Here is a 243793-nt window from a genome sequence, read left to right on the forward strand (position 1 = left end):
AAGACAATTGGGCAATAGTTAAAATACATTTAGTGCACACATGGATATAAATATTGAAGGTCAGGAATTAATTTTTCTTTGTTTCAAAACAAACTCAAACTATATACATGGTTTTACATAGACACATAACAACTTGAAATATAAATGCATTCATTGATATAGTGTGTGAAGATCAGAAATTATCATTTTTGTTGTTGTTGTTGTAGCAAAAAAAACCTTATGTTGTATACACTGTTTTAGAAAGGGATATTAAAACTTAAAATCTTCTACTGGATAACAGCTTTTCTCTCTTAATGAATGCTCAAGTTTATTCTTTAAGGTATTTAAATTAGCTCTCTTGAGGTCAGATGGTAGTCTGTTATAAAAGGCTGTTCCTATTGCATGTGGACTACAGTCTGCAGGTTGTCCCCCCCCCCCCCCCCCCTCCCTACACACACACACACACACACACACACACACACACACACACACACAAACCTTATACCTTATTTCCTATAGGATTTACATAGAGTAGATAGTCAGTATTTTATATTTTCTGAAGATTTCTCTACAAGGCTCTCTCCTGTTTACCTTGGCTACCACTCTTATTTCCTTTTTTCATAGTCTGAAGAGCCTTTCTGTATAGACCGCTGGTGCCTGGCCCCATATCTCAATACGATACGGAAGATGTGGATGTATCACTCCAAAGTATATTTGTCTCGAGCTGTCATGGTCCAGGAAGGCAGAGATTCATTTCAGTAGATACACATTTGTACTGATTTCTGGCATATATGGTCTACATGTTCTTTCCATGACAGGTGTTTGTCAATAATTATATCCAAAGATTTGTTTGTTTGTGTAGCAAAGGGCCGGTGGAGATGTAAATGTTCTGATTATAGTGAAGCATAAATTGCATTGCCACTGTCTTCTCTTTATTTACAAGTAGCTTACTTGCAGTAAGATAACTTGACAAAAAATTGTAATTGATTTCATTACTGCCTGTAGTAATTTGTATATTGTGGCCCCAACTGACAAAAGCCAAGTCATTAGCATAGCTTTGTCGTATCTCCTTGTTGATACACAAATTTTATATCAGGTCATGCCTGTGAGATAGTATTGTAACTATTGTGTTTCAAGATTTGTTAGCTTCTAAGAACTTTTCCAGTCTTGCTAAGAAATTTTGTGTCTCATTTCTTGTGACATCATTTTCACCAGTTGTGCACACCACTTATTCACTTTCATTGTTTCCTGCAGGTTGATGTCTGTAACATTTTTCACAATTTTACTATTTATGTTGCTTGGAAGTCTTTGTTATTGTCTTGTAAAATACTCACCAAATTTCTTCTGTAGCTGTCTGTCAAGAAAAGAACACTGTACCTTTTCTGTGATGGATTCTTGATTCTGTCGTCACTCTGTCTTGCTGTTGTTTAATTTGTCCCACCGTCAAGTTGTTTATGAGCTTCATTGCCATCACACTTCACATTTTCATTTTTATCAGTAACAGTTGTTTCAGCAGTAATTGCAGTCCACTTATTTGGAAGAGTTTGACTATCATCTGGAAATGTATACTGTTTTCATAGTGATAACAGTTCACACTACTTTTTAGACATTAGGTTCTTCATATTCATATATGCAACAGTTTGGCTTTCATGCAAAAGTGTACACGATTTCATGATGGCTCACACATTTCAGATGTAAGTCTTTCCTTATCACTCAATAGGATGTTAATTGTTAGTTGAAGACTACTTAGGCAACCATTTAACTTCCTGATTTCATCACTACAATTTGTGCACATGCTGCTTTTACCTGTATAATCTTCACTTTCTTTTGCATCAACAAGACATGAGTCAATACAAGCCCCCATCTTCTAAGTCAACTTCCTGTATCAGGTTTGGAAGGAAAGTTCTAATGCATTTTGCCAGTCCTCACTGGGGCATCATAGATATTTCCAAATAGGTGGAAAATGTTTACTGGGTGGCTTGGGAAATTTCAAAAACATGACCTGTATGGAACATTTACACTAACAATGGACCTGAATGATGTAAGGCCTGTGTGTGTACATAACTACCAGCGTGGAACAAATTACAATTTCCCTAATAAAACCTTCTGCATAGGATACATCACAAGCACATGTAAATTTACAGTTCCCACTCAATCCTTGAAGATCTTTGCTCCATAAAGCATGCATTGTAATAAAAAAATGTCCTGTTAACAAAGTGTAAATGTCCAAAAGAGGTAACTGAGGGTTCAGACAGGAGGATGTTTCTGCATTAGATAATACATGTGGAAGTAGGTGGGTAACAGTGAAGTCCACTATTGTTGTGGGTACTATATGTTACTTGCCTGGAAATGTAGTGCTAATCACTTAAGGTAAATTTCTGGATGCCCCCCTTCTGATGGGTACAGGGACAGCAGTTGCATATTTATGGTGATATTGGTAATACCTTCAGCTTTATGTAGTAATATTAATTTATTTGCAACTGGTTTTCAGGATGCAGCCCACCATTTATTTGCAACTGAGTTGTAGAGGGGCCTGAAGACTGTGGACTGCATCATCAAAACTGGTTGGAAATAAAAATAAAAAACTTATAGCTGAAGGTATTATCAGTATTACTTATGGTAAATGTCCCAGACCATCTGTGTGTCATTAAAGCTGCAGTTGAACTGGAACCTACTTTGTTGCCAATTTTGTGGTCCCCAGTTCAGATAACAAATGTTACTTATTAACATTTTATTGAATACAATGAAACACAGAATAAATTATGCATAGTTCGTAGCAGTTACTGAGCCTGTGAATTACTGAGCCTGTGAATTTTACGTAACTGCAAATGAAAAACAAACAGAATCAACACAACTTGTAGGTAAGGCTGATATCAATCACTTGGTCTAAATAGTATCACAGTCTGCTGAAGTAGAACTTAATAGAGGTCAGTGAACATTGCTACAAGGTCTGTTAGAAAAGTATCTGATATTTGGCTGGGGAGAAAACTGGCTTACCTGGAATGTTGGACACCTAATCATCCTCAAAGTAGTTCCCTTGGGACTCCACACACTTCTCCCAGCAGTGCTGCCATTCTTGGGAGCATACGGAAAAAAACTCTTCCAGAATGGAGGTCAGCTCAGCTTTTGTTGCTGCTATAACGTCCTCTCTTATCTGAAATTGCGTTCCTTTCAGTGGCTTCTTGTGTCTGGGGAACAGCCAGAAGCCACTGGAAGCTATATCAGGAAAGAAAGGAGCCTGTTGAAGCACACACATCTGGTTTTGACAAAAAAATGTCTGAATCAAGTGTGAGGAATGCGCTGGAGCGTTATTGTGATGGAGATGCCAATTTCCTTTCCATTGCAAGTCCGGTCTCTTGCACCACACAGCATCATGTAGCCTACAGAATAAGTCCCTGTAGAAGTGAGAATGGACCTGTGGCCACCTGGCCTTACCTGCCAATGGGCCCATGTGACAAGCTGATTAGAAATGCTGTGATGCTCATCACTCACAGCAACCCTGCCAGTCATTGGTGTAATGAGGCGTATTGCTAGTATGGCATCATCCATTGATGCATCCCAGGGAGTTACAAAAGTGTGTATCAGTTTCATGTTAATTGCAGTATAATAGGTACTCAGCATTAGAAGTAATCAAACGAGGCTTGCTACTAAATTCTACTTTTGGTCCTCTGTGTTTTTGATATACATAAATGATCTTTCAATTGCATTGTCCAAATATGCAGCTCTTTGTTTTTTGGAGATGATACAAGTTTATGAATCAAAAGTGTTAGTCTTCTTACTGAAAGGGAAGCTAATGAAATATTTGATATCAGCAGCTGACTAGTTTAAGGCAAATATATTTCCATTAAATTGTGATAAGACTCCATAGTTCTCACAACTCCACAAACTATAAAAATAGTCTAACAAAATACATAACGTAGACTGTGTTAAATTTTTGGGTCCAATAGAGCACAAACTTAACTGTAAAACACACACCATGGAATTAGTGAAGCACTTTAGTTCAGCAACAGTTGGAGGATGCGTAATTACTGCCATAGGCAATTTAAAAATGAAGAAATAAGTGGTCTTACTGCCCTGTTGTCTGCACAGAAACTGAGTTCATTGTGCAGTTTTGTTCCCTGTGATTCTAGTAAAACAAACTAGTATCCTTAAGAAGTAGTAGGAGACCTTTTGCTAGTTCTGTGTCTTTTGCCCTCCAGAACTTTCCACTGGAAGATTAGATGATGTGCAGTTTCATCATCCTCACCACATAGTCTCATTTAGGGGCTTCTTCCACTATACCCGTCATATACAGGCGTGTCTTAAAGTTCCCATGGCCAGTTCTGACTCTCACCATGGGTTTAACCTGTTTCCTATTCAAGTTCAGGATTGCAGACCTTTTCTTGAAACTTGGCTTTGACATTATTAGCTTGCCATGTTTTAGTTTTTGGATCATAGTCTAATATTCTACATGCTGCCTTCTGATCCATCTATGCAGTTTTGATTTTACCATTGCTTTAGTGATGGTTAGGACAGGTTCTGGTCCAATAAATGAAGTCATCACACCTGTGCTGTCCAGTCTATCGGCTTGTTCATTGCCACTAATTCCTGAGTAACCAGAGACCCACTGTAGGTTTATCCTGTTGCTTTTCCCTAGTCTTCCAAGGGCTTCATGGCATTCAGCAACAACGTTAGTTCTTGTTGCAGGGACCGATAGAGATATGAGAGCTGCTTGGCAGTCTGAATAAATGTAGATGCTCCAATCCTTGTATCACCTCCGTAAATTCTCCTTTACATGCACTCTGCTAGCTGATAATTTCACCTGGAATACTGTGTCCAGCTTGCCTAGAGAGACTGCTCTCTCTCTAGCCTAGACTGTACCCCATATACTCTGACCGCAGCACCTTCATCTGTTTTCAAAACGTCAGTCAACCAGACTGTCTCCTGAGTGGTACTGTGGTTTGTTCTTCCACTGCTCCCTTCTAATTGTTACACAGAAAGGTTTGTTGGTGGGGTTGGATGTTACTGTGTGGTCAGTTGGCATTTCCCTAACCATTCCTATATTTACCACAGTCACTACATTGGTGTGAGATTCTGGATGTCCTAAAGGAATCCAGTTATTTCAAGTTTTTAAGCTGTATGGCTCTACCGCTGCCTCCATCATAACCAAAAGGTGTAGTGGGGACATGTCCAGCATGTTCCCCATTCCAGCAGTGGGTGTGCTGCTAATTTGGCCTGTTATGGCTAAGTAGGTCAGTCTCTGCATGGTGCCAAGCTCCTTAGCGGCCACCTTCTGTTCTGGTTTATTCTATCATACTGTAGCCCCCATAAATTATCATATATCTTATTGCAGTGGTGTATATCCAGCACATACACACGGGGTTTAGACCCCAGTTTTTACCACAGTCCCTTCTAGTGCTCATAAGAGTAGTTTTTCTGTGTAACATATATTCTTTCTATGTGGGCTCCATGATAGTTTTGCATCCAGGGTTACCACTCTGTGCTTCACTACCCACTCTGCTGGTTGAGTTTCAATGAGGATCTTGAGATTCCAGTATGTATGCTGGACTTCTTTCCTCATAAATGGTACAACAACATTTTTCCTGGGACTGACCCTTGGATCCTGTTTTCTGCACCAGTTTTCCACAATGTCTGGTAGTATCTCACCACTCACCTGGCCACATGGAACAAATCCACAGCTAGCAGGTTGCCATACCCCTAGGAGTCCTCTGCCAAAGCCAGACATATCCAGCAGTCTCAGCTGTGGTTGTACATACTGCTGTGTGTACATGCCAAACTCAAGCGTGCTCAAAAAGAAGCACCCACCAGCATCACCTGCCAGCAATTGCACAGCTGATCATGGTGCTGCAAACATGGCACCACATTTTATGCCGGCACCACAGGACACGTTTCCACATCTCATGGGACCCTCACAGAAATCCTTCCACCAGACTACTTAATATGCTGCAGGACCTCTAGTCACAGCACTCACTCCATGCTCAACACCAGCTGCTCCTTGTAGCCCATCCTTGGTAGCAGTCTTCAGCAGCAGTCTTCAACACTGTCCCAATCTCAGCTGGACATCAACCCAGCATGGACCAGGACTCAGAACAACAAACCAACCTGCCTGCACCCAACCAAACTGCACACTGGATGGATCACCGTATAGGACATCAGCCAAACATTGACCAGACACTGGCCTAGGACACTGTTTTGGACTATAGTGAGAACTCTGTCATTCTACCAGATGTAGGTCTTGTTTTCTATTTCATGTCAGAACTGTGAACTGTTCATTTATGTGTTACCAATAAAAATGTTCTTTTATTATAACCTTTGGACCGATTGTATTATCTGCTGTCTTTGACACCTCATAAAGACATAGACAAGAATATCTAGTGCACATTGTGTCATTGTTCTAACAGTTCTTGCAAATTTGACAAGTATTGCTATGACTAAATCATCTGCATGTCCTTGGTAAAAGTAGACTCTAGTATTTAACTTGTCAATGAGTTCATGCATCACTAGGTTCCACAGTAGTGTGGACAAACTCCTGCTTGTGTACAGCCCATGGTGATGTTGATCACCATTTCCTCATTCATCATGTTGGCTTCTACCTTTATTCCACTTCACGTGGCCTTATCCATCTACATATTGTCATCTAAAAGCCATGCTCTTCTGCAGCTCTAACCATGGATTTAAGGTCTTATTGATGAAAGCCCCTCAGTGTCCAGGAAGATGTAGAGAGCTATCCTAAAAGTGTAGAGCTTTTTCCACCTTCCTAAGAAGTTGCTGAAGTGCTGTGTCACATGACTTACCTGATCAGTATGCCTGTTGGCTTATGTGCAGAGGAACCTCAGTTAACCTCTTCTACCTAACATACAGATTAATCAGTTTTTCTAATGTCTTTAGAAGAAAGGAGGTCAGACCTTAGCCTTCATAAAATCTGTTCTCCCTGACTTTGGAATGAAACTGATCCTCACTGTTCTCCAAGCATTAGGAATGATTCCTGCTGCCATGCTGACTCCAAACAGTCTACATAGGACTAATTAAATCCTCTCCTGCTTAGTGCAGTAGAGCTGGAAAGATACAACTGGGCTGGGTGGTTTTAATGGTTGAAACATTCCAACCACCTACTAGTTTTTTTTTAATCAACATAGTCTCTGGCAGACTCCCAGTTTTGACTACATGTAAACCTTTGTCTCTGAGGGACTGACTCCTGGTCTGTGTTATCTTCCAGAATGCGTTGATGGAAATAAATCTTGTGGAACACATCCAGCACCACACTCATTGTCCTTGTATACCCAGTATCCTCCTTATAGTACTTCTTGGATTAGTTGGTATTCTAGTGACAGTTTTATGAAATCTAGCACAAGTAACTGTACCTTCCACTACCTCACAGAATACCTTCCAGAATGACGGCTTCACTTGCTTGATTACAAGGTTGTATTTAGCAAGATGCTCCTGATATTTTGCCCATTGTCCTTTCTTTCTTATGAGGTTGAACAGTCTTCATAGCTGCTTCCTTTGCACTTCCAGATTGTTGTTGCACCAATGAACATTTCTGTTTGTGCCTTTCTTGGTTATTTGGCAGTTTTCTAAATATGATGTCACTGCATCTGCCATTTCCTAAAAATCTACTGGCTTCCTTGTCGAAGTTCTGACTCCAGATAAGTTGAGTCATAGTGTTTTTTCCCAGGATTTCTATTGATCACAGTCTGTTTAACACCTATTTCAACCTCGAACTTAATATATGTGTAGTTGGATAAGCATGACTCCATCACCATGTGCCATTGTTTGATGTAACCACCCATTAGAGTGGACCCAAAAGATATGTAAATTTCTTCTTCCCTTCTATTCCTGAAGGTAGGTTCCCTACCCGTATTCAAGATTTTCAAATTGTTCTCTAGTAAGTGCTCACCTCTGCTGGTGGGCACTGGCATCGCAACCAACCAGCAGCTGTTCATTCTGCTGGGGGCAGCTATCTATCATTCTCCTCACTTCCATGGAAGGACTAGTAGTCCTCATAAGGAAGGTCAGCTGAGGCCAATACAATTTCCCTCGTGCTTCCTTCTTAATGTTGTTTCATCCTGATGGTCAATTAAGTCTGTGAAACGAAAGTATGCCATCAGCATAAATGAAATTCCATTCTTAGCATAAATACACATTCCAGAATTCTTATTTTTTTAGCATAAGTCAACATACTTTGAGTTCCTCCAAGGACTGAAATGCCCCTTTATGTAGATAGGGTTCTGGCGACATCCACCTACTCCCTCCCAAGAAGATAACTCAGGGCAGCAGTTGCCACTCTCATGTGCTGCAGATTTAACTGCAACACTTGCAGCCTTGAATTTGCTGCCATGGTCACTTAAGATGTCCTTGATTATCCTAATGGTAACCTGTGAGAATCCTAAGTACAATTTCAGGTCCTGTTCTCGCATTGCCATCAGGGATTTTTCGCCATCTTCCACCACAAGGGTTTGGCTGTTTGGTTCCACCTTTCAGTTGATTACTCTCCAATCTCCTGTTGAGGCCTTCTGGTTCTGTGCCTTTATTTTCTCAGAGTCTTTTGAGGAGTATCCTTAAGAAGTTTTGGCAGCCAAATAGATACCTTTGTGGTCTTGCGGGACTCAGCCACAGTCTTGACCAGCAGCTTTGCGTCCTGCCACAGAGGTGTCTTGGGCATCATCTCCTTGAGCTAATCCACTGTTCCTATCCCCTCACAGCCAAAGATAAGAGGACTTTTGTCCTGACACTCTTCTGAATTTGTTCCTGGGCTTGTGTTCTACCCTCACCCATCGCTCTTCTTAAAGAGCGCCTTGTGAACAACCTCCACCTGATGTGAAGTGATGATCAGTGGATGTCCTTGTTGGATGATCATCATCCTGAAAATGGAGACTGCAGTACTAGAGGTCTGTTTTCCTATTTATTTCCTGCCTCAACTTCCTCTGGATCCATTTATTGTGAGAAGTGGAAGTATTAGACATCTCCCTTGTTCTCTTGTTCGCTGTCTTAGAGGTGGAATGGGTCTGATTATGCCCTTCACTCTGAGAAGGTCTTGTTTTGAGGTCTTGGATTCAAGACCTTTCCATTCCCTCCATTTGTGTTTAGGAAGCCATGCCTTACCTTCCTTTTCTTTTTTTCCTTTGAGAAGTTTCCTGCTCTGAGCCTCAGTCAACAGTTTCCACTTCTTGGACTGGTCTGTCACCTGATCCAATTGCAGAAAAGCTTCCATCAGTTCCAAGCTGCATGTGTGGGTGTTTGAGGTCTCATCAAATCCTTCATTTTTGTTTTGTTTTCTGTGTTCTCCATTTCAGTCCCATGAGAATTTGGGATCTGTTTGGTCAACACGACAGAACCCAACAGGTGCAGGGTTAATTAAACATCTTCCCATGTGTCACACACCTTTTGGCACAGATCACATCATGCCTTGAGTTGGGTATCTGGGGAATTGGGAAAGGACTGTGGGAGTGGATATGGGCAAGATGGGGCATTGTGGAACACTCTTTGTCTGGTTCATCCGTTGAGGCATGTCCAGCATGGGACTTTGACAAGGTGGTCCTCCCAGAGAGGATATCTGGTGTTAGCTCTAGAATATTCCATGGATACCTTGTGACATATTTGCCTGCATAAAGATCTCTGATAAACCTTGGGTTCTCACAAGGCTGATGCTGCATCAGAGGAAAGGAGGAAAAAATGGGACTTCCTGTCAGAACCACTCTAAACTTTCTCTGCTTGACTTACCAGACACTGGTATAAGATTGTAACAGTAATAAAATCTCTTAGCACTTAAAGCTATTGAAAAGATGTAGTGCAAAATGGGGAGGCATCAAAGAAATTGGTATGGCATCTTACCATTCATTTAGTTTACAACTAATGTTCTTTAAAAGTAATGCTCCTATAATCTCCTTATGTGGCCTTCTAAGTATGGTACTCAAGTGCAGACTATCACAGTAGGTTGTGGGCTACCAAGTACTCATACATTGGTTACCAAAAAGAGGGCTCATGCAACGTATGTTGTGTTTTGCTGATGCCCCATCTGTAGGGGAATAGTCTAGTGCAGCAACCTGCAACATTGTAACACAAAAGTTCAAGAACCTTCACTTAATTTTCTCCTTCCTGGTGTGTTGGTTGGGTCTTACATAGCATCCTTAAGCCTCAGTTGTTTGCATTCCATTCCAAACCTTATTTTCTTAAATTTAATTTTGTGTCCTAAATCTTCTCCCAGTAGATCTTTTACAGCACAAGCTTTAATTCATTTTCTGGACACTGGGTGGCCTCTTCCTTCCCAGGAGATTTCCTGCTAGGGAAACTATGCAGTATCTCTTTCTTCAGCACCGTCCACTTGAGGGCTCCAGAAAACCTTACAGGATGGTAAACACTCATTCAGATACCTTATTGATCCTGCGTCTACATGGCCTTCTTGCCATATTGGACAATGAAAGTTTGATCAATAAATACACACATGAATGGTCTTCACTTTGTCCACAAAAATTGTTTCCTTCATGAGGGACACCAATTAAAATTTACAATATGCCTCATATTTTTCAAAAAATCTGTTTAAAAGGTTTGTATTAAAAGTTTTATTAAGCATGTGACTGTGAGATCACAGAGTTACAAGGCTAATACATGTAGGTTTGGTACACCCACCTTAAACAATTTAGTATTATGACAACTATTCCAACAATACATATATGTCCATTAATGTTCTTTGTAGTTATCAGTATTTCTCTTATCAAAAAATGGTGGAGAGCATGAACATAATACTAGTATTAAACACGTCCTCGACATAGACTTAGAGCTTAACATTGGTACAGAAGGTCTCAGATATATGGGTACACATGTATTCAGTAACTTGTCGGACAATATTAAATGTCTTAAGCCCTAATATGGTGTAGTTGAAGACTGAATTAAAAAATTGTTGGAAATGACCGCTATTGCATTCAATAATATCTTACAGTAACTTTTAAAATAAATATTTTATGGTATTTTATAATTAATATTGCCACTATAATACATTAACACATAATGATGATAAATCATTTCATGATATTACACTTACATAAGATGTACTTCCTTGACTTCTTTCTACATCACATTGACTTCCCTCTGCGTGATGCTCTGATTATGACCAATGTGATATAATGCAACATGATGGCTCCCTGAAGAGATGATATATAATGGAGAGACAAACACTGTGTCCCAAGTTAGTTATATTGCATGTTGTCCACATGACACTGTAACCTTGTACATCAAAATGATGGGTCCATATCCCTGACAGTTAAAGCAGACTGTAGGGTTACCATTATAAGGCTCATCTTCAGAGGGATAAATCTGGTCTTGATATTGCATGGAAGAACTGTTCAGATAACTGTTAAAATGAAACATATTCTTCCCAGCACACCACTGGCTCTTTCTGTTGTTCAGCTCAGTTATACCTTCTTTCTCCCACTTGCTCTTCATCATCTATTTCAGTTGTGTCCATGAAAGATGTGATCCAGCTACTGAACTTATGGGATTGTCATTTGACTGCAACTGACTACACTAATAGAATCTTACTCTTAATAAGCTGGAATTATTGGCATGAGGTAGCTGTCTGTACAATTGGAGTACAATTACATAGGTGCTTATGGACTTACAATCCTCTGTGGTGTATTTGAATTTGGAAAGAAAACACTTTTTCACATGTTGTCAGTTTCATCTTATTTCTTTTCTTCCAGTTTGGTATGATTTTGCTCTACTAATCAAATAACTACTTTTTATACATTAATAGTCAGCAAGACTAGTGTAACTAACACCCTTAGTTGGATGGATATTAAGGCTTCCAGTAGCCTAACAAAACTAGGAATTTTGATTATTTGATTAGCAGATTCCACTCAGGTCTCTTTCAGTGAAGGGAGAAAAAAAGGTCTTCTGTTGTGTCTAACATAACTGCAAAGCATGAATACTGTGGAGGTTACCTGTTACAGACTGTGTTTCAACTGCCACTTTCGCCATCAGCACGTACTGTCATCAAGGTGTCGTTATGGAAGTTTGTATCATCTATGTGATTTGACAGTTTAAGCCAATATCCCCTCCTGGAATACACATTGCTTGTCGGAAAATCACGCCATGGTGTATGACCGCACAAGGATTCTGGTACAGACGTCGAGATACTGGGACAGCGTTGTTAGAGAGGCCATCGAAATTCGCACCAATGACGACCTCATAAACCGTGACTGTGGCTATAATCTTAGCAAGGCTTGGGAACCAGCAATTGGGTTAATCAAGAGTAAATCGAGCAAACGTATAGTTGTGACGACCACGGCGGACAGAGCCATCACACCAACGTCATCTCAGACGTTGTCGCAATCTGTTCCACCGCGCGACCGTGGCGCGGGGCGCGGACGGCGGAGGGAGCACGCCGCGGGCGGAGGGCATTTAAATCGGCCGCCGCTGCGACCGAACCCAGTTCCCTCTGAGCAGCCATAGCGTACGGATCTCCGTGCCGGCACGTTCACAGGAGCTCAGTCCGTCAGTTCACCTGATGATGGCGACATGTTTGATCGCCGAAATATTGTGCCCGTTGGACACTATAGACCGGCAGCACACCCGTGGATATTTTGATTATCAAATACGCCGGGAGAAACTCAAGAATCATATGAAATTATAGATTGCCAAAATTGGAAAATATAGCAGTGTCTGTATATCGCCCTCCCAATAACAATGATGATTTGTTTATAGAAAGTCTTCAGAAACTTATCATGTTACTTAAGTATAAAAATTGCAGAGTTTTCATTTTTAGTGACATTAATATAGACATTAGGATTAGCAATAGAACTGTAAGCAGTTTACTCAATACACTAAGATCACTAAATTTTTACTGCATATGAGGTGGAATCCAAATTTTTCAGGACTGGTGCTGCCATCTGGAAAGTAGAGATAGTAGATCTTTGCACCACTAGGTGGCGAGAGCTGCATATCTGATGAGTCAGTGGGCAAAGCGGCATTCAGCTGGGAGGACGTGTTGCGTGTCCACAGTGATTTCCATAATACTCTGTGTTTGGTGTGTGTCGATTTTACGACGGATCGCGAACAGAACAGCATGTATGTATCAAATTCTGTGCAAATCTCGGGAAAAGTGCTACAGAGACCCTTGCAAAGATTCAACAAGTGTTTGGTTATGACCCAGAGACAAAGCAACAATCGTCCCAGTGGAAGAGCCTGGGCTCTCCAAGACCCAAAAAAGCAAGACAGGTGAAGAGCAAAGTGAGGAGCATGATCATCGTTTTCTTTGATACCAAGGGAATTGTGCACAAAGAATTCATCCCACCCAACCAAACAGTGAATTCTACATAATACTGTAATGTTTTGCGATGCCTTCGTGAAAACATGCGGCGACGGCGGCCCGAACTTTGGCGTCAAGGGAACTGGCTGCTGCATCATGACAATATGCCCTGTCACATGTCCTTGCTCACCAGGACCTTTCTGGCAAAAAACAACATGGTGGTTGTAACCCACCAACTGTACTCGCCACATTTGGCACATTGCAACTTCACGCTATTCCCAAAACTGAAACTCAGGTTGAAAGGCCGTCAGTTCGACACTCTAGAGAGGATTCAAGAAGCATTGCTGGTGGTGATGAACACCCTCAAAGAACAGGACTTCCAGAAAACATTTGACCAGTGGCAGAAGCACTGGGATTGGTGTGTATGTGCGGATGGGAACTACTTCGAGGGTGATGGTAACCATTAGTTCATAGGTAAGGTTTTCAACAGATGGCAGCACCAATCCCGAAAGTTTTGGCTAGCACCTTAGCACCTCTTAAATGATAAGCCCACCAGACTGAATGCATGTTTGGACAACATTATCTGTAATTTCACAGAAGCATATGTCGGTTCAATACAATCAAATTAGGTATTTCTGACGACGAAGGATTGTGGCTAAGAATCTCCCTAGATCATGAAAAAGATAGTTGCCAGGAAAGACTAATTAGACATATTAATGAACAGAAGCTAAACAATCTAAAATCTAGATTAACATTAATGGACTGGAATGAAATACTTGCTCATGATATGGATGTTAATGAGTCAGCCAAAAGATTTTTAGAAGTGGTAACTGAGATCTTTGGAGAAGTATGCCCTATATATTATAAGAAAGATTACAAGCATAACCACCATTCTACCGAGCAAGGTGGCGCAGTGGTTAGCACACTGGACTCGCATTCGGGAGGACAACGGTTCAAACCCGCATCCGGCCATCCTGATGTAGGTTTTCCGTGATTTCCCTCAATCGCTCCAGGCAAATGCCGGGATGGTTCCTTTGATAGGGCACGGCCGACTTCCTTCCCCATCCTTCCCTAATCCGATGAGACCGATGACCTCGCTGTTTGGTCTCTTCCCCCAATCAACCCCCAACCACCATTCTAAGCCAGAAAGTTTAAAACACTGGTGTACACCACAACTAAATAACTTAAGTATCTCAAAGCTCTTATATTATGATAGATCACAACACAATAAAGCAGATAGGTATAAATACAAGATCACTACAGAACTGCAGTCAAAACAGAAAAATGCAGGGCCAATGATGGATACATTATTAACTGTTCAAATAAATATAAAGCACCGTGGGAAGTTATCAAAACTGAAATAAATTGGCACACTAAATAAATACTTTGCAAATCCTATACTAGAAACTGACATCGAGGAAGGTGCAAGCAAGGCTGAACCACTGCTTCCACCATTACACAATAAACCAATTGAATATTTTGAATGGAGTCGTGCAACTTGTTGACAAATCCTCGAAGCAATAGCTAAACTCAGTAATCCCCAAACAGAAGATTACAATGGCTTTTCTAATTTTCTTACTAAACAAATAAGAAAACAGATAATAATGCCCCCTAACAAAATTAATAAACAAAATATTAACAGAGGGGCCATGGCCAGAATGTCTAGAAATATCCATAAACAAGCCAGTCCATAAGAAAGGTAGCACATCACCCGACAATTACCAACCCTTTTCACTAGTCCCAATTATTTCCAAAATAACAGAGTACTGTATGCACCAGCTAATGAACCAATATTTTGAACATAATAACCTAATCTGTCACGCACAGTATGTCTTAAGAGTCACTGTGAAAGCAATTGACAGCATTATAACAAGAGTATATGACTGTTTTGAAAATAAGTCAGTAAGTTGTGTGACACTACTGGACGTACAGAAAGCTTTTGATACAGTGTCCCATGTTATCCTAATAAGAAAGCTACAGCACTATGGAACTGGGGAGAAGGCCCTTCTCCTACTGCAGTCATACCTAAGTGATAGAAAACAGTTAGTGTGTGTGAATAATCAAAAATGCTACATGCAGATGACACCACATTAATAGCTCAGAATACTAACATTGATGAGTAACAGCTGAATGTAGCAATAGCAGTAGATGTGTGTACCTCCTGGTTCCAGGCTAATGCACTACACACAAATAATAGCAAAATAGAGAACATTGTAATTAATCTGAATGCCCCCAAGAAGGAAAATAAATCAGTGAAACTTATGGATTCCATACTGATCAAAGTTTAAGCTGTGGTATACATACAGATAGTGTGATTTATCTGCTTTATAAGTTGAGAGGCCATGTAAGTGAAACTCTGCTGCTCTATGCAGGCTTTGCTTTCTTCAGTTCCCTTCTGACATATGGAATTTTGCTATGGGGAAACTCAACTGGATCTAAGACTGTATTTCAATGCAAAAAAAAAAAAAAAGGGGGGGGGGCATCAGATGCATTGCAGGACTCTCACCACAAGAATTATGTTGACACTACTTCAAGGAAATGAATATTATGACAGTACCTAGTTTATATACTTATAATCGCCTAGTGTACATGAAAGAAAACCTGGATAATTTTGATCGTATGATGTCAGCACACCATCATAACACTAGACAGAGACATGCAATTGACAAGCCCCATGTGTGACTAGCAAAGATCCACAATAGCTATAAATATCTTGGTGTTACACGTTTTAACAAACTACCTAAAATGCCCACTGAGTGCCCCTGAATATATTCAAAAGTGTAATAATAATAATAATAATAATAATAACAAAGTGGGTAAAAAACAAAGCCTTCTATACCGTTAAAGAATTTGAAGAATGTGTAATAGATTATTTGGAGTTTTGAGATGAGACTATACTAAATTATAAATTGTAATACTTTATGAAGCTACCAGGGCAGTATGTTGATTCACTGTGCCATATTATATAAGGCAATATAGAGATAACATTTATGATTATTATAATTGTATACAGATCATTTAAATACAAAGAGACTAACAAGATATACTGATTCATTGTGGCATACTGTATCTGGTTTGCAAAAAGTGATCAGTTTGTGTTGCAATGTACTTTTCTGAAGTAGTTGCTTATGTAAAAGCCTCCTGACATAATTAGACAAGAATATTGTAAAATAACTGTAATGTTGTAACTATAAAACATATGATGACACCAATTACATGTTTACATGTTCAAAGGACTACCAACTGAGCTATCCACCGTACCTGATCTCCTTCCTTCAAAATTTCATAGAAGCTCTCTTGCATACTTTGCGAACTAGCAATGGTTTGACCATAGCCTGGAGAATTGTTTCCAAAATTAATTTTGACTCTTCAGTAGAGCGTGCACTGACTTGAAGCTTCCTGGCAAATTAAAACTGTTTGCCAGACCAGCACACAGTTTCTTTTATCCTTTGTTGCCTGAACTATCAAGAAGACACAAATTTCCTGGGTTTTTAAGGCTAACAGCATTAAATACTAACAAAACAAGTGTGAATTTGTTTCAGAATTATTTTTTTTTACCATTTAACAAAGGTCCTCCTTTTGAGTACTGTTTGGCCCTTCGGTGGCTTGACAACGAACAGTTCTTAGCAAAGCAGTTTTCCTATGGAACATATCCAAATGTGATTGAAGGCTCTATGGCTACAAATTGAACATTAGGAAGGTAGTTAAACAATTACTGAAAGGAACTGAGCAAGAATTATTTGATTTTTATGGCAGCAGAGAAATACTCCGCAAAATAAATATTTCCAATTTGGTCCAGAATAAAATTGCAAAAATAACAAAGTTAACAACTTTCTTTCATAATTTTACATCCTTTGGGACTGGTTTCTTCCTTTTGCTGCATGTATTGCTTTCTGTCAGAACTTGGCTTCCACCTCTGGGATTGATATGCTTTGGATCCATCTGTCCCATAAGTCCCTGAGCAAGATTTCTCCTAAACTCCAGAAGTGCAGTCTTTCTATAAAGCTCATAGTGCAGTTTATGAGCAGTTACAAATACTGTTTGCATCTTCTTCCCAGCACATAAGCAGATCTAAGTCTGTCAGCGTGGTTCATAAATAACCCCAATTCCAGAGACTGATATATAAATGAAAGTCATATCTTTTGATTTCCTTGGAAGGTGAAAGTCCTGCTGGGAACTTCTCCTATTTTTCCTCATTAAGTCACAAACCAGATTTACTCTACTTTTTCTGCTGGGCAGGAAAAAGGAAGTAAAAAAGTTATCGAAGTCCAGTCTCCTGTTTTTGCACCAAAACTTCTTTGAAAACTCTGACACAACAACAACACAAAATTTTTAAATTCCTACTCCCTTGATGAGAATCAAAAGTAAGAATATGGCATTTCAGCTGGCCGGTGTGGCCGAGCGGTTCTAGGCGCAGGTTCGAATCCTGCCTCGGGCATGGATGTGTGTGATGTCCTTAGGTTAGTTAGGTTTAAGTAGTTCTAAGTTCTAGGGGACTGATGACCTCAGCAGTTATGTCCCATAGTGCTCAGAGCCATTTTTTTATGGCATTTCAGGTCTACAGTGTGCCATAGTTTGTAACTACTTTGTACAGGCTTCATTGCATTCTGTTGTTTCACCGAGTTTCTTACTTTGAAAACAATAATTGAATTACCTACATTTCTTTCCCCATGTGTCAATTTGAGTTTCAGACATCTCTCTACTTTTGAGTAGGTTTTCATGTAAGCAGTCATTTATCCCTTGGTTTTCACATTTCTCTACAGTTTCAAGTAAACTGATTTAAAGCTTCACTGGTGCACATTCTGTCAAAACTCATTGAAAAAGTCATCAAAACCTAATGATTTCTCAAGAATCTCAACAAAACATAAACCTCTAGGATTATTAGCATCATTTCCATCACTATCACTGCCTTCATCATCCCCTAATTCTATAACAACATTATCATCTGACAAATGTTTTAGAAAATCTGCAACAATTACGTCATGTATTAGCATTGACAATCCTCAAAAAGTGGTAATTCTCTGTGAAACAATATTTACAATAACAAGAACCATGCTAACACTATAAGGATCCTTATGCATATTCAACTAGATCGACAACTCTAGTAAAATAAAGTAAAAAGTATCAAAGAAAGCAACAAATCACGCTTGTATGGCAGTACACAAAATATGCACATGACAGACAATACTCTAAAGTACCACACGGTTTTCAGCTTATTTTGTTAATACAAACTATAGATTTAACAAAAGAGCTGCATGAGAAGAAATAGGTTCTAGCTTTTATCATATCTATGCTTGCAAACACAAATATTGCTATGTACGAATGCATGCTTTCATGGCGATATCTGTTAATAAAACATTCTCGGGTTTCAAGCCGAGCTTGAGCTTTTGGCAGAGATCTCCTCTGCCATTGTCAAGTGAATGACTGTTGTCATTGCCGTGCTTATATAGCCACGCTGTCGCTCATGATGTCACTGGTGGTGCTAAGTCCCGCACCATATATGTTGGCCGCACGGCCGCTGGGCCTACTTCAACTCCCTCGACACCGGATCCCACGCTGTACTCAGCTGCAATTCACTGTCTCTATTGAAGGCATGGTCAGAAATTCTAATCTCTAGGACCTCGTTTATCACGCTATCCCAGAAGCCATTAGTCCATTTAATAATAGATGTCTCATCGAATGCAATTCGGTGTCCATTTTCCAGAGCATGTTCTGCTACAGCTGACTTTTCAGGATAGTGCAGATGGTAACACCTTTCATGTTCTATCTGACACTGTTCGATAGTGCTAACAGTCTGACCAACATAGAAGTGCCCACATCCACACGGTACTTGTAAATTCCTGGCATTCTGAGGTGTGCATCATCTTTCACAGATTTCATTAGTTGCTGGACCTCTGCCGGAGGCCTGAAGATTGCATCTATTTTATGCCTCTTCAGGAGCCGACTAATTTTCCCTGTTGTCGAACCACAAAATGGTAACAATACAACCTGTTTAGTGTCTTCTTCAGAGGTCTTCTTCCTTTGAGCCTTGGATGACACTGCTTGTGAGATGTTCGTTGTTGTAACTGTTTTCCTTAAAAACTTTACACAAGTGGCTCAATTCTCTTGGCAAGTTTTCAGCATCTCAGTCTGTTTCAGCTCAATGTACTAAGGTCCTCAGTACTGACTGTTTCTGTGCTGGGTGACGGAAGCTGTCGGCATGCAGATACCGATCTGTATGGGTGGGCTTGCAATAAGCACTATGACCTAGAGACCCATTGGGTTTACGGTACGACAAGCACTTCCAAGAAGAGCAGGGCACCCTCCTTCTCTACTTCCATTGTGAAGTTGATGTGCTCGTGTACGCTGTTGGGGTGCTCCAGGAACTCTTCTAACTTCTCTTGTCCCTGTGGCCAAATGACGAAGTATCGTCGACATAGTGATAAAAACAGCTCAGCTTTGCAGGAGCCATGTCCAAGGCGATGTCTTCAAAATGCTCCATAAAGAGCTTGGCTACTACACAAGTGGCTCAATTCTCTTGGCAAGTTTTCAGCATCTCAGTCTGTTTCAGCTCAATGTACTAAGGTCCTCAGTACTGACTGTTTCTGTGCTGGGTGACGGAAGCTGTCGGCATGCAGATACCGATCTGTATGGGTGGGCTTGCAATAAGCACTATGACCTAGAGACCCATTGGGTTTACGGTACGACAAGCACTTCCAAGAAGAGCAGGGCACCCTCCTTCTCTACTTCCATTGTGAAGTTGATGTGCTCGTGTACGCTGTTGAGGTGCTCCAGGAACTCTTCTAACTTCTCTTGTCCCTGTGGCCAAATGACGAAGTATCGTCGACATAGTGATAAAAACAGCTCAGCTTTGCAGGAGCCATGTCCAAGGCGATGTCTTCAAAATGCTCCATAAAGAGCTTGGCTACTACTGGAGCTAATGGACTTCCCATCACCACACTGTCAGTTTGGTTAAAATATTCTCCATCGTGTAAGAAATTGATGACGTCAGAGTGTGCTTAAATAAATCCATGATGATGTCATCAAAGAGCTGGGACAGCAAGTCAATAGAGTCTGTGATGGGAACACACATGTGAATAAAGAAACCACATCGAAGCTAACCATAATATCCCCTTCAACAAGTCGCAGACCTTTGATCCGACTGATGAAGTCCGCCGTATTCTTTATATGGTGTCCACAGTGTCCAACGTGCATAGAGAGGAGGCTGGCCAGATGTTTAGCAAGTTTATATGTCAGCGATCTGATGGTACTCACTATCGGCCGCAACAGCTTGTTCTTCTTATGCACCTTCGGCAGACCATAGAACGTGGGCGGTCTTGGAGCCTTGGGGAGGAGGTTCTTAATAGTATTCTCTTCCAGCGGCTCCTGCAAAGCCAAGTTGTTTTTATCGCTACATCGATGATATCTTCATCATTTGGCCACATGGACAAGAAAAGTTAGAAGAGTTCCTGGAGCACTTCAATAGCTTACATAACCACATCAGCTTCACAATGGAAGTAGGGTAGGAGGGTTCCCTGCCGTTCTTGGACGTGGTTGTCCGCCGTAAACTCAAGGGTCTCTAGGTAATAGCGTTTACCACAAGCCCACCCACACGGATCGGTATCTGCATGCCACCAGCTTCCATCACCCAGCACAGAAGCAGTCAGTTCTGAGGACCATAGTACATCAAGGCGAAACCATCTCAGACGCCGAACACTTGCCGAGAGAATTAAGCCACTTACACAAAGTTTTTAAGGAAAACGGTTACAACAACAAACAGCTCTCACAAGCAGTGTCATCCAAGCCTCAAAGGAAGAAGACCTCTGAAGAAGACACCAAGCAGGTTGCATTCTTACCATTTTGTGGTTCAAGACCAGGGAAGATTAGTTGGCTCCTGAAGAGGCATAAAATAGACATAATCTTCAGGCCTCTGGCAAAGGTCTGGCAACTAATGAAATCTGTGAAAGATAATATAGGCCTCAGAATGCCAGGAATTTACAAGATACCGTGTGGATGTGGGCAGTTCTATATCGGACAGACTGTTTGCACTATTGAACAGCGTCACATAGAACATGAAAGGTGTTATCGTCTGTGCTATCCTGAAAAGGACACCGAATTGCATTCAATAAGATATCTATTTTTAAATGGACTAATGGCTTGTGGGATAGCGTGATAAACAAGGACATAGAGATTAGAGTTTCTGACAACACCTTCAATAGAGATTGCAGCTGAGTACGGTGTGGGATCCGGTGCTGAGGGAGTTGAAGCGGGCCCGGCGGTCGTGCAGCCAAAAATGCTAAATTCAAGAGGTAAGCTGGCATGGAAAACAGACGAGGGCAATTGGAGTAGCAGGTACTAACAACAGATACGAATGCTGTATGGTACACTCATATTTGGTGCAATGGAGGACTTCAGGGAAATCTGTACATATCAGAGCAAAGGGGATTCTGACAGCTACGCTGCACATGAAAACTCGTGCATCGATCACAATAGATGAGCTATGCCAATGCTGGAGGGGGAGCATGTTACACTATTCCCCTCCATTGAGGCACAAACAGTCATGAGGAAACGAAAAATGGAACTCTCTCTCGGGAACGGATGCAGGAGGATGCTCACAGGACATCATTACAACCCAACTACAGTATATTTCCAGAAAGTAGAACCTCACTGGGTATAGTCTGTGTATGACTCAGTTGTAGCTATCACCACCTGCTACATGCTACATTCAAGAACACTTGAGGGGAATAGAATGACTGGAATTATGGAACTACATGACATTGCTAACAGGATTCAATATGGCATCTCAGGACAGACTTTTCAGCTTCCAGCGTCAATAACAGGGACTACAGCTCTGAAACTGACATATCCTCTGCTGCATCTACCCAAAAATCCTTTCGAAAACCTAACCTACCTGAATAATACCGTTGATTCCAATACACTTAGTTCCCTTGACAAGCTGTTAGCATTGTAGAATGGGCACATTAGTGCAAAACAGTATATTCAGCAATAGTGCAGATGGTACCACCACCAATTCATGGTAATGGGAACTTTGTCTTTGGGAACTTTTTTTAACCCTGGTTGTTTCATATCTGGCCTTATGTTCATCACTGATGGAGAGCCATACACCCACCAGATCTCCCTGTCCATTAGCTGCCAACTCATTAGATCAACCACAAGGCATTGTGTGGGTGTCCCAGTCGCCATACACCATATGATGGAGTGTGTAGGGAAAAAGAACGGACAGTGTGTAAAGTGCAAATAGTGGTGTGATAGAGAAAGTACCAAAGGTGCAAGGGAAAAATGTAGACCAGGAGTACCATGTCGTTTCATTAGTTCACTGATCCAGCAGCAGCCCAGAATTTCGAGGCCCAGATTCTCCCAAGGGCGAAGGAAATGTTTCAGAACTGGCATCAGGCAGCCCATCATATCCATCTAAGTGGTATGCTGAACAGCCGCCTACATAATTATACAGTCGACCACTGCAATGGTGTTGGCATAGTATTTTGTAATGTGGCATTCTACCATTGGCTGTGGACTAGATTGCTACATGTAGTAGCACAGTGCTTCATTTCTGCAGTGGTGTGGTGAAACAAGCAATGTATCATTTGAGAGATACAGAGGCGAGTGAGTGTGACAGGACTTACCTGAGTTCACTGCTACTAGCACCACGTCAGTAGTGGGACAAGCTATGTATGGGCGCACTCTGCATTGTTGCCAAATTTATTCAAAATGACGGCGATGACGTCACCCAAGATGGTGGCGTGTAGACTTGGCAACAGCCCATGATGTCATTCAAGATGGCGGATTTTGGCGGGAAAATAGGTCAGTTGGGCTATGTCCACTAACCAACCGCCAAAACAATGGCGGGAAATTTGAATTTTGGTGGGAAAATAGGTCAGTTGGGCTACGCCCACTAACTTAACCCTCCAGAAAAAATTGGCGCTAAATTCAAATTCCAACAGGATAATGTATGCAAAACCATACTTGTCTTCATTATCATTCATTATCAATTCATTATCATTTATATCATTCATGTGTGTACGCAGTCCAACTGGCTTAGTTCATATCTCAGCCACCAGGGAGCACCTCTGTGACGTCATTCAAGATGACGGATTTTGATGGGAAGAAAGCCGATTGGGCCACATCCACTCAACTACCCTTATGACCTTAAATTACATCCAGTCTTTGCTGAGCTGTTGTTGTCAAATCATCGCCATGTGTTCGATCATCGAGATGAATGTGGGTGATAGAGCAGCTTTCAATAGCTGCATTACATGTAGACATTCAAGGGAGGACTGTGGCCATAGTTCACTACATGAGCTATGGAAGCGTATGATAATGGAGGAGTGTCGGAGGAATAAGTACAGAATTCTGTTCAGCAGATTTCGCAATGCAGAGGGATGGAGCCAGGATGCATCCCATAACCAGCATAGGCTCATGTGCATGCGCAAACTGCAGAGATATTAACCATCAAGCATTCTCTCTCCCAAAACGCAAGAGACGTCCAGTTGATGTCAATTCGCTTTGGTCTGAACATATTCTTATACTCCGTATATACCATTGAAGACCATCCTGCAGAATGTGTTCTATTGATGAGTTATTGGTGTTTGACCGCGATGAGTTTAACAGCTGTGTAGTTTGCAAGCATACAGCCGAGGACTGCCGCCTACATGTGGAATGGAACCACTTATTAATGCTCAAACATATGAACAAAAATACTGTCCTCCAAATAAATTCTTTACAGCGAGATGCTATAAAAATGCATTACCCATCTCATGAAAAACAGCTGCTACTGTTGGAACTGCTTGCCTTTCCTAAAGCCTACATATAAGCTCCGAGCCCAGAAGAGACGACTGTTTCTCATCCAGCAGAGCGAAGAACTAATCTAGTTCCCGAGTTCACCTCTAGAATACACTTCAATAGGTCACATGGTCACATCATTCAGCCAATAGGAGCACAGCATCATGATGACGTAGGTGGCTTGTATATAAGGAGGACTCAGCAGCTCCTTGATCTGTTCCAGTCAGTCATTCAAGATGAAGCGTCCCTTACCACAGCAGAATAGGAGGAAGAAGCAGCCGAAAAATTATTATTATTTCTTTCTTGTCTCAGACGTTATGTCTGGTTAAAAATGGAAGGTGGCGCGGACCTTGATCAAGCGTGACTTCCTTTTAACTGTACGGTATATGTTACATTGCATTTAGGAACTTTTGGGTAATTGAACAAGTGTCAATAATTACAGATTTCTGTAGTTGTATATATAAGTTTGGATGTAGCTGTATTGCATTGATGTACTGGTGGATATTGTGTGGTATGACTCCTGTAGTTGATAGTATAATTGGTATAATGTCAACTTTATCATGATGCCACATGTCCTTGACTTCCTCAGCCAGTTGGATGTATTTTTCAATTTTTTTCTCCTGTTTTCTTTTGTATATCTGTTGGGTATGGATATTTCGATTAGTTGTGTTAATATCTTCTTTTTATTGGTGAGTATGATGTCAGGTTTGTTATGTGGTGTTGTTTCATCTGTGATAATGGTTCTGTTCCAGTATAATTTGTATTCATCATTCTCCAGTACATTTTGTGGTGCATTCTTGTATGTGGGAACATGTTGTTTTATAAGTTTATGTTGTAAGGCAAGATGTTGATGTATTATTTTTGCTACATTGTCATGTCTTCTGGGGTATTCTGTATTTGCTAGTATTGTACATCCGCTTGTGATGTGATCTACTGTTTCTATTTGTTGTTTGCAAAGTCTGCATTTATCTGTTGTGGTATTGGGATCTCTAATAATATGCTTGCTGTAATATCTGGTGTTTATTGTTTGATCCTGTATTGCAATCATGAATCCTTCCGTCTCACTGTATATATTGCCTTTTCTTTTCTTTCTGTGTTAGATGATACAGCTGCTTGCCATGTAGTGTTTTCTTTTTCCAATTTACTTTCTTCGTATCTGTTGATGTTATGTGATCTAAAGAGTTGTAGAAGTGGTTATGAAATTGCAGTGGTGTAGCCGATGTACACTCCTGGAAATGGAAAAAAGAACGCATTGACACCGGTGTGTCAGACCCACCATACTTGCTCCGGACACTGCGAGAGGGCTGTACAATCAATGATCACACGCACGGCACAGCGGACACACCAGGAACCGCGGTGTTGGCCGTCGAATGGCGCTAGCTGCGCAGCATTTGTGCACCGCCGCCGTCAGTGTCAGCCAGTTTGGCGTTGCATACGGAGCTCCATCGCAGTCTTTAACACTGGTAGCATGCCGCGACAGCGTGGACGTGAACCGTATGTGCAGTTGACGGACTTTGAGCGAGGGCGTATAGTGGGCATGCGGGAGGCCAGGTGGACGTACCGCCGAATTGCTCAACACGTGGGGCGTGAGGTCTCCACAGTACATCGATGTTGTCGCCAGTGGTCGGCGGAAGGTGCACGTGCCCGTCGACCTGGGACCGGACCGCAACGACGCACGGATGCACGCCAAGACCGTAGGATCCTACGCAGTGCTGTAGGGGACCGCATCGCCACATCTCAGCCAATTAGGGACACTGTTGCTCCTGGGGTATCGGCGAGGACCATTCGCAACCGTCTCCATGAAGCTGGGCTACAGTCCCGCACACCGTTAGGCCATCTTCCGCTCATGCCCCAACATCGTGCAGCCCGCCTCCAGTGGTGTCGCGACAGGCGTGAATGGAGGGACGAATGGAGACGTGTTGTCTTCAGCGATGAGAGTCGCTTCTGCCTTGGTGCCAATGATGGTCGTATGCGTGTTTGGCGCCGTGCAGGTGAGCGCCACAATCAGGACTGCATACGACCGAGGCACACAGGGCCTACACCCGGCATCATGGTGTGGGGAGCGATCTCCTACACTGGCCGTACACCACTGGTGATCGTCGAGGGGACACTGAATAGGGCACGGTACATCCAAACCGTCATCGAACCCATCGTTCTACCATTCCTAGACCGGCAAGGGAACTTGCTGTTCCAACAGGACAATGCACGTCCACATGTATCCCGTGCCACCCAACGTGCTCTAGAAGGTGTAAGTCAACTACCCTGGCCAGCAAGATCTCCAGATCTGTCCCCCATTGAGCATGTTTGGGACTGGATGAAGCGTCGTCTCACGCGGTCTGCACGTCCAGCACGAACGCTGGTCCAACAGAGGCGCCAGGTGGAAATGGCATGGCAAGCCGTTCCACAGGACTACATCCAGCATCTCTACGATCGTCTCCATGGGAGACTAGCAGCCTGCATTGCTGCGAAAGGTGGATATACACTGTACTAGTGCCGACATTGTGCATGCTCTGTTGCCTGTGTCTATGTGCCTGTGGTTCTGTCAGTGTGATCTTTGATGTATCTGACCCCAGGAATGTGTCAATAAAGTTTCCCCTTCCTGGGACAATGAATTCACGGTGTTCTTATTTCAATTTCCAGGAGTGTATTTATATGAGTGAGTGATTGCTTTGTGTATTTTGCTAGTTTCTGCTCGTTCTATAAAGAATTTTCTTAAATTGTCTACCTGTCCATAATGTAGGTTTTTTATGTTGATAAATCCCCTTCCTCCTTCCTTTCTGCTTAATGTGAATCTTTCAGTTGCTGAATGTACATGATGTGTTCTATATTTGTGGCATTGTGGTCGTGTAAGTGTATTGAGTGCTTCTAGGTCTGTGTTACTCCATTTCACTACTCCAAATGAGTAGGCCAATATTGGTATAGCATAAGTATTTATAGCTTTTGTCTTGTTTCTTGCTGTCAATTCTGTTTTCAGTATTTTTGTTAGTCTTTGTCTATACTTTTCTTTTAGTTCTCCTTTAATATTTGTATTATCTATTCCTATTTCTTGTCTGTATCCTAGATATTTATAGGCATCTGTTTTTTCCATCGCTTCTATGCAGTCGCTGTGGTTATCCAATATGTAATCTTCTTGTTTAGAGTGTTTTCCCTTGACTATGCTATTTTTCTTACATTTGTCTGTTCCAAAAGCCATATTTATATCATTGCTGAATACTTCTGTTATCTTTAGTAATTGGTTGAGTTGTTGATTTGTTGCTGCCAGTAGTTTTAGATCATCCATGTATAGCAGATGTGTGATTTTGTGTGGGTATGTTCCAGTGATATTGTATCCATAATTTGTATTATTTAGCATGTTGGATAGTGGGTTCAGAGCAAGGCAGAACCAGAAAGGACTTAATGAGTCTCCTTGGTATATTCCACGCTTAATCTGTATTGGCTGTGATGTGATATTATTTGAATCTGTTTGGACATTAAGTGTGGTTTTCCAATTTTTCATTACTATGTTTAGGAACTGTATCAATTTAGGATCTACTTTGTATATTTCCAATATTTTTAGTAACCATGGGTGTGGTACACTATCAAAAGCTTTTTGGTAATCAATGTATGCATAGTGTAGTGACCTTTGTTTAGTTTTAGCTTGATATGTCACCTCTGCATCTATTATCAGTTGCTCTTTACATCCTCGTGCTCCTTTGCAACAGCCTTTTTGTTCTTCATTTATAATTTTGTTCTGTGTTGTATGTGTCATTAATTTCTGTGTAATGACTGAAGTTAATATTTTGTATATTGTTGGTAGGCTTGATCTTTAGGTTTCAGATAAGTTATTCCATGTGTAAGGGTATCAGGGGATGTGTATGGGTCTGCAATGTAACTGTTAAATAATTTAGTTAGATGTGAATGTGTTGAGGTGAACTTCTTTAGCCAGAAATTTGCTATTTTATCTTTTCCAGGGGCTTTCCAATTGTGAGTAGGATTAATTGCTTGGGCGACTTCATGTTGCAAAATTATCACTTCAGGCGTTTGTGGTATCATCTTGTATGTATCTGTTTCTGCTTGTATCCACCGTGCATGCCTGTTATGTTGTACTGGGTTTGACCATATGTTGCTCCAGAAGTGTTCCATGTCTGTTATGTTTGGTGGATTGTTTATTTTAATGTGTGTGTTATCTATTGTCTGGTAAAATTTCTTTTGGTTTGTGTTGAATGTTTGGTTTTGTTTCCTTCTATTTTCACTTTTTTTTGTATCTTCTAAGTCGTTTGGCCAATGCTTGTAATTTCTGCTTCTTTTCATCTAATTGCTCTATCACTTCTTGTCGTGAGATTTTACCCAACCTTTTTCGTTTTTTTTCTGACATTTCATTTCTTATAAATTGTGTTAGCTGTCTGATGTCTTTTCTCAGTTTTTCTATTCTGATCTGTAGCCTGTGTTGCCATGCTGGTTTTGTGGGTTTCTTCTGTGTGTTGGTTGGTTCTGGTCTCTGCCTAGTGTGTATATTTAGTGTAGTGAGTGCTCCTATATAAACCAGTAGTTGTGACTCTTCCATAGTTGTGTTTTCATTTATTTTGTTGTGTAAGATTGTGTTGATAGTTTTTATTGTTGTTTCGACTTGTGGGTTATTTGGCGGTCTATGCAAGAATGGTCTAATGTCTGTATTTGTGTCTTTGTATTCTATATATGTCAGCTGAAATTTTTCTTCTATATCTAACGTGTGTCACTTCGTGTTCTATTATTATTATTATTATTATTATTATTATTATTATTATTATTTCTGTGCCAACGGCATATTATGCTTATGAATATTCGTCTGTGTCCTCTAGCTGTACCCGTGACGTCAGCATCAGCAGGTTCCTACCTGCACCGATCCACACACGTGAAGACCTCGGACTCGTCCACGTAGGATCCTGTAGCGCAGCTTCTCAGCAGGCTGGAGCAGGATAGCGAGGTGTTAATGTCAGTGCTGGAAGCTTTGCTTGATGGAGCTTCACAGTACTGGGCTCCTTCTTATGCACTATCCATTGATCATCGCCCAAGAGACTTGCCGCCATCAGTGCAAGAACAGCAGGCTAACCGTGCTGGTGGGGATGTCGTCGATGAGAAGATACCAACCACCAGTGCACCTCAACCTTTACTATTCACTTCAAGCTGTGTGTTAACAATCAGTGCTTCAAAGCATCTTCATGCAGGACTTGAAGTTCCGCAATACAGTAGCTTGTCACCTGTTTTAGTGCTGGAAAATGTGCTCAAAAACATTAAAGTGAAATTTTCTGACTACGAGTGGCATGATCTGTGTCATGTAAAAACACAGATCAAGAAACATATGACTACCGAATATTATCCATCCCAATCCTACCAGGGCATGTACTGCGGCACTCTAACTGTGAGTATTTTATCAGTGTATGATGATGCTACACTAAGAATTAAAAGTGCTGACGGTTATAGTATTTTCATGCTGCACTTGACTGTTAATAACTTGTTCAATGCAGACATGGCTGTAACTAGTACAGTAGAGAGACTAAATAGATGGTGTCCATATGTTTAAGCAGTATACAGTGATATCATTAACTGGTTTCACACATGCAGCAACCTCATAGAAGATATAGAATAAGGATGGACCACTCCTTCCTGACAGCATACGAGCGATAATTGTAGGCCCTTCGAATTGTGGTAAGACAAATGTCCTCATGGCTCTGTTAACGCACATAGACAGAGTCAACTTCGAGCACCTTTTCATCTTCTCCAAAACACTCTTTCAGCCCAAGTACCAGTTACTGAAGAAAATATTAGATGGAGTAGATGGTGTAACGTACAGAGCATTCGGTGAAAGCGATGACATCCCCCCACCTGAAGAGGCAAAGCCTAACACTGTCTTCATATTTGACGATGTCGCTGTTGAAAAGCAAAATCAAATCCGTAAATATTTCTGCTTTGACTGTCATATGGGTGTTGATGTATTTTATCTGACTCAGACGTATTCCAGGACCCCAAAACAGTTGATGAGGGATAACACCAACCTCATTATAGCATTCAAACAAGACACTCAATTTAAAGCACATTTACCATGCTCACAAAGGACCAACATGTCATAGAATGAATTTGTAAAGATTGTTGGAACCACTCACAATACGGGTTTCTTGTTATTGATAAAACTCGCAAACTGAATGATGGTAGGTATAGCCGGAACTTCCAAGACTTTCTCCATATATAAATGTGCAAAATAGCTTAGTGCGTCAGTTGACACTAAAGCATGGACAAATTGGCACACATGGTGCATGCTCAGTCTGTGAGGTTAGGTGTGCAGAGACAGAATGCTCGCATGTACGCTGATATCAAATTTAACAATCTTGAGGCGAGACTCATTAAGGTGTAAGGGTATTAAAGGACACTCAGAAACTTCTTGCGATTAACCAAAACCGCATAGAGAACAGAATTAGTGCAACTGAGCGGCAGATAGAAGCCGAGGCTGTTGTTATTGAAGAAGGTAGTGTGGGAAACAAGAAAAAGAACAACAACAAAGCATACATAAAACCACGTGGTATTCAGAGCTCTGATTATTATCCTTCGAGATGTCGACAAAGCATAAAGTCATTCAGGCGCGCAAAGCAGTTCGACATAAATTACGTTTGCTTAAGTTGGGACATATCGATCGTGAGCAAACACCAAAAGAAACTTTTAAACCTGCTACCGAATCTATCACCAAGATGGCTTCACATGATAATGATCCAATAGCAGAATTCACCAACCAGTACCCACCCGTTAAGATAGATAGAACATTTGGTGTCAGCAGGGAGAGACCGTATATGCTAAGCTCTCAAATTATAAGTTTATCCAATAGCACAATACGCATTGGGATACAGACTTTAAAAGAATGCCTGGCTTAATGAACCTAATCTTTCTAAGGCTATCAAAAAACTTAAAATACTCTGCCGATGATCGCAAAGTCTATCATGAAATACTTCACTTGACCGATATGTATAAAAATTCTGACAGAACACTGAGAAAGCCGGAAAACTCAAAATACACAACCATTATACAACCTTTACTGAATGACCAACCTAAAAGCATCGGTGAGGGTGAGAGACCTCCAGCATAAAGGAGTGAGCAATCAAGTCCCGCAGTATATATATTACCATGACCCAGATGAACTAACAGACAGACTTCGACTGTTGATGACTTCGGCTGCTGGGGTAATACAGCTCATTCGAATGAGGTTGTTTCGATAATCTCTGAGCTTTGAAAAAGAGGTATCATCGAATAAGTATGAAGGCAGTAGTTTGAGAACTGCACAAGCCAGCATGCGAAACATACCCTCACAGGCATGTTATGATTAAAGGGCTGGATGACTTGTGGCAAGCTGATCTTGTAGATATGAGTCAATATTTGCATGATAAGAATTGATTCAAATACATTTTAATTGTTATTGATACATACTCTAAATTCACATGGGCATTACCTGCGAAAACTAAAGCTGGTAGAGATGTTGCTTCGGTGTTTGAGCGTTTGCTGCAGACAGGAACGAATCGATGCCCAGACAATCTTCAAACTGATCACCGTGGTGTGTTTTGCAATGAACATTTCAAGGCTGCTATCGAGCGGTACAGGATACATCACTACTCTACGTTTACCCACCTGATAGCTAGCATCGTGGAGCATTTGAACAGAACTGTCAAAGCTCAAATGCGGATGCGTTTTAATCTTCTGGGTTCGTATAAGTGGCTAGATATCCTCCCACAGATGATTGCACGGTATAATCGAACCAAACATAGTACAATATAAATGAGACCGATCAATTTTTGCAATAATTCATTCATGGACACAGTATTTAAAATGCTGGACCCTCGCAAACAGAGGTTCAATGTAGGCAACTTAGTACGTATTTCAAAACAGAAGACAGCGTTCGAGAAATTGTACTTACCAAACTGGTCCGTAGAGATATTCACAGTATCCAAAGTGCAGAGAATGAACCCTAGGACATATATCTTAAAGGACGGCAAGGGTGAAGAAATTGAAGGATGCTTTTACACGGAGCAATTGCAAAAGAGTTCTGAACCAGATGTATTTCTCATCGAACGTGTGATAAGACATCGTGGGAATAGAGCGCTAGTTAAATGGTTAGGATTTCCATCACCAGAAACAGTTGGATTCACACCGACAAGCTGGTATATAACAGGGAGCCTAGACCTCTATCTCCTCAGTAGCGTACCATGCACAATAGGAGGCACATCATAATAAGAGGTGGAGGTGGTGTTCTTGACAAATTGCCTCTTGAGTTACACATCCCTGGATATAACCTCTGTGGGCCTGGAATGAAGCTTCAGAAACGCCTGACACATGGTGATAAAGGTATTAACCTACCAGACAAAGCCTGCCTTGAGCACAACCTCGCATACATTGCAGATAAGGATCTCTCAGCATTCCACATCGCCGACCGAATATTAGCACATAAAGCCAAGCAAATAAGGCGAAGAAAAGATCTTGGAATAGGCCAACACGTTGCTGCATTCATAGTTGATAAAACAATTCATGGAAAAATTAAGTTGGGCTTGGGGGTGATGGATTTCAAACGAATTGTGAAAGCAGTGCGAACAGCTTTGAGGGCGAAGAACAATAAGACCAAGCCCGGTTGTTTGAAAAACTGTATTCTCACTTTGATGTGTGCGGCTAAACGTGTATTAAACGGTGGGACCAAGAAGAAGAACAAGACTTCAATTAAACCGCCTGGGGTCCTATCACTACCAAAGACTTCAGGTGGAATTATCCCGTTCCTCGTTTCAGCCCTTGCAGCCCTGTCCACTGTAGGTTCACTTACAGGCGGGGCCACAGCTGTCGCCAAAACAGTGAAAAATGTGCAGAATGCACAGGCCCAACTAGAGGAAGCCAAAAGACATAATCGCACTGTGGAGGCAGTGGCTATCGGAAAGGTCTCTACTTGAAACCATACAGGAAAGGACAAGATCTTTTCATAAATTAAAAAAAAGTCTGTTAGTTATCCTACCTGACCGGGCGCTCACAAATAAAGATCTACTTAATATTGTTAAAGAAAAACTTCACATTCCCGCATTCGGAGGGGTCTTTATCCGCGATACATTACCGAAGACCATGTGACGGAGTAATGAGTGCGGAATTGTAAAGTTAGATGTTGCTTGTGGTCCAGGGACCCACTGGGTGGTGTATGTTAAGAAAAGTGCAAATACAGTGCAGTATTTTGATTCATTTGGGGATTTACAGCCAACTGAAGAATTACAACGCTATTTCACCAGCAAAAGACCCATCTTCTACAATTTCCAGCGATATTAGGACTTTAACACATACCTGTGTGGGCATCTCTGCATTATGTTCCTCATCACAGAGACGGCAAACCCCCGGAATGCTCACTGCATTTAGACCGAGAAGTCCCAAATGTGCACTTTCTCCTATCCTCATCAGAGCAGGTGTGCAACATATAAAAGGGCTGTCATTGAACGGATGACCATCATTTGATGTTTAGATGCAATGTCATACACTCTGACTTTAAAAGAGCAAGGATCAGTATTACGTGCAAATTACTTTCCACTGATTGATTTAAGTGCAGGGGTGTGGAGTATTGTGCTAATTGGTCTAGAGATGTATAACAGCATTCCAGATATCTCGAAGAGCAACAGTAAACTTCATCTTGAAATTGACAGCCAGAAGGAGATTCTACAAATATAACCTGGTGCCTACGATATTGATGATTTAAACAAAGTCTTAAAACAGTCAGGAAAAGGTATTGAACTATGGGCAAACATTAATACCCTTAAACCCGAAATACAGACAGAGACTGCTGCGATTGTCTTTACACAGAAAGGTTCAATAGGTCCACTGCTGGGTTTTGCATAGGATTGTGTTTTGGTGAAGGATGTCAGTAAATTTTACCCATTGGATCAAGCTGTAGATATACTTCCAGTGAGCACAATCCACGTTGAGTGTAATATCGCCACAAACTCATACCTGAACGATAAGTTGATTCACTCAATGTACAGATTCTTTCCTACCGTCGGTACAGGGTATAAAATAGTTCAAGCCCCCACAAACACTATATATCTCCCGGTGACAGTTCAGACATTGGATGACCTAGAACTGCATATTGTGGGCCAGAATAATCAGCTTGTTAACTTTAGAGGAGAAGAGATCATTGTATGCTTGCATCGAAGACGAGATGGGAATAAGGTATAAAGCTAGCACACCGAGCTCACAACCCATCAGTGCATCACGGAAGGGCAAGGTGATAACACGCCTTAATTATGAATTCCTCATTTCAGCAGGTTTAAAACCGCAGAATGACATTGCTCAAAGTAACTCAGTCAGTAGAGTATGATGACCAAATTATACATCATGAATACAATTCACACAAACCCTACGCTTCAAGCACATTTAACAAAAATGATGAAATTAGGATTGTTTACAGCATCAGGAAGCAGTAACACTGCCTTGCAAGAGCTGCTTGTATCTGGACTGCACATTTAAGAAAGCTGACGGGGCTGCGGTAGTGCTCTCGAAGCTCACTCGAAATGCTGTATCATTTCTGTTTCAAGAAATATGTTATGAACTCAACGGAATCGAAATCGACCGCACACGCACTGTTGGTATTACGTCAGCCCTTATGATGTACATTTCAGCCTCACACTCTGATTCAAACAACTTGGAAAATGCTGGGTGGTTCATAGATGCACCAGATGGTGAGGGGGGACACAGCTGATTTACTGCATGCGTGCCACTAAAAATGCTTATGGGTTATTTTGAGGATATGCAGCGAATAATTATCAATACTAAACAGGAACTTATTTTGGTGCAGAGTGCAAGTGACGTGAATTTATTCTGTCAAACAGCTGCAGAGAATGTTAAAATCAAGATTAATAGCATAGCATGGAAAATGCCTCACATCACCGTTGCTGACGAAGAGCGTTTGAATCTCTTAAAAGTTCTGAATGCCGGCACCTACCTGCCACTAACCTTCCAATCATGGGAGCTTTTTGAATACCCAATCCTACCTACAGCATCCATACATACTTGGGCTATTAAAACATCGGTGCAGTTGGAAGCACCTCGATTCATCATACTCACATTTCAAACTCAAAGGTGTGGTAATGTATCGAAGGACTCAACTGAATTTGACCACTGCAAGTTAACTAATGCCAGAGTCTACTTGAATTCAGAATACTACCCATACGAGAATCTACATCTACAGTGGGACAGCAATGTATACAGTCTGGCATTTGACATGTATGCGAGATTCCAAGCATCTTACTACAAAGGTGTTGAAAATTGAGGATGCCTATTCAGTCCACAGAGTTTCAAGAAGCTAGCATCAATAATCGTGATTGACTGTTCAAAACAGAATGAGATAATTAAATCAGGGCCTGTAAATGTACGGATTGAATTTGAATCTTCAGCAAACTTCCCTGTTCAGACTTTGGCATATGCTCTCGTTCTGCATGATTGTCTTGTTAACTACTGCCCGCTCACGGGTGTAGTGCAATGAGTTGTATAAATTAACAGACACTCTGCTAACTCTAAGGCAGATCACGATGTTACCTCAAGGTGTGAGGATCGTAGCTGACATTCAAGGATTTTACTACAATGATCACAGGCGATTCATAATTAAAGACTGTTCATTAATAGCATTCCCACAAAGTGACGGAATAATAGGAACATTTTCATCAAGAGTTGAATCGCTGAAACCATTCAATGATGTCAAGTGCAATAAGACAGCAAGAAGCACGATGAGGTTAACAAGACTCTATCATGGAATTCACTCGGATGGCCCTGGCATCTCTTATAAAGATTTGGTGCAAGTGCTGTGAGTATTTGTTCACAAGGAGACAGTAATCTACATTAAAGGTGATGAGAAGATTACCTGGCTGCGTCCAGTCTTCAAGTATGCGGTTATTTGGAACCTGGAATACTACGATTGTCCACCTATCCATCAACTTAGACAGCGAACATGTGAAGAAAAAGAAGAAAACAATGTTGTGTCTGCATGTGAAAATGTAAAATTACTTTTAAATTGGCTCATCAATAAATAAATAAATTTATTTGTGCATAAGAATTCTTGCTGTTTTCTTTCTGTGATACCTACATCCGTAGAAGTAAGTTTATTGGTGGTACTGTGTGAGAAGCACATTCCAGTGGAGCTGTCTGAGCCAGTTTACCTGCTTCCACCTCGCCTGCTCGGTGATGCATCTGGCATTGAAAACGAGAGTTGTGGGGGCCGCTGTGTCAGATGTCTGTTGTTTAAAGTTATGGCCAGTGTGCATTGAGGGGCTGAAAGAGAGTGGCGGTATCTGTTTGTGACCGGCAGACTAGGTCCAGCACAAGTCATTCAGAATTCATGTGTGTCTTCAAAGCAGTGCACTGTGGTTGTATCCACATTTTTTGCATACATTTATCATATTTTTTTAATAAAAAAAAAGAATGATCATGATTGAGCGTGAAATAATAAGAACATTGGATATAATTTTTCACAATAAAATAAGTGAATTTATTATCAAATTCAGAATTTTTTTACAGTGTTTGTGAAATATCAGTACAATGATTCACTTTTTCCCATTATACAATCTTACAGATATATTATTTCTTTTCACGTAAAAAATATGAAATTTCTGCTGATAGGTGTTTTTACATTATTTATAAGCATTGTGTCGATATATATATAAAAAGCAGAGGTATCATAAGCTAATTACACTATCTTACAGCGTACATAATAACGCTAGTGAAGTTCCAACAGAAAGACTTTTTTAACAATAGGCAGACGAATTTTTACTTCAAGTTAGTGGCTCTAAAACATTTTCCACTTCCACGACCAATTGAAAATACATTTCATTCAAGTAAGTTGGTCTAAACATTTTTTTTCCACTACAACAATGAGGTGAACATACATTTGTCATTATAAACATTTTTTCCAATAGACATCTTCAACTTTTGTAGTCCTGTCTTCCTCAGTTGCAATAGACTGAACATATTATTAATGAATTTAATTGGTGGAACTCACATACTTAAAACTAGTTCTGACTGAATGGCTAGCAGCAGGTGAAACATGCAAACTAAAATCCATAACAACTACTCAGATCGAATCAGATATGAATTGTCCAAAATTGTATTTTCTTCTTCTTCATTATAAAAGGTGGAAGTGAAGGTCTAAAATTTTATGTTTTTGCTCATATACAGGGTGTTACAAAAAGATACGGCCAAACTTTCAGGAAATATTCCTCACACACAAAGAAAAAAAAATATGTTATGTAGACATGTGTCTGGAAACACTTACTTTCCATGTTAGAGCTCATTTTATTACTTTTCTTCCAATCACATTAATCATGGAATGGAAACACACAGCAACAGAGCGTACCAGCGTGACTTCAAACACTTTGTTACAGGAAATGTTCAAAATGTCCTCCGTTAGCGAAGATACATGCATCCACCCTCCGCCGCATGGAATCCCTGATGCGCTGATGCAGCCCTGGAGAATGGCGTATTGTATCACAGCCATCCACAATATGAGCACGAAGAGTCTCTACATTTGGTACCGGGGTTGCATAGACAAGAGCTTTCAAATGCCCCCATAAATGAAAGTCAAGAGGGTTGAGGTCAGGAGAGCGTGAAGGCCATGGAATTGGTCCGCCTCTACCAATGCATCGGTCACCAAATCTGTTGTTGAGAAGCGTACGAACACTTCGACTGAAATGTGCGGGAGCTCAATCATGCATGAACCACATGTTGTGTTGTACTTGTAAAGGCACATGTTCTACAGCACAGGTAGAGTATCCCATATGAAATCATGATAACATGCTCCATTGAGCGTAGGTGGACGAAACTAAAATGAGCTCTAACCTGGAAATTAAGCATTTCTGGACACATGTCCACATAACATCTTTTCTTAATTTTTGTGTGAGGAATGTTTCCTGAAAGTTTGGCCGTACCTTTTTGTAACACCCTGTATACATTAACTAGTAATAGTCATTGAAAAAAAAATATATATATATCAATATATATATATATTATTTTAGTTTTTTGTTTTTTCTGTTTTTTTATTATTTTTTCTTTGGTAGAATAAATAATATTTATTTTTACACACAGACACACTTAACTCAGGCTCGCACACATTCACACACTCATACACAGAAGCATGCAAGCTGATACACACTACAAAACAGTCTTATCCAATATTTACACTATGATAAAAGGGTCATACTACTACTCCGCAGACACTCTTGCTATCTCTCTCTCTCTCTCTCTCTCTCTCTCTCTCTCTCTCTCTCTCTCTCTCTTTCACTATCTCTCACTCTCTCTCAATCAGAGTCCCCCACCTCTTCTTTTGCCACAAGTGAGTAGTGTGAGTATGGGCGAGTTTCAATGCCGCCATCACAGATGACTCATTTATCGTCAGGCGACAGACCGATTTTAAACTGCAGTACAGTGTAGACCTCATGCACTATTGAACGAATACTTGTTTGCCATACCATATGCGGTGGCTGCAGCTCAGCACTGCGAACACCACCATGTAGGCACTGCAAATAGTCTTAGATAGATAGGGCTCTCGAGGCCATTCACCATACTCCCTTAGCCTGTCTCTGAGTGGGACTTTCCAATGTGTGATATACATACTTTTTGACTGAAGACCTACAAACTCCAAAATCGGAAATCCATTCACCTCGTCTTTCATGAGACCATTAACCTTCTTGTTTTGTGGAACAATACCATAAGGATTATTGTCCACATAAGAAGACGTGTCGAATTCATTGCCATGGCACCTAATTATGTCATATGGATCGCAGGTCTTCACCCAGTAGATGAAGCTATCTGTATCCATATAAAGTACTTTAGGATCTGCGAAATGAGTTTTCACAAACTGATAATGAAAGCGGTACATGTGGAGTTTGGATAGGTCTAGTATGCACATTCCCACATAGATAGGTTTAGTAAACTTTACTGCAGTTTTCGCCATCTCCACAGCAACAAAGTTCTTATTGAAAATGGTGAACCTTTTAAAATTTGGCCTGGCACTGCATTTTCTTACGCAATAACGCCCATCCTGTTGCTTTCTAATAAAAATTTCATGTTGTTCCCTGAAATTCTCCATAGTGTTACCGAAAATTGAATTACTCATTAATTTATAAAAATCTTTCTCAAAGTCACACGATGCAGAAGTTCTCTGTCTCGTATTCAAATCAATATACTCCTCCAACCAGGGGGACTGCTTGAAGGAGATGGCCCAGGTGATTTTAACCAGCTCCATACCCAAGCTGAGGCATTGCTGGAGGTTATGATAATGAATAATGTACCTCTGCTTATCCCCCAGCGTTGTCATCAGTTTAGGTGTGGAGCCTCCTTGCGGAACTAATTGCTCTGGACACAGTGGCAAATCGGTATGCGCTTCATGCAAACTAATAGTGTATGGTAGTTCTGCCTCCACAACACACCCCCCACCCCTGGTTTTTCCACCTAATCCCTTGCTTTCTTGCTTTCATCTTCAAACAGCCACCGAAACTCACCAATCACCAATCGGCAGTGATTGCTGCATGGTGTGCCCATATAATTTATTGATGTCTACATACATTATGTAACTTGAATCAAGGGATGCGTTGAACCTGTCACCCATCCAGGGATTATTTGCTTTCACGTGTCTATGAATACATTGGCAAAGCCCCCATGGATCCCCCGCTCAAAGAAAAGAAACATGTCAGGATCGGTCAATAATTCAATAGTGCAGTTCGTTTTCCTGAGCATCGCGTCCCAAGACAACCCAGGTGCCGTGTAATAAAAGGCAGGGTCCAGATAATATGTGGTCATACATAGACTCCGGAACTTCTCGAAAACGTCCACAAGCAAGTGCACGTTGTGTCCATGTAAACCCGTGCGTACTCTCCTAAATGAGAAATACTGAATTCCCGCCAGACATTCACATCATGCTCATACTCTGCATTCACTATAGCGTCGCCTGTGAGGTTGCTGGAGAATGCAGTTATGTCGAGTAGCCTGGTTTCGTTGAGTTTGGCCATACTATCCACATACTCATATGGGAAAACCCCCTTCCTAGTCACAAGTTGTAACTTTTCCTTGTCGGAAAATGCAGCTCGAGTGATATGCATTTCCCCACGAGGAAGAGTCTCAACAAGTTTCTGTAGTGGTGCCTGCATAAAGCGTAGTGTATCGAGGAAGCGCAGCGTAATTCTTGGCATCATTCATTTGGAGAATGAAATATACTTCTCGACGCTCTCAGGTAGGACACTCACCTGATCTTTCTTCAAACTGAAATTAGCCGAGTGCTCAACTAGAAAGTGAGCGTCATACCCACTTAAATTATGGAAGAAAACAGGTATGTATCTAGGTAACTGGTACTTCAAATTGCAAGCGTTGTGAGCTGCACCGCGGAATTTCCTCGTAAGATGGCAGTGATCCCTACGAGGAGTTTCCACTTTACTGTCTAATGGGAGCCCACAAATATGGCAATCAGTCGCTTTATTATACAAATCTTCATTCTCCTTCGATTTGGCCATGGGAACGTTGGCGCTGTACAGCATATCAACTTCTCCTGAAAGTTTTTCAAGCTCAGAGAGCAACCAAACTGAAGGATTAACCCCGACATAAGATTTGTATTGGTTAAGGTTGGAGTCATATGACGATACAGTTTGGTACACTGCCCCATATGGTACATGTTTCTCTATAAAGGTAATGTGTGAGGTCATTGGATCGCCTTCACAGCAGGTCACAGGAGCGAGGAGGCATTCAAAGTCAGCGTACACTACAAATGGACACCGCTCCTGGTGGTGAGCATTCCTAAACTTTATGATTTTGTTTTCCTCGGTATGCATGATAACACGTAGTGCATCCTTGGGCATACACCTCCACTAAATGCATTGCTAATAACTGTTCAGAGGAGAAATAATTAAGGCACCTTAAACAAATATGTTTTACATGACAATCAGTTGATAGTTGGGAGGAGAGGAGTCGGGACATGTCCTTGATCAAAACATAGTGATAATTATCACTTTCAGAAAAGAGAAGCATATTTACATGTAGCTCTCGCTCACCGGAAAATTTTGAGAGGTGACTGACGACAGTATGCTTGTCTGGCTGATCTGACTTGCTTTTTTTCTTGTTCTCCAGGCCATAAACGTGTACCGATATTCCGGTATTCTGCGCCTCAAATTTAGGTATGTCCTGGATTTTGACGGGGAATTCAATACCATCAAAGTTATGATATGTGCTAATATCACTGGCTTTGTAACTGGTCGGACGATAACGACAATCTCTTCTATCGCACTTTCTCTTGCAAGCCAGGATTGACCTTGCAAAACAAGCCTGATCTTTTCTATTTTGGACATTAATGCATGCCTGCTTATTAGCTATATCTTGAGGGACCTCGAAATAGCTAGACCCTCCACTTAACGGATCGTGGACATGTATATGGATGTCCAGGTGTAGAATTCGGCTGAGCGCCTTAGCTGAGCTGTTGACTTCCATCTCGGAAAACCAGCCCAATATGACACTCAAGGCGCATTTACGAAACCACTCGGTGATTGATGTGCTCTGCGTTATCACGCCATTATCCCCTCAAAGATAATGGATGCTGGTCTCTCCATCACCAGACTCAACTTTGGGGGGATGTGATAACTCAATGCATAGAACTGAACTGCATTTAATGGCGGGATAATGTGGATTATTGACTACCTTGAGGAGCTGCATTTCCAGGACAGGGAGGCATGCATTTAGGAATCCAACAGGATCGCGGTACCCCCTTGCCAGGTTTTGGATCCTAGTGATCCAGATTCGCTTCTCAAAGGCGTCCGCAATCACCGAGCACTGCAACTGAGGTACGGTGTCACTGACCTGATCTACTTGACTAAAAGGGTGGGTGAGAGAACTGCCATTAGCCACAGGATCATCATCACTAATACTACTGTTATAACTAGCTGAGGCGTGCTGTACCTCGCACGATGGAGGTGACGCACGCGGTGGCCGCTGTGAGGGGCCAGCGGATGTGCCTCAGTGCAGGCAGCCAGGGGCAGTGTCTGTGGCCTTGGTAGCTGCAGCGGCTGGAGGTGGAGGTGACGCACGTGGCAGCTGGGGCGTCCACCAGTGCAAGCAGCTGGGGACGGGCTCCATGACCTCGGCAGCGGCAGCTTCACGCATGGCGACCAGCGGCACCTTTACCGGGGAAGCGTGTCTCTGTGGGCTCTGCTGTCCGGATGGTTTAGCCGCACCAGGTATATGCGCCATGCCGTGATGAGAGTCGACTGCTGTAGAGATAAAGTAAATATGTACATTGCCTACTGTGGTGAATTCTAACGTTTACACACATGGTTATAAGGAGAGTGAGTAATTACCTTTTTGGCTCTGACTCCACGGCATGAACAATTCATCAGGGCAGTCTATGGCACCGTTGAGAAAATCATCAAAGCCATCATCCAATAAGTGTTTATAATGGACTAGAACAAACAAAATATTTTATAAATGGAATTGCTAGAGAAAAAGACATAAGTATATTAATATTATTAAAGATAGGTAATTTTTTAAAAACTTACAAGTAGGCTGTTGTTGTTCTAATTGTCACTGGATGGCTTCGATCTGTCTGTCGACAGCCATAAGGTCATCAATGGTGTTTCCTGTAACAGAATGAAATATAATTTTAGTTATTTTGAAAAGGATAGCTAGAGTGAAAGATGATTTATTTTTCGGTATACTCACGTGAGTGGTGGTGTTCTGGGGCATATGGAGCTGGGGGCTGAATCCAATTATGTAGGGGGCTACATGGGGCAGCCCCCAGCTCTGCTTCCAACTCTAACTGCATTTGCCTTAAGTGATCTAGAAACAAAGAAGAAAAAAGTGATATGAAATAAGAAAACAAATTTTTAAATGGTTAATATAAATGAGGAGAAGATTAAAATTATACTCACAAGGCAATTCCGGCTGTGACTGGAGCACAGGAGCTTGTTGCACCCCAGTGCGCTCCTCGCATTCCAGGATCAAGACCGCGAGGTCCACTATAACAATGAGATACATATAATTAATAAGCGGAATATATATAAGATATACAGGAAAATGGATAATGAAAAATAGCAATTATTTACTTACTGGGTAGTGGCGTATCGTGGACTCGAGGTCTCTTGGGTGTTGAGGGCATACTGCTGCTGCTGGAGCTAACTCTCTTCATATTCGCAAATAACCACGAAAAAGCAACTGAAAACAAACAAACGATGCGGTGGAAAACGGATGAGTGAGAAAGATGACGAGGGGTAGTATCACGTGATCTTAGGATGAACGAATGGCTGTTGAGAATTTTGTGGGAGTGGTAATTGAGTTCACTAGTACCCCTAGTAGCTGAAAAGTGAACTAGTCAGTTGCTTCCAGGACATGGTTGAGAGCTGAACATTTTACAATTTATAAAATTATAGACAAATAATTGATATTTGGAATAGGGACTGGATGATTGTGAATTCAGGATTTGATATCATAATGTGTGTGTGTATATTAGGAGGTATTGTGTTAGGATGAATGATTTATTATTACAAAAAGTAATGTAAGTGTAATTGGAGGTTGATGGTATTAAGAATAGCGTTAGTAAGCGCTGTAGGACATGATTAAGAAAGTCCGGAGATGAATATTTTTATTTTTTTTTCCTTGGTAAAGAGAGAATTTTGTATGAATAATGAGAAGATTAAGTATTTTGTGGGATAATACAGAATTTGGGTGAGTTCTTATTTTCTGTAGATAGGGATTTGAGTTGGGAACTTTGCATTAGATTGACTTGTAGGTAGGAGGGCACTATATTGAGTGAGTTCTTTTTTATTTCTTTTGTAAATAGAGATTTGAGTTGAGAACTTTGTGTTGGATTAAATTGATGAGCGTGATGGCTCACGTATACGGGGCGTGTGTTTTTCAGGGCGATTTTGAATTAGGCGGTGGGCTCATGTGGATTGAATGATGAGAGTCGGGTGATTATTTAACTTAGCGAGGGGCCATGTGGTGAGCAAACTTGCTGTTGTACGGTCATGGAAGTTTCCAGTCTCAAGGAAACAACTTCAGTGCCAAAAGTGTGGCAGTGCATTATTTGTCCCACAAAGACACGTGGTGGATCACGAACAGACCGACGGTTGTGTGACGTAGGGGGAGATTCCACTCTGGAGCAAACAAATTTCGGCGTCACACGTGTGGCAGTGCATTCTTTGTCCAGTAGAGACATGTGGTTGATTGCGAACAGACAGGCGGTTGTGTGACATCGGCATCGGCAGGTTCCAGTGTGTCCAGTGGGAGCAATCGCTGGTGCAGCGGCTAGCGCGGGCTGGCCCTAGCTGACTAGCTGCTGGAGCACGCACTGTCAGTCCAGGGAGTGAGCAGCCGCCTCACGTGACAGCCATCGGCAGCGGTCTGTGCGCTGGCCGGTGGCGACGATTTGAACTAATTCAGTTGGGGCCTAGACCTTGTGGATGCTGCTGCGATCTAAAAGATGTGCACTGAGTCTGTTGGTGAACAAGTGATGGCCATACTGATTGAAATAAAGACTTCAGTCCTTTTTCCCTGCAAAATCAAAGGATGTGAATTACGTTAATACAAATGCAATTTATTATTTGATGCGATTTTGATATGTTAGCAGTGAAAAAAACATAAGTGAGAGTCAAACTTCATAGGATGTGGAGTATTTAGTACGTGTGATAGATTATGGTGTTGGAATTGGAACTTGTAACAGATTTTTGTTATGGATGTAACGCAAATGGCTTTCTCACTGCGAAAATCGGACATCTTGAATAAATAATAAACGATAATAAATAATAATAAATAGAATTACACGAATGAGAAGGTTTGGAAGGTAGAAGACGAGATACTGGCAGAAGTAAAGCTGTGAGGACCGGGCATGAGTCGTGCTTCGGTAGCTCAGATGGTAGAGCACTTGCCCGCGAAAGGCTAAGGTCCCGAGTTCGAGTCTCGGTCGGGCACACAGTTTTAATCTGCCAGGAAGTTTCAAATAGAAGTACAGTTTTTGACACATTATCGTGTTGGAATTTGAACTTGGCGCAATTTTCTAGTGGTGGTAGACCAATAATAATAATAAATAATAAGTAACATTAAATGAATAATAATAAAGTTCATTGTTTATCTGTGTTCTAGAAAAAATTGTAAGGATCTGGAATTCGGAGTTTAAAAAATCACAAAATTGAACCAATAACTCTGGGAAGGAAAACAAATGGAATTCAGGTAAACTGCTTGGCTTTTGCGGATGATTTCGCAATACTTTCAGAAAACCTGACAGAAGCAGTTACTCAAATAAACATTCTGGAAAAATTAGCAAACAGAACTGGTCTCAAAATTTCAGCTGAAAAAACAAAATTCATGACAAATATAAAAAAATGCACCAAAATACATAGAAACACAAATAGGTAAAATAGAGCGAGAAAATAAATTTAAATATCTTGGAGAAACTATACAACAGAATGGACTAGAAAAATCTGCAATAGATGTAAGAATTAACAAAATGGAAAGAGCATATGGTTTGACCAAAAATATTTACAACAAGAAATGTATATCTAGAAAAACAAAACTAAAACACTACACCGCAGTGGAATGACCAGAACGTTTATATGGATCTGAATGCCTAACGATGAACTATAAGATGCACAAACTAGAGATACCGGAAAGAAGGATTATTAGAAAAATAATGGCTGCAATGAAAACTGCAGATGGTTGGAAAATAAAAAGTAATGAGGAGATCTACAAAAATATAGAGAAAATATCTGAAGTAATGGCCAAACAAAGATTAACCTTTTTTGGACATGTCTACCGAATGGATGGAAATAGACTAACAAAACAAATACTCCTATATTTCTGGAAGAAGAAATCGACAATAGCATGGATTACAGAAGTAACAAAAGATGTTGAAAGAAACAACATTAAAGAATCAGAAATAGCAGAAAGAAACCGTTTTAAAAATAAAATACTAAATTTGGAAGGCTTTCAAAGTAGAAGAAATAAAAAATTGGGAACAACATGGACAGAAGAAAGGAAGAGACTTCATGGGGAGAAAATGAGAGAATACTGGAAAAAAAGGAAGGAGAGGAACTGAAGTTGTTAACGTGATCCTAGTTGGTCAATACATTTGTGTAAAAAAAAAAAAAAAAAAAATTTACAAATACGGTTTTGCATACATTATCATGTTGGAGAATGAAATTTTCACTCTACAACGGAGTGTGCACTGATATGAAACTTCCTGGCAGATTAAAACTGTGTGCTGGACTGAGACTCGAACTTGGGACCTTTGCCTTTCCCGGGCAAGTGCTCTACCAACTGAGCTACCCAAGCACGACTCATGCCCCATCCTCACAGCTTTAATTCCACCAGTACCTCTTCTCTTACCTTCCAAACTTCACAGAAGCCCTCCTGCAAACCTTGCAGAACTAGCACTCCCGGAAGAAAATATATTGCGGAGACATGGCTTAACCTGGGGGATGTTTCTAGAATGAAATTTTCACTATAAAGTGGAGTGTGCGCTGATATGAAATTTCCTGGCAGTTCGAGTCTCGGTCCAGCACACAGTTTTAATCTGCCAGGAAGTTTCATATCAGCGCACACTCCGCTGTAGAGTGAAAATTTCGTTCTAGAAACATCCCCCAGGCTGTGGCTAAGCCATGTCTCTACAATATCCTTTCTTCCAGGAGTGCTAGTTCTGCAAGGTTCGCAGGAGAGATTCTGTGAAGTTTGGAAGGTAGGAGAAGAGGTACTGGCGGAATTAAAGCTGTGAGGATGGGGCCCGAGTCGTGCTTGGGTAGCTCAGTTGGTAGAGCACTTGCCCGTGAATGGCAAAGGTCCTGAGTTCGAGTCTTGGTCTAGCACACAGTTTTAATCTCCCAGGAAGTTTCATTATCATGTTGGAATTTGAATTTAGTGCCAATTTTTTCTGGAGGGTTAAGTTAGTGGGCATAGCCCAGTTGACCTATTTTCCCGCCAAAATTCAAATTTCCCACCATTTTTATGGGGGTTAGTTTAGTGGACATAGCCCAACTGACCTATTTTCCCGACAAAATCCGCTATCTTGAATGATTTCATGCGCTGTTGCCAACTCTACACGCCACCATTTTGGATGACATCATCGCTGCCATCTTGAATAAATTTGTCAACAATGCAGTGCGCCGGTACATAGCTTGTCCAACTACTCACATCATCATAATGCGCCTGTGCGTAGCATGAGAAATCTTGCGCCATAATTTAAGGATGAATTTAAAAATTAAAGTTGCTTTTCCAGACTTCGTCAACATATGCTTCAGTATATTAATGTTTAAATTGTCAAATCTCGAGAGTGTTTCCCTAATTACATGGTTTTAAATAAAAGAACAAGTAGCGCTAAATAATAAAGCTACACCACTGGCCATTAAAATTGCTACACCATGAAGATGACGTGCTACAGACGTGAAATTTAACCGACAGGAAGAAGATACTGTGATATGCAAATGATTAGCTTTTCAGAGCATTCACACAAGTTTGGCGCTGGTGGCAACACCTACAACTTGCTGACATGAGGAAAGTTTCCAGCCGATTTCTAATACACAAACAGCAGTTGACCGGCGTTGCCTGGTGAAATGTTGTTGTGATGCCTCGTGTAAGGAGGAGAAATGTGTACCATCACGTTTCCGACTTTGATAAAGGTTGGATTGTAGCCTATCGCGATTGCGGTTTATTGTATCGCAACATTGCTGCTCACGTTGGTCGAGATCCAATGACTGTTAGAAGGATATGGAATCGGTGGATTCAGGAGGGTAATACAGAATGCCGTGCTACATCCCAATGGCCCCGTATCACTAGCAGTCGAGATGATAGGCAACAACCATCTGCACGAACAGTTCAACGACGTTTGCAGCAGCATGGACTATCAGCTCGGAGACCACGGCTGCGGTTACCCTTGACACTGCATCACAGACAGGAGCGCCTGTGATGGTGTACTCAACGATGAACCTGGGTGCACAAATGGCAAAACGTCATTTTTTCAGATGATTCCAGGTTCTGTTTACAGCATCATGATGGTCGCATCCGTGTTTGGCGACATCGCGGTGAACGCACATTGGAAGCGTGTATTCGTCATCGCCATACTGGCGTATCACTGAGCGTGATGGCATGGGGTGCCATTGGTTACATGTCTCGGTCACCTCTTGTTCGCATTGACGGGTCACCTCTTGTTCGCATTGGCGGCACTTTGAACAGTGGACATTACATTTCAGATGTTTTACAACCTGTGGCTCTACCCTTTATTCGATCCCTGCGAAACCCTACATTTCAGCAGGATAACGCATGACCGCACGTTGCAGGTCCTGTACATGCCTTTCTGGATACAGAAAATGTTCGACTGCTGCCCTGGCCAGCACATTCTCCAGATCTCTCACCAATTGAAAACGTTTGGTCAATGGTGGCCGAGCAACTGGCTCGTCACAATACACCAGTCACTACTCTTGATGAACAGTGGTATCGTGTTGAAGCTGCATGGGCAGCTGTACCTGTACACCCCATCCAAGCTCTGTTTGACTCAATGCCCAGGCATATCAAGGCAATTATTACGGCCAGAGGTGGTTGTTCTGGGTACTGATTTCTCAGGATCTGTGCACCTAAATTCCGTGAAAATGTAATCACATGTCAGCTCTAGTATACTATATTTGTCCAATGAATACCCGTTTGTCATCTGCATTTCTTCTTGGTGTAGCAATTTTAATGGCCTGTAGTGTATAAACCCAAAAATCGGTCAGAAAGTGCAAATGTATGTCAAAATTAACTATTAAAAGTTTCAATTTGACTGGAACAAAATTTTGATCAGAATCCACATTTTCAAGAAAAATTGAAGGCGCTAAATACTAGACTTAGACAGATGAAAATTGGTATGAAGCATCAGTTTCATATGAAAACCTTAACAAGGGACCTCATTAAGCTACCTCTAATAATTTTCAAGTAATTTACTGAAAACTAAATTTGGAACAAAAGCGTCCTTATTTGCAGTAAATTAACTATCAGTTACATTAATGATAGACAGTTCTGACTACAGCATTTTATTACATCTATTAAATAATGAGGATATAACATGTTTCAAGACTTTGATGCAAATACCAGTCAATACAAGATCTCCTAAAGGTGTAGTTCAGAAGTCATGTTCTAAAAATTCTAGATGGCAAAGTTTAAATGCAGGGGAGCTAAAACTTTTCCTGTGATTAAACCCAGTCTAACTCCATTCATACAAAAATAACGAAGATTCTAAATTGATTCATGAGAGAGTTATTAAATAATACATGTCCAAGAAAGCAGCCATTAGATGCTGCTACTTGGGCATAGAGCAGATGACGGTAGGTGTTCCCTCCGACCATCTGATGTGCCCATCTATAGATATGACCTGAGAGGCAGTGACTTCACTTCACACCCAGCTACCATACGGTCTGTGTCAGTCAAACACTGGCTTACATGCTGCCTTGGATGACGTCACAGCCAGACTGCAACTAAACACATGTTTTCGGTGCAAACAGAAAGTGAACTCGCGAGGACTGTACACCATTCTGGATCGCTTAGATTTCTTGGAAGTAACTGTTTGTGTGCCACTCGTAATATTAACAAAAGCGCGTGGCAAATGGTGACATTATTTTCAACTTTTGTGGCGAGCAATTAACCATATCGGAAGTCAGACTATTTAATGGGAATTTACCGCAGAGGTCACCTCTGAGCTGCTCATATTTCCGTTTGATAGAAACATTATTACTATCATCATCATCAGGAATATTATTATGTTGTGCGTGTGAAAGTTTATCAAATATTAATATCAATTAGAATGCACAACTTTCATTTCTAATCATAGTTCCTATTCCTGTTGAAGTAAATAGAGTGTAGAAACATTTCTTTCAGTGAACAAAAGAAGAATGTGGACTTGCAGACTGGGAACTATGGTCAATATGTTCCCCATCATTTTCTGGTTGACCACAAAAATAGTTTTCAGGCTCTCGTAAACAGACGGCGCCGCCACCCCACAGCTAGCTACATCATGTCAGCCTAGCTCTTGTCATAACACCCCCAGCTGGAATGAGTATATATGCTCCCAGCTCATGCAGTCATCTAGCATAGTCTCTGCACCAGTCATCAGTTGGATTTGCAGCCAGACAGCTTCATCGAGCAGCACCAACTACAACGCAAAGCTACTGCTCTACAAAATGTCAACTAGCCGTGATGATTCCAGGTTTTGAACTGATGCCATTGAGATGAGGCATTTCACTGGGGGCCATCACCTCATACTGTAGCCAGCCTTTGAGGGACATGGGTTTACCACACCCCTGCCAGCTGTCTTTAGTCATGTGCAGCGTATAGCAGTCCAGCCACCAGCTCATTATACTACGGAGCTGTCAGTCAATTTGCGTCAGCAACACCATCATTGCTGTCACCCACTGTTATGCTGTCCTGGCATTCCACTGCAAGCTACCCACCATCAGCCCTTGGACAACAATCATCAACTTCCTGTAAAGAATCATCAGCTAATAAATAATATTGATTCTTGACTCCGACCCTACCACGGTACCATATATCCAGTCACACATTTGCCTGCACATGCTACTTTGGAGGCAAGGTGGGCATTGACTAATAAAGAATATTGATTTTGAGCAAGCATTCTTGACACAGCTCCCCAAAAATGCCAACTGGAATTTTAATTCCCATCTTGTTTTGTCATTTGCCTCCTTAAATTCGTTTTTTGGACTAATTAAGATTAACATACATGAGTACAATCTGCATTTTCATAAAAGAGAAAGGTTGGCCCTCAGTTTTAAAGAATATAACAACAGATCTAATTTTGTGCTTAGTTTTATGTATGTAACTGATTTTCTAATTTATTTCGACTATTCCTAGTTAATACTTTCATTTTAGGGAGGAATCCGTCATTGTTTCGTAACTTAAATTCTATTGTTGATATATAAACAAATATAAATTTTGTAATAATTGTAAACATTTGGAAGATGAAATGTTAGTAATCTTAAAGCATTTATTTGGCTCTCTTTGAAAACATGTTAGCAAAGCCAGCCCTTAATTAATTCCAAAGTAATTAACAGTTTTGTCCAAAGTAACTTTTGACATATTTAGTTAATTTAATGCGTTAAGTTTCAATAGTATTTCTGTAAATATAACTTTGAACAATGTGTAGTTTAAGTACCAATTATTGTGATGATATATAAGGGACCAATTTTTGCTGGTGAGACAGTCAGTCCACGTCTGAGTTTCAAACAAGTAACCTGTGCTGGTTAGAACAACAAGAATGCTTCAAATTAACTGTGGAATAAGTGTTAAACAATTAGCCCAAGTGTAAAAACAGTGACAGTATCTGCTCCATACGTATCTGATTATTCTTCAAGAACTGTGAACTTTGTGGTTAGGTTTTACTGCTCGTAGATGTTCAACAGGAAACTATTGTAGCAGTATATGGATGTTCACCTGCAAACTATTAATGAGGCTTATGGAAAGTTAAACAGTAGTGCACTGGCCATATAAATGTGTATGGGGGAGGGGTTCTGAAAAGTGAAAGTAAAAGACAGTGAAATGCAACTGTGTATGTGTCGGCTACATTATTTACAGTAGTCAGTGTCGAAATAACCACCTCATTTTTCAGCCAGTATGTCAACACCGAGGACAACAAACAAAGAAATAAAAGCATGCAGAACCACTACAAAGTGGAGCTCAAAGTAACTGTGTATAGAAAGCATGGAAACTTTTTTTTCCCAGAGCACTTACAATTTGGAAATTTTCTGGAAGTGTGAGACAGAACAAAGTTTGCATATTGAGGGTAACAATGCAGGACTTTAAATAAATCAGATGTTTTCTTGTACTACTTGGAAACTTTTGATTCAAAATGTGTAATGACAGAGATGCGTCACCTACATAAAACTTTTTTTTTTTTTAAAGCACATCAGATGACTTAAAATTAATGGAAACAGCAGCACACCACTTCACAACTTGAATGTGTCTGCCACATGATGCTTCAGTGTGTCACATGATACTTCAGTGTGCCACTTCAGTTGTGGTGGCACAGACCATGAATAACATGTCTCCACCATGCCACTTATGTGTGAACTGCTTCATTTGTTTAACAAGAGTTTGCATGAAACAGCACCATGTCCCCACCATATGTCAGTGCCCTGCCATTGCTGTGTGAATTGGGTCCAAGTACTGTTAGCTGCAGCAACACAGTGGCTTGGAACCTGAACTCCCATATGCTTGCAAATGGCTGCACAGTGAGTTTTAGCAACATTCTGCCTTTTTATAAATGCGTTTATTATTGGTGAAATACTATGTTCTTACATTTGGAATATTACCACAAAAGATAGAAAAGTTAAAAGGACAAAGATACCATAATCAGAAACTTAAGTTTGTTTCACTGATAGCTGTATAGTTAACAAATGGAAAAATTATTGGTACAATTTTTCTTGGAAGTGAAATCTTCTGATTTGAATAATTAAAAATGTAATATGTTATGTCAGTTACTGTATATATACAGTGTGCAGAGAAAAATCGTGGCTACAAAACTATGCCACTGAATATTGAAAAGAATTAAATTTTAAGACTGGAACATTCTGGAACATGAAAATTTTAAATATGAATAATTGAAATACAAAGTTCTTGAAAAAGTAAAATGTTTGTTCTAAAGTGGAAAATGAAGGCTTTTATATAAGCTAGGTCAGTCTTAAACAGTTTTTAACACTACTGAATTTTAAACATTCATGTGGTTTGCAGGCATAGTAAATGGTGAATTTTCTTCAAATAAAATATTTCCAGCAAGAACTAAATATACCACTGCCATCACCAATAAGTAAATTGTGCAGTGGATAATGAAGTTTAATGATAAATTGCACACATAAGAATTTAGTTGTTTGTGTAAGCATGTTATATGCATTAGTAATGAACAAATATCAGAAAAAAATAATATTGGCATCAGGAGTGGTATATGAAGGAGTAGGATAATCCAACATTGCTCTGTTACGAGGTGTTCAGCATTTTCTATCTTGCTTCAGATGTTTCTGCAGAAGTTCAGATACATGAGTTTTTAATCTCTTCTACATGATTTCATTTAGTTTGCAAGTTAAACATCCGCCTGCCTATACATGCTAATGTGGGGTTTGCTCTTAGTGTTTTGCATTATCTTAACAAGAAACACTAATGGCAAATATGTAATGTCAGTGTTCACCAATATATTATGAGAGGTTTCTTCTATCATGTTGCACCATTACCTTTCAAATTGGCATCCATAACCAGCTGCCAAGTGAGCAGAAAGCTGTCACTGCATTTCTCGACCAGAAGCTGAAAGGTGCCAAGCTGATATGACAGAAGTCTCCGCCATGGCACTAAAGTGAGTGTCACATGATTAGCCTTGCTGCCTGCAGCCAGAGCTGAAAACTATTGCTGAAGTATAATATGAAGTCCACACACTGTCCAAGCTTGACACTGCAATGCTTACACAGTCTAAACAGTCAAAAATTATGTTTTATCACAACAGGGCTAGTTGAATATCCACAAATACCTCCTGCTCCAGCTATAAAGTATCTGTAATTTCCACAGCTAGTGCTGACAAGTACTCCATGCCAGTCATCAGCCTGATGAGGTTCATCCTGCTTAACTACTGCTAGACATTGCCTCTCATAACTGTGGGTCTATGGGCTGTGCCTTATTCTGATTATGTTGCCAGCAGACCTGGTTCATTCCAGCTGGAAGCCATTTGGTAGTTGATTTCAGGACACCTACATTGGGGTTCCTTGGTGTGCAGCCACACTCGAGTGCCTCCTGCTCTGGGCTCACCAACAAGCTCTTCACTGGTTGCACATTTGTGCCAACTGGCATGATCAGCTTACGTCAGAGTTTGTCCCAGATCTGACACAGCTCTGTACTCACAGGGGTGCTTACATTGCACAAGTGCCGCTCGCTGCCTCCTGAGCTAAGCAACTTCTGTCGCCCATTATTGACATGTGCTATGGGGACACTGACTGCAGCGAGACAATGCCTTTGGCTGCTATACTGATTACAACCAACAAATTGTTGTTGTTCTGTCACTGCCTCTATGACTCCATGATCGTGCTACAAGGTCAATAAATAAAACTTCCTGGCAGATTAAAACTATGTACTGGACCGAGACTAGAGCTTGGAACCTTAACCTTTCAAGGGCAAGTGCTCTACCACTGAGCTACCCAAGTACAACTCACAACCCATCTTCACACATCAGTTCTGCCAATATCTCGCCTCCTGCCTTACAAACTTCACAGAAGCTCTCCTGTTTTCCAGGACTGCTAGTTCTGCAAGGTTCGCAGGAAGGGAGGAGAGGTACTAGCAGAACTGAAGCTGTGAAGACGAGATTTGAGTCGTGCTTGGGTAACTTGGTGGTAGAGCACTTGCATGTGAAAGGAAAAGATCCGAAGTTTGAGTCTTGGTCCAAAACACAGTTTTAATCTGCCAGGAAGTTTCATATCAGTGCACACTCTGCTGCAAAGTGAAAATTTCATTCTGCAAGGTCAATAAACACTCAGCCCATCCTGTCCTCTAACATCATCAGCACAACAGGGCGAGTTAAGGAACTACCTTCCACACTTGAGGTTCCTTCAAGTGTGATTGCTGGCAGATCAAATTGGCAGATGAACTTAAAAGTGTAGTTTGTTATAACTGATGAGGGAATAGACGTGATTCAGTTCAAGGTAGATGTACATACATGAGAGATAGGTGTTGAGTGCATAGTGCCTTTCAGTATTGATAATTTTGGGACCGAAGGTGTCAGTTTCTCTAAGGGATTATGGGTTGCGAATTTAGATGTTCTACACAAAAACAATCTAGACAAGTCAATTTTGGACCCTAGCCATGAGCAAGCCACCAGTAAAACAGCATTACATGAAAAAGTGAAGCATTTAGAAAGAACAGAGAAAATAGCAATGAAGGAGTTACTATTAGAATTCAAGAACCTGCTCGATGCCCATGGTCTGTTAGCCCCAGTGATGCAACACACAGTCCAACTGGAATGAATGGCCTGTATACCATAAGCGTATAGGGTGCCCCATGACCTACAACCATTTGTGGAGGAACTCATTAACCAACATTTGTTGTTGTTGTCGTGGTCTTCAGTCCTGAGACTGGTTTGATGCAGCTCTCCATGCTACTCTATCCTGTGCAATCTTCTTCATTTCCCAGTACCCACTGCAGCCTACATCCTTCTGAATCTGCTTAGTGTATTCATCTCGTGGTCTACCTCTACTATTTTTACCCTCCACACTGCCCTCCAATGCTAAATTCGTGATCCCTTGATGCCTCAAAACATGTCCTACCAACTGATCCCTTCTTCTAGTCAAGTTGTGCCACAAACTTCTCTTCTCCACAATCCTACTCAATACCTCCTCATTAGTTACGTGATCTACCCACCTTATCTTCAGCATTCTTCTGTAGCACCACATTTTGAAAGCTTCTATTCTCTTCTTGTCCAAACTAGTTATCATCCATGTTTCACTTCCATACATGGCTACACTCCATACAAATACTTTCAGAAACGACTTCCTGACACTTAAATCTATACTCGATGTTAACAAATTTCTCTTCTTCAGAAACGATTTCCTTGCCATTGCCAGTCTACATTTTATATCCTCTCTACTTCGACCATCATCAGTTATTTTACTCCCTAAATAGCAAAACTCCTTTACTACTTTAAGTATCTCATTTCCTAATCTAATTCCCTCAGCATCACCCGATTTAATTTGACTACATTCCATTATCCTCGTTTTGCTTTTGTTGATGTTCATCTTATAGCCTCCTTTCAAGACACTGTCCATTCCGTTCAACTGCTCTTCCAAGTCCTTTGCTGTCTCTGACAGAATTACAATGTCATCGGCGAACCTCAAAGTTTTTACTTCTTCTCAATGAATTTTAATACCTACTCCGAATTTTTCTTTTGTTTCCTTTACTGCTTGCTCAATATACAGATTGAATAACATTGGGGAGAGGCTACAACCCTGTCTCACTCCTTTCCCAACCACTGCTTCCCTTTCATGCCCCTCGACTCTTATAACTGCCATCTGGTTTCTGTACAAATTGTAAATAGCCTTTCGCTCCCTGTATTTTACCCCTGCCACCTTCAGAATTTGAAAGAGAGTATTCCAATTAACATTGTCAAAAGCTTTCTCTAAGTCTACAAATGCTAGAAACGTAGGTTTGCCTTTTCTTAATCTTTCTTCTAAGATAAGTCGTAAGGTTAGTATTGCCTCACGTGTTCCAACATTTCTACGGAATCCAAACTGATCTTCCCCGAGGTCCGCTTCTACCAATTTTTCCATTCGTCTGTAAAGAATTCGCGTTAGTATTTTGCAGCTGTGACTTATTAAACTGATAGTTCAGTAATTTTCACATCTGTCAACACCTGCTTTCTTTGGGATTGGAATTATTATATTCTTCTTGATGTCTGAGGGTATTTCACCTGTCTCATACATCTTGCTCACTATATGGTAGAGTTTTGTCATGACTGGCTCTCCCAAGGCCATCAGTAGTTCTAATGGAATGTTGTCTACTCCCGGGGCCTTGTTTCGACTCAGGTCTTTCAGTGCTCTGTCAAACTCTTCACGCAGTATCTTATCTCCCATTTCGTCTTCGTCTACATCCTCTTCCATTTCCATAATATTGTCCTCAAGTACATCGCCCTTGTATAAACCCTCTATATACTCCTTCCACCTTTCTGCCTTCCCTTCTTTGCTTAGAACTGGGTTGCCATCTGAGCTCTTGATATTCATACAAGTGGTTCTCTTCTCTCCAAAGGTCTCTTTAATTTTCCTGTAGGCAGTATCTATCTTACCCCTAGTGAGACAAGCGTCTATATCCTTACATTTGTCCTCTAGCCATCCCTGCTTAGCCATTTTGCACTTCCTGTCGATCTCATTTTTGAGACGTTTGTATTCCTTTTTGCCTGCTTCATTCACTGCATTTTTATATTTTCTCCTTTCATCAATTAAATTCAATATTTCTTCTGTTACCCAAGGATTTCTATTAGCCCTCGCCTTTTTACCTACTTGATCGTCTGCTGCCTTCACTACTTCATCCCTCAGAGCTACCCATTCTTCTTCTACTGTATTTCTTTCCCCCATTCCTGTCAATTGTTCCCTTATGCTCTCCCTGAAACTCTCTACAACCTCTGGTTCTTTCAGTTTATCCAGGTCCCATCTCCTTAAATTCCCACCTTTTTGCAGTTTTTTCAGTTTCAATCTGCAGTTCATAACCAATAGATTGTGGTCAGAATCCACATCTGCCCCTGGAAATGTCTTACAATTTAAAACCTGGTTCCTAAATCTCTGTCTTACCATTATATAATCTATCTGATACCTTTTAGTATCTCCAGGATTCTTCCAGGTATACAACCTTCTTTTATGATTCTTGAACCAAGTGTTAGCTATGATTAAGTTATGCTCTGTGCAAAATTCTACAAGGCGGCTTCCTCTTCCATTTCTTCCCCCCAATCCATATTCACCTACTATGTTTCCTTCTCTCCCTTTTCCTACTGACGAATTCCAGTCACCCATGACTATTAAATTTTCATCTCCCTTCACCACCCGAATAATTTCTTTTATCTCGTCATACATTTCTTCAATTTCTTCATCATCTGCAGAGCTAGTTGGCATATAAACTTGTACTACTGTAGTAGACATGGGCTTTGTGTCTATCTTAGCCACAATAATGCGTTCACTATGCTGCTTGTAGTAGGTAACCCGCACTCCTATTTTTTTATTCATTATGAAACCTACTCCTGCATTACCCCTATTTGATTTTGTATTTATAACCCTGTATTCACCTGACCAAAAGTCTTGTTCCTCCTGCCACCGAACTTCACTAATTCCCACTACATCTAACTTTAACCTATCCATTTCCCTTTTTAAAATTTCTAACCTACCTGCCCGATTAAGGGATCTGACATTCCACGCTCCGATCCGTAGAACGTCAGTTTTCTTTCTCCTGATAATGACGTCCCCTTGAGTAGTCTCCGCCCGGAGATCCGAATGGGGGACTATTTTACCTCCGGAATATTTTACCCAAGAGGACACCATCATCATTTAATCATACAGTAAAGCTGCATGTCCTCGGGAAAAATTACGGCTGTAGTTTCCCCTTGCTTTCAGCTGTTCGCAGTACCAGCACAACAAGGCCGTTTTGATTAATGTTACAAGGCCAGATCAGTCAATCATCCAGACTGTTGCCCCTGCAACTACTGAAAAGGCTGCTGCCCCTCTTCAGGAACCACATGTTTGTCTGGCCTCTCAACAGATACCCCTCTGTTGTGGTTGCACCTACGGTACGGCCATCTGTATCGCTGAGGCACGCAAGCCTCCCCACTGACGGCAAGGTCCATGGTTCAACATTTATGTGATGGTATTGATAAAATTCTCTTTGGCTTCCAGCCACATCAAGTCATTTAAAATCCATCAGCTATGACTGAGTACTCCTTGGCCATTTTCAACTTGTGACTGATGTGTTGTTGCTGCTGCAATCCTTATATGGTGGCAATACCAAATATGATGTAACTGGTGTCTAGTCAAGAACCATATGAGGTGGTGATTTGTGTATATAGACCGAAGGGGCGTGTGAAAATCTGTACCAAGGCTTGGGAATCAAACCCGGGTCTCCTGCTAACTAGGCAGGTGCATTAGCCACTAAGCCATCTAGGCACAGTGGTTGACACACTGCACAGGTTACCCTCTCATGCCTCCTTCCTCAATCCAAATTCTCACTGCCACTGCCAGGTAAGCGGTAATCAGTGGAGTTGTCTCAACCACTGTGCCAAGGTGCCTCAGTGGCTAACACACATGTCTAGTAAGCTGGAGTCTTGGGTTCGATCCCTGGCCTCAGTACAAATTTTCACTCACCGGTCCAGTATACATACATAAAATCGTAACTGTATGAGACCAGTAAAGTCTCCGAAATTGTGTAATTTCATTTATACAAGGTAATGTTTTGCCCGCATGACTGCTGCATCCATTTCAACCTTTTGATGGCCAGAAGCTGTCCTTAATTGCAGACAACTACATTATTGAGGGTGTTTCCAGAAATTTTAATCTCGATCACTTCTTTTGATGATGCTATACCACAAACTATTTTTACTTTTAATAATAGATGTTTTGCTGAATGCAATTCGGTGTCCATTTCTCAGAGTACGATCTGCTACAGCCAATTTCTTGGTTTACTGTAGGCAAAAAATACCTCTCATGTTCATACGGTGCTGTTCAATAGTACACACAGCTGCCCAACAAAACTGTCCACATCAACATGATATTCTGTAAATTCCTGGCATTCTGAGGCCTACATCATCTTTCACAGGTGTTGTGAGTTGTTGAATTTTTGCTGGATGCATGAAGATTGAATAGAATTTGTGCTTCTTTAGGAGCCAGCTAATCTTTCCTTTTACTGAGCTCCAAAACGGCATAAATGCAAGCTTCCTCTTGTCATCCAAGGGGACCTTCTGCATTACATGTCTTCAGTGAAATGGTTTGCACAATTTGTTAGTTGTTGTAGCCCTGTAAAAACTCTTCATAAGTGGCTCAGTTCTTTCAGCAGGTTTTCAGAATCTGAAACATCCTCTGCTTGATACACAAAGGTCCTCAAAACAGAATTTTTCTGTGCTGGCTGATGGTAGCTGGTAATACACAGATACCAGTCCATTTGGATGATCTAATAGTAAACATTCAGTGAGACACCAATTTGTTTTTTGATAGACAAGGCTAATGCACCTGTCTAGTAAGCAGAAGTCTTGGGTTCGATCCCTAGCATCAGTACAAATTTTCACTCACCAGTCCATTATTTATACATAAAATCATAACTGTACGAGACCAGTAAAGTCTCCAAAATTGTGTAATTTCATTTATACAAGGTAATGTTTTGGCTGCATGACTTCTACATCCATTTCAACCTTCCGATGGCCAGAAGCTGTCCTTAACTGCAGACCACTATCTTTATTGAGGATGTTTTTGTAAATTTTAATCTCAATCACTTCTTTCAATGATGCTATACCAGAAACTATAATGGCAAGGCAAATTTTCAAATTTTTAGAAAGGGGGTCCACACTAGATATATTCCATATATGATCCAACAGGGATTATTGTGAACCTGCAACAAGTAGGGGTGATCTGAGATGTAGAATGGTTTGAGCTGTGAGGTAAATGGTACAGTTTGTTATATTTCAGTATCAACATTCCATCTTCCAGCTACCAAGACAGGAGCTAAAATTTTACACACAACATATCATGTACTATACTGGCCAGCCAAACTTTAAGATATACTACATGCCCAAAACTTGACCTTCGTAAACAGTATCTTAGAACTCAATCTCCTTAACTCTCTGTCCAAGCTAATAGCAATGCAGAAGGGATGTATTATCGCAGAGCAAATTCTTCAGCACGTGCAACACTATCACAGTGATTACCATCACCACCTCACACTAAAACAATTCTTGTTACCACACGAATAGCCCGAGGTTGTCACAATGGTGAGCTGGATTACACAATGTCTGAGCCTGGCAATACACCATTCCCATGTCTATCCAAGCAAAAATGATGTCCTGTTACAACAGAGTAGGTGGGACAGTCTGCTGGACCAACTGTTCTCTTGTTACGAGTGGGAAACACAAGTAGCTTATCACTAATGTAACATCATTTACCAAAGTCCCTGCTAGCAAACCCACACATGTGAAATGTTTTAAAAACAATAACATCACTCTCATTGGAACTCTCTAGAACAGCCAAAGCAGGTGAAATACACCTCACCAGAGCAACAGAAATCCAAGTACCATCAATTGGAAAAGACATCCTGCAACCCATAAAAATGCAAGGACCAGAAAGCAAAGTGGTCTGCGCAGTTCCTCTGACAGTTTTATTGTTTATTCTTGGGGAACCAGATGTTGTTTCCAGACTATTGATTAATTAGTACACTACTCCTTTGATGGCATCTCAGTGAGCCCATTCAATGCTGTTGCCTGTGCTGCATCTTTGAGCTGACTGATAAGCTCCCAAAAAATGGGCCCCCTTATATAGCCTCATGCCACACCAGTGTGGAGTCACAGCTGGATGATGATTATTGTTGCCAGGCATCTTACAGCAGCAGATGTCCTGTAAAACTAGGGAGGTCTGCTGGAGGCCATTGGAATCATAAGCCATGGGGACTCAGCTGCTGAAGCTCACATTGCTCTCAGTTGCAAGCAATCGAGAAGATGCAACTCTGAGCTGCTACACAAACAAATCTGTGTGAGCTCACTGAGCTGACAGATCGGTGTTTTTAATTAAATCTTGGGAGAAGGTATGTGTGTCAGTTTTTGTTAATAGAGATAATATCACACAACAGCACCAATTAACTTAAACTCTTTCCTTTCATCCAAACAAGTATACCTTCTGCTGGAACCTGGTGAGGTGTATTTTAGCAGCTTTGACTGGACTAGTGTTTCTATGAGAGAGAGGTTATTGTTTCGGTAAATCATGTTACACTAGCGATATACCAATTGTGTTGTCTACATGTAACAAGAGAGGAGTTGGTCCAGCAGAAGGTGTACATTTTTGTATGAAAGGACATAGCATAACAGACTATTTTAAATTAACTGGTGATATTGTGTTGTATTATCACTATTATAAACATTGATTCACCAACCTTCCCCCATGATTTAATTACAGTGAGCTTGCCCAAGTTTGCTTGCATAGTGGCTCAGAGCTGCATCTGCTCAATTACTTGCAACTCAGAGCAGTGTGATGCTTCAGCTAAGCATCGTCATTGCCCACAGACAGCACTCACATGTACTTCGTACCAGTTGTCGACCCGATGAGGGTCATCCTGCCAAATACTGCTAGAAGCTGCATCTGCTAGCTGCAGGTCTATGGGCTGTGCCTAGCCCTAATACTGCTGAGAGCTGAACTGGTGGCTTCTATATGGGGGCCATCTGCTAACTGACTTAGGCCAAATTGATGCCTAAGTCAGAGGGTCCTCGGTTTGCAGCTGCACTTGGCTGCCTCCTGCACAAGGCTCACCACCAAGAAGTAGGTTGGCCATGCATTTGCTCCAATCGGTGTGACTAGGTTGGTTTAGAGATTGCTACCACAGTGTGCCTGCCACCTGCCCAAGTCCAATGCAGCTGTACTGCCACTGGGATGCTGACACCACTTCAGTGCCACCGGCTGAGCTGAGCAACCACTGCCGACTGCCATCCTAGCTGACGTGTACCACCTTGGTGGTGAATGCAGTGAGACGTCACTTTTGACTGCTGTATTGAGTATAATAAATAAATTGCTGCCTCTGTAACTCCACAATCGCTGACCACACGGTTCTATGTACCTGCTGTCCTGTCAACCATCCTGAAATATCATTGCGACCTGCTACAAGATCAGTGGACACCTTATTCACTCAGGTTCACTTCCGTTCACTCTAGTGTAAACCAGAATTTAGAACACAGAACTGAAATTGTACGGTTCCTGTGCATGATATTTACATGTAAAATCAATGAGCAAATGCTGGTGGTTCTTTATTGGTTCTTAGTCATAACTGATGGATTCACTCCCCTGAATTCAAAATACAATTCTATAAACTTTATTCAGCTTTCACAGAAAATATGAACATTTTTAGATCAGGACTTGTCCATCTCCTACCACAGACGCTTGGCATGGTGACTTCATTTACTAGCGATGCTCTCTCAGATCCAGCTGGGCCTGACAATGGAAAGTCACTTGAGGTTGCTTGCAGTTGGGCAAATCTGCCTCAGAATTCACTGAATGAAATGTCATCTGGTGGTTGTTGATAGAAGTAAGGGTGTGATGCTGTCAGCACCTGGCCAGTCTGATTCTTACATGATCTGGGGTAGTATTTCAGCTTTTTTCCTTACTTTGAAATGAAAACTTCAGCAACAAGTACATCAAAATCATTCAACTTAGGTTCATTTTCTGATACACTTGCACCACTGTATACAGTAAGAAGATTCATACATATTTTATTTTCTATTTTCTTTTTAATTTCAAAATAAGAATAATTTTATATCCAAAGTAACTGATTCCTTTAACATGCAAAATAGAAGCAGAGAAAAATTAGCAAGTTTCTTACTGAAGGTCATTGTTGATTTCTCATCAGTGTTACATTTTTCAAGGAATTATTGTGTATCCAGTACTGACTTTACTAGCTGACTGCTGAATTACATCACACGTAACTGACATTTTATAATCAACGACCTACCAGATTTCTAAGACTATTTGAAAAGTGACACATTTTATCCACTTTTTTGCTACACTATGCTATATTGCTATATTGTGCCGAGTGTGCTTTTACAACAAACTGATGCAATTTGTACTTAAATGTGGCACCTGTACTGGAAACAGACAACGTTCCAAAAAATTGAATGTAAGTGAATCAGGTAAAATCCAGTCATCTGTTCTATTTACAATACTCAGTTGCCCTACCCTCTCTCCATCTCTCCACCTTGTCCCTGTAGCTCCCACAAGTAGCACTATTTCACTGTCCCTTTGTGTGTGTGTGTGTGTGTGTGTGTGTGTGTGTGTGTGTGTGTGTTTTTCTATTTTCAGCCAAAGCCTTGTTGACTGAAAGCTCACTTTCTGACAGTCTTTTTGTTATGCCTATTGTGACTCAGCATCTCCACCATATGGTGAGTAGCAATTAGCCTTTTCAAAATACTGATATCTTTCTTCAATTTTAATGATACCTCACTCTTTTTTTTTTTTTTTTTTTTTGTCAAACTTCTTTTAAGTAATTGAGACTTGGTTCATCAAACACTCTGACAGTACAAAATACTTATCAGCGTACATCATTATAGATCAAATATTTTCCACAATTAAGTATTTTCACTGTATCTATTATTCTGACACGTTTTTCCCTCCAAAACTACACTCCTGGAAATTGAAATAAGAACACCGTGAATTCATTGTCCCAGGAAGGGGAAACTTTATTGACACATTCCTGGGGTCAGATACATCACATGATCACACTGACAGAACCACAGGCACATAGACACAGGCAACAGAGCATGCACAATGTTGGCACTAGTACAGTGTATATCCACCTTTTGCAGCAATGCAGGCTGCTATTCTCCCATGGAGACGATCGTAGAGATGCTGGATGTAGTCCTGTGGAACGGCTTGCCATGCCATTTCCACCTGGCGCCTCAGTTGGACCAGCGTTCGTGCTGGACGTGCAGACCGCGTGAGACGACGCTTCATCCAGTCCCAAACATGCTCAATGGGGGATAGATCCGGAGATCTTGCTGGCCAGGGTAGTTGACTTACACCTTCTAGAGCACGTTGGGTGGCACGGGATACATGCGGACGTGCATTGTCCTGTTGGAACAGCAAGTTCCCTTGCCGGTCTAGGAATGGTAGAACGATGGGTTTGATGACGGTTTGGATGTACCGTGCACTATTCAGTGTCCCCTCGACGATCACCACTGGTGTACGGCCAGTGTAGGAGATCGCTCCCCACACCATGATGCCGGGTGTTGGCCCTGTGTGCCTCGGTCATATGCAGTCCTGATTGTGGCGCTCACCTGCACGGCGCCAAACACGCATACGACCATCATTGGCACCAAGGCAGAAGCGACTCTCATCGCTGAAGACAACACGTCTCCATTCGTCCCTCCATTCACGCCTGTCGCGACACCACTGGAGGCGGGTGCATGATGTTGGGGCGTGAGCGGAAGACGGCCTAACGGTGTGCGGGACCATAGCCCTGCTTCATGGAGACGGTTGCGAATGGTCCTCGCCGATACCCCAGGATCAACAGTGTCCCTAATTTGCTGGGAAGTGGCGGTGCGGTCCCCTACGGCACTGCGTAGGATCCTACGGTCTTGGCGTGCATCCGTGCGTCGCTGCGGTCCGGTCCCAGGTCGACGGGCACGTGCACCTTCCGCCGACCACTGGCGACAACATCGATGTACTATGGAGACCTCACGCCCCACGTGTTGAGCAATTCGGCGGTACGTCCACCCGGCCTCCTGCATGCCCACTATACGCCCTCGCTCAAAGTCCGTCAACTGCACATACGGTTCACATCCACACTGTCGCGGCATGCTACCAGTGTTAAAGACTGCGATGGAGCTCCGTATGCCACGGCAAACTGGCTGACACTGACGGCGGCGGTGCACAAATGCTGCGCAGCTAGCGCCATTCGACGGCCAACACCGCAGTTCCTGGTGTGTCCGCTGTGCCGTGCGTGTGATCATTGCTTGCACAGCCCTCTCGCAGTGTCCAGAGCAAGTATGGTGGGTCTGACACACCGGTGTCAATGTGTTCTTTTTTCCATTTCCAGGAGTGTATTAGTTGTAATTAACATTTTTCTCATAACTATCAGATCCACAGTAAGTACATCACAAATTTTCAACATATTTCTTGATACAATTGATTCTTTGACATTAAAGAACATGACACACTTGAATTCAGAATAAAGTTCCCTAACATTGGCCACCTTACCCTACATCATCATCAACAAACTCTACACCTGTCATCGTCAAAAGCACCATCATCATCATATTATCTGCCATATCAACATTACCTCAATATCTCATGTAGACCCTACATCAACATAACAACAGTTCTCAACTTATCATCTCCATATTGCAAAAATTCTCTGAACATAGCTCAGCAACAATAACGACAGTTTCACAAAATACAGTCTTGCTAGGATGGATGATAGGAATACAGCCAATATATACTTGGTGATTCAGCAGGAATGTCACATAATTTGTGAGGTGATTATACGTGTGAAAATACACAAAAAGGCCTATGAACATGTTTCTGTTTCTCGTTAGTTACAGAACTGGAGTGGGTTGAAGACTACACACATCCATGAATGATTATGAAGACAAGGGTGACTATTACTCACCAAAATGCTGTGTAGACACTGTGGAATACAAGAAGTGTTGAAGAAGCCCCCCCACCCAACTCAATGCACTTGTCAGTGCGTTGGAGGGTGTGTTTCGTTGCACATCAATCATCATCCCTGCGGGCTTTAATGTGGGTAATAGCATTGGTGACGCGAGGGACGAGTCCTTCATATATATCCACTTTCGTAGCATACACATTCCCCTTTAACCAGACCCATAAATAGAATTCTAATGGTGTTAGGTTGGGTGATCTGGTAAGCCAGTTAATGGGTCTGCCGTGGCTAATCCACCACTGAGGAAATGTGGTTATTCTGATATTGGGATACTTGACTGGTACAGTGAATCAGTAATCCATCATGTTGCATGTACATTTGCAATCACTGCTCTAGTGTCACATCTACCAAACGTGCAGATAGGTCTCCTATCAGGAAATGTGCGTATTCTGTGGCTGTCACATGATTTGGCAGGAATGCAGGGCCTGTCACCAGGTCATCTATCAGATCCCACCAGACTTTCACTGAGAACCAAAGTTGGAAGAGTGTTTCCCTAATGTCAAGTGAGTTCTTCATTGCTTGTGGATGAGAATTGCAGGTGTTCATGATAGCTTTGCATGTAAATGTAGCCTCATCTGTATATGTACATCTGCACCTACATTTATACTCTGCAAGCCACCCAACGGTGTGTGGCGGAGGGCACTTTATGTGCCACTGTCATTACCTCCCTTTTCTGTTCCAGTCGCGTATGGTTCGTGGGAAGAACGTTTGCCAGAAAGCCTCCGTGCGCGCTCAAATCTCTCTAATTTTACATTCGGGGTCTCCTTGGGAGGTATAAGTAGGGGGAAGCAATATATTTGATACCTCATCCAGAAACGCACCCTCTCGAAACATGGACAGCAAGCTACACCGTGATGCAGAGCGCCTCTCTTGCAGAGTCTGCCACTTGAGTTTGCTAAACATCTCCGTAACACTATCACACTTACCAAATAACCCTGTGATGAAACGCACCGCTCTTCTTTGGATCTTCTCTATCTCCTCTGTCAGCCCGATCTGGTACAGATCCCACACTGATGAGCAATACTCAAGTATAGGCTGAACGAGTGTTTTGTAAGTCACCTCCTTTGTTGATGGACTACATTTTCTAGGGACTCTCCGAATGAATCTCAACCTGGCACCCGCCTCACCAACAATTAATTTTATATGATCATTCCACTTCAAATCATTCCGCATGCATACTCCCAGATATTTTACAGAAGTAACTGCTACCAGTGTTTGTGCCGCTATCATATAATCATACAATAAAGGATCCTTCTTTCTATGTATTGGCAATACATTACATTTGTCTATGTTAAGGGTCAGTTGCCACTCCCTGCACCAAGTGCCTATCTGCTGCAGATCTTCCTGCATTTCGCTACAATTTTCTAATGCTGCAACTTCTCTGTATACTACAGCATCATCCGCGAAAAGCCGCATGGAACTTCCGATACTATCTACTAGGTCATTTATATATATTGTGAAAAGCAATGGTCCCATAACACTCCCCTGTGGCACGCCAGAGGTTACTTTAACATCTGTAGACGTCTCTCCATTGAGAACAACATGCTGTGTTCTGTTTGCTAAAAACTCTTCAATCCAGCCACACAGCTGGTCTGATATTCCGTAGGCTCTTACTTCATTATCAGGCGACAGTGCGGAACTGTATCGAATGCCTTCTGGAAGTCAAGGAAAATAGCATCTACCTGGGAGCCTGTATCGAATATTTTCTAGGTCTCATGAACAAATAAAGTGAGTTGGGTCTCACACGATCGCTGTTTTCAGAATCCATGTTGATTCCTACAGAGTAGATTCTGGGTTTCCAGGAATGACATGATACGCGAGCAGAAAACATGTTCTAAAATTCTACAACAGATCGATGTCAGAGATATAGGTCTATAGTTTTGCGCATCTGCTCGACGACCCTTCTTGAAGATTGGGACTACCTGTGCTCTTTTCCAATCATTTGGAACCTTCTCTTCCTCTAGAGACTTGCGGTACACGGCTGTTAGAAGGGGGGCAAATTCTTTCGCATACTCTGTGTAGAATCGAATTGGTATCCCGTCAGGTCCAGTGGACTTTCCTCTGTTGAGTGATTCCAGTTTCTTTTCTATTCCTTGGACACTTATTTTGATGTCAGCCATTTTTTCATTTGTGCGAGGATTTAGAGAAGGAACTGCAGTGCGTTCTTCCTCTGTGAAACAGCTTTGGAAAAAGGTGTTTAGTATTTCAGCCTTACGCGTGTCATCCTCTGTTTCAATGCCATCATCGTCCCGGAGTGTCTAGATATGCTGTTTCGAGCCACTTACTGATTTAACGTAAGACCAGAACTTCCTAGGATTTTCTGTCAAGTCGGTACATAGAATTTTACTTTCGAATTCACTGAACGCTTCACACATAGCCCTCCTTATGCCAACTTTGACATCATTTAGCTTCTATTTGTCTGAGAGGTTTTGGCTGCATTTAAACTTGCAGTGGAGCTCTCTTTGCTTTCACAGTAGTTTCCTAACTTTGTTGTTGAACCACGGTGGGTTTTTCCCGTCCCTCACAGTTTTACTCAGAACATACCTGTCTAAAACTCATTTTACGATTGCCTTGAACTTTTTCCATAAACACTCAACATTGTCAGTGTCGAACCAGAAATTTTCATTTTGATCTGTTAGGTAGCCTGAAATCTGCCTTCTATTACTCTTGCTAAACAGATAAACCTTCCTCCCTTTTTTTTATATTCCTATTTACTTCCATATTCAGGGATGCTGCAATGGCCTTATGATCACTGATTCCCTGTTCTGCGCATACAGAGTCGAAAAGTTCAGGTCTGTTTGTTATCAGTAGGTCCAAGATGTTATCTCCACGAGGCAGTTCTCTGTTCAATTGCTCAAGGTAATTTTCGGATAGTGTACTCAGTATAATGTCACTTGATGCTCTGTCCCTACCACCCGTCCTAAACATCTGAGTGTCCCAGTCTATATCTGGTAAATTGAAATCTCCACCTAAGACTATAACATGCTGAGAAAATTTATGTGAAATGTATTCCAGATTTTCTCTCAGTTGTTCTGCCACTAATGCTCTGAGTCGGGAGGTTGGTAAAAGGAGCCAATTATTAACTTAGCTCGGTTGTTGAGTGTAACCTTCACCCATAATAATTTACAGGAACTATCCACTTCTATTTCACTACTGGATAAACTACTACTAATAGCAACAAACAAGCCACCACCGGTTGCATGCAATCTATCCTTTCTAAACACCGTCTGTGCCTTTGTAAAAATTTCGGCAGAATTTATCTCTGGCATCAGCCAGCTTTCCATACCTGTAACGATTTCAGCTTTGGTGCTTTCTATCAGTGCTTGAAGTTCTGGTACTTTACCACTGCAGCTTCGACAGTTTACAATTACAATACTGACTGCTGCTTGGTCCCCGCATGTCCTAACTTTGCCCCGCACCCTTTGAGGCTGTTGCCCTTTCTGTACTTGCCCAAGGCCATCTAACCTAAAAAGCCACACAGTCCACACCACACAACCCCTGCTACCCGTGTAGCCACCTGCTGCGTGTAGTGGACTCCTGACCTATCCAGTGGAATCCGAAACCCCACCACCCTATGGCGCAAGTCGAGGAATCTGCAGCCCACATGGTCGCAGAACCATCTCAGCCTCTGATTCAGACCCTCCACTCTGCTCTGTACCAAAGGTCTGCAGTCAGTCCTGTTGACGATGCTGCAGATGGTGAGCTCCGCTTTCATCCCACTAGTGAGACTGGCAGTCTTCACCAAATCAGATAGCCGCTGGAAGCCAGAGAGGATTTCCTCCAATCCATAGTGACACACATTATTGGTGCCGACATGAGCGACCACCTGCAGGTGGGTGCACCCTGTACCCTTCATGGCATCAGGAGGGACCCTTTCCACATCTGGAATGACTCCCCCCGGTATGCGCACGGAATGCACATTGGTTTTCTTCCCCTCTCTTGCTGCCATATCTCTAAGGGGCCCCATTACGCGTGTGACGTTGGAGCTCCCAACTACCATTAAGCCCAACTACCAGTGAGCCCACCCTCTGCAACCGCCCAGATCTTACAGCCTGAGGGGCAACCTCTGGAACAGGACAAGCAGCCATGTCTGGCCAAAGATCAGTATCAGCCGGAGACAGAGCCTGAAACCGGTGTGTCAGACAAACTGGAGAGGCCTTCCGTTGAGCCCTCCAGAATGTCATTCGCCCCCTGCCACACCTCGAGACGACCTCCCACTTTACCACGGGTGAGGGGTCAGCCTCAATGTGGTTTTCATGATGTCTCTGTTACAGTCAACCACTCACAAAATTTTTGCCTGCCTACAAAGTCACCAGGATGCAGATGTTGCACGGGCTGTACACGGAATGGGTACAAACCTTCGGAATGTAACATATGCCACACTTGCATTTGTGGAATATCGAGCTAATGGGTAATGCACCATGAACTGGTGGTGGGACTCCACTGTATCACTGCAACAATGTCTCTACTTTCCTCAACTACTGGACAGCCTCACATTCTGATGTTACATGTGCACCGGGTAGTGTTCTGGATTCACATAATGTTTTAAAAACACTCAGAAATACCCTGGCATAATGTTGGTGTATTCTGCAAGGGTTAAACTATGTGGCATGTTGGTATTAACAGAAACAATGGACTCGCTCAGTTGAGCAACGCTCGAGAACAGCACGCGCGCGCCGACACACACACACACACACACACACACACACACACACACACACACAGCCTCATCACTGCTCTCTGATCCAACCCATGATTGTCACAGTGCTACTGTCTGTTAGAGGACCCCCACACCTGTTGTAGGATGGATTAGTCAGCTGTGCCATCCGTATTCTGTCCACCACAGCACCTACACAGCATTTCTGTAAGTAATATTCACAGTTGTCTTCATATTCATTCATAGGTGTGTGTAGTCTTGAACCCGCTCTTTTTCTGTAATGATAAAAAATCCCACACGTTCATATGACTTTTTCAGTTTATTTTCACATGTAGAATTACCTCAGAAATTATGTGACATTCCTCTTGAATCACCTTCTATACCCTCGTGTGGGTACGGGGGTTAGAATAGGCCCGAGGTATTCCAGCCTGTCATAAGAGGCGACTAAAATGAGTCTCACACATTTCGGCCTTTGTGATGGTCCTCTGAAGGGTTTGACCTCCATATTTCAAAATTTGCCCAAAGAGCAAGCCAACTGGGGAAGGGCGCCCTTACGTGGTGCATCACGTCCATCACGCGCTGAGACCAATCGCATCCTTTGTTGATGTGGATCTGCACTTCTGCTCATTCCCCAAGTGTTGGGTGAGGTCACCCTCCTGCGTGCATATTTTTCCATTGACGGTTCAGTATCGTTTTCTACACTGACAATGATAATGGACTTATTTGCTTGGTTGTGCCTGATATCCAGCATGGTAGCCAGTCCGTTGTGGTGGAGCCACCATGTACCCTGTTGGTTGTAGCCATCTGACCACAAAGTGGTCACTCTGCTGATGTCTGCGCCATTAATTCCTTGTGTATGCTGAGGGGTAGATGCCCATCCCCTTGTGGCATCGAGACCTCCGACAATGGCCATCCTGCAAGGTGGCCTTTCTGGCAGCTGGGTGGCGCCTGTGGGAAGGGCCCCTGGTTGGAGTGGGTAGCATCAGGGTGGATGACCCATAATGAACTGTAGTACATCATCTCTTGCTGGTGTTCAAACACCAGTAGTCTCTAAGCATTCACAGGCTCAATTCAGTGCACAGAAGTATGACCCCAAATTGTTCCCCTCCCTAGCCACACCGTGGGAGGAACATCAGGCTAAGGATGGTGGCAGCTCTTATTCGCCCCAGTACCTTGTATGTTCGAGAGCTGATGGGGAACCTTTCATGACAATGAAGCCTCAGTTTTTTTGTTGAGCATTTAGAGGACAAGATTGGAGAAGTGGAGGGCTTGTCCAAAATGAGATCTTGGTCAGTCTTGATCAAAACTGCATTCTCTGCCCAGTCACGGGCGTTACTCACTTGTGACAAGCTGGGGGATGTTGCTGTAACCATCATGCCCCATAAGAGCTTAAATATGGTCCAGGGTATCATATTTCACAGGAACCTTCTTTTGCAGTCGGACAATGAGCTGTGTGCCAATTCAGAGCGGCAAGGTGTACATTTCATTCAGTGTATCCACTGGAGTCCGAGGGCTAATCAGGCTGCCACCGGCGTCTTCGTCTTGGCCTTTGAGGGTGATACATTAACCGAGAAGGTCAAGGAGATCGTCTACCACTGTGATGTAAAACCCTATGCCCCTCCCCCAACGTGGTGCTTTAAATGTTGGAAGTTTGGTCATATGTCTTCCCGCTGTACTTCCAGCATCACATGTTGAGATTGCGGACGTCTATCACATCGCAATACTCCATGTGCCCTGCCTCCCATCTGTGTCAACTGTGGAGAGCACCATTCCCCTTGCCACTAGACTGCAGGAATCTCCAGAAAGAAAGGTAAATCATAGAATACAAGACCCTGAACCAACTGACCTACACTGAGACTAAGAGGAAATTTGAACACCTACATCCTGTGTGCGTGACATCGTCTTACGCCGCCACTACAACAATTCTAGCCCCATCAGCTCCGCCAACCCCAGTCACCTCTCAGAGCCAGAAGACTACACCTGCCCCCTTGATGGTGGAGGGCACTTCTCTCCCTGTTGCTCCTGCACCACCTACTTCAGGAGCAACACTCCCCCCCCCCCCCCCCCCCCCCCCAACCATTGGGGACGCCTGTCCCCGGTCACAGGGCTTCACGCTCATCCTCAGTCCCAGAGACTGAATCAGTGAAGTCCTCCCAGCCAGGGAAACCCAAGGAACAGTGAGAGAAATCCCAAAAGAAGGTCTGCATCTGCGGATGAGGTGGAGATTCTGGCGTCCACTGAGGACCTAGATCTCGCCAGACCTTCAGACAAAGTGGATATAGACTGCTCAGGCAAAAAGTTGGTGGCAGCAGGTGACCCTGAGGCAGAAACTGCCTCATTCAATGTTCCTTGCCTTCCCAGTCTCACGATGACATCATCCTCCAGTGGAATTGCAGCTGTTTTTTTCATCGCCTGGTTGAGCTATGGCAACTGTTAAGCTTTACACCTGCATTCTGCGTTGCCCTCCAGGAATCCTGGTTCTTAGCAATGTGGACCCCTGCGCTCCGCGGCTATAAGGGATACTACAGGAACCATAGTGACTGTAATCGAGTGTCAGATGGAGTTTGTGTTTATGTCCTAAACTCAGTCTGTAGTGAACCTGTTCCCCTTCAAACACCTCTTGAAACTGTGGCTGTCAGAATAAGGATGATGAAGGAAATAACTGTCTGCAATGTATATCTTCCTCCAGATGATGTAGCATCCCTGAATGTATTTACTGCACTGACTGATCAGCTCCCTAAACCTTTCCTACTTTTGGGAGATTTTAATGCCCATAACCCCTTGTGACAGCAAAGGACTTGGAAGAGCAGTTGAACGGAATGGATAGTGTCTTGAAAGGAGGATATAAGATGAACATCAACAAAAGCAAAACGAGGATAATGGAATGTAATCAAATTAAGTTGGGTGATGATGAGGGAATTAGATTAGGAAATGAGGCACTTAAAGTAGTAAAGGAGTTTTGCTATTTGGGGAGCAAAATAACGGATGATGGTCGAAGTAGAGAGGATATAAAATGTAGACTGGCAATGGCAAGGAAAACGTTTCTGAAGAAGAGAAATTTGTTAACATCGAGTATAGATTTAAGTGTCAGGAAGTCGTTTCTGAAAGTATTTGTATGGAAGTGAAACATGGACGATAAATAGTTTGGACAAGAAGAGAATAGAAGCTTCTGAAATGTGGTGCTCCAGAAGAATGCTGAAGATTAGATGGGTAGATCACATAACTAATGAGGAGGTATTGAATAGGATTGGGGAGAAGAGAAATTTGTGGCACAACTTGACTAGAAGAAGGGATAGGTTGGTAGGACATGTTCTGAGGCATCAAGGGATCACCAATTTAGTATTGGAGGGCAGTGTGGAGGGTAAAAATCGTACAGGGAGACCAAGAGATGAATACACTAAACAGATTCAGAAGGATGTAGGTTGCAGTAAGTACTGGGAGATGAAGAAGCTTGCACAGGATAGAGTAGCAGGGAGAACTGCATCAAACCAGTCTCAGGACTGAAGACCACAACAACAACAACAAACCCCTTGTGGCATGGCACCATGCTTACTGGCAGAGGTGTCGAAACTTTACTGTCTCAGTTCAACCTCTGCCTCTTAAATTCTGGGGCCAGAGTTATCAATTTGTAGCCCAGGACTTCTCCCATCTATACACTGGAGAGTACATGACAACCTGTGCGGTAGTGACTACTTTCCCATCCTCCTGTCTCTGCCCCGGTGTCAAGCCCACTCACACCTGCCCAGATGGGCTTTAAACAAGGGGGACTGGGAAACTTTCACCTCTGTGGTCACTGTTGAATCTCCCCCACATGGGAACACTGATGTGATTGTTGAGCAGGTGACTACAACAATCGTTTCTGTGGCAGAAAACACAATCTCTCGCTCTTTAGGGTTCCCCCAGCGAAATCAACCCTCGGTGGTCGCCGGAAGTTGCTGAAGCAATTAAGGAACATCGGCGAGCTCTACAGCGGCATAGGCGGCACCCTTCCCTGGAGCACCTCATAGCCCTTAAATGGCTCTGTGCCCGCATTCACTAGCTTATCAAACGACGGAAGCAGGAGTTTTGGGAGAGATATGTCTCGACCATTGGGTGCTATACATCACCTTCCCAAGACTGGGCAAAGATCAAACGTGTCTTCGGGTACCAGACCCCATCATGTGTTCCTGGAGTTAACATAAATGGTGTGTTGTCTACCGATGCAAATGTGGTTGCTGAGCACTATCCTTGAGCCTCTTCATCAGAGAATTACCCCCCAGCCTTTGGCACTCTCAAACGGCAGCTGGAAGGGAAAGTCCTCTCCTTTACTACACGCAGTGAGTCCTATAACGCCACATTTACAGAGTGGGAGCTCCTCAGTGACCTTGCACACTGCCCCGACATGACTCCTCGACCTGAACTGATCCACAGTCAGATAATTAAACATCTCTCATCTGACTAAAAGTGACATATTCTCATGATCTTCAACTGAATCTGGTGCTATGGCGTCTATCCGTTGCAATGGCAGGAGAGTACCAGAGATCAAACCCGGTAAAAACCCACTTGATGTGGATAGCTATTGGCCCATCAGCCACACCAACATTCTTTGTAAGCTGCTGGAACATATGGTGTGTCGGCAGTTGAGTTGGGTCCTGGAGTAACATGGCCTACTGGCTCCATGTCACGGCAGCTTCCGCCAGGGTCACACTAAACTGATAATCTTGTGTCCCCCTAGTCTGCCATCCGAACAGCCTTTTCCAGATGCCAACACCTGGTTGCCATCTTCTTTGATTTCTGAAAAGCGTATGACACCACCTAGCAACATCATACCCTTGCCACATTATACGAGTGGGGTCTCTGAGGCCCACTCCTGATTTTTATCCAAAATTTCCTGTCGCTTCATACTTTCCGTGTCCAAGTTGATGCCTCCTATAGTTTCCCCCCACATCTAGGAGAATGGGGTCCTGCAGGGCTCTGTATTGAGTGTCTCTCTATTTTTAGTGGCCATTAATGGTCTATCAGCAGCTGTAAGGCCGTCTGTCTCACCCTCTCTGTATGCAGACGACTTCTGTATTTCATACTGAAGTACTGGTGTTGCTGAGCACCGCCTACAGGGAGCCACCTGCAAGGCACAGTCATGGGCTCTAGCCCACAGTTTCCAGTTTTCAGTCGCAAAGTTGTGTGTCAGCACGGCATTGTACCATTCATCCAGAACCAGAACTTTACCTTTATGACAATCCACTCACTGCAGTGGAGACATATCAACTCTTATGACTGGTTTTCGATGCCCGATTGATTTGGCTTCCTCACCTTTGTCACCTTAAGCTGAAGTGCTGGCAGCATGTTAATACCGTCCACTGCCTGAGCAACACCAACTGGGGTGCAGATCGCTCTACGCTATTGCAGCTCTAGAGAGCCCTTGTTAAATCCCGCCTCGATTATGGGAGTCTGGTTTATGGTTTGGTGGTGCCCTCAGCATTGCGTTTACTTGACCCAGTGCACCACTGTGGCGTTCCTCTAGTGACAGGAGCTTTTAGGACGAGTTCGGTGACCAGCATCCTTGTAGAAGCTGGAGTGCCTCCATTGCACATTAGGCGTGCACAACTGCTGGCCAGTTACATAACACACGTTCATAATTCTCCTGCGCATCCAAATCACTGTCTCCTTTTCCCATCCATGGCAGTTCATCTCTCACATTGGCAGCCCAGGTCAGTGCTTCCAATTGCAGTTCAAGTCCCATCCCTTATTTCTGAACTGGAGTCCTTGCCTTTACCACCTATAAGTGAGGTCCATTCACGCACACCTCCATGTTGCGCACCTGGACCTTTCACATGGCCCTAAGGACTCAGTTAACACTGCGGCTCTCTGCTGCAGCTTCCTCTCTATTCTTAACAAGTACTGAGGCCACGAAGTGGTTTACACCAACGGCTTGATGGCTAATGCTCATGTCGGCTTCTCATATGTACGTGGAGGACATATTGAACAGCATTCCTTGCCCGATCGCTGAAGTGCTTTCACTGCCGAGCTGGTGGCTGTATCTCATGCTCTTGAGCACACCCACTCATGCCCTGGAGAGGCGTGTCTTCTGTGTACTGACTCCTTGAGCAGCCTACAAGCTCTTGACCAGTGCTACCCTTATCATTCTTTGATAGTGACTATCCAGGAGTCCATCTATGCCCTGGAACAGTCCAGTCATTCAGTGGTGTTTGTCTGGACCCCAGGTCGTATCGGAACCCCAGGCAACAAACTTACCAACAGGCTGGCCAAACAGGCTACGCGGAAACTGCTTATGGAGATCGGCTTCTCTGTAACTGACTAGCATTCAGTAGTACACCACAAGCTTTTGCGGCTTTGGGAGACAAAATGGCGTAACCTCAGCACACACAACAAACTGTGTGACATTAAGGAGACTACGAATGTGTGACAGTCCTCCATGCAGGCCTATTGCAGGGACTCTGTGGTTCTCTGACGGCTCTGCATTGGCCACACTTGAGTGACACATGGCTAACTCCTGCACTCTGATGACCCACCTCAGTGTCGGTGCAGTGCCTGGCTGACAGTGGCCCTTATCTTGATGAGCTGTCCTTCTTTGGCTGCCCTGCGATGGACTCTTCAGTTACCTGATTTGTTGCCATTAATTTTAGCTGACAACACCTCACGGCTAATTTAGTTTTACGTTTTATACGTGACGGTGGGTTTTACCATTCTATATAAGTTTTAGTGCATGTCCTTTGTCCCTTTGTGTTCTCCATTCTAATGTTTTTAGGGTGGATGTTTTAATGTGTCACAGAGTGGCTGGCTTTTCCTTTTTATTCTCATGGTCGGCCAGGCACGGTCATCTGCTCTCTTGTTTTTACCCTTTCTACCTGTTTCTTGCTTCTCTCTACGGCTTTATTTTCCTGTTTTGTCCATAGTAGTGTTGGTTGTCCTTCTGTCATTCTTATGGTTCTTCCTTTCTCTTGTGATTGTGCTGTATGTCTCCTTTCTTTTCTTCTTTCCCTTGTGTAATTATTTTACTGGGAACAAGGGACCGATGACCTCACAGTTTGGTCCCTTCCCCCCCTCTTTTAAACCAAGCAATCACCCTTTATATAATCAGCACTAAATAAACCAACAGCTGTATTTTTGTTTCTGATTAATCCAGAGACAACTGGTTCTGGCCACTTATGTTAACATAATGGCTGAGCTTCTATTACCAGACAAAATATCATGCAAAGGTTGAATCAATATTCACACCAACATATGTACCATCGCTATACTCTGATAAACACTATGTGAGTCACAATTATCCTTTTCATAATATTGTCTTATTCCATCCTGGATTTTCCATTGCTTGATTGAGCACAATTCAGATTATTTATGAGTGTATAACAGTTTTACATACACTGGTGCCAATACTGGTTTGCTTTTGCATGATATTTTGTCTGTCAATATATGCACAGTTTGACTCTGGAATAAATCAGAGATGAAAATACAGATGTTAGTATACTTATTGCTGGTTACACAAACAACGATAAGTCCAGTTAAAGTTTATCACTTAACTTCTTCCCCAAAATATTATCAGTATTAATCAAGTTTACTCACAAGATTACTCCTGGCTTTCACTTACTACAGTTTTCAAAACTTGCCTTCTCTATGTGGTCTGAAAAACAGTCTCCTTTCTTAAATGACACTCACTGGATAATGTAGCTGAGACAATACAAAAAAGTTGTTAATGTGCATTAAATATCACCTTAAAAGCACTTACTCATAACAAGATTCACAAGAAAGTTACAGTTTTTCCATAATAAGTATATATACAAATGCTGACTGTAAATCTGCAATGTTTCCAAGTCTGACATAGATTCCACTAACCTTTTTTCCAGACAGGCAGGAACATTTTCCCACAAATATAGTACAGCAGTTCCCCAAATGTGTCCATCATGTACAATCATTTCCATTTAACCAGACAGCACAGAAACTTGAAATACAAGAGACAACACTTTCCCAAAATATTTTCTTCAATGTTTCTCAAATATAATCAATTTTATCAAATAGACAGAATATTGACTCAAATAAAATTAAAGTTTTATCAATGTATTTTTCTATCAAACTAAAACAGGACAATGTGAAGTACATCAAATGCAAACTCTTTAAGTAATATTTCCAGCCAAAAACCATAAACTGTATATTCCATTTCCAATTAGCAAAGTATTTTTCAAACAGCAACAAAATTCGCTCACAGAGATTTCTGAAGACCCAAACAGAATAGAAACGTACAGCACAGTAGAGCTTATTTCAAGCAAAAATATTTTTTGTCAAAAGCCCTAGAATATGTGTGTTCCCCTTTCAAACAAGAAAATTTTTATCATTGAAACATTAACATAAACAAGTTTTTCTATTACAGAAAAATAAATTGCTTAAGATGTTATATCATTGCAAAACTTTTTTTCAAATAGACTCAAAATTTCAAGTCAAAATTTTTCTATATTTCTAACTCTAAGACAAAGCAGTGAGTAAACGTTTCATTCACAGACTGTGAGACTACACTTAAGTTTTCATTAAATCATCTCAACATTTCCTACCATGTCATTTTGCGGCGCCATCAAAGTCATTAACAATAAGCACCAATAGGCAAAAGCCTCCAGCAATCACAGTTCAGCATTAATCCTAGCATAATGTAAGCTGACATATTAAATAATTATTAAATGTTCAAACTGCGTAAGTTTATCATTAACAAATTTCAACATAAGAAGACAAGAAAATATTCATTACAAAAATACAATGAAAGTCTTTTGCATACCCTGTAAGAGACAAAATTTAGTTACATCATCGTTGTTTTTCTGAAACACATTACATGACTAGTGGTTTTTTCACTCTTTACAGTAATATATTCTGTGGTACCTTTTCCATTTCAATGTTCTACTTAAACACAATCCTACTGTGACATTTTCCATGCTGTTTCATCTTACATTTAATTTTTCTTTTAAGCGTACCAGCAAACCAAAACTGTATACTTTTTGAGCAACAACAAAAATAACTTTACTTTCGCAGGCTGCAATTATTCTTCCCTGCAATGCAACTGACAAATCATTTGTTAAACCAAAATTACTAAAGTTTTCATGAGAATCATACTTTTTACATGAGTCAACATTATTTCCTGTAGTAACACAGTGTTATTTTGATTGTTTTTGAATGTTTCACAAAATTCTTTCTGTTTCTTCTCCCATCAATCAATGTGCATTTCATTACAAAATTTGTACAACTTAACCGACACAATATCATTTTCACACAATTTAGATGTTAAGCAGCTTTCCGTACTGACAAGAGGACCACATGGCAATCAGATTTTTATATTTTTTATACTTATAGTATGCAAAGTTCAGAACTCAAATATCAGTCAGAAGAAGCAGTTCAATGTAACTTTCAAAAAATCTCAAGAAAATTGACTTCTAAGTTTTCCAACCATCTTTAATTTGCTAAAGCAAGACCAGTTTTTCTCAACAGGCCATGCAGCTGTTTGGTAGAATGCTCACTTATGTGGCCCGGGTTCTATTCCTAGTCCTGGCAAAACTATAAAAACAAAGGTTTATGTTTCATGAACAGTCTCATGAAATGTAAAGTGCACAAGGAAGAAAAAGATTTCAATTTTTATTTTATTTTAAATTTAAAATTCTTTTATAAAAGATTATTAATTAAAAATTTATATTTGTAATGAAAACTTGATTTTTGTGAGTGATATGCATTAAAAATAAGAAGACATGCATTTTCATAGAAATAGCAATTGGATGTCCTTTAACTGGCACATGTTGATGAATTGTATATTCAGATGATGCAATTATTCAAACTGGAAAAGAAAGAAAGAACTAACAAAATGTGATTCGAACCAATGATTACCACTTTTGACCACTACTGATTTGTTTCCATCTATATGTGTTTTAGGCTTCACAGAAATGTTGAAATGCTAATACAAAATTTATCTCTGTTTAAAAATTTACATCAGCCTAGAATCGAGCCCAAAACCCCTACATGGCAAGAAACATTCTACCACACAACTACATGTCCTGTAAAAAAAAAAAAAAAAAAATAGTTTTGGGCAGTGTAGTATTTGCTATTTGCGTTCTCAACTTCGTGTACCATAAATACAAAAAATTACAAAAATGAATACTAATTTGTTACTGACAATTCTGATACCTCTGCTCTACTTTCTTCAATCACAAAATTGCCTTTCAAAATCAGAATATGAGTACCTTCTCCATCAACATTGACCACATCATGAAAAACATGAACACTAGAACAGTGGAGTCTCTGACGCTCCTAAAATGGCAGAAAGGAGTCATTTTGAACCTGCATCAAATATTTTCATATTTGACTCAAACAAGTAATTTATATCAGAGTATATTAATCCCTTTGTGTTTTTGAGTTACAAAAATTTTTATTTAGAATGATAATTAATACATTATATACCTATGTCAACAAAAAATGTTACTAATGTCCATAGTAACAAGTTTCTGAAAGTGTAGACTTTCATATATTAACTATTTTTTAAATCCTCTTGATACATTTAGTATTTATGGTTCACATTATACATGGATATATTCTATATATGGCTTTGATGTACATTTTGCTCAGGTCACTGGAATCTGCTAGATGCATTTTGCACAGATGATTTCTGTTCTATGTGCAATTTTTCCGCACACATCTTTGTGGTACTTTATACAGCTGACCCTCTTTTTGCTGCTTTTGCAGAGACTGGTTTAATACTTCCACTTTCTACAGGATTTTCATCCTGTACCCTACTCTCTTGTCTGTTCTTCTTCCCTCATTTGATTCCTTCATTCACCAGCTGAAGTATAGCTCCTTTTTTTATATTTTCTTGCTTGTTACTCTCCAAGTCCAGGATGATTAGAAGAGACACATCGGCCATCTTACACAAATTTTGCAGTATATTTATGAGTCATTTGCTCAATCATGTCCACCCGCCCCCCATACTTTGTTGCATTGTAGAATGTTATAGTTTCAGGTTTATGTTTTTCCTTATTGCTATTTCAGTGATTACTCTGAGTGGTTGTTTCTTTGCATGCATGTCCTCTTTTTCTGACATATGGGAAAGCACGATCTTTGTCACTATATCAGCAGCAATCCAAAACTTGAGACCATACTTCTTGGGTTCACTGGGCCTGAACTGAGTGAAGCTGAATTCTTGTTTTGTGTTGTAATTGTTGCTCATTTATGGTTACTGTATTTTATGGACTATAAGACACACTTTTTTCTTGAAAAAATTGCCTCCAAAATTCAGGTGTGTCTTATACCTCAACTTAATATAAAAATGTCCTGTCTTTGATTTAAAAACGGCCATAAATTCGATTCTGTGAGAAATCTATCTCTATGTGGCAGCATTGGATTCAACTGGCAGCAGCAGTGCACCAATGCGACAAACACGAGTTGCATGGTTCACAAGCTTGCCAACACAGTTTCCCACCTGCCACGCCACCACGAACCCAAAACACTGTCTAGCCTATGATGCATCATTGCAGTCTATAGTGTCAGTGAATGAGAATTGAAAGTGATCTTTTGCCGGCTGGAGTGGCTGTGCGGTTCTAGGCGCTACAGTCTGGAGCCGAGCGACCGCTGCGGTCGCAGGTTCGAATCCTGCCTCGGGCATGGATGTGTGTGATGTCCTTAGGTTAGTTAGGTTTAAGTAGTTCTAAGTTCTAGGGGACTGATGACCACAGCAGTTAAGTCCCATAGTGCTCAGAACCATTTGAACAATTTTTTTTAAAGTGATCTTTGTTATCGGTAACAGTGTGATATTTTTGTTAGTAGTTAGTTTAGTAATGGAAAAAATTAAAAGGTATTCATATGACCTGGGCTATAAATGAAAAGTAATACCATATGCAGAAGAACACGGAAACAGAGCAGCTAAGCTGCATTTCACCCCTCCACCAACAGAAAGAACCATTCACAATTGGTGGGCTAGTAAAGAATTGAAAAAATGAGGAAGACTAAATATGCAAATAGAGGATGGAATGCAGAATGGCCAAAACTAGAAGATGGTACTGAAATAGATTCAAGGACACTATCAAAATTGCATTGGAATTAATATCAAAATGATTCCAATACAAGCTCGTCAGCTAGTGCTACACTGGAACTTAACAGACTTTAAGTGTGGAGTTGGTTGGTACTACAGATTTATGAAGCGTCATGGACCTAATTCAGAAAGTGTCACAAGAGTATGAAGAGAGAATATTATCTCTCCATCACTTTATTATTCAACATCGAAATAAAACAAGTGTGGAGTTAAGCCAAATAGTGAACCTGGATGAAATTCGTCTGGAATTGGATGTGCCGAGTAACAGAACAGTTGCCATGAAATGTGCTAAAACTGTAACTATAAACACCAATGGACATGAAAACATGCACTACACTGTTGTCCTTTCATGTTGTGGTGATGGTACTAAACTTAATCCAGTGATCGTTACCAAGTGCAAAGCAATGTCAAAACCTTCTGAAACACTGTCAGGTGGTGCTCATGTACATGACAAAGGTTGGATGGATGAGGCTGGTATGGAATTATGGATTAGCAGAGTGTGGGAGAGAAGGAAAGGTGCTTTATTGAAGATGAGTTCGCCAGTGCTAGATTAGTTTAGTAGTCATTTGAAACATTCAGTAAAAGAGAAATTGAGAAAGGGAAATTCAGAGATTGCTGTTATTTCAGGATGACTTACTTCACAATTAAAACCTCTTGATGTCCCCATAAATAAACCATTTAAAGTGTATATGAGAGAGGAATGGAACAAATAGATGATGGATGAAACCCAACATGAATTCACTCTGAAGGCAGCTTTAAAAGACCTACAGTCGAACAAGTGTGTGTCAGTGGATAAAACAGTTTCGATCTAGAGTCAGAGAAGAAGTTGTTGCTAAATCTCTCAAGAAGTATGGTATAAGTAACACTCTCAATGACAGTAAGATCATCGTATATATGAAGAGGACAATGATGATGATGATGATGCTGATGATGAAGAGGAAGAGGAAGAAGAAGAAGAAGAAGAAGAAAGCAGTTCAGATGATGATTTTCAGGGATTTTGAAGGTCAGTTCAGTTTTATAAACCAAGATTTTTTGCTGACAGGCTTTGCAATCTAATAACAAAAATTGTAAAAAATTTATTTAAAAAATCACTTAAAAATTAAGGTGCATCTTATAGTCCATAAGTAGAGGTCTGCGCGGATAAGAAAAGTGCAATCTGCATCCGCAGAGTCCTAATCCACAACCGCACCCGCAGCAATTAATCCGCATCCGCAAGTTCCTTATCCGCATATATTTAAGTTTTGAATGAGTAATTAATAGTAATAGACAGTAGTACTTAGAATTATGGTATGTAATGACATAGTTATTGTTAGGGTGCCATTTCTGCGACAACTTAACTACTTTTGACTTCTTAAATCACAGGAAATGCTCTATACCTACTCTAAAGCAGACCATTCCAAACAGGAAAGCATTAGCGCTCCGGAGCACACACAGTAGCGGCTTGGATCTCGTGAGATTGGAAACGCTATTTAAAAAAATAAAATTCAATGTAATAGTATTAAATGATGAAAATACGTGTATAGAAACAATGATATTTCGCTGCTCTTGTGCCAAGGCAGCTGAAAATGACGATGGTTTTAAACTGTTACTAGCCCCTTGCATCATTTACAGACAGTTTTTTTGTACTCACTGCTTGGATGTGTCAAGTGTTGAAGCCATTCATGTCAGCTGATGATTATATTATAGCTTAAGCTTTCAGTCCTCGTCATTTCCAGGTGAAAATATTTACAGTATTAGGCCTACACTGCAAAACGCTGGCGCACCTGTGAAAAAGTTAAACAGCCAGCAATAATTGACGTTGTCTGGAAGAAATAACTCGTCTTCCGAAGAGTGACAACAAAATTAGTGGTTATATAAATTAGGAGTCCATTTAGCTTTAGGTAAAAATACGATTGAAATCTTGAACCTCACCTTTTGGCTGATTTATCGAATTAGACCTAGCGATAAATGAAATGTCTGTTTCATTCTCAACTAAACAAAGTTTTTCACACTTTAAAACATCCTCAACATTGGTCTAAATTACTAAGGCAAAATTTGCAGTAGATTTCGCAGTTAATACTTTCAATGTTAAAAAATATTTTTTTTTCAGTGTTTAATGGAACTGCAAACGATTTCAAGATGTCTATATAAAAACCACTGTCCCATAACTTCAAATGTTAGGCACTGTTCCCTGTTAAGCAATACCGAGTTACAGTTAAAATGTTCAGTTTTGTTACGAATTTCAGCCCTTATCTTTACTAATTGGCTGGTAAATTAAAAGACACATTATTATTTTGGATGATTTGAATATTTTGTAAGTTTTCAATGTGATCAGAATAATCTTTCATGGGCTATCGCAGTCACAGCTTGTTGTTGGTCGTGAGCCGTAGTTTGAAGTCCCACTTGTAATTAATTACAAGAGCCGGCCGGCGTGTCACCGCTCCGGCAGGGCTGTTTCATTGTTCACAAAGAGCGACAATGCTCGGCGGCTGCAAATGTTACTGTAGTGCACGCTAAAATTTAGGTAGGCACTTATGAGATCATCATTACCTAGTTTAATAATATTGACGTGTTAGCTGTTGAATGTTCTTGTTGCGAAGAGTAAAAACTTAAAATTGGGCTCTTTAATATGAAAATTACAACAAAACAAATTACTTGTTAAATATTTCCTTCTTTTACCTAATGCTACTTAAATGTTCTTTTTGGGAATAGTAAAAATACTAACAATATGCCGAGGAAATTCTTTACTATAAATATTAATATAAAAACTCACAGGCTTCAGATTAAATATTTTCATCTTCTGCTTGCTTCTGATTCAAATTCTGTAAAAGAAAGAATCAGATGAAAAAATTGTAACTAATTCAGATAAGTCCAAAAAATACAGTGAAGTAAGAGAAGCTGTACAAGTACCTTTTTACTTTGGAAGATTACTATGCAGGAACATGATGTCATCAATCGTCTGTGGCTTCAAAGACGTGCGTCGGTCCTGCATTATTTGTCCCGCAGTAGGGAAGCTTCTATTAGATGGCGCGCTGAACGCTGGAATGCAGTGCACGAAGTATGCGAGTTCGGAAAGACGCGGATAGACGTTTTCACGTCCATGCCACCAAGCTATCAGGTCGATGCCTTCCGAAAATTGGACTTTATCATTCATATATCTGAGAATTTCATCTTACGCAAAGTCAAGATCTCTCGTCGATTCGTCTTCTGAGGAATCTTCAAATTCATTAAAAAGTACGTCAGACTTCTGTTTCTTTTTTTTTTTTTTTTTTTTTTTTCAGGAATTCCAGATGTTGTTTCCTCCTTATCTTTTAATTGTGGACAATTTCTCACAACACAATTTTTCGCTTCCTTTACAACTTCATCTTTTTCGGCACTGAAAAGAAATTTTAGGTTTTTATATTTTGGATTCAAGAACGTTGCATGTTTATGGGTTACTGTTATGTCCCATTTGCTGATTAAAATAGGTCTGAGTGTACTCTTTAAATCTATCAGAAATGGGCTGTCGCCATCATTTTTTTTCAAGGAAGGAGAGAAGTTTTAACTTCCACAACACACATAAATAAAGCGTAGGGGTTTTGGAGGCTTCGAGATCACAAGAAGCTATTTTAAATGGTGTCAGAAAGGTTATTATATCTTCCAACATACTTTTGTCTATAGAATCAATCAAAATATCTTGATTTTTCCCTGACAAAATTGATAGAACTTCAAACCATTGTGAACTAATAGACTCAAACATATCCAATTTACTGTTCCATCGTGTGTCTGTACCTCCTTTCAATGACTTCTGAAGGCGATTCTGAAGACCAGATCTTTTAAAGAAAGTTGTGATAGCTCGACAGGAATTTATTTGTCGCTGCACGTCACTCTTCTCATTATTCGCGTCTCCTCGAGTCGTGTGCTCCAGCACAGTATTAAGAATGTGTGCTGAGCACGAGAGCCTCTTGTATTGGCGAAGTGCTGCCACAATATTTGGACCTCTATCCGTAATGAACACGATGTTATTCACACCACTGAATAAATCTTACGACCGTAGTATCTTAATTAATTCAAGTTTAATGTTTTCTCCTGTTTTTTTAATCTCACTCTCAAAATTTCTGGTGCACAACACTCGATCCTCAAGTTTCACTTCTTCAATAATTAACATAATGTGCAGTCACTCCCATATAGTTTATTTTACGGTACGAATCAGTCCATAAATCGACAGTTAGTGCTCCACCTATATCTCTGAATATATTCTTCACTTCTGCAGAGACAGTTTCACGCAGACGATCGGCAGTTTCCTTCAAATTTCTGGATATGGTGGTTGGATGAGGTAGCAGTTCCTTAGCACTCACTGCACCGTACTTGGCCCCCACATAAATAAGAAACTGTGCCGCCTCGAGAAACCCAGATCCACACGCAACTTCGAATGGTAAAATGTCTTTGGTGACAAGATTGATAAGTTTTTCTGTCGTGGTTGTCTTCAAATTTGGCGCAACTTCAGGAACTTTCACGCCTCTCTTGGTATTTAAATAAGTAATTATGCTACTTTGTCCATCCTCACACGAATGTTTTAGCAAGTTTGATGTTCCACTTTTGTGTCCAGTGTAGGAATATACTTTTTTACATGCAAAACAAGCCACTATATCTTTTATCTTTTTGTTGCCATCAAATACGTATTCGAATTTTTTCCAAATTGGCGATTTCAATTTGTTTTCCTTCACTAACATTAAATCACCTTTTTTCACCTTACACGAAATTGTATCCATCGATATGGTGTTCATTTGAAGAAAGAACTCTCACTGATATTTGCTACGATGCACGTTGTCACTTGGTCACTACAAAGCGTTAACTGAAGGCAGAGGAAAATTGCAACGGGCACCTGTCTGGTAGAAAGTGGGCAGGTTTGCCACCCAGAGAGCACTTCACAGGCCACACAAAAGACACGGTCGTGGAAACGGATTAGGCGCAGGTCTCTTGGGTACGTCGGTCGCAGCCCAGGGGCCAAGGGCAACAGACATCCGCTCTACCCGGGCTCTGCAAGATTCCTAGAATGTCAACAGACTTGAAGTTTTCAACTAACATTGCAACATCCGTACTGGGCAGATGCCTTGCTCATTATCTGCAGATGGCCCACGGATATCCGCGCCGGTCGCGATTTTATCCACCATGTAACAAATACTGCAGATATCCACATCCGCGCAGACCTCTATCCATAGAGTATAGTATATTTTCTCTAAGGCAATAAGAACAAATACTGTTTTCCATTAAATTTTCCGGTATATCAGATACGAGAGTGAATTTGTTGATTGGCACGCATTCAGTTCAGGCTGATTTTTCATTGAATTAGGGAAATCTGAGAAGCACTTTAAATCTGTCCCTTGGCATAATGTATGTGATTAATATAGGCCCCCAAGAATGCAGCCAAAGGTCATCCACAAGCATACTTTTTGAACAAATGATTTCTTCACATATACACTGAAGCGCCAAAGATACTGGTACAGGCTTGTGTATTCAAATACAGAGATATGTAAACAGGCTGAATATGGTGCTGCGGTCAGCAATGCCTGCATAAGACAACAAGTATTTGGCTCAGTTGTTAGATTGGTTACTGCTTCTGCAATGGCAGGTTATCAAGATTTAAGTGAGTTAGAATGTGGTGTTATAGACGGTGCATGAGCAATGAGACACAGCATCTCCGAGGTAATGATGAAGTGCGGATTTTCCCATACAACCATCTCACAAGTGTACCGTGAATATCCGCAATCTGGTAACATCTACATCTACATCTACGTCCATACTCCGCAAGCCACCTGACGGTGTGTGGCGGAGGGTACCTTCAGTACCTCTATCGGTTCTCCCTTCTATTCCAGTCTCGTATTGTTCGTGGAAAGAAGGACTGTCGGTATGCCTCTGTGTGGGCTCTAATCTCTCTGGTTTTATCCTCATGGTCTCTTCGCGAGATATACGTAGGAGGGAGCAATATACTGCTTGACTCTTCGGTGAAGGTATGTTCTCGAAACTTCAATAAAAGCCCGTACCGAGCTACTGAGCGTCTCTCCTGCAGAGTCTTCCACTGGAGTTTATCTATCATCTCCGTAACGCTTTCGCGATTACTAAATGATCCTGTAACGCAGCGCGCTGCTCTCCGTTGGATCTTCTCTATCTCTTCTATCAACCCTATCTGGTACGGATCCCACACTGCTGAGCAGTATTCAAGCAGTGGGCGAACAAGCGTACTGTAACCTACTTCCTTTGTTTTCGGATTGCATTTCCTTAGGATTCTTCCAATGAATCTCAGTCTGGCATCTGCTTTACCGACGATCAACATTATATGATCATTCCATTTTAAATCACTCCTAATGCGTACTCCCAGATAATTTATGGTATTAACTGCTTCCAGTTGCTGACCTGCTATTTTGTAGCTAAATGATAAAGGATCTATCTTTCTGTATATTCGCAGCACATTACACTTGTCTACATTGAGATTCAATTGCCATTCCCTGCACCATGCGTCAATTCGCTGCAGATCCTCCTGCATTTCAATACAATTTTCCATTGTTACAACCTCTCGGTACACCACAGCATCATCTGCAAAAAGCCTCAGTGAACTTCCGATGTCATCCACCAGGTCATTTATGTATATTGTGAATAGCAACGGTCCTATGACACTCCCCTGCGGCACACCTGAAATCACTCTTACTTCGGAAGACTTCTCTCCATTGAGAATAACATGCTGCGTCCTGTTATCTAGGAACTCCTCAATCCAATCACACAATTGGTCTGATAGTCCATATGCTCTTACTTTGTTCATTAAACGACTGTGGGGAACTGTATCGAACGCCTTGCGGAAGTCAAGAAACACGGCATCTACCTGTGAACCCGTGTCTATGGCCCTCTGAGTCTCGTGGACGAATAGCGCGAGCTGGGTTTCACATGACCGTCTTTTTCGAAACCCATGCTGATTCCTACAGAGTAGATTTCTAGTCTCCAGAAAAGTCATTATACTCGAACACAATACGTGTTCCAAAATTCTGCAACTGATCGACGTTAGAGATATAGGTCTATAGTTCTGCACATCTGTTCGACGTCCCTTCTTGAAAACGGGGATGACCTGTGCCCTTTTCCAATCCTTTGGAACGCTACGCTCTTCTAGAGACCTACGGTACACCGCTGCAAGAAGGGGGGCAAGTTCCTTCGCGTACTCTGTGTAAAATTGAACTGGTATCCCATCAGGTCCAGAGGCCTTTCCTCTTTTGAGCGATTTTAATTGTTTCTCTATCCCTCTGTCGTCTATTTCGATATCTACCATTTTGTCATCTGTGCGACAATCTAGAGAAGGAACTACAGTGCAATCTTCCTCTGTGAAACAACTTTGGAAAAAGACATTTAGTATTTCGGCCTTTAGTCTGTCATCCTCTGTTTCAGTACCATTTTGGTCACAGAGTGTCTGGACATTTTGTTTTGATCCACCTACCGCTTTGACATAAGACCAAAATTTCTTAGGATTTTCTGCCAAGTCAGTACATAGAACTTTACTTTCGAATTCATTGAACGCCTCTCGCATAGCCCTCCTCACACTACATTTCGCTTCGCGTAATTTTTGTTTGTCTGCAAGGCTTTGGCTATGTTTATGTTTGCTGTGAAGTTCCCTTTGCTTCCGCAGCAGTTTTCTAACTCGGTTGTTGTACCACGGTGGCTCTTTCCCATCTCTTACGATCTTGCTTGGCACATACTCATCTAACGCATAATGTACGACGGTTTTGAACTTCGTCCACTGATCCTCAACACTATCTGTACTTGAGACAAAACTTTTGTGTTGAGCCAACAGGTACTCTGAAATCTGCTTTTTGTCACTTTTTCTAAACAGAAAAATCTTCCTACCCTTTTTAATATTCCTATTTACGGCTGAAATCATCGATGCCGTAACCGCTTTATGATCGCTGATTCCCTGTTCTGCGTTAACTTTTTCAAATATTTCGGGTCTGTTTGTCACCAGAAGGTCTAATATGTTATCCCCACAAGTCGGTTCTCTGTTTAACTGCTCAAGGTAGTTTTCAGATAAAGCACTTAAAAAAATTTCACAGGATTCTTTGTCCCTGCCACCCGTTATGAACGTTTGAGTCTCCCAGTCTATATCTCATCAAATCTCCAACATCGCTGTGGCCAGAAAAAGATCCTGCATGAACAGGACCAACAATGACCGAAGAGGATCATTCAATGTGACAGATGTGCAATGCTTCTGCAAATTGCTGTAGATTTCAACGCTGGGCCATCAACAAGCATCAGCGTGTTAACTATTCAATGAAACTTCATCGATATGGGCTTTAGGAGCCGAAGGCCCACTCGTGTACCCTTCATGACTGTACAACACAAAGCTTTACGCCCCACCTGGCCTGTCAACACCGACATTGGACTGCTGATGATTGGAAACGTGTTGCTTGGCTGTACAAGTCTCATTTCAAGTTGTATCAAATGAATGGATGTGTACAGGTATGGAGAGAACATCATGAATCCATGGACCCCACATGTCAGCAAGGGACTGTTCAAGCTGATGGAGGCTCAGTAATGGTGTGGAGCGTATGCAGTTCGAGTGATATGGGACCCCTGATATATGACTCTGACAGGTGACACGTACGCAAGCATCTTGTCTGATCACCTGCATCCATTCGTGCCCATTGTGCATTCTGATGCACTTGGGCAATTCCAGCAGGACAATGCGACACACCACACATGCAGAATTGCTACAGAGTGGCTCCAGGAACACTCTTCTGAGTTTAAACACTTCTGCTGGCCACCAAACTCCCCAGACCTGAACATTATTGAGCATATCTGGGATGCCTCGCAAGTGCTGTTCAGAAGAGATCTCCAACCCCTTGTACTCTTATGGTTATATTGACAGCCCTGCAGGAGTCATTGTGTGAGTTCCTTCCAGCACTGCTTCAGACATTAGTTGAGTCCACGCCACATCATGTTGTGGCACTTCTGCACGCTCACAGGTGCCCTGCACAATATTAAGCAGGTATATTAATTTCTCTGGCTCTTCAGTGTCAGCTTCAGCTGTCAATTTTCCCAGTTCCTCAAGTGACACAGCCCAACAATTGTATTTTGATATTTTTGGCCATTTTTTTCTGTGTATTTCTTCATGAGAAATAGCACTGCTTCATTAAAGATTGGACAGAAAGCTCTGATAACAGAGTTTTCTGCTCATTGGAAAGTGAAAGTAGTTGGACCTCCTCTCCCCTAGAATGTTTGCAGCCAACTTTCTTTCAGAAGATGAATAATTGGCAATGCCCCACTCATTTCCATCCATAGCAGCCATCTTGTTAGAGGCATTCAAATAGGCCTGCTGTGATGGGTGAGGTGAGAATTGACGTTGATCAGCATGTGAAAACTTCTCCACTAATTCCTCCTTATTCATAATGTATTAGTCTTAATCTTCATTTGTCTCTTGTACAAAATCATCTTCAACAGTGAATTCAGTTTCCAATTCAACATCAGAATTCTGTAAGAGACATAATATTTCTTTATAATTAAGCGCACACTGACAAGACATATTTTAAAAGGTCCTTAAAGGACAAAGAATATTTCCTGAATGACACAAAAAACAATTCTGGAAGATGGGAATGTGCACAAGCCAAGATGCACCGATGAGCAATAACAACTCTGCATGATTGCTGATTGTTGCCACTTCATTGTTGGATTATTTACTTATATGCGGAAGAGAAACTATAGCAGTGTCAGGGTGACCCGATCACAATCAAATGTATAACAAAATAGGACTGATAACATAGTACATCACTTCTTCAACACATCTCCAGTAACATGTAACTGATGTTAGACAAAGGTAATCGACGGTATGTACCTTGCAATACAAAGATATTAAAAGATATTGATGAATACATTCATAGAAAGTTATAATTTACTTTACAAATGTTTTCAAATTATCGTAAAAAGTCACAGAAACAACAACAATAATAATAATTTCAAAAGGCTTTTCAAAATTTGGACAAATCTGTTTATCAGTTACACGTTACATCTTTTTTTAATATTTATCTACAAGCAAAATAATATTCTACAGTTTAATAACAATAAAACCACAGCTTTTTTATGATTTCTGAAGAATGTATGTGTACTGAGTAATCTATTTCTTTGAGTGTATCACAAAGTACAATATGTACTGAAAATAGGCCATTGTCAGTTTCATTACAAGGTTAATCATGTGCGCACTTCAATGAAAGTATGCACATCCAGGCAGAACACCTACATTAAATGTAAACTGGCAGGTAATGCTCACATTTTACAAAGCTGCTGTCATTTCAATATAACCCACACTTGATGCAGATGCATGTAAGGGTCTGATAATGTACTTAGAATAATTTCAGCAGGTATGCCAGAGGTTGAGTCTGAGCGACCCCAGACATACGCTGAAGTAAGTATAGTACCGAGTACCCGTATCAACAGCCAAGATCGACAGGCCACAACAGCTTATGCAATCACTAGTTTACAGAGAAATGCAGAGAACAGGTTACAGAGGTGATGGGCCAGGAGGGTACAAAAGAAAGAAAGAAGCTGCTTTTCAGCTTTTTGACAAGATCCAGATATAGTTTCTTTAATAAATTGTTACATTCAACCCTCCTGGAAAAGCCCTGAACAGTGAGTGTAGTAGGTGGCCTGGAGATAGCACAATAACAAGTGTTTTGTCTCGATACTCATTCCTCACGTCAAAGTTTCCTTCCTTTCAGGATGAAGTGGTTATTCTGTTAGCATGTATTTTGCACATAGTGCAGATCTACAATAAACTTTCTTGAAACTAAAAAACAGAATTAAATTGGATTCTAATATGTGCAGTAGTCTGGACCATGTGAGTCGAGTGTGTGAACAGGTTTTACATCAGGGCTGGGACAACGCATTATTGCAGGGAAGGGGGTCTGCGAGGCTTGCTTTGGCTGCCCGTAGCTGCCCCTCATTCTGTCATCCAGAGTTCCACCTCCACTTCTTTAACACTTCTAGCATCACTCATTTCAAACCAATGCACAGATGCAACATGATGTATTGCCCTTGAGTCACTGGCATTGTCTGTGTTAAGGTCTGGTTTGTGGTGATAAGATAGAACAACTAAGAAGGAAACTGCCATAGAGGATTCTGTGAGCAAAATTAATAAGTCTTTAGAAAATGTAATTACAAGTAGTGAGAAAGATGCTGTAGAGGGTTGCATTAGAAGCAGCGAGCCATTAGGCATCAGTGTGGGGGCCATTAGGTGTCAGTGTGGTCACATCAGGTCACAATAACAGACATGCAAGCGAACTGCGAGACAAGGATAGCTGAGCACAGCAGTAAACTGCACTTCATAGCGGTAACTGTGTAGGAAGTCACTCCATCAGGGAAAGTCTTTTGTTATGGGAAACATGATTAGGTACTGGGTTTTAGTGAAACAACTGTGTACCAGTAGCATATTGTGAATTTTGAGGCAGGGGCACTTCTCACCACCGGCTACCAGCAGATTCACCACAACACCAGAGCTATGCCGGACAGTCAGATGACTGGGCACTGTCAGCAGCAGCCACGGGTTCGAGACTGGGCTGCACCTGCTGCCAGCACTAAGCCCTTAGCGGGGCTTGATGCCACAGCTCCACCGACCTGCCATTCATGCCAGCTGCTGCCAATGCTGAGTTCCTAATGGGGCCTGGTGCCTCAGGGCCAGCTGCTCTCTGACTTGTGCCAGATGGCAGCAAGTCGAACTGCGCACACAGCTGTCTCCACGCACCACTGTGGGAGCGTGTGTGGAGAGAGGGGTCGCCAGGGCTCCATGCAGCCGAGGGAAGTAGTGCACCGCTGATGTCAGTGGTTGCATCTGCCATCCTGCCGTCGGCCTGCCATCAGCATCGCAGGGCACCTGCTCGGCATCTAGGACAGAAGCCACTGCCCGTACTTCAGAACTGGCCAGGGACAACAGAAGGAGAGGTGCGTCTGCCTCGCTGAGCAGTGACACATCGTGTACTAGAGTTAAATAAAGTCATTATTTACTGTCAACAGTGTTTCCACTGGGTTCTCCAGCCCACCACTCACCCCTCTGACTCTTCATCTGTAAATTTTTGTTGTTGTTTGTTGTTACTTTAGGGTGCAAAACAGCTAAGGTCAAAAGTGCCCACATCATAACTTAAAATGGTCAATTACCAAATGAATTTGAAGTTGGTAATACTCAGAGCCTAATCAAATGGAGTAGAGGGACCGCTAAAAATGATCACTTACCCTTTTAAGAGGTTGCTTGAATGGTTGAAAACTAAATTTCCTTTGCCATATTGCTAAGGCAAATAAAAAGTAAAATGTGACGTACAGCTCACACTGTATCCACTAAAATATCTGATAATTCAGGTGACAAACATACATTAAAACATAAATGATTATAAAATCGCCAATGGGTCAGAAAATGTTGCTCTGTCAATGGTTGCTTGCAGTAAGCACAGAGTGGTGCACAGTATTCACTTAACAAATGAGGGTGACTGAAATGACTGTGCCTAATACATAGCCTAGCTAAAAGTCCCTTCTTGCCATGAGAGGGGTGATAGGAATTTGTCCAAGCTGTTGGGAGATGTTTGGTTCAAATGGCTCTGAGCACTATGGGACTTAACATCTGAGGTCATCAGTCCCCTAGAACTTACAACTACTTAAACCTAACTAACCTAAAGACATCACAGACTTCCATGCCCAAGGCAGGATTCGAACATGTGACTGCAGCGGTCGCGCGGTTCCAGACTGAAGCGCCTAGAACCGCTCCGCCACACCGACCGGCTGGGAGATGTTTAATTTCTTGGAGTTTGTTCCCACATAGAGAAGACCAGTGTTCATGTCAGAGTGCCACAATGTTCCTACCTGCAGCAACATAGAGGTCATCTGAAGGGACAGAATAGCTAAGAGACCTAGGTAGTCAGACTGCAGCCTTGGCATTTACATGAGTACTCTGCAAATCACACTTAAAGTGTCTGGCAGAGGGTTCATCGAACCACTTTCACAATAATTCTCTATTATTCCAATCTCGAACAGCATTCAGAAAAAATAAACACTTATATCTTTCTGTGTGAGCTCTGATTTTCCTTATTTTATTATGATGATCATTTCTCCTTAACCAGGTTGGCATCAACAAAGTATTTTCACATTCGGAGGAGAAACTTGGTGATTGGAATTTCGTGAGAAGATTCTGTTGTAACGAAAAATGCTTTTGTTTTTATGATGTCCACCCCAAATCCTGTATCATGTCAGTGGCACTATCTCACTTATGTCTTGATAATACAAAACGTGCTGCTCTTCTTTGAACTTTCTTGATGCACTCTATTAATCCTTTTCAGTAAGGATCCCACCCTGCACAGCAGGACTCCAAAAGAGGGCAGACAAGTGTAGTGTAGGCAGTCTCTTTAGTAGATCTGTTGCATCTGCTAAGTGTTCTGCCAATAAACATAGTCTTTAGTTGTACTTTCCCACAACATTTTCTGTGTGTTCTTTCCAATTTAAGTTGTTTGTAATTGTATTTCCTAGGTATTTAGTTCAATCTATGGCCTTTAGGTACCCGAAGTTTAATGGATTCCTTTCAGCACTCATCTGGATGACTTCACACTTTTCATTATATAGGGCCAGTTGCCAATTTTTGCATATACAGACATCTTTTCTAAATTGTTTTGCAAATGTAGAGACTCTTCATGCTCGTATTGTGGACGGCTGTGATACAATACGCCATTCTCCAGGGCTGCATCAGCGCATCAGGGATTCCATGCGATGGAGGGTGGATGCATGTATCCTCCCTAACGGAGGACATTTTGAACATTTCCTGTAACAAAGTGTTTGAAGTCACGCTGGTACGTTCTGTTGCTGTGTGTTTCCATTCCATGATTAATGTGATTTGAAGAGAAGTAATAAAATGAGCTCGAACATGGAAAGTAAGCGTTTCCGGACACATGTCCACATAACATATTTTCTTTCTTTGTGTGTGAGGAATGTTTCCTGAAAGTTTGGCCGTACCTTTTTGTAACACCCTGTATAGATATGAAAGAGCAGAGGACCTATAACACTACCCTGAGGAATGTCAGAATTCACTTCTGTTTTACTCGATGACTTTCCATCAATTACTATGAACTGTGACACCTCTGTCAGGAAATCATGAATCTAGTCACATCACTGAGACAATATTCCATATGCACACTATCTGACTGCAAACTGCTTGTGAGGTACAGTGTCAAAGGCCTTCTGGAAATCTAGAAATACATACTCAACTTTAAATGTCTTCTCAATAGCACTCAACACTTACTGTGAGTAAAGAGCTAGTTGTGTTTCACAAGTATGATGTTTTCTAAATCTATGTTGATTGTGTGTAAATAGACCATTTTCGTCAAGGTAATTCATAATGTTAGAACACAATGCATGTTCCAAAATCCTGCTGCCTATCAACGTTAATGGTATGGGCCTGTAATTTAGTGCATTACTCCTACTGCCTTCCTTGAATATTGGTGTGGCCTGTGCAGCTTTCTAGCCTTTCGCTACGGATCTTTCTTTGAGTGAGCAGTTGTATATCATTGATAAGTATGGAGCTATTGCATCAGCATACTCTGAAAGGAATCTAATTGGTATACAGTCTGGACTGGAAGACTTGCATTTATTAACTGATTTAAGCTGCTTCACTATTCAGAGGATATATACTTCTAACGAGGGAACCTCCCCATCGCACCCCCCTCAGATTTACTTATAAGTTGGCACAGTGGACAGGCCTTGAAAAACTGAACACAGATCAATCGAGAAAACAGGAAGAAGTTGTGTGGAACTATGAAAAAAATAAACAAATTATACAAACTGAGTAGTCCATGCGCAAGGTATGGAGCATCAAGGAGAATGTGGACTGAGGAGCGCTGTGGTCCCGTGGTTAGCATGAGCAGCTGAGGGACGAGAGGTCCTTGGTTCAAGTCTTCCCTCGACTGAAAAGTTTACTTTCTTTATTTTCGCAAAGTTATGATCTGTCCGTTCGTTCATTGACGTCTCTGTTCACTGTAATACGTTTAGTGTCTGTGTTTTGCAACCGCACCGCAACACCGTGCGATTAGTAGACGAAAGGACGTGCCTCTCCAATGGGACCCGAAAACATTTGATTGCAAGGTCATAGGTCAACCGATTCCTCCACAGGAAAACACGTCTGATATATTCTATACGACATTGGTGACGGCATGTGCATCACATGACAGGAATATGTTGTCGACCAACCTAACTTGTACACTTGGCGAATGGGTAAAAAGATTCTTCTACCTTGCCCGATTTAGCTTTTCTTGTGGATGTGATAATCACTCCCAAAAAAGTGATGAAAACATAAGAGTTTGTCACATAAACTGTAAAAATGAATGCAACACTTTCGATGTTTGTTTAGGTGTAGCGTCCCCATACTACGGCGCAGTTACCTCGCATCGGACGGACGCACGGACAGATAATTGTCTGAAAATAAAAAATTAAACTTTTCACTCGAGGGAAGACTTGAACCAAGGACCTCTCGTTCCGCAGCTGCTCACGCTAACCACGGGACCGCGGCGCTCCTGAGCTCACGTTATCCTTGATGTTGCTTGTCTTGCACATCGACTACTCAGTTTGTATATTTTGCTTGTTTTTTCATAGTTCCACACAACTTCTTCCTGTTTTCTCGATTGATCTGTGTTCAGTTTTTCAAGGCCTATCTACTGTGCCAACTTACAACTAAATCTGAGGGGGGTGCGATGGGGAGGTTCCCTTGTAAGTTACTCATGTTGGCAGCTGTCCTTGATTCAAATTTTGGAGTATTTACTTCATCTTATTTGGAGAACGAATTTCGGATGGCTGTGTTTAGTAATTCTGCTTTAGTAGCACTGTCATCGATAGTATTTCCATTGCTATCGCACAAAAAAGGGATTGTTTGTGTCTTGCCACTAACATACTTTACATACAACAATAACCTCTTTGGAGTTTCTGCCAGGTTTAGAGACAAAGTTTCATTGTGGAAACAATTATAAGCATCTCACATTGAAACCCGCACTAATTTCTGAGTTTCTGTAAAAGATCGCCAATCTTGGAGATTTTGCATTTGTTTGAATTTGGCATTCTTGTTTAATTGTTTCTGCAACAATGTTCTGAACTGTTTTGTGTACCACGGGGGATCAGCTGTCACCTCCATTCCCCATCACATTGATGTGACTGGGGACCCACACGAACATCATGTCATTTCCATCATAAATGAGTGAGTGGTCTTAGAGACATCAGTGTTGACGAAGGTGCTGTCTCAATTTGTGTGCAAAGTTTGAGATACTTACAGTGACACGTCAAATTTAGAACAGTGTCCATGGGAAGGGAACCAAACCCCACATTAATGCAGACTCTTGCGTGAGACCAAGGCAGTGAAGGACTCTCACCCACTGGGAACGTGGCAGGTGACGTAAGTATACGGAAGCGAAATCCGGGAGGCAACAAATAAGTTGCACTTACCCCATGTAGGCAGTCAAGGGAGACATCAGAAAAGGACGTTTAGGATGGATGATTGGGCATAGAGGATGGACAGCAAATTTATCTGCCAAGGAGAAAATCACGCCGGTACAACAGTGGTAGTTTGGCAGCGTCTGCATAGAGACTCATAACAGGGCTAGTGCAGAAACCTCCAGTGGGCAAGTGTAGTATACCTCGATGGTGGATTGTGTTGAGACGGCATAAAATAGATGGTCATGCAGATGAGTAAACAAGACACCCATACTCTATTTTTGATTGGACAATAAATTGGTATAAGTAGAGGAGGATTTTCCAATCCACTCTACATGAAGTACCATTTAAAACATGTAGGATATTTAGAGATCGGGTACAGTGTGCTGGCAGATATGATATGTGCGATGATGAACAGAATTTCCTGTCGAGCATGTACCCTAAGAATTTCATGATATCGACCAATGGAAGAGCAACAGGGCCGAGATGTAACGACGGTGCAAGAAACTCCTTATGCCGCCAGAAGTTCAGACAGACATTCTTCATTTGTCAAGACATAGTACTATTGACGGATTTGTTCAGAAAGTTCATGAGTGCACTTTCCAAATGTTAGACTATTTCTACATGAAAAAATCTGGAAAAGGAAACACTGAAAGAACATTTCAATGAATTTTTAACTGTGCTAAAAGCTCTGAGAAAACAATATATTTACAGACTTAAATCACTTTGAATTTAATTTTAATAGCTTCTGCAGTGAATGCTGAAAATGCTGCTGTTGAAATTCTATTGAAGCTCACTGATGTTTGGTGTAACCGCACAGTAATGAGGGTTTCACACAACAAGACATTTGAAAATCTTGTACAAGAGTTTTCCTTTTCAACAATCCCTGCAGTTGTTTAAAATAGCTGGCCAAATCTGCAGTATCTTCGGAGTGTGTGTGTGTGTGTGTGTGTGTGTGTGTGTGTGTGTGTGTGTGTGTGTGTGTGTGTGTGTGTGTGTGTTTTTCCTTAAAGAAATTAATGAAAGCAAAGCTTAGGATTTAGTCTCACTGATGTTCACCTGAGTGGAGAAACACGTTTGATGACCGGTAGCTTCACTCCAAACGTAGAGAAGTTAACAAAAAGACATTACAAATTGTTGAATGATGTACGAAAATGTTTTTCTTTTTATCGAGTTGCAGACCTGGCCCAAACTTGGTGTTTCTGTGTAAGATCAAATGAAATATATAACAGAAGTTCTTTGCACAGTACTTTATGCATGTATTTATTAGTGACCATTAAATTAATGATGTACTACATTTCAAAACTGAGTGGACTACAACTATAGGCTACTGTCCACCTCTGATGAGTCAGAACAGCTGTTTCCCCATTGCATGGTGACTGTCCTGCCCATGAGCTCTCATGCCCAGCCCTGTTTTACATGACCAATGGCTGCAAGAGAGTTAATCAGTTCCCAGTGAGTGGTAATCATTTTCGACCTCTTCAGTTTTACAATATATGGACATGGGTTGTAAACAGGTATTTTTTTGGACTGTAGAAAATGGACAGAATTTGGAATTTCAGCTTTTACTTTAGCATCTTTAATTTAATTGACAGAATAATCATAAAATTAAAACCATCTCTTCACTAGACCAAACACTGTTAGTCTCTCTGGAAATCTGCACAGCATTTCACACTACATTGGTGAAGAAACAGTATCGCATAACTGACAGATTATCGATTTTTCATTTTGCAGTCAGTTTATATTCTTCACTCTCAGCACATCTACTCTTACTGCCAGAATGTCAATTTTTAAATTACCTACATATAAAATGAACTAAAACAATACTGCGTATATGAGACAGCGAAAAAAATAGATGGAAATACCATGTAAGTGCAAAAGAATTAAATACTGTGTAACTAGATTGTTTTGGATTTAGTAAACAATACAGTGTGAATTCAAAAGCATGTGCAACCACAGCACATTGTTATTGCTTAGTATGTATCTTCCAGTGTTCAAAAGTGGTTCCTTGGTTCTACCTACAGTTCATGAAAATGGACAGCATTTTAAAGATGATCTCTTTACTGAGGAAGAAATTGTTTCTCAGTTGAACTTAATGTATGAAAGCGGAGAATCCTTCTTGAGAGTGATTGACAGTGGTAAGAAAATTGTTTTGTTATATACCTCATATTAACAGTAGTCTGCTAAAACTCTAAAATTTAGTAGAGCTACAGCTGCTTTATTGTAATGCCACACTTTACTTATTGTGCACATTTAGTCCTTTCTGCTACACTATTTGATTATAGGTTCTCATGCAAATTCAGAACTAAAAACAGGCAAGAATAGTAGTAACAGTGAAGTTACATGCACAGAAGAAGAATTAACTTTGTACATGTGGTTCACACTCACTTTTTCTGGGCCATCTAATGACACAGGTAGTTTTTATTGTGACCATTAGTGTTATTAACAATATTGTAATTATCATTATCATAAAGACATGAATTTGAAATTCAACTTTGGTCTTCTTAAGTTAATTTTTCAAATATTTGTTGTCTAGAAGCTTCACTGGCTGTATCTAAGAATGCTCAAAATGATAATTCAGGTAACTTATCAGAAGTTGACAGAAGCAAGGATGTTGAAAGTGGAGGCCAAGAATTTCGTGATGACTTAAGCAGTTACAGGAAAAGGAAATCTAAAGCCTGCCCTGAAGATGAAGAAAAATGCCAACAAAAAAACTCTGAGAATGTGCGGACAAGTGTATATTGGATACAAAAGAAGCCGAAGTGGCAAAATTGCTCATAATAGTCCAAGAGAGGTACAAAAATTAGGTCTGATGTGTACTTTAAAGATGTGTTAGAAATCTGTTTGAAGGAAGTGTCATCAAATTTCTGCTGGTGGCAGGCAGGCAATTTTTAACACTTTCTGGGAAACAATGTCATGGGATCAGAGGAAGATTTACATAATCAATCTTGTGGACATAACTCCAACCAAACGTCCAGGGAAGATCGCTGTTGAATCCAGGAGAAAAGTCATGCTGGTTTATTATCTGAGAAATGATACAAAAAACATCAAGTATGCAAAAAAGTGTTTCTCAATGCATTAAAGAATGGACAGTGAGATATTGGCTGGATAATTCCCCACATGGGATGAGCCCTGATGCACAACTGTCTTGTTTCTGACTAAAACAAATGAAGAAGAAAGATGAGAAAAACTTAATAAAAGAATTCCTGGACTGTCTTCTGAAACTGCCATAAAATTACTGCTGGAAGTCGTCCTCCAAGCTGTATCTAGAGCCTACTGTACAAAGCAAACGACAGCTCCATGGATTCTACACCAAAAAGTGCAATAAGCAACAGGTTTCACCATTAAGTAGGGCCACCTTTAACTTGTTTTTTGAAGAGGGTAACCTTAGCTTATTTTCCCCCAAGAAAGGACAGTGTGACTAGAGTTGTAGTTACAGGCTTGAAAACTTTAGTGATGACATCTGCAAGCAGTTCATAAAATGGAAAGAGCAGGTAAGGTTGCAGAAAGACCTAGATAAGACAGATGCACAGCACAAGCTCTGCACAGTCTACACCATGGGCTTACAGGTCGTGAAAGTAGCACCACTTTTACAGGCAAGTGCAGTTTGTTATAAAACAAAATTGGTTGTCCACAACTTTATAATGAATAATTTAGGAAGTCATTACTGGTTCGATGAAATGCAAGGTGAACTGTTTGCATCAAGTTTTGCCTTGTGTATTGTGGACACACAATCCAAAACAAATCCTGTCCCATTCATTTTGTTTTCTAACAGCTGCACATATCAGAACAGAAACATGAAATAATCAAACACTCTCTTAAGATGATCAATTGATTCAGGAGTATTGATTACACCAAAGTTTTTGGAGAAAGGTCTTACTCAGATGGAATGTGACTCACTTCGCAGTTCCATAGAGTGCATGCTCAAAGGACGTGATGTTACACTTCCTAGCCAGTGTGCCTTGATATCTAAAGAGGTGAGGAGAAGAAAGCCATTACCTACATTACTCCTTTTTCACTAACTATACATGGAAAAGTTTGTGGCTGTATGACTCAATTAGGCCTGGAAGAGCTGCAAACAATGAGGCAAAAGTTATTTATCTGAGGGCAATACAGTTCAACGAAGTGTAGCATGAAATACCAAGATGTCCATGAAAAATTTCTGGAAAAGTTTGCTTCCTGAAACTATACAAAGAAACACTGAAAATCGGGAAAGCCAAATGGGATCATTTAACAATTTCAAGCCATTGTTCCTAAGGATTGTCATTGCTGTTATGACAATGTTCCTTACGAATGATCATCATCTTGGACGTTACTGTTCCAGGAGTGACAGTGAAGTGTAGTTCTTTGTTCAGCAGGTTTTTCTTGAAGAAATCTACAAACATTATCAGACCTATGTGAACTGTGTGTATATTTGAAGTTTTTCCACGAAGTCTTTCAATAAAGTCTTTACAAAACAGTGTCGTTACTGCGATTTCAGCACCAAAAACAACATAAAAGCAGTACGTTGTACAGTACACTGACAAATCAATACCTTGTAAGTAACATTCCTCTTCCATAAATAATGAGGGAATTACACGTATCTGCTGTAATTAAGCTTTATAAAGAAAATTTTGTTTCGCTTTTTGTTATGATCCATAATATCATTGTAGTGCAACAATGCAAATTTCATGTCCTTATGAAACATATTACATATTCTAGACAGTTCTTTGTCTCTTGTAAAAATTCATGGTTTATTACTCAAACAATATTGTTTCTTCACTGACGACTACAGTAACATTGCACAAGTTGCCAAACACATCTCTCGGCCACTTTCATCATGTGGTTGAAACTGCAATCACCAGTGTTACTGATAACATATTTTTGTTGTATTTACTGTATAGAACAACTTGAATTATAAGTGGCAAAAGTTTGGTTGCACATTTATTTTGAGAAAACAGGCATGGTGCGTGCGCATCTTCCCAGTTGACTATTCCCATAACGCTCAAAAAATTAAGGTGGTCAAAAATTTAAGTACCAGTTTAAAGAAGTCTGAATGAACATTACCAAACATCAAATTGAACATAGAGAAGTTGCTTCTGTAGAATAAATACATATGTCTGACATTTCAAAACATCAGACCACTCCTAAAGTAGTAGTTTTGGGAAAGGAAGAAATTGTTCACTGTTACAATCTAAACTTATCCATTGTAGACTCCGTTGTATAATGTTTGATTTTAGTGCTCCAATGTGGGTGTAAAATTAAATAAATACAGTGTAGAAGGTGATTTAATTAGAGATAAGAAATTGCATTCTGTGTAATGAAAAATATACTATGTACTGTATCGAGCTGTTATCAAACTTCACTAGTAAATGGCAAACGGCAAGATATTAAAGACATTATTTATTCAACAAATCAAAATAATATAACACACAAACATTTAATCTTCAAATGAGGCCTGTAGACCGCAGCCAATTTATAATTTTTATCACCATTCAACACTAAACAAATTTTAATATAATACATAATTATGAACATTTTTTGACATTCACTCTTTTAAAAAGCAAACAATAAGTGCACTGTATTAAAAAAACAACAACCTGATCATGAATATTTCATTTTCACAAGTAAAACATACAATCATTCTTAAATCCAAGATTGCTAAATGTTAACAGTAAAAACTTCAATAGATGCTTAACCAGCTCCAAGACAATACATTGATGTATTAAAAGTTCAATAAAACTTTAACAAAGTAACATTATGCCACAGCCAGTACAAATGGGAGCCATTTTTAAATGACTTATTGGTGTTCCCCAAAAGAGATCAAGTCTTAACTCTTCAAACAACAGTCCTGTGTTGGGACTATTTTTCAAATAGATTTGAAATGGCAGAAATATACTCTCAATCCACATTTAAATATCTTGAGATACAAACTGAAACTGCTTAAACTTTGCTTCATTCAGTCGTGTCACATACAACACACCAATAAATAGTGCAAAGCCATTTTTGTAATGGCAATGTTTCTTTATAGCTGTTGTGTGGAATTTCCATTGTATGTAGTTCTCCTTTTATCATCATCTTTTTCTTTGTCCCTCAAAGTGTGAACGTTGCTACGGTGCCGTGATCCAGAGGGTCCAGGTTGTGCATTTGCTCTGGAAAAGAACAATACAGGGACAATTAATTAGCAATCCGACTTTGAAATAACACAAAATATGTGTGCATATATCTGGATCTTACATGAAGTCTCCTAATACACATTTTCATGTTTCAGAACTAGTCTCCAACATTAGACAGGGCATTAAGTTTATTTTCTCTTTTTTTCCTTTCTTCTTTGCAATAATTACCTCAAATTTAAAATCATATTCTTTTCTGGTTCAGAATAATGTCAGGCACCACCAGCACTATTAGCATCAGTTTCTTGTAAATCAGTCTTAAATAGCTTAATTTGGGAAGGAGAGGGGTGAGGCACTAGCAACTGTAGTAAACTGCTTTTACATACAAACAAATAAGTTGAAAATTTCACTATTAACTTATACAGGAATCCAAAACAGTGTTAGAGGAAGTCAAGCTACTGCCTTGAGCTGCCAATAAAATTTTTTTACTTACACAACCAATTTTGGTCAATTGACCATCATCAGGTTCCTGTGCACCAATTAAAATAATACGTAACATTACAGGCTTAAACTTTTATGAATCTGTTAACAGATGTAAATGTTCATGGGAACACATACGTAACAAAATGCCAAAAACATAAAAGCATTCACAGTATCGTGTTGGTAAAATATGGGATCATTAATATCAGATGGTAAAACCATGAATTAGACACTGATAATAAAAGTATGCCTAAGACAGTGGTGTCACTGTATCAGCAATCATAATATAAATTACATCGTCAATCTATCAAAACTGTGCTACATAGTGCACCGATTCACATTATACACCATATAAAGCAAACTGCACAGCTGATCACTGTTTACTGGTAGCACCAAAAATGATCATCGATGTCTTCCTACATCAATAGTGACTAGTATCTTATGATTACCAAGCTGTGTCGTCTGCTACAATAAGTACATGTAACAGTCATAACAGGTGTTCTGTATGTCGCATCTAGCAGCAAATTCCACATATTACAATCGCAGTTGTGGTGACAGAAAACAATATACATAGAAGTAACGTCTTAGATGCACTCGTAGGCACAAGCATGAAACAAGCTACAGCCACATTTATATGTGAGCTGCTTCCATCATACAGTAGCTTTCGTGTGACAGGCCATACTGGTACATAAAATGTAAGCCTATCCGAATTGTCTAAATATATTACAGTATAACGGATTTAATATGCTGAGTTTCAGAGAAAAAATGGTTATATCAACATCTCAAATAACAAACTAAAGTGACAGTTGCATGTAATGCATGACTGAATGAAGATTTTTCCACATAGATATATATGCTGACATATTGTACGAAGTATACAGATAACAAAAGTTTACTAATTATTTATGTTAGAACAAATATCATTTAAACTCTTAAGTAGACAGGCTTAGTGCTAGAATGACCATGTCAACACAACGTCAGACACAGTAAGCATCTAAGCCTAAATTTGACTTGCATACAGCGAAGTAACACAGTGATACAAATACAGCAGCTATGTTTACAGACAATTAGAAAAAGAATAACAATACTGCAGAAATTTGACAAACACCAGAAACTATTTACAGATGTTCTAACATAAATAAAAACAAAGACATGGTATGCTTAATATAAATCACTGAACATACAATGTGGACAAATAGTTGGACAATGTGATACTAAAGTAAAATTAAGACCAGATGTATTGATATCTTTATTAGATGCATTTTCAGGTAAGTTTCTTCATTTAAAACAGTACAGGTCTCTCTCTCTCTCTGTCTGGAAATTTCCAGTTGTTCTAGAATATCCATATGGCGATCTTTGTAAATTCCATGTAATAATTGTAAACTGTTGTCTATATTAGAAACAGAATGGTTTTCATTTCTCAGGTGTAGAGAGAATGTGGACTGACAATTCTCACTTTGGCAAATATGTTCCTTGTATCTGACACTCACTTTCTGTCCAGTCTGTCCTACATAAACTTTACCACAGTCGATTCATCAATTCTATATACTCCAGAGTGGTTTGTCTTACCGACACTGTTAACTATGTAACTCTTCAGGCTTTCCCAACGATCTAATGACATCTGGGATTGTCGGGTGTTCTGTCAGATATCAGTATCGTTCTTGCATGATACTTCAGTAACGTAGCTCTTAACTTTCATCAGGTTGCACCTGATGAAGATTACGAGCTACATTACCAAAATATCATGCAAGAATGATGCTGATATCCGGCAAAACACCCAACAACCCAAGGTGTTAACTATATTATTTCTAATAGTGTCATTGGTATATGAAGCTCCTGCGACATTGGTATTATGAGAAACGTAAATTTTATTGGATACCTTCCCTATATGTGGAAGTGTGAATTTTTTTTTTTTTTTTTCCTTTTTTCCTTTTCTTTTTCTCTCTACATTTATTATCATAGTTTCTTTTCATTTTAGGTTTATGTTAGGTTTCAGTTTCTTGTTAAATGATCTGTCTATTATGTCAGTAGTGTAACTATTACTTGTTGCCATATATTGTAATGTATCTAACTTATTTAGCCTCTTTTCCTCTGAAAAAGCTAGCCTAATTAATTGTTTAATCACTGCAGTGAAAAAGCTATGATGCCATCTGTGGTTGCTCCTTTGCAGAATATACTGAATTCATGTTTAACATTAAAATTTGTCATTCTCACATGTAAAAAATTAATTCCATTGTTTTTCTCAAAAATTTTCCATCATAAATTTGAAGTTGTTATGCATGTTATTGAAATGTTAAGGAAATCATCAATTTATTTCATAATCCATTTGTGAGAATTATAGCATCTTCTGCAGTATACTATCTCCTTTGCAACTTGTTATTGTACTTCATTTTCTAAATTATCTATAAATATATTGGCTAGTGCGCCTGCTTAGGCAACAACCCATCAATAAACCTTTATTTTGTTTACAAAGGTTGTTATCAAAAGAGAAATGATTATACAACAGTATAAGTTTCGGCAGCTTAATAAGTTCTACAATTTCAGCTTGACCTAGTTTTTTTTATTTTTTAACAGAACTATGTTTACTGAGGTCTATTGTCTGATTTACATATACACTTATATAAAGGTTAATTACATCTAATGACATAAATGTTGCATTTCTTGGTGTGCTAATATTTCTAGCCGAAGTCGCCAATTCATTTTAATTTTTTATAGAAGAAATATTAGTGAAGGTCTAATGCTTATTAATAATGTTATTTAGCTTTTTATTACGTGAATATCCAGGACTTCCTACATATTTAACAGCTGGATGAATGGGGTGGCCATCTTTATGTCCATTACACACTGTGTGTGTGTGTGTGTGTGTGTGTGTGTGTGTGTGTGTGTGTGTGTGTTTTCAAATGGCTCTGAGCACTATGGAACTTAACATCTGAGGTCATCAGTCCCCTGGAACTTAGAACTACTTAAACCTAACTAACCTAAGAACATCACACACATGCATGCAGGATTCGAACCTGTGACCATAGCGTGTGTATATATCTATCTCTGCCATCACATCTTATTCGTGCTGTACATTGGTGCAGTAGATAGAGTTTTAGGTTAGCATGCAGAAGGTCGAGGTTTCAATCCTGGGTTGGGGCGCATTTTTTCAATTTGCTAATTTCATTCTGACATTTCATACTGTAACACACACCGTTTATTAGGTCACATGTATCCTAAAGTTATAACATTTTGTAATGCTGAACATAACAAATATGTGGTTACACAAATAAGAAACCGACAGTTGAAACAAATGACCTTTTATAGGACAGAGTAACTACAAAGTAAATATTGATTTCGAGATGCTAAAGATGATAGCACAGTATAGTAACACAACGTCTACTTGTCGTTTATGCTGCATCTAATACGAGTGCTCAGATGTCGCACATTATCAACCACTGGCAATAATAATTTCCATATGACCTCCACAACAGAATACGTTGTCCTCAGAACAACAGATGCTCAAAGCGGCCTATTTGCACGTCCAAACATTGCACAACCCGCTGGATCATACTGCAATGGACCCTTCGCAGCAAAGCTGTGTCCTCAGTAACAAGAGCAGCATGAACATGCGCTACCAATTCTTCCACGTTCCTCAATGGAGTAGAGTACACGTACTCAAAGGTGTCCCCACAAGAAGAAATACAGGGCATTTAGGTCAGGTAAATGTGGTGGCCACACAACTGGACCTCCACGTCCGAGCAATTTCCCTCTAAATGTGCTGTCCAAATACTGTCGCAGATTAATTCCAGAGTATAGAGGTGCATCAAGTTGGAGCCATATACTCTGCTGAACATGTTAACATCTTCCAGCACATCATGCAGATTGTTTGAGAGGTATGCATGATAGTTTTGTGCCGTCATCTGATCTGGTAGACCTTGCATACAGTATAAACGTGCCATCAGTCGTGCACAGTCGTCCACCTAATGTCATGACACAGGAAGGTACCATACATGTGGTTGCCAAGTGTTGCAGGTGGGTGAGGTCTGGAGATTGGGACAGTGTTGGTACATGTGATTGGCTTTGCAATAGGGGCAAGTAGGGGGATTTTTCAGTCAGCAGTTAAATGATCATTGTAGTTGAGGCATTTGTGGCAATGGTAGGTTAGGGCTTGGTATCTGGAAGGCTCAATTTTGCGTTTGCAGTGATATATGAAGGCTCTATTCTGAACGAGGTATCTATGGCTGAGAGGTCTTTAGGAAAGACATGAATGAAGAATGTAGGACCAAGAATGTTGATGATCCGAAGGGCTTTTTGGATTTGGGAGTAAGGATTGGCATTCAGCTCCTGCTCATCTTTCCTCACTGTGATCTCAGGGTCCACCCCCTTGGTCACAGCAGTACGAGTCGGTGGGCACTGTGGGAGTTGTTGTTGTTGTTGTTGTTGTTGTTGTTGTTGTTGTTGTTTGGGTCATGGTGGGCTGAGTGGGAGCAGAGAGAGATGTGGACAAGAGGTAATGGAAGGGACTCGTTGAGTAGGTGGGTTTGCAAATCGGGATAAGAGTATTTGATGATTATGGAGTCTTTGCGGGATGTGAATTATGAAATGTTGTGGGAAGGTACTCTTTTATTTCGAGGGAAAATGTTTTAGGACTGAGGAATCTGACATCAGGAAATGATAGGATGAAGGAATATGCCGGAGGAGATGTGTGGGTGAGAAAGAGTTACAGGTTCTGGTGAGTGGGGCAGGTTGGGTGGCAACTGGGTATCACAGAGAAGGTGGGTATCTTTACTAGGTGGGTTGCAAGCATCATTGAAAAAAGGAGTGTTGGAGGATATTATGGGACAGGATTTTGTAAATTTTCTTATTTTCTTACATGGAGCTGTTGGGCTTGAAGCTGATGCAGATGTGGATGATGTGGCCACAGCTGCGGCATATGCTGTTGGTGCCGGTGCAGCTGTAGTAGGTGTGGCTAGTGGCTCTGCTTCTGGATCCAGATGTAATGGCGATAGCAATGGAGCAGCAGTAGGCATTGATGACGCTGCAGCTGGTGCAGTTCTGCTATTGGTGACGAATGTGGCGATAGTGCCTCTGGTGGCAGCAGCGATGTTGGCAATGGCACCTTAGTACATGCTGCAGTGATGACATCTTCAAATTAGCTGTTAATTAAGTCTGTGGATGCAATGTGTAAGAGCGGGAAGGCAGATGGGGTCGTCCGAGTACTGGGGAAGAAGGATAAGAGCAGGAGGGGACAGTGAATAGAGGTCGTTTACGAGTATGCAATTTTTTGATGAACTACTTTGCATTTTTATGTTTTGAACATTTTCCAGATTCCATTAGGTCACCCATTATTCTCAAAACCTTAAGAACTATAGTTATGTTCGGCAATGGAAGTTTTAGTGCAATCTAGTGCTACTTTTGTGTGTGCTATTAATGTTTCTGTGTTGGTTGCATTTAACTCTGACACAATATTTTGTTTAGCCCCTTTTTCTAAAAGTTCTGTTTCATGCTGCAGACCATGTAATTATTCCAATACAGATATCAATATATCTTGTCTTAATTTTAATTAGTACCACATTACACATTTTTCTACACTATATGTTCAGTGATGATTTTTAAGTATTCATATGTCTTGTTTTAATTTACAACATCAGTAATTAGCAGCTGATGTCTGTTAAATAGTTGCAGAATTGTTTTTATTCTTTTTCTAAACATCTGTGCGTGTGAACTCCTAAGGGACCAAACTGATGAGGTCATTGGTTCCTAGACTTACACACTACTCCCCCATGCCCTAGGAAGGACTTAAACCTCCGGCAGGATGGCCGCGCAATCGGTGACGTAGTGCCTCAAACCACGCAGCCACTCTGTGCGGCTAAACATCTGTAAAAATAGCTCCTGTATCTGCATATCTATATTGTCTCATTGTATACATTTACATTGACATCAATACTTTGCAAATCACATTTAAGTGCCTGGCAGAGGGTTCATTGAACCACCTTCACAATTATTCGAATTTTGCATAGAGCGCAGAAAAAACGAATACCTACATCTTTCTGAGCGAACTCTGATTTCCCTTATTTTATTATGGTGATCATTTCTCTCTATGTAGGTTGATGTCAACAAATTTTTGCATTCAGAGGAGAAAACTGGTGACTGAAAGTTGGCAAGAACATTCTGTCACAATGAAAATTGCCTTTGTTTTAATTATGTCCACCCCAAACAACATATCATTTCAGTGACACCCTCACCCCTATTTCGCAATAATACAAAATGTACTACCTTTCTTTGAACCTTTTTGATGTCCTCCATCAGTCCTGTCTGCTAAGGATATCACACCACACAACTGTTTTCTAAAAGGGGACGGGAAAGCATAGTGTAGGCAGTCTTCTTAGTAGATCTGTTACATTTTCTAAGTGTCCAGCCAATAAAACACAGTCTTTGGTTAGCCTTCACAACAACATTTTCTATACGTTCCTTCCAATTTAAATTGTTTGCAATTGTAATTCCTAGGTATGTAGGTGAATTTATGGCCTTTAGATTTGACTGATTTATCGTGTAGGATGACCTCACACTTTTCGTTATTTAGGGTCAACTCTTAATTTTCACACCATACAGATAGCATTTCTAAACTGTTTTGCAATTTGTTTTGATCTTCTGATAACTTTACTAGTCGATAAACGAGAGTGTCATCGGCAAACAACCTAAGACAGCTACTCAGATTGTCTCCAAAATCAGTTATACAGATACAGAAGAGCAAAGGGCCTATAACACTACACTGGGGAATGACAGAAATCACTTCTGTTTTTCTTGATGACTTTCCATCAGTTATCATGAACTGTGACCTCTCTGGCTGGAAATCATGAATCCAGTCCCATAACAGAGTATATTCCATTAGCATGCAATTTCACTACAAACCGCTTGTATGGTACAGTGTCAAAAGCCTTCTAGAAATCCAGAAATATGGAATCAATTTGAAATCCCTTGTCAATAGTTCTCAACACTTCATGCTAATAAAGAGCTAGTTGTGTTTCACAAGAATTATGTTTTCTAAATCCGTGTTGACCGTGTGTCAATAGACCATTTTCTTCAAGGTAATTCATAATGTTTGAACACAATATATGTTCCAAAATCCTGCTGCATATTGACATTAATTAATGACATGGGCTTTTAACTTAGTGGATTACTCTTACTACCCTTGTTGACTATTGGTGTGACCTATGCAACTTTCCAGTCTTTGGGTATAGATCAAGTCGAGCGAGTGGTTGTATACGATTATCAAGTATGGAGCTATTGTATCAGCATACTCTGAAAGGAATCTAAATGGTATACAATCTGGACTGGAAGATTTGCTTTGGTTAAGCAATTTAAGTTGTTTCACTACTACAAGGATATCTACTTCTATGTTACTCATGTTGGCAGCTGTTCTTGATTCAAATTCTAGAATATTTACTTCATCTTCTTTGGTGAAGGAATTTCAGAAGGCTGTGTTCAGTAACTCTGCTTCAGCAGCACTGTCTTCAATAGTATCTCCATTGCTAATGCGCAGAGAAAGCATTTATTGTGCCTTGCCTCTAGCATACTTCACGTACGACCTGAATCTCTTTGGATTTTCTGCCAGGTTTCAAGACAAAGTTTCATTGTGGGAACTATTATAAGCATCTTGCATTGAAGTCCATGCTAAATTTTGAGCTTCTGTAAAAGATTGCCAGTCTTGGAGATTTTGCATCCATTAAAATTTGGCATGCTTTTTCGTTGTTTCTGCACCGGTGTTCTGAACCATTTTGTGTACCAAGGAAGATCAGCTCCATTGTTTAACTTATGTCGTATAAATCTCTCAATTGCTGCCAGTTTCAAGCCACATCTGGTCTACACTCAAATTGTTACTTTGGAAGAAGTGGAGATAGTGTCTAAGGAAGGCATCAAGTGAATTTTTATCTGCTTTTTTGAGTAGGTAAATTTTTCATTTATTTTTGGAGGATTTGGAAGTTACAATATTCATTTTCGCTACAACCACCCTGTGTTCACTAATTCCTTGTATCCATTTTGATGCTTGTTATTAGCTCAGGATTATTTGTTGCTATGAGGTCAAGCATGTTTTCACACCTGTTTACTCTATTTGTGTGGGCTCATGAACTAACTGCTGAAAATAATTTTCAGATAATGCATTTAGAACAATTTTGGATGATGTTTTATGCGTACCTCCGGATTAAACATGTATTTTCGACAACATATCGGCGGTAAATTAAAGTCGCCACCAATTATAATTGTATGAGTTGGGTACATGTTTGAAATCAAACTCAAGTCTTCTTTCAACCTTTCAGCAACTGTTTCACCTGAATTGGGAGGTCGATAAAAAGGATCCAATTATTATTTTATCACAGTTGCCACCAATGACCTCAGTCCATACTAACTCACAGGAACTATTTACTTCAATTTTGCGACAAGGTAAACTACTTCCAACAGCAACAAACACGCCACCACCAGCTGTGTTTAGCCTATCCTTTCAGAACACCATTAGGTTCTTTGCAAAAATTTTGGTTGAACTTATCTCCAGCTTTCAGTGCCTATAATGATTTGAGCATCAGTTCTATTAGCACTGGTACTTTCCAAACACAGCTACAACAATTTACAATTGTTATATTGTTGGTTCCTTTATCTACGTTCTCCCTCTGTTCAGACCACACCCTTTGTGACTGAAGCCCATTTAGTATTTTCCTGAGACCCTCTAACCTAAAAAACCACCCAGTCCACGCCACACAACCCCTGCTACAAGTGTAGCCACCTCCTGCGTGTAGTGGCCTCCTGACCTATTCAGCAGAACCTGAAACCCAACCCCCCCAAGGTGCAAGTCGTGGAATCTGCACCCTACACGGTCACAGAACTGTCTGACCCTCTGATTCAGACCCACCAGTCGGCTCTCTACCCGAGATCTGCAATTGGTCAGCCCTACTTTCAGCTGACAGCCTTTACCACTTCTGTTAGCTGCTCAAAACCAGAGAGAATCTCTTGCGATCCAAAGTGACACACATCATTGAGGGAAGGGCGAGACAGGAAAATACACTTGATGAGCAGTGCACACTAGGAAACACATTTCCTAGATATACGCCACCCCATTATTGATAGTTTCCTTTAAAGGCACTCCATAATTTTGTAGTTGTGTTCAGATATTAGTAACCATGTTCTTACCTTACAAGTAGCCCACACTGTGTCTATGACGTGCTACGGTATCTTTAGTTCTCTGTGTTCTAACTTCCACCTGCTCATGCTAGAGGACACAACTTTTGTTTGACCTGAACACACAGTCCACAGTAATTATGTTTGAAATGCATTACACCAAAACAATTATTTTTAGATTTTCTTTGGAAAATCATGCAATTTAAAACTTTTAACATGTCCAAATATGATTCCTTTTAACGCCATGGCATGTCAATACATTTTAATGTATCAAAACGCAGAGTTTATATAATCATGACACATCTTTTTTTCTTATGATATTATTGGGTATATCACTTTTAAATTTACCCGACTTTTACTTTTGTAATCATTTGACTTTGCTTCACCACAGCTCAGCACAATGTAGCCCACACTTTTCTTTTTTCTGAGTCTATACTGTACGTGTGTAAACTTATATTTTTTCATATTCGAAATTCTTACATGCCTGTTATATAAAGTATTTAAATATTCATTATGAACATTACTTGGTTGTATTTACAATGTCAGTTTTAGATTCCACAAGGAAATATAAAAGCATATTCCAGTCTAAGACTAAAGTAAAGAACTTTTTAGCAGCTGGAGATGTTATTCATTAATTCTGGACAGAGCTGTGGAGCTCTCCAAACATGGAGAAACTAATCAAAGGGTATCATCATTTCCTGAATGTGTGTTATTTGATTCAGATTGTTTGGAGGGAAGTAGAACCTATTTATGTACATATTGATAGATAATAATGTATGACAATTCTAAGAACTGAAAAAAGCAGAGAGAAAAAGCAACAACCAAACAATCAAAAATAGAACACCATTGGCTTGATTGCCATTCTGACAGAAAAACAATCTATCCCATGAGAGACAAGTATGAGAAATAGTATTTCAGGCAGATAAAATCTGCAATAGGAGTAACCAGTTTCTCCCCTTTCTTTTTATGCGTAATTACCTTCAATGCTTGTGTTTTCACCTATTACTTTAATAATATACATTAATTTTTATTTTCTTATATTACACTCAACCACACACCATTTTATAGTACTTAATTGTCTTTTGCATATTTTGTATCATTTTAAATAATACACATAAAAATACACTAAACTTACAATCTGTCACTGGTATTTGTTTCAGGTTGTGAATTACCACCTGCAGTAAATGGAAAAAATCTGCTGATTCTGTTCCACATATACATTATCAGTGAGTAAGCCCAGCTACTGAAGTTTGCTGTATAGCTCCGCAGTGACATGTTGTTACTCTCCTGTCGAGGATCTGCCTGCAACAGATATTTTTGTGCATATGTTTTAAAACTCTGACCAATTTCAATAACTAAAGTTAAATAATTCACTCAATTTGTAATTACACCAGTTTGCGTATGGAGATGAGAAACATCATCACTGATTGAACTTAAAGGCAATGATATGTTTAATAAGTCAATACATATAACAATGCAGAATCTTTGAATAACTGGTACTGTCAACAAAAATGAACATTACTGAGCAACTGAATTATGAAATAGAATCCGTACAGGATAGACAATGAGTGCTCTTTTCACCATGGCAAATGGAATAATAGTGTGCGTCACGTGACTATACACTGGCTTTCTGCAAACTGTCAATGGACAAGATGTACAATACAGGTGCATTTGGTAGCAGTTACACAATGCAAAAGATATTACTTCTCAGAAGTCACACACGCACTGGGATTTCATGTGGCACTGTGTCAATGATGTATCATGAGTATCTTGGTAGAGAGAAAACTGCTAGTAGCACAATCAGCTACAATGGACAACAATGGGTGGATGAGCATCACTGTCAACTATTGCACAATGTAACAGCTGATAAATGGGCTTGTCAATTTAATGTTGAACAAAAATAATCAGTGAGAAGCCATACCATCCACAGCCACAACCTCACAACTGGGTATGGAGACCAGCAGACCACATCTGTATCTTTGCATACTACATTTCACATAGCACATAAAATTAGAACATAAAAAGTCAATTGATATAATGAACAATGGGACAAGTCACTATCTGCTGATGGCACGGTATGTGATGTAAGTATTCCCCCAGAGAAAGTGGACGGTATGCTTACATCAGAAACAACTGGGGGCACTGAATATGTCTGCCATTGTCTCAGACTTATGGGTAACACAAGAATGTACTATTTGATTAGGTGCATCCATCTGTTTGCCCACAGCAGTCCCCAGATAATGCACGACCCCTCAATGTTCGAACTAATTCAGAGTGGTTTGATGACACTCTGTAATAATGGGTGATCAAGTGACCCAGTAGGTCGACCAATCTTACTCTTATCACGTATACTGATGAGGTCATCCAGCAAAGTGAGTGCACCTCGAAACTGTCTCCAACTAATCACCATGTGTTATTGGTAGCTGAGCAGTTGTGGATCAGGAGAACTTCCAACATTGGGTGTGTCATGCAGACCATGAGTAAAACTGTCATTAGAATAAAAGTAGGGACTACACATTGTTAGGTAGATGCATGTCAGTCAATTATACCTTATCCTATTGAGCAAATGGGGCTAGTAAGAGAAGTACACTATGTGACCAAAAGTATCCGGACACCTGGCTGAAAATGATTTACAAGTTCGTAGCGCCCTCCATCGGTAATGCTGGAATTCAATATGGTGTTGGCCCACCTTTAGCCTCCGCTCTCGCAGGCATTCGTTCAATCAGGTGCTGGAAGGTTTCTTGGGGAATGGCAGCCCATTCTTCACGGAGTGCTGCACTGAGGAGAGGTATCAGTGTTGGTGAGCGAGTGCTGACATGAAGTCGGCGTTCCGAAACATCCCAAAGGTGTTCTATAGGATTTAGGTCAGGACACTATGCAGGCCAGTCCATTAGAGGAATGTTATCATCATGTAACCACTCTGCCACACGCCGTACATTATGAATAGGTGATCATGTTGAAAGATGTAATCGCCATCCTCTAATTGCTCTTCAATAGTGGGAAGCAAAATGGTGCTTAAAACATCAATGTAGGCCTGTGCTGTGATAGTGACATGCAAAACAACAAGGTGTGCAAGCTGCCTCCATGAGAAACACGACCACATCATAACACCACAGCCTCCGAATTTTACTGTTGGCACTACACATGCTGGCAGATGACGTTCACTGGGCATTCGCCATACCCACACCCTGCCATCAGATCGCCACATTGTGTACCATGATTCATTACTCCACACAACATTTTTCCACTGTCCAATCGTCTAATGTTTACGCTCCTTAGACCAGCGAGGCATCATTTGGCATTTACCGGCGTGTTGTGTGGCTTATGAGCAGCTGCTCGATCATGAAATCCAAGTTTTCTCATCTCCCGCCTAACTGTCATAGTACTTGCAGTGTATCCTGATGCAGTTTGGAATTCCTGTGTGATGGTCTGGATAAATGTCTGCCTATTATACACGTTACGACCCTCTTCAACTGTCGGCGGTCTCTGTCAGTCAACAGACTAGGTCGGCCTGTATGCTTTTGTGCTGTACATGTCCCTTCATGTTTCCACTTCACTACCATATCGGAAACAGTAGACCTAGGGATGTTTAAGAGCGTGGAAATCTCACGTACAGATGTACGACAAGTGATACCCAATCACCTGACCACGTTCGAAGTCCGCAAGTTCCGTGGAGTGCCCCATTCTGCTCTCTCACAATGTCTAATGAATACTGAGGTCACTAATATGGAGTACCTGGCAGTAGGTCGCAGCACAATGCACCGAATATGAAAAACTTGTGTTTTTGGGGATGTCTGGATACTTTTCATCACATAGTGTAGGTAGGAACAACCAAACATTGGCACATGCACCAGTTAATGAGACTATACTCATTTAGTTGTCATTAGAAGACAACTGGCGTTGTGTATCCACTGAAAAGGGGCTGCAGTGGACAGTTGGCTTATTTATTACGCATGAAAAAAAAATATTTAAAAAAAGATGAGTATGCCAACATTTTATTATTGTAGAAATAAACTGAATGTCTGTCACTAAAGCTAGGGAGACACTACAGACAACGAAGGACTCTCACCCACCTGAACAGGAACAGATCTACTGTAGGGTGCGAAAGACTGCTACCAGCTCTGCAGTGAAAACACTGCAGCCGTCCAGCAATGAGCATTGTTCAGATCGATCCCCAAGAGTAAAAGCATAACCAACTCGACCAGCAACCATCGAACTGTCAGTATAGTCTATGTCATAGCTGTGAAATGCGGCAAGGATGGAAAGGAAGCATTGGGGGAGGGCCTCAGGAGGGACTGAGTCTTTCGGGCCTTGTGCCAAATCCAGCTGAAGGCATCGGCAAGGCACACACCATGGGGGTATACATAAATGGGCCCAGAAAAGAGGTGGGAGAGGAAAAAACTCAAGCCCAGAGAGAAGAGACCGGATGCGAACTGCAATCTTACACCCTGACCAGGGCCGCCGGTCTGGAAGATGGACGACTGAGTTGGGGAACAGGAGATGGTAATTTGGATGCCTGGACAAGCTACAAACATGTGCAGCATAAGCATCCGGCAGTCGTTGGCGCCGGATCCGCAACAGACCAGAGTTGGTCAATTAGTTACAGGTTAACATTCCGTCATCTATGACACCACTAGAAACGGAGAACAAGTTTGGACTGAGGAAGGATGGTGAAGGAAATCTGCCATGCCATTTTAAACAAACTATCTCAGCATTTGCCTTAAGTGATTTAGGGAAATCACAGGAAACTTAAATCTGAATATTTGTGTGGGGACTCTGACTGCTGTCCTTCAAAATGTGAGTCGAATGTCTTGCCACTACACTAACTAGCTCAGTTGCTTTCATTGGGACCCACTGAAGCAAAAAAAATGCAAAAAAGGTAACACAGAATGCAACTAAAAATATAGTACATCAAAATAATGTAGATGTAACATTAACAACAAGGAAATCATATGGAGAAATACATTAAACCAACATTGCTTGTAAGCGGAGTGTATTTTCAGCATCAATGAGACAAGGTGCTCTTTTGCTTCATGAAAAGTAGTAACCAGTAAATTGGTATCACACTGCCAAAATTTCTGTAGGAAAGGTTCTTCAAGCAAGTGTTTCCCAATACATTTTCCTTTACAATTCATTCAAGTACAACTAGTCAACAGCTGTATTACGACAACAATGCTGTTTAAAGTAAGTTCAACAGGTGACAGATGTTACAAGACTGCATAGTTATTTCCCAGAAATAGTATGTGACTAAACTTTGGTAGATATGGTAGTCTTACAATTAAGTGAACTAACTCTGGAAATTATTCTACTTCCTAATATAAGCAAATAATATCACATGAGCATATAACAAGAGCTTTTCCTGATTTTTAGTGTTTTAGAAGAATGAATGCCAAACGCATTTGGTAAAACGGAAATCCATCCCCCCCCCCCCCCTTTTGGGGTTAAGGGACTAAACAGAGGGGTCATCAGTCCCTCCGTCAAGGTGTAGTTCACCTGGAGTTAGTGACATCCATCAGAAATTTGATCGGATTACGAAAGTATGAAGGCATTGGAAGCAATAATGATGACTGCTGAGAAACAATTTAATGAGAAGTAAAAGTAGTACAGGGGTCACATATGAATGTAGGTGAGGGTGCCACAGGGAACATCTGTAGTGAGAGAAAACCTGCCCACACATGGCCCTCCAGCAACTTGATTAAGTGTGAAAACAATTGTAGAGTAAAAAAATGCCTTCTGGGTAGGAGATTTGTAACAGTAAAAGTGAGATGGTATGCACATCAGGTGGACCAACAATGATAAAACAAGATGAGAGGAATATTGTCAGTAGGTCGGTGGTGCCAGGTGAGTGCCCTGTGACATAGCAAGATGGAACTATTCCATGTGTTATGACTTCAACTCCTGTTAATAACTACTTTACTTTATCTTTGCTAATTTATTAATTTTTGTAGGTTTTGTAAGTAGTGAACACGTGGTAGGTATTTAATATTTCAAATTGTCAACTAAACTATTTTCCACTTCGATTCAGCATTCAAAGTAATGTTTTTGATGTACTGATTCTAATGCCGCACTTAGTTTTACTGTGGAATTAGTTAATTGGAAGATATATGTAACTGAAAAGCCTAGCACATGACACAGTAAGAATAACATATTGAGTTAATGTATACTTCTGGGTACAGTGACACTGGTAGTTCAACTTCTACATAATGCATTTCAAATTTGTGAAAATAATTACTAAATACTTTATGAGATAATTATATTCCAATTTCAGAAATAGCTAGATTTCCATTGCAGATTTTGCCTTTATGTTTGTTAGATTCTGAACTCTGACACTATACTTTTACTGGCACAATTTTTATGAAAAAAATGACATACTTCACTAATTGATTGAGTCATTAATTAAGATTTTTGCTTAATTTACAATAATTTTCAACATGACACTTGTACTCATAAGAAAAGTATTCCCAATGTGGATGAATTAAGTGGTTCCATAATTTTTTCTAAATTCCTTGATTACAACATTTTTCATAAACCAACTCTTTATCAATACTGAGAGTCCATTTTGAGTAGCAAAACTAAACCTAGCCTTTTTTCAAATAATTATGCAGTTTCCAAAATAACAGTCTGACCATACAACAGTTCTTAAACAGTTGGACATCACTCCAGCTCGGCAGTCTGCACCCAGACCATATCGAACTAACAAGCTTGTAACATCAATGTCAAATATGTTCCCAACATTTGCTGACGCAGTAGCTAAGCACAAGACGTTCACAAAAATTAGTGCATCAGTATCTGTGAAAACTGAATAATGCTGATGTTTAAAAACTTGAAGCTATTTCTGTAACTGAAGTTGACGAATATCTTGAATGAAATTTTTGTGGTTTGTATGAGGCTTAGACTGCCATTGTCATTCAGTGGATTATTACAAAACAGAATGTGAACTGTAATGTTTGGTGTAGAAATGAACTGTGTTCTGTTCTGAACTTAAATATTTTGTTTAGTGACTTGTTAGATCTAGCACTAATTACTGGACAGTGTTTTATTAATTTCTGTTTCAAGAATTTTCCACTTTATCTGAGTAGTTCTTCCACTGCACTCTAGGTTGTTTGTAGGTGCAGACCTGATTTTAGGCACTAATAAGCCCACAAATTAGAAAAACTGGTCACTGTCACAACAGTATAAATTTGAGGCTAATAATGTGTAAAAATAGTGCAACCTAAATTTTTGTGATAGGTACATTTTTTGAGCAAACACCATCAAATACTGAATACGATTTTCACTTAAAGACAACAGACTGATGTGCTACCAAGGAGGTGACAGAGACTACAGAACATCAGGTTGGTGGATTACACCCCGAGGCTCTGCATGCAACGTAGGCCATCCCTCCCGCAGCTGTCCCATTCTTGATCATTGTAGTTGAGCTATTCATCAGAGTGCTACCCCTAAATCTGGAAATATGGTACAGCAGAAAAAAGGCAGCTAACCACACCTAAAATAAATTAAAAGTGAAGAAAAGAGGGATGACCAAAGCAGCTGGAAAAGGAGGCTGCGTTATGAGACCGCCAGACCTAGCACGCAGCAGGAAACACCCCAACTCCAATCACCCAAACCCGCCCCGATTGTAGTTAAAAACGTTGTATCTGAGAACAGAAACCACCTAAACGGTCCAGGAGTCATTCGCCAATAACAGAGACAAAGAATCCAGAAAACCTTGCTTAGCATGGAGAGCCAAGAGTGGGCACTCCACCAGACTGCGAGCTACTGGCAGTAAAACTCCACAGCCTAAACTTGGCAGTGTCTTATTACATCAAATGAAACCACAGGTTAATTTGGTATGATGGATGCAAAGGCAATGTTGGATGGTTGATTCCTTCTAGGAGGACGAACAGTACTTAGCAGTAATCTCTTAGACAGTGCACAGTTTATTACAGATGATGTTCTTTCTCTGAGTGACGAGAGGTCCTACTTGTGCCACAAACATACAACTCGGATTGTCGAAGTGAATGTTGGGCAAGTAATCACTTCTCTAGCCAAATATTTCTCAGCAGCAAATATTGTTCCTGATTGGCACGAGATGTAGAAGCATATCCCGTCCTATCCATGGTTTTACAGCTGACTGTGTAAATGACTGTAGCACCCTCCTACTTCTGAAGAACTAAGAGGAGCAGATGCTGAAAGGTCACATGGGCAACTGAAACTTTAGGTCCTCAAATTAGATCGGTCGTGGGGTCTGGTTATAACAAAGGGAAAAAGAGTGGAGGGTGTACAGGAAATCATGGTAAGCACGTTCGAGGGAGGTTATGCAGAGGTCCCAGCAGATGATCTCAAAGTGTATTTCAACTGGTAATCCCATCTGAGTGCTGGTATCATAGTGTTGAAGCCCCTTAGATGCAAAAAGAATTTGATAAATTGGATGATTAGGAAACAGTTGGCTGGTGAATTCATAAGTGAGCAAGTGCTGATACCATCAGAACTGAAGAGACAAGATCTGTAAATAGCCTCCTTGGTGAAATGAAGGACTAGTCCAGAAGATGTCAATGGCCAGTCTTACTTCACAATGATGGACTGGGTCCAACAGTTTCAAAGATGAAGGTGTCATTGAGTCATAAACTTGGCAACCACAGTCCAATCAGTACAAGACCAGGGTCTGGTATAATTGGAAGAGAGAAATGCAATCAGCAGCGAAGATGTGTGGGATAGGAAGCAAAAAGCATTAAGCTTTCACATGCGGTTGATATTCAGTTGACAATTATGATGTTGCCAGGTCAAGTTTTTAACCAAAGATGAGTCCCAAAACTCAATACTGTCCAAGAACATCCAAGTACTGTGTACCCAAGGAGAGTTCAGGGTCAGGATGGACCATGGTACAACAGCAGAAATGCGCAACTCAATGTTTTCACAGGAGAGAACTGGAAGCCATGGGAAAGGGTACAAGCTGATGCTCTTTTCGATGGTACCTTGTAGCAGGCATTCAGCCAAGGCTACAGATTGGGAACTACAACAAATGTCGAAGACATCAATATACAGTGTGGGGATGGCCAGTGTCTGATGGGTGTCACTAGCCCACTGATGGTAATGAGAAATGGTGTAACACTCAGCATGAAGCCCTGAGGCAGTCCATTCTCTTGGAGCTGTGCGGGCTTGAGTGACGTACCAACACTAACCCCAAATAACTAGTGGGATAAAAACTGCCAAATAAAAATTGGTATAGAGCTTCATAAACCCCAATCATGGAGGGTAGTAAAATTTGGTGCTAAGATCTATTGTATGCCTTATAGAAGTAAAAAATAGGGTGGCAGCCTTTGATGGACATTGGTTTTCTGCAGGTTTTAAGAATTGTGACAATGATACTACACAAATCAAAAAAAAGTTTTGCATCACCTCGGTTCCAAGAGTTCCACAACCTGCACAGAAAATTGGAATAAAAATCAACATAACCATCATTTCTGCCCTTTTTATTGCTCATGAAAATCCCACATTGCATGCTGTACCACCATATAGCAAGACCTCCAGAGATGGTGCTCCAGATTGCTGAACACACTGGTACTCCTAATACCCAGTAGCACGTCCTCTTGCATTGATGCATGCCTGTATTCGTCGTGGCATACTATCCACAAGTTCATCAACGCACTGTTGGTCCAGACTGTCCCACTCCTCAATGGCGATTTGGCACAGATCCCTCAGAGTGGTTGGTGGGTCAAGTTGTCGATAAACAGCCCTTTTCAATCTATCCCAGGCACGTTTGATAGAGTTCATGTCTGGAGAACATGCTGGCCACTCTATTCGAGCGATGTCGTTATCCTGAAGGAAGTCATTCACAAGATGTGCACGATGGGGGCGCCAATTGTCATCCATGAAGATGAATGCCTTGCCCATATGCTACCGATATGGCTGCACTATTGGTCAGAGGATGCACTCGCTGGATAGAGGGTCTAAGGCATTCAGCCTGACCAGGTGGCCTCCAAACATATCTCCGACCATTGTCTGGTTGAAGGCATATGCCACACTCATCGGTAAAGAGAATGTGATGCCAATCCTGAGCAGTCCAATCGGGATGTTGTTGAGCCCTTGTGTACCATGCTGCATGGTGTCATGGTTGCAAAGACGGACCTCGCCGTGGATGTCGGGAGTGAAGTTGCACATCATACAGTCTATTGCGCACAGTTTGAGTCATAACATGACATCCTGTGGCTGTACGAAAAGCATTATTCAATATGGCGGCATAGCTGTCAGGGTTCCTCTGAGTCATAATCCGTAGGTAGTGGTCATCCACCGCAGTAGTAACCTTTTGGCGACCTGAGCAAGGCATGTCTTTGACAGTTCCTGTCTCTATCTCCTCCAGGTGTGAACAACATCGCTTTGGTTCACTTTGACATGCCTGAGCACATCCCTTGTTGAGAGCCCTTCCTGGCACAAAGTAACAATGCAGACACGATTTAACTGCAGCATTGACTGTCTAGGCAGTGTTGAACTACAGACAACACGAGCCATGTACCTCCTTCCTGGTGGAATGACTGGAACTGATCGGCTGTGGGACCCCCTCTGTCTAATAGGCGCTGCTCTGCATGGTTGTTTACATCTTCGGGCGGGTTTAGTGACATTTCTGAACAGTCAAAGGGACTGTGTCTGTGATACAATATCCATAGTCAACGTTTATTTTCAGGAGTTCTGGGAACTGGGGTGATGCAAAACTTTTTTTGATGTGTATATTTCACCATTACGAAGGGAAAGCACAGTTTAACCAAACCCTGTTGAAGACTCCGAATCTGGAGTCTTTGATTAATGCGCAGATGTTGTATCATCTGATTATGAATCTAATCAGAGCCTGGAGCCATTAACAGGTGACAAGAGACTAGCCTGAAGCAGTTCTTAGTCAGTGAAAGGTTTATTATATAACTTGGCACGTCCTGGGTGTGAGGGTGAAGGATAGGGAGATGTGTCTTCAGTTTGTTGTTCATGCATCTGAAAGGAGCTGGATAAGAAGAGGACACTGATGCTGTCACAAACTGGGTCGTAAGATGTTCAGCAACAACTGAAGCATCAGTACAAATACCACCATGAGGAAGAAGCCCTGAACAGTTGTTGATCTTTGGTAGCCAAGAAGTGTAAGGGGCCTGGCTCACGCCTGGGATGAAGAAGCATACATTCCCAAGGGGGAGACGCTGTCTTCCCAGCATTCCCTCTTACTGCATTTAATTAGGTAGGAAGCCTCAGCATGAAGCTGCTGAAAAATGAGGGATGTCACCTGAGGTTTTGCAGGGCCCTTCAGCAATCCTGAATAGCTGCTGCAATGTCTTCAATCCACCATAGCACTGTATGGAGGTGGAGGGACCCTACAGAAAGGGGAAAACAGTTCCAACTGAGCAGGTGATTGTATTGGAGGTACCTCCCAAAACCTCATCGATGCAATCTAACAGAGAGTTGGTGAAAGTGACAGCAAAGGTATACAACTGCCAGTTGGTTCTTTGAAGAGTCCAACACAGTAACTGGTCTACCTGATGGTTACAATTAAGTGACAGGCTCACCACTGTCACAAATATCATTATGTAGTGATCACTGTAGTAAACCCACAGGATTGGGGGGGGGGGGGGGGGGGGGGGAGAGATTATGGCCAATAGCTGAAAAGGTGACATGGGCAGCACTGAAGTGGCTAGGAGTACTCTCATTGAGGAAACACATATCAAGATCGAAAAGAAGCTCATCAATCAGAGGCCTTCTACCAGACATGGTAATCCCCACAGGGTGTGGTGTGCACTGACATCCCCAAGTATGAGAAAAAGGGGGGGGGGGGGGGGGAGGTTGTCGCATGAAGGTGATCATTTTACGGTAAGTAAATGCCCTGCATTGAGGTAAATAAATGTTTCACATGTTGACAGCTGGGGTTGTTTGCACTGCTTCCAACACAGTACAGACGGAAATCCACTTGCTGACAACACGTATGTGAACCAATGTACAGACCCTTCCAGATGTTCTGATGGGTCAGTAGGGTTCCAAGAGAATGCATGGTATTCACAACTTTTGGCACTTGAGATTCTTATGAGGGCTTAATCAGTGGTGTAGGGACAGAAGAAGAGCAGGCCAGCCTGGGCACCCACACTCTGTGGCTCCTTCAGCCACTGGCTGGCGTCAAGCCTCTGATCTGCCTACCGTCCCAACACTCGCGCTCGCGCTCTCTCTCTCTCTCTCTCTCTCTCTCTCTCTCGTTAACTAAAGAATGTCACTGTCAAGGGAGTAACTACATCAAGTACTGCTGACGAGCTGGACACAGAAGTGACAAGCGACGATATCACTGAGACTATTTCTATTTAGACATATATTTCCGAGTTTCGAAATATGAGATGTGATCTATGACATTAGTGCCTAGATTTTGCATTCACTGAGTAGGTTAGCACCCTTCTGGGGATCACAGAGAGTGGTAATTCTTGCAACTGGCACTGACAAATGGCAGCATACATGGTGAATTTATGTAATGTGGTCTCCACAAATTGGGGTGTATGTACACTGGGAAGGCACATGCCCAAAGTGCTGCCATTTAAAACATAGCATCAGAGATGGGAAATATAATTTCACACTGCAGTGCTAAAACAAGATTTTGACCTTTTCTGGAAGTGAATTCCACTCAAATGCGAGGACAAATGCGCTGATGTCTTTCTTGTTGTCTGATGGGCTTTGACGTACAGTGTATCCCTCACTTGTCCAAGTGTTCACATAGTAATTTGCTGTTTGCAATGTTAGGTCCTGATCGGAGATTAATCACTGTACCATGTAGAGGTTTTTATTGCATGTGATAGCAATGGGTACATCACTAAGTTGTTTAAAAGACGGTAGTGCCTGTGACTAGGTAGGATTTGTCATCTCATCAAAATGAAAACATTATATTCAAATTTTGTGCATAGCTTAAACTGTCCTCACATGGGACATGGAAGCATTCGTGAATGAGAAGCTGGTCAAGTTTTGTGAGCTCACAACATGGAATTTCACATTCCACAGCATTCTGAAGGATGAAAGACTAAATCAGACAAGTCACATTTCTGCTTCATGATGAGGAACATCAACACTGAGATGCGAGATTGCATTCTATGCCACAAGCAGAGCTTTGGAGAAGCCATATTGAGTGTTGTGCAGGGACAGTTGAATTTAGTGAAACTAAACTTCTAACTGTTGCTGTTTATAGGTCCCCTAACTCTGACTTCAGGGCATTTCCATTCAAGCTAGATTCACTTTGTAGGAAATACCAGAAATTAGTTATATGTGGTGACTTCAATATAAATTTTGTATATGATGGTGCAAGAAAAAGGATGTTGGCAGATCTCAAATTCATATGATTTGATGCAGACGGTGTTTTTCACAACTAGGGTGCAGGGGAACAGCAGCACAGCCATAGACAATATTTTTATTCATTCTTCATTACTAGATGGGTGTTCTGTTAGTAAAAGGGTGAATGGCCTTTCAGACCATGATGCACAAATGTTAACACTAAAAGGCTTTTGTACTCAAAGAAATGTCACATTTAATTAAAAACTATGTAAGAAAGTTAATCCAGCAGCAATCTAGAGTTTTTTAAACCATGTCAAGAAACAAGAGTTACAGGATGTTTATAGTGCCGATAACATAAATGATAAATATAATGCTTTCCTTAACACATTTCTCATGCTCTTTGAGAGTTGCTTTCCATTAGAACATTCTAAACGGGGTACTAGAGTAATAGGCAGCCCAGGTGGCTTACTAGTGGGATGAGGATATCATGTGGAACAGAGCGGGAATTACCTTGAAGTGTTAGTAGTAGTCAAAATCATGTTACAGTAGCTCATTACAAACAGTATTGTAAGGTGCTCAAAACTGTTATTAGGAAGACAGAGTATGTGGTATGCAAACAGAATAGCTAATTCACAGGATAAAATTAAAACCATATAGTCAGTTGTGAAGGAAGTGTCAGCAGCACAAGGTCGACAATATAAAAGTCAGTTCACAGTAAAAAATTTTCTGTTACTGATAAATCAGATATATTTACAGTATTTAGCAATCATTTTTTGAGCACTGTTGGTGAATTAAATAAAAATTTAGTTTCTACAGGGAATCATATAACTTACTTGGCAAATGCCTTTCCGAGATTGATGTCTGAAATACTCCTCTGTGATACTGACAAGGGGGAGATTGAGGCAATAATTAAATCACTGAAGACTAAGGACTCTCATGGTTATGATGGAGTGCCTAGCAGAATATTAAAGTACTGTGCTGCACATGTTAGCCCTGTATTTAGTCATATTTGTAATTTTTCCTTTAGGAATGGTCAGTTTCCTGAGCGATTGAAATACTCAGTAGTAAAGCCGCTTTATAAAAAGGGAGAAAGGGATAATGTAGATAATTTTAGACCTATTACTATGCCATCAGTGTTTGCTAAAGTTATTGAAAAGGATAATTGATCATTTTATATCACACTATTTGCTCTCAAATGTACAGTTCGGCTTCAGAAGTCGTTTAACAACTGAAAATAAGATATTCTCTTTTCATCGTGAGGTACTTGATGGATTACATAAAAGGTTTCGAATGCTAGGCATATTTTTTGATTTAACTAAGGCATTTGATTGTGTTGACAAAATACTGCTCCAGAAGTTGGACCATTATGGAATATGGGGAGTAGGTCACAATTGGTTCATCTCTTACTTTAGCAACAGACAGCAAAACATCATTATTCACAATGTTGAGAATGACTGTGATGTGGAGTCTGAGTGGGGTACAGTCAAATGGGGCGTGCCCGAGGGATCAGTGTTGGGGCCACTCCTGTTCTATATTTTTATAAATGATATGCCCTCTAGTATTACGGGTAACTCTAAAATATTTCTGTTTGCTGATGACACTAGCTTGGTAGTAAAGGATGTTGTGTGCAACACTGGCTCGGTTTCAAGTGCAGTTCATGACCTAAGTTCACGGCTTGTAGAAAATAAACTAAAGCTACATCACAGTAAGACTCAGTTTTCACAGTTTCTAACACACAATTCAACAAAACATGACATTTTAATTTCACAGAATGGGCATATGATTAGTGAAAATTAACAATTCAAATTTCTAGGTGTTCAGATAGATAGTAAGCTGTTGTGGAAAACCCATGTTCAGGATCTTGTTCAAAAACTTAATGCTGCCATTTTTACTATCCAAATGGTATCTGAAGTGAGTGATCATGCGACACGAAAATTACTCTACCTTGCTTATTTTCATTCACTTATGTCGTATGGTATTATATTTTGGGGCTTCCCATTCTAAAAGGACATTTTTGGCTCAGAAACGAGTAGGTCTGGCAATACGTGGTGTAAGTTCACGAACCTCTTGTCGACACCTGTTCACGAGCCTGGGTATTTTGACAGAGGCCTCTCAATATATATATTCCTTACTGCCATTTCTTATTAACAATATTAGCTTATTCCCAAGAATAACCAGCTTTAACTCAGTTAATATTCAGCAGAAATCAAACCTGCATTTGGATTGGACTTCCTTAACTCTTGTTCAGAAAGGTGTGCAGTATACTGCTGCATCCATTTTCAATAAGCTACCACTCAAATTAAAAAATCTTAAAAGTAATCCACGCACTTTCAAATCGAAACTGAAGAGTGTCCTCATGGGTCACTCCTTCTATTTTGTCGAGGAGTTCCTTGAAAAATTAAGCTTATTCTTGTTGTATTGTTGATTGCTTTTACTTAAACTTATGGGCTGACTTTTTTTCGGGTTCATAAACATTTATTTGTATCTGTTATTACTTTTATGTTGTAATTTCATGTACTGGCACCTTCCATCAACTTGGATTTGCTCCTCAATATGGTCCTACGAAACTTGATTTGTAAATAAAAAAATTAATAAATACACTGTCTGCAGTTCAAGCCTATATTTGGTGCATTTTGTATAATAACACGTGCTGTATCAAAGCATCAGCATATTCATTCACAAAATGAGGTATTTTCTGCACAATTTGTTGTCATAAAATAACAGGAAATGTCATATTGGTGGCTAAATAATTTTCACAATTGGATGTTTTGGAATTATGATGTTTCACGGTGTTGACATATTTAAGCTTTGCAACAAAATGTATCATTATGAAAGAGTTTGCTATAACTGAATGTTAGTTAATGACATATCCATAGTTAAAGCCTTATGGATACCATAACACCTTCATGTTTCCTGAAAGTTCCTGGAACTTTTTTAAATTAATTTAATAGTCTCTCTCTCTCTCTCTCTCTCTCTCTTTCTCTCTCTCCCCATTTGAGTGCTTTTGTGAACAAGCCAAGGAACCTGGACCAACAAATTGCAAAATTGTTTTCTACGCCACTGCCTGAGTGATTATCAATTCAGTATTCATTTGTTTATTGATCCAAAATATTTTCCACATTGTGGGATAAATATTTGTATGATTGTGTATCCTTGCATCCCTTCCCCCTCTGCCCCGCACACACATACAGTAATACTGCAGTAAATAAACATATTTTACAAGGAGCTACTTGCAGTTGAAGACTTTGCATTTCCTTTATTCAAGCCTGGTATTTCACATGCTCTAAAAATTCTGCTACTAGACTGCTCTACCAAACTTATGGATGAAAGAGAGAAAGTCATATAACATATTAACAACTCTGTGGAAATGAATGACAGTGTGGGAGCATGTTGCCAGAGTTCTCCCAGTTGCACACAGAAAGATGGACGTCACATGGAGTGAAATCAACGTCACTATAGTACCAAATGGGACTGGTCCAACAACGCAAGAAAGTTGAAGGAATGTGAAAAGATAGTGTGTCACACAGTGAGCAGTTAAGGGGCATTGTGGTGGTGTTCTTCATTATAACACGGCTCGGAGATAAAATCTGGACATCGCCACACGCTGGAGGATCATAAGGGAAATGGAAATAGGAAGAAGTGTGATGAGTGTACCCCAGGAGTTTAGTACTGGTCGCAGCATTGTTTCAGGTGCATCGGGAGCATTCTGAACCACATTTGCTGCTGCCCAAAGGAGAGGATGTGGTCGACCACAGTCAAATACAGAAGCAGACACATAGTGCAACAGGCAACAATGGGCCCATGTCAAACAGTGAGAGCAGTTGGAACCACATTTAATAGGACTACAACGCAAGCAATCTCATGCTCCCCAGTGGCGCAGTGACTGCATGGGAATGGTCTCTCTGCTTGACAACCAGTATGTTGTGTTCCACTGACATCCACACATCAGTGGCACCTTTTGTGATGATGCCAACAAGACAGGTACTGGACCAACGAGGAATGGGTTCTTTCTGGGTATAACCTCATATGGTTTGGAGCACCTAATATGCCCAGGAACATTGTTGAACATGATTATTTTGGTAGTCCAGGTGTTACGGCGCAGGGCAGCATAAGATACTATGGGTGCACTGACCTCCAAATCTTTGAACACGGTACAAACCCCGAACAACATTATTGTGAAAACTTTCCCACTTGCATCTTTTCAGGGGTACATTCCTGACTGCATCGAACAGAGTGCACGTGGAGGAGTTCTTGAAACAAAAGGATATTCAATGAATAGACTCACCTGCTTGTTCCTTTGATTTAAATCCCATTGAGCACATGTGGGATTGGGTGGAGAGATGTACTGAAAGAAATCCACATGCAGCAACAACCACCCTCCAGTTGTCAACTGTGCTGTTAGGAAGAATGGAATGCCCTACCACTAGAACTCATTACCAAACTTAAGGCAGCACAAGAGCAGAATATGCATTGTCATCCATGGTGATCACACGCTCTATTAAAAATCTTGTCCCAGCTTTTGTAATGTCCGGGGAACTATTGTAGATCACTATGACTTCTGAGTAGTGATTGTCTTTGAATAAAAGTGTCATTTCTGTTCATCCCATTGTGTATTTAACTTACTTTCTGTACTATACTGCAGCAGCTCTTTCTGTGTATGGTAGCAGTTTTATTGATCTTTATTTCTTGACAGTGACAAATCTTGTGAAGGTTAAGAAATGTCCTGGCAGATTAAAACTGTGTGCTGGACTGAGACTCAAACCCAGGACCTTTGCTTTTTGCGTGCAAGTGCTCTACCATCTGAGCTACCCAAGCACGACTCACGACCAGTCCTCACAGCTTCAATTCTGCCAGTACCTCGTCTCCTACCTTCCAAACTTCACAGAAGCTCTTCTGCGAACTATGCACAACTAGCACTCCTGGAAGAAAGGATATTGCGGAGACATGGCTTAGCCACAGCCTGGGGGACGTTTCCAGAATGAGATTTTAACTCTGCAGCAGAGAGTGTGCTGATATGAAACTTGTGAAGGTTACTTTCGTTCTTAAGTTTTGCACAACATTGTACAAAGAAGCAGTAATCTAATAAGAACAGTTATGGTTTTACTAAAAAGTATTTCATCATTCTCATATTTGTCTCGTGTGAAAGACCACTGTAAATTTGTATCGCACTATCTGCAATCAAAGTTCTGAAAGTTGATGTCCTTACAGACTGGACATGGAACTTTTCTTTTTGCCTTTTATTATGTTCATGGATATCGAAGTTCTTATTCAAACACTGGAAAGCCGGGATAGCACACAAACACAAAAGGCCTGACTGTGACTATGTCTGAGGTGAGCAGCAATCTCTATTGGAGTGGTTGTGGAGTACAGAAGAGGTGCGGGGTGGGGTGGGGTGGGGTGGGGTGGGGTGGGGTGGGGTGGGGTGGGGTGGGGTGGGGTGGGGTGGGGTGGGGTGGTGGTGGGGTGGGGTGGTGGTGGTGGTGGCGGCGGCAGAGCAGGGGGGGGAGGGGGGGGGGAAGGAACAGCAAAGCAAGCTTGGGCAATGATGCTAGTGATGCCTGTGAGACATGCAAGGACAGCATAATCGGCTACTGCAGGGGGACAGCAAATTGGCGTGGAGAAGGAAACAGTACTATAAAAGTGAGCTGGCAGGATAGAAGGCACATGTAGGTATGGACTGGGAGAATCTGTGAAGCTGTTGTTAAAGTCAAGTGTATCATGTTAGGTGACATGCTCGGCAGCTAGGTGCTCCAGCTGTCTCATAGCTACAGTTTGGTGGTGGCCTTTCATTCAGAGAGACAGCTTGTTAGTGATCACATTCACATAGAATGCAGCGCAGTGGTTGGAGCTAAGTTGATGCACTACATAGCTGTTTCCACAGTTGGCACTGCCGTTGATGGGATAAGAGATGCCTGAGACAAGACCTGAACAGGTGGTAACAAGAGGATGTATGGGACAGGCCTTGCATCTAGGTCTATTGCAGGGATATAAGCCATGGGGCATGGGGTTGGGAACAGGGGTGGAGGAAGGATGTTGTGTAGGTTGGATGAATGGCACAATACCATTGCGGGAGAGGTGGGGAGGATATGCCTCATTTCAGGACATGACAAGTAGTAGTCTAAACCCTTGTGGACAATGTGGCTCAGTTGCTACAGTTCTGGATGGTACTAAGCCATGAAGGGGTGGTCCTCTGTGGCAGGTCAGTGGGTATGTGGGGGACCACAGGCCCTATTCCAGAAATCCAGTAGTATCTATGGTCTCTCATATATTTAGGTCTGTATCATAATCATCCCCTTAGTCTATCTTCCTCCTCACCCCCACTACTACTCACACTCCTATCTTCTAGATGCTTCCTAAAGAACATAAAACCCAATCACCCAGGATGTCACATTGTGGCTGGTTATTGTGCCCCCACAAAGAGAATCTCTGCCTTCATGGACCAACACTTGCAGAATATTACCAGTAACCTATCGATGTATATAAAAGACACTAATCATTTCCTCTATTGACTCTCCAAAGTTCCTGTTCCTTTAAGACCCAGTGTCCTGCTAGTTGCTGTTGATGCCACCTCCCTCTACATATCACCACCAATGCCCATGGGCTTGCCACTATTGAATACTACCTTTCCCAATGCCTGTATGACCCCAAATCTAAAACCTACTTTCTAGTCACCATAACCAACTATATCCTCATACTTCTCCTTTGAAGGTATCGCCTACAAACAAATCTGTGATATAGCAAGGGGCACTTGCATGGCACCATCCTGTGCCAACCTATTCAGGGGCCATCTACAGGAATCCTTCATAACTATCCAGAATGCCACATCCCTCACCTGGTTCACATTCACTGATGACATCATGATCTAGAATGAGGGTGAGAGTGAGGACACACTGAATCACATTTCTCCAGAACCTATGCATCATTCATTTCACCTGGTCCTCCCCAGTTCAAGAAACTGCCATCCTTGACTTGGACGATGGGTTCAGAGCCTGTGTCATCTGGATTCTTCCCACCAACTTCAGTTTTTCTGAAGTGGCACGCTGGGAACTCCCCTTGCAACACACACTTCACTCCCATAGTCCTCGTGGCCTCAATCTTTGCTAGTCCCTGTCCTCCACCTGCCTCTATCCCCTTTTCCTGCTCCCACACCAGTACTAAATATGCCTTATATTTGGCCAGCACACCTTCACCTTCCCTACATTTCTCCCATTTGCCACCTGCCCCCTCCCCACAGCACAACTGCACAATGCTGCACCTGGCAGCCCACTATCCCATCCCTGCATGCTATCACAGACAGCACTAGCATCTTCCTCCACACCTACCCTACTACTCCTCCACCTCCCCACCCCACATCACTTCTGTAACCCCACTACCCACCCCACTGAGATTGCTGCTCACTTCAGATGCAGTCACAATCAGGACTTAGCACGATGAAAAAACGAAGATTAGGGTTTAATATCTCATCAACATTAAGGTCATTATAGATGGAGCAGAAGTTGGGATGTATCAATGAAGGGATAGGAAATTGTCTGTGCCCTCTCAAAGGAACCATCCCAGCATTTGCCACGAGCGATTTAGGGAAATCACAGAAAACCTAAGTCTGGATGGTCTGACACTGATTTGAACCGTCGTCCTCCCAAATGCAAGTCCAGTGTGCTAACCGCTGTGTCACCTCACTTCGTTTAGCACCAGGATACAACAATGTGTGTGAAGAATACATGTGACAGAGTGAGTGTGTGTGTGTGTGTGTGTGTGTGTGTGTGTGTGTGTGTGTGTGTGTGTGTGTGTGTGTGTATACATTTGATGTAAGAATTAGTCTGATAGCTAAGTACTATTTAGCAGTCTTTAGTCAATGTGCCTGTCTGCCGCTCAACACCTATTCTATATAGTGAGGAGCAATCTATCTGTTTCATGTTGTTGAAGTTATTATTTATGTGCACTACAGACAGAACAACATTAGCTAGCTTAAGGAAAAGGGAGGAAACATCTATTTTAATAAAGCTAATATAGCAGTTTTACTTGTGCCCATTTTCATAAACAAACTGTGTGATTTGTGAGCCAATATAACTAACAACTGTTGCTGGAGAATGCTGTGGTCGCAAATCACAATGAGGGGCACATTTCATGTGATGCACCATCTCTTTTCTATGCATGCACCAACCACGGCAGAAACCACACCTGGCATACTTCACACTGAGAAATACGTCATATATATGACAATGGCTTTTGGGGAAATATTCATATAACTGTATTAGTTCTGAACCAATGGCATGTATTAAAGCACATCTACAACGGCTACTAACACAGAAACATACCATTCGTGTGTATCAATGAACTCATATTTACACTGGAGGAAATCAAAAAGAAAACAACAGAAAGAGCATTGAAACAGGCAAACTCTATGATTACTGTTTTCTCCCACTAAAATCAATAACACATACATCCAGTTTAATATAATGTCAGTTATAATCACAGTGCCAAACAGTGATATTCAGATAGGAGTATTTGGTATGGCAAGCATGCTGTTGGTTATGAAGGAGGTAAAGAAAAGAGAAAAGAAAGAGTAAGAAAGGGGTAAGAAAAGAAAAATGTGGATGTCTGAATTTTTATGCAAGCATAAAATGCATGCAAGTAGCGCACTTACCACTGAATTGCAGCTTCAGCCTTGTTCCAAAAAATTTAAACACACAGCAATAGAAAACGTCCACTGTCTGAGCATAACAATTGAGGGGAACATTGCAAAGCAGACTAATAACTACCAAACAGCAATACCAGTTGAAGAAAGCTAGCACTTATGCCCCAATTGTTATCAACAGGTGATAATTACACTAGTCTTAAGTACATGTTCGCATTTCACCCATTCCACATGCAACTGGAATAGAGGAGATGTATCTTCATGGGTTTGTCTCAGCACTTCAGTTGGTGTGGTGTGAATGGACTTTCAAATTTGCTAATATTGTGCTTTGAACAGGGTCACGCAACTTCTTATGCTAAGCTGCTTTGTCTTTATTTATAATTCTGAAGGAACATGGTTTCCTTCATTACTCTAACATGTGGGAGATGTGGTAAAAATCCTTTCACTTGCTGGCCTGCAAGAAAACTAGTGCAACAGAGACTGAATATGAAACTCTGCCATTAGAAAAACTCTGATGATGCTCGACAGCTAAGGACACAAACCTGGAGAAGAAATGAAGTCTGGTGGCGATGGTTAAAAGTGCGTGGCTCCTGGAAAGCAAGGAGGTCAGAGAGATATAGGTGATGGATGTGGGTGTTGGGTGCTGGAGAAAAGTGGTGGTACACTAGCTGATAGGAGCTTCTCTGGCTGCCAACATTTGACGAGTGCAGTTCATGATCTAGTTGCCGCCAGTGAAGGGAAACGAAGGGAACCACCACAGTTCCATCATGCAGCTGGAGATTCACAAATTTGCAAAGGAAAAATGGCCACACACCCAGAAGTATTGGCCTGTTGTAATATCTTAGTCCTGTCATACTTTATGACATGTCCTGTGGTTAGGCCACACTGTGTGACAGCTGACACTGTCTGCTGTTACGTACAGCCACACCTGGCCACCAAGAGCCATGAATTGACAGCAAGTCATGGATATGTTCAATCATCAGTATTACCCATGATTGGCAATAAGTTATTTTGCCAAAATATTGCACCATTTTGAATAGCTGAGAGCAGTTCAAAATGTGTTTTCCATCACTGCTGAACACTACAGAGGCTAATCTTAGTTCCACTGTTAGAGAATGTCAATGACATATGCTTGTGGATGATTATTTCTGACATATGATATCATTTCTCTTTCCTGACCCATTCCTCTAGAGCAGAGCTGAAGTCTGAGAGGTTCTTGAAGTCAAAAAAGGCAATAAACAGATAACAGTATGCTTTAGATCTCTAACTTACTTCATTACTACCAAGACTAGCTGTTTAAAATATAAAAATTCCTGGCGGAAAACATGATTTTGAAGCACAGAGCACTAAATTTAATGATTTATTATTCTGTAAGAAAATTGGTATTAGAGAGAATTTCACATTGCAGCATTGCCCACAGAGCCTGTAAACATATAATGGATGTTGGCTGATATGTAATGTTTACTAATCTTAAACAGAGACTGATATGACCCTGTCTGCTGCAATATCTACAAACAGCAAAAAGTTGTAGATTTCAATTCATTCTTCCTGATCCACAGTCACGAGACTGAAACAAAACTGAATACTATCTTCCACATCAGACTAATGGCACTCAGAACAGATTACATCAAATATCTCATCACCAGAACTGAAGAACCACAATAATTGAACCACACACACATATTGGACACCTAGGACTAACAGCACTGTACTACTAAGCATCAATATGTACAGTAAGTTGCAGCTCATGTGGATTCTCTCATCATCAGAGCACCTGCATTAATGCAGCTTCCTGGCACATTAAAATTGAACCCTGAACAAACTCTGACCCTTTCTTTTTGCAAGCAATTCTTGTAACAATTGAGCTGATTAGGCACAAATCATATAATTAATTTTTAAGTATCTCAATACACATTATGCCAGTTGTTGTTCTTGTTACTGTTGTTCACAGAGCAGTTTATGCAGCTCTCTACAGTACTCTATCCTGTGAAAGCCTCTTCCTTTCTACCCAACTCCTGCAATCTACATCAATTTGAACGGTCTTAGTGCAGTCAAATGTTTATCTCCCTCTACAATTTTTATCTTCTTCCCTTCCCCCTCCCCTCCCCACACAAATTTCCCTCCATCAACAAACTGACACTTTCTTGATGCCTCAGCATTTACACCATCAGCTGCTCCATTCTTTCAATTAAGTTGTTCCGTTAATTTCTTCTCCCCCAACCCTCCCAATTTGATTCAGTACCTACTGATTAGTTATCCAATCATCATATGGGTGTCTACGACCTTCTGGATCTTAAGGAATGATAAGAGGGAACTGAGTTTCACAATATATTTGTCTGCAGAATCCATGTTGCTTTGCATAAAGATCTTCATTCTTGAAAACTGCAATGACTGGCATCTTTTTCCAATCACTTGGAACTCTTCATTGCTTCAGAGAGCTAAAATAAACTACCACCAGAAAGCAAGCAAATACTTTTGCATAATTGTATGGAATCATATAGGTATCTCATCTGGTCCAGATGCCTTTCCTCTGTTGAGTGGCATTCTATTCTCAGTCACTTATCTTGGCAGCTGTGCAATGGTTGAGGAGAAATTGTTTAATTATCTTCCACAGTGAAACAAATATGGAAGACCAAGTTCAGTATTTCGGCCTTCTGCTGAACATCTTCCACTTTGTGGAATTATGATCACTGACCAATTGAATATGCGATTATGATTTGTTTATTTGCTGTATAAAAATCAAACATTTGTTATGATTTCTCCATCAGATTGGTACAGAAAATTATAATTTCTCATTATTGAACACATTTCCCATTGATCTCCTTATGCTGATTTTTATTTATCTACCTAAGCTTTTGCAAATCAACATGGCTTTGAATCTGCTTTCATGTATGATGAAGCTCCTCCTACTTTTGAAGCAATTTTCCAACACACATAGTGAACCACTCTGGGGGAAGTGGAGCTGTTTTTCCACCCCTCTAAACCTCGACTGGTACATACATTTAAGAAGTGTATCGCAAAGTTCTCCTGAATTTTATCCATTGGTGAACCACACCTTTGTTTCCAGAGTGGAATGTTTAATGATGACTTCTCAGATAATATACGATCTGTTTCTAATCAAAAATACTTCCCCATATTTACTTACATTTTTACTCATATATTTTCTAACATCTGCAGTCATCTCTAGTCCCTTAGAATTACTGAGATCCTTGGGAGAGCCAGCCATGACAAAACAATTCAATCTGATGTTACAGATATACGAGACTGGCAAAACACTCTTACGACTTCAAGAAGGAAGTAATAATTTCAATTTGAAACCAGTAGAATCTGGCGTTGTGGCAGATCAGCTTAGGTTCTGGATAAATATTAGTATGACTTATCTTAAAAAGATAGGTTGAAGAAAAGCAAATGAGTTAGTTCCCAATTATATGCTCAAAGTAAATTTTCAGAAAAGATACTCAGAACACCCTCTTACAAATCTCTGTCTCTGTCATCAGTTTCAGTCATGTGACACACTTATTCTATAGCCGGCAAGTTGAAACTTCCCTCTATTACACTAAAATTGTTAAAAAATTTACATTCTCAATGAATGCTTTTACAGTTCCTGAGGCAGGCAGTCCATAAAAGAATTCACTTCCGTACAAGAATCCACTACTGTTTCAGCTAGTAATCTGTTTCTACAACTATGTGGGCATTATAACCCTTTATAAGAGATACTGGGAAGGACATTACAACATGGTCTCTCCTACAGTTAACTAATATCACATCAACAACTGTTCTCTTGAGTATGTTTGATAAACACGTCTGATTATCACTTTCTGTATGTCATTAATTGTCAGCCTCAGAAGGGGTTCCTCTAATGTAAAAAAAGACCCATAGGGATGTCACACATGATTTGCTACCTGGGTAGCTTCTTATTGTTTATAGTATGTGTGTGAGCTATTGATGTGATTCCTGCTTCTCCAACTGACAATAGAAATCACAGAATTGTCTGCAGTTCTCCAGTTTGGAGCCAAGAGGAAGGCTTAAACCAGATGCTCAATCAGTTTTTAGTACTTTTATATGGAGGCTGCTCAATAACAGTTGACAAGGGTAACATAAGGTGGACTCATCTGATACATTGTGATAACTTATACTTACAGGTACTATCAACAAGACTGCATTAGGCCAAAGATCCAGTTCACCAAGATTTCTACTATAGTCTTCACTGACATAATGATGGCGTGGAAATGATGTTGCTAAGCCAAATCTGTCAAAGAAAGAAATAATGAGTATAGCTAAAGGTTTCAATTACTTTACAAATTAAAACTAGCAAATTACACACACACACACACACACACACACACACACACACACACACACACACACACACACAGTGATACAAGCAAATATTGATGATTAATACTAAAATAAATGTATGACTAGTACAAAATATTAAGCATTTTTCTGGAAATTGCAGTTCACAGCTTTTTTTTTCTTTTTTCTTTCTTTCTTTAAGTTTCCATTTTCTTCTCTGCTATTAGTTTCAAGATTGTAGCCCCATTCTCAAAAAATACTTTTATCGGCCAAGGACCACATAAAATTCTCCTCCAACAATAATGGAGATGGTAATGAAAAAGCTATATGGTGCAATGGGAATGCCAGTATGTCTTGGCACTAAATAAAATGAGATGAGGACAAGTTGTGCAGGTACTACATCTACATGTACATATACAGGATGTTATAAAAAGGTACGGCCAAACTTTCAGGAAACATTCCTCACACACAAATAAAGAAAAGATGTTATGTGGATATGTGTCCGGAAACGCTTATAATATCCATGTCAGAGCTCATTTTAGTTTCGTCAGTATGTACTGTACTTCCTCGATTCACCGCCAGTTGGCCCAATTGCAGGAAGGTAATGTTGACTTCGGTGCTTGTGTTGACATGCGACTCATTGCTCTACAGTACTAGCATCAAGCACATCAGTACGTAGCATCAACAGGTTAGTGTTCATCACGAACGTGGTTTTGCAGTCAGTGCAATGTTTACAAATGCGGAGTTGGCAGATGCCCATTTGATGTATGGATTAGCACGGGGCAATAGCCGTGGCACGGTACGTTTGTATCTAGACAGATTTCCAGAATGAAGGTGTCCCGACAGGAAGACGTTCGAAGCAATTGATCGGCGTCTTAGGGAGCATGGAACATTCCAGCCTATGACTCGCGACTGGGGAAGACCTAGAACGACGAGAACACCTGCAATGGACAAGGCAATTCTTCATGCAGTTGACAATAACCCTAACGTCAGCGTCAGAGAAGTTGCTGCTGTACAAGGTAACGTTGACCACGTCACTGTATGAAGAGTGCTACGGGAGAACCAGTTGTTTCCGTACCATGTACAGCGTGTGCAGGCACTATCAGCAGCTGATTGGCCTCCACGGGTACACTTCTGCAAATGGTTCATCCAACTATGTGTCAATCCTCATTTCACTGCAAATGTTCTCTTTACGGATGAGGCTTCATTCCAACGTGATCAAATTGTAAATTTGTTATTTCGTATTTATCATTTCTGGAAGGTTTTGAAATATTGTATGTTTCTAATGTTTGTAAATTCTGGAATATTCAATGCTTGTATAAATAACTGCACTCTCTGTGGAGATCAGTTCCATTCTGGCGGTACTTTATTTTTCTTAATAAAATTGCTTTCAGTGGTACGTATTGTATTTCACTGATGACCCAGCTTTCATATTTGGACTCTAGTGTGATATTGATGTGACAGTAATAAGTCTTAATGGCTATTTATCCACAATTATATTATTTACAATTAGGGCTAACTGACAGTTCTTACACCAAGCACCACTCCTCTGCAAGTCTTCCTGCAATTCACTGAAGTTTTTTGGCATTGCAAATTTCCCATATACACACAACAGCATCAGCCATGAACAGCTTCACAGAGCTTCCTATGCTAACCATTAGATCATACCATATACAGAAATTTTTTTATTGAGAGTATGTGTTACTGTATTTAGGAATGCATTCATAGTCTGCTATTTCTTGTGTGTATCAGTGGTTTCTTATGTTTTGTTTTTCAGTTATGTGCATTCATTTATGTTTCTCCGTTTGCTTAGTATACACTAGAATGTTTGTATTATTTGTGTGCTATGTTCTACGGGGCTGTGTGTGTGTGTGTGTGTGTGTGTGTGTGTGTGTGTGTGTGTGTGAGAGAGAGAGAGAGAGAGAGAGAGAGAGAGAGAGAGAGAGAGAGAGAGAGACTTTAGTGATCCTAATTGATAGAAATTACTTACTTGAATTACATCCTACATGTAACTTATATTCCAATGATTGAAGAATACATGCTTTTTGAAAATAGTGAGCAACGTGTGAAAATTACTACCTGCCTAATGATTATTTTCCTATAGTTAAAATAAGCAGCTATATGAAATCTTACCCTTCAGATGAAAAATGTGCTGCTATGACTTCCCTCACTTCTGATAACAAACTGGAAGTTTTAAAAGTTTTAGTCACTGAGGAACCATCTGGGCAGCGGATCTGAAGTACTGTCAACTCCCTAATAATACAAAAAGAGGAGAAAATTCTCATTCACAAATGTAAATATTTATTTTAAAAAATAAATATAAATAAAAATAATACAAACGCACTTGGGCTGCCCTGGGATATTTTTCTTCCCAGACAATTCACTGGCCTGCATTTCCTTCTCCACACTGGCCTGCATTTCCTTCCCCACACTGGCCTGCATTTCCTTCCCCACACTGGCCTGCATTTCTTTGTTCGTGCTGGGCTGTATTTGTTTCTCCAAGCTGGAAATTTTTGGTAATATAAAAAACACAAAGAATAAAATATTAGCAAAAAACAAACAATGCACAAGCATTCTATAACTAAGCATTACAGACAGCTCAACAATTCATAGAAATTTCGCCAACATATACCAAATTAAAAACAGTACAATATCTCCAATTAGATACTAAAGACACACAAAATTAAGGTGTCACAGGGCAACTGAGTACTTAAGTAGGTAAATGGGAAATTTTGTAGTAATGCTCTCACTTTGTCAACATATATGGCCCACAGGAGGTACTAAGCCACGAGCTCCTCAGAGGCCGACAACTGCTCAACATATGGCTCTTTGCTCCCGACATGGCGACGCCCTGCACCAGCTGCAGAGGTTCACTCCTGGTTAGTCGAGTAACACACCACTTGGCACAGCACTGTCATCACTGCTGAGTTTATGAAACTAACTGTCTGTGCTGTTTCAACCCCTACCACCACCAGCACCTCCAACGACAATGGGTGGCTATACCAGCAGCCGATCCTGCCTCCACAAATTACTCTTTGTTCACAGTTCTGATACGACTCGTGACAGTACTCATACTTTAAGGATTGCCAGGACTCCTCGGTGGACCTTGCTCTCGGATTACAACTATTTTGTTGCTTTGCATATCACTGGTGCAAGTCTTATGCTTTGACAATAAAAATAAGTGTTAACTGTTGCATGCTCTTTCTTAATTGTGTAGCAATCACTACACAGTTGGTGATAATTAGGTCGACCTCAGTACATGTACTATAAATCTCCATTCTACTAACAGTGCTATGGACAGTGAACTCATGTTCTATGAACAAGTACCATTAACAGTGTTTACTGTCATTCTACACTGAAGCGCCACAGAAACTGGTATAGGCATGTGTATTCAAATACAGAGATAAGTAAACAGGCAGAATATGGCACTGCATTTGGCAACATCTATATAAGACAACAAGTATCTGGCACAGTTGTTAGATTGGTTACTGCTGCTACAATGGCAGGTTATCAACATTTAAGTGAGTCTGAAGTGGTGTTATAGTTTGTGCACAAGCGATAGAGAACAGCATCTCTGAGGTAGCGATGAAGTGGGGATTTTCCCATACGACCATGTCATGAGTGTACTGTGAATATCAGGAAACCAGTAAAACATCAAATCTCCAACATCGCTGCAGGTGGAAAAAGATCCTGCAAGAACGGGACCAATAACAATTGAAGAGAATCATTCATTGTGACAGAAGTGTAACCCTTCCACAAATTGCTGCAGATTTCAATGCTGGGCCATCAACAAGTGTCAGCTTGCGAACCATTTAATGAAACATCATCAATATGGGCTTTCAGAGTTGAAGGCCCACTCGTGTACCCTTGATTACTGCATGACACAAAGCTTTATGCCTTGCCTGGGCCTGTAAACACTGCCATTGGACTGTTGATGACTGGAAACATGTTGCCTGGTCGGACTAGTCTCATTTCAAATTCTATCAAGCAGATGGACGTGTACAGGTGTGGAGGCAACCTCATGAATCCAAGGACCCTGCATTTCAGCAGGGGAGTGTTCAAGATGGTGGAGGTTCTGTAATGGTGTGGGGCGTGTGCAGTTGGAGTGATACGGGACCCCTGATACGTATAGGTACAACTCTGACAGGTGACACATACGTATGCATCCTCTCTGATCACCTGCATCCATTCATGTCCATTCCAGCGGACTTGGGCAATTCCAGCAGGACAATGCAACATCCCCATCTACTCAGAATTGCTACAGATTGGCTCCAGAAACACTCTTCTGAGTTTGAACACTTCCGCTGGCCACCAAACTCCACAGGCATTAACATTATTGAGCATATCTGGACTGCCTTGCAATGTGCTGCTCAAAAGAGATCTATACCCGTTCGTACTCTTACAGATTTGTAGACAGCCCTGCTGGATTCATGGGGTCCATTTCCTCCAGCACTACTTCAGACATCAGTCGAGTCCATGACACATCATGTTGCGACACTCGTGCGTGTTCCTGGGGACCCTACACGATATTAGGCAGGTGCACCAATTTTTTTGGCTCTTCAATTTAACAATAGTGTCTTTCATGCTATGATCATGGAAAAAATGGCCACTTCCTTGGAAGCAGTGCTGCGGACACTTCTGCAGTGACAAACGAACACCCAGCTTTGCCTCGAGGAGATTCAACATGAAAAGAACTCTATGCTACAAAAGGCAGGGCTTGTGAACAGGCAACAGGCTGCACAGGTGATGCATTCACCTCCATTCGCACACTACAATGAGGCAGAGAAGGAATGGGAAGTCTGTGAGAAGTGCCTCAAACAACATTTTGAAGTGTTTCAGGTAATTGACATTTATACAATAAAGGCTATATTTTTGTCGTGGATTAAGCCACAAACATACCATCTTATCTCTAAGCTGGCCCCTTTCACTGAACGGTCGAAACTATCTTTAGATGTAACGTGTACTCTACTAACCAGATATCTTCAGGGACATGCATACATTAAAGCATCTTAGGTTCTACCAGTGCAAAAAGCACCCAGACCAATCACACAGAGTTTGGGCTGCAAACCTGTGTGGAAATGTAGATTTACCACAGCTAATCATGGCAAGTCACATGCAGATGTAATGGTGAGGGATGCAACTATCTGATGAGCTCCCAATAAAGAGGTACGACAACAGCCACTACAGTTTGATGATCCATCTCTACAACAGGTCTTAGCTTTGGCATAATCTTTTGAGGTATCTCAAGCCACAGGGCAGAGACTTGAAACCTGAGCAGACATTACTACAGTTAACATACCACACTACAGACAGTGAATGTCATTCGCCTCCAATGAGGCAGACATCATCATAGCAATAAAGCAGCATCATAAACAAGCCCCAGTGTGGGTTCCAGTCACTGCAAGAAAACAGCCCACACAGCACCCGTTTCCTTCTTGCCCTGCATGTTTCAAAAAGCATTCACAGGAAGATCAACCCCATCAATGGTCAGTCTGTAATACATGTAACAAGTCTGGGCACATCTCAGCAGTGTGTAAATCTTCTACATTTCGTTCATAGCAACAAAGTGAACAACCAATGGACATTAATATGACGCACTCTACAATCGATGGAGAGCCAGTGATATTTCAAGTGGACACCAGTGCTGGCACATCTTTATTGAATATTAAAACTTACGTGCCACTAGTTCCCTGCAACTTTCATTGACAAAAAATCTTTTGGTAAATTACAGTAAGCAGATGATCCTCATTAACAGACAATTCACTGCAGAAACTAAATATAAAAATGTGGTACAGCAGCTAACCTTCCTTGTGGTGGACAGGAGAAGAGCAGAAAATCTCTTTGGTTTGGATGCATTCAATGCTTTTGTGTTCAGTCACCAATGCAGTAAATTTAGTATCAAAACAAGTCTCTTTTCAGGACCTGGACTCATTGTGCAATGAATTTAAGGACATTTTTTCACTGGGTCTCAGCAAAGCAAAAAACATCAGAGCATACATCAAACTAAAGCCTTCAGTGTGCCCTCAGGATGACACACAATCACTTTGCGCTAACAAATAAAAAATTATGTTAAGACTGACATGAACTACTCTGTTTCTTGGCTATAGTACATGTGAGAACTGGTTTCTGTAGGCAGAAAGCACATTGTAGCGTTTCCACATGGTGCTTCATACTACAAATCTTTTCTGATCCCGTCATATAATGGCATGCACTTAAAAAACTATCCATTGCATCTCACTTTATTTACCAAAGAAAAATTCAATAGAAATTTAAGGTACCTCTTTAGTTTTTCTCCCCTTTTTCTAGTGTCATGAATTCTGAAAATATTCAGATGTGTGGTTACACGAGAGAAATATTGCGGAAGACTTGTCTAAATTTGACACTTGGAAACCATAATTTTGGAAAAGCTTTATATTTCATACACTTTTCACTAACAGAGAAACTAATTTTCTGTAAAACAATTAACAAAGAAGAAATTAGGTCATAGTTTTAGCTAAAAAGAAATTCCAAATGCTACTTTATCTCCCTAGGGGAATTAGCACACACAGACAACAAAAAAGGCAAGTAATGCATGATAGGAAAACATACAGTTATAAACATTCAAAAAACTTATTCGCCAGAAATAGGCATTCATTGCTAAATGACATCCACAACAATACTCCATTGCTTATTATAGTCATAATTTAAACAAGAATATTAAAGGCAGAAGAGAGTTACAGGAGCTAGGATGCAAAACTTGCAATCATATATCACAAAAACAGAGAAAATGATAGAGAAATGAAGATTTTGCTACTGAGGGGCTCAAGCTTACTATGACTTCATAATATCGATTTCATAAATTAGTAGTGACATCGCCTTGCAGGAACAACACGCAAAGGTTAACATCTTCAAGATGAAAGTGGAGTAAAGAAAAATATGCAACAGTTAACTGTGGTTGTGAACTATAGGAATTTCAAACAATAACATAATTAAAGGATTTTGTATGACAAAGTCCTCACCTCTCAAGTGGACTTGCAGACCCACTTGCCACTGGTACCTAAAAAGAAAGGATTTTAAAATCGTTCGAAAGTGTTTAAATAAATTATAATGAGACAGTTATTATGTTAAGTGTTCATACCTCTTCACTGTCTGAATTACCTAGCATGAGGTATCTCACGAACTCTTCTGAAGGGTAACCAAACTCACCTGCAATACAGGAAGTCCAAAAAGTTGTAAGCAGATAGTTATGAACACAAGCATTTGAAACATTCTGCATTTTTTTCCATTTTCAAATCTTACAAATAAGCAAAACATATTCCACATTTACACAATTAAATCATCCAAACAGAATTTCTATAATTAAAGATGGGAAGCAAAACACACACAAGTGTATATACAAATTGAAAACATACAAAATATTGCTGTGATGTGAATAGCATAAGTGGTGCAAAATGGTGTAGTAAAAGGTATGATTTTTACCAGTAAGTTATCCTTCAATTCAAGAAACAATGGAAACAGCAGAATAACATGTTAGGCTGCAAAAATTCAACGAAAAATATGGACTATGGTATAAGGGGTTGCAAATTGGCATAATTCAATGTGGAAACTAAAGCAATCAGGCATTTTCACAGATAAAACATAGCCAGAGAAATAAGTTATAAAAAATCCTGGGGGAAGTTGGGGTTCTTTCTCATATTTCAGTAAATATCCTCATCATGCCGGTCAACTGAACTACAATGATATATGTAACAAGAAGAGAAGGTGACAATACCCACCTGACGTAATAGTAAGACAAGCATTCCATATCAGTACAGATATTGTTGCAAACACCTTTCACACTACAATTATCCATTTCTTACAGATGAAAGACATCGTGGATCAATCATCACAGAAGCGAGTGACCTGACTTTGTGATGGTCAACAGAATACTTCAACATTATCTGCCACTGATACAAGGTTTATTTATGAAGTAATGTCACTGAGGCCATAAAAACTAATTTATTGATCAGAACAGTAAAATGAATCAAAATTCTTCAAATTAGGGGTCCCTCCTGCACCTGTGCATTGTTCTGCAGCGAAATTTCCACGTATTGTAGGCATCCTGGAAAGCCTGGATTGCAATGTCCTTTATGACACATGTAGCAGCAACTTTCACATTGACAATGGTCTTGAAACAGCATCCTTTCAAGGATGTCTTGAGCCAGGAAAACAAAACAGATTTTGCTGGAGTTAGGTCAGGTCTGTGCAGAGCACTGGGGCAATGTTGCCATATAATCTTTGAACACACAATCTGTCACCAAGAAGGCAGCATGGCTTGGGTGTATTCTCTTGATAGAGTGTCTGGGAACTGGCAACACTCATTCTACGGTCTGTGTTCAAATCTTCACGCACACAAGCTATATGATCTTCACCTTTCGATGCTGAAGTGTTTCAGAGCGAGTTTTGTTACTGACATCATCTCAGCATTCAAAAAAAAAGTGTGCTCACAAAACACCTGCATTTTGACAAGTATTCATTTCCAACTGTCTGCTCAATTATTGGACACTTTTCAGCAGCTGCCTTCCCAAGTTTCATGCAGAATTTGATCTTGTATCGTTGTTCCAGTGAACAGCGCACTGTGCCCGGAATCAGACTGCATAGGGGCACATCTGGACGCTCCAGGTGCTTGCAGGAAACAGGGGCGCGTTGTGTTAGGAAGCCAACAACCCACAGCATACCTCAAACAAATAGGATAATTAAAATATAATTGGTGACATTATCTTCAACAAAAACACTGTATGTGCGCCACCTTTTTTTTTTTAAAAAAAAAATAAATAATCAGTGTTTCATCTTTTTGTTTTTGTCCTTGTACACAACATGTGGATCAACATGTGCCAATTTTCAAGGACGCATTTTCACTGTGATTTCTGATGGGACAAGGTTCTAACAGTGTGTTAGTGCACATGCACACCTACTTGTACAATCTCAAATGAATTATTTCATTGAAAATGAAGCTATAACACCTTGAAAACAGCATGCAAATAAATATATTTGGTACCAGCATGACAATTTTTTTTTCTTTTATACAACAAAGATCATAGCTATGGGTCCAGTGCATTCACCCCTAATGTGGCAAACAGCTCAAATTAAAAGAGTGTGCAGTGGATAATTCAGTAACAATTCATAAATGATTGTCATGTGTGATATAAAACAAATAAGAAAATACGATAAAGCTAAAGCAGTCTGACCAAATATCGGTATTCGGTACTGAAGGTACTGGCGAGGGATACCAGCTCAGTTACTATAAGCAGATAACAGCCATAACATAAACAACTGTAATGTGGCTATGGTTTCAGAAAGTTACACCAAAAAAGGGTCTATCCTTACCAGAGATTTTTCCCACATTACATCACAATTCAGTCTCCCTCTGCAGCATATTGTCATCATTCTTACGACCAACCTCCTCCCTTTCCCCTTGGTTTCCATAAATCATTACATCACATCTATCACAGGCACAAATACAGTGAAACCCCACTTTTACACTTTTCAAGGGACTTTTTTAAAAAAAAAAAATTTATGTAAAATGCGAGAAAATGTAAAATGTGGGAAATAACGTTTTAAACTGTAGAAAGTTAGATATAGGATTCCCCCTTGCATTTTCGCACATTATGTATGATATATGTACATAACAGGCTCAAAAGATGTGTCAGGGACTTTTTTATTATCTAATAAAAGTTTATTGTCTAATAAAAACCACTGATGTAACTGGAACCGATAACTGTCTGGGAAGTGGAAACGTTTGACTTAGTTTCAAATATCATAATCTATGTTTTTGGCAAGCGTGCAGCTGTCAGTCATTACTTAAATAATGAAATACAGCAGTAGTTACGTATTTTTCCATGCTTAATGATGTGTTTCGAGAATTATTTCTCATTGTCAAGTGCAAATATGTACACAAGTATTTTGTGTGGTGTTCGAATGTGTTATTCTGCCTCTCATTCACCACAGTCGTCTTTTTGAAGTTATCAGGTACTGCGCCTCCTTAATTATGTAGAAAACCACACAAATCCAAACTATCACTCACACTGTTCGTGTAACATCACAAAAAATAATACGATAATACTGCACTCGACAATGAGAATAAATTCACGAAACACGTTTTGTTCAGCATGAAAAAATACGTGACCAGCGTTGTGTTTAAACTGAAAACATTTGAGCAATGCACAGTGAATGATGGTGTCAACTAGCGCTACAAGAGTACAAATACCGAAACACGCTAAATATGATTCGACAAAAGTGTCACGATGATCACAACAATCACGAAATTGCATTTGCATAATAGAGAGTTTGGAAATGATTGTGAACGGTCATGATATCTTTATCCGAACAAACTTAGTTACTCCCATCAGCCATCGTGCCAAGTAGTGCCTGGCAGCAGGGGGAGATATGGCACAAATTGTTCCAACTTTTACACATTTACCAGCTCAAATCCACTGAGTAGAGTGCCAAGTTGTCAAGAAACTTAACCATGTAATATTTGTAAGCACCAGTCATCAGCCAACATGACAGCATAATATTTCTTTTTTCTCTCAACGAATATTGTTTCGTAATGCGTAAATTATGGGAAAATTATAAATATGTTGACACAAATTCAGGGGCAAACTAACATTGTGGACATAGCAAATTTGACAGGAGCAATAAAACACACACACACACACACACACACACACACACACACACACACACACACACAGAGAGAGAGAGAGAGAGAGAGAGAGAGAGAGAGAGAGAGAGAGAGAGAGAGAGAGAGGGGGGGGGGAGAGGGGGAGGGAGAGGGGGGAGGGAGAGGGGGGGGGAGAGGGGGAGGGAGAGGGGGGGGTGAGAGGGGGGGGGTGAGAGGGGGGGTGAGAGGGGGGGTGAGAGGGGGGGTGAGAGGGAGGGGGAGAGGGAGAGGGAGAGGGAGAGGGAGAGGGAGAGGGAGAGGGAGAGGGAGAGGGAGAGGGAGAGGGAGAGGGAGAGGGAGAGGGAGAGGGAGAGGGAGAGGGAGAGGGAGAGGGAGAGGGAGAGGGAGAGGGAGAGGGGGGGGAGAGGGAGGGGGAGAGGGAGGGGGAGAGGGAGAGGGAGAGGGAGAGGGAGAGGGAGAGGGAGAGGGAGAGGGAGAGGGAGAGGGAGAGGGAGAGGGAGAGGGAGAGGGAGAGGGAGAGGGAGAGGGAGAGGGAGAGGGAGAGGGAGAGGGAGAGGGAGAGGGAGAGGGAGAGGGAGAGGGAGAGGGAGAGGGAGAGGGAGAGGGAGAGGGAGAGGGAGAGGGAGAGGGAGAGGGAGAGGAGAGGGAGAGGGAGAGGGAGAGGGAGAGGGAGAGGGAGAGGGAGAGGGAGAGGGAGAGGGAGAGGGAGAGGGAGAGGGAGAGGGAGAGGGAGAGGGAGAGGGAGAGGGAGAGGGAGAGGGAGAGGGAGAGGGAGAGGGAGAGGGAGAGGGAGAATTCAGTTCCTCTTAGCACAAGTGTGCAGCGACTTACGAAGTTCTGCATCTGGAACACTGTTGATTCCTAATATTTCCTCAACAACCTCTTCAATATTCCCATGGCCTTTCCAGCGAATAACAGCAGCGCCACTTCTCGAAACAAATGTCACCGTATTCAGTGGTGTTGGTCCATCTTCCAAATAGTTAAAGTGATTTATAAATTACAGATGTGGCTTTATAATTCTAGTAAATTTCTATGAAACCGTGTAAAATTCTGTTTGATGATGAAACTATTAGTAGGTTCTGATCATTATTCAAGCTCCTTACCAAAAATGCAACATGAAATCATTTTTAGATAGCTGTCTGAACTATATGTTTTCTAGAAATAAATAGAGAGACAAATATCATGTAGTGATATAATATTTTTAAGTGGACTTTGGTCCAGATATAAATTGATTTGAGGTACGTGAATGAACTCTGTACAGAAGTAAATTTCCTGAATGAGTCTGCAGCTGTGGATATTTTGTGAATGATGCCATTGACATCACTTGATATACAGGGTGATTCAAAAAGAATACCACAACTTTAAAAATGTGTATTTAATAAAAGAAACATAATATAATGTTCTGTTATACATCATTACAAAGAGTATTTAAAAAGGTTTTTTTTCACTCAAAAACAAGTTCAGAGATGTTCAATATGGCCCCCTCCAGACACACGAGCAATATCAATCCGATACTCCAACTCGTTCCACACTCTCTGTAGGATATCAGGCGTAACAGTTTGGATAGCTGCTGTCATTTCTCGTTTCAAATGATCTATGGTGGCTGGGAGAGGTGGCCGAAACACCATATCCTTAACATACCCCCATAAGAAAAAAATCGCAGGGGGTAAGATCAGGGCTTCTTGGAGGCCAGTGATGACGTGCTCTGTCATGGGCTGCCTGGCAGCCGATGCATTGCCTCGGGTAGTTGACGTTCAGGTAGTTACGGACAGATAAGTGCCAATGTGGTGGCGCTCCATCCTGCTGAAATATGAATTGCTGTGCTTCTTGTTCAAGCTGAGGGAACAGCCAATTCTCTAACATCTCCAGATACTGTAGTCCAGTTACAGTAGCACCTTCGAAGAAAAAGGGACCAAAAACTTTTTTGGCTGAAATGGCGAACAAATGTACAACTAAATGAAACTTTATAGCTCCCTTAATTCGCCGACAGATAGTGCTTAGCTCTGCCTTTTGTCGTTGAAGAGTTTTAAATTCCTAAAGTTGTGGTATTCTTTTTGAATCACCCTGTATTTCTATTTTTATAACACCGTTTTGGCTTCTGTCATCAGATTGAAACTTAGAACTTGGAAAGCAATGCTTAGTGTCAGTATTAGTAGGCAGGGGTTTTACTAATACTGACACTGAACATTGTTTTATAAGTTCCAAGTTTTGATCTGATGACAGCAGCAGCCAAGCTGACGTAAATAAATATATATATATACACTGATGGAAAAAATCGCAACGCCAGAAAATAATTAATGTAGAGGAATGAAATTTCTGGAATATATTAGTCTAGGTAACATATGTAAGTGATTAATATTGCAAGTTCACAGGTTAATGTAAGCATAAGATAAGCCATATCAAATGTGAAATGCCAGTACATTAATAACTGGTGTAGCTGCTAGAATGTTGAATGCAAGCATGCAAACATGCATGCATTTTTTTGTACGGTTGCCAGATGTCAGTTTGTGGGCTGGAGTTCCACGAATATGGCACTCGGTCAGTCAATACAAGGACGGTTAATATCGCTTGTGGACAGCACTGGAGTTGTCATTCGACAATGTCCCACACGTGCTCGACTGGAGACAGATCGGTGATCGAGCACGCCAAGGTAAAACATTGACACTCGGTACAGCATGCTCGGTACATCAGCAGTATTCCAGAATGAGATTTTTGGAAGATAGGAGACGAGATACTGGCAGAAGTAAAGCTGTGAGGACTGGGCGTGAGTCGTGCTTCGGTAGCTCAGACGGTAGAGCATTGGCCCGCGAAAGGCAAAGGTCCCGAGTTCGAGTCTCGGTCGGGCACACAGTTTTAATCTGCCAGGAAGTTTCACATCAGCAGTAAGTGGATGTGCATTATCTTGTTGGAAAACACCCCCTGGAACGCCGTTCATTACCAGTCAGGGTGCATGGGATAACTACGAGAGTGCTCCTGCTGTCATACGATATTGCACCCCAGACTGTAACTCCAGGTATAGGTCCAGTGTGTCTATATGCAGACAGATTGGTTGCAGGCCCTCAACTGGCCTCCTCCTAACCAACATATGCCTGTCACTGGCACCAAGGCAGACCCCGCTTTCATCAGAAAAACACGACAGACCTCCACCCTGCCGTCCAATGAGCTCTCACTTGACATCACTGAAGTCGCAAATGGTGGTGGTTTGGGGTCAATGGAATGTATGCTATAGGATGTTTGGCTTAGAGTTGTCCTTGAAGTAACCAATTTGCAACAGTTCATTGTGTCACTGTGGTTCCAGCTGGTGCTCAAATGGCTGCTACAGACACAGTATGATGTGCAAGAACTATACACCGAACATGATAGTCTTCCCTCTATGTAGTGCCACATAGCCATCCAGAGCCCGGTCTTCTTGCCACCATACATTCTCCCGACCACCACTGCGAGCAATCGTGTACTGTGGCTACATTCCTGCAAAGTCTTTCTACAATATCGAAGAAGGAACTCCAGCTTCTCATAGCCCTACTGCACAACTTCATTTAAACTCAGTGAGATGTCGGTAATGGCATCTTTGTTGCCTTAAAGGCATTCTCGACTAGTATCGACACACCGTGTCCAATTTCAGAGGTAACTAATGCTCACAACAGTTACAGCGTGTATTTAAAGCAAACCTGACTGGCATCCTCACAGTGGTGCTACTAGTGCAACTCTGATGTGATCGGGACGAAATTTGAATAGACATCGTCTATCAGATGTAGAAATGTGCCCAACAAGTTTCATTTATGTCGCACAACTCCTTCTCGGTACTGCGACCTTTTTCCTCCGCCAGATCTAGATGACTTTTTGCACAAAAAGAACCCTGTGCAACACACACAATCATTTATTGTAGGATGAACAGAGTTGACAAGTTCCAGACACCAAGCTGAGTAACAAAGGAACAAATCATTATTATATTGCATCCTGTAAATGATTAAGTTATTAAAGGTGCAGCACACATTCATATGGGACCAGGATGAAGGCAGGAGCTCTGATGCAGAATTTTCTGTCCCAATTGCAGAGCCACGACATTTGTCTCGAGTGTCTGAGGGGTGCTTGAAAGCCTGTATCCAGATGGTCAGAGAGAAATTTGAGCCACACTCTCTTAAATAAGACATGCTATTCAACTGAGGTATAACAATATACAAGATTCAAGGTATCATAAAGGAAAATCCTTCTACATGTATATTCTACAGCCACTGTAGAGGGAACATCAACGGGTATATGTCCTATCAGTAACATCAGTTTTTTTGTCTCACTATTAAAAAAAAAAAAAAAAAAAAAAAAAAAAAAAGGATTAAGTCTGTATGTCAAGGAACACAGCCTAATTTCATTTATCTTAGTCTGAAGACCTCCCATACAAGATGTATGATGGAGGATCCAGAATTTGCACACAGTCTTTCTTGACTACATGTTATCTAAATTTGAATGTTACTTTAGTTTCTGCTGAACATTTGCTATCCAATATAACCTACTGGGTTCTATTAGTCAAAAATTAATCTAGCCAATTATATATTCCCAAAGAAACTCTATACAATAATATTTCAGGTACCACTCAGCACTGTGGTGCAAAGTCCAATGCCTTCTCAAATCTAAAATGAAGGATGGTTGGTTGATTGGTTGGTGGAGGGACCAAACTACGCAGTCATCAGTCCCTCCGACCTGAGATTAACTAAAACCGATAAAATCCCACAATTAAAGAGGGAACTACAACATCCATAAAATGATAAACTATTGACAGGGAAGGAAGGAAAAGGACAGAAGATGAGGTGAGGGGAAGAAAATGACTAATGGCAGCGGCATGAACGAAGAAGCACAGGAGACAAGAGGGATGCTCAGGACATAACAGACCCCATTAGGAAAGGAGTGGGAAGGCAGAGGGCTGGAGTGAACCACCAAGCCCAGTTGAAGCCAATCCAGTCGGGGTGAAGGCGGGAACATGAAAGCCTGCCATCCCCTCCACTCACCGATAAGTTGGAAGGGTCCCTCCCTTAAACAAAGCAATAAAAAACCCCCATCACGAATAAAATGCAAAACGAGATCCGCCGCTCAGGCATCTTCAGCCGACACCAGGAGTAGCGATTCTGGAAAGCTAAATGTCCGTCGTAGGGGGGCTAAGTTCGGGCAGTCCAATAAGATGTGAGCCACAGTCAGCATCGATCCACAACGACAGAGAGGGGGGTTCCTCACGACAGAGGAGATAACCATGAGTCAAAAAAGTATGGCCGATGTGGAGCTGGCAGAGGTAGACAGAGGCCTTATGAGAGGCCCATAAGGAGGACCACCATGGAGTTGTAGAATCCTTAATTGCCCTGAGTTTGTTTGGTGAAGAAAGAGTGCTCCATTCTGCATGCCAATGCCGAGCGAAGGTCTATTTCTGGAATGCCAATAGCGAGAGATGGCCTGGTAGTAGCTAATTTAACCAGTCGATCGGAAAGTTCATTGCCAGGAATCCCAACATGGCCTGGGGTCCAAATGAAAACCACCGAGCATCCACGTTGAGCGAGGAGAGAAAGGGAGTCCTGGATAGCAATGACCAATGGGTGGCGAGGGAAGCATTGGCCGATATCATGCAAAACACTCCATGGGTCGCTACAGATAGTGAAGGATAGTCCTGAGCAGGAGTGGATACGGTCCAATTTGCGCAAGATGGCAACCAATTCTGCAGTAAAAACACTACAGCCATCTGGCAAGGAGCGAAGTTCCGTGCATCGCGCATATGTGTAAGCAAAACCAGTGCGGCCAGCAACCATGGAGCCATCAGTACAGATCACTTCTGAACCCTGAAAGGAATTGAGGAGACAGGAGAACTGGTGGCGAAGAGTCATTGGAGGGACAGAATCCTTTGAATCGATTGGGAGATCAAGACAGAGTTGCGGCCGAGAGACGCACCATGGAGGGGTACGTGCATGAGCGGAGAAGAGACGTGGTAAAGGCAATTGCTGGAGCTCAGTAAAGAGCGACTGAATGCGGACAGCCATGGTAAGCCCACATCGTGGCCGCTGCTGTGGCAGGGTGATCTCCATGTCTGGATAAAGGAGACCATAATTAGGGTGCTTTGGGGTGCAGCGAATGTGGAGCACATAGGATATCAGTTGTTGCCGGCACAAAACTCGCAGTGGTGGAATCCCCGCCTCTGCGAGAAGGCTAAGTACGGGGCTAGTCCGGAAGGCACCAGTCGCAAGTCGGACCCCACAGCGGTGGATGGGGTCTAGTATCTGCAGTGTCGAAGGTGACGCAGAACCATAGACAGGACTTCCATAGTCGAAATGAGACTGGACCAATGCTTGATGCAATCACAGGACAACAGAGCAGTCTGCACTCCAGGTGGTATTGCACAGACACCTAAGAACATTGAGATGGGACCAGCATACCCTCTTCAGCTGGCGAAGGTGAGGGAGCCACGTCAATCAGGCATTGAAGACCAGACCCAAGAAGCGATGGGTGTCCACCACCTCGAAGGGCTGGCCGACAGATTGCCCCCTGTAGACGACGTTCTGCAGCATCCATTACGGAGGAGGCGAGGTCGACACAAAAATCGTCAGCATACAAAGAGGGGGACACTGTCGGCCCAAAAGCTGTCACTAGACCATTAATGGCTATGAGAAAGAGAGGGATGCTCAGCATGGAACCCTGTGGAACCCCATTTCCTTGCCAATGGGGAGAGCTGTATGAGGAGCCAACCTGGACCCGAAAAGAGCGATAAGAAAGAAAATTACAGTTAAAAACGGGCAGAGGACTATGAAGGCCCCATTCGTGAAGGGTGGTGAGGATGTGGTGGCACCAGCTGGTGTCATAGGCTTTATGCAGATCAAAGAAGACTACAAGGAGGTGTTACCGATGGGCAAAAGCCGACCGGATAGCAGACTCTAGGTGCACCAAGTTATCCATCATAGAGCGGCCACAGCGAAAACCGCTTTGAGTTGATGACAAAAGGTCACGGGATTCAAGGATCCAAAACAGCCGCCAACTCACCATGCATTCAAGGAGCTTGTAGAGGGCATTAGTAAGGCTAATTGGACGGTAGCTATCCAACTGAAGAGGCGGCTTCCCTGGCTTCAACACCGGAACAACAATGCTTTCCTGCCACTGGGTAGGAAATACTCCCTCACCCCACAAACAGTTGAAGAGGGTCAATATACAATGGTGGACAGTCACCGAAAGTGTTGGAGCATTTGGTTATGTATCCAATCTGGTCCAGGAGCCGTGTCAGGACAAAGGGCGAGGGCACTGGCAAATTCCCACTCGCTAAATGGGGCATTATATGGTTCTGAGCAGCGAGAAACAAAAGACAAAGGCAGTCGTTCTGAACGCTCTTTTAGGAGAAGGAACGTGGGCGGATACTGAGCCGATGCCCAAGCTTGAGCAAAGTGTTGAGCAAAATTTTCTGCCACAAAGCCCAGATTGGTAATGACAATACCATGTACAGAAATTCCCACAACCCCAGTGGGAGGATGGTGGCCAAAAATTTGCCGGAGTTTCATCCAGACTTGTGAAGAGGGGATGTGGGGTCCTATGGCAGCTACATATCGTTCCCAGCAAATCCGTTTCTGAAATTTGATTAGGTAGCGGGCCCGGGCACGGAGTCTTTTAAAGACCAGAAGAAGAGCAGTAGAAGGGTGCCGCTTGAAGTGTTGAAGAGCACGGCAGTGGTCGTTTATGGCGGCAGCAATTTCTGGAGTCCACCAAGGGACCATCTTCCGGTAGGGGGAACCTGAAGAAGAAGGGATTGCTGAAACAGCTGCTGAAAGGATGGAGGCAGTCAATGACTGAGTAGATTCATCAACACTGTCGTGTGGCAATACAGGGGGGATGGGAGCAGAGGAGAAGGCACCCCAATCAGCCTTAGATAGGGCCCACCTGGGAAGGTGACAGAGCGAGAGACACTGAAGGATGGTCAAAACAATCGGGTAATGGACGTTGTCACATAAGTCGTCGTGGACGCCCCACTCAATGGCAGGAAGAATGCCGGGACTGCAGATGGAGAGGTCAATGGTTGAGAAAGTGCCGTGTGCCACACTAAAGTGTGTGGGAGCGTCAGAGTTTAGTAAACAGAGGTCAAGCCCTGCCAGAACAGCTTCAACTGTCCTGCCCAGGGCAGTAGTCGCATGACTACCCCAAAGAGGGTTGTGGGCATTAAAGTCCCCTAATAACAGGAAGGGAGAAGGGAGTTGTTGAAGAAGGGTGGTGAGGGCATGCAATGTGGGCGACCTGTTAGGTGGAAGGTAAAGATTACAGATTGTGATTGGAGTGGCCAGATGGACCCCGACAGCAATGGCTTCCAGAATAGTATGGAGGGGAACCCATTTACTAACAATGTCCTTGTGGACCAAGGCGCAAACACCACCAGAAGCCCACAAAGGGGCCAATTCGGTTCTGACAGAAAGCATGGAACCCACGAAGGGTCAGTGAGTAAGAATTGACAAAATGGGTCTCCTGGAGCGCAATACAAGTGGCAGAGTAGAAGGAAAGAAGGGGCTGCAACTCTGGAAGGTGACGCAAATATCCATTACAATTCCACTGGAAGATTCTCAAGCCGGAGTCCAAAGTGGAAGTGATTGGACTGGAGGCGGTCACGCCACCGAGTTGGTATCCATCATCGATAAGGATGGGGTAATATCCATATAGGTGGGGTCAGACTCTGTTGGTTCATTGACTGTAGGAGGGGAAGGCTGCACCTCAGGGGGTACCAGAGGGGCCTTACCCTTGTTCCTGTGTTTCTGCTACTTCTCTCGGGAAGGAAGAGAAGGGCAGTCTTCAGCGAGGGCAGGCACGGAATTACACCGGGCAATCTTGGTGCCCACCGTCTGCGATTCACGCCGCGAATGTGGAGCAGTAGATCGCCTTCCAGGGGGGTGTCAGGAAGAGGTGTCCTGGGAGGGAGCTCCAGTACCAGCGGCCGCCAAAGGAGGGCAGCACTTCTCCGGCAGGGGAGGCGGAGCAGCACCCGAAGGGGTGGGTATGGGTACTGAAGGTGAGGGGGAGTGGGAGGGGGGGGGGGGAGGAGGAGGAAGAGGAGTTGGAGGAGGAAGCTCAAGGCATGGGGCAAATGGGGTGGGGCTAGGAAGAGGAGGGGGTAGGAGGGTGAATGGACATAATTGAAGGAAAAGTAGAGGCCATAGACAGGCTGGAGCCGGTCATATTTTTGACGAGCCTCAGTGTAGATGAGCCGATCTAAGGTTTTGTACTCTTGAATCCTTCTTTCTTTCAGAAACACCAGGCATGTAGGCGAGTGTGGAGAATGATGTCCATTACAATTTACACACATTAGCGGAGGAGCACAGGCACTCCCCTCATCGAGGGGGCACCTGCAGTCACCACAGAGGGGATCAGTGGTGCAGCGGGAAGACGTGTTCAAACCTTAAGCACTTAAAACATCTCATCAGTGGTGGAATATAAGGTTTTACATCACACTGATACACTATTACCTTGACCTTCTCTGGGAGGACATCCCCCTCAAAGACCAGGATAAAGGTGCCCATAGCGATGCGATTGTTTGGAGGGCCTCGCTGCACGTGGCAAATAAAACGAACCCCTTGCTGCTGGAGGTTAGCACAGAGCTCCTCAGGGAAAATAATGCCATGTACTGAGTTCAAAGATTGGTGGGGCGTGACGGAGACTGGGACGCCACAGAGATGGTCACAAGCACACAGGGTGAGAGATTGGGCAGCAGAAGACGTCTTGATGAGCAAAGCACCGGACCACATTTTACTCATCAATTCAACTTCACCATACTTATCTTCAATCGTCTCCACAAAAAGCAAAGGCTTTGTCGTGGCAAAACTACCGCCATCTGTCCTGTTACAAACCAGGTACTGACGGAAAGGTTTCAACCCAAGCTGGCGAGCTTGCCCCCTCCTCCCACGGGGTGGCCAGGGAGGGGAAGGCCGAAGGATCAGAAGAAAGAGTGTCACGTTTGCCAGGATGGTGAAGCTTTTGTCGCTTCATGCGCAAGGTGCCCGCCCTAGTACCACCCACTCTGATCAGGGGCTCACCCCGTGGGTGCCACCCAGCCACAGCAAGGGCCGTCTGGCACAGGGGTCATTGCCGGGAGTCCTGGTACCCCAAAACAATGAGCATCGACTCCTGGGCATACATGAGGCATTAACAGCTCAGGTACTAGCAGTGTGATCACTGTGGTTTCAGGGGGCCCAGCCAAGTGGGTACTTAACAGGCCCGCCACATGGACTGGCTACATTGCTGGTGACCTAGCAGGAGTGGGGCAAGGGTGCCAAGGGAAAGGGGAGGGGAGGGGGAGAGGATCCTGCACCATGAAAGCTTGTTAGGGAGTTCATCCCCAAATGGCTCATACTGAACGGAAAATTTTTGGAAATGGAGGTCAAACCCCAAGGGGACCAAAAATGCTGAAAAGGAAGATGGAAACAGCAAACTAAACAATAGCTCAGACCAAAACAAAGCCAGGACGATAACCAGGTCGACATAAAGAAGTCCACTAAGAGGGAAAAGAGGGGGCAGGGACAAAGGAGCAAGGAGAGGGAGGAAGAGGAACAGGGATGGTAATGCAGTCTTCAAAGGAAAGGAAAGGAGGCCGCAATAGCTCGGGGCCCCGTGCGCGCCACACATGTACCCACAAAAGGACTGTGGGCCCCCTGGGGGGCTAAAATGAAGGACACAAACAGTTTTATCAAATACCACCACTGTCCTAGTTCTACCCAAATAACATCATTCTGCCACACTGGCTGCTGCTGGATACATTAGATATCTATTTTTTTCCCCACATTTTCTGCTATGAAGACTTCTCAAATATTAGTATAGTATAATCTATTAAAATGAATGAATATACTTTGATTCGAGTCCTAGCGCTTATCAAACAATATAATCATCAAAATAAGGGATTGGTCAGACTTCACAGTTTGCCAACTTGACATGTCTGTAATTGCAAAGTTCACTCAACAATGTTTTTACGACTGTGCAATTGGAAGAGTGCTTGGAACTAACCCAAGTATGCCTACTTCAATAGATTATATTGGCTTTACAGATGAAACGGCACAGCAATGAAAATAAAGAAACATTTAATCCATCCAGTGGCAGCCAATGTGGTACAATGCTAACATTTAGGCAATTTGTAGTGGCTGTGTATCCTACTAGAACCTAAATTTCTTAGCATTTCTGGTCAACTTTTTGCCTCTCCCATCTCTGCTGTAACACTGTTGCAGTTGTTAATCCCCTCCTCTCAGATAACAGTCTTTATGTAGCCAGAAGGTACGAAATATTTCCCTTGCAAGTGGGCTGTTGGACTAACTGCTTAAAGTAGTGAAAAATAATGTGTTAAATATTACTTTGAATGACTGTATGTTCTCACCACTGGTAAGATAGACATAATTTTTCCAGCTGGCACAAGGCAAAATAAAGTGGCCCGTAATACTACACATTAAGATTTGTGAGAGTGTTGGCATGGTAGACATCTCATTTGATAAGTGCGCATCACCTGGAAGTAAGTACTGCTTATAAATACGATTAGTGTACTGAGGGAGCTTAATTTTTTAATACCAGAACAAAAACATTTAAGAGCGGTCATTTCAAAACCAAATGTGGAAAAACTGGGACCTAATACAAAGGCTTTTGCCATTATTATGATGTGACTACACAAAATGTACTGACACAACAACCATCCAGGAACAAAACTGATTAGCAGCAGAAATGACAGAAATTAACATGCAAATATTTGTTCTTGCACTGGAATATGCCTCCTTGTACCATAGTCCCTAGATCAAGAGCCATTAATATGTCTCATACACTGACAAGCCAGAACATTATGATCACTGACCTACTATTAATATAAACCCATCCAGGCGATAGCAGCATCATCTAGTGGGCAATGACTGCTACCCAGACACACATACAGTGCATGTAGTATCAGTGAGGGTGCTGTCCGTGCGTAGAATGAGGAAGGTGCGGGACCTATCCGAGTTTGACGAAGAGCCAATTGTGATGGCCTGGAGGCTCGGCATGAGCATTTCAGAAACTGCATGACTTTTCGGGTGTTCGAGGAGAGCTGTGGTGAGTGTCTTTAACATGTGGTGAAACCACACCCAGACATTGTAGGGGTTGGGCGGCCACCCCTCATTACAGATGTCGGACGTTGTAGGCTGGGTAGACTGGTAAAACAGGACAGGTAGTGAACTGTGGCAGAATTAACATCAGACTTTAATGATGGGCAGAGTACAAGTGTATCTGAACACACAGTGCACTGGAAACACTTAAAAATGGGCCTACACAGCCAATGACCCCATTCATGCGCCAATGTTAACGCCGCAGCATCAGCAACTACGACAGAAATGGGAACATGACCATTGGCACTGGATGTTGGTACAGTGGCAGAGCACTGCAAGATCTGGTGACTCCTGATACCTTCATCATCATGCCGATAGGAAGGTGCCAATCCATCATCTTCCAGGGTAACAGCTTCCTGACTCCTGAACTGTGAGATGGACACAAGCTGCTGGCACCTCCATTATACCCTGGGGAACATTCACATGGGAATCCATAGGTTTGGTGGAGCTTGTGCAAGGTACCATGACAGCCAAGGAGTATCATACATTGGCTGCAAATCACATACACCCCTTCATGACCATTGTGTTTCCCAACAACAGTGGCAATTTTCAACAAGATAGTGCACCACATCACAAGGCTAGGAGTGTGATGGAGTGGTCTGATGAACACAGTGGCAAGTTCTAATTGACATGCTGGGTCCCTAACTCGCCAGATCTGAACCTGACTGAACACATTTGGGATGTGATTGAATGTGGAATCAGAGCCAATCACTCCCCTCCCTGGAATTTAGAGGAATTAGGTGACTTATGTGGAGATGCAGTGCCAACTCCCTCCGGCAACCTACCAAGATCTCATTGCTTCCATGCTGTGACATGTTGCCACTATTAGTCATGCCAAAGCTGGACATACTGGCTATTAGATAGGTGGTCATTATGTTCTGGCTGATCAGTGTATATAATTGTAAAATGGTTTGGATAGAAGCAATAAAAATATTGAATTTTGCTGGACCAAATGCAATCAAGTTGAGACTATATTGTGATATTATCATCATCATCATCATCATCATCATCATCATCATCATCATCATCCAACAACAACAACAACACAATTTCTTATTTCATCCTTCATCAGTATTAAACTGCATCCCATGTATACAGAAAATTAAACCATATAACAAGAGGTGGGTGTGCAATGTCATATAAGAACACTATAAACTTAAAAATACTATAAAATTTAAGTAAAATCTAAAGGATACAGACATCTTCAAACTGTAAATGTAATTCACTGTGATACTGTGTTGACATTACTACTATATTTTTATCTCTCAAAGTGCTTGACCAAGATTCCAGGACTGCAGCTATTTTTCTTCCGGCTCCATCACCACCTGAAATTAGACAGATTAGTTGTTAACAAGTGACAATAGAGCCATGCAATACAGTTAGTTTGAAACATATAACTTGCAATGCAATAATGTGTGTAGCAGAACTGATGGTCAATAATTCACACATGGGAAGTACAGGTTAAAAGTAGTTAAAAAAACTCCAAGAAATATGGGTCCACAAATCAACTGCTGTTGAGATACAACACATTTTCTATTCCAGAATGAGATTTTCACTCTGCAGCGGAGTGTGCACTGATATGAAACTTCCTGGCAGATTAAAACTGTGTGGCCGACCGAGACTCGAACTCGGGACCTTTGCCTTTCACGGGCAAGTTTGGAAGGTAGGAGACGAGATACTGGCAGAAGTAAAGCTGTGAGTACCGGGCGTGAGTCGTGCTTCGGTAGCTCAGATGGTAGAGCACTTGCCCGTAAAAGGCAAAGGTCCCGAGTTCGAGTCTCAGTCGGGCACACAGTTTTAATCTGCCAGGAAGTTTCACATTTTCTATCGCGGTTCATCAGTGTCTAGGAACACATGGCATCCCTAAATGTTCAAGTAGGCATTCGGTATGTTGTCCATGTGTCTGAATGCAACATTGAACTCATCTCTGAAATGAGTTGCGAACTCTCTCAGGCGGTCCTGGGAAATTCTGTAAATGCTGGATGGCTGCTTCAATCCACAAACATAATTCCTCAAGAGAGTTGATCTTGGTAGCATAGACCTGGCTTTTGACATGACCCTACACACATAAATCCATGGGATTTAAATTTGGAGACCTTGGATGCCATGGCACAAGCCCTCCTCTACCTATCCAATGTTGACCATACATCCGAGTACTCATAAGTGAGAATGTGCTGGAGCACTGTCATGCATGAACCACATGTTCAGGCATTGGTTCAGTGAGACATCATCATGTACATCAGATGTCATGATACATGTATTGCATTAGGACTGAAATGCCCCAAATGTGGCCATTATGATAGTTAAAAATACCGTCACATATAAATCCAGCCTCATCTGTGAACAGACTACTGCTTACAAACAGGGGATTCAGGGTACACTGTTGTTGCACCCATTGGCAGAAATTCTCTCTAGGAGGTAAGTCTGCAATGTTGGGGCTTGCTCTCACTGGAGATGATCTAGATAGAGTACTCGCTGATGTAAAATCTGCCACATACTGCTATGGCTCAGGACACGCTCTTGGGTAGCAATCCTCTGGTTGAAGTATTCCGATGTTTGTGTACAATGCGCAACACCCTTTCCTCAACATTGGGCATTATGGATCTGGGTCGACCTTCTTGTACATGGTATGCGAAATTCCCCGTTTCTCTAAGATGGTGATGTAACCAGCTAAATATACACCTGCAGAGAGGAAAAGCTCCTTCATACATTTGTGCAGCCTCAAGGACACTGCCATTCACTTTGCCATACATGAAGTGGATGTCAGTGTACTCTTCATTGGTGCCTTCATGTTCGTAAGTCACTATGATGCCAGTATGGCACAATGCACAGAGGGGGAAAGGGAAGTGGTGGCGTGTGTAAACAAAAGGATAGTCTATCCCAAACCTTGAGATACCAACATAAATACCACGTTATCCAGAGGCATTAAAGTTGTTTCCAAATCAAATTAATGGGATACCTTGGCAATGGTTGGTTTGCGGACCATGTTTATTGGAGATTTTTAGCTACTTTTGGCTTGTACTTTCCAAGTGTGAACTATTGACCATCACTTCTGAAGTTTTCTGTATAACCAGATCATTCAAACTGGCAGGGAGAAAGTATGTTAGGAAGCACAAAGGTCGACTGCCAACTACAGTTATTAAAATTTTTATCAATAGAATGAAGTATTGAAACTGTGTTCAATTAACCTGCCCATCATTATCTATATTTGAACTTCAGCACTCTATGACTATGAAGGATAAATTAATTACCACAGAGAAATTATACCCGGGGACCTAAAGAGAAAGAAAATGATACCAAAAGCCCATGACATCGACAGACTATGACTAGTGAAAACTGGCAAAATAATCTGGTGAGAATGGTGACAAACTGCAAAGAATGGTGAGTGACAGCAAGACTTGTGACACACACTTTAATCAAACCTCCACCTTTCATGGATCTGTATGGTGGGGTGTGAAGGTTCTATAGACAAGGATTATTTGTGTGCATAACATAACAGGAACGTAAGTCAGCAATTTTGTCAAACTCAGAATTCACTGACGGAACAGAATAAGCTCAATGATCTACCTAGAGAAGCTGAGAAGGTATGAACAGTTACATACAGTTGTATGGGCAGTTGATATGATCATCTTGCAAAACTCGTACAGATGCATAACCAGGATGTAGAGGAACTGGAGAAAAAAATGGATGAAAAGAGCTAAGGAAAGTACAAGCTGCAATATGGTAACAAAGATTAAAAATGAAGACATCCCATGTCAGACAATAAGAATACAGAAGCGTAGCATAATAAAGGAGACAACTAATACCACAATTAAACACTCAAAACTGTAAATATGAAGGCTGAATTAATCCATATGAAAATATGCCTAATACAATACAGAGATTAAGTCCACAGCTCTAATAGGTACAATAATGCAATACATCAGCAGTTCAGAACAATGAATAAACATTGTGCAGCAGTACAACCATTTCAGCAATCCATGCCACCATGGCCCTGTCATATGTCTCCCTTCCCACTCTGCCAGAAAACCACCTCAGAAACTCTGTTAATATACATTCACACTAGGGTGGCTCTTATCTATCATTTTTTTAAAGTATTTGATCAGTTTTCTTAAGCTACCACCACAACTGATTCTATTCCACATAAAAATAAACTGTGTGAAATTTAGGCTCAGTAAGATAATAAAAATAGGCACCTCTGCCCTTTCAGTTTGAAAATCCATAAAAAAAAAAAAAAAAAAAAAAAAAAAAAAAAAATCAAATTTTTTGACAACAAATTCGTTCATTACTAAATGTAGGCAGCTCATTTACTTTAGTCTCTCTAACTAAAAGGCCAGTGACCTTGAGCCTGGTGGAGACTGAACAGAGTGAACTGAGCTGTTCCTTAAGAACTATGGTCCTTTTCGAGAGGAGGCAGCAGCTGCAGAAAGTATAATATCTTCATCTCATTTACAGGAGAAAATGTAGTTGCTCAAGCAATTACTTGTGTGAAATAACTGGAAGCTTACTGCCATCTGCATTAATTATTTTCATTTGAAATTTGGAAGTGTGTGAATTAACTGTGTCAAAATTTTTCTCCGAGTATCTTTCCATGTTGCAGGAGCTACACGTCATGCAAAGTTGATGACAAACGCTGTTAATTGCTCATTACCTCCCATGATGAATTTGAAGTGTCACAGGTTCTGTGGCTCCTTTGCAACCAAAGCACCATGTTTGAATTTCAGCAGTCCTTCAAAACTTTATTAATGTCAGGTGGTCAACTGTGAAATCTCTCACGTTGCTTTACAAAAACTGAAATACCATCAATGGTATCTGTCTCCTCAGTCCACTGCCTTGGTATTTCTTACCTAATTTCATAAATGAAAATAGCCAATACAGTGAATTGTGAGATCAAACAAACAGATGGAAGTATTAGAAAATGTTCACACAAGAATCAATCAAATCACAGAAATGATCAATAATAGGACTGAACAGTTACTTCCTATTGAAGACGATTATTTTTTTACTTTTTTGACTCATCTGATGGGTTCTTTAAGACAGTTGCTTCACAATGGTACATAAATGAAGTTTTCATCACTGGCTGACACCTAGTTAATAAACTGAAAGTTGGAAATGTTCTGTCAGAGAGGCATCAAGCTCATGCAGGACTACAATAAAAAAAACAAGAAACACGTTTCAGATTGTAGCCGAGTATTGCCTTAAATTTTCAGGACACAAAAGAGACTATATAAAAAAAATGAATTTTTAAAAGAAAATGTGGTTTCCTCACATAATTTCCCTAAGAAATGTTGTACACAGCACTGTCTATAGTTTGTACTGCAAAATTTTATACCACGATATTAATATTACATTTGAACATAATAAAGTTATAAAAATCAAATACTGTATAGAAGTATTTTTGGATAAAAAATAAACAACAAGATTTTTTAGCGAATTTAGGGGCTAAGTGGTACCCCTTTTCCTACTGTGCCCAAATTGCAAACAACTTTTTTTTTTAGTAATAGAACCAAAATAGGAGTAGCACAGATAAAATTTCAGGTCTGGAAAATAAGGGCCACCGTAATCCACACTGTTATTCTGTTCTTATTTCCCCATTCTACTATGTATCACACACTATTTACACTGCCTGCAAAAGAGGGAGGATGCTGGTGCCAGATTCCTACCCCATTCCCTTGCTGTCTGCCTCTCCCCCTTTCTACCACACTTAGACCACTTCACTCTACAGAAAGATGAATCTGTGTCATCTGCACACAACGATATTTTCAACATAAAAGTTTAGGCTGGAATCATGACAAGCTAGATTTTAATTTAAAATATGTGTGGATACTTGCCTAACCAGTTACATTGGAGAACAAATACTGCAACATAATCAGTTTCCTGCATTTGTTTATGTGAATTCCACTCTCCACGTGATGTCACCATCAACAGAAGTTGAAATTCCAAGAGATGTCACCCAACCACTGACAAGCTTGAACACCATCATAAAAGAAGACGGTCATCTCCTGATGGTATTAATCTTTGAAAGCTTGAGTTTAACTATCATTTGATGTGGTCTGAACACCAAGAAAATTTTATACAAGGATACCATCACAAAATACTTCAGCATCATATACTGCCTCAGACTGCATTACACATCAGCCAGAGTGACACACACACACACACACACACACACACACACACACACACACACTACAAGGATATGGACACCATCAAACACACTCCACAGGTACCTTGGGGAGGATCCAAAAAGTAATAAGATGAATGTCTGAGCATAAGCACCATAAGATTATGGCTTCTTTTTGAGAGGCTTGGAGTGACGTTACCACTCCTTAGTATTCTTTGAATGCTTGCAGTTTGACGAGGTTTCTGGTAGTTTGTCATCTCTCTTGCCATGACTTCATAACACAGTGTTGCAAATGTGCCCTTAGGTCAGTGCCCAAAGTTCCCAGATATAACCATTGTTTTGGCTCCTTAGCCAGCCTGTCATTGAGTCCACTGCCTGGTGGGCCCATGTCACTGAGTGTCTAAAGGAAAGTTGTAGAGGTTCCAGCACTGTGTGTGTCTTAAGAGTAGATTATGGATATTAAGAAATCAGTATCTTTGGTGAGTAGTATAGTTGTATTGCCTGCAGTCCACTCGGGGACTGCATGTGAGAAAGTCCTGGGTTGGAAGAGTTCTGATGTGTTTTAGATCTCTAGATACATAGCAGTGAGATCTGTCATGTATATGCTGCATGTATTTGGTAGTGAGTGTTGCTCATGGCTGCCCATGTTCATCTAGGCATAGCCAACATGACTGTTGACCTGTCTTTGTGCACAATTCCAAATTCCAAAACATGAATAATCATGAAGGATGATGTAGAATATGCATGGGTTGTTGGTGGCATTATGGTTTCCCTTGAAACCATACGAAATTCATACTACTGGCCAGAGGACATACCCCACAGGAGATCATGATGTGGTTTGGTTACACGGCATGCTGATAAATTTGATGAATGAAACAATAAGTTAACTGGTACCAGTCAAGAGGTCATCAAAGTTGCATGTCAGCAGGTCTGCCTGTTCAGAGATGATTCACAAGTTGTTGCATACTTCGAGGTTGGAAAAGAATAGGATAACAAGGTTGTCCAGACCTCTGGTTTATCATGATTGCATAACTGACAGTAGTTGCCAGCAGTTGTTAGATGACGACTTCTACATGGAGACTGTCAACTGCATTTGCACAAGAGGCTCCAATTGCTAGCCTTACTCCATCACTATTGTGTACAGGGTCAAATAACTGATGTATAGATGGTGATGCTAAACCGTAAGACATGCATCCAAAGTCCATTCCATTCCCCTGGAGGTGTTGCTGAGGCAATAGAGCATTAGGTTTCCTCATCAAGTTCGTCTTTAGTTGGCATGGTAACTTGTCAGTCTGTTGTCAGATCTAAATAGTGGAATTCTTCAACTATTTGTAGCAGATGATCTAAGTTAGGCACAGGGTGGGGCTGTACAAACCTGAGTCTACAGAAATGTATTACACATGATTTTGCTTATGAGGAATGATACACATGATCATTAGCCCAGTCATGCAACTTCTGTATGGCATTCCATAGTGTGCAATGATGTAGAGCTGCAATATAAGCAGTAATAATCAGTGCAATATCTGAGAGACTTTCAGTTACATCACAAAGAGGGTAGCACACAGTAGTTAAAACATTCCAGAGAACGGGGTCCCACAGTCATCAGTATTAAGGGTTGTACCCAGTTGGATCCAAAACAGTCTACGAGATAAAAAGTTTTCACTGGAAAAAATTGGCAAGCAGCTCCAGAAACCACACTTACGAAGTGTGGATAAAATGCTGAAGAGCCACGTTGTGTCATACACATTTCGTAGGTCAAAGAATACAGTGATCAGTTGTCAGGCTGTGTTAAGGCACCATGGATCACAAATTCTTGGGACAGATGGTCAGTAGTGGACAGAGTTTTTTGGAAACAATAATGGAATTGAGTAAGCAGCTCATCAGATTTCAAACACCAACAGTCATTTACTAAACACTCTTCCCAATAATTAACCTGAGCTGACTGTCAGAAAAATTGGTCTGTAATTATCTACGTTTGCTGCTTCTTTTCGTGGTTTCAAGATGGAGACCAATGAGAAGCAATTATCCTCCTCCTATATTCAATTAAAAATCTCTAGCATACTTTTATTACTGCTATTACTGATGTGCTGCAGTTCTTGATTACGTATTTTGTCAGGCCATAAGAGAGTATCCCAACATAAAACAAATGTGCTATCCCTTTCATCTACAGAGACTTTAGAAGTTGGTAGGTATCGAGAGAGGAAGAATAAATTGCTGTGCTCTGCCAGGTGTTAGTGATTTGCAGAGGCAGTACAGTAACTGCTACGCACAGACACTCCAGCAGTGTGCTGCTTGAGGTTTTGCTATATGTGAGGCCATGGGGTTGGTACTAAAGTCTCTATTAACAGAGATGCTAGAGATTCTTGTTGACAAAGAACAACCACAAATGTGGCAGAATTTAGCCTATATTAAAGAGAATAGGGTATGAACTCTCATAGAAGACACACATTGTTTCCAACATTTATTTTAACATTTTTTTAAATTACAAACTGTGATCTCAACTGGACGCATTTAAATAAAATGAAGTCATCCACTGACAGATGGTGTTTATGATGTTGAATATTTCCTCTATGTTCTGTAATGCCTTAAGCTACTTCTTCAGAGCACCATGGTAAAGGTTTCCATTGGGGAGGGCCCAAAGATTAGTGGATTGTTGCATCCGCAGTGCGCACCATAGTAGCAGTAGCATCTCATACCACATCATCGATTGCTTCCTCCTGCTCAATGTCAGTCAGCACCTTGAAGGTGTAGACCTGTCAGTCAGTGGTTCTAAGAAACTAGCACAGTACAAATTAATTATTTCTTTGGTCTGGTAGGGATACTATAATTGGGAGACTGTCACTCTCACAGAGGTATTCGTGAACATCCTACTGGGTTGCAGTGGTAAGTATTTGACTGCAAACTGGGATATCCACTGTTGAGCAAGTACCATGGGCAATGGTAAAATATGTTGCAGGTCCTATGTTTAGCAAGCAGAGTTCATACAGAGAGTAGTCTTTCTTGCAGTTGCCCTCTACTCTTCTTAGTGCTGCTACCCCATTAATGTTTCTGAACACTAAAATCCCATAACAACATAACGGGGGGGGGGGGGGGGGGGTAATTGTTGTTCCACAAGCTTGCCTTCTCTTGGTAAGAGATTTGAGAGCTGGGGGATCTTGGTACTGTTACTGTCATAAGTTACAGAGGTCTGCTAGGTGCTGATACTGACTATTCCATTTCCACTGAAGTAATGTTAAGAAAAGGGAGTTGAAGACAATGAGGAAGAAAAGGCATGTAGGTCATTTTACTGGTTGTTTCTATAGTTCCTGTGAGGATTGTGTAAAACATATGGGCTTATCTGCTTTCAAGGAGGGTTTGGATCTGATGTAGTGCCAGATCAGACTCTGTTTTTCTTTTCTTTTTCTTTCTTTTTCAGTTTCTAATTCTGAAGATGATGACAACTGGGCCATTCTGTGACCAACACCTGAAGCTTTTTCTATTACTGTCAGCTAGCATTGGGCCACAGACCTGCTCTCTTTTGGAAGGGTACCTCAGTTGGTGTCCCCCTATGTACTGACGTCAGAGGACGTTGGGATTTCTCCAGCTGCACCTGTGAGGAGGCATCTGTTGTAGCCATGTGTTTGGAAGTTGAAGTGGTTGGTATCTTCAACTGAGGATGAGTAGTCTGACTTATTATACGGCTACGGCCACTAAGAGAAGATATAGGTAGACACTGACCACTTTTTCGGATGGGAGATTAGATATGGTGTTTGCAAACTTAATTGCTATGTTGAACGGATGGAGCTGTTCACATTTAATTCTCATCATGAAGAAGGATAGTCACTGAATGTTTTATACTCATATTTTCGTTCCGTCCTTGTGTACAGAGCAAGTTGTCGAACAGGAGAATGCTGTCCTGCACAATTAACACTCTTGGGTATATCTTTGTGCAGTGCTCTTCCAAAATTGCCACAAGCAGATTCAGCAGTGGATCAGGAGGACATGTGTCCAAAATGCAAGCACTGAAAACATTTCATAGTCGGAGGAACCTAAGGTTAAATATCACATCTGCATAGTGTTACCTTAACCTTTTGGAGTAGGATGGTTCCTTAAAAATTAGGTATAAAAGCACCCATATCTATTTGATTGTCCTTTGGAGCTCTCTGGATACAATACACAAAATCGACAACTACTCATTTTAGGTTGGCACATTATTTGTCATCACTCTGAATCTCTATGGAATATGATGTCTTAAATCATACTGAGGCTTTTATGTGGACTGATAGTGACTGGGCCCCCAGTTTATCATTACTTCTGCAAACCTATCCTTCATATGTTCCTCAAAGTATAACTGGCCACTGTGACATAATTACTTTCTGAATTATAGCTGCTAGCTCCATCTGCTAAGATGGCAGGGTCAGTAGGGTCATTTGTTTCCACAAGTTTGATATATTTCATTTGGGGGCCATCTACCGTATTTACTCGAATCTAAGCCGCACTCGAATCTAAGCCGCACCTGAAAAATGAGACTCGAAATCAAGGGGAAAAAAAATTACGGAATCTAAGCCGCACCTGAAATTTGAGACTCTAAATTCAAGGGGAGAGAAAAGTTTTAGGCCGCACCTCCAAATCGAAAGAAAGTTGGTCCGTTGTAATATGAGACAATTTAGGTCGAATGAATGACGATACAGCTACAGTAGTTTGGTTCGAGTCGTAAGCTTACCAGGTAGCCATTGCTATGCGGGTGCTTCATATGTATTTATACGGGTACCCTTCCTTTTTCACGTGCTTCGTCTGGTTTGCATTGATTGCTTATTTTTCTTTGATCTGATAAGTGCCGTTCTCTTTGTTATAGGTGTTTACGTCACTCTAAGCTGAAAATGCATTATTGTACTGTGTCATGCATTGTTTGTCGCATTTTCGCATTTTGATAATGAGTGTTTACGACCTGTCGCCGCTCGTGGCGGCTGTGGAGACTGTATCATGTGATGATTCCAGAGTCTGAAGCATGTTTATTGATAGGTTCATTACGAAGTTCCGTATGATTTGGGAGGGGGGGGGGGGGATAGGAAGATTTCTTCAACTTATCATTTATGAAAGAAGAGAAAAGATACTGCTGGCAGCTTGGAAGACTAAGGAGCTTGGCCAACGCCTGCAATGAAGTGGCACACGTTCCCAAGGCAATGTACTGCTCCCAGCATTCCATCTTACCAGATTTAATTTGGCAGTGAGTCTCAGTGCAAAGCAGCTTAAAAGTGAGGAGGATGCTGTGTGAAGAATGTTGCTCGAGACATTTTAGGACCCTTCAGCAATCCTGAACCACTGTTGCAAATGTCTTTACTCTGCCATGGCACTGGTCACCGGTGGAGGGGCACAGTAGAAAGGCGAACAGCAGCTCCAGCACAGCAGCACATGTAATCTCGTCTACGATGTCTCCCGTAACCTCGACCAAATCTGACGGGGAAGGAGGGGGGGAGGGGGGGGGGGGCGCAAATGTGACAGCAGAGGTGTACAACCTGCTAGATGGCTCTTTGAAGAGCCCAAAATGGTAACTGATCCATCAGGTGCACACAGGGGAGTGAGAAGATGACCAGAATGTAGCCTCTGTCACAAAGATTGTTGTGTTGCGAGGACTGGAGTGGTGCAACAAGACTGGGGAATTAGATCTTAACATTGACAGCTGAAAACGTGACATGGTGGCACTGAAGTCGGTAGGAATACTGTAATTAAGGAGACATTGCTCAGGATCAGAAAGCAGCTGGTCAATCAGAAGGCCACTACCAGACAAAGTGGTATTTACCCTCAGGGGATGGTGCACAATGAAATCCTCAAGTAGGTGAAAAGGGAAGATAAGTATATCCCCTGCCAGGAGGTAAATAAATGCTACATATGGAGAATGCTGGGGAAGTTTTGCACTCATACAGCTATTGCTTCCAACATGGTACGGAGGGGTATCCACTCACTGATGATATCTGGACGAAACAATGCACAGCAAACTTGAAGAGTTGGGGAACAGTCATCAGTGAACTGAGTGTGTTTGAGAGCTATACAAATCACAGATCAAGATGACATTAGCTGTAGTTCTGGCAGGTGACATTAATATCCACTGCAATTCCACTGGAGGTTGGGACTGTCCACGTTAGACACAAAGCAGAAAGGGAGAACAGGTCATGCCCCGGTATCACTGTCACCAGTGGTGGTGGAAAACACCAAATAACATCAGTTCAGAGTTCGAAAGCATCGGGGGATCTGGTGTGCCTGGGGTCACTGGAGTAGCCTTACACTGAGATTTCTTCTTCTTCTTCTCCTCTTTCATAACTTTTGTCGGTAGTGATCCCTCTAAGGGCTTGTCTGCTGTGGGTGTAGGAACAGAAGAAGAGCAGGTAGCCCTGGGACCCACAGCCTAACGCTGCTTCTGTCCTGGCTAGTACTGGGCCTTTTATCCGAGGTGTTTGGAGAGGGAGCTCTTTCACCGATGGACACTGGAGGATGAAGCTGCTTCTCCATTTGGGTGTGAGTATGAGACTTCCACTGATGGTATGACAGCAACCATCAGATGGGAGGCCCATCACCCCTGGTCAGGTTTATTTGTGTTGAAGGAGTAAATATGCTAGATACTACTGATTACCTGGCCACAGTAGTGGCAAAAGTCAGTATCAGGCTGGATACCAATGATGATATTTTTTCTGAGCTTCAAAATGTGAGAGACAATCTGTGATCTTCAGTTCCTATATTCTGCATTTGTTGAGGTAGTCAGCACACTTTGGGGATTGGGCAGGGTGGCATCCCCACATCTGACACAGGTAGGTGGCAATGCAGTGAAGCATGAAATGGCTGGCCATAGTCTCCACAAATCAGATCGTATGTACACTAGACAGAGGTTGCCCAGAGCACTGGCATGTAAAGCATCACATTGGGGAGTGGTGGGTGGGTGGGTGGGTGGGTGTATGGGGGGGGGGGGGGGGGGTGTGTAGGAAGTACAGCTCCCAGCTCCGCATAAGAGCAGTAACACAATTTTGACCTCTCCTGGAAGCAAATCATCCCTAAAATGAATGAATGAATGTGTCAGTGTCTAATTTATTGTTTTCTTCATAACAATTAGCACTAAACTGCTATCTATTGTAAGATACTGCTGGGACAAACAGGACACTTTGTTTCACGATGGCAAATGCCATGATGCCACTTACTCCAAGCAAGAGCTTTCACAACAGGCACCATCTGGCCACAGCAAAGGCCACTTGGCAGAATGGCTGTGTCTGGCATCTTGGTCCCCCAAAATGGATAGGCATCTACTCTTCAGCATGAACAGTTGGAACTGTTGGTTGTGAAACAGAGTAAAGTAACTTGGACGGGCGGGCATCTGATACAGTGATCAGATAGTTTGCATAGAGCTATTTGTGTCTGATCCTCAGTGGGGGGATACCATCTTCCACCAGGATATTGTCTGTGAGGGCTGTAAGGGAGACTTGAGTTGCCAACAATCAATCACTGTGGTGGACAGATCTAACAAGTACTGTACTGATGGTGCTGCTGACCCATAGGCAACACATCCATACTCCAGGTGGGATAAAATCAAAGCTTTGTAGAACTGCAGAAATGTGTAGTCTGCTCCACGGAAGGTGTTGCAGAGAAATCTGAGTGTATTAAGTTTCCTCATGCAATGTGCCTTTAGCTGGCATACATCTGGTAACCTTATTAACTTATCAAACAAAAGATCTAAAAATTTGAAATTTTGAACAACTTCAAGTAACTGGTTACCAAGGCAAAGTTTTGGGTGAGGAAGCACAGCACTGAGTTGACAAAAGTTAATGACACAAGTTTTCATGGAAGAAAATTGATACCCATGATTCAGGGCGCAGTTTTGCACTTTCTGTATGGCTCCCCAAAGTTAGCACTCTGTGGGGGCATATTGACAGAGTTGTGATTCAAGAAAAGTGTGTCCACACACAAGACAGGGAGACTGGGTCCCATGGCAGTTTCTCTAGTAGGAAGAAGGATGGGGGCAGCTTTTGCTTTACATATTGGTCAGTGAGACTTGAACTTATGCCGACCTGGAACAGTGGGAGGGATAGGAAATTCTGTATAACGATGGGTAAGCAAACTCAGAAACCCAACTCGTGCAGTGTGGACAGGATGTGATAATATCAGATGATATTGTATGCCTTCTGCAGATCAAAGAACATGGCGACCAGTTATCGGTTATGTGGGAACACATTGCACACTTCAGGTTTCAGGCACATCCGTTGGTCTGGACTGATCACCTGAGAGCTGCATTCAAATTTCCATAATTTTTTTTTTATTTTTATTTCTTTTTCCCCTGGCTTCCAGGCATCAACACAGCCATCAGTTGAGCATTCTTTCAAACATTTTACACAGCCCATTTAGTTGGTAATTAGTCAAAATTTGTGTCTCATTTCCTGATTTCAGGATAGAAATAATTCTCTCCCACCAATGAGAGGGTGTGTTTTATGTTGTCGTTGATAAAGTATTCAAGCATTTCATTGTTGATTTTGTTAGGTTCATGGGCTGTGTCTTGGCACTCTGCTACGACACTGTGGAGCTTCCATTCACTAAATTGAACATTGTATGATTCGAGGCCTTGCACAAGGAAGGATAAGGAGTTTCACTCCACCAGGTTTTATGGTTCATGAATAGTGACATTTATCAGTAACCAAGGGATCAGTACAGACGTCAACGTTGAAGGAGATGCAAGGAACTACTGTGGACGGCTGTAGGCTGCAAATGGAGTGGAGTTTAGTTCATACTTGCAATGAGAGGGTGTGCCTCACACAGATGATATATACTGTTCCCAACACCCCCACTTTCTCCATTTTAATAAAAACTATGCTTTCACTGACATCCCTTGAATCTTTTTCAATGTCCCATAAAAGGATGGTGCTTGTGTTACTGCAGTGGCCTCCTACACTCTCTGATAGTCACATTTATTTCTTATGACCACATGGCATTGATTTCCATTGGGGAGGGCCTGAGGACTAGGATATCGCTGCTTCCACAGCATGTATAATTGTGTCAATAGGATCTTGTAGAACTCCTTTGATATCCTTCTTTTCATTGGCTTCAAAAGTTGCTTTCAAAGTGAAAGCTTCACAGTTGGCTTTCCGAAGCAGCCAGTGTAGTGCATATGCCATTGTCACTGGTTTGAGAAAGAAGAGAGTGATAGGAAAATGGTCACTGTTACAGAAGTCCCCATGGATGTTAAGTTGCATCAAGTGTGAGATGCTCAGGTTGCAGATTGTAATGTCTGTGGCCTATTATGTCTTGTAGGCTGAACTGAAATGTGTTGTAACTTCACTGTTAAGTAGGCATACTTCTTTTTCTGATGCGCAGAGAAGTGTCAACACTGAAGTTCTCTAGTAGGAAGAAGGATGGGGGCAGCTGTTCCGCTAGGTCCACCAGCCCGTTATATGGCATGCATCTGTGTGGAAGGCAAGTAGATATTACGGACTGTTTCTCTGATATGTGAAATGGACTGGCCAGCTTCCAATATAGTGATGGTTGGTTGGTTTAAAGAGGGGGGGCGGGGGGGGGGGGGCGGGGAAGGGACCATACTATGAGGTCACTGGTCCCTTGTTCCTAATAAAACAATACCACAAGTGTGATAATGAAAGAGATGAGATGTATAAAACAAAACGGGAAGAAAGGAAAAACCACAAGAATGAAGGAAAGGCAACGAACACTAAAAGGAACAAAGGAGGACAAGAAAACAGAGACGCTGGAAACAGAAGAGAGTAAAACAAGAAAGCTGATTACAGTGGTTGGCTGACCACAAGAATAAAAAGGAGAAGCCAGCCACTGTGCACTAGAGTGGAGGACACAGAGGGACAAAAGACATGCACTAAAACTTAGATCAAATGATAAAACCAACCCCCACGAATAAAACGAAGAACTAAATCAGCCAATGAGGCATTGTCAGATAAAATGAGCGGCAATGAGTCTGGTAAACCAAGATTTCGTCGCTGGGCAGTCAAAGTGGGACAGTGCACCAGAATATGGGCCACTGTCAACCGGGCTCCGCACCGAGACTGGGGCCGGTCTTCACAGCGCAAGAGGTAACCATGGGTCGCCCAAGTGTGGCCAATGTGGAACCCCCAGAGGACACCTGATTCCCTGCAAGAGGCCCACATGGAATACTTCCACACTTTCATAGTGTCCTTAATGATACACAGTTTGTGGTGTGTACTGTTATGCCATTCCATCTCCTACAGCCAAAAAACCCTACGGAGTAGGTCAGATTGCAGGTCAGGTTCGGAGATACCCATCTTCAAAAGTGGTTTCCGCGTAGCCTGTTTGGCCAGCCTGTCGGCAAGTTTGTTGCCTGGGATGCCGACGTGTCCTCGGGTCCATACGAACACCACTGAATGACGGGATGGATGCTACCAAACGATGGCGAGGGTAGCATTGGTTGACAGCTTGTAGGCTGCTCAAGGAGTCAGTGTGCAGAAGAAACGATTCCTCGGGGCATGAATGGATATACTGAAGAGTATGAGATATGGCCACCAGCTCTGCTGTGAATACACTGCAGCCATTGCGCAAGGAATGCTGTTCAATATGTCCTCCATGGACATATGCAAAGCCAACGTGAGCATCAGCCATCAAGCCATCGGTGTAAACCACTTCATAGCCTTGGTACTTTTCAAGAACCGAGAGGAGGTGGCAGCAGAGAGCCACAGGTCTAACTGAGTACTTAGGGCCATGTGAAAGGTCCACCATGGAGGTGTACGTGAATGGACCTCAAGTACAGGTGGTAAAGGCAAGGACTCCACTTAGAAAGAAAGGATCGGACACAAACTGCAACTGGAAGCCCTGAACTGGGCCGGCAATGTGGAAGATGAACCACCGTGGGTGGAAAAAGGAGACAGTGACTCTGATGCGCAGGAGAACTACGAACATGTACTATATAACTGGCCAGCAGTTGTGCACACCTAACCTGCAATGGAGACACTCCAGCTTCCACAAGCACACTGATCGCCGGACTCATCCTAATAGCTCCTGTCGCTAGGCGAACACCACAGTGGTGCACTGGGTCGATTAAACGCAACGCTGAGGGTGCCGCCAAACCATAAACCAGACTCCTATCATCAAGGCGGGATTGAACAAGGGCTCTGCAAAGCTGCAGCAGCGTAGAGCGATCTGCAACCCAGTTGGTGTTTCTCAGGCAGCGGAGGGTATTGAGATGCTGCCAGCACTTTCGCTTAAACTGACGAAGGTCAGGAAGCCAAGTCAGTCGGGCGTTGAAAACCAGTCCTAAGAATCAATATGTCTCCAATAGAGTGAGAGGATCATCATTAGGGTAAAGTTCTGATTCTGGATGAATGGTACGACGCTGACAGAAGTGCATAACACATGAAATTGCGGCTGAAAACCATGGGATAGAGCCCATGACTGCACCTTGTGGATGGCTCCCTGTAGGTGCTGCTCAGCAAACACCAGTACTGGTGGAGCAGTATGAAATGCAGAAGCCATCTGTATACAGAGAAGGTGAGATGGACGGCCCTACAGCTGTTGCTAGACCATTAATGGCCACTAAAAATAGAGAGATACTCAATACAGAGACCTGCGCGACCTCATTCTCTGGATATGGGGGGACTATGGGAGGCACCAACTTGAACATGGAAAGTACGAAGCGACAGGAAATCCTGGATAAAAGTAAAGAGTGGGCCTCAGTGGTCCCACTCGTATACTGTGGCAAGGATATGACATCACCAGGTTGTGTCATACGCTTTTCGTACATCAAAAAAGATGGCAAAAGGGTGTTGGCGTCTGGAAAATGCTGCTCGGATGGTAGACTCTAGGGACACAAGATTAACAGTGGTAGAGCGACCCTGGAGGAAGCCGCCCCGACATGGAGCCAGTAGGCCACATGACTCCAGGACCCGACCCAACCCAACTGTTGACTCACCATACGTTCCAGCAGCTTACAAAAAATGTTGGTGAGGCTGATGGTCTGATAACTATCCACATCAAGCAGGTTTTTACTGGGTTTGAGCACCGGAATGATGGTACCCTCCCACCACTGCGATGGAAAGATGCCATCACACCAGATCCGGTTGAAAATGATACGGATATGTCGCTTGTAGTCAGATGAGAGATGTTTAATCATCTGGCTATGGATCCGATCAGGCCCAGGAGCCGTGTCAGGGCGATGCGCATGGGCACTGAGGAGCTCCCATTCAGTAAATTGGGCATTATAAGATTCATTGTGGCATGTAATAAACGAGGGGACTTTCCCTTCCAGCTGCCGTTTGAGAGTGCGAAAGGCTGGGGTGTAATTCTCCAACGCAGCGACTCCAGCATAGTGTTCAGCAATCGCGTTTGTGTTGGTGGATAACAGGCCATTTATGTTAACACCATGAACACCTATTGGGGTCTGGTACCCAAAAACACGTTTGATCTTTGCCCAGACTTGGGAAGGTGACGTATGGCACACAATGGTCGAGACATCTCTCTCCCAACACTCCTGCTTCAGTCATTTGGTAAACGTGAGCACGGATCCATTTAAAGGCTATAAGATGCTCCAGGCAAGGCTGCCCCTTATGCCGCTGTAGAGCTTTTTGACGCTCCTTTAATTGCCTCAGCGATTTTCGGCGACCACCGAGCCGAGGGATGTCTTTCGCTGAGGGCACCCAAAGGAGTGAGGGATCGTGTTTTCTGCCACAGAAACAATTGTTGTAATCACCTGCTCAACCATCAAATCAATGTTCCCGTGTGGGGGAGATTCAACGGTGACAGCAGAGGTGAAAGTTTCCCAGTCTGCCTTGTTTAAAGCCCATCTGGGGAGGCGTCTGTGGGCTTGATGCCAAGGCACTGACAGGAAGATGGGGAAGTGGTCACTGCCACACAGGTCATCATGTACTCTCCAGTGGATACATGGGAGAAGTCCTGGGCTGCAAATTGTTAAATCAATGGCCAAGTAACTACCATGAGCCACACTGAAATGTGTGGTGGCCCCAGCATTTAAGAGGCAGAGGTCAAACTGAGACAGTAAAGTTTCAGCATCTCTGCCTCAGCCACTAAGCACGGTGCCACCCCACAAGGGGTTATGGGCATTAAAATACCACAAAAGTAGGAAAGGTTTAGGGAGTTGATCAATCAGTGCAGATAATACATTCAGGGATACTACACCATCTGGAGCAAGATATACATTGCAGACAGTTATTTCCTGTGTCACACTTATTCTGACAGCCACAGTTTCATGAGGGGTTTGAAGGGGCACAGGTTCACTACATACTGTGTTTAATACATAAAAGTAAACTCCACCTAACACACATTACAGTCGCTACAGTTCCTGTAGTATCCCTTATAGCCACGGAGGGCAGTGGTCCGCATTGCTGGGAACTAGGTTTCCTGGAGGGCAATGCAGAAAGCAGGTGTAAAGCTTAACAGTTGCCATAGTTCAACCAGGTAGTGGAAAAAACCGCTGCAATTCCACTAGAGGATGACATCATCGTGAGACTGGGAAGGCACTGAACATTCAATGAGGCAGTTTACACCTCAGGGTCACCTGCTGCCACCAACTTCTTGCCTGAGCAGTCAATATCCATTGTCTGAGGGTTCGACGAGATCTAAGTTCTCTGTGGACGCCAGAATCTCCACCTCATCCACAGACGCAGACGCAGAGCTTGGAGGTAGCGATGGTGTGGGTGCCACCGCAATTCCTTTGGTCTTGGTAACCTTCTTTTTGGATTTCTCTTACTGTTCCTTGGGTTTCCCTGGCTGGGAGGACTTCACTGATTCAGTCTCCGCGACTGAGGATGAGCATGAAGCCCTGCGACCAGCTCCTTTTGGGCTCTTCTGCCACTGGCGGGCCTCATCTTTCCCACTAGCAGAAACCCAAGGGACCCCTTCATAGCAAGAACAGCCGAAGAAGTTTTACACTTCTCCAGCTTAGAAGTGGGGACGGATGTCCCCGATGTTGAGGGGTGTTGCTCCTGAAGTAGGTGGTGCAGGAGCAACAGGGAGGGAAGTGCCCCCCACCATCAAGGGGGTAGGTGTAGTCTTCTGGCTCTGAGAGGTCACAGCGGGTTGGCAGAGATGATGGTGCTAGAACTGTTGTAGTGGCAGTGTAGGACGCTGTCAGGCATTCAAATTTCCTCTTAGCCTCAGTGTAGGTCGGTCGGTCCAGGGTCTTGTACTCCATGATTTTCCTTTCTTTCAGGAGAATCCTGCAGTCTGGCGAGCAGGGTGAATGGTGATCTCCACAGATGACACAGATAGGAGGTGGGGCACATGGAGTATTGGGCATCCGCAATCTCGACATGTGACGCTGGAAGTACAGCGTGAAGACATATGACCGAAATTCTAACATTTAAAGAAACGCATTGGGAGATGGATATAGGGTTTTACATCACAGTGGTAAACCATCATCTTGACCTTCTCGAAGGCCAAGATGAAGGCACTGGTGGCGACTTGATTATCCCTCGAACCCCGGAGGACACGCCTAACGAAATGTACACCTCACTGTTCCAAACTGGTGCACAGATCATCTTCGGGTTGCAAAAGAAGGTCCCTGTCAAATATGATACCCTGGATCATATTTAAGCTCTTATGAGGCATGATGGTTATAGAAACATCCTCCAGCTTGTCACAAGCGAGTAATGCCCATGACTGGACAGATGATGGAGTTTTGATCGAGACTGACCAACATCTCATTTTGGACAAGCCCTCCACCTCCCCAAACTTGTCTTCTAAATGCTCAACAAAACCACTGAGGCTTCATTGTCATGAAAGATTCCCCATCATCTCTCTAACATACTAGGTACCAGGGCTAATAAGAGCCACTGCCATCCTTAGCCTGACGTTCCTCCCACGGTGTGGCCTGGGAGGGGAACGATTTGGGATCGTACTTCTGTGCATTGAATTGAGCCTGTGAACACTTACAGACTGCTGGTGTTCGACCACCAGCAAGAGATGATGTACTATGCTTCATCATGGGTCATCCACCCTGATGCCACCCACTCCGACCAGGGGCCCTCCCCACAGGTGCCACCCAGCCACAGCAATGGCCAGCTGGCAGGATGGCCATTGCTGGGAGTCCTGATGCCCCAGGGGAATGGGCATCTACCCCTTGGAATACGTGGGGAGTTAACGGCACAGGCAACATCAGAGTGATCCCTGTGTGGTCAGGGGGCTACAACCAACAGGGTACATGGCAGTCCCACCACAGCGGACTGGCTACCGTGCTGGATATCAGGTGCAACCAAGCAAACAAGTCCATTATCATCGGCAGTGTAGGAAACGATACTGCACAGTTGATGGAAAAATATGCCCCCAGGGGGGTGACCTCGACCAACAGTTGGAGAATGAGCAGAGGTGCAGATCCACATTGACGAAGGATGCGATAGGTCTCTGTGCACGATGGACACAATGCACCATGTGCGGCGCCCTTCCCCAATTGGCTTGCTCTTCGGGTAAATTTTGAAAAATGGAGGTCAAACCCTACAGGGAACCATCAAATTCCACCTGCTCACTGAAAGTGTCTCACTGTATGAGAGTGTAAGCTCCTCCAGATGCCCTACTAGTATTAATGTGATTTTTACTGTAACAATTGCTCATTTTTAATTTTTAACGTTAGGGTGTTGAGTTTCTGAGAACTATGCTTCCTGAATTGACAAACTGACTGCAAAGTAGCCATCAGTTGACTGAGTTCAGCCAGGTAGTGATGGCAGCTATTACAATTTCATTCAAAGACATCAGATTGGGATCTGAGAAAGCTGTGAAGGGGAAACCGCACTATGAATTATTTTGCTGTTGATTCATGCTCCACTGAGGTGGGGACAACAGGTAAACCAGAACAGGTAAAGAAGAATCTGGTTTCACATTCAATTTCCTTTTTGTCCCTGTGAGGTTTCACTTTATTCGAGGATTTTCCTGTCTTGACGTCTGCGATAGAAGATGACCACTCTTTTTTATAACCCGCAGCCTGTGGCTCTTTCAGCCATTGGTTGGTGTTAAGACTGCTGGTCTGTTTCACTCTGGAAGGGGGGCCACCTTGGCAGGTGTCCTCTCCCCTGCTGATGATGGAGGAGACCGAGGTGTCTCCTGTTGCATTGGTGGGGTGGTTACCACTGGTGCTGTGGGTTTGAGGGTCAAGAGAGCTCATATCATCTCTCTTGACTAAAAACAAGCTTTGAAATGTGGCTAGTGACTGAGTTGGTTTTTGAGACCTCACTGTCATAGTGTTAGGTGAGGATTTTACCACAATGTTTGCAAAATTTGATGTCATGTCAATTGGGTGGAGTTGTTTGAGTTTTTTGATGATGATTATTATTATGATTTGAGGTGATGGACGCGCAACATCGACGTCATTAGTGCCCTGGCGAAAATTCAGCATGCCAATCTCATGGGTGGGAATGGAGGCTGTCCCCACATGCAGGGCACTTGATAATGCATTAAAGTCTGGCACCCTTCCCCACCAAATTAGGGATGAGCCCTGACACTTCACAAAATTTCACCACTCTTGTAACACAGAAATCAGTATTGGCAAGGATGGTCGGTCGATCTCTGTTGTGACTGAGGGCTGCCCTGATATCAGTACATAGGACACACATTGCAAAAATATGCTGAACTGAAAATGGCACACCACAAACTGCACAGAGTGGTGGATCCTCCCACCAGAGGAGGAAGCCATGTGTTAAAAGGACTATGTCTAATGTGCAGCCTGGTAAGCAAAACCTCCTTCCAGCAGTGAGGCTGACATTAAGTCCGCCATGCCTGTGTGGACAATTTGAGTGGCTGCACTTTGTTTTCTGTCACCTGCAACCATTCAGTCTCCCACTGATGCATAATGTGTCTGTCAGAAAATGAGATGATGGCATGCAATGGGATGGGACACTGACAGACATCATCATCCCAACATGCTTCCTTGGCTACTTTATCGGCCATGTCATTTCCCTGTAACCCGATGCGGCAACATACCCAGCAAAATACCACCTCCTTGCCATGGTGTTGGAGCCGCTGCAAGTAGTCATGGATGAGCTCAGTCAACTGGTCTACTGGATACATTTGGTGAAATGCTTGTAGTGCACTAAGTGAGTCAGAACAGACAAGAAACCTTGTACGCTGATGTTTGTGAATCCTCTCCAGTGCCACTGTAATGCCATACAACTCCAAATCATAGTTTGTAAATTATTCCGGAAGACACACTTTGAAAACCCTATTCAAGGAAAACAGAGGAACAACCAAGTAAATTCTCTTGCTGGGGTCCATCTATACAAACAACGATAAAAGTGTGGTATATATTTAAAATGGAAGAAAATGAAGTTGTAAAAACGTCATCTGGAGTAAACGTTTTCTTGTACCGTATCACGCTTAAGATCACTTTGGGCCTCTCAAGACACCAAGGCAGCAACACATTCCATCCCTGGCTGTGTATTTGGAGGTCTGATAGATCCAGATCCTCGAAATAGTCAGTAGGATATATCCCAAATGGCTTGGTTGCATAGGGCCGATTCCTGAGCAGCCGTTCAAAGTTGGGTTGGACCACTGCACTAAATGCCAATGCCTGAGGAGACACTGCGATTTTCAGTGCCTGTCGAGCCAAAATGATATGTCACTGAATCCAGAGTGGAGGTTGGCCAGCCTCTGCACATAGACTCTGAACTGGGCTGATCCGAAAGGCTCCAGTCGATATCCGAATGCCCTCATGATGAACAATGTGTAACATTTGAGGTAGGAAATATGGACTGATCCATAGACCACAGTGCCATAATCTAAACGTGATTGAATAAATAACCTATAAAACTGCAGGAGGCAGGACCCATCAGCTCCCCCATGCTTTTCCACTAAGGCACTTCAAAATATTCAATGACTGGAAGCCCTTTGTCCATAGCATATTCGGAAGTGGGAGCCAATTTAATTTTGAGTCAAATAATAAACCCAAAAGTGCACAGTTTTCTGGAAACGTAAAATACTGTTTTCCATTGTGAGCACTGGTTGGTTAAACCTTCGATGAGCACTGTTAAAATTGACACAAGTAGTCTTCTCTGGTGAGAACTGAAAACCAGTTGTACTGGCCCAGGTTTCTGGCCTCCTAATGGTCAGCTGTATCTGCCTCATCGTCATTGTAAGATCCGAGGAAGAGTAGAAGACCGTGAAGTCATCCACAAACAAAGAGCATTTGACAGGGCTCCCGACTGTGGAGGAAATGCCATTGATACCAATGGCAATCAATGTGACACTGAGTATACTGCCTTGGGGGACCCCATTCTCTTGAACATAGCGTGCAGACAAGGCATCACCAATGCAATATCAGAAACGCCAGTCCTCGAGAAAGGATTGGATAAGAAGTGGCAGATGTCCACGTAGTCGCCATTCATGGAGTTGGCAAAGGATGTTGTATCTCCAAGTAGTGTCATATGCTTTTTTGAGGCCCAAAAAACTCACAAACCAAATGGTTTTGGTGCAAGAAGGAATCCTGTATTGCCGCCTCCAGTAGAATTAAGTTGTCAAGGGTGTAATGGTAGCACCTGAAACCACACTGGGACCGGCTCAGATGACCTCAGGATTCGAGCAGCCAGACGAGGCGGTGGTTGACCATGCATTCAAGAGTCTTATCCACACAACTGGTCAGCAATACATTCCGGTAATTGTTAGGGGTGCTATGGTCCTTGTCTGGTTTCCACAATGGAATTAATATTGCCTCCTTCCAAGTCGTGTGGTACTGTCCATCAAACTAGATCTGATTCAAACAAGAGAGGAGCTGTTCTTTCAATTCAGGACACAGATGGTGAAGCATGACATAATGAATCTCATCACGTCCTAGAGCAGTGTGTCTGGCCACAGACAGAGCTGATTTCAGTTCCCACATGGAGAATGGAAGGTTGTAGATTTCTTCATTATGCGAGAAGAAATGGAGCTTCCTCATCTCCGCAGTCCTACCAAACACCTGAAATACAGGAGATTATCTGGATGACACAATGACCATAAAAAAGCGTTCAGCTACCTTATGGAGATGTGTACTGCCCTTGCCTGAAATCTGCCTCATTGATTCTCGAACTTGTGCAGTGGAAGTGGACCGATTCATGGAAGTCACAAATTCCTTTCAGGAATCCCTCTTCTGTTGTTTTAGTAATCGCCTAACATGTGCTCTTGTAGATCTGAAGGCATGAAGGTTTCCTGTAGTTGTACGGCGTTTGAAGATCCACAGAGTTGTTCGTTTCACTCTGATTGCCATGCGACTGTCGTCATTCCGCAAACGTATAGACTGTCCGTCATTCCACCAACATACAGGCTGTCATGTGAGGTGGTTACCAGACATGGGGATGGATTCTGCGGCAGCCCGTTGGCTCTCACAAGTGATATGGGACACCACCTCTTGTGCACAATCCTTTTACTCAAAAACAGCCTGTTGACTGTACTGCAACCAACTTGCCCTTAAAATCGTCCATCTTCGTGGTCTCCTGTTGACCACTGTCAGCAGATGGACAAACAATGGGAAGTGGTGACTAGAATGTAAATCTGTAGCCATGTCCCACTTAATTGAGTCTGCAATAGCTTGGGAGGAAAAACAAAGATCAGTGGCTGAAAAAGACCCTGCAGCTGTGAGAAAAGTGTGTCATCTGACTATAATTCAAAAGGCAGATATTCTCAGAATGGACGACTCGCTTGATCATTTGACTCCTGAAGCAAGAGCTAACCGAGCCCCACAGCACATTATTTGCAGTGAAGTCCCCCACAAGGAGGACTGAACACAGGAGTGCTGAGAAGAGTTCTGTCGGTGCGTCTGCATCCAAAGTATCATGAGGTGGAAGATATAAAGAATACACTGGGATTTTAAATGGTGCTAGAACTTCCATGGCAACTGCCTGTATGGCCGCAGTAAGAGAGACAAGAGAGGAGTAGCATCTGTCATCAATGAAAACAGCCACTCCATCTTTAGCCCTTTCTCCAGTAATATCGTCCTCTCTGCAGGAGATGGGGGGAGTAACCCCATAATGCAGGTGTGTCTGTGACTAAAATGAGTTTCTTGTAAGCAGGTGCAAAATAGGTTCTCCTGGACGAGGACCTGAAATTCCACTGCAACACAGATGTCCCTGTGGCAGCCACTGATTACCAATGGTTGACCTCGTCTTTCTCCCTCAGAGGTGGTGATTTACACAGGAGGTCAGGGAGGACGTTAGGCAGTTCCTGGCACTCTGGTTCCTCCAATTGGAAGTCCATATCCTCAAGAGCGTAGTTCCCATCTGACTAGGAGAGACTACACTGACCCAAAGGTTTAACTGCCACTTTCTTTGACTCTGAACGAAATTTTGAAGGATGCTTTTCCGTACTTAAGGGAGAAGTTGGTTGCTTGGGTTGAGGGGATGGCTTAGTAGACTTCTGATGGTGGGCAGTGGTACGTGGCTTTGGTGGTAATTCCATCACCGATGACTTCCCAATGATTTCTGGCTCAAGAGTAGCATTTTCCCCACAGGTAAACCGACAAGTGCATGTGCTCATACTTGAATCTGTGGCCTGGATTTGTGTGGAGGTATCACACTTGGAAATTAGCTTTATAAGGGCCATTGCAAAAAGTATCAAAAACCAGAGGTTGCTTTGAAATCTTTTTTTAGCTTTTTAGCTTCTCGTGTCTTTCAGCTTCTGAATTTTCCTTTCCTCGTTGTAAACCGCACACTTCCTACTCCATAGCGGGTGATCCCCAGAGCAGTTTATACATTTCAGAGGAAGTGTATAAGAATTGCCTGATTCATGAGTTGAGCCTCCTCAATTTCCACACACAGCCCTCCCATTACATCCCACAATGGTATAGCCAAATCTTTGATATCTGAAGCATCACATTGGGTTAGCAAGAAATGGGTGAGCCTTAATATAGACATAGCCTGCAAGGATGCCTTCAGGTAATTCTGGAGTACTAAATGTTAGGATAAATGATGTAGATTCTCCCAACATGCCATTGACTCTCTTCATACAGTTCTTCACTTCCGTGATGCCCATATTTTTCCATTCTTCACATAACTCTGCGGGGTTCATCTCTATTAATGTTAGGATAAATGATGTAGATTCTCCCAACATGCCATTGACACTCTTCATACAGTTCTTCACTTCCGTGATGCCCATATTTTTCCATTCTTCACATAACTCTGCGGGGTTCATCTCTATTATATCAGAGCAGGTAACCATGCCTTTCCTAAAGTTAAGGGGTTATGCAACTCAGCCTCGACTCGGCAGTCACCTAAGGCCTTACATCCCAGAAGCTTAGATACTTGTTTTGAATTAGCAGTTTCAACAAGAAGTGTTCCATTACAAAGTCCTTTGACACTTTTTTAGGGATCCAGCAATACCCTCCAATGCCTTGTGAATATAGAAAGGGGAGACCTTCTCGAAGGTTCCCCCGGTTCTCTTGATTACAATAAACATGTTATTGCACAATAATGTCCTATTACTATGATTCGGAGACTTCTTCTCTGGAGGACTGACCAACAGAGCTCTCTTTGATGAGTGGGAGTTAGTACTACCTGACGGTACATCCATCCCGTCGGCAATAGTAGTTTGATGAAACCATTCCATAGGGATCCCATGAGATGCTAGTGAAACAAATGTCAACCCAGGCAGAGCCATACAGCCTGAGCAAGTCTTCTACAACTTGGGGGAGGGGAGGGGAGGGTAGCAGCAGGTGCCCCAGAAGTTGCCTGCTAGAACTTTTTTTTTAAATTCACCTCATCAGCAGGTAGCATGCACACTTTCAGGGTTTTTTTTTCTGTGTACCTTCCTCACGGTCCAGGCGGTGAAACCAAAGCCCCCATTCTCCCAAACACACCAAATTCCACAGCCGCACTGCATGGTGGTCACTGAAGCATGCCCGGAGATTACGGTGACAGAGGAGTGGTATTCTGGGCAGTTGACACATGTAGGGTGTTCAGAATTACAGGTTGTTGGCAAGGTCTGCTTCATGCATTGTCCTTATACATGCTCCACAGGTATGTTCAGCAGGAGAGAATATGTACAAAACCTCAGGCACCTACACTATCTCATAGGTTCAGGAAGATAGGGTTTTACATCCCATCCAAAAGCCATGACCTTCCTATCTCAGGTAAGATGTTTCCATCAAATTTCAGGATGAAAACTCCAGGTCCACTCTATTATCCTTAGGTCTTCTCTGAATGTGAAGAACAAAATGTACTCTGCGGCACTTGAGAGTAGCTTCTTTGCCTGTCTGTAATGTTAGGTCCCAATGGAAGATGAGACCTTGAATCTTGTTGAGAAATTGTAACCGGTACATCCCAAAGCATGTCATCAGCCTGAAGTGTCTGTGATTGGTTAGCATTAAAGTTTTCTTCAACAGACATCCATTTATCATTTTCTATATTGCAGCAACTTTTCCAAAAACTTCCTCAATATTTTCAGTGAAACACAATGGTTTAGTTGTTGTGAAAGATTCTCCATCAGTTCTGGAGCATACCACGACCTGGGTGAACTGTCTACCTCCTTACTTTTTGTCCAACTTTCATCCTATGGCTTGATTAAAAATGGAAACACCATGCTATTGTAAGCATCTGCATTGAAATCTTGTTACATACCTGCTGAGATCACTGAGCTGGCACCAGTATAGATGCGTTTGATCTGTTTCATTGTGGATCAGCTGCCTTGCTGCCAGTTACTCTAATCAGAGGTTCGCCCCAAGGGGGCTACCCTACCATAACAAAGACAGCACGTCCATTGCCCAGAGCCCTGGTGCTCTGACTCAGGCAGGCACCATCTCCTTGGCAAACATGTGGAATGTGCAACTCCGGTATCGGCAGTGCGATACCTGCATTGTCATGGGGTACAAACGTGCTGGTGCATGATGACCACCCTGTGACAGATTGGCTGATGTGCTGGAATTTGGGTGTGAACATAAATCCACTAAGAGTAGGTGCATGGGATCACAGCACACGGTGAATAAATAATGCATCTTGTACGGCTCCATTCCCCAAACAGCTCACACTGATGTGAAATTTAGAGAAGGGGAAGTGAAATCTTAAAAAGGGACCACAAATAATTAAGCCAAAAGGCTGAGGGAAAGGTTATGGTCTGAGCTAATACTGACAGCTGTCCTAATAGTAGCTGAGTCATCAATATAAAGCTTGACAATATATAACACTCCTTGAGTTACCTTTTATGAGGCAGGCTCTACTGCAGGTCCATTCTAGCTCAACACTGCAGGGAGCAGGAGGAGAAAGAGGGCAGATAAAGAGTTTGCAGATTAAGGTGACTCCCTCAAGGTGTGTAACTGCTCTATTTGGTGCCAATGTAAACTGTAATCGCTGGGGTTATACACACTCACATTGCTATCATTTCCTAGTTTAGCACAAGGGAGTAATGGTCTGGATTGTATACAGGTCATCATTTTAAGACAGAAACACTTCGTAGTTTACCGAGTGAAGAGATTTATCCACATACATTTTCAGTACCACACAAAAAACATGGGCTTAGCAGATAGGGAGAAACCTCCACCAGTCTGGGATGAAACTAAAAATTGAAGGACAGTTTCTGCAGTTTGCTTCATTTTGTTTTCCCACTACAGCATTGCAAAAAGAGCTAAATTTCTTGGGATCATAACAGTCATCAGTGAAGCATTCAGGTCTGTCTGAAGAGACTGCTGCAGCCTCACAACCAAATCTGATTACTTTAATCTTTCCACCATGCTTGATATTTGCCATGACCCTCCGTACCCCTGTCAAGGTCACTCTCCACAGGTGCCACTCAGTCAAAGCAATGGTCAGCTTAGTTTGGCTGAACATCCATGAGCACACCATAATCAATAATGCCAAGAAAACCTGAGATTACACCAAAGCAATTATTGGTCAATCATCCTTTTGAGCAGTCTGCACATTCCATTATTGAGACAGATCGGTCTGTAGTTGTAGATCCTACCCATGAAACCAGGAGGACAACTTCTCTGTACACCCCTTGTGAAATACATGTAGGAGGAGACAATATATTGAGCAACTCTTCCAGGACCATATGCTCTCAGAATTTTAACAGTAAACCAACCGTGATTCACAATGAATCTCTTGTAGCATATGTCACTCGAGTTGGATGAATATCTTCATGACACTTTCACACTTGCTAAACAAACATGACAAAATGTGATGCTCTTCTTTGGATATTCTCCACTTCCTGCATGAACATTATCTGGTAAGGGCAATATTGAAGTATCAGTCATTGCGAAGGTTTCTTTGTTAGTGGACCACACTTCCCGATGATTCTTCCAATGAATATGTATGCCATCTGCCTTCCCTATAATTAGTTTTTTGTGGCCCTCCCACTTCAAATTGTTCTGTACACATGCTACCAGGTATTTACCAACTTTAACTTGTCCAGTGGTTCTTCTGCAATTTGGTAATGAAACAACAGATGGTCTTTCCATCTGTTTTTGCACAACACATTACATTTGCTTATGTTGTAGGTCAACAACCAATTCCTAAACTTAGTGTCAATCCTCTGCACGTCTTCCCACATTATACTATAATTTTCTAGTGTTGCAACTTCTCTATATACAAAAGCATCACCTGTGAACAGCTTCATGCAGCTTCCAGTGTTATCCATTAGGTTATTTACAGGGTTATTAGATATAACTGAACAGATTTCACAGATTTTCTGTAGCTATATTATTTGACATATTATCATAGGGCTCTGCACACAAAAAGAAAAACTTTAATTTTTTTTAATATATTACAATTGTTCTATATGAGACTCCCACCGATTCTGCTGATACCACGTCAATAATAAAGTTCTTCCCACATGCAGCATAATGAGTTTCTATCAATCTGTACAAAAACACTGTTAATGCGAGCACACAGTTCTAGTAGGTTAGTTCATAGAGATGACCCAAACACTGGATCTTTCTCACAACCCCACAGAATCAAATCGCATGGGTTTATGTCAGGATAGTGTGGAGGCCATGACATGAATTGATGATCATCAACCTCACCATGACTGATCCATCAGTTTCTCAATTTCTGTTCAGGAATTCATGAATGCCATCATGGAAGTGGGGTGGAACACCACCCTGTTGGTAGATGAAGTCCACACTATTAGTCTCCAGTTGTGGCATGATCCAATTTTCCACCATGTCCAGATGCACATGTCCTGTAATGGTCTTCCTACAGAAGAAAAAACTTCAAACTGTGAGACTATAAAGACCACATTAACTTTCTGAATCTCAAATGTGCTACACGATAGTGTGGGGATTCTCTATGCTCCAGATTCACACATTGTGCCTGTTCACTGTGCCATTCACCGAAAATGTTGCTTCATCACTGAAATGAGTTTTTCATGAAAAACCGTCCTCTTCCATAAACTGTTGCAACTGTGCCAAAAATTGAAAACATCTGACTTTATCACCAGGAGTCAGAGCTTGCAGCAATTGCAAGTGGTAAGGCTTCAGCTTCAGTTGTTTCCATACGATTTTCCAAATGGTCAGTCGCGTTATGTTCAGCTTTCTGCTTGCTCTGTTCATCAAATTCTATGGGCTAAGTGTGAAACTTGCCCACACGAGGTCAATTCTTTCTTCACTCACTGCATCTCAACCTGTTGATTTGTCCTTGCAGAGGTATCCTGAAGCTTTAAACTGTGCATACCATTGCTAAATGGAACTGGCAGTTGGTGGTTCTTTGTTGAACTTCATTCTGAAGTGTCATTGCAATCTTACAGCAAACTGTGAATGCATTTCAAGCACAACATATGCTTTTTTACGTCCATACTCCGCAATCCACCCGACGGTGTGTGGCGGAGGGTACCGTGAGTACCTCTATCGGTTCTCCCTTCTATTCCAGTCTCGTATTGTTCATGGAAAGAAGGATTGTCGGTATGCCTCTGTGTGGGCTCCAATCTCTCTGATTTTATCTTCATGGTCTCTTTGCGAGATATACGTAGGAGGGAGCAATATACTGCTTGACTCCTCGGTGAACGTATGTTCTTGAAACTTCAACAAAACCCGTACCGAGCTACTGAGCGTCTCTCCTGCAGAGTCTTCCACTGGAGTTTATCTGTCATCTCCGTAACGCTTTTGCGATTACTAAATGATCCTGTAACGAAGCGTGCTGCTCTCCGTTGGATCTTCTCTATCTCTTCTATCAACCCTATCTGGTACGGATACCGGAACCGTTCGCCATCTTGCCTAACTGCTCACTGCTGTGTGCTTGTCGCAGGAATCTGAAGTGCGGCTGCAACAATACAAAACTTTTTGAGTTTTATGACAATATGTCAATTAATGTAGTTACAGTCAATTTAAGACATTGTTTCAATCATTTATAATAGCCCTGTCTATATGTTGTGAAACATAATGATCCTGTAACACTCCCCTGAAGTGCGCTCAAAGTTACTTTTACATCTGAAGATATCTTTCTGTTAAAAATAGCATGCTGCTTCATAAAGCTCGGTTGGTTGGTTGGTTGGTTTTGGGGTTTGATGGGGGTTAAACATCGAGGTCATCAGTCCCCAGTTAAAAACAGACATACTTGTAAAAGACCTATACAGTAAAAGTGTAATCTCTGCACCCAGAGGGAGGGAACACCAAGGGGTACAGAGCTAAAATGAACACCGCAGTAACACAAAATAGAGGACACTTAAAAGGAGCAGAGCAAATAGTTGACTAGAGTAAAACAGACTATAGTGGTTGATGGATCAGGTAAAAGGTCAACCACTCAACTACAAATGAAGAACCTCCAGCTAGAAAGCGTTGATAGAGGTACCAACACAACTTGTTACCATAAAACACTATTTTGGTATCCATGTCACAACTAAAAGTCGCTGGAGTGGGTGTAGCCTGAGAAATCATGCGAGAGCACCCACACTAGAGCGAGTGATAAAACCGAGCTGCACAGATAAAACGTAAAACTGAGTCAGCTATAGAGGCATCGTCACCGAGAATTAAAGGAAGTGCAGCTGGTAAATTAAAGGACTGCCGCAAGGGGGCAGTCCATCAGAAGATGGACCACTGTCAGCCCTGCATCACAGCGACACTTGGGCGGGTTCTCACAACGAAGGAGATAGCTGTGGGTCAACCGCGTATGCCCAATTCGGAGACGACTTTACCATGCGGAGCTTATTTGGCGTGTTCAAGACAGACCATTCAGAGCTCCAGACATTGCAGACCTTGCAATGTAGGGCTGACCAGAGGTCTCTTTCCATGAGACCAAGCTCCAGGGGTGGCGAAGTGGTGGCCTGCTTGGCCAACCGATCGACACGTTCATTTCCTGGAATGCCGATGTGGCCCGGGGTCCACACAAACATCGCTGAACGACCACACTCAGTGAGAGCAGAATCAGCATCTTGAATACCGCGCATCAAAGGGTCCCGAGAGAAACACTGGTCGAGTGCTTGCAATCCACTCAGGGAGTCACTGCATACGACAAAAGACTCCCCAGGGCAGGAGGAAAGGTGAGCGAGTGCACAATAAAGAGCAACCAGCTCCGCAGTGAAAACACTGCTCCCACAAGGCAGAGAATCTGCTCAACATAGTCGCCGTGGATGAAAGCAAACCCAGTGCGTCCATCGACCACAGAACCATCGGTGTAGACTACATCTGCATCGCGAAACGAGGCAAGAAGAGCCAGGAATTGTTGACGAAGACTGGCAGGTGGAACAGAGGACTTGGAATCGCACGACAAATCCAAGCAAAGCCGCAAGCGAGGGAGGGACCAAGGAGGGGTAGAAGAAGAGTGCTGGAAGGATGGAGGAAGGGGAAAGGACTCTAGTGACGAGAGAAGGGAACGAACGCGGACCGCGATCGGGAGACCTGACCTAGGCCGCCATCGTGGGGACGGCAGTGCAGAAGATGGAAAAAAAAGAGCCTGCGGTTTGGGTGGTGGGGCGAGGCATGGACGCAGGCGATGTACGACGCAAGCAACTGTTGTCAGAGGAATCATAGGGGAGGGATTCAAACTTCTACAAGAAGGCTAGTCACCAGACTAGTGCGTAAGGCACCTGTCGCCAGTCTGATGCCACAACGGAGAATCGGGTGGAGGATCTGCAACGTTGAATGTGCTGCTGAGTCGTACACCACGCTCCCGTAGTCGCGACGGGACTGGACTAAGGCCTCGTAGGGCTGTATGAGGGTTGTTCGTGCAGCCCCCCCAAATGGTGTGGCTGAGGCAGCGAAGGATGTTGAGGTGCCGCCAGCACCGTTGATTAAGCTCGCAAAGATGAGGTGTCCAATTGAGCTGAGCATCAAATAGCATGCAAAGGAAGCGATGCGTCTCCTCAATACGAAGGAGTTCATTGGCAAGGTAGAGCTCTGGATGGAGGTGGACCGTTCGACGATGACAGAAGTGCATCACTCGGGTCTTAGAGGCTGAGAACTGAAAACCATGGTTGGATGCCCAAAAATGTGCCTTACGGATAGCTCCCTGCAGCCACCGTTCAGTGACGCTGATGCTTGGGGAACTGTAATAAAGACAAAAGTCATTGGCATATAGAGAGGAACAGACAGATGAGCCCACCGCAGCTGTAAGAACATTAATCGCCACCAAAAAGAAGGGAACACTGAGAACCGAGCCCTGTGGGACACTATTCTCCTGAATATGAGCAGAGCTAATAGTGTGCCAACTCTAGCCCGAAAGGAGCGATTGGAGAGAAAATTCCGTAGAAAAATCTGAAGTGGACCCGGTAAGGCCCATTTGTGCAGTGTGCCAAGGATATGATGGTGCCAGGTGGTATCATACGCCTTCCGAAGATCAAAGAAAACAGCAACCAGATGTTCTCGCCGAGTAAAAGCTATACGAATAGCCGACTCTAGCGAGACTAAATTGTCGATCGCTGAGCGGCTCTGACGGAAGTCCCACTGTTGCTGGGCTAGGAGACCCCGAGCTTCAAGGATCCACATGAGCCGCAGACTCACCATCCGTTCCAGGAGTTTGCACATAACGTTGGTAAGGCTGATAGGGTGATAGCTATCAACCAGCAGTGGATCTGCACCAGGTTTCAGCACTGGGACGGTAATGCTATCCTGCCAACGAGTTGGGAAAACTCCCTCCGTCCAGATGCGGTTATACAGGGCGAGTAATTCATCCTGACAGTGCGCTGAGAGATGGCGAAGAAACTGGTTGTGAATTCGGTCTGGACCTGGAGAGGCATCGGGGCAAGCTGTAAGGGCACTTTTGAACTCCCATCCACTAAACAGGGCGTTGTATCGTTCCCAGCGGTGTGTGCAAAACGACAACTGCGTATGCACAGCCTGCTCTTTAATGGCACGGAATTCTGAGCTGTAGCCTGCTGTCGCGGAAATACGAGCGAAGTACTGTGCCGGATGTTCGGAGATGCCGACTGGATCAGTACAAAATGTACCCTGAAGAGAAAGGCAAGGGACAGACGCATGAGGGCAAAAGCCAAAAATGCGCCGAACCCGCAACCACACCTGAGATGGGGAGGTGCCAGAACCTATGGTGGCAACATATTGTTCCCAGCAGTCCTATTTGCTCTGCTGGATTAACCGCTGAGCCCGGGCCCGCAGCTGTTTAAAGGCAACCAGATTCTCTAGGGAAGGATGACGCCAGTTTCGTTGCAGGGCTCACCGGCGGTCCCGGATAGCTTCTGCAATCTCTGGTGTCCACCAAGGGACTGACTTATGCCTTAGGGTACTTTAAGAGCAGGGGACAGTTGCCTTGGCAGCAGAAACAATGGCCATAGTGACCTCATCCACTGCCAAATGAATATCACCAGGAAGCGGAGAAATGGTGATAGTAGCTGAGGAGTAGGCTGCCCAATCAGCTCCACAAAGAGACCATTGTGGCAGCTGGTCACGGGGTTGGGAGTGAAGAAGAGAAACCAGAATAGGAAAGTGGTCGCTACCACAGAGGTTGTCGTGGACCCTCCAACTGAAGTATGGAAGAAGACCTGGACTACTAAGAGAGAGGTCAATGGCCGAGTATGTGCCATGAGTCAAGCTAAAATATGTGGGAGCACCAGTGTTAAGGAGGCAAATGTCCTGCTGTGCCAAGAGAGCCTCAACATTCCTACCCTGGCCTGAATTTTGGAGGCAATTTTTCAAAGAAAAAAATGGGTTTTATAGTCCGTAAAATAGGATAGACAGGTCTGATGATGTACCAACAGTGGAAAGTTCAGCAACAGATCTTGGGCAGAATTGTGTGTTGGGTCGCATGGCCTCTGCCAGGCAATTTCCAGCCACACTCCTTGGTGTGAGACATCCAGCACAGCTGGCTGGCTGACCATGGAATCCAGGGAAAACAGCATGCCATCGCCAATTCACTGCCACCTGTGCTAACCATGATGATCCTTCCTAAACATTCACTGAATATGTTCTAGCTGGCCTATGCTGTTGCCGCACTTCGTCAGTGTGCTGCCTCAGTAGCATGTATGACCTTAATGCATGACCCCCACCTCTGTGGGTCAATTCCAGGCACCTGTATCTGCTCCACAGTTTAGAAATTATGTGAAATTTACGTGCACCTGCCTCAACATAAATGACTATAATTATGGTTCTAATCCAGGTAGAGCAATGAAACTTGTAACACTGAAAAGCTAATGAGATGAGCTCGACATTGATATGCAACATGGTGGGTTCCTAAGAATTTTCTTATTCAAGATCACTGACCTCAACTATCTCAAAATACCCCACCTTCAATTTATATATATCAAGTTGGCACACCAAAGGCATCATGACAAAAAAATTATTTCATTTACATCACTACACTAACAAAATGCAGTAAGCAGCTATGCATCTTTCTTTTCCAGAACAGCAGACAATAGCAGTTACTATTATTCTGACAAATTGGTGTACATTTCTTGCTGTGAACAGTCAATCAGAGAAAATTTTATTTGAACCAAACATCATTAGCTTGATTTATGGATGTGGTCCGTTTACTCAAACTGTAGTATACAGACGCTGTGAAGTAGTATTTAGTAATAATTTGTAAGAAATGGATTTAAAGTCAAAATTATACTGTTGCAATCCATTTAAAGAAGAAGGTCATGCAATAGTACAGAAGAATTTGAGGAATGGTCAGCAGTGAATGGTAAATGAGTGTCCTAATGTATTTTTAGGTGTAAAAATTTGCAGCAAATGTAGAAACCATATACCACAAAACTCATCAACCTCTGCAGGTGTTGCCTCATCTGTGTTATATACTTCAGGAGGAGATTCTCAGTGAAGACGAAACAGCATCAGACATGGCACTGGATTCTTTAAATACTAGCCTTCAGTATTTAGGTGAATCTCCTGTCAAGAAAAATAGGCATCAGCAGGAGAAAAAGTACCCAAGCAAAAACTAAGAAAGGTTGCCTCACTGTTGGAGCAAACCCATGTGGCACAACTGCAAAAAGTGTGAAATAATGGAGAAAGAGAAATCATAGCTCAGCTGAAAGGTAATTTTCACAATACACAACTGTACAGGTGACAAAACTCATATTTTGACAGTACAGAACTTCCAAAGAGATGGAGAATAAGAAAAACCATGAAAGACTTTTCCACTTCAGATTACATGGTACGAAGAGCAAAACATTCATCTGCAGAATGAGGTATATTAGTGACCTCAAATCCAAAGCCAGGTAAGACACTGTGTGAAAAAATACTTGACTTTTACTGTGATCAGAATGTGAGCTGTGTGATTCCAGGAAAAACAGAGGGCGTGTCTGTGAAAGAAAATGGAATTGGAGTACATAAGGCAAAGCAGTGTTTGTATACATATTTCAAAGATGCATACCAAGATGTAAATACTGAATTCTCAAAACTCTCCGAATCACAGCCAAAGCACTGTGTTCTAGCCTATATCAGTATAACACATGCTGTTTGTATGTGTGTGTCACACCAGAATTTTAAGTTGATAGTGGAAGGGTGTAACCTGAAAGAACAAAGTGTGAAGAACACACACAATCATCATACAAGCACTGTGTAGCATTTGTTGCATACAATCCTACATGCCCAGCATTTCTTAGGCGCATGTCCCTAATATCCAAGTTTGACAAGCCTGACTGATTGACTGTTTGGTACAACTGTATTGATGAAATTACATATAAGTGTTGGTTAACTACAGGAGGGGTAATTCTAGAGACTATAACAAAATTAACAGATAATTTCATTGATGTGTTTACATCGAGTTCACAAGAGCTCCTACCTCACTCATGCATCTCCCAAAAGCAGTCACAGACTTTTAAAATCGCTAAATAAGAACTGAAAGTACATGAATATCTTGTTGTGTGTGATCTTGTAGAGAATCACTCCATCATTCAGGGTGAAGTACAGGAATTTCACTAGAATAATTCACAGGTTACAACTCACCCGTTTGAAGCTTACTGCAGAGACAAAAATACTAGTGAAATACACCGTGTATCATATGTGGGAATATTTGACTGCAGTCAGCATGATGCAGAGAGAGAGAGAGAGAGAGAGAGAGAGAGAGAGAGAGAGAGAGAGAGTGTGTGTTTTCTTTCCAGCACAATTTCATCAAGTTTTTAAAATGTTACTTTCTAATTCCAAAGCATTTAGCTTAGTACAAATTACTCATTAAATAAGTGTATTAGTACGTTTTTTAACCTTACTATTAAAGATATCACGTTTCTTTATGTATTAGACTAGGAAACATGAAAAGATCATAAGATCAGGTTGTAGTCATATATTTGTTTACATTCTGGCACACTTAAGAGGATCCCATTTGACCTTTCTGATTTTCCTTCCAACAATTTAAGCAGTGTGTGTGTTCATTATTAAGTTCATAGTTCCGGAAAGCAGCGTAACTTTTAAGGGGTAGTTTGTTCATGTACAGTTTCCATACATTAAAGTTACAGCAAAAGTTACATTCTATTGTGATTAAGTTGATCAACATATATTGTTCTTAAGTGAGTGCTGAGTTTTTGTTGAAAGCACAAATAATCACCTACTACTGAAGTGTTAAAGCATATGCCTAATTTTTGTGGTTTATAAGTAATGTAAATTTGTGTGGTGTGAAGTGTATTAAGTGATTTAATTCATTTTTTTTAGTGTGTAATATGTGTTGCAATCCGTGGTAAGTGTGGATGTTGCCTTAGGATAGTCAAAGGGGGAGTGGTATGTGTAGACTGAGGGTTGGAATTTTGCTTGGGCAACTGTAGTGGCGAACTGAGTGGGGAACTCAATGAGGCTCTCCCATAGAACTGTAGGTTCTGTAAAAAAAAAAAATTGAGCTAGATAGTTTGAAAGGGGGAAAATATCTTGGGAACTGGTAAAAAGGGAACATCTCTTCAACTTCATCTACGTTTGAGCTCATAGTACCAAATAAATTTGACTTGTTACCTGAAGGAGAGGAAAAGCCTCATCCAGCTGAAAGTCACAGTAGGGTGTAGCAGATGTCTAGCAAAGAAACTGTGCAGGTAAGCACAAAAGAGAATAGGAAGAAAAGGTTCTTGCTGCTAGGTAGCAGGCATGGGTGGGGTGGGGTCAGATGGTACAGGACAAATTAGAAACAAGGTAACAGGTCCTAAGTGCTAGCTTTAGCCAGGTGAGAGTGGTCATGGAGAACCTGTGCAAAGGTTTTGGCAAAGAGAATGAGGTTATTGTAGAGCATGGAGCAGGGAATGGGGCAGGGAAGAGCTTGGCCAAGAACAGCAATTACAGCATTAGGGATGACCTGGATGAAATAGGAGTAATGATTACACGTAAAAATGTGAGTTTTGTGGAGGTCCTGGAGTGCTATGACCAGCCATGGGTTAACACTGCTGTAAACACTGAGTTGGGCAGGCTGCTGCTGACTGAAATGAAATGAACTCTCACATGAGTACAGTGCCTATTGCTACAACTAGGAGATGGGGACATAATAAACATGGCCTACACCTGAATAGGAGAGAGAAAGATAGGATGGTTGAGCTTCTTGCAGATAATATACAGGGATGGGTGGGAGGGGATGCTTCTACAACAAAAAGCAAGATCCCTGTTGGTAGGTAGGTAGGTAGTTAGGTAGTTAGTGTTTAACGTCCCGTCGACAACGAGGTCATTAGAGACGGAGCGCAAGCTCGGGTTAGGGAAGGATCGGGAAGGAAATCGGCCGTGCCCTTTCAAAGGAACCATCCCGGCATTTGCCTGAAACGATTTAGGGAAATCACGGAAAACCTAAATCAGGATGGCTGGAGACGGGATTGAACCGTCGTCCTCCCGAATGCGAGTCCAGTGTGCTAACCACTGCGCCACCTCGCTCGGTGATCCCTGTTGTTACTGGTGTCAGAGATGTCTTTTTTAGGTTACAATCAGGATTCAAGCAGCCTCTTTTGAAATAAGTCAAAATAACAGAAGAGCCCCACAAAATGTTTAACAATGTACAGAAAAGTAAGGTTGGGTTTTTTGTCAAACTATTAGAGGATTGAGTAATAAGGTATAAGAGCTGCTTGTCTATTTGGAAAATTTAGAGAGCTCTGAAAAGATAGACATCCTGTACCCATCTGAGGACACCAGCTCTCTCATGCATAACTACAATGAGAAAAGGAGTTGTTACATATATTGAGACAGAACACAAGTTCAAATACATTGAGACAGGCAGATTTTCTAGTGATCAGCACATAAGAGTGTGTGCTTTTGAATTAATACTGAAAAATAGTTCACTTTGTAGTGACTTCAATGGAGATTTGATAAAGGATTCTGATAGGAAAAATGATGTGGAAACCTTATTTGGATTCTACAATTTGATCTCAGTAATTAATTTTCCAATGCTGGTGGATAAAGACAGTAGGACACTGATGATGTTTTTCTTGGTGAAGCTCAAAGCAAGAAAATAACTATTTATCCAGCAGTAAATGCTCTCTCTGATCATGATGCACTGTTCGTTAGGATACATAACACAGTGCTGTACAGTATGGATACCCCTCAGTGGAAATTAGTTAGAGTAATTAATGACTCCAGGACAAATGTTTATAAGAATAGCTTACAAAGGATGACCTTTGATGAAATTTATAATGAACCAAATTGAATATATTCCATGGTAAATTCATATTATTATTAAAAAATTTCTTTCTGTATAAGCTAATCAGAAAGGACATTAAATAGCCATGTAATAAGCAAAGATCGCTAGAGGGATTAATGTATTTTGTGGAAGGAAAATGGAAATGTATCTGTTGGCAAGAACAAGTAGATATCCTGCAATAGCTGAAAAATCCAGAAACTACTCAAAATTACTAAGAAAGGTTATTTTAAAAAGATCAGGGGATATGCACTTCTCATAACTCGGAAATCTGACGACAGACTTCAGGCTATATGGAATATAGTGAACAGAGACAGGACAACCAGCCACAAACGAGACCACATCACTATTGACCTGATGGGAGGGCTATAAATGATGAATCACAGGTAGAAAATCCATTTAATAATCATTTCTTAAGAACTGTAGAAAGCATAGGGACAAACTGTTCAAAAGAAAAATCACAGCAGGATGTTGAAAAATGACTCTCATAAAATTCAATCATATGGATGTTTCACCAACTTCTCATTACAAATTAAGAAAATTATATATTCTCTCAGAATAAATGCTCATTCGGTTTTAGTGGTGTTTCTGATAAAGTACTAAAAAGTTTTTTCCCATGTAATGAGCCCAGTCCTATCTGAAATACGCAATGCATCGCTAACTAAAGGCAGTTTTCCAGAAAAACTGAAATATCCCGTTTTCAAGCCCCCCTTTAAGAAATGTGATACGAGAAATGTCAATAACTAACTGACCTGTTTCACTGCTAACATCATTTTACAAAGGCTATCTAATTGACAGTGATGTGAAGGTGCAGACTCCTGAAAAATCTGTGCAGCAGCTGAGACTCTGAAAACTAAAATTTCACACAGATATCAAGTTGAGCTGGCTGCTGATGCAAGCACTATCCCTGCCAGTGATTTAACAGAACTGGAAGAAAAGGCAAAACATCATGATGAACTCATGAACAAAATCAAACAGAAAATTGAATATGCAAATAAACGTGAAAAAATTCAGTTACTTCCTCTTGTGCCGCCAACTTGGTCTTGATAGAAAGTCAGTTCCAAATTTCAGGTTTCTGAATATTTGGTACAACAAGCAAGAGCTCTTTTAATGGAGAAGAGTATTTAACCATTGGCTGAGCAGAAAAGAGGAAAGACATTGCCACATGATACAGTGCAAAAAATAGAGTTTTTATTTGGATGACGAAAAAACAAGAATAATACCTGGGAAAAAAGACAAAAGTGAGCACCAGCAAAAATAGCTATGAACAAAAGCATCTTGTTTTAAGTAATTTAACTGAACTATATTCTCTCTATTAAAAGAAGTATCCTGAAGACAAAGTAGGATTCTCAAAATCTGCTTCTCTTTGACCAAAACAGTATATACTTGCAGGAGCATCAGAAACACATCCCGTATGTGAGTGCATTTGACACCAAAAAGTTAAATTGCTTCTAAATTCCATTTCTATTAAAGAGACATACCAAGATCTAATTAAAATAATAACATGTGATATAAATAACTGAGCCTGTATGCTTTGTCTATGTGAAAAATGCCCCACCAGTTCATTGCTTCAAACCCACTTAGAAAATGAAATAGAAGACCATTATCCTGAGGAGATTGTTCAGTACAGTCAATGGATATCAACTGATAGACTGACTTTACATGTTCAAATCACTTCTATATCAGAATTCTGAGAGATACCAACTAAGAAAATTGAAAAACTTATTCCACACTCTTATTTCTCAATCACATTCTGATTATCTGAAAATGAAGAATGAAACATTTTATGACCGGTCAGTGTTAATTTTAATGGTTTTCAGTGAAAATCTCAATTTTGTTGCTCAAGATGAAGTACAGGGGTACCATTGGAAAAATTGCAGCTGCACTCTTCACACTGTACATACACAGGGTGTCCCTCCCACTCAAGCCTCCCTGATTTCAAGGACCCAGGAGAGGAAAAAACCACAGCAGATAAGACAATGAAAAATGCACTATATTGTAGAGCCTCTCAAAGAATTTATATTCCCACATCAGAAGTGCCAAGTATTGTCACCCCAGAGTGCTGCATGGTCGCATGACATGAAAATTGTGACTCCGCAGCAGCGCACGCATGCAGTAGTGTGATTTGCAGAAATAAAATCACCTATTACTGTGCAAAGAAATTATTGTTGTGTGTATGAATGTGATCCACCTGATGTGAAAACAATTAAGGAATGGTGTAAGAAATTTCTGGCAACAGGAAGTGTTCTGAAACATTCTGGCAGTGCACGTTATAGAGTTTCAGAAGAGACAGTGGAGTACATCAGACAAACGTTTCTCAGAAGCTCATGCAAGTCAATTCATCAAGCATCTAGGCAACTTGAGATACCTCGATCTACATTGCATCATGTAGTTCACCAGTGTCTTCGCATGTGAGCTTACAAAGTGCAAATTCTGCAACATCTGATGCCGAACGACAAACCACGCCGACAACAATTTGCTGCGGATAAGCTGCATCATATTGATATGAATGCCAGCTTCCTGGAAAGATGTTTATTCTCAGATGAAGCAACCTTTCATTTATCAGGAAGGGTTAATAAGCATAGTGTTCAGATTTGGGGTTTGCAAAATCCTCATGCTGTCACTGAACATGTTCATGATAGCCCTTAACTAAACATCTGGTGCGGGCTAACGCACAACAGAATTGTTGGACCATTCTTTGTGGAACAAATAGTGAATGGGTCAGTGTATCCGGACATGTTGGAGCAGTTCGTGTACCCTCAGATACAAGATTTGCAACCTAACATCATTTTTCAACAAGATAGAGCTCTGCCGCATTGGTCAATGGCTGTTTGCAAGTTCCTGGATAGGAAATTTCCCAATTGTCGGATTGTAAGCGGAGGACCCATTGCCTGGCCACCACGTTCACCCAACATTACACTGCTTCATTTCTTCATTGGGGATTCGTGAAGGACTGCATGTATGCGACCAAAAGTGGACGATATTCCTATGTTGCGACATCATATCACTAATGCAATTGCAACAATAACGGAGGAAATGTTACAAAAAAAACTTGGCAAGAAATTGAATATAGACTCGATATTCTCATTGCTACAAATGGTTCCATGTAAGGCTGTATTGATGATAAATGAATAAATTCTTTGAGATGCTCTACTATGTGGTACATTTTTCATTGTCATATCTACTGTGGTTTTAATTTTCTCCTGGTCTTTGAAATCAGAGAGGTTTGAGTAGGACACCCTGTATATTACAAAAATTACAAACAGTTGCATGCAAAAGGAATTTATATTGTTTCTGATGATCTAGAACATGATGTTGCCTTGGTGTACCAGACTCAGAAGACTATTGAATTTTTTAAGTGTGAATTTCCAGAAATTCATCTTGAGTATGTTAAATATTTCACTGATGGTTGTGCTGCACAATATAAAAATTGTAAAAATTTCAGAAATAGCTGCTACCATGAACACAACTTCAAAATAAAGTGCAGTTGGTCCTTTTTTGCTACCAGCCATGGCAAATATCCCTGTGATGGTATTGATGGCACTGTTAAGACTTGTTACAAAAACAAGTTTGCAAAGAGTTTATAAAGATCAAATACTTACAGCTTCACAGGTGTTTGAATTCTGTCACAAGAATCTACAAGGCATTTCAGTACTCTGTTTCAAAAGACGAAATAATAAAAGTCAGACATTATCTTTCTCAGCACTTCAAAAGTGCAAAACCAATTCCTGGAACACGATCTATGCATCACATTGTACTAATATCATTAACCAAGATTGGAGCAAAAGGCTGAGCTGTGATACGGATTTTAGTATCGTGCAAGATTTTTCAGTTGCACTTTTGCCACTAGTGCCAGAATGCACTGTGCAGCCCAACTGCTACGTTGCATGTGCTTATGACTCTTCTTGGTATTTGGGAATTGTTGAAAAGGTGAATTGTGAAGAAGGAGATGTTACAGTAAGGTTCATGCATCCTCATCCTCATGGACCATCCCCATTCTTCTATTGGCCTGATGATGATGATTGTGATGTTTCTTTCTCTCATTTTCTGTGTGAAGTTGATATCACCAAAGCAACAGGCCGTACTTATTCTCTGAGCAAAGAGTCCTCAAAGTTAGTGGAAGAAAAGTTGTTCTCATGCAGAAAAAATATTATCTAAGCATCAAATTGTCTCGTCACATGTGTAGTTCCGAATCAACTTGAATGCACCAGCATTTCGTGCAGTGTTGACAATACTGGCCTTTGACAAAATGCTTAAATGTTATACACAAAATGCTATGTATTTTTACATTGAGTTAATTTGGTTATGGCAGAGGAAAGAAAGTGTTAATATGTAATATAATGTACAAGTTGCCCTATATTTTATAATGTGTAATTTTGTTTCATATATTGCAATTTTTGTTCAATTTGGACATTGATATGTGTACCTATGTCGTTTAAAACATTTTAGAATTGTCCAATTAAATTTTTGTGAATTAATTTTACTGTTTAATTAGAAAAAAATATTTTGGAAAACACTGAAAAAATTAGAAAGTGATATATATCCCCAGGGCCATTCATTTCTCAAAACTGATTTTTTGTGTGATGGAACTTTATTATTTGTAGATCACTTTCTAATTTTTTTCAGTGTTTTCCAGTGGGGGGCGGGGAGGGGGAATTATCGAAAATATTTTTTTTTCTAATTTAACAATAAAATTACATAAAATTGATTCACAAAAATTTAATTGGATAATTGTAACACATTTTCAGAAACTACATGTCTGAAAGGATATTCAGGTAAAAAATTGTCAGCATACCATTTTGTGTGTAAAAACTATAGCAAATTTTTACGGTTTGATTTGAAGTAACACACTGCATCACACTTCCAGCAACTGCTACCAACAGAATGTATATAAAGCAATAAAAATTGGCAAGAGTTCATAATATTAGATGCAAAAGCAGTACACAAAATCTCAGTTCACAACTAGATACTGTGTGTCATGGCCTGGATGACTTGACATGGAATGACCGAACAAGGCGAAGCCTTTCATGGTGCAGATGATGCAGATTTTGCATCAGTAGATGAAAAATTAAATACCCTGAATCAGTCAACTACAGAGGTAGGTGTTAGTACTGTTAGAAACAGTGGTCAGTTAAGTTGAGTCATAAGCTCATCAAGAAAGTGCAGAGAAATTACTTAAGCTATTAAGCTAATAAATTACTAAAGCTATGGATGAATACACTACAGTAAAACTGACCACATTCTTCAAAGCAGAAAGTCCATCTTTACAAGAAAATGAACCAAAGCACTCTTGCCAGGAATTTTCACAAATACACTCCTGGAAATGGAAAAAAGAACACATTGACACCGGTGTGTCAGACCCACCATACTTGCTCCGGACACTGCGAGGGGGCTGTACAAGCAATGATCACACGCACGGCACAGCGGACACACCAGGAACCGCAGTGTTGGCCGTCGAATGGCACTAGCTGCGCAGCATTTGTGCACCGCCGCCGTCAGTGTCAGCCAGTTTGCCGTGGCATACGGACCTCCATCGCAGTCTTTAACACTGGTAGCATGCCGCGACAGCGTGGACGTGAACCGTATGTGCAGTTGACGGACTTTGAGCGAGGGCGTATAGTGGGCATGCGGGAGGCCGGGTGGACGTACCGCCGAATTGCTCAACACGTGGGGCGTGAGGTCTCCACAGTACATCGATGTTGTCGCCAGTGGTCGGCGGAAGGTGCACGTGCCCGTCGACCTGGGACCGGACCGCAGCGACGCACGGATGCACGTCAAGACCGTAGGATCCTACGCAGTGCCGTAGGGGACCGCACCGCCACATCTCAGCAAATTAGGGACACTGTTGCTCCTGGGGTATCGGCGAGGACCATTCGCAACCGTCTCCATGAAGCTGGGCTACGGTCCCGCACACCGTTAGGCCGTCTTCCGCTCACGCCCCAACATCGTGCAGCCCGCCTCCAGTGGTGTCGCGACAGGTGTGAATGGAGGGACGAATGGAGACGTGTCGTCTTCAGCGATGAGAGTCGCTTCTGCCTTGGTGCCAATGATGGTCGTATGCGTGTTTGGCGCCGTGCAGGTGAGCGCCACAATCAGGACTGCATACAACCGAGGCACACAGGGCCAACACCCGGCATCATGGTGTGGGGAGCGATCTCCTACACTGGCCGTACACCACTGGTGATCGTCGAGGGGACACTGAATAGTGCACGGTACATCCAAACCGTCATTGAACCCATCGTTCTACCATTCCTACACCGGCAAGGTAATTTGCTGTTCCAACAGGACAATGCACGTCCGCATGTATCCCGTGCCACCCAACGTGCTCTAGAAGGTGTAAGTCAACTACCCTGGCCAGCAAGATCTCCGGATCTGTCCCCCATTGAGCATGTTTGGGACTGGATGAAGCGTCGTCTCACGCGGTCTGCACGTCCAGCACGAACGCTGGTCCAACTGAGGCGCCAGGTGGAAATGGCATGGCAAGCCGTTCCACAGGACTACATCCAGCATCTCTACGATCGTCTCCATGGGAGAATAGCAGCCTGCATTGCTGCGAAAGGTGGATATACACTGTACTAGTGCCGACATTGTGCATGCTCTGTTGCCTGTGTCTATGTGCCTGTGGTTCTGTCAGTGTGATCATGTGATGTATCTGACCCCAGGAATGTGTCAATAAAGTTTCCCCTTCCTGGGACAATGAATTCACGGTGTTCTTATTTCAATTTCCAGGAGTGTATAAAGTCAGCTGTTGAATGCTGTGCATCCTACAGTGAAAAGAAAACAATTTTGAACCATGTCCCCTCAGCATCAATGTAGATGGTAGACAAATCAAGAAATGTGAGGTCTGCAAAAGGAGTCTTTGGAAGACAAGTTCCCTATTATGGTCATCCTGTAGAAGCAGATTTAGTGCAGTCATTTTATCGGGAAGATAAATGGGACTGTTTTCACCAGAGTGCCAACAAAAAAGATATTATAACTGTAACAGTTGAAGGTAAAAAAGTTGTGAAAGTGAAGAGGTACATGACTTACAGTATTAAAGAAACTTTTGCAATTTATAAGAGCAACTATACAACTTCACATATTGGAAGATCAAAATTTTATGCACTATGACCTAAGTGGGTAGTTCCACACCCACCTAGAGATGTCTGTTTTTGTGTGTACTGCACGAATTTTGAACTTTCGTCTGGTAACTTTGAAGAACTTACAGGAGCACATGACACATGACACCTTGGTTGGGTGTGTGAAGTCATTAGTAGTCTATGACGTAAAGGGTCATTCCATATCAAATCACCCAATAAAAAATAAATTTTACACCCACCTCCTTAGATTTTCATGAAATTTGGCTCAAATGGTTCTAATACCATCCTGACAACACCTGCAAATTTTTTTTGCTGTGTATCTTAAATTTTTTATGTTTTGCGTTTTCCAAACCTTCGGAAATGGTAAATTTAATTTGTATTCAAAACTTTAAAATTGCTTATCTTAAAAACTCTTTTAGATAACATCATAAATTTTTGCAGCAAGCTTATTTATTATACATATTTGAAGATAAAATGATACTATTAAAATATATTAATATTTTCTATGAAAAAATATATATGTATTTTTTTTAACGGATGTTTTGTTTTATAAGAATTGCAATATCTGGAGTCTCAGACCTGATAGAATGCTCAAATTTGTTTTAATTTACTCTTAAACATATGTTGTTGTTGTTGTTGTTGTTGTTGTTGTGGTCTTCAGTCCTGAGACTTGTTTGATGCAGCTCTCCATGCTACTCTATCCTGTACAAGCCTCTTCATCTCCCAGTACCTACCGCAACCTACATCCTTCTGAATCTGCTTAGTGTATTCATCTCTTGGTCTCCCTCTACGATTTTTACCCTCCACGCTGCCCTCCAATACTAAGTTGGTGATCCCCTGATGCCTCAGAACATGTCCTACCAACCGATCCCTTCTTCTAGTCAAGTTGTACCACAAACTTCTCTTCTCCCCAATCCTATTCAATACTTCCTCATTAGTTATGTGATCTATCCATCTAATCTTCAGCATTCTTCCATAGCACCACATTTCAAAAGCTTCTATTCTCTTCTTGTCCAAACTATTTATCATCCATGTTTCACTTCCATACATGGCTACACTCCATACAAATACTTTCAGAAACAACTTCCTGACACTTAAATCTATACTCGATGTTAACAAATTTCTCTTCTTCAGAAACGCTTTCCTTGACATTGAGAGTCTACATTTTATATCCTCTCTACTTTGACCATCATCAGTCATTTTGCTTCCCAAATAGCTAAACTCCTTTACTACTTTAAGTGTCTCATTTCATAATCTAATTCCCTCAGCATCATCCGACTTAATTCGACTACATTCCATTACCTCGTTTTGCTTTTGTTGATGTTCATCTTATATCCTCCTTTCAAGACACTATCCATTCCGTTCAACTGCTCTTCCAAGTCCTCTGCTGTCTCTGACAGAATTACGTCATCGGCGAACCTCAAACTTTTTATTTCTTCTCCATGGATTTTCATACCTACTCCGAATTTTTCTGTTGTTTCCTTCACTGCTTGCTCAATATACAGATTGAATAACATCGGGGATAGGCTACAGCCCTGTCTCACTCCTTTCCCAACCACTGCTTCCCTTTCATGTCCCTCGACTCTTATAACTGCCATCTGGTTTCCGTACAAATTGTAAATAGCCTTTCGCTCTCGGTATTTTACCCCTGCCACCTTCAGAATTTGAAAGAGAGTATTCCAGTCAACATTGTCAAAAGCTTTCTCTAAGTCTACAAATGCTAGAAACGTAGGTTTGCCCTTCCTTAATCTAGCTTCTAAGATGAGTCGTAGGGTCAGTATTGCCTCTCGTGTTCCAACATTTCTACGGAATCCAAACTGATCTTCCCCGAGGTCGGCTTCTACTAGTTTTTCCATTCTTCTGTAAAGAATTCGCGTTAGTATTTTGCAGCTGTGACTTATTAAACTGATAGTTCGGTAATTTTCAAATCTGTCAACACCTGCTTTCTTTGGGATTGGAATTATTATATTCTTCTTGAAGTCTGAGGGTATTTCGCCTGTTTCATACATCTTGCTCACCAGATGGTAGAGTTTTGTCATGACTGGCTCTCCCAAGGCCGTCAGTAGTTCCAATGGAATGTTGTCTACTCCAGGGGTCTTATTTCGGCTCGGCTACTTGATAAAACAAAAATAATGATGGCTTTTTAACATGTTTATTAATTATAGTAGATTACATTAGAATTATGTACAAAGATAGTGTAATTATGACACTTATGTATAACCCAACTGATTGCTTGAAACATTGAATTTTTTTGAGTAATTTTGTCTTTTTAATAAACATTAATGCTGATTCAAATTGTTTTTCCACTTCATCCAAGAGCTTTCAGTTCTTTTGATACAGTCTTTTTTGAAATAATACATTCTTCCAGTGCCGCTTGATTGAGGTGCGTCTACTACACCGACTATGTGCTCCAAAGGCACTATGCAAGAATCTTCTCTTTCAGGCCAATAAAATGATGCAGCTGGTCCTGAAGGATGTAGAAATAGAATTTCTGCATCTTCTTCATCATTGAATATTGTTTTTACCAGTCCAAAGTACCAGTTACCATCATAATTTGCAGCCACACAGCTATTTGTGGATGGTTCAACACGAACCCAACCAGAAGAAGAATGGAAAGAAAAGACCAAGGAGGGTTTTACACTATCTGTAGTTTTCCTAATTTCAAGGTTGTTTGTTGGAAGTGGTTTGAAGTTATGAAAACTTCTTGTTCCAGGAATGGTTCAGGTTGCTGAAAAATGTTTTTCTAGTTTTAACCGTAGCAAATCAGCTTCTTTTTTGTCAATGAATTGAAAATGAATGTTTTCAATATTTTTTCACAAAACTTGTACACATCGATTGCTGTCATTATTTGTTCTTCGTCTGAAAGCTGTACACTGGCTTTCCTTAAAATTCTTTTAATAGTTCCTCCTAGGCCATCACAAATTGACTTCCCATGACTTGTTGCAAAAAAAGAGTGTTGGGCCTTCAGATTAAAGTCTCTCAAGTGTTCAGTCAAATTTTTAAAACTGTTTCTATTTTTGTACTGCCCAGCACAACCATCTAAAGTAGTGAACTGAGTCAATGTCAGTACGATGTAATGACAGCCACTTTGTAATTTCTTTTTGTACAAAGCTTACAAAACCAGTGTCATGTTCTTGGTCATCACTAATAAAACAGTGGTTGGAAACAAAAACATTGTTTTCCACATTTCTTAGAAAAACTCCAACTGGGTGTAGATTACAACCACCTCTAGTCCAGTGGTAACTTTGGATCTCATTTTGTATAACAAAGGAATAATTTTCACTGAAATCCATCACAATAATTGCTGTTTTGGGTGGTGGGTCTTTTTTCAATCTTTTAAAGGCTGCTGATTGGGATTTTGCTATAAACGAGTGCGGGGTGAGCTTTTCCAATGACCTAACCAATAAAGAAATGTAGTCTTCAACACTGATAGACTGTTTGATCATTTCTGCCCTGTCTGTGTTAACCCACTGACTGATTACAATTTCTTCTTCTAAATCATAATCTTCACTTAGTTTTTCAGTTAAGTAGTCAGTTAGTGCAGTATTTGCAGGACAGCTGTCGCAATGATGTAGCATGCAGTTTTGGTTTTCCGTGTTGCACACAAGCATCTTAATTAGGTCTTTATAAGATTCTTCAATTTTCACAGCATCCAGTAATAGTTTAACATTCTGGTGGATACTGCATACACATACAGTGTGTGTGTGCGCGCCTGCAGCACCAGCAAGGATACACCATTTAGATCTCAAGAAACAAAATTTTGAAAATACTACTTCTACCTCGGGATTCTCCCATTTGAAAGAATAATAGTGTTCTCTCAAGTTACACAAAATGAGTCTTTTTTGCATGTACACATTTTTTTGAACACTTACTTTGTCTTTTGTTCCAGGTAGCACTCTGGAACTTTCATCATTTTCATAAAAATCTGTTACAAGTCTTACTGTATTTTCAGAAAGAGTTTTACCTTTTTTTGGACCAGGAGTTTCCAAAATACACTTTTCAGATTTTAGCTTTCTAGCTTGTCGCACCATGTACTCACTTACATTAAATTCTTTCATCACTTTATTTCGACTCCAAGAATCTGGATTTTTCTAGACCTCCCAACAGATGAAATCTTCTCTTTCATAAGAGAAATCATTACATCAAAATCCTTTGCTTTCTCAACCACACTTTTATCTTCTTCGTCATCATCAGAACTTGGTGCATCATATTTTAATGCTTTTGAAAACGCGTTTTTTTGCAGTCTTTTCAATACTGCTAACCTTCCTTTTAAAACAAGACCCTTTACTTTGTTCTGACAAGCCATGAAGCTTTATCGGTGTTAAACCTAAATTATCAAGAGCAATGTTTGTTTGTACAAGGGATTCATTTCTGGATTCCAGTGATTCTAATTCAACCATGACTTCATCATCTGTTTCACTTTCATTGACTTCAACTCTTAATTTTTCCTCACAAAAGTTACGGCATCTTGAGCAAAGCTTTTGTCCAGGTTTTATGCGAATATTTTTTGTTTAGAAAGAACCAAGCCTACACTTCTCAATGATTTTTTGATGGGCTTTTTGTGTTTTTTTTTAGTGGGTCTACACATGTTGTTTGATACTTTTCAAAAACATTTAAAAAGTAGTAGCTGTGGTGTGAACATATATTTTTAACTTCACACAGATTAATTACAGATCGTAAGTGAATCAAATCTTTTTCTTCCTCACTCAATTCAAATACCGGTTGTAACTTTTTTGAAGGTGTGTAGGTTGTTTGGAAACAGTCAGATTTTTTAAATAACCCTACGCTACAGGTTTGAATATCTGACATACTGATTTCACTTTTGGTCTGATTACTGCTCTGGTTACTTTTATAGGATATTGGAAAAGAATCTCTGTAAACTAAGTAACAGTACTTACTGAAAGTTCGAATAAACTTAATAAAATACCATCCAAGCACTATCTAACACTGTAATAATTATTTACTTCAAAACAGAGGAGTAACAAAACAAAATCCAAGCGTATATTGTTACTCGAAGAAGACAAAAACTTATTTTCGGTGTCTAAGTCACTTGGTACTTTTTATTTTTAAAATATAATTAATACTATTTTAAAAATTAGATAACTATTAAACAGGTTAAAAAGCCAACATAATGTTTCTTTTATCTAATAGCCTATACAATTAAGAGTATTTTAAAACAAATTTGAGCTTTCTATCAGGTCTGAGACTCTAGATATTGCAGTTTTTGTAAAACTAAACATCCGTTAGCTAAAAAAAATAAAATAAAAAACTTTTAAAATTTTTTCATTTGGAACATTTTAATATATCTTTATGGTAATTTTTTTAACATTTAGATATAATACACAAACTTATTCCAAAATTTCATACTGATATCTTGAGTATTCTTTAATATACAAATTTTTTTAGTTGTGAGGACACGTTTTAAAGTTACGATTTCCGACTGCTGAAAGAACGCCAAATCTAAAAACTTTAAAAATTTATAAAAAAAAAAAAAATAGAAGAGATAGAGCAAAAAAAATTTACAAGTGCTTTCAGGATGATAAAAGAAGTAATTGTACCAAGTTTCATCAAAATCTGACACGGTTGGAGTCAAGGCCTGGGTGACTTGACATGGAATGACCCTAAAGCGAGATACTTGTTTGTTTCAAGAATGCGGTTTTTTTTTTTTTTTGGTTGGGTTTAAGGGCGCTCAACTGCTGAGGTCATTAGCGCCCAGTCACTGTTGCTAGAGCACATGGAATTTGTTACAACTCAAGGGGATGGGGGGACACCAGAAGGACCGACAAAGATGCAGATAAAATAAATAAAAAGGTTAAATGTCTTTGGACAAGCCAGTTAAAGTTATAAAACGCAGAATACGAGCAGCTGCTCGAGCGTCATCAGCTAAAACATCCGGTAAAGTAGATGACAGGGACAGGACAACACGAAATTGACTAAAACGGGGACACAACAATAAAACATGGCGCACTGTTAATGCCTGACCACAAGGGTACTGCGGGGCTGGGTCACCGGATAGCAGGTAGCGGTGGCTAAACCGGCAATGCCCAATCCGCAACCTGGTCAGAAGGACCTCCTCGCGCCGAGATGGTCGGGAGGATGTTGTCCATACAGTTGGAAGCAGTTTTACTGCCCGGAGCTTGTTTCCTTGGAGGGATGACCAAGCATCCCACCACAACGACACAAGCCTCTTACATACATCCCCACGAACGTCAGATGACGGGACACAATGGGAGGCTGGCCGAGGCAGGAGGACTGCAGCCTTGGCTGCAGCATCCGCAGCCTCATTCCCAGGCACTCCTACATGTCCGAGAACCCACAGAAAGCTGACAGAACCACCATTATCAGCGAAAGAATGGAGGGACTGCTGTATCCGTTGAATCAAGGGATGGACCGGATAGGGAGCTCCAAGGCTCTGAAGAGCACTGAGTGAGTCAGAGCGGAGTACGTACGATGAATGGCGGTGGCGGCGGGCATACTGAACGGCCTGATGGAGAGCAAAAAGCTCGGCCGTAAAGCTGGAACATTGGTCGAGGAGCCGGTATTTAAAGGTGGCGGCCCCGACGACAAAGGCACAGCCGACACCATCGTCAGTTTTGGAGCCATCGGTGTAAATAAAGGTGTGACCGGCAAGGCGAGCACGAAGTGAGCTGAGGTCGAGATAAAAATGAACCGGAGCCTGGAGCCAAGGTGGTGTCGGGCTCTCACCCTCTCTGAAGGTGGTAGGGAGGGCAAAATCCAATTGTCGAAGCAGGCGACGGAAGCGGACTCCGGGGGGCAGCAGGGCAGACACATACAACCCGTACTGACGGTCGAGAGAATCGGCGAAGAAGGACTGGTAAGAGGGGTGGTCGGGCATAGACAACAGCCGGCAGGCATACCGACACAGCAGTACGTCGCGCCGGTAGGACAATGGTAACTCTGCAGCTTCAGCATAAAGACTCTCGACTGGACTAGTGTAGAAGGCTCCGGTCGCAAGACGTATCCCCCGATGGTGGATGGAGTTGAGCCAGCGTAAGAGGGATGGCCGAGCGGATGAGTAGACGAAGCTCCCATAATCCAGCTTCGATCGGACTATGGACCGATACAAGCGAAGCAGGACAGTGCGATCCGCTCCCCAAGATGAACCGCTAAGAACTCTGAGGACATTAAGGGAACGTGTACAACGGGCCGCCAAATAAGAGACATGTGGAGACCAACACAGTTTCCTGTCCAACGTGAGCCCTAGAAACTTAGTTGTGTCCACGAATGGGAGAACAACGGGACCGAGATGTAAGGATGGCGGAAGGAACGCTTTATATCGCCAAAAGTTGATACAAACCGTCTTCTCTTCAGAGAACCGGAAGCCATTTGCCACGCTCCATGAGTAGAGGCTGTCTAGACAACGCTGAAGGCAGCGCTCCAGGAGGCATGTTCGCTGGGCACTGCAGTAGATCGCGAAGTCATCGACAAAGAGAGAGCCTGAGACATTAGGTAGAATGCAATCCATAATTGGGTTGATCGCGATGGCAAAAAGGGCTACGCTCAAGACGGAGCCCTGAGGCACTCCGTTCTCCTGGAGGAAGACGTCGGACAATACGGAACCCACACGTACCCTAAACTTTCGATCCGTTAAAAAGGAATCAATAAAAAGGGGCAGGCGACCGCGTAGGCCCCACCTGTGCATAGTGCGGAGGATACCTCCTCTCCAACAGGTATCATAAGCCTTCTCCAAGTCGAAGAACACGGCCACCGTTTGGCGCCTTCGCAAAAAGTTGTTCATGATGAATGTCGACAAGGTCACAAGGTGGTCAACAGCGGAGCGGCGGCGACGAAAGCCGCATTGGACATTAGTAAGTAGTCGTCAAGATTCAAGAATCCAGACTAACCGAGCATTAACCATGCGCTCCATCACCTTACAGACACAGCTTGTAAGAGAAATGGGGCGGTAACTAGAAGGAAGGTGTCTATCCTTCCCGGGTTTGGGTATAGGAACAACAACGGCGTCACGCCAACGCCTGGGGACTTGACCTTCGGTCCAGACGCGATTGTAGGTACGAAGAAGGAAGCTTTTGCCCGCCGGAGAAAGGTGTGCCAGCATCTGAACGTGAATGGCATCTGGCCCCGGAGCAGAGGATCGGGACAGTGCAAGCGCACGTTCGAGTTCCCGCATAGTAAAGGGGGCATTATAAGTTTCCAGATTCAGCGAGTGGAAGGAAGGTTGCCGAGCCTCTTCTGCCTCTTTCCTGGGAAGGAAGGCAGGGTGGTAATGGGCGGAGCTTGAAACCTCCGCGAAAAAGCGGCCAAAGGCGTTGGAGACAGCCACAGGATCAACAAGGACCTCATTACCCGAGGTCAGGCCAGGTACCGAGGAGTGGGCCTTAATGCCCGACAGCCGGCGCAGGCTACCCCAAACGACAGAAGAGGGAGTAAAACTGTTAAAGGAGCTGGTGAAAGAGGCCCAACAAGCTTCTTTGCTGTCTTTGATGATTCTACGGCATTGCGCTCGGAGTCGTTTTTATTCAATACAATTCGCCAACGTAGGATGGCGGCAAAAGTTGCGTAAAGCACATCGTCAAGCACGGATAGCGTCCCTACAAGCCTCGTTCCACCAGGGGATGGAAACGTGACGTGAAGAAGAAGTAGTACGAGGAATGGAACGTTCGGCAGCATTGATGATAACAGCCGTGAGGTATTCGACCCGACTGTCACAACTGGGAAAATCGTGGTCCGGAAAGGTCGCCAGGGAGGAGTAAAGTCCCCAGTCAGCTTTCAGTATGTTCCAGCTCGAAGGACATGGGGATGGGGTGTGGTGCAGGAGACGAACGACACAGAGGAAGTGGTCGCTCGAATAGGTGTCAGAAAGGACATACCACTCGAACCGACGGGCAAGAGTGGTAGAACAGATCGAGAGGTCCAAGTGGGAGTAGGTATGAGTAGAGTCCGAGAGGAAAGTCGGGGCGCCGGTATTGAGGCAGACAAGATTGAGATGGTTGAAGACATCCGCCAAGAGTGAGCCTCTTTGACAGGATGCAGGAGAGCCCCAAAGGGGATGATGGGCATTGAAGTCGCCAAACAATAAGAACGGCGGGGGAAGCTGAACGATCAGGTGCATCATGTCAGCCCGACTAACAGCAGATGATGGTGGAGTGTAGATGGTACAAACTGAAAAAGTAAAAGCAGAAAGAGTAATGCGGACAGCTATTGCTTGGAGTGGGGTGGTCAATGGGATGGGATGGTAATAGACATCGTCCCGAACGAGCAACATGACCCCACCATGAGCTGGGATACTGTCCACAGGGGTGAGGTCATACCGCTCCGAGGTATAGTGGGTAAAGGCAATACGGTCAGTCAGGCGCAACTTGGTTTCCTGGAGACCAAGGACGAGCGGACAGTGCAGGCGGAGGAGTAGTTGTAATTCCTCCCAATTAGATCGAATACCTCTTATGTTCCAATGAAACAACGCCATCGCTAGTCAAAAAGTTTGGGGAACGAGACGGGGGAAGAGCTGGTCACCTCGACGGCCGCGGAGGGCCAGGTTGCGAGGGAACAACGCTACAACCGACGGGAGGCGGATCCGGTTCCATCGACTCGTCGCCAGCTGCGGCCACTGTCCCTGGTTGTGTAGGAGGGGCCGCATCATTTGCCGACGAAAGGCCGGCGGAGCGCCTGGCAGCAGAGCGTCCCGGCGAAACTGAGGACGGCCGGGAGCAGCGACTCACAGATGAAGCGTCAGATGAAACGCGCCGGGGTGGAGAGGGGGATAGAGACTTCTTCTTGGAGGCCTTCTTGGAAGGCCGAGGAGGCACAGGGATGGTGGGCTGGACCCGAAGGAGGTCTTCACGCGCGGGGTCCGTTTTGGAACGCCGGACCTCGGAAGCTGGGGTCCGGAACGTTTCCCCGATGGACGCCTGAGAAGAGGATCGCTTCTCAGGTGGCGTGGAGGGAGGAGGAGGAGGAGGAAGGGTGGCCCCTGGGGCAGAGGAGTTGGGGGCCACAGGGGAGGAGGATTTGGAAGGGAGGGATTTGGGAGGCGGAGGCAGAGCCCCCTGATGGGCGGAGGAGGCGGAGGGGGGGGGGGGGGGACAGGATAGGGGTGAGGATACCGCGGAAGGAGTGGACACAACTGAGGCAAACGAAGTGGTCAATGGCATGGGATGAAGGCGGTCATACTTCTTCCTGGCCTCAGAATAAGAGAGCCGATCCAAAGTTTTGATTTCTTGTATCTTCTTCTCCTTCTGATAGGCGGGGCAGTCTGAGGATCTAGACGAGTGGACGCCAGGACAATTAATGCACCGAGGTGGTGGGGTGCATGTACGTTCCTCACGAAGAGGACGTCCACAATCGCCACAAAGGGGTTCAGCCTCACACCGTGACGACATGTGCCCAAAGCGCAAACACCTAAAACAGCGCATAGGAGGCGGGACGTAAGGTCGCACGTCACACCGGTAGCACATCACCTTTACCTTCTCCGGGAGAACGTCCCCCTCGAAGGCGAGGATGAAGGCCCCAGTGTCGATGCGACGGTCTTTGGGGACGCGCTGGACTCGCCGGACGAAATGCACGCCTCGGCGCTCCAGGTTGGCCCTGAGCTCCTCATCAGATTGTAGCAGGAGGTCACGATGAAAAATAACCCCCTGCGTCCGATTTAGTGCCAGATGTGGGACAATGGATACTGGGATGTCCCCTAGGCGGTCGCACGCCTGGAGCGCCGCCGACTGTGTGGCGGAGGTGGTCTTGATAAGTACGGACCCTGAACGCATCTTGCTGAGAGCTTCGATTTCCCCGAAGATGTCCTCAATGTGCTGAACAAAGAACATGGGCTTGGAGGTGGCGAATGTCCCCCCATCGGTTCGAGAACAGACCAAATAGCGGGGGAAATACTTCGCCCCAAGCCGGCGGGCCTGTCCCTCCTCCCATGGAGTGGCCAAGGGGGAAAGGGCAGGAGAACCAGGACTAGAAACGGTACCTTTTCTTTTGAAAGACTCGGCCGCAGAGCGACCTGATACGTGTTGACGTTTCATCTGCAAAACGTCCGCCCCGATACCACCCACTCCGACCAGGGGCTCTCCCCACGGGCGCCACCCAGCCGCAGCAAGGGCCACCTGGCAGGATGACCATTGCCGGGAGTCCTGATGCCCCAAGGAGACGGGCATCTACTCCTTGGCCGACGTGGGGAGGGTGCAGCTCAGGTATCGGCAGTACGATCCCTGTGTTGTCAGGGGGCTACAACCTAGAGGGTACATGACGACCCCACCACAACGGGCTGGCTACCGTGCTGGATTTCTGGTGCCATGGAAAGTCCATCATGATCGCTGGGGCAGATGGAGATGCACTATGGGCGTAACTTGGACAACCCATCAGGCGTTTAGGCCCAATTTGAGGAATAGTGGGTATGGTTACAACGCCGGTACAATACTGAGTGACAAGGTCTTAGTGCACTTAGGACCAGTGGTACACCACGTAAGGTGTCCTTCCCCAAAAGGCTCGTACTTCTGTAGAATTTTGAAAAATGGAGGTCAAACCCCAAGGGGGACCATCACATGGAAGGCCGAAACGGTTGAAACTCCTTTTAGTCGCCTCGTACAACAGGCAGGAATACCTCAGGCCTATTCTTACCCCGGACCCGCAGGGGGGTCAAGAATGCGGTGACTGCCCTGGAAAGGAAGGGCTGTCTTTACAGACACTTGGCATGCAACACATAGCAGATAACTCTGCAGAAATTACATACGCAAAATGGGAGGAAAATAAACTAATTAAGAAAACTGTTACCTTTGACAGTTACATTGATGAACTTGGTAAATGGCCAGTGAAAGCAGTAACACACCAGCATCTGAAGAAATTGCAACAACAACACATTGCAGAAGTGAAAGTGTGTGTACAGGCTGAAGAACTATGTTTAGTGCTTCACTGTGATTTTGCTGAGAACTGACCTGTAATTCTCCCACAAGAAATGCAAGGGTATCATTGGAGTAATGACCAGGTTTCAATTTTTACAGGACTGATATATTTTTCAAAAAAGACCACAAGTGTTGCAGTTATAAGTGAGGACACAGGACATGACTCAGCACATGCTTTGCTAGCAAAGTGCAAAATTCTTCAACTGCAAACAGGGGCAGAGAAGATCATCATTAGTTCTGACGGTGCTCCTAGTCATTTTAAAAATCGTTACCTGCTGTTTGATTTGAGTAAGTCGCTTGTGCCAACTGACTGGGTATATAGTGCTACTGGTCACGGGAAGGGGCCTTTTGATGGTGTAGGAGACCTGCTGAAGCACCATGCTACAAAACAATCTTTTTGGACCAAATACAGCAGCGATTCAGAATTCTTAGGATTTTATGAGAGTCATGAAATCTTACACATCCACAGTCCTCATTCCAAAGAGGAAATCTAAGAATTCCATGAGCAGAAAAAAGAATGATCCAAACAAACTACTCCTATGAAAGGAATTCAGAAGACACATTTTTGGACTCAAAGTGATGGGCAAACACACACTGCATACACTTTAAAGAGCAAGAAAGAAGAAATTTCGTTTGTTCGGCCAACACCTCAGAAACAGCAGGATAATATTCAGATTCACAACCTGAGAAGGGGGATATTTGTGACCTGTGTATGACTGTGACTGGTGGATTTCAGAGATTATAGACACCAGTTATGAGTTAAGCGAAATTGTAGTGTACTTTATACTACCACATGGACCAGCTTGGATATAGGTTTCCAGCTGAAGGACAGTAACAATGCCAACACTGTTCACTTCCTGTTCATAATGTTTTGAAGATTGCAAGTGCTCCAGTTTGTATTGGTTCAACAGGAAGGCATCACTCTATATCAAAGGAAGATCTGAAGCAGTGAAACACATTTTTAGTTCATTGACTGGCTAATTTCAGTACAACACAGAGTGCACAGAAGTTCTATAAATTGAATTGAAGGTCTTTGGACATTTCACATACATTTTGGAAACATTTAAAATGGTTGAAAAATGAGTCTCTTACTCATCTTTCAAAACTAAAATTATGTTAAATAAGGCTAGGTTTTGATTTTTACAAGCATGTTATGTGATAATAAAACAGGTTTCAGATATGGCAAAAATTTCAATTGTTTATAAAACCTGTCAAAAGTGGAAGCTCTGCTTTTCATGGAATGTGGAACTTTATGGTACTAATCAACAGAAAAAAAAAATCAAAATTTTATGGATTGGAAAAAAAACCTGTTAATTATAAAAAAAGATCAGAACGCTATAGTAAAAGAACTTTGACAGATAAGACTAAATGGAGGATTTCTGTGCACTCATAAAGTAATTATCTTTCAAATTAAATAAAACCAACAAAATATCTAGAACTGTTCCAGAGATGCAGCATTTTAAAATTTTTCCAAAATTCGCAACTTTAAAACTGTACGCGTAGTGTCATCTTTGGAGGGCTGTATCTTGGAGCAGAAACTTTTTTGGAGAAAACAACAAAAATACATGTTCCTTAATTACTCCTTCATTTTAACATATGACCAAATTCAGTAACATCGGAGACTATGAAGGTAAGATTTTTTTCCTAGCCTGCCTGAATTGATAAGGACTATGTCCATTTGATATTGCATTTATAACCCTGTCTCCACCTGACCAGAAGTCCTGTTCCTCCTGCCACCAAATTTCACTAGTTTCCACTACATCTAACTTCAACCTAACCATTTCCCTTTTTAAATTTCCTAACGTACCTACCCAACTAAGGGATCCAACACTGCAGTCCCATCCACAGAACGCCAGTTTTGATTCTCCTCACGACGGCATCCTCTTGAGCAGTTCCCGCCCAAAGATCCCAATGCAGGACTATTCCACCTCCAGAGGATACCATAATCATTTGATCATACAGTACAGCTGTATCTCATTGGAAAAAATTACAGCTGTAGTTTCCCCTTGCTTTCAGCATTCATAATACCACCACAGCTATGCTACTTTGGCTGATGCCACATGGCCAACCATCCAGAGGAGTTTTGAGATAATCAAGGTCAAAGGCTAAGGTTAATGAGTGGAATGAGAAAAATCTTAAAAACCTGCCGTGTAGTATATCAATTTAAAGGTCTACTCATTAGCTTTTCAATGATAGTCTTAGAGTCATTGCTATATCCGGATTACAATCAAAATTATAGATATTTCTGTTGAGACAGATGCTTGTACATTTCACACAATTTTTGAACTTAACTGACCTATAACTTTCTTTACCTCTACAAACTGGTAGTTTTCATTTCTCTTATCTGAATCACTGAATGCACCAAATTTGAAAGAGATCTGTTAGGGTCATGTTGAAAATGTTACTTTTATGCATACGACTAACATCTAATTACCCTGGTACTGATATACCATTGGCAGTTATATGAGGGGGGGGTGGGGGTGGGGGGAAGGAGGAGGAGGAGATTAGTGTTTAATGTCCCATTGACAACCAGGTCATTAGAGACGGAGCTATCTCGGGAAAGATCTCACATACAATATAGGTTTAAGAGCCCTCCAGAGATCTACAATAGTAGGTATATGGGTTGACATCCCCAGAGTACCAAGAATTTGTTGTGGTAATTTTTATACTTTTCACTTTTGTGCTGCACTCTTTCGGCCTAATTTTAGCAGTTCACCAGGTATAGGAAAGCCGATTATGAATTCTAAACTTCCTATGATACCACTATCGGTTCTGAAGGCTGAAATGGGTATCAAAAGTGGGGATGAATTACGTCATGTGCTGCACTATTGTGGCATTACCTTACACAGGATTGATGACTTTACATAATTCGGAAGCACCGCATAATGGGCCCAAGATACTGAATTCATGTGAGCTGGTGTTACAAGCTATAGCACCATCACTACACCACAAACAAAGGTATCTTGAGTAAAACTAACGTGATAGCAAAAAATCTACCCTGGATAAGTGTAGCATGACACAAGCAAAGATGAGATCAAGATTGTGAGAATGGCAGAACTCAGGAAACTGTAATACCTAGAGGAAGTGACTCAAGTGTTAACTGTGTGATGAGTGAGGATTATATTACAGTAGTACATGTAGAAGCTAGAAAAGCACCTGTGGCAAGAAAATACATCAGTTATTATCGCAGATCCTATGAGGCACTATAAGGTGAAGGTTTTCCATTGAAGTAAGGGGTTTTGGATATAAGACATCCCAGCCACAGAGGAAACAGTGAGATGCAAATCATACCAGCTTCAACTGATGGAAAGAAACATATTTATTTGAGTAAATGAGATTTCCTGTGGTTATTCGAATATGATGAGAAGTTGATGGATTTTATCTTTATGAAGCAATCTGATGGTTTTCTATAAATTAGTCATTGTTATCTTGTTGTTGTTGTGGTCTTCAGTCCTGAGACTGGTTTGATGCAGCTCTCCATGCTACTCTATCCTGTGCAAGCTTTTTCATCTCCCAGTACCTACTGCAACCTACATCCTTCTGAATCTGCTTAGTGTATTCATCTCTTGGTCTCCCTCTACGATTTTTACCCTCCACGCTGCCCTCCAATACTAAATTGGTGATCCCTTCATGCCTCAGAACATGTCCTACCAACCGATCCCTTCTTCTGGTCAAGTTGTGCCACAAACTTCTCTTCTCCCCAATCCTATTCAATACTTCCTCATTAGTTATGTGATCTACCCATCTAATATTCAGCATTCTTCTGTAGCACCACATTTCGAAAGCTTCTATTCTCTTCTTGTCCAAACTATTTATCGTCCATGTTTCACTTCCATACATGGCTACACTCCATACGAATACTTTCAGAAATGACTTCCTGACACTTAAATCTATACTCGATGTTAACAAATTTCTCTTCTTCAGAAACGCTTTCCTTGCCATTGCCAGCCTACATTTTATATCCTCTCTACTTCGACCATCATCAGTTATTTTGCTCCCCAAATAGCAAAACTCCTTTACTACTTTAAGTGCCTCATTTCCTAATCTAATTCCCTCAGCATCACCCGACTTAATTAGACTACATTCCATTATCCTTGTTTTGCTTTTGTTGATGTTCATCTTATATCTTCCTTTCAAGACATTGTCCATTCCATTCAACTGCTCTTCCAAGTCCTTTACTGTCTCTGACAGAATTACAATGTCATCGGCGAACCTCAAAGTTTTTATTTCTTCTCCATGAATTTTAATACCTACTCCGAATTTTTCTTTTGTTTCCTTTACTGCTTGCTCAATATACAGATTGAACAACATTGGGGAGAGGCTACAACCCTGTCTTACTCCCTTCCCAACCACTGATTCCCTTTCATGTCCCTCGACTCTTATAACTGCCATCTGGTTTCTGTACAAATTGTAAATAGCCTTTCGCTCCCTGTATTTTACCCCTGCCACCTTTAGAATTTGAAAGAGAGTATTCCAGTCAACATTGTCAAAAGCTTTCTCTAAGTCTACAAATGCTAGAAACGTAGGTTTGCCTTTCCTTAATCTTTCTTCTAAGATAAGTCGTAAGGTCAGTATTGTCTCACGTGTTCCAGTGTTTCTACGGAATCCAAACTGATCTTCCCCGAGGTTGGCTTCTACTAGTTTTTCCATTCGTCTGTAAAGAATTCGTGTTAGTATTTTGCAGCTGTGACTTATTAAGCTGATAGTTCGGTAATTTTCACATCTGTCAACACCTGCTTTCTTTGGGATTGGAATTATTATATTCTTCTTGAAGTCTGAGGGTATTTTGCCTGTTTCATACATCTTGCTCACCAGATGGTAGAGTTTTGTCAGGACTGGCTCTTCCACGGCCGTCAGTAGTTCCAATGGAATATTGTCTACTCCGGGGGCCTTGTTTCGACTCAGGTCTTTCAGTGCTCTCTCAAACTCTTCACGCAGTATCATATCTCCCATTTCATCTTCATCTACATCCTCTTCCATTTCCATAATATTGTCCTCAAGTACATCGCCCTTGTATAGACCCTCTATATACTCCTTCCACCTTTCTGCTTTCCCTTCTTTGCTTAGAACTGGGTTTCCATCTGAGCTCTTGATATTCATACAAGTCGTTCTCTTATCTCCAAAGGTCTCTTTAATTTTCCTGTAGGCAGTATCTATCTTACCACTAGTGAGATAGGCCTCTACATCCTTACATTTGTCCTCTAGCCATCCCTGCTTAGCCATTTTGCACTTCCTGTCGATCTCATTTTTGAGACGTTTGTATTCCTTTTTGCCTGTTTCACTTACTGCATTTTTATATTTTCTCCTTTCATCAATTAAATTCAATATTCCTTCTGTTACCCAAGGATTTCTACTAGCCCTCGTCTTTTTACCTACTTGATCCTCTGCTGCCTTCACTACTTCATCCCTCAAAGCTACCCATTCTTCTTCTACTGTATTTATTTCCCCCATTCCTGTCAATTGCTCCCTTATGCTCTCCCTGAATCTCTGTACAACCTCTGGTTCTTTTAGTTTATCCAGGTCCCATCTCCTTAAATTCCCACCTTTTTGGAGTTTCTTCAGTTTTAATCTACAGGTCATAACCAATAGATTGTGGTCAGAGTCCACATCTGCCCCTGGAAATGTCTTACAATTTAAAACCTGGTTCCTAAATCTCTGTCTTACCATTATATAATCTATCTGATACCTTTTAGTATCTCCAGGGTTCTTCCATGTATACAACCTTCTTTCATGATTCTTAAACCAAGTGTTAGTTATGATTATGTTGTGCTCTGTGCAAAATTCGACCAGGCGGCTTCCTCTTTCAATTCTGTCCCCCAATCCATATTCACCTACTACGTTTCCTTCTCTCCCTTTTCCTACACTCGAATTCCAGTCACCCATGACTATTAAATTTTCGTCTCCCTTCACAATCTGAATAATTTCTTTTATTTCATCATACATTTCTTCCATTTCTTCGTCATCTGCAGAGCTAGTTGGCATATAAACTTGTACTACTGTAGTAGGCGTGGGCTTCGTATCTATCTTGGCCACAATAATGCGTTCACTATGCTGTTTGTAGTAGCTTACCCGCATTCCTATTTTCCTATTCATTATTAAACCTACCCCTGTTATCTTATGGTTGGTTAAAACTAGGTAAAATGGGTAGGGTCACTACCATAGATTCTTCATGTACATAATCTAATGTCTGTATCCTTCTACACAACTGAATACTTATGGAAACTTGTGAACAGCTACAGATTTCATGATTGCAGATGTCAAAGAACCTAAGCAACCTTATCCCTAAGAGCATGTACTGGCACTGCTGTAACTGCAAGTCAGTTTGGCAGTAATGCCAAGAATTTCAATGTTGCATAGACTAGTGTCAACTAGTGACATCGCATTAGCTAACTTAGTGTCCATTTCTAGCACACGTACATTGTCTCCGGAATCACATCGTGACAAGAACTCTACGCACTCTGGAGAGAATTTTGATTTATAATTGACACACACTAATGTAACAGAAGGGGCGAGGGGGGCGCGGATGCTAGCATCTACACAGCTAACCTTTGTCAGAGCAGCACCACACTAAATTAGGGAACTGAATTTATCTGTAAATGGAACATATGTCCTAGTGCAGATGAAATACTGCAATGCTGAGGAATTTTAAGACAAAGTCATTCACTTACAATCTCGAAGGCACACGGCTGGTGACACACCCTATCTGATAACTGCTTCCAGTGTTAATTCGACATGTAGCAAGACTCCTGTAACCACACATCAATGCAGCATTTAGTAAATCGCCTGCACATGATGTCATCGTCACCAGACAGCAAAAGAAATTGGCATGGGGCACTACAAATAGGCAGGGTAGATGGTCTAGCGAAGAGTTTGATGACAGAAATCAGTGGGCCTGTGTGTTAGGTCACACATCCTCTGCCAGGCAGCCACTGACTGTTCCTTGGAGTCCGAGGTTTGATGTCACTGGGCTGTCCACTGAAACCAGTGAATATGGTGAGCCATTACCCAATTGCTGCCAGCTGAGTTCTCTGCTAGCCGTGGTGCTCCTGTCTACACGGTTGCTACATACACATTAACTGGCTAACACTACTTTCACACTTCATCAGAATGCTACATAACCAGTGTGCGTGGCCTTCAGGCAAGAACCCCTCTGCAAAACCCGTACAAAGACACTGTGGAACGACACCAGGCTGCACACACCAAACTTGAAAGCATTTCTGTATCTGCTCCATCTGGATGTAATAGTTTTTTTGAACTCCATCGATCTTGTTGTAGTTACCCTCACCTTCGATGGAATCTTCTCTCCCTCAGCCACTGACCGAACTCACAATGCAGGAGAGCAGTCACACAATCCTGACAGACTGAAGCAATGATCCTCCACTTCAAAATAACAGGTAGCTACAACTGCAGCTCTAAAGGTGTGATATAGAGAAATATGGTGACTTCGTCACCACTGTTTCTGGCATGGTTTTTAATGTTCCTGCCACATATCTTGATGCCTTTTTAACTAGATGGAGTCATTCATATTTCATTCTAATGATATTGCATGCAATTAAGTGTTGTGTATTCTCCTCCCCCTCTTTCCCCTGCTCACTCACTCTCTCACTCTCTCTCTTTATGTGAGGAAGGTCAGAAAATGAGAGGAGTGTTGTCCCAAGTACATCACACACAGTCTCCTCCCACCAAATCAACCAACCGACATCACACACAAGTGGGAGAATATATGCCCACATTTTAAGCAACTGAAACAACACCTCACAGGTGGAGGAACATAGCGTTTAATCATCACACAGATATACCATTACCTTAAACTGCCACTATGTACTGTATTATCCTTCAGTCCTCCCTGGATTCGACGAACAATGTCAACATCCTACTGCTCTAAGTTAGTGAGTAGTTCCTTGTCAGTTTGTAGTGTCAGATACTTACGAAATAAGAGCCCCCTGAGTCGAGTTCAACATTTTCTGATGATTTATTGAGATTGGTAGATCTCCAAGCACGTACCATGATTGAAGTGCCTCCCACTGAGTGGGGGTTTGGGTCCCGATCAATACCGACAAGTTTCTCACCTTCTTTAACTGTGATTTCGACAACCTTATTGTTGACTTATACTCTTCGTGGTTTCAAAGCCATGAAGTGTTCCCCAATACTCCTTGAGTGCACTATGTACTCAGCAAATTCATTAGTTTGACTACTCTTCATGTGACCCCATTCCTATGGTTTCAATAAGGACAGAAACACCACAGGATTATAAGTTCCTGCATTAAAATAGTTATTCCTCTTAATGAGGCAGCCACTTCAGCATGGCAATCATGGTGTAACATTTTTATCTTGTACACTGTAAATCATCTATCATGATGCCACTGACTTCTATCAGAGGTTCTCCCCATGGCCACTACCTCACCACAGCAATACCTACAAGAGAAAGTGTTGTCTCCAGTTCTATTCTGATACTCCTCTTGGCTGGAGTGCGGTCTAGTTGGTGGAGGTACTTTGCTGCTCAATGCGAACAATCCCCAGTTTCCTCCAACCTCCTGGACAGTCAGCCTGTGTCCCTACATGAAACTCTACAAGGTTTGATTTCAGCCACAATGCACTGTTCACTTGAACAATGGTACACAATCAAATTGTGTGTGAAATTTATGATGTCCATTGCCTAACCATTCTAAATGGTTGAGCAGGGTCATAAGAACGAACGTCCATTAAAATGACAAGTGTTTCAGTGGCAAAAAATGCTTTTGGAAGGCTCAAAAAATGGCCGGGGGGGGAGGGGGGGATAAATAAAAAAAAGGGGGGATTTGTGTATGTGTCAGACCATACAGCAATAGTTCCTGGAAGTTCCACAAAAACAATACACACAATCACACTACATTTTTGGTGAGGGTTTATCAACTCAAAAATGACCTGGAAACGCTGCCCCGGCGCGCTATAGTCACAATCTCACTCCAGCAGATTTTTTTTTCTTTACCTGGCTCAAGACATCTTTGAACGGTCATATCTAGACCATTGACAAGACGAAGGCCGCTGTTATGCATAAACTCAAAGAGAGTGCAACCCATGCCTTGCAGAATGTATGTAATGCTTGGAAATTTCACTGGCCAAAACATATTGACACAGGAGGGCCTATTTTGAAAAATTTTGATACACTGCACTGTTCTGACCAATAAATTAGTTTTTTTGGACTTAGTGACATCACTTTCTGGACAAACCTTTTACCTGCCATATTAGCCATTGCCCAGATTTCCCAGTGCCCTGGGTTTACCAGGCAGCTACTCCTTGGCATACAAGAGTTGTTTACCTGTTGGGATCAGCAGTGTGATCCCAACAGGTACTACCGACACACAGAAAAACCATTAGCTATGATAGTGGATGTTGGGCGATGATGTTAATCCTTTCGACAGAAGGGTTGGTTGGCTTTTATGCTCAGTGGATACAATTTGTGCTACATAAAGTGTCCATTCTCATACAGCTCAAACTTCTGTGAAATTTGGAAAATGTGGAGGTCAAACTCTGAGGCAAGCAAACATTAAAATCAAATACTTTGAGAGTGTTCTCAGGTAAGAGACTTTTCAGGGGTTATCCTGATGGACATTAAGTCACCACCATGGATGCTAACCAAGTGTCTCCAGTTCAGTGCCTTTTGTGAAAGGAAAGTTTCACCATGTGTATGTTTTAACTCGAATTCCACTCGTTGACAGTGGCCTACAAGAAAAGAAGGAATGTTGGAATGGTTCCAAGTCCCACGCTAGGCAAGCACGTTCAGGAAATTGTTGTGAAAGGGTAGAGGGGGGGGGGGGGGGGGGGGTTTGCCACCAAAAGCCGTTAGTTAGTTAGTTAGTTAGTTAGTTGGAGGTCAAAAATGTGACCTAAATTTCTTTGGGCTTTGTGAGCGATCTTTTGATAAGAGTCTGCTACAATAGCAGAAAGAGGTCCTCACATGTTCAATAACATTGTCAAACTGTCAATATATTGACCATTTGAGAGCAAATATTGATGTATTGTCAACATTACTGAACCTCAAAATATTCTCAGTTTCTCAACATAAAGTGAGGTCAAGTACTGATGGTTTGAAAACATTCTCTATTCAGAAGTTGACAGGGCTTCATAAATCAGCCACACAGCATTAGTGTGCACAATTTACATTTTCAATTCACCTTTGTGCATATCATACGTCATCTCAGATTCAAATTTTCATCTGTAATATGCTTATGAAAGGGTAATCATTGTATACACTATTTTACGATGGTCAATGGACAATTCACTATGACACTGCTTACTTCATAAATTTGGAAAATAGAACAGACTGGGAACTACACAGCAGTTTCTAAAAGTGTTTCCACTTCAAATGCATTATATATCTGCAGTAACTAGTAAGAGGTCGGTGAAATTCATGTTAATTTCATGAAATTATCACAAAAGGTAAAAAAAAGTTTGATCTTAATTACATGAACACATCCTTGCCAGGCAGATATAATTGCTTCACAGTGTTCCATATGATTTTACTACTTACAGTATTATACTTCAAGTATTTGAATGACCTGCCTGTTGGTAGAAATCTCTATGCCACTCCAAACATGTCAACGGCAATCTGTCCCTGATTAACTTACTTTCTTCCGCATTTTTTTATGTATTGACATTAATAATTTGTCTTATAATGCAGGACTCATCCAAAAATAATTTATGAAATTTTTTGCGCATGGTTCTTATTTTAGTCAGTAACTTCATGTGTGATAAGTAGCTCCTTTCTTTCAGCCATCTTCTAGCCAGTTTCCTCTTTTTCATTGTTTTGTGTTGTTACAGCTAATGTAATTGTGGTACACACTTTCTTTATGCTGTTCGGCATCTTCCTCTCGGAAAATCACGTTAACAATTGACAGCATTGACAACAATATTGAGTGTGTGTGGGTTCCTTCAATATACTGATTGTCTGACAAACTAGTATTGTCAATAAATACTGAATGTGTGCAGGCCCCTTAGGCTTCTCTTTGGACAGTAAAAGATGTTTCAATCAACATCTCCCTAAAGCCCTACTGTTTGTTTTACATTTATTGTGCTGTAGGCACTGTTTCTTTAGAAATTTCTTTACAGATAATGTAGAGCTATACCTTAGAGTGTCCCCCCCAATCATGAACTGTTCTACTAGATACATATCTATCCTGTGTTTGCTCAACTATTCTCCTATATCTGACTGTAATTGATCCTGTCCAGACATAAATGATTGATGTTTATTAATGAGATAGAATGCTACCACCTCTTTATACACTTCCTGAATATTTAAATCATTCTACTAAACGTAGTTGTCAACTGTATTTCATTGAACATTGTTGCTATAACTGCTTCATAGTCACAGGCATCAGTTTCAATTTGGACATCCTGAAAGACATCAAGCCTATTTATTCCCATCACATATAATTCCATCATGAACTATCTACTGTAAGTCCTTTTCAGATAAAGTATTTAGTATTGTCTTGCTATGCCACCATCTAGTATTATGTAAGCAGGGTAGCTTTTTATTCCTGCTTCAAACGCTGGGACTTCATTATGAATGCTTGAGCATTTTATCACTAAGATTTTCATAGTCTCATCTATGCTGGGCATTTATTCAGATCTTTTTATACACTACTGGCCATTAAAATTGCTACACCAAGAAGAAATGCAGATGATAAATGGGTATTCATTGGACAAATATAGTATACTAGAGCTGACATGTGATTACATTTTCACGGAATTTAGGTGCACAGATCCTGAGAAATCAGTACCCAGAACAACCACCTCTGGCCGTAATAATGGCCTTGATAAGCCTGGGCATTGAATCAAACAGAGCTTGGATGGCGTGTACAGGTACAGCTGCCCATGCAGCTTCAACACAATACCACAGTTCATCAAGAGTAGTGACTGATGTATTGTGACGAGCCAGTTGCTCAGCCACCATTGACCAGACGTTTTCAATTGGTGAGAGATCTGGATTATGTGCTGGCCAGGGTAGCAGTCGAACATTTTCTGTATCTAGAAAGGCCCGTACAGGACCTGCAACATGCAGTTGCGCATTATCCTGCTGAAATGTAGGGTTTCACAGGGATCGACTGAAGGGTAGAGCCACAGGTCTTAACACATCTGAAATGTAATGTCCACTGTTCAAAGTGCCGTCAATGCGAACAAGAGGTGATTGAGACATGTGACCAATGGCACTCCATACCATCACGCTCAGTGATACGCCAGTATGGTGATGACGAATACACGCTTACAAAGTGCGTTCACCACAATGTTGCCAAACACGGATGCCACCATCATGATGCTGTAAACAGAACCTGCATCCATCTGAAAAAATGACGTTTTGCCATTCGTGCACCCACGTTCGTCGTTGAGTACACCATCGCAGGCGCTCCTGTCTGTGACGCAGCGTCAAGGGTAACTGCAACCATGGTCTCCGAGCTGATAGACAATGCTGCTGCAAACATCGTCAAACTGTTCGTGCAGATGGTTATTGTCTTGCAAATGTCCCCATCTGTTGACTCAGGGATAGACACGTGGCTGCACGATCCATTACAGCCATGCGGATAAGATGCCTGTCATCTCAACTGCTAGTGATACGAGGCCATTGGGATCCAGCACGGCATTCCGTATTATCCTCCTGAACCCACCGATTCCATATTCTGCTAACAGTCATTGGATCTCGACCAATATGAGCAGCAATGTCGCGATACGATAAACCGCAATTGCGATAGGCTACAATCTGACCTTTATCAAAGTCGGAAACATGACTGTACGCACCTCTCCTCCTTAAACGAGGCATCACAACGTTTGACCAGCCAATGCCCGTCAACTGCTGTTTGTGTATGAGAAATCGGTTGGAAACTTTCCTCATGTCAATACATTGTAGGTGTCGCCACCGGCGCCAACCATGTGTGAATGCTCTGAAAAGCTAATCATTTGCATATGACAGCATCTTCTTCCTGTCAGTTAAATTTCGTGTCTGTAGCATGTCATCTTCGTGGTGTAGCAATTTTAATTGCCAGTAGTGTTATATTTTGGGGTCTCCTGCAGCTGTCATTATTTGAACTGGATGGCGAGTTCCCTAATCTAAACAACTCTTATGTGCAGCTCACCCCCAGTAGCTATTTGTGTAGCAGCCACTGAAGTACAGTGCACCTGAGCTCCTTGGGGGAGGAGAGCTACACTTTTTAATTCTACGATACAAGCCTAGGCAATGACAGTCTAGCTTTTTAGAGAACCTTTGAAGCCTCTGGACGAGCCTTCCTCTTTGGCTAAGATATAGAGAGCCATGGTCAGTACTGGAGACAATGCTTCAGATTGTGATCGTCAACTGAAATTCCATGAGGGAAGCTGGCCTTTTCCACCTTCTCTGCTATTCCCTGTAATAACTCTCACGTACGACTTCTGAGCCCAGTTGACAGGTAACATTTTTCCAATGTAGGCAATCACCTGCAGCTGGGTACAACCTGTTCCCTCAGTGGTTGGAATAACAGCCTCTTCAAAATGCTGAACGAGACACCATGGAATACACAGGGATTGCCCAATGTGAAGCTTTTGTTGTTATCACTTCCCTAGGGGGTACCACATTTGCAAACATTTGGAATGCTGACATTTAAGAGACCATTAGCCATTTTCATTTGCTTCCCCAAAAAAGACACAGCAGGCTTCCCAACTAGTGAAGTGTGCCACACTGGTTTGGTTTTTATTTCAGTTCAAGAGCACCTCAAATTTGCTCATAGTGCCCTTGGTTCTCCCTGGTGTCTGCCTCCTTTGTTCAGGGCCTTTAGACCTCCAACTGACATGTTAGTCACAGTCCTGTCGACAGGTAGTGACAGATCCTTTATTTCCTGGAGAGGAGACAGTACCAATGAGAGAGGGCAACACTTACGGTATCTCTCGTGTGTCTCGTATGTGAAACTCATTTTAGTGTGCATGTTTATCTGTATTCTACTAAATTGTTAGAATGTCATGTTAATTATTTACTTCAAAACTGGCATAAAAAGACAAATGTAAGAAACATTCAGTGTCAAGATTTAATCCAGACAAATCTAGTATATCCTCAATGCTCTCCTACCACTATTTGAAGTCATTAACTGGCAGTAATAAAATACACTGATAGAAAAAAAGGACCGGCACCAAGAAGGAGCTGTGTAACAAATGGAAGTTGGTAGGTGTGTTTCTACATCTGACAGCAGTCAATGTCCCTTCAAATTTTTGCACCAGTCGCATAAGAGTAGTGCCACTATGTGGATGCAAATAATCAGGTTTGGTTTAATTACACACTGTGACTGTCATTAGCATTGGACATAGTGAGTTGATGTTAGTCATGAATGTCTTTAAGGCTACAGAGACTCCATTATCAGCATCTCACTCAGTTTGAATGACATTGTGAAATAGGGCTACGAGAAGCTGGATGTTCCTTCTGCGACATTGTAGAAAGACTTGACATTAATATAGCTATTGTACATGATTGCTGGCAGCAGTGATCACAATAATGTACTGCCACAAGATGACTGGTCTTCAGACAGCCATGTAGTACTACCGAGAGGGAAGGTCATTAGGTTCGGCATACGGCTCTGGCGCATTGTACTGCATTCAGAGCAGCAGTTGGCACCACAGTGACAGAACGAAGTGTTATAAATTGGTTACTTCAAGGGGAGTCCCGAGCCCGACACCCTGTAGCGTGCATTCCACTAACCTCAAACCATCTCCATATATGAATTCAGTGGTATCAAGCGAGAACTCATTCGAGGGGAGGGTAGAGATCTGATGAGTTTTCTGATGAAAGATGCTTCTCCTTTAGTGCCAGTGATGGCCAAGTTGGTTAGGAGGCCGGTTCAGGGCCTGCAACCAAGCTACCTGTGTGCTAGACACACTGGACCTACACCTGGAGTTATGGTCTGGGGTGTGATTTCTTATGACAGCAGGAGAACTCTTGTGGTTATACCATGCACCCTGACTGCAAATTTGTACGTCAATCTGGTGATTTGACCAGCTGTGCATCCATTCATGAACAGCATTCCAGGCGGAGTTTTCCAATAGGATAATGTTCACCCACAAATCACTGTTGCAACCCAAAATGCTCCACAGTGTGTTGACATGTTGCCTTCACCTGCTCAATCACCAGATCAGTCTGCAATCGAGCACATATCATCATTGGATGACAACCTGAGTGTCATCCACAAACAGCATTAACCATCCCTGCATTGACAAACAAACTACAACAGGCATGGAACTCCATCCCACAAACTGACATCTGGCACCTGTAGAACATAATGCACACATTTCTGTATGCTTGATTTCAACATTCTGGTGGTTACACCAGTTATAAGTGGACTATTATTTCACATTTGCAATGGCTTATCTCGTGCTTACATTAATCTGTGATCTTTTGGAACTCTGTGGATGTCAACCCACATTTCTATTATTGTAGATCCCTGGAGAGATCTTAAATCTATACTGTATGCAAGATCTTTCCCGAGATAACGGCATCTCTAATCACTGGGTTGTCAACGGGACATTAAACACTAATCTCCTTCTGCGCCTCCTCCTCCTAGATAACTGACAATGGTACATCAGTACCACAGTAACTAGATGTTAGTCGTACGCATAAAAGTAACATTATCAACATGACCATCTCAGATCTCTTTCAGATTTGGCGCATTCAGTGACCCAGATAAGAGAAATGAAAACTAACAATTTGTAGAGGTAAAGGAAGTTACAGGTCAGCCGAGTTCAATAATTGTGTAAAATTTACATGCATCTGTAACAATATAAATAACTACAATTGTGGTTGTAATCCAAATATAGTACTGAATAAATTAATATGCTACATACCAGGTCTCTAAGATTTTTTCTCATTCCAGTCTCTGACATTAGCCTTTGACCTTGATTATCTCAAAACACCCCCACCTACATTTTTTTTTAATGTATTGTATTGCTCCAGTAAGTTACTGTAATAGGAACTTTAATCACTTAAATACATTACATAGACAAATGTATTCCTGCAATTTCATTACTCTACAGTAATTATTTTTTTGGTGTTGCAATTTCTCCCACCAGTGTAGTTTACTGTATAGATCAAATAGCACACAGCCTATCTTCAGCATTGACACCTGCGAATGAACTGTTTTCAGGCCATTCATTTATTATCTTGGAAACACATTTTGAGTTGTTGCTGATTGCAACATTATTCTGAACAAGTAGCACAAGTGATATTCAAATATAAAACAACACACTGAATAGTGAAGCTACTGCATTATGAATACAAATACAAGCAAGAAATTTATCATAGTGGGCCAGCTTCAAAGTTGCAATTGTTTAGAATAGGGTAAAGTGTCCTAAATATGATACAAAATCACAAAACGTTTTCATTTTTTAAACAAAAACAGTACCTGAAAGTAAAAAAATTTATATGAAAGACAATGTTAGCTGCTTTAAAATGGCACTGTGTTTAATTCTTTAGAGCTGCAAATGTAAAACAAAAATTAATAAAACTATAATTTTTTTTGGACTGAAAATCTTAAATATGATATGACTGGTTCAAAATATGATGCACATGAGGTATTCCTAAGTACAATGAAGATAGGAGATTGAGGTCTTAAAAATGAGATACAGCACACAAAAAAATGATACTTATGTATAACTGGGAGTTTTCTTTCACAGATTTTTTAAGGATATTTATGGCATGAAATGAACGTCGGTGTCAACTACAAAAACTTGCAGGGTGTTCTCTTCCGAAATGCTGAGCTCTGGCTCACTGATATATGTGGATTTGTTCAGGTCAGTTTTGTTTTGGATATTGTATCTGTGTAATTTTTCAGGCTCCAGTCGATGAACAGGATACCGTGACCTGTCAAAGAGGAAGATTTCTGTGTTCTTGAAGCCTGATATCATGTTTTTAGGTTTCAAAGCATCTGGCCATACTTTCCACACAAGATCCACAAATTCTGATTTAGATGGTTTTCTCTGATTGCTTTTTTGGCACTGAATCAACTCAGTATTCCAAGTGTCTTTGAAAGGCTTGAAGGAACACTTGTCTGAAGATTGCAGCTGGTCAGTTGTATGTGGGGGCAGCTTCACGATTGCAATTCTCACATTCCTTGCTTTTTCAATTACTGTGGGATCTACATGACTAAGGTGACCATCCAACCGTAGAAGTAAAGGTCTCTCTTTTACAGTGTCACAGAAATGACTGAAGTAGCTCAAAGAGATTGATGATGTCATGAAACCATTAACAGCAGTTGAATAAAATGTGCCAGATAAATCACGTGCTCCATTCCAGGAGCTCCATAGCTGCACTCCCTCAAAAATGATAAGTGGTGGAAGAACCCTGCCAGCAGCTGACACACAAGCAAGCACTGATGTATTGTTTTTTCCAGAACCGTGAATATCCTGAAAAAACTTCTGACCAATACCTCCAACAGCTCGTACCCTGGAAGGATCAGCTGAAAAGTACATCTCATCCAAATTCCATATACTGGCTGGTTTATCTTTGATGCCCAGCTCTTCCATTATTGCTTCTAATTTACCATAGAAATCACAAATAATAAAAGTATCACTTGTAGCTTTTCTACGATTCATTTCAAGAGCTTCCGGCTTATTCAGTGTTAATGAATTTCGTGAACAGAAATGTCTAAACCACTTTGCACCAGGTTTTCCAACTTTAAAACGAGTGGTCAAACCATTTTGTTCCACAAAGTCTTGAACAACCAGCAACACTTCAGTTCTTGTCATTGGAAATCCCCATTTAGCAAGTGTCTTTAAGTGATTATCTAGTTGTTTCTTGATCAGCTGTCAAGTCGTTTTTCCTACCTTGCACACCTGAGTGACTACCATGTACCCTTCTGCACAGGAACATTTTATCCTTTTTATATTTCAATGCTACCTACTGGAGTGAAGCTCCATCTTTTACCTCTTTTATGGCTGAAGAAATATATTCTTTACTATATGACCTTTCTTTTGTCTTATATGAAGGTGCCATACTGTTCCTGTCATGACCCAAAATATTCCAATTTAATATTATATAATATTGGCATAAAATAAATTTAAGAACAGTTAGAGCCTAGTCTAGATGAAACCTATACTTAGCCCTACCTGTAAAAGATACCTGAGAGGAATAGCAATACACCACTAACTCAAAACTGTAGCACAGTCTATATCCTCTGCTGCTGCTTTTGCTGCACTAATGTCAACAATAGCATGAAATAAAGCACAACTGCTACATAATTGTCCTAACAACAATAGCAAGCAATACAGCACAACAACTGCTGCATTACTGCCAATTGCAGCAAGTAACACACATTTCAGTGAACAGAACGGCATGATTAAAAAAACAAAGAGTGTACCACTTTTAGGAAACTGCTGTATCATATTTTGGAACTGGAGTGCATCATATTTAGGGATAATACTGACTGTTTATTAATTAACTCCATATGATAAATGTGAAGGTAATGAATAATCCAGCAGACAGAGCACATCTTTCTGTCTATGTAATCCAAATTTGGTGGGTACAGGATCAATACTGCCAAGATTGTGGCAAATGTTGTAGAAATGTGTGCACATTTATTTTCGATGTGAAAAATGGTGACTGAGTAAATAATTTTTTACATCACTGCTGAGTTTATAGTGGAAAAAACAAATTATGACTGGCCATTCCCAACTGGGTGTACCATTTTTTTGGAAATTTTTTGCTGTATCAATTTTAGGACACCTTACTTAATAAACTGGTTACAAGCAAAGTAGTTTAAACATGGATAAACATTTCCCAGCTGTATGTATGCTCATGCTGAGACGATATGTCTGTACAAATAAGCGAAGAGACTCTTCAAAAATATTTTGTTTTAAATATTTAAATAAACGAAAAGTTGATTTTTCTACGGAAATTTCTGGCAAACTTTGTCGCGAGTAATGTTTCCTTACTGTGTATTTTGGTCACTACACAAATTTTGTCACAAATCTTCATACGACGGTTGGAGACGAAAGTTTTATCAAATAGTCGGCTAACAGTTACATTAAGGCACCAGCTGACATTGGGTTCTTTCTCCAGACTCACAAATCTCAGGAGTAGTTCAGCCAAAATGTCAAATTCGCTTTCCATTGATGTATCACAGTATCTGTAGTTACCTAACAATATTCACCATCAAACTGACGTTGCATACTGTGGAACTGATCATGTTGCTACAAGTAGTATCAAGTAACAGGCAAACAAGTAAATATGCTCTCCGTAAACAAAACTTACCGTCAACGAAGAACATAAGCCACGAGTTCTCAGATCTAAACGAAGACAGTGCAGTAACAACCCCATCACCTAATGTCGGCTGCATTCTTCTACAGCTGTCTCGAAAACAGACGCCGCGACTTTCTCACAGATTGCTACGAAACACCGTATTACCACAACATTGCCCCATAGACAACAACCCACAAAACAACAGCACAATATTGCACAGTGGTGGACTGGTGGGGATTATAAAGGCAGTGATGAAATCTAAATGGAATTTTTATATTTTATGAAGTTGCCAATACCGTTAATAGTTATAGTTCATTACTGATAACATGATGTAATATCTTTAAATTTTTTTTTGTTTATTCTTTGGTAGCAAAGATGTGATGATTCTGGGATAGCTGCTAAGTAAAGTCAATAAAGAAGTCTTGAAGCAGGCCAAGTGGCGTATGTTCTTGGTGAATTAAAATTAGACTAAATATCGTCAAGCAACATCTTTTGGGAACCGCCGCAAATATTACGTCACAGCAGTTATATTTGGTGACAGCTAGCTAAGGCGTGGCACGTGTTCAACCACGTGACGGTCGTTCCCAGAGCGCGTGTGCCCATCGTCAAGTTCCTCCACTGTCGCAGCAACACGAGCTGTGACGCAGCCTTCACGAATGGCATCGGTTGCCACAATGCTCGGCTGTTGAGATTTGTGTTGTCCCTGGACAGCCGCATCCGGCCCCTCCTGTTGTTCCTCAAGCGCTGGGCTTACAGCATAGACCTGACGCCGGTAGCAAGGAACTCGCCGAGACCGGAGCTGACGTCCCATGCTCTTGCTATTGTCACTTTCACATTCCTACAGACGGTGAAGCCTCCCATAAAGGATATGAAGGAAGCTGCGGACTACAGCCTCAAGGTTGCAGGTTGGGAAACCG

At 41.8% G+C, this 243793-nt stretch overlaps 1 protein-coding gene across 2 annotated transcripts; it reads right to left on the bottom strand.

Moving 5' to 3' along the window:
- Positions 1 to 104426: 104426 nt before the first annotated feature.
- Positions 104427 to 243220, bottom strand: LOC124721828 (UBX domain-containing protein 4-like). 2 transcript variants are annotated; one of them, XM_047246949.1, is made up of 10 exons: positions 242889 to 243220; positions 164913 to 165041; positions 152441 to 152578; positions 148085 to 148152; positions 147966 to 148003; positions 143312 to 143470; positions 143101 to 143220; positions 140812 to 140920; positions 115918 to 116084; positions 104427 to 105188 (listed from the first exon to the last, which is right to left on the bottom strand). In XM_047246949.1, the coding sequence occupies exons 1-10, from the start codon at positions 242971 to 242973 to the stop codon at positions 105062 to 105064; spliced, it is 1140 nt and encodes a 379-aa protein (XP_047102905.1). In that variant the 5' UTR covers positions 242974 to 243220; the 3' UTR covers positions 104427 to 105061. The 2 variants fall into 2 exon arrangements, with proteins under 2 accessions (XP_047102905.1, XP_047102906.1); XM_047246950.1 differs by lacking the exon at positions 242889 to 243220 and adding an exon at positions 168368 to 168522.
- Between the last annotated feature and the right edge of the window lie 573 nt (positions 243221 to 243793).

The sequence above is a fragment of the Schistocerca piceifrons genome, chromosome X (genome assembly GCF_021461385.2).
Source record: "Schistocerca piceifrons isolate TAMUIC-IGC-003096 chromosome X, iqSchPice1.1, whole genome shotgun sequence".
Classification (NCBI taxonomy): Eukaryota; Metazoa; Arthropoda; class Insecta; order Orthoptera; family Acrididae; genus Schistocerca; species Schistocerca piceifrons.

Bases quoted from the DNA above. Each gene is read 5' to 3' on its own strand.
- LOC124721828 (XM_047246949.1), bottom strand. From the start codon at position 242,973: ATGCAGCCGACATTAGGTGATGGGGTTGTTACTGCACTGTCTTCGTTT. The intron at 143,221-143,311 runs GTGCGTTTGTAT...TTGTATTATTAG, and splicing joins AATATCCCAGGGCAGCCCAA to GGAGTTGACAGTACTTCAGA. The intron at 105,189-115,917 runs GTAAGTTTAGTG...GTTCTTTTCCAG, and splicing joins ACAAATACCAGTGACAGATT to AGCAAATGCACAACCTGGAC.